This window comes from Mustela putorius, unplaced genomic scaffold (assembly GCF_011764305.1).
Source record: "Mustela putorius furo isolate JIRA1106 unplaced genomic scaffold, ASM1176430v1.1 tig00000460_pilon_pilon_pilon, whole genome shotgun sequence".
Taxonomy (NCBI): Eukaryota; Metazoa; Chordata; class Mammalia; order Carnivora; family Mustelidae; genus Mustela; species Mustela putorius.
In genome coordinates, this window is record NW_025421389.1 from 1,254,107 (window position 1) to 1,542,464 (window position 288,358).

A 288,358-nucleotide genomic window follows, 5' to 3' on the forward strand; every position below is an offset into this window, starting at 1 on the left:
TAGTGGTGTATCAAAATGGGTGAATAAGGAAGATAAAAAGACAGGTCTTGCCAGATGGGAAGCTGATTAGGATTGTGGAGGTTGATAATGAAATGCTATTGGAATGGTGAACACAGCAAAAATAAAGTCTTGATATAGTTCTTGATGAGCAAGCTATTAGTTTTGATAGGCAATCTGTTTCATTGGTTCAATCTTATCACCTTGCAGTAGATACACCCTGGAGGGGCACCTAAGACATTTTTGCTTAGTAACAGAATTAACATGCGGACAAGAAATTTTGTTGGCTTTAGTTCTCATCTTAAAAAGTTTTAAACAAATTTTAGTTATAGAAGAATACAAATTTGTAAATAATGCATAATAATCTCAGCTCTCTATATAGTTTTTGGTGTCAAATATTAGCTAACTGGAAAGACTGTCTAAAAATAGCAATTGAATAGATAGATAAGCATCATTAAAATAAAAGTCTCTATGAATTTAATATTCATAATTTCATAGTCATGCAATACCAGAGTAGAATAATATATTAACTACATATGCTTGTTGGGTAAATCAGATTATTAAGCAAAAAGGTCCGCAATCCCTGTGGCTTTATGAACAGTTCCTTTAGTTTTCTGCAGAAGTCAGAAATCATGTCTGAATTCACAAAAATAAACATTGAAGAAAGGATGTATATTTGTGTACAAATATGTTATACATAAACAATGTAGAGGCTCATAAAACCCTGTTTCCAACAGGTGGTTGTTACTAATTATGCCATAGTTGTTTGACCCACATTTATAATCACTGTTATACAACACACTGCTATGAGAAACTTGTCAAGAATATTAGTGATCATAAATCATCATGTTGTGGTATTTTTGTTTTCCACTTTTCACACTATTTTTAAATGTATGGATCAAAATGCATAACAAGACTCAATGTTATCCTTTTAAGTTTTAAAGTTTCTTGGTATTTTCCTGCCATGTTTCTATAAATATGTAAGTTTCATACTGAGAGCACAATAATCTCAAAATTGAAACAACATTCCATTTTTAAGCATTCTCAATACACTAGCTATATCACAGTTTATATACTTTTATACACTTAAATTGTTTATATGTGAATATTTATATATTGGCACACACATCACTACATATGGAATAAAATATATCTAAAAATGCATACTCAATGTATCAATGCCTTCAAAATTAAGAAGGAAAGCAATAAATTATTTTTAAATCATTTAAAATTTTTGCATCTGTGTTATATACACATACATATATGATCTCTCTCCATATACATAAAATTTATTTATTATGTATATGTTTTATATGACTATATAAAATTTTAATATATATTAAAATATATTTATGCATTATATATGCATACATGCATGCACACAGCCATATGCTTATTTGAAAGGCAAATTTCTCAGACTTATTTTTTAATGTCACCTTCTGCTCTCTAACATGTTCACTTCCTTAGAAGTGTAAGTACCAATTCTCAGCTACTTAAATATTGTCTAACATTATAGGGAAAACAAGCAAAAGTGTTGCATAAAAGAGGCACAATCAAGCTTCTTTTATGGATGGGCATGGATTATAGAGCTTCATTTGTGTTTTTCAAAATTACATTTGCACATTTTCCTGGGGCATGAATTTGTGGTGACATGCTGGTATCACACTTTCTAAACCATGATCACAGAAATAGATCTATGAATAATTTATTTAACCCAAACCATAATATAATTTAATATATTCATAAGTAGCATACCTCCACTTATAAATTTCTGGTGTTGTTCAAAATTTTTTATGTTAAATTTATAAAATAACTGTAACATTAAAGATTGTCTTTAGGTTTTTTCATTATTGATGACTTTTTGGGTAGGGTTTTTTGTTTTGTTTTGTTTTGTTTTTTTTAAATATCATTGACTGATGGTATTTGACTTTTTATACCATACAGTTCTCACTATTTTTAAAAAATAGTTTGAGTAAGTTATATTTTAACTGATCCACTTTTGACTAGACAAGCAAATTTCAGATTATCCACTGTGTGAATTGAGACATCACGATCATTATTATTATTAATTTTTTTTAAAGATTTTACTTATTTATTTGAAAGAGAGAGACACAGAGAGAGGAAATACAAGCAAGGGGAATGGGAGAGGGAGAAGCAGGCTTCCCTCTGAGCAGGGAGGCCAATGTGATGCTTGATCCCGGGACCCTGGAATCATGACCTGAGCCGAAGGCAGATGCTTAACCACTGAGCCACCCAGACACCCCATATTATTATTAATTATTATTATTTGTTTTTAAGAATTTCTTTTCTTTTAAGATTTTATTTATTTATTTTAGAGAGAATGAGGGAACATGAGTGGGGGGGGAGAAAGAGGGAGGAAGAAAGGGGGAGGACAATTGAGTCCCCAGCAGACTGAGTACGGAGCCCAAAATGGGACTTGATCTCCTTGACCCTAAGACTATAACCTGAGCTGAAACCAAGGATCCAAAACTTAACTGACTGAGCCACCCAGACACTACTAGATATATCTAATTTTGTGATGTATTTTTTCTTTCTTTCTTTTGTTTTTTCTTTCTTTCTATTACTTTTCTTTGACTTTAAAATGAGTTTTATGTGAACTGCATAGAGAAAGGTGGCAGAAGAGGTTGAGAGAAAGGTGGCAGATGCAGACAGGGCTGGGATTTATGTCTGCCATGAATTGCCTGTTTGGTTGTAAAAATTATTACTATCCCTATGCCTCAGTTTCCTTGTCTAAAAAAGATGACCTACTTTAGAATGTGTATGAATATTATATGAGCTAATGTTAAACATAGATCTAATAAACAGCAGCAATTAATTAACCAGAGCATATTAAAGACAATAACATCACACTATACTCCTCAGAGTTGAAACAGGTACTCAGTTGGGTGCATATGCCCCTTCTTTACCACACATTTTTTATGAATCTTTATTAACCAGTTTAATCCACAACTCAGGAATTTCCTTATCTATCTTTCAATTTGACCTACATATTTTTAAAAATGTCATATACTCTTGCTATTTTTATATAATCATTATTTTTTTAAATCATTCATTCATTTGTTCATTGACCTATACCTCTATTCTTCCTAACTTGGTGTTTACCTTCTTGATGTGTGTTTCTTAGCTAATCTGTTTTTCTTATTACAAAGTCACCCATAATAATTGTGTCTGCATACTTAGTTGATTGATTGGTAAAGTAATTATAGATCCAATAGGATAATGACCATTTTTGTTAATATTTACATGATCAAGTAAATTATTCCCAAACACAAAGTGATAAAAAAGTGCATATTCAAATTTCCTATTGCCTGAAGAAAAGAATAATGAACGTGAGTCTACAGGGAAAACACTTAAAAGACACTTTCACAGAGTCCTTCTAGCAACACAAATTTTATCTGTGATCCTGAGAAGTCCATAATACCCAAGGGATCAGGTGACATCAGGAGTCTCAAAAGCGTTCTTTAAAATTTGACTTTGCCTGGAGAAGCGCAATGCAAGTTACACTCAGCCATTGTTTTCTGTAAGTGAGGTCAAATTTTGTTATTTAAAAAACAAAATGTTTTCAAGTTTTTAAAAGAAAAAGATTTTTCCTGTGGAGAAGGAACAGTTAAATTAAGTTAAATGAATTGTGTATATTTGTTTACTATATGAGCCTTCTGTTGTACTCATACCAAGAATGCAGAAAGCAATATATAAATCCTATATATTGTATAGGCTTTACATAATCATGTAAATATCATGGTTAAGAACTGAACAGTTGACCTTAAAAATAAAAATAAAATCCATTTACATATGAAATGAAAATGTAATGTGATGTATCAACTATCAGAAATAATAGGTGTACTGAACCTATAGGTACATAGGGTATCAAGAGAACAGATATATACTCGAGAGAATATAATATATATACATGCATACGTAGACTTTGGTACTGAAATGATTAATGTAAAAAGAAAAAAAAATTAAATATTAGATTAAAATCACTCGTAAAAACAAATAAATACGTATGATTATGAAAATTTCTTATATTTAGTCATTAATTTATTAAAATTTAATAAGAACAAACATAAAATGTCTGCACTAATTTCTCCTTTAGAAATGAGAAAGTTGGGGGTGCCTGGATGGCTCAGTGCATTAAGCCTCTACCTTCAGTTCAGGTCACGATCTCAGGGTCCTGGGATTGAGCCCCGCATCAGGCTCTCTGCTCAGCAGGGAGCCTACTTCCTCCTCTCTCCCTCTTTGCCTCCCTCTTTGCCTGCCTCTCTGCCTACTTGCGATCTCACTCTGTCAAATAAATAAATAAAATCTTAAAAAAAAAAAAAAAGAAATGAGAAAGTTGAATTCCAGAAAGGTAATAAATAGAAAAAACAAAAACAAAAATAAATAGTAACAAAATTTCTGTTTCATGACTTCTTATTCAATGTTGTCTCCAAGCATCATTAATGGATGAATACTGTTAAACTCACTCAAAATATCACCAAGAGACCTCTTTTTTAAAAGATTTTATTTATTTGTCAGAAAATATATGCAAGAAAAAAATATTCTCATTGATAAAGGCAATATATAGAAAAGGTAGTAGGTAAATCCTTTATAAAGCTAGTACGAAGATTAAAAGACAAAAGTAAGTAAAACCAACAATATTGACTAATAAGGAATACACAAAATAAAATTACTTAAAATGCATCAAAAGCATAAAACATGGGGGGTAGAGTAAAAATGCAGGGCTTTTTAGAATTTGTTTGAGCTTAAGTAACCCTAGCTAAAATAGACTGTTGTATATGTAAGCTTTTATATATGAAATGTATGGTAACCAAAAGCTTATTTGTTAGAAGGTAAGAGAGGGACATACAGTACCCTCCAAACTGAGAAAAAAAGAAAACTTTCAGAACAAGAAATGAAGTGGGCAACTGCATACAATTTACAGGTTTTTTTAGGGGGCTTGGGGCACTAGTCACAAAGGAGGTAATTTTGCAGCCATTAACAAGATAGAAAGCAATAGATGGAGTTAGTTATGTCAGCACTCATACACTGCCCCAACCAACATCTTTATGGACCTTACAGTGTTTACGCACCATTCTTCCAAATGACTGTACAGCTAGATATCAGGAGATAACTTGCACCACTATGCCACATCAGCAATATAAACAGCAACATGAGATTAATATGCGTATAACAGAACAGAAATATGCTTATAACCAAACAGAAATATAGTTCCCCAGAAACCCAATGAAGAGGTGAACCACCTAGTGAAGGCATTAACAAAGAGATCATTTCCACACACCCAGCAGTGAAAGCAATTGTGATTTTTAACATAAATAGTGGCCCATAAAGGAAACACTTCCTGAAACAACAGGGAGGGACATCAGCAATGTGAGGATAGGGGTGGAAAGACAAATATTTTGCAGGTAATAGACATGGCAAATCTTCATTTACCAATGATACAGTAGCTGTTCCATCCCCACGAGCCTCAATACCATTCCTGGCTTCACGTCATTCCTAATTCTTGGTGGACAAGGACAATTCCAGTTACCTTTGGTTGAAAAGAGGTATAGATCAGAATTTGAAGAATGAAACTGCCTTGCATCTAACTGCAATATTTGCTGGTTATTAGGTTGACCCCCATCCTTTGAGGAGCCTTTATTTTGGTACTCTCACACATAGTCTCAGACAGAATCTTATTCCATATTTCATAACAAGGTAAATTAGGCCAATTCAGTTAAACAACTGTCTCATGTCAGAACATGGTCTTATAGATAGGCTTTCAAAGTCAGGCATACACATAGAAAATTAGACAGACATTCAAAGAAATCAGATCTTAGGATCTAGCCCAAATTTTAAGGATAAAGAACATTCATTCAAGGACAATTAATCAAACCTAAAATAGAAATGACAATTAATCATCCATAAAGATTTGTTACTAAAACATAACTTTTTAAAATTACCTTAATGCTAAGTTGTTTGTAACAAATTTGGCCTAATTATTTACATAAGTGCAGTAAGAATAAACACTGGCCATAAGGGTTTTTCAAAAACTCCTTTGCTGGAATATTTCATAAGGAATTTCAGATTGAACTTTTAACACCCATAAAATAGAGCAGAAGGCAGAGACTTACACAAAATGTTGACAGAGGAATTAATCCCAAATGAAAGAATAAGATAAAGCCAAGGCCAGAGATCTATTTGAAACAGATGCAAGTAAAATGTCTGCTGCAGAATTTAAAGCAATGATCATTAGGATAATCACTGGGCTTGATTAAAGAATAGAAGGCATTGAAGACGTTTACCACAGATATAAAAGAGTTTAGAAAGGATCAGGGGCACCTGGGTGGATCAGTCAGTTAAGTGTCTGATTTTGGCTCAGGTCATGATCTTGGGGTCCCAGGACTGAGCACCACAGTTGGTTCTGCACTCAGCAGGGAGGCTGCTTGTCCATATTCTTTGCCCTCTGACCCTTCTCCTGCCCATGCTTTCTCTTTCTCTCTCAAATAATAATAATTAAAAAAAAGAATCGGAGATGAAGAAGGCAATAAACAAGGTTAGAAAGGGACTTGTTGCAATGAAAAGCAGGCTAAAAGAAGCAGAGGAATGAATTACTGACCTAGAAGAAAAAAATAATGTAAAATAATTAAGCTGAACAAAAGAGAGGAAGAATAATTATGGAAAAAGGAGAATAGATTTAGGGAACTCAGAGACTCCAACAAACATAATAACTTTCATGTTATAGAAGTCCCAGAAGAAGAGAAAGAAAAAGGGACAGAACATTTATTTGAAGAATTAGTAGCAAAAACATCTCTAATAATGGGGAAGGAAAAATATATCCAGATCCATGAGGCACAGAGAACCCCATCAAAATCAACAAAAGCAGGCCAACACAAAGACATATTGTAATTAAAATTTCAAGATATAGTGGTAAATTAAAAATCTTAAAAGCAATAAGATAAAAGAAGTCCTTAAGATTTCTCAAAAGAAATTTTGCAAGCCAGAAGGGAGGGGAATCATATATTCAATGTGCTGAATGAGAAAAATCTGCAGCCAAGAATAATCGATGCAGCAAGCCTATCATTCAGAACAAAAGAAAAGATAAAGTTTCCTAAGCAAACAAACACTAAAGCAGCCCTACAAGAAATATTAAAGAAGATTCTTTGAGTGGCAAGGAGTGACAAAAAGTGATAAAGACAAAGAGGGATCAGAGAAGTTTCCAGAAGCAATGATAAAGCAAGTAATAAAATACATAGCTATCCATATTACTTTGAATGTAAATGGATTAAATACTTCAAACAAAACAAAACAACAACAACAACAAAAACACATGGCTGGATAAATAAGCAAGACCCATCTATATGCTGCCTGCAAGAGACATATTTTAGACCTAAAGCCACCTGCAGATTGAAAGTGAAGTGATGGAGAAATATTTATCATGTAAATGTACGCTAAGAGAAAACTAGAGTAGCAGTATTATATTAGACAAAATAGACTTTAAAAATAAAGATTGTAACAAGAGACAAAGAAGGGCATAATAAAAGGGACTATCCACCAAGAAAATATAACAATTATAAATATTTATGCACCCAACATGGGAACACCCAAATATATAAAAAAATTAATAACAAATATGAAGGAAGTAATTGGTAATGGTATAATAATAGTAGGGAGTGTTAACACCTCTGTTACATCAATGGACAAATCACCTAAATGAAAAATAAATGCAGACACAATGACTTTAAAATACACCCTGGACCAGATGCACTTAACAAATAGTATTCACAACACTTCATCTTAAAAGATCAGAATAAACATTTTTTTCAAGGATGCATTAGATATTCTCTAGAATAGATCACATATCAGGTCACAAATCAGGTCTCAACAAATACAGAGAGATTTAAATCATATCGCACATCTTTTCTGACCACAACGTTATGAAGCTTAAAGTCAACCCCAAGGGGGGGGGTGGGGAATGGAAAGACCACAAATAAATGGAGGCTAAATACCATGATACTAAATAATGAATGGGTCAACCAGGAAATCAAAGAAGAAAAAAAAAATTAGAAACAAATGAAAATGAAAACACAAATGCCCAAAACCTTTGGGGGTGTAGCAAAAGCACTCATAAGAGGGAAATACAGAGCAATACAGGCCTACTTCAAGAAGCAAGAAGTCTCAAATAAACAATCAAATCTTAGACCTAAAGGAAATAGAAAAAGAAAAACAAACAAAGCCGAAAGCCAGCAGAAGGAAGGAGATAATAATAAAGCAGAAACAAATAATATAGAAGCTAAAAGAACAATAGAACAGATCAATGAAACCAAGAGCTGGTTCTTTGAAAAAATTGATTAAATTGATAAATCCTTAACCAGGCTTATCAAAAAGAAAAAAAAAAGGACATAAATAAATAAAATCAATAATGAGAGAGGAGAAATAACAACTAAAACTACAGAAATTAAAAAATAATTATAAGAGAATAGTCTGAAAAACTATATGCTGATGAGCAAGGCAACCTGGAAGAAATGGAAAAATTCCTAGAAATATATAAAATACCCAAACTGAAAAGGATTGAACAGGTCAATAACCAGCAAAGAAATTGATTCTGGAATCAAAAAATTCCAACAAACAAAAATGCAGGGCCAGATGGTTTCATAGGGGAATTCTACCAAACGTTTAAAGAACTAATGCTTATTCTTCTCAAACTATTCAAAAAAAAAAAATTAAGAGGAAAGCAAACTTCCAAATTCATTCTACAATTTTAACATTATGCTGATACTAAAATCAAATAAAGACTCCAAAAAAAAAAAAAAAAAAAGAAAGAAAGAAAAAGACGTCAAACTCCAGACTTCTTACAGATTACATGATACTCTATATAGGAAACCTAAAAGGCTCCACCCAAAACTGTTAGAACTGAAACATGAATTCAGTAAACTTGCATGATGCAAAATCAATGTACAGACATCAATTTCATTTCTATACATCGATAATTAAACAGCAGAAAGAGAAATCAAGGAATCAATCACATTTACAATTGCACCAAAACCAGTAAGATACCTATGAATAAACCTAACCAAAGAGGTGAAAGGCCTGTACTTTGTAAACTATAAGACTGATGAAAGAAATTGAAGATGACACAGAGGAATAGAAAGACATTCCATGTTCATACACTGGAAGAACAAATATTGTTAAAATATCTATACCACCCAAAGCAATCTAAACATTTAGTGCAATCCCTATCAAAATTCTACCATCACTTTTCACAGAGCTAAAATAAGCAATCCTAAAATTTGAATGGAACCACTGAAGATCCCAAATAGCCAAAGCAATCTTGGGCGGCGGGGTGGGGGGGGGGTGGATGGGAGGGGTGGGGAAGCAAAGCTGCAGGCATCACAGTTTCAGACTTCAAGTTGTATTACAAAGCTGTGGTGATTAAGAGAGTGTGGTTCTAGCAAAGAAGCAGACATTATCAGTAGAACAGAATGGAAAAATCCAGACATGAACCCACAACTAAATGGTCAATTAATATTTGACAAAGCAGAAAAAAGGCAGTCTCTTCAATAAATGATGCTGAGAAAACTGGAGAGCAACATGCAAAAGAATGAAATTAGACCATGTTTTTACACAATAAACAAAAATAAATTCAAAATGGATAAAAGGCATAGAAGTGAGCATGAAACAATAAAAGTTTGTAAGAGAACACAGCCAGAAACCTCTTTGACATTGACCATAACAATTTCCTTGTCTCCTGAGACAAGGGAAACAATATACAAAAATAAACTCAAAATGTACTGAGGATCTGAATATAAGTCCTAAAACCACAGGTAGAAGAAAAGAGCCAGTAATCTCTTTCAGATCAGTTTTAGGAATATTTTTCTGAATCTGTCTCCTCACGCAATGACAATAACAACAACAACAAAAAAGAATATTTAAAATAGTGAATAAACATATAATTTTGTTAAACACCATTAGTAATAAGGAAAATATATATTAAGTATTATTATTGCACAAATACTAGAATGGCTGAAATTTAAAATATTGTAGCTACCATTCATTTATTTATTTTTTCAATATGTAAATATGTAAACCAGATCCGTTTTAAACCTGTGTCCAATGAGAAACAAATTTACCAGCTAGAGTCTGGTGTTTATCTATAGAAAATAATTCCTTTTCACCTTTAGCCTTACACCTGTATTTTCCAGTCAAAATGCAGTTTTCCAAAATTAGATCAGTTCATTTTGTCCCATCTTCTGGGACATGTCATACATTTATAATAGAGTTCTCTTCCCACCTCTGTAGTGAGGTTATGCCATAGATTCACAATAGAGTTCCATTCATTTGTCACCATCTGCATTTCATATCAGGATCCCCTGATGTCCTGTTTTGTTGTTCTTATTACTTGTTTTATATCAGTTTGGTAAGCATTAAAATTTACTCCTTTTGATATTAAATTTTATGGGTTTTGAAACATTTATAGACTTATGTAACCACAACCCTCGTAACAAATAGAATAGTTCCTTCACTCTAAAAGTTTTCTTCTAGGTTCATCTCAAATAACTTCCTCACTTTCAATTCTTGACAACCACTAATCTTTTGTTTTCATTTCTGGTCTTATTCCATCTGGGCTGTTATATAAAACAAACAAACAAAAACATTATATTGGGCATTTTAAACAACAAGCATTCATTTCTCATATTTCTGGAGTCTGGTAAGTCCATGATACAGATAATAGTAGATTCAGTGTCTGGTGACTGCCTCCTGGTTTGTAAATGGTTATCTTGTCACCTGTGTCCTCACCTGGTGGAAGGAGCAAAGCTCCCTTGAGGCTCTTTTATAAGGGCATGAATCCCATTAAGAGGTTTCTGCCTTGAGAACTTAATCGACTCCTTAGAGCCCCACCTCCAAGTACAATTGCTTTGAGAGTTAGGTTCAGCATAGGAATTGTAGGAGGACACAAAATTCAGTCTATAGCATAGGTTCAGCAAAACAATGGGGAAAAAAAAGTGCCTCAGTTAATTGATTAGTGGTGGCGGGGGCGTGGGAGGTTGGGGTACCAGATGGTGGGTATTATAGAGGGCACGGATTGCATGGAGTACTGAGTGTGGTGAAAAAATAATGAATGCTGTTTTTCTGAAAATAAATAAATTGAAAAAATAAAAAAAAAAAGCAAAACAAAACAAAAAACTGTGTATCTATGTGAGGAGGGGAGTGAAACTGAATCCAAATTTAAACTATACACAATCATCAGTTGTAGCTGGATTTTAAAGTGAACACAATATTTTACAAATAATGTTAGAAATTATATTCATGACCTAATTGTAAGTAGTATTTCCTTGAATAGCAACCAAAACAGTAATCAGAAATAAAAAAATAACTTAGTGAAGAGGATGACATTCAAATTAAGAGTTTCATTTCATCCAGACACTATTAATACAATGAGAACATCAACAATAAGAAAATATTCCCTATGCATACGACTAATAATGCATATTCTGAAAATATGTTGAATTCCTACCTATAAAACAGCAAGAGAGATAACTCAATAGAAAAATATAATTAAAGCAGTTCCACATTTATCTTTAGAAAGAATGTTATATAATTGGAATAGTACAGCATCTAAGCATTTTATTTTTTTTGCATCTAAGCATTTTAGATTGGCTTCTCTCACTTAGTAATATACATATAAGTTTCTTCTATATCTTTCTATGGCTTGACAGTTTGTTTCCTTTTAGTTCTATCTGGATATACCACAATTTATCCATTTTCTTAATGAAGAACATCTTTGTTCCTTCCAGGTTTTAACAATTATAAGTAAAATATTATAAACATACACCATGGGCTTTTGTGTCAATGTAACTTTTCAGTTCTTTGAGGTAAATACCCAGGATTGTGCTTAATGGATTGTATAGTGAGAATATGCTTAGATAAATGATGAGTTTTATAGGAAACCACCAAACTCTTCCAAAGTGGCTGTGACTTTTTGCATTCCTGCTAACAATTAATGAGATTTTCTCTTGCTCCATGTCCTCAATAGAACTGATAGTGTTAGAGTTCCAGGTGGTATATTACTGATTCAATTTGCATTTTCCTGATGGCATATTATGTGTAGTATCTTTTCATTAACTTATTTGTTTACTTGTTATTTATGAGGTCTCTGTTAAGGTCTTTGGCCTATTTTTTAAATCTTTTTTGTTTTCTTATTATGCTTTAAGAGGACTATGTATACATTAGATAACAGTCCTTTATCAGATGTGTGTTTTGCAAATATTTTCTCCCAGTATGAGTATAATTAGGGAAGAGGGACTTAGAAAGGTTGCTAGGTTCTTGCAATACTTGCTCTAGAATGACTTAATCTATACACATAATTTTATGCAATTATGTGATGCTTAATATATTCTAACATTTTAATATAGTCTTGGTTCCAGATTCTAAAAAACAAAGAAAAATTTATCCAAAATCTATTTTTTCATTATTCTCAACATTGTTCTGTACCTTTCCTAAATCTATTGATTTATGTATATCTGCTTACTCATATACTATCACTAATTTCAGAGTTAAGTATTATCATTTTTATTCTAATAAGAGTCTAGGTCCAGTGGATTGGTAAATATTATATACTCATTGAGCAAGCTTAAAGTGAAACTGAAACTATAACACAGTATATCTTTCTCTAAGACTTGTATGGTTTACCCAATCCTTTTTATTATTATCAGACATATATGCCATATATCATTTTATTTGAACATTGAAAGGAATTTAAGTACCTAAATTAAATCATGTAATTCTTGGATGTAAGGCATAAAAGTAGAACCATGCCCTGAGAGAATAAAGCTGAATGAATGTCATTGGGTCAAAAAACATATAACAGAATGTTATAATAATAGTATAAAAAGGTATGAAAAGTGTCAGTGTATTCAAAATAGACACAAAAAAAATCTAAGACTATATGAACTCATAAGAACAAAGGGTAAAGAAAAATATAAATTATGTCAACAAAGAAAAATTGTTTTGAATATTTTACCCAAACTTTTATTATTTTTTTTGTTGTTGTTGTCAATATTGATAACAATTCAGGCTTCCAATTTTACTTAATTTAATACATCAAATCCATCCAGGAAATATTGCTTAGACTGAAAATCTATAGCCTAAATATTCTGATTCCACATATCAGTGCCAGTGTTAAATAACAAGTACAAATCAGAACCTAAAAGCTATTTAGAGACATATACCATGACAAACCAGGAAATTTTAATCAAGGACTATTCAGGAATTTTGAGGCTAGAACCCATTCCTACCTTTTCTTTTTGGCCTTTATGGTGCCACTCGCAACTAAAGAGTCTTTGTTAGCAATAGCTTTCCTATTTTCACCTCAGAATTGTAATGCTTCCTTATCTATCTCATCATTCCCACATATCATCTCTCATCTTATTTTTTCCAATGTGTCCTATTGATCACACATTACCTCTTTTTTTTTTTTCAATCTGGAATTTAAAAACATGTACAATTGTCATTAAATACACACTAAATAAAATGTAGTATTTTTAAGTATGCAGTTCAGTATTAAATATACCCACATTCTTGTACAATCAATCTCTGGGACACTTTCACTTCACAAAACTGAAACTTTGCACCCATTAAACTTTGCTTCCTATTTTTCCTCTCTCCTCAGTTCCTGGCAGCCACCATTCTATTTTCTGTTTTTTATCAATTTGACTATGCTAGATACTCAAACAAGTACAGTAAATAGTATTTGTACTTTTTTGGCTTGTTTATTTTATTTAGGAAAATGTCCTCAAGAGTCACCCATGTTGTAGTATATGTTAGTATTTCTTTCCTTTTAAAAACTGAATAATATCCCATTGTATGTATAGACCACATTTTGTTTATTTATTCATCTGTTGATAGATTCTTGGGATCTTCCATCTTTTGGCTATTCTGAATAAAGCTACTATAAATATGAATTTCAAGATATCTTTCTGAAACCATGTTTTCAATTTTTTTAGATATACCTATAAGTGGAGGTGCTGTATCATATATAATTATCTTTGTTTTGTTTTTGTTTTTGTTTGTTCGTTTTTTTAGGACTCACCATACTGTTTTCCATAGTGGCTACTCACATTTAGATTTCCATCAAAAGTACTCAGTGATATTGCTTTAGGGGTGCCTGGGTAGCTCAGTTGGTTAAGTGTCTGCCTTTGGCTCAGTTAGGATCTCAGGGTCCTGGGATGGAGCCCCATGTTGAGCTCTCTTCACAGCAGGGAGTTTGCTTCTCTCTCTCTCTTTCTCAAATAAACAACAAATAAATAAATAAATCTTAAAAAAAAAATACTGCTTTGCTAGTTACTGGAGTTGAACATCATTCTTGTTGCTAGTACCTTATTGAAATTAACATTCTCCCAAATCCTTACCACTGGGATTCAGGGGATTTTTTCCCCTCTCCTTATACTTATTTTTAAGGATTTTTTGTACTTGGATCACAATATTCCTCTTCTCTACAACTTTGCCATTATTTAAGGTAACTTTACCTCTGTATAGATAATGCAAGATGAAGTTACTTCATCTTGGTCCCAATGATCTTAACCTTAATCGTGTGTGTGAGTGTGTGTGTGTGTGTATACGTATGTGTGTGGAACTCTGTGGGAAAAAAAAAATCTGAAATTCCGATGATTCAAATAACACATTTGCTTAGTTAGTAATATTAGCATATTCAAATGAAATATCTTTCTTTGATCAGTTTCAAAATTGTGTTTAGAAATTTTCCTGGTAATAAAAGGTAGGTTTATTTAATGCTAAAAGTTAAGAGTATCTCACTTGATTCTTTTGTGGCAAGTACAAAGGAAAAACCCATATAAGCGAGCTTAGATAAAAGTTATTTGCCCTTCCAGTGAATATCCTCTATAAGACACACTTCAGTGATCCTCTTTTGTAATTAAACCTGTAATAGAACAATTTTTCAAAGATTTTATTTATTTATTTGACAGAGAGACAGACATTACAAGTAGGCAGAAGATCAACAAAGAATTAAAAGACTTGTACAACATTGCAAATCAACTAGAACTAATAAAAATCTATAGAATACCTAATGACAGAAAAATATATATTACACAGGAAAAGAAAGGAAGCCCTATGGCTATCTGATAGCTTGCCTAGCAATAGGTTAAGGTATCTTTGCAAAACAAGTATATAGATAGTAGCCAATAGTTCCAGAATAAAATAATACATGGGAGTATGAAATTAAATATTTGAAAAGAACCTATAATCTTCAATTTTGTATTTTAATTAGAACCATTGATATGACCTTTTTCTGTTTTCTCTTAATACTATGTACTTTTTTTACTTCTGCTCACTGCAAAAGTCTAAAATGAAAAAGTCAAGTGAGAGTGTTAGAAAATAAAAGGGACATTATTAGTAAATACAACCTATGGAGTTCTTGCATCCTGATACAGACAACAGTAGAGTATGAGAAAAAAGACAGCTAGAAAGCAACAGCGAAATTTGAATATAAATTTACTGGTATTCCAAAATATTTATTACTTTTGTTAGTTGTTATGAAGAAATGTAAATATAAAAATTATGTCTAAAACAGTTTAAAATATTTAAATAAAATATTAATAATAAATATATAATATATTAATATAAATAAAATATAAATGATAAACTATAAATAAATACCATATAAGTAGAAGTATAAATACTATATAAAACATACCTATCTGCTTATATATATGTATATACATATATATATGCACAATTGTGTACACATATGTTTGGGTTCAGACTAAATAATACATGACTGGTAAATATTTATAATACTTGATGCTGGGCAATGACTCAGAGTTCATTAAGATATCATTCTACTTCTGGCTGTATTTAAAATTTTCCATAAAAAATGTGTTATTAGTTCTAATATTGATTTCAAAATCTTCATTAAACTTTTCCATGTTAAATAGCCTCAGACAAATTCAAATACCTTTTGGGAAATTATGGATCAGGAGTAGGGAATGGTCTTCATAAATCTCACCGTATTATTTATGTTTCTCTGTAACTATTTTGGAGAGCATAAAAAATTATCTATATGAACACCTTTTTTCAATTTTTACATAAAATAGTAGCTCCCTTAAAATTTATAGCAATCTTTCATATGTTAATGTGAAAGAGGAATAAAATTTGGCCAGTTCTAAATAAAAGGTGAAGGTGTTTTGTTATTAATTAACTCATCTTGAATATTTGTAATAAGTGCTTTTTTGTACTTGCAGTTTTGTAACAACCTCTGAATTGTTAAGAATATAACACTGTTCAACACACAATTATGACTCCATTTACTCCTATCCCAACTATTTCTACTTATGTCACTACTCTTTGTGTATGAACCATGGATAAAATTAAATTCAGATAACCCATACTACCTTATTTCCCAAACAGAGGGCTGAAATTCGTTTTTTCCATCCTAGATGTGGGTGGTATTCAAAACTTTCCAAGTGATAAAATATCATAGGAAATTCGTGTTTATATCTTGCACTGCCAACCTTAATAACAATTATAATGATTTGAAATGTATTATGCTTCATTACCCATTGCCCAGTACAGTTTTCAAATGATAAAACAAAACAGTACTCTGGAATCAAAGAACACTGATAAAGATAATCCAGGCCTTTTATGTCTGTGCTTAAGTTAAATGTGAAATAAAGTGCTATTACTTAACCTGCTTAATTTAAATCAATAGATCAATAGATTGTTTTTTTTTTTTCTGTGTCTTTTTATGAAAAAGTCCTTCCCCAGGAGTTGCAAAGAATTGGAGTAAATTAGGCAATACCTCGTGGTAGTTAAGAACATGTGCATTTAAAGTGATTGAATCCTGAGGAGGGTGCAAAATGGTGGATGAGTAGGGGACCCTATTTCAACTGGTCCTCTGAATTGAGCTGGATATCTACCAGAGCACTTTGAACACCCATGAAACCAGCCTGGGATGTAATATTATACAATTCTGGATCTCTAAGTGGGGAAGAGGATCATCATTTGGGAGGTACAAAAGTCAGAGGTGGGATTGTGCAGAAAGATATTGGAGGATAAACAGAAGGGGGAGGAAGCCACCAGAAGCAAGTCATTGGAAAGTAATACCCCAATGTGAAAGTACTCTGCACTTGGGAACCAGTGATAGCTTGGAGATTGGTGGCTGTGAGAGGGAAAGGGACCAATAACAGCACTCAAACAGAACAAAGAGGCTTAAGGGACAATCACTGGCACTGGGCAGCTGCAGGGGCAGACCTAAGGCCAGAGTCCTGGGACTGGACACAGCTGCTGCCCACCCACACCTGAGAGGACCCAGTGTGTACTTGAGTCAGTGGTCCCAGGAATGGCAGCCACCAGGGCCAGCATCACCTGGACCAGTGTCCTCCCATTTTTGGTGGCACAGGGGTGCAGAGACAAGCAGGGACCTCTGTTGATCACTGGGAGGATCACTGGGGGCACACACCACTTGTGGGAGACTGTGGTACTTAACAAAACTGGCAGAGGGAGAGTCCATGTGTTCTGGAGAATTCAGAGAGGAACAGACTATGGGGTGCAGACAGTTTACTTTGCTCTGACCCTCCAAAAAGGTGTGAAAAGCCACCAAAGAACAAAAGCTTCCAGAAACATGAAAAACAAAAGCCTTAAAAACCAGTTTCCATGGATCCCAGACCCTTGACAGAGGGGGGCCAACATTGCCTAAGCAGGAATGACTGAAAAACAATGTGGCAGTCCCTTCCCCCAGAAGACAAGCTGAAAGAATAAGAGGACAACAACCAGAGGGTCTCCATAAAACTGTAAAATGCCAACACCAGGGGAAAACAGTATATTAAGCTCCTGGTATTTCCTCACAGCCTGCATATTTCTTAGATACAACTTCTTTCCCTCTCTCTCTCTCTTTTTAAATTATTTTTCATGATTCTTGGCTTTTTTTTAACCTACTTATCATCTCAACTAGATGTTTAATACAACATATTCCATAGTAACATTTTAAATTGAACTTTTTCATACAAATACATTTTTTCTTTTGTTTTAAATGTATAGATGTAAGTTTCAATGTAGTCCTTTTCCCCAGTTTTAATTTCTCTGTATCTCTGAAAAGTTGAATTCTCTAACAAAGATAACAAGATAAACAGGAAGAACTGAAATTTCCTTCTTTGACCACATTGAGGGATTGTAACTACCTTCCCGTCACCTCCTCTTTTTAATTTTTTTTTTATATTTGTATTCTTTCTTTATTTTGTCAATCTTTTTGTTTGTTTGCTTTTGTACTTCATAAATCTTATTATTGGGGCTTATTTTGGCTGGTTTTTTTTTGTTCTTTTTCTTTCTTTTTGGTTGTGACTTTCAATTGTTCTGAAACTTCCTAGGGTGCACCTTGCCTGGATAGTGGTTGATACTTTCAGCTGTACATCTCTCCAAACACAACTCAACAGAATGACAAGGAGGAATATATCTATATCTATATCATCTATATCTATATCTATATCTATCTCGATAGATAGATATATATACTGGGTCACAAATCAGGTCTTAACCAATACCAAAAAAATGAGATTATTTCCTATATATTCTTAGATCACAATGTTTTGAAACTGGAACTCGACCACAAGAAAAAATTTGGAAGAAATTCAAACACCTGGAAGATAAAAATCACCCTGCTCAAGAATGTTTGAGTCAGTCAGAAAATCAAAGAAGAACCTAAACACTTCATGGAAACCAGTCAGAAAGAAAACACATTGATCAAAACCTATGGATATGGCAAAGTTGGTCCTAAGGGTGAAATGCAACCCATCCAGGCCTCACTCAAAATCAAAATAATTAATAAATTAATTAATTAATAAATAATTCTTGAATACACAAACTATCTTAACACCTTAAAGAACTAGAGAATCCACAACAAATTAAACCTAACTCACAAACGACAAGGGAAATAATTAAGATTAGAGCAGAGATTAATGATTTAGAAACCAGAAATAGAGTAGCACACATTAACAAAAGTAGAAGCTTGTTCTTTGAAAGATTTAATAAGATTGCACAGCAAAGGAAACAGTCAACAAAACAGAGTCAACTCATGGAATAGGAGAAGATATTCACAAATGACACTATAGACAAAAGGCTGATATCCAAGATCTATAAAGAACTCCTCAAACTCAACACTCAAACATGATATAATCACATCAAAAAATATGAAGAAGACATGAACAGATATTTTTTCCAAAGAAGACATACAAATACCTAACAGGTGCATGAAAAAAATGTTCATCATTATTAGCCATCAGGAAAATTCAAATCAAAACCACATTGACATACAATCTTACACCAGGTACAATGGCCAAAATTAACAAGACAGTAAACATGTGTTGCAGAGGATGTGGAGAAAGGGGAACCCTCTTACACTGTTGCTTGCACATGCAAGTTGGTGCAGCCACTTTGGAAAACAGTGTGGAGATTCCTTAAGAAATTAAAAATAGAGCTACCTTATCACCCTGCAATTGCACTACTGGGTATTTACCCCAAAGATACTGATGTAATGAAAAGAAGTGCCATATATGCCCCAATGTTCATAACAACAATGACCACAATTGCCAAACTGTGGAAAGAGCCAAGATGCCCTTCAACAGAAAAATGGATAAAGAAAATATGGTCCATATATACAATGGAATATTATGCCTCTATTAAAAAGGATGAGTACCCAACTTTTCTATCAGCATGGATGGGACTGGAGGAGATTGTGTTGAGTGAAAGAAGTCAAGCAAACAGAGTCAACTATCATATGGTATCACTTACTTGTGGAGCATAAGGAATAACACAGAGGACATTAGAAGAAGGAATGGATAAGTGAATTAGGGGAAATCGGAATGGGAGATGAACCATGAAAGACTGTGGACTCTGAGAAACAAACAGGGTTTTGAAGGATGGGAGGTTAGGTGAGCCTAGTGGTGGGAATTAAGGAGGGCACATATTGCATAGAGCACTGGGAGTGGTGCATAAATGATGAATCTTGGAACATTGAAAAAATAAAATAAAATATTTTTAAAAAATTAATAAGATGGATAAACCAGACTTATTCAAAAGAAAACCAGAATTATTCAAAAGAAAAGAGAGAGGATCCAAATTGATGAAATTATGAATGAAAGGGGAGAGATAGCACTAAGGAAATAAATACAGTTACTAGAAATTATTACCAACAGCTTTATGAAAATAAATTAAGCAATCTGGAAGAAATTGATGCATTCCTGGAAACCTATAAACTACCAAGACTGAAACAGGAAGATATTGTCAACCTAAATAAACAAATAACCAGTAACAAGTTTGAAGCAGTGATCAAAACCTCTCAAAAAACAAGGGTTTAGGACCTGACCAATTCCCTGGGGAATTCTACCAAACATTGAAAGAAGAAATAATACATACTCTGAACCTGTCTCAAAAAATAGAAATAGAAAGAAAATTTCCAGACTCTTTCTATGAGGCCAGCATTACCTTGATCCCAAAACTAGGATCCCCCAAAAAAGGAGAATTTCAAACCAGTATCCCTGATAAATACAGATGCCAAAATTCTCAACCAGATCCTAGCTAATGGAATACAGTAGTACATTAAAAGGATTATCCATCATGACCAGGTGGGATTTATCCTTGTGACACAGGGTGCTTCAAATTCACAAATCAATGAATGTGATAGAATAAATCAATAAGAGAAGAGAGAAGAACCACACAGTCCTCTTAATTGATGCAGAAAAAGCATTTTAGAAAATACAATATCTTTCTTGATTAAAACTCTTCAGTGTATACGTATAGAGGGAACTTTACTCAACTTCATAAAATCCATCTATGAGAAACCCACAGTGAATATCATTCTCAATGGGGAAAAGCTGAGAGCCTTCCAACTGAAATCAGAAACATGACAGGGATGACCACTCCCACCACCACTGTTCAACATAGCACTAGAAGTCCCAGCAACAGTAATCAGACAACAACAACAACAACAAAAAAAAAATAAAAGTATTCAAATTGTCAAGGAAGTCAAACTCCCTCTCTTCACAGAAGACATGATACTTTATGTAGAAAACCCAAGTCTCCCTCCCCAAACTACTAGAACTCATACAGCAATTCATTAATGTGGCAGGATACAAAATCAATGCACAGATATCAGTAGATTTCTTATACACTAACAATGAAACTGCAGGAATTAAAATTAGAAAATCAATTCCATTTACAATAACATCAAAAACAATACAGTGCCTTGGAATAAACTTAACCAAAGAGGTAAAAGATCTATAATCTAGGAATTAGAAAACACTCATTAAAGAAATTGAAGAAGACACAAAAAGATGGAAAAGCATTCCATGCTCATGGGTTGGAAGAATAAACATTGTTAAAATGACTATGCTGCCCAGAGCAACCTATATTTTCAATGCCATCCCAATCAAAATACCAATGGCATTTTTGAAATGCAGGAACAAACAATCCTAAAATTTGTATGGAACCAGAGAAGACCCTGAATCATGAAGGAAATGTTGAAAAAGAAAAACAAAGCTGGGGGCATCATGTCACCTAATTTCAAGCTATACTACAAAGCTGTGATCACCAAGACAGCATGGTACCAACACAAAAACAGACACATAGACCAATGAAAAGACTAGAGAGCCCAGATAGGGGCTCTCAACTCTATGGTCAAATAATCTATGGTCAAATAAATATTCAGTGGAAAAGAGACAGTCTCTTCAACAAATTGTGCTGGGAAAACTGGACAGCTATATGCAGAAGAATGAAACTCAACCTTTCCCTTACACCGTATAGAAAGATAAACTCAGGGACGCCTGGATGGCTCAGTTGGTTGGGTGACTGCCTTCAGCTAGGGTCATGATCCCAGAGTTCCGGGATCGAGTCCCACGTCAGGCTCCCAGCTCCATGGGGAGTCTGCTTCGCTCTCTGACCTTCTCCTCGCTCATGTTCTCTCTCACTGTCTCTCTCTCAAATAAATAAATAAAATAAAAAAATAAAATCTTTAAAAAGAAAGATAAACTCAAAATGGATGAAAGACCTCAGTGTGAGCCAAGAAGCCATCAAAACACTAGAGGAGACCATAGGCAGTAACCTCTTTGACATAGGCCACAGCAAGTTCTTTCAAGACACATTTCCTAAGGAAGGGAAACAAAAGCGAAAATGAAATTTTGGGATTTCATCAAGACAAAAAGCTTCTGCACAGCAAAGGAAACAGACAACAAAACAAAAAGACAGCCCACAGAATGGGAAAAGATATTTGCAAATGACTCTACAGGCAAAAGGCTGATATCTAAGATCTATAAAGAACTTCTGAAACTGAACACCCGAAAACAGATAATAAAGTCAAAAAATGGGCAGAAGACATGAACAGACACTTCTCAAGGAAGACATACAAATAACTAAGAGACACATGAGAAAGTGTTTATTATCATTAGCCATCAGGGAAATTTAATTCAAAACCTCATTGACATACCACTTACACCAGTTAGAATGCCCAAAATCAGCAAGGCAAGAAACAACAAAGGTTGGAGATGTTGTGGAGAAAGGGGAACCCTCTAATACTGTTGGTGGGAAAGAAAATTGGTGCAGCCACTTTGGAGAACAGTGTGTAGATTCCTCAAAAAATTTAAAAAAATTAAAAATTTGCTACCCTATGACCCAGCGTTTGCGCTACTGAGTATTTACCCCAAAGATTCAGATGTAATGAAAAGAAAGGCCACATGCACCCCAGTGTTCATAGCAACAATGTCCAAAATAGTCAAACTGAAATAGCCAAGATGCACTTCAACAGACAAGTAGATAAAGAATATGTGGTTCATATACAAAATAGAATATTACTCAGCCATTAGAAAAGATGAATACCAAATTTTGCATCTACATGGATGGGACTGGAGGAGATTATGCTAAGTGAAATAGGTCAAAAAAGAAAAAGGCAGTTATCTTATGGTTTCACTTATTTATGAAACCTAAGGAATAGCATGGAGGACATTAGGAGAAGGAAGGGAAAAATGAAGGGGGAGAAAGTGGAGTAAGAAATGAACCATGAGAGACTATGGACTCTGGGTAACAAACTGAGGGTTTTAGGAAGGAATGGTGTAGGAGGATGGGTGAGCCTGGTGATGGCTATTAAGGAGGGCATGGATTGCAAAGAGCACCTGGTGTTGTACCCAAACAATGAATCATGGAACTGTACATCAAAAACTAACAATGTACTGTATGGTGGCTAACATAATTAAAATAAATAAAAATAAATAAACTGATTGGATCCTTACTTTCCACTTTACCAGTCAAATGATCTTGGGAAATTATTTAACTAAGTCTTGCTGTTCAGAATAGACCTTATGAAACTTCTAATCATAGGTCTTTAAATAAAATCCCTCCCTAGCTTTCTCTATGAAACTATTTGCATTTACTAATGGTTGGGGCTTTTTTATTTCCTAAAAAAATAGTTTGAACATGTTTTGATTGGAGGGGAGAGAGAATAGCTGCATTACCAAAAAAGAATGCCAAAATATGCAATGATTAAAACATACAGATTTTATTCTTTACACTGCTGAAGTCCAAATGGGTGTTTCATATCAAAGGAAGCTCCTTCTAAGAGATAGTTCAAGGATCCAGGCTGCTTCTCTCACATGTATTTCCACTTTGCAAATATATTAATAAATAGACCATAATATATTCTTCCAGAAGTACCTCGTATGTATATAGATGTACATTCATGTGGTAGGAGCTTATGCCTGTTTTACATCCCAATTTTTTTCTGCTCTTTTTTGAATTTATTTCCCTATCTGGCTTAATAGACTTTGAGACTCTTGTTTTGTGTTTTAATTTTCATTCAGTTAAGAAAAAAAAAAGCAACCTTTATATTTTTATTTTTTTTAATTTCTTCTTTGATCTATGGGCTATTTTGACATTCATTATTTAGTTTCCAAACATTGAGGGATTTTCTGGACAGTTTTTTGTTTTTGTTTCTAACTTAATTTTATTAGTGTTAAGAATATATTTTGTATGACTTTAAAGTAGTTAAACTTATTGAATTATATTTTATGACCCAGAAAGTTTCTGTATGTACCCAAGAAGGTATATTTTTCTATCAATAGGTGCGATGGTCTATAAATGCCAATCAGGTCAAGTTGTCTGATAGTGTTATTCAAGGTATCTATAACTTGCTAAATTTGTCTACCTGTTACATAAATTTTTGAGACAAAGATAGATTAAAATCTCCAAATGTAATTTTTGAAAAATATATTTCTCCTTGCACTCTTTCCATTTTTTGCTTGATGTATTTAGTAACATGTAGTAGTAATATTTAGTATTAACAAAATAGGTACATTATTACTAATATAGTCACTGACACTATTTTTCTTTACTAGTATTAAAATGGTATATCTTTCCTCATCCTATTATTTTAACTTATCTGTGCCATTATACTTAACATATATATCTCATGGTAGCACAGATTTGGGTCTTCCTCTTTGATTAAGTCAAAACTCTCTTTTAATTGCAGTGCTTAAACAATATGCATTTAAAGTGATAATTAATGTTACATTTAAATCTATCATTTGGTGTTTGCTTTTTGTCCCTTCTGTTTTTTTTTTTTAATTTCCTTATTTTTTTCTACCTTCTTTTAGATTTATTGAGTAATTTTTTAATGGTTCCATATTGTCTTGTCTATCAACTCTTTGGTTATAACACTATTTTACTATCTCAGTAGTTGTGTTAGATTTTATAGTATAAAGCTGAGACTTACTTATTTTAAAAACTACCTCAAGCAATTTTAGCTGACTTCAGATATAAAATAAGAATCTTGCAATAGAATACCTCTATTTCTTGTCTCTTAGACTTTATGAATTCATACCTTTTACTTTTACATATGTTAAAACCCACAATACATTGTTTAATAGTTTATTATTACTTAAACCACAAATTACCTTTTTCATAATTTTTTTTGAGGAAAAATACATAAAAGATAGTTTACCCAAAATATTCAATTCAGTATTTTGGGGTAGTCACAAGTTTCTACAACAATGACTACAATCAAATTTTATAATGCTTTAAATACCCTCCAAAAGAAACTCCATACCTATTAGTAGTTATTCCTCAGTTCCTACCCCCTACATACTATTTTTTTGGATTCTAGACATTTCATAAAGGTAGAATAGTATATATTCTAGAAGGTTCTTCATATAAATGAAATTATAGAATATGCAGTATACTGCAAGTGGCCTATTTCATTTATCATAATGAATGCTTTTTCTGCATCTATTGAATTGATCATATTGTTTTCATCTTTTCCCTTATTGATGCAATGTATTGTTGACTGACTTGTGAAACTTGAAGCACCCTTGCATTCCCTGAATAAATCCCACTTAATCACGGTGAATGATTTTTTCAATGTATTTTTGAATTTGGTTTGCTAATATTTTGTTGAGGTTTCTTGCATCTATGTTTACCATAGATATTGGCTTATAGTTCTTTTTTTATTGTTGTTTTGTTTGTTTGTTTGTTTTTGTAGTCTTTATCTGGTTTTGGCATGATGGTGATACTGGGTAACGAATTTGGAAGCTATACTTCCTCTTCTATTTAAAAAAATACATTTTTTAAAAGATTTTATTTATTTATTTGACAGAGAGAGAGGGATCACAAGTAGGCAGAGAGGCAGACAGAGAGAGGGGGAATCAGGCTCCCAGCTGAGCAGAGAGCCCAATGCGGGGCTCAATCCCAGGGCCCTGAGATCATGACCTGAGCCAAAGCCAGAAGCCTGACCCACTGAGCCACCCAAGCACCAATTTTTTTTTTTTTTTAATAGTTAGAGAAGAACAGGTATTAGCTCTCCTGTAAATAGTTAATACAATTCAACCATGAAGCTGTCTTACCTTGAACTTTTGTATGTTGGGAGTTTTTTGATCACTGACCCAGTTTCTCAGCTAGCAATCAGTGTGTTCAAATTTTCTGTCTCTTCGTGGTTCCGTTTTGGTAGTTTATATGTTTCTAGGAATTTATCCATTTCTTCTAGATTGTTTAATTTGCTGGCATGTGATTTTTCATGATATTTTCTTAAAAGATTTTATTCATTTATTTGACACAGAGAAAGAGAAAGAGAGAGAGAGCACACATGCAGTGGGGGCAACATAGGTTAGAGGAAGAAGCAGCCTCTCCACTCTGAGCAGGGAGTCCAACATGGGGCTTAATCTCAGGACCTTGGGATCCTGATCTGAGTTGAAAGTAGATGCTTGGGGCACCTGGGTGGTCAGTGGGTTAAGCTGCTGCCTTCGGTTCAGGTCATGATCTCAGGGTCCTGGGATTGAGTCCCGCATCGGGCTCTCTGCTCAGCAGGGAGCCTGCTTCCCTCTCTCTCTCTCTCTGCCTACTTGTGATCTCTCTCTGTCAAATAAATAAATAAAATTAAAAAAAAAAAAAAGAAAGTAGATGCTTAACTGACTGAGCCACCCAGGTGACCCATTAATATTTTCTTATAATCCTTTGCATTTTGGGGGTGTCAGTTATTATTTCTCTTCATTTTGTTTGATTTGCATTGTCTAGCTCACTTTTTTTTTTTTTTTTTTTTTTTTTAACTGAGTCTGGCTAAAAATTTATCAATTGTATTGATCTTTTCAAAGAACCAGCTCCTGGTTTCTTTTAATCTGTTCTATTGCTTTTTTAAGTTTCAACTTGATTATTTTTCTCCAATCTCTATTTCATTTCTTCTACATTTTGGGCTATGTTCATTCTTCTTTTTCTATCTCCTGTAGTATAAGACTACATTGTTTACTTGAGATTTTTGTTGCTTCTTGAGGTAGGCCTATATATTTTCCACTGTTGTATTTTCATTTTCATTTGTCTCCAGTGTTTAGTTTATTTTTTCTTTGATTTCTTCATTGACCCATTCATTGTTTAATAGAATATTATCTAACCTCCATGTATTTGTGTTCTTTTCAGATTTTTTTTTCTTGTAGTTCATGTCTTGTTTCATAGCATTGTGATTGAAAGAGTTACATGGCATGACTTCAGTCTTTTTTAATTTGTTGAGACTAGTTTTATGGCCCAGTATGTGATGTATTGTGGAGAATATTCCAAGTGTACTTGAAAAAAGTATGTATTCTATTGTTTTGGGATGTTAGGGGTATAAAATTCCCTACTATTATTTTATTACAATTGATTACTTCTTTTATGGTTGTTACTAACTGTTTTATATATTTGGTTGCTCCAATGTTGGATGCATATATAGTTACAATTATTGTGTGTTCTTATAGGATCATTTCCTTTTTGATTACATAGTGTCCTTCTTTGTCTCTTGTTATAACTTTGTTTTAAAGTCTATTTTATCTAATATAAGTATTTTCACCCCAGCTTTTTTCCACTTCCATTGGAGTGACAAATGCTTTTCCATCCCTCACTTTAATTCTGCATGTGCCTTTAGGTCTGAAGTGAATCTCTTGTAGGCAGAATTACAAATGGGTCTTGCTTTTTTATCCATTCCATTACTACATGTATTTTGACTGGAACATTTACTCCATTTACATTCAAAGTAATTGATAGATATGTATGTACTTATTGCCATGTTGTCCCTTGCTTTATGGTTGTTTTTGTGGTTCTTTATTTCTTTTCTTGCTCTCTCACAGTTTTCTTGCTTTATTTAGTGATATACTTGAATTTATTTCTCCTTATTTTTTGCATATTACTGAGGTTTTGATTTGTGGTTACCTTTAGGTTTGTATATAACATCTTATATACATAGCAGTCTATATTAATTTGATGGTCGCTTAGTTAGAACCCAGTCTTTACTCCTCCCCCAACTCCACCCCCATATTTTAGGTGTATGGTGTCATACTTTACGTTCTTCTATTTTGTGAATCCCTTGACCAATTTTTATACATGCAGTTATTATTTTACTGCTTTTGTACTTCCTACATTTTTTTTTTTTTTACTTTTACTTACGGTCTTTCCTTTTCACCCAGAGAGTCCAGTTTAACATTTCTTGTAGAACTGGTTTAGTGGTCATGGATTTTTTTTTCTTTAACTCTTGTTTGAGAAAATTTCTCTTTCCTTCTATTCTGAAAGATAGTTTTGCTGGATAGAATATTGTTGACTGTGGGTCTTTCACTGTTTCAGTACTTTGAATATATCGTTCTGGCCTGCAGAATGATCTGATTTTGCATTCTTCTAGCCTGCAACAGTTCTGCTGGAAAATCCCCTTATAGCCTATGGACATTCCTTTGTATGTAACCATTTTCTTTTCTCTTGCAAACTTTAAAATTCTCTCTTTGTTATTACTTTTTACTTTTGTAATTACTATGTATCTTATTGTGGACCTTCTTGAGTTGATTATATTGGGGGCTCTATATGCCTCCTGGATCTAGATTTTTGTTTTTTTCCCCAGATCCAAAAAGTTTTCAGCTATTATTTCTTCACACAAAATTTATGCTCCTTTTTCTCTTTCTTTTCCTTCTAGGATCCCAATAATGTAACTTGTTGGAGTCATGGAATTCTCTTAACCTATTCTCATTTTTTAATTATTTTTCTCTCTCCTTTTCAGCTTATTTTCCATTATTTTATCCTCCATGTCGTTGATCTGTTTTTCTGCTGCCTATAGTCTACTATTTATTTCCTTTAGTATACTTTTAATTTTAGTTATTGGGTTTTTCATCTCTTATTGCTTCTTTTTGGGGTTTTCTGTCACTTTGTTGAGGGGCTTGCTGAGGTCCTTCACTCTTTCTAAACTTCCGTGAGTATCTTTACTCCCTTGCTTTAAAATTTATATCAAATAGATTATCTACCTCTGTTTCATTTAGGGCTCTTTCTGATTTCTCCCCATTCTTCCATTTGGGACATATTCCTCTGTCCTCTCATTTTGTCTAACTCCCTTTTTCTATTTTTATGTATTAAAAACTTATCTATGTTTCCTGTTCTTGAAAGTAGTGGCTTTATAAAGAAGAGGTCCTGTGGTACCCCACTGAACAATGTGGTGTTTCAGGCATGCTTCCTATGTCATTGTGTGCTCCCTAATATTGTGCCTGAGCTGCTTTTGCCTTTAGTCCAGTCATCTGTAGTGGCTTACTTTGCTTACTGTGGGCAGGATTTGGTCCTTGTGTTGTTAGTTAGCTACTCTGGGACCAGTTTGGGCTTGAGTTGAGTCAGACCAGGCAGTTGCCAGAGATACAGTAGCACTGAACTGCAGGGCACTTTCTCTGTGCTGTGCCTTGGGAAGTTTTCTGTGATGGGGAGACCTGCAGTCAGACCAGATATCTGCCCTCAACTTTTTGCTGGGACTGCAGTTTGACTGGAGTAATGTAGTTATCTTCCTTTCTCCTTGGGGAGAGTCAATTTGGAATGTAGCTGGCCCCTGTTATGGGTGTTTTCACAGTGTCAAGCTTGTGACACCATTTTGGATGGGCTCTGGCCAAGGGCATATTGGAGGGTACAAATCTAGGAAAACATGGGAATGAGTCATGTGGTGTTAGCAAAATTTGTTCACGTCAGCTGTGGGAGGGGACCATGAGCCTTTTTTGACAACTCCTGCTGTAGGTTGGAGGGGGTAGATCCACCAGACCACATGGATATAGGGCCACCAGAGAATACAGGAGTGGGGTGCTCAGTTCCCACATGGTCTACATTAGTCAGCTGTTTGAGGGAACTTGCAGTCACATAAAACTCCTGCTAAGGTCATCTGGGTTGGAGCAGTTGGATATGTCAAAGTGTGTGGAAGTGGAGTGCACTCTTAACAAGCTTATGTAGCTAGTGTCTAGGCTTGGGCCTGGGGAAGAGAGGTGGTGCCCACTAGCTCTTTTGTTCCTGGAGAACTTTCCTAATGGTCCATTCCCCTCCAGCACATGCATTGAGATTAGTAGAGAAACAAAACAAAACAAAACAAAAACTCCCTCCTATAAACCCCAGGTATTTTTCACACTGCTGCTTCTATGCTGTATCTCTGTGAGTTGTTTTTTGTGCATCTCTTTAAGGTTGGGGACTCAGTTTCCTCTCACTCTTCTGGCTTTCCCAGATTTGAACCCACTAATTATTAAAATTCCAAGTGTTAAGCCCCTTTGATTATAAGAACTCTTGAAATTATGTCCCTCTTGTTTTCATGTGGGTTTCCTGTGCCCAGGGTGCTTGGTGTGAGGGTCTGTTCCTTTCCCCTTTCCATGCCCATAGTATCTCTTTCCCACAGAAAGTTCTGTGGGTCTGTTTTGCTCCCATCCTCACCTCCACCAATCCTATCCTCTTCAATGTGTCCTTTTCTCTAAATTTCTCTGTGGAGAGTCTGTGTTTAGAGAGTCTGTGTTAGAGTCATTTTCTGGGTTATTTATACTAATGCAGATGTTACCTAGTTATATCTATGTGGAGAGGTGAACTTAAGGTCCTTCTACTCCACCATTTTCTCTGAAAGTCCCTGTGCAATTGCTTTTTTAAATCAGTTAAGAAAATAAAAAAAATATATATATATATATATATATATATTTTGTTTCTTTTATAATTTTATAATTAACTTTATTGGTCCATTTTGTTCCTTTGTGTGGATTTGAGTTCTTCACAAGTGGTCATTCTTCTTCATATGGAAGAAATTCTTTTAGTATTTTCTGATTGGCAGGTTTGCTAGCAATAATTTCTCCTGGTATTTGTTTATCTAGAAAAGTTTTTATTTCGCTTCAGATTTGATAGATTATTTTACTGGATGTAGGAATTTATTGATAGATTTTTGTTTGTGTTTTCTCTGAGCACTTTAAATCTTATATCTCATGGCCTTCTGGCATTTATTTATTTATTTATTTATTTTCTAAGAAGTCAGCTGTGTCTTATTGGATTTTCCATTTTAAATGACACTTTTTCCCCCCCTCTTCCTGCTTTACAGATTTATTTCTTTTGTCTTTAACATTCAAAAGTTTTATTATAATGTGTGTTTGTGGTTCTCTTCATTTATCCTATTTGGAGGCTTTTTTTTTTTAAAGATTTTATTTATTTATATGAGAGAAAGAGTGAGCAGTATATAGAGAAGCACAAGTGGGGATAGGGGGAGATGCAGAGGGAGAGGGAGAAGCAGACTTTCTGCTGAATAGGAAGGCTGACACCAGGCTGCATCCCAGGATCCTGGGATCATGACCTGAGCCAAAGGCAGATGCTTAACCAACTGGGCTACCCAGGAACCTTATCCTATTTGGAAGTTTTTTGAATTCCCTTAATGTCTAAATTTTTCTTTCAACAAATTTCAATAAATTTCTAATGTTTTCAGTCATTATTATTTGAATGTTTTCCCTTCTCGTCTTTTTGTTCTAGTACTCTTAATGGATAGTCAGAAGAAAGGCAGACAAAGACAAGGAACCTCTAGCCTAAGAGGAAACCACCCTTAATGTATTTTACATCATCCTAGAAAGGACCTTCCACCTTTTCCCATGTAATAGGCAGATGACAAAACCTGATTGGATGACAGGCACATGAAGGGTTAATCAGATTACGAAAGCCCACTAAGCCCATAAAAATGCCTAGACTCAGAAACTCCAGTGGCAATTTTCTCAGGAGGTCTCCTCTATCTTTAGGAGCTTTGTATTAATTGCTGCCTACCACTCTTTGTCTGATCTACCACTTCATTCTTCGAAATGATGTGATCAAGAACCTTGGGCACTAAAGGAAAATAATTCCTGCAACACTCTCATTACATGTATACTACTGTCTTAATAGAACCCTACATTTCTCTGAGTCCCTGGTAATTTTTCATTTTATCCCCTCTGTTCTTTGACTTGCATAATTATCACTATATCCTCAAGTTCCTAATTATTTTCTGCTGCCAGCTCAAATCCACTGTTGAAACTCTCTAATGAATTTTTGTTTACTTTTCAACTCCACAATTTCCTTTTGAATCTTTTTTATAACTTCTATCTTGTATTGATATTCTCTATTTGAAGCACTGTTGCTGTCATACCTTCCTTTATTTTCTATGCATGTTTTCCTTCTGTTCTATGAACATATTCATAATGACTACTTTGAAATCTTTTTTCTGTTAAAGCCAACATTTGCTCTTTCTCACAGGCAGTTTCTTTTGCATCTTTTAAAAATATTTCTATTGTATGGTTCATACTTTCCTTTGTTTTTTTATATCCCTTAATTTTGTTATTGAAAATTAAACATTTTGGGGGGCGCCTGGGTGGCTCAGTGGGTTAAGCCGCTGCCTTCGGCTCAGGTCATGATCTCAGGGTCCTGGGATCGAGTCCCGCATCGGGCTCTCTGCTCAGCAGGGAGCCTGCTTCCTCCTCTCTCTCTCTACCTGCCTCTCTGCCTACTTGTGATCTCTCTCTGTCAAATAAATAAATAAAATCTTTTAAAAAACAAAAAAAAAGAAAATTAAACATTTTATCTAATATAGCAACTCTTGGTTATTCCTGCATCTATGGGGCTTACTATTGTTTTCTTTTTATGTCTGTTTGTTTTTTGTTTTGGTTGCTTATTTGTTTAATGCATGGCTGGATTACACTATTGAAATCTATCTTTCATCTCCAATAGAGTTAAGTCTCATGTTGCTATTCTGGGAGGAGCAGCCTTAGATATGTGATGGTTACCTTGGGATGACTGTGATACTGGGCAGGGGTATTTTCCACTCTTCCTTTTATCATGTCCAGCTGTTAAAATCCACTAATTACCAGCAGACTGCTCTATTATTTTCAACAATATCCTGGGAAATAAGTTTCTCTACAAATTAATTCAATCAAAGTGTGAATCCTCTGAAGGAATAGCTTCTGAGGTCATTGTTTGATGTTTGTTCTGATGCCAGGAAGTTTCCTTCCAGCTATCTTATTTTCAGCTCTCTCCTACAAACTATCTATCCTGTACTCTAAACTGTGTCTTTATTAGAGCTGTGGGTCTTTTCCCAATTACCTTTCACCACAGTCTCCTCTGTTCTTGAGAATACCCTTAGGCTTAGACATATCCAAACTCTACTGCAAACAAAATTGATTCTTTTGGAATGAGATTAGGAGTTTCTTGTTTTATGACCTGATTCTCTGTTGCCTTCTTCCTGCCCCCAATATTTCTGAGTCAGATATTAGGAGCTGAAGGTGGGGATAATGGCATACTTCTTTTCAGTGACTCCTGGAGCTGCATACTTGGTGGAAGGGGCTGAAGCCTGAGGTAATTTTACCTTGTCTCTCCTGGTGTTGAACCACCCTTCAGGAGTCAAACAAATGTTATTGGGATCCCAGTATTCTGTGTGTCATGTTCAAGATAGAGAAACTGTTCTAAGAGTGAGGGTTAGTTAGAAGGAAGGCATCACCTCTCAGTTGTTAAGTGTCAGGAACATACCCTCCTCAGCAGGTCAATGAGGCCATAATGAGAAAGCCTGAAATCTTGTTCCCCTGAGGAAGAGAGCCCCAAGAAAGAACTGAGGGGAAAAGACTAAATGCATTTTTCACTGGAAGTATATGGAGTGGTCTCCACCGCAATGTGCTGAGAATATGGAAAGGGAGCAGTATTGGTTCAGTACCACATACTTGCATCCTTTACTTAATTTTTATAGATTTTCTTGCATATATATTCCTTCATTTACCAATTGCCCTTAGGAACATTTATAGAGGCTTTGAATTTCCTTTTTTTTTAATCATTTTTACTAATTTCCCTCGGAAGCAGGTCACCCGAATTACTGTTACTCCTGAAATCAATCACTAATAATGATCAGTTCCTAACGATATTTAATACAATTAAATGTTTATGTTGTCCTTCAATATACCTCTTATAGTTACAAAATAGAAAAACTAGTGTTAAAAATAACAATAAAATTCCTAGATACAGTATATTATACATTTGCAACTTAATTTTTATTCTTAAATTACCACACCATAGATGTTTTATCAAAATATTATCCTTTAAAAATATTTTAAGTAATTGTGAAGTTAGGCCTTCAAATTGATATGCAGTTAGATTTGCTTCATTTTATAAATTTTTTTTGTGTTTAGAGTTGGTTATTTATTACAATTTTTGTCTTGAATTATGTAAAATATTTACAAAATCAAAAAATGCAAGTTACATAAAAATGCACATTTACATTATTTTTATTCCTGCCTCCCTTTTCTTAAGCCCTTATCTATATTATAAATTCCTTTCTCCTCCTTTCTTTCCTTTCTTCCTACCTTCCTTCCATCCTTCCTTCTTTTTTTTTTCCTTTTCTTCCTTTGTCTTTTTTTTTTTATCTCTTTCTTTTAATTCCTCCTACCCTTCCTCTCTGTGTCTCTCTTCCGTCCCCTCCTATTTTTTGTAATATCAAAAACTGGATGTCATTCCTAGTTACTTAAAATATAATCTAAAACAATGTTAGCTCTCTTGAGGTCCTTACTTTAAGGTATTTATCTTTGATCTTGAGTTTTGATAGATTGCTAAAGGTAAGTAAATATTTTATATACCACTAGAGGATATTATGCTAAATGACATATATCCGAACAAGAAAAAAAAAAGAATAAACAAATGAACAAAAAAAAGAGTCAGGCCTATAAATACAAAGAACAAGTTGATCGTTGCCAGAAGGGAGGGAGTTGTGGGGAATGGGCAAAATAGATGAAGTGCAGCAGAAGATGCAGACTTCTAGTTAGGGAATGAATAAGTTATGGGAATAAAAGGCACAGCATAAATAAATTAGTCAACAATAGTGTAATGTGCTACGTGGTGATAGACACTGCTCTACTTAACATAGCATAATGTATAAACTCATGGAATCACTATGTTGTACACCTGAAACTAATGTAAAATTTTACATCAACTATGCTTAAATAAATAAATAAATATTTGAACTTGAAGTTTGCATTGCCTACACTAGCAAAGGGCAGACTGTATAAGAGGTAATTACCAGGTGACAGGAGAAAAAAGGAATTGCTAAGATATTAAATGAAAATTAAAAAAGAACAGGGTTGGAAAAGCTGTGAACAAGCAACAAGGAAACAGATAAATACAACAACAACAATAACAATAACAATAACAACAAAATATTTGGAAAGAAGAGAACCAAATAGATAAAAACCCAAATTACGTAACCAGTGATATGCAAAATATTTTGAGCAGTGGGTTGAATAACCGAAGGTCTGGCTACCTCATCTCAATCTTTTTTTCATATTGAGATGTTTAAATAAATTTTTTAGAAGATTTTATTTATTTATTTGAGAGACAGAGATCACAAGTAGGCAGAGAAAGAGAAGCAGGCTCCCTGCTGAGCAGAGAGCCCGATGCGGGGCTTGATCCCAGGACTCCGAGATCATGACCTGAGCCGAAGGCAGAAGCTTAGCCCACTGAGCCACCCAGGCACCCCTAAAAATTTTTTTTGTGTTTCAGCTTTCCTGAATTAATTCATGTTGGACCAGATACCCTAACATACTTTAACTTTTTGGAGGAGCCCATATTTTCAATGGCAGATTTCAGAGAATTTTTTGTAATATTCATGACAATAGATAGGAAGTGTATGAAAATTATATGTATACACATATATATATACACACACATATACCCGTGTACACACACACACACACACACACACATACACACACACACACATATATCTTGAAACTTGGAAAGATATTTAAATTGAGATGATGGGTCATCTGTATCCATTTGAAGGAGAGGGTCTATTTAAGAGACCATTAGACACTACTTGTATTTTCCTTCACAACTTAATAGCTCTTAATATTTGGCAGGGTTTCCCGGTTTTTTGTTTTGTTTTGTTTTGCTTTTCTGATTGCATTTATATACCTTTCTGTGTCCTTACAATTTCCTAGCTATACACTGTATTCACTTTCTTTGTAGAATTTCTTTTTTCTCTTATTTTTAAATTTCATATCAAAGCAATTTAGCAATATATAGGTGGAACAGTTAGTTGGAGTGGAGTGTTCTGGGTACTAATTTTCATCCTCGGGTGTGTTATTTCTGTAGAATATTCCCAAAGGTGCATTATGGTTTTCTACAAAACATTTCCCTGCTTGTTACCTTTTTTCAGCAACCTCATCTCAGCTATGCAACTGTGGGAACATATGGGCTTCAATGCTCTTTTCTTATACCAAATAGAGTAAAAAGTGACTGAAAAAATCAGTCTGAACAGACAAGCACACAAAGTGCTGGATTAAATGAGTTTAGTGATTTTTAATGCCATTTCTATTATATTGAAATAGGCTTGGCACTAGGGACTTTCTTTGCTTAGAAAAGCCTGAAAGAACGGGGATTTCTGTGCATTTTCATCTGAGCTGAGGGAGCTCTGTGCTGAATGCAGAACAGAGTCAGAGGGAACTGTTAACTGGAGATTAAGCTCTGACAATCAAGCTGCTTGCCAATAAATTTCAAACCCATCTATGCAAGTCATTCAATAACAGCAGACTTGCAAAACAATTAGTCAGCCCTTCCTGTTTAATTTCTGCAAAATGGGGCTGGACTGCCTGAGCTTTCATTTGCTCTGGAATAGTAAATGAAATGAGCCAGGAACATACTGAAGTCCTGAAGAACACCTGGTGCCCTATCGCAGATTCTTTTATTTCTTTTCTTTTCCTTTTTTTTTTTTTTTTTAATTTAACTAAGGATGGGAGTGGACAAAATCTTACAAGCAGGAGAAACTAATTAAGCAGGGACACTGTTTTAAACCAAATCAAATATTTGTTGTATTGTCTACGGTCACTTTCTTTTAAGAAATTTTTGATTTTCCTGATTCCAAAGCAATTTTATAGGCATATTCATATGTAGTAGAGTGAATAAATAAATTATTTTTCAGACATAACCTAAATTCACCTATATAATCTCCTTGTCCACCCATGACTTTTCTATGGCTGTGTCTAATATTTCTTGAAATTATTAAACTTTCTTGGGAAAGGAGGTTGAAATGGGTGTGAGATATGATAAAGTGTATTTAGGACTATAATTCTAGAATTTCCACTTGTGTATAGAGGTCATTTTAGCAGGTAAATTATTCCACAAATAAAGACATTTTTATGTATTCTCTGAGGTTTACTTTTTACATTCCATACTCAATGTATATACATGTTGTCATGAATAGAAATGTGAAATGAATAGACTTCCTCATTAAGCCAATTTTAATTTCGATATCAACTCTACTACTAACTGGGCAATATTGTGATTTTATGCATGAAAGTTAGTCTTTGGGAGTCATTGTGTCTATCTTCAAATTGTAATAACATTGATATTATAAATAAATAAGATGATGCTTATAAAGCCCTTAATTCAATATCAGTTGCAGAATTACTACTAAATATGTATTATTTGTGTTTAATCTCTGCATACATAAACTTACATATTTTATAAACCAGAAGTCATGCTATATATACTGTTTTATAAACTACTGTTTTTACTTAGTATACTTTATATCTTTTTGAATAATGTGAATATACAGTGTACAGCATAATAAATTTTATAATTTATCATAACTTTGAATGTCTGTCCAGTTTTTCAATGTACATATGCACCCTGTTATTCAGCAATCAAATATCTCCATTTCTTGCTGTAATAAAAATGCTTCAGTGAATGAACTTTAACCTAAATCTTTGCATTTTTCCTTTATTTTCCAAGTATACAATGATAAAAGAATAATATTGAGATAAAAGTTTCTATTCAAAAGTTAAACTTTTGTATACATTTTGAAATTGCCTGACCTAATAGTTATATTAATTTCTGTTTAATAAAGGGTTAATCCTGATATATATTCCAAAGTTAGTTTTTACCTTTTTGTAATTGTATCTGTAATGCTAAGAAATATTAACTATATTTTGAACAAAATGTACTCTACATTTCTGACTCGAAACTACAACTATGTAAACAAATTCTGAAATGTTGATAATATTGCATGGATGAATTAAAATTGTAGGTGTTTTCCAGAAGTATTTATATCTTATATTTTCACAGAACAAGGAATACATCGTCAAGGAATAATCAAGGAATTATTATTATTATTTTTTAAAGATTTTATGTATTCATTTGACAGGCAGAGATCACAAGTATGCAGAGAGGCAGGCAGCGAGAGAGGAGGAAGCAGGCTCTCTCTCAGAGAGAGCCTGCTGAATGCGGGGCTGGATTCCAGGACCCTGGGATCATGACTTGAGCCGAAAGCAGAGGCTTTAACCCACTGAACCACCCAGGTGCCTCTAATCATGGAATTATTAAAAGTAAGTGATATTTTCCAGACTTTTCTCCTTAAATAGTCAACTATTTGTGCTCTATAGGTAGAGGAAATAAGCTTGCATATTAATAAAACATTGACTATATCTTAAAAATAATGAATTATTTGTCAAGTTCATGACAGAGTGAAGGAAACATTGTGGAGAATAAGAAGCTAAGAGAAAGTTGCTCAGAAACATTTAGTCCCTGGTGATGAGGCTGAATCTAAGGCATTACTGGTGAGGTGAGCAAAGCGAGGAAGGGACAGATAATTGATAATTTAAAGTGGCAGAATTACCAGGACTTGGTCATCAGTTTCATGTGGAGGGCAAGAGATGGGCCTTCTATCTCTGTTCCAGAATGAGTGTCACTCTATCTCTGCACTTATATTAATTTTTTACTTATATTAATATTTTCTACTTTCATTAATTCTCTACTTATATTTTTCTGCTTATATTAATTTTATATTTATATTAATATTTCTTACTGCACTATATGTCTTTTAATAGATAATCCATATTTAAGTGTATCTGTATTTTTTACATCTAGCACATTATGTTTTGAACACATTAATTGGATTAAATTAGAGATTCAAGAACTATGGTGCTGGGCTCCTGGGTGGCTCAGTGGGTTAAGCTGCTGCCTTTGGCTCAGGTCATGATCTCAGGGTCCTGGGATCAGAGTCCCGCATCGGGCTCTCTGCTCAGCAGGGAGCCTGCTTCCTCCTCTCTCTCTCTGCCTGCCTCTCTGCCTATTTGTGATCTCTCTCTGTCAAATAAATAAATAAAATCTTTAAAAAAAAAAAAAACCTAAAAAAAAAAAAAAGAACTATGGTGCTACTCATATATTTATATTACTTTAGAATTATATAAATACTGGTATGTCTGGGTGGTTCTGTTGATTCAGTGTCTGACTCCCGATTTTGGCTCAGGTCATGATCTCAGGGTCATGATCTCAGGGTCATGAAATTAGGGTCATGGTATCACACCCCATATCAGGCTCCATTATGGGCAAGGATCCTGCTTAAAATTCTCTTTCTCTCTCTCTCTCTCTCTGCCCCTCCCCCCAACTCATGCTTTCTCTCTTAGAGAGAGAAAGAGTTATGTAAATACTATCTGTGACTAAAGATTTTGAGAAACCATAATAGATTGTGAATGTTGTTCTAAAGGACCAGGATATAAAGAGACTATTAAACTTGTCACCAACAAATATAAGTTTCAACCTCCATCAGTTCCCTAAACACTGGAGATACTTAATGGGGACCTATTCTGGATTTCCACCATCTGTCAGGTCTGCCTTAACCCTAATGGTCCCAAATGGAGCCCCTACCATTATGATTATATTCTAAGAATCAACAATCAAAATATAAGAGAAATTTTAAAAGGTGAGCAGCAGTTGATCTTTAAACCTAAAAAAATGAACAAACAATAAAAAAAACTACAGGACTGTCACATAGATACCCTTGCATAATAAAAAATCTGACACTTAATGAGGATAGTCACATGGCCACAGTCACAGTTTCTGTAAACAGATAAATTTCAGGTTAATTTAACAGATTAATTTTCTTTAGTATGGAAGACATAAGAAACAGAACAACTCCCCCCACCCCCAAGAATCCTAGTTTTAGGCTATGGCAATATTTGTGTGCAGCATTTCTGCAAATCATAGCACATACTCAGTACTTTAAGAGAAAAGTAATGCCAATAAAATCTCACCCAGTTTCTGCCTCTAGCTAATTGTTTAGAGTCTTGGGGTACAGAGATTTCTTTCTATTAATATGAATGTGGCTTCTTATGGTGCAGAGACCTTTAAAAAACAAGAAATCTGCTTTCCATTACACCAATTCCATCCACTATGTGATGCATGATGGTAGCATGAGAATAAGATACCCGCAATTAAAATCTCCATCTGGAAAAGAGGATATTCATTATCTGCAAAAATAATTATATCTTTCTAGGCACAAATAGAAGTATCTATTTTTATAGTAATACATGTTATTCTGTGAGTCTATCCAGAAGCTCTGGTCCTATTCTGTGAGGGGAAATAATCCTGCTCATTTTCTGCTATTATTTCTGGCTCTCATTTCTGGGTAGTCTCTCCACATCTTTGACCTGTACAGGCAAAAGTGAAGCTATCGTTAAAGAGTATTCACTTTTGCAGTTCCAATAGCTGTAACTGGCTCCTTTATGCTGGTGCAAAATTGAGGCTGGCCAGGGTTGCATTAGAGGTTTAAATCCAAGTATACATTGACCAGAACTATGGTATCTTTGGCAACATAATCCCCCCCACACCAATACCCTAGTAGATGTTTGCAAGTAACCACAGTCAAAAATCTTGCTTAGACCTACTTTTAAGCTGTGCATTTCTTATTGTTTTTCTTTTGGCATATCTTTGCTACTGCACTCATGTCTCTCTGAGAGAGATATTAGTGAAAATGTCTTGAAGAAAATCAGGGCAATAGTCATGTCTGGCTAAGGATTTCTCTTCATCATTGTTTTTGGGTGTGCTTCAATTTGCTACTCAGTCGCAATGAATCTTTTAAATTTACTAATATTCTGAAGTAACTGCAGCCTCCAGCAGCTTAGATTTCAGGCAGTAGACAGATTCTTCCTTGGCAAAGCTATACTCCCTTCCACTTCCCTTTGCAGATGAATTGGTTCTAACCTGAGTTTTCCTTTATTTGGGGGACTTTGTTATATGCCAAAATGAAACAAAACAAAACAAAAAAAAAAAAAACATTTCCAGGTACTCAATTCTGATTCATTATTTGAATAATGAATTAGAATATTCATTATTCGAATAATGAATGATGAGAAGAAAAGTGTTTGAAACAAGATATAAATACTTTTCCTCTCTTTCATAAACTTATTATATAGTTAAGTGATCAGAGTAAGGAGGGAGACTGGAATCCATAGAGTCCTCAAAAATCCAGACTTCTTCCACCTTTTTAGGAAAAAGTTAATCCTGGTCCTCATCACTGATGAAGAATATCTTGTTACCACACCCATTAGTCGAGTAGTAAGATGTAAGAAACAGGGTTAAAAAGTGAGGAAAAATCATGTTTCAAATGTCCAAGTAAATTTCCCATGAATTTACACTTCATGTTTCTGAGAATGTTCCATTGGCCAGAAACATAGTCATGTGATCACAAATAAATGTGATGTGAGTTGGTAAATACAGCCTTTGCTCTCACAGAGCACATTCAGGTTAAATGCTCTTATCATTGGGGGGGGGGTGGCGAAGAAATGATGAATACTGTAGAAGGAAGTTCTCTCTGCCGTATTATATAAACCACCAATTCCACCAATCAGTTTTCTTCTGATTGTCAAGTATTTCTTAGTTATTGGATATATTCTGAACTATAAGATCTACTTATTCAATCATTGGAAAACTTCTGTATCATTAGCAATAATTTCATTTTTAAGCCAATAGCTTATTCTTATAAGTATCAATTGCTCTATCTTCTGAAAAACAAGACCAAAACCAAACAAAAGTATGTTTTTCTTCTCAGTAAAATAACACAGTTTCTTTATTTGGTCTATACTGAGACAAGAAGACTACTGGAAATCAGCCTGAAGCATTTTGACGTTCATATGATTGATCAACTCCCATTTCATATTTTTCCTAACTCTGCCCTTAAACCCTGATGCATTTCATCATCCTGTACCCCATATAGTACTACCCATCATCTCACCTTCTGACTGATATTACTCAACAGGAAAGATTCACTGCTGTTATCTTTTTACAGGAACACCTATTACTGTGCTAGAAAGGGCAGGATGCACAAATCTTATTTTCTTTACTTTCACTTCCTAACAGGTTAGAAAATCTCATGAACAATTTCTAATATGAAGAACACTTGACATTTTCTTCAATTTTAAACTTCCCATCATTTATAATATTTCCATCATGAGTTTAGACCTGTCAGAAGGCATAAAAAGTCAGAGACTTTTGCAAAGTTTATTAGAAAAAAAAAATAATAAAGTAAGTTAGAGAACTATTGCTGAGTGCTTCCAAAAACGTCATGTAGTATAATAGGATAAAATTAAACTAAGCAACTTTTCACTATAATGGTTAAGTAGAAATAACTAACACCAAGCATAAACTGAAAAACTAAGGAACCAATATTACATGTCATTCCATCTGATAGACAATCTGTCTGGAATGAGAAAAATTGTTCCCATACTCAGATCAGTGTTTAGAACATATTTAACCACATTTTACTCAAATAACTAAAATTTGTTTTTAACCTAACTGTTTCTAAAGCTATTAAGTGTCACAAAAAATACTACAGTGAGATTTTTAATTTTACTGATATTTTGTATCTTCTTCCATTTTGATAAATCTTACAAACTATGTACTCTCAGAGACAGTAAAAAGAAACACTAATGAATGAATAATTGTTAAAATAATTTATTTTTCTGCTTTAAAATTATATTTCTGTCTTTCTTGGTTAAAAGGGAGAATTTTCTTTTGTGAAATGATATTTATAATATATTTTCCCAATATTTTCCTGTTATTTCAAACTTAGAACTTTTACAATATTAGCATATCTTACATTGTCATTGGATATTGTTTTCTGAAGAGCTGGAAACAATTACTTCATACATAAGTTAAGGGTGTTAAAATAGTCAGAAATCCTTATTTAGTACCTTAATCTGTCATTCTTTGTAATAAAAGTTCCACAGTATTGACATAATTTAGATAAGTTTATTTTTATTTCATATCTCCAATATACAATGTAATATTATTGTAATACCAAGGCCTGATGTTTGAATGTCTTATGGTAATTATGTTAATTTCAGACTTGGTCTTGACATTACTTCCAACATTTCAATTGGAACCATTTACTTTCAACCCCACAATTATTCTTACCCAGATAGCTATTTTTTTCTATATGATTATTTCCCCAGGAAAATTACATTTAAAAAGGTCTTAAGGAAATATAAATGTCAGTATGCAAACTTGTAACTGTTGTTCTTGTTACTACCAGTATATGTTTGCTATTGTGTTTTCCTATCTCTTTGTATCCTACATATCTCCACTAATTCAGAAAACTTGTAAAATTTTTATCTCACATTGTACTGTACAGTCTACTAATATATATGAGGATTAATTTAGTCAATGATACCATAAGCAATACATTTCACAATTTGAATTTTCTTATAATCCCTTCTACAATCATTTTTTCAAGGCTCTTTTCCTACATGGTCATGAATATATCATGCCAGCTCTAAAATCACCTGGCTCATTGATAATTCTTAAAACTAGTCAAGTGGCCATAGGACCAAAGACCTCACTGGTGTCTTTCTTATAGTTTTGTTTGCCACCCTGCCTGTACTGTGCAATAGTGATATAAAACCAAAATAAGCCTTCAAGACCAATACTAACTTCATTCCCCTATCATATCTTTTTCTTTACTAAAAACCTTAGGTCTAATTTATTCTTTTTATTTCTTTTTCAACTACAGGGAAGATTTATTTAATTTATTTTAAGAGAAAGGATATATTTTCAGTTAAGTTCTATTAGAAAAACTGTCCTGATTGCAAACAGTAGACTTTTCAATTTTCCTTGGTCTCCTTTTACATAGTTTGTGAAAGTTGTTTGAATTCATGTTCAAAAGTTAATGGTTAGTATTTTTTTTTAAGATTTTATTTATTTATTTGACAGACAGAGATCACAAGTAGGCAGAGAGGCAGGCAGAGAGAGAGAGAGGAGTTAGCAGGCTCCCCACAGAGCAGAGAGCCCCATGCGGGGATCGATCCCATGACCCCGGGATCATGACCTGAGCCGAAGGCCGAGGCTTTAACCCACTGAGCCACCCAGGCGCCCCAATGGTTACTATTTTAATAGCAAAACAATTTTCCTAACCTTCATCAAAATGTCAGTCAACTCAATGGTAAAATAATGTAGCTGTGTTGATTAAATGACAGGAAATACTATATGTATTATATGTAGTAAGTATGCATAAAATCATGTTCAATAAAATGGCAGCTATTATTTATAAGTAGATCAACAGAAATTTCAAATCAAAAACAAATATTTTCAAGCATCTGTATCTACAGTTCTTTTGCACATCTGTGCAAATGTGTTTTTGTTGATAGTTGTAAATAGTAGGAAGATATTTCCGTTAATACTAATATACTTTGTATTCAGATAAAGCATTCTCACGTTTAAGGGTAGAACATTGATAAGCTGTTAATGGTTGCTGAAGGGAATTTTCCTCCCATGTTCAAAAGTTATGTTCTTGCATTTGTCAAGACTTCCACTGAGGTTAAAAACTAATTTATGTTCTTGACATTTCCACTTCTCTTTAAATACTCCTGTGACTAGTTAGTCACATACAGGATTTTAACTCCTAATCTTGTGCAGTTTAAATGACTTTATAGGTTGACACTTTTCAATATGTGATAATGATACACCAGAAAGATATTATAAACCACTGATATAGAATCTTTAAATGATCTAGGAATTCTTTTCTATTCTGGAAGAGCAAACTCGTTTCACTTATGACACTCTTTTCTCCTTTTGTTCCCTTGATCTTCTATTCATACGCCTTTAAGGCAAAATATATAACATCATTACTTTTATTACCAGTAAAACTGGACTTAAGCCTCCAATTTTTTTTTAAGTTTGCCAGGAAGTTCTATATGTACATGGTCACTGTTCTTCATAAAGATATTGATTAAGTTGACTTTGGGGCTATTTTGAAATTCTCCCTTCTATTTTCCTACATTTTTATTTATCAACAATCTCTATGTCACTTCCTTTTGAAATTGACTTTGATTCTCCTCTTTCATAATTTCTATTTATGAAATATTTGGATTAATGACTTAAATACTTTGTACGACCATAGAAAACAAAAACTTTCAAAATTCTGCTCATTTAACTGATATTTTCCTTGAGAAACTTACATATTTCTCTAACATGAATTTTTCCAAACTTAACTTTTATAATTACCATTACTTTTCCAATAAACGAGAGAGTACCATGTTACTTATTTCATATATCTTGAAGGCTACTGTTGGGATGTCAGAGCACTGAATCATTTCATTTACAAATTGCTTCTTTCCTCCTACTTTACAGTATCCCTACCCATTCTAATAAAGTGGACTTTTTAAGTCATTCACACAGGCTTGTGAAAAACATTAGCTAAATACTCCCAACCCTGTTTACTTTTCCTGAGCCCACATAAAGTTATTTTCCAGGCTACCTATGTGGTCGGTCAGGTCCAGGTCATGAGAAGGCATTTAGTTAACTGATGTAACTAAATGTGACATATACCAATTTGCATTTTGGCTCTTATTATTTCCCAAGAAATCTTTGACTAATCCTCTTTCTCATACTTATGCTGCTGGAAATGAAGAATTCTGAGAGATGCTATGGCATAATAGAGAAATTTGACGCCTTCCATTAACTAAAGAGAGACATCCAAAAAGATTCATCTGGTATATGTAAGATTGTGACTAGAATGAAAAGTAAATATCTATTGGGAAAAATCTCTGTTTTTTTTTTTTTTGTTGTTGTTGTTGTTGTTGCTGTCAGAGGTATCAGAACTGTTATTCTTATTAATGAAATGTCGAATCCATTTCTTGGCTCCTGTTGGTCCCTTGCAGAAGTTGTACTCTTTGATGGATCCTTTAATGCATTTATTTATTTATCTGTCTTTCCTTTAGACTATGAACAATCTGAGAGCAGTGTCTCTGTTTTAACTCAGATAAATATGTTTTATATATATATATATATATATAGTTTATTTTTCATACACACACAAACACTGTTTAATTAACTTTGAATATACAGAAGTTTTTTGTTTGTTTGTTTTGTTTAATATTTTAGTTAAATAAAACAGGTACCCTTGGTTTGTTTTTTTTTTTTTTTTTTTTTTTTGAAGATAATGGCAGAGTAGGAGGATCCTAGTCTTGCCTGGCCCCACAAATCCAATTAGATAACTATCAATTCATCCTAAATATCCCAGAAATTGACCAGAAGTCAGGCAGAAAAATTCCACAGCTAAAAATAGAGAAGAGGTCACATCAAAGAAGGTAGGAGGTGTGGAGACATGTTTGGAAGAGAAATGGATCATGGTTACCACAATGGGGAGGGAGCTCTGGCCCTGGAGATGGGTAACTGACAGAGAAACATTCATGAAGAGATCCCTCTGGGAACAAAGGAACTGGAAGTTGCCATTTCTCTCTCTCACCTCTCAACATAAACACAGTCACCTGTAGGAACCAGCAGAGCAACAACTCTACTTAATTTGCTTACATCAAGCTCTGCTCTTTACCCCCTGGTGAAACCACCCTTCCCAGTTATGCTTGCCTCACTCCCAGCACTGTAGGTCTTTTCTCCCAGAAGACAGGCCCAAACCTGTGCCCACACTATATCTCTTCACCCAAAAGGTTTGCAGGACCTCAGTTCCAATTGTGGTAGAAACTTGTCTCATTTCACAAGCAGCACACAGCACATCTAGTTAAAATGCACCTTTTTGGGGCACCTGGGTGGCTCAGTGGGTTAAAGCCTCTGCCGTCAGCTCAGGTCATGTTCCCAGGGTCCTGGGATCGAGCCCTCATTGGGCTCACTGTTCAGCAGGGGGCCTGCTTCCCTCCCTCTCTCTATCTGCCTCTCTGCCTACTTAGGATCTCCATCTGTCAAATAAATAAATAAAATCTTTAAAAAATAAAATAAAATAAAATAAAATAAAATAAAATAAAATGCACCTTTTCAGGCAAGAGACCAAACACTGTCCACAAGAGCCAGAGTTTCTGGAGATGACTGGCCTGAAGGATAAAATGTCCAGGACACAACAGTAGAGGCCCTGGGAAATAGGGGACCCTATGCTTCAGAGTACTGCAGGACCTCTTCTTCATAAGATCATTACCCCAAAGAACAAGAGACATATATGACTTTCCTAACACAGACAAACAGGCACAGAAACTTAGATAAAATGAGAAGATAGCAAAAATTGTCCCAAAAGAAAGAACAGGACAAGACCGTGTCCAGGGGTCTAAGCAAAACAGATATAAATAACATGTTTGATAGAGAATTTAAAGTAATGATCATAAAGATAAGCACTGGACTTGAGAAAACAGTGGAAGGTATGAATGAGACCCTTAACACACAGCTAATGAATAAAATAGCAGAGATAAAGGACTCAGTAAATAAAATGAGATATATGCTTGATGAAGTGAACAGCAAGCTTGAGGAAGCAGAATAATGAAATAATGACCTAGAGGATAGAATAATGGAAGGTAATCAAGCTGAACAAAAGAGAAAAAAAGAATTATGCAAAATAAGAATAGATAGGACACTGCTGGATTCCATCAAATGTAATAGTATTTCCCTTTTGAGTCTCATAAGAAGGAGGGAGAGAAAAGGGGGGCAAGACATTTATTTAAAGAGATAATAGCTGTTAACTTCCTTTAATCTGGGGAAGGAAACAGATATCCAGATCCAGGAGGCAGAGAGGAACCCCAACAAGATCAACAAAAGCAGATCCACATCAAGAGTTATTATTAAAATGACAAAATATAATGGACCAAAAAATAATAAATAAATAAATAGATAGATAAATAAATAAATAAATAGCAATAACAAGAAAATGGTAACATGCCAAAAAAACCTCATAAGGCTATCAGGGAATTTTTCAGCAGAAATTTTCCAAGACAGAAGAGAGTGGAATGACATATTCAAAATGCTGATTATGAAAAATCTGCAGCCAAGAACTCTATCCAATGAGTTATCATTCAGAATAGAAAGATAAGAGTTCCCAGGGAAACAAAAACTAAAAGAGTTCATGACCACTAAACCAGCCCTTCACGAAATATTAAAGAGGACTTCCTGAGTGGGATAGAAAGGCTGATAGTGACAGTACAAAAGTAAGAAAAACAAAATCAGTGAAAATGAATATTTTGATAAAATACCAAAGAACTAACAAAATTAAAAGGTGTAAAATATGACACCATATACCTAAAATGTGAGGAGAAGCGGAGAAAGGAATGGGTTCAAATTTAAATAACCATCAACTTACTTTTGGCTGTTATATGCAGATGTTAAATACAAACCAAATGTTAGCCAAAAATCAAAGACCACTCATAAATATGTGAAGAATAAAAATAAGGAAATGCAAAATATATCGTTAAATAAACAAGCAACCTAGAAAGAGAGAAAGACAAGAGAAATCAGGGAAAATCTTCAGAAAAAAATGACAAAACAAATAATAAAATAAAAATAAAAAGCAAAAAATAAGAAAATTATCTATCAATAATTACTTTGAATGTAAATGGATGAAATGCTTCAATCAAAAGACAGGGTGACAGAATGGACCAAAAAATCACGATCCATCTATATGGTACCTACAATAGATTTATTTTACACTTAAAGATGCTTGTGGAATGAAAGTGAGGGAATTGGGAAACATCAATCATGCAACGGGCTGTCAAAAGAAAATTGAAGTAAAGACACATATATTGGAAAATATAGGCTTTAAAACAAAGATTGTCACAAGAGACAAAGAGAGACACTATAGAATAGTAAAGAAGACATTCCAACAAGAAGATATAATAAATTTTCAATATTTGTGCACCCAAAATGGAGGTACCCAAATACATAGAACAGTTAACAACAAACAGAAAACAACTAATCAGTAATAATACAATAAAGAATAGGGAACTTCAACATCACACTTAGGTCAATGCACAGATCATCTAAACATAAAATCAACAAGGAAACAAAGCCTTTGAATGACATTCTGGACCAGATGGATTTAGGAGATATAGTCAGAACATTCCATCCTAAAGCAGCAGAATACACATTCTTTTCAATTGCACATGGAACAGTCTCCAAAATAGATCTTATATTAGCTCACAAAATGTATCACAATATATTAAAAATGACTGAGGCTATATCATGCATATTTTCTGACCACAATGCTATGAAACTAGAAGTTGAGGTCACCACAAGAAGAAATCTGGAAAGACTACAAATATATGGAGGTTAAATATCATGCTAATAATAATTAGTGGGTACACCAGGAAATAAAAGAAAAAATTAAAAAAAAATACATGGAGACAAATGAAAATTAAAATGAAAACAATGGTTAAAAGATTTGGGATGCAGTGAAAGTGTTCCTAAGAGGGAATTTTATAGCAATACATGACTACTTCAAGAAGGAAGAAAAATCTCAAATAAAAAACCTAACCTTACACTTAATGGAACTAGAAGAATAAACAAAAAACAAACCTAAAACAGTAAAAGAAAATAATAAAGATTAGTGCAGTAATAAATGATAAAGGGAAAAAGAAACAATACAACAGATCAATGGAACCAGGAGTTTGTTCTTTGAAAAAATGTACATGACTGATAAACCTCTAGCCAGATTTAGAAGAAAAAAGAGAAAGGACAAAAATAAATATAATTGCAAATGAAAGGGAAGAAATGACAACTGAAACCACACAAATACAAGCAATCATAAGAGAATATTATGAAATGGGCGCCTGGGTGGCTCAGTGGGTTAAGCCGCTGCCTTCGGCTCAGGTCATGATCTCAGGGTCCTGGGATCGAGTCCCGCATCGGGCTCTCTGCTCAGCAGGGAGCCTGCTTCCTTCTCTCTCTCTCTGCCTGCCTCTCAGTGTACTTGTGATTTCTCTCTGTCAAATAAACAAATAAAATCTTAAAAAAAAAAAAAGAGAATATTATGAAAAACTATATGGGTAACAAATTGGACAACCTAGTGTAAAAGGATAATTTCCCACAAAATATAACCCATCAAAACTGAAACAGGAAGAAGTAGAAAATTTTAACAGACCAATTACTGGCAGAGTTACTGAACTTGTAATCAAAAAAGTCCCAACCAAAAAAAATCCAGTATCAGATGGCTTCACAAGAAAATTCTACCAAACATTTAAGGAGCTAAAACCTATTCTTCACAAACTATTCCAAAAAGTAGAAAACTCTAAATTCATCTTATGAAGCCAGAATTACTCTGATACCAAAACCAAATAAAGACACTACTAGAAAAAGGAACTACAAGCCACTATCTCTGATGAACACAGATGCAAAAATCCTCAACAAAATACTTGCAATGTGTACAACAATAGATGAAAAAAAAATCATTCAGCATGATCAAGTGGGATTTATTCCCTAAATACAAGGGAGGTTCAAAATTCACAAATCAGTCACCCTAAAATATCACAGCAATAGGAGAAAGGATAAGACCTATATAATCATTTCAGTAGATGCAGAAAAAGCATTTGACAAAATTCAATGTGCATTCATAATTAAAACCCTCAACAAAGTAGATTTAGAGGGAACTTACCTCAACATAAGAAAGACTACATATGGAAAACCCACAGTGAACGTCATCCTTATTGGGAAAAAAACTGAGAGCTTTTCTGGGATGTCTGGCTGGTTCAGCTGATGATATCAGGATTCTGAATTGAGTCCCACATTGGGCTCCTTGGTCAGTGGGGAGTATGCTTCTCCCTCTGCCTGCCACTCCCCCATTCATGCTCTCTCTCTCCCTTTCTCTCTGACAAATAAATAAATAAATCTTAAAAAAAGGAAAAAGCTTTTCCCTTAGGTAAAAAACAAACAAGGATGTTTACTCTCACTGCTTTTATTCACCATACTACTCCAAGTTCTAGCCACAGCAATTAAATCACAAAAAGAAATAAAAGTTATTTAAATTAGTAAGGAAGAAGCAAATAAAACTTTCACTATTTACAGATGGTATGATACTCTATTCAGAAAATTTGAAAGACTCCACCAAAAACTACTAGAACAGATAAATCAATTTAGTAATGTTTCAGGATATATAATCAATGTACAGATATCTCTTGCATTTCTATACATCAAAATTGAGTCATCAGAAGTAGAAATTAAGAAAACAATTCCATTTACAATTGTACCAAAAATAATAAGATGGTTAGGAAAAACCCTAACCATAGAGGTGAAAGACCTGTACTCTGAAAACTATAAAACACAGATGAAAGAAATTAAAGATGACAGAAACGAATGGAAAGGCATTCCATGTTCATGGATTGGAAGGACAAATATTTTTAAACTATCTATACCACTCAAAGCAATATCTACATATTTAATGCAATCCCTATCAAAATAACAACATTTTTCACAGAATTAGAACAAACAATTATAAAATTTGCATAGAACCCCAAAAGACTATGGATAACTAAAGCACCCCTGAAAAATGAAAGCAAAGCTGGAGGCATAAGAATTCTGGACTTCAAGTGATATTACAAAGCTGTAGTAATTGAAACAGTATGGTACTGGCACAAAAATAGACACAGAGATTAATAGAAGAGAATAGAAAATCCAGAAATGAAGCTACAGCTATATATAAGCCACATGCAAAAGAATGAAAGTGGGCCTCTTTATTACACCATACACAAAAATAAATTCAAAATGTATTGAAGACCTAAATCTGAGACTTGGGATCATAAAATTCCTAAAAGAGAGCACAGACAGTACTTTCTTTGACAACAGCCATAGCAACTATTTTCTAGAAATGTCCTCTGAGACAAGGGAAACAAAAGAAAAATTAAACCATTGGAATTACATCAAAATAAAAAAAGCTTCTGCACAGGAAATGGAATAATCATTGAAACTAGAAGGTTACTTAAGGAATGGAAGAAGATATTTGCAAATGAAATATCCAGTAAAGGGTTAGCATTTAATATATATAAAGAACTTATACAAGTTAGCACCAAAAAAAAAAACATGATAAAGGTAGGCAAAAGACATGAACAGACATTTCTCCAAAGTACACCTCTAGATAGCCAACAGAAACATAAAAAGATGTTCATAATCACTTATCATCAGGGAAATTCAAATCAAAACTACAATGAGATATCACCTCACACCTGATGGAATAGCCAAAATAAACCACACAGGAAACAACATGTGTTGGCAAGCATATGGAGAAAGGGGAACCCTCTTAAAAAGGTGGGCATGCAGACTGGTACCTCCACTCTGGAAAACAGTATGGAAGTTCCTCAAAATTTAAAAATGAAACTACCCTCTTATCCAGCAATTACACCACTGGGCATTTTTCCCAAAGAATACAAAAACACTAATTTAACGTGATGCAGATACCACTATGCTTATAGCAGTGTTATTTATTATAGCAAAATTATGGAAGCAGTCCAAGTGTCCATGGAATGATGAATGGATAAAGAAGTGGTATATACATATAATAGAATATCACTGAGCCATAAAAAATGAAATCTTGACATTTGTAATGACATGGATAGAGCTATAGTGTGTAATGGTAAGTGAAATAAGTCAACCAGAGAAAGATAAGTACTACATGATTTCACTCATATGTAGAACTTAAGAAACAAAACAAATGAGCAAAGGGAAAAAGGAGAGACAGAGAGACAAACCAAGAAACAGAGTCTTCACTGTAGGGAACAAACTGTTGTTGCCTGAGGGGAGGTGAGTGAAGGAATGGTTGAAATAGATGGGGATTAAGGAGGACACTTGTGGTGAGCACTGGTGAGCACTGGGTGATGTATGGAAGTGTTGACCTGAACTAATATAGCACTGTATGTTAACTAACTGGAATTAAAATAAAAACTTTAAAAATACATCTGAAGCTCTTTTACAGAAAATATTTCAGTACTTCCAATTCAGGCCAGTCTTGATATAACAGCTTTAAAAAAACTAAGGAAATACATAGAAGAATTGCTTTCACAGTTTGAACAACAGGTAACAAGACAGTGATTTCTGAGAGGGAAACAAATGAGAAATATTCTATGATTGTTCTAATTTAGTACTTGGAGTACTTGGAGAATTTCCAGGTTGCAGTGCAGGGAGTAAATCATCATGCAGTGTCTGATTATATTCCTGATTTGAGGAAACACAGCTGGGATTTAGAGATGACAAAGCAGTTAAAATATGTGTGGCATGGTAGAGGATGAGAAAGAAGAGACCTGTATAAGAGAATGAGGGAGTGGTTGGGTGAGGGAGAAAAACAACTATGGAGTTTTCCAGAGAGTACCTTCAAGTCTTCACCTGAGTGGTGACAAATACACACATGTATGCAGGGAAAATATGCAAGGCTGAATAAAAAAAAATCTGAAAGAAGTAGAAAGAACAATGCTTATGGCTCAAATAGAGCATCAAGAATTCCTGTTTCTTTCTATCAAAGTGGAAAAACTTGTATATATAGGCCCTCAAACTATACAAAAGGCTATTGTCTCAATAATGAATAAAATTGGCCTTAGAGTAAATGTTCTAGCCCTATTTATTTTTTTTTTTTTTTTTTTTTTTTTTTTTTTTTTTTTTTTTTTTTAAAGATTTTATTTATTTATTTGACAGAGAGAAATCACAAGTAGATGGAGAAGCAGGCAGAGAGAGAGGGAAGCAGGCTCCCTGCCGAGCAGAGAGCCCGATGCGGGACTCGATTCCAGGACCCTGGAATCATGACCTGAGCCGAAGGCAGCGGCTTAACCCACTGAGCCACCCAGGCGCCCTCTAGCCCTATTTTAAATACTGTATGGAAATATCTCAAAAGATCAAAATCACTCCAATTAACTTTAAACACACCCAAAGGGGGAAGAAAAAAATAAAAAAACAAAAAACCCTGGAAAACATTTAAAATAATATGAGAATATCCATTATCCCTAAGGATAAAATATTCAATTGTTATCATGTAAAAAAAAAATTATTTACCCAAAGAAGTAGATAACTACAGCTTAAAAAAAAAAAAAAAAAACTATTGAAAATGACACGTGAATATTTGATTATAGAATAAATATTTGATATGATATATAAGACATCAAAATTAGTTATAATTATGTTCTAGATATTCAATAAGATATAGGAAAACTGAAGTGTATAAAATGGAGATATGAAAGATACTTGATAAAAGCTCAATTCAGAATTCTATATATTTTTAGAAAGCATCTGAAACATTTAAAATCACTGATTTGTAGTTAAAAAAATCAAATTAGGCATAACAGAAAAGTGATCTTTAAAATATAGAAGTAGAAATTATTTAAAATATAACACAGAAATAAAAACTCAACAATATTGACTACAGTTTCAGTAGGCTCTGGACCATATATATGTATAACTGTAATATTTGAAGGAAAGAGAAGGGATAGAAAAATTACTTTAATAAATATTATCTAAAAATATTTAAAACAATAAAAAAATAAGCCTGCAAATCCAAAAAGCTTAATAAGCCATAAGCAAAACAGACTGTTGTACATCATAATCAAATTGCTTTAAACCAATAATAAAAGGAAAATTAGAAACAGCTATTTAAAAATGAAATGCTATATATAAAGGAACAAAAAACAGAAAAGCAGCAGATGCCTAGTCAGAACCATAAAGCTAAAGATAGTAAAAGAACATATTTAAAGTATTGAGATGGCAAAAATACTTAGGTACAGAGAATTCTCTTCCTGGAAAAAAAAATAAATGTAAAATATAATAAAATATAATATTTAACATATATTTAAATGAAGACAAATAAATAACTTTTCAGAAACACAAAAGCAGGAATAATTCCATCACAATATACTTGTATCAAAATTTAATTGTCTATATAATAATGAAAAGGTATACTTACAGAATGAAGCAAGAAAAGTAGATATTTTATTTCTTAAAATTTTACTACACAATATGTTATGATTTTTTCCTCATAAACATTAGGATGACAAAGAAATAGCATTCTGACTATATTAAGATATAGCAAATATGTTATTTTAAAATTAAGTATGACTTGAAGATAGATTTGTGTTCTTAAACATACCCTGGCTAGGGTAATTACATTTGTCTTTTAGTAAAATGTGTGTTCCATATATTGAACTGTTAGGAGTCAATCTTTCTGATGAACAAAAGGATTGATGGAACAAGAGCTCTATAATAAGACACACATCTAGATAGTAGACATCTGGCTTTTTTCAGATGATACCTTAGAACTCCATCAGGTCCCTGATGATTTTCTCAAAAGGAAAAAAAAAAAAAAAAAACACACACACAAAAAATGGAGCCCACTGCAAAAAAAAGGAAAAAAAAAAAAAAAACATTTTCAAAGATGGATTATTAATACCACACCTAATTCCGATAGTATCCATAGAAGGAAAAAATAAAATCCCAGAGAGGGGAAAGAATGCAAAAGCAATGGTGCCTGGGTGGCTCAGTTGGTTAAGCTCCTGCCTTCTCCTCAAGTCATAATCCTGGGGTCCTGGGATCAAGACCACATGGGGCTCCCTGCTCAGTGGGGACCCTGCTTCTCCCTTTCCTCCCTGTTTATACTCTAGCTCATCTTTCATATGCTTTCTGTCACAATCTTTGTCTCTCAAATATATAAATAAAATCTTTTAAAAAAATGCAAGGGCGGGCGCCTGGGTGGCTCAGTGGGTTAAGGCCTCTGCCTTCGGCTCGGGTCATGGTCCCAGAGTCCTGGGATCAAGCCCCGCATCGGGCTCTCTGCTCAGCAGGGAGCCTGCTTCCTCTTCTCTCTCTGCCTGCCTCTCTGCCTGCTTGTCATCTCTGTCTGTTAAATAAATAAAATCTTTAAAAAAAAAAAATGCAAGGGCAAGGCTGTAGGATAAGAGATCCATAGAGAAAAATGTATATATTTTTATATGTAATATGTTATTATATATTACCTTAATATATATTATATATCTCATGTATTACATTAACATATACTACATTACATATTATACATTATACTCAAAACATGTTTTAGGTGACTTTAACCATTTAAGAATGCTTAAAACATTCTTAAATTTCAGAATGATGAATAGTAAAGAAGAATGAAGAATTGAAATAGATACTTTAAAAATTATTCAAAAACTACTGTACCTATAGAACACTTTTCAATTCACCACTGACCTCTAATTTTCTTATTTTAAAAAAATAATTTTTTTCATTTTCTTCAAATGTGTTATATATTTGTACATAAACACCTGGTTAGGTATTTAATGATATTTATTGAAATTATAATAAACACAATAAAAGTAAAAAAAATAAGAATGAAAATTTGCATGTATGCCACTTTGAAATACAGAATATCAGTGAAGGATTAGAAAAGTAGTACTTAATTGATATCATGCCTAAAAAAATATAAGAACAACTCATTTAGGGAGATAGAGCATGAAATGAAACAGCCAGTCTAGCTTTTCTGTTACTATTTTAGGAAAAATTCAGTTCAGTGCTTAGAGTTCAAAATCTGAGTGACTGATAAAGACAAATAATTTCATAGTCTTGAATTGGACAACGTAAAATTATTATATTGCTTTCAATTTTACTCAAAGCAATGAGAGACATGGTGTAATAATGATCTTAATAGATGAGGTTGATGAAGGCCAGTAGAGACAGGGACTGCAGGAGAATCAGGCAGATATGGATGTTAAAAGACCTCTAGAAAAAATATTTTAAAAGGAAGAAAATGAAAACCTTGATTTCAAAGCCAAGTAAGAATGTCAAAATGTCTGGTTATGATTCCAGGCTTTCCATTTATAAGACTAGCAAAATTTACTTAACCTCTGTTTCTTGATTTTATTACTTGTAAAAACAGATTTAAAAATAGAACTTATTTAATGGTGTCAGGATGATTAAATGAGTAATTATATGAAAAGTATTTAGAGTCCTGCTCTGCAAGGGATTCCATAAGTGTTAGTCATTGTTAGTATTAACAAGGGTATGTGAGATTGGCAAAGCAGCTGTAACCACTTGTCAAATGACATTTTATTGGAAATGGCTTTCTGGAGTGCTGTGTGGAGAAGGATGATGGATTTAAGTTAGAGGAGGAAGGACTGTAGTTATGTATATGATACATACGAAGATATTGTAGAGAACAGAGATGGCACATGTACCAAATATTTGCCCATTTAATTCTAAGCCAGTGCTGACAAAATCCTAGAATAAAAACGAGTAAGTAGATGAAAATGCAGAATATATAATAAAGAAATGAAATCCAGTTTTGGATAAAATGCTTGCAAAATCTGTAATTGCATAGGTATTTTAGGTTGTTATTTTTTAAGATTTTTGATTTGTGATATAAACAATGGCAACTCTCACATATCAACTTGTATATATAGTACTAGTTCAAGAATATACTTGTTCAAGAAAACTGACTATTCTCATTTCCTCCAGCGTACACCATTCAGCAATATCACATGAATAGTTTGGAATCATCCATAGTTCACCATGGAACTTAGCAAATTTGCAAATTAAGGCTTTTTTATCTTGGGAATGTGGGTTAAATATTTGCCAGCATACTACTAGTTCTGTAGCTTGCTGATGTGAATGGGCATAATTACACTTGTTAATCAATAGAAAGAAAAAAAAAAAGATCTCATAAATTATGTCCCTGCATTTATTATACAATGGCATCTTACTTTTTTAAAGAAAACTTGAAATAGTGATTAATATGTGCCATGCAATGTCCCAAGTATGAGTAGATAATATATAGGTAGACATGTTAATGGTAGTATTGTTGTAATTAATTTTACTCATGGAACTTAAAATACCATAGCAGAAAAACACTATTAAAAAGAGAGAGAGAGATCATATGATAGTTGTCTTTCTCTGCTTGACTTATTTTGCTAAGCATGATACGCTCTAGTTCCATCCATGTTGTCGCAAATGGCAAGATTTCATTTCTTTTGATGGCTGCATAGTATTCCATTGTGTATATATACCACTTCTTCTTCATGGGGGCTTAAGTGGGTATGAGAAGAATAAATGAAACAAGATGGCATTGGGAGGGAGACAAACCATAAGTGACTCTTAATCTCACAAAACAAACTGAGGGTTGCTGGGGGGAGGGGGTTTGGGAGAAGGGGGTGGGATTATGGACATTGGGGAGGGTATGTGCTTTGGTGAGTGCTGTGAAGTGTGTAAACCTGGTTATTCACAGACCTGTACCCCTGGGGATAAAAATGTATGTTTATAAAAAATAAAAAATTTTATTAAAAAAAAAAAAGAAATTTAACACTATTTTAATCCAAAAAAAAAAAAAAGAGAGAGAGAGAGAGAGAGAGAGAAACAACATATTTTTCATCCTCTTAGAAACCTTGAAATTTTGGGGGTCCTGTAGTAGCACCCCGCCTTGTCTTTCAGTCTAGAGGCCTGCCCCTCCCCCTCCCACCACTGTTACCTGGGAAACAAGCCACAATAGACCGCTCACTTCAAGCTGGTTTCATGATAGCCACGGAGAAAAAAGCAGTTTGGGGCCATTGGTGGGAACTGTGGACCAGGGCATCAGCTCAACGCGCTTTTTGATGTTCAATTCAAAAACGGCAAAAACAATTCAAAAACCTCACAGATGATGACTTACTCATCATCAAATGGAAATAAAATAAGAGTTTCCAAGAGAAGGATGGGTGGAACAAGACCAGAAGGACACTGTGCAGTTTGTCTATGTGTATACAGAGAAAGCATGTGGGAAACTTGGACAGCTCAATATTGATATTTCCAACCTAAAGGCTACTGGTGTCAGTTAATCAGAGGTGAACTACTATAGTCTGAGACAAGTTAACTGGAGAGTCTCTCTAGGCTGCTACAGTGTGGCATGATCTAAGAACCTGGTCTACCATTGAGAATCTTAGTAAAAGAATTCCAAGATAGGCCTTCCACTTAGCACTTATTTTCTGTGCAGTGAAACTTTCTTGGCTCCTTGGCAATTGAGAAAAATCCAAAAGGCTATTGAAGAAGATAGTGCTCTTTTGGGACCAATGATTCATGGTTTATTTGGAGTTTGACAGGAGAGGCCAGTGGAGGTGTCCATTGCACAGATATAACAATGCAAGTAAGATAATGTTTTTTGACATTCATTCTCTGGAATGGGATAAAGAGCTCTGCAAATTTTTTTGAAATTCCAATGAAAACTCTTCCAAATTTCTGGAGTTCTTTTGAGATCTGTGACCTAATGACACCTGGGGCCTTGAAGGTGTACCAATATCTGGGTGTTTGGGGAACCAGTCTGCTGCATTGGTGGGGCCAATGTGCTTCCAGGATGGACAAAACAAAAGATGGAGTAGGCTGTTTCTTACTATCTAATACAGGCAGTATGTATTTTTTTGAACATGGCCTTCTGACCACAGTGAGTTATAAGCTTGGCAGAGATAAACCAGTGTATTATGCATTGGCAGGCTCTGTACCTATAGCTGATGCTGTTATTTGCTGGCTAGGAGACAATCTTGGAATTATAAAGACCTCAGAGGAAATTGAAAAACTTGCTAAAGAAGTAGATAGTTCTTATGGCTGCTACTTTGTCCCCAGGTTTTCGGGGTTATATACACCTTAATGGGAACCTAGTGTGAGAGGGATCAACTGTGGGCTCACCCGGTTCACCAATAAATGCCATATTGCTTTTGTTGAATTAGAAGCTGTTTGTTTCCAAACCTGGAAGATTTTGGATACCTGAGACTATCGAATTCCACTCACTCATTTGGAGGTAGACAGAGGAATAACCACCAACAAAATCCTTATGTAGCTGCAATAAGATATTCTGTATATCCCAGTAGTGAAGCCCTTGATACCCAAAACAATTGCCCTGGGTTGCAGGGCCTGCAGAAGGAGTTGGAGTTGGAGTTGGAGTCTTGAATCTGAGGATCTGTCAGCGGTCACAGTGGAGTGGTTTGAACCCCAGACCAATGCTGAGGAAAGTGAAATTTGTTATGTACATGGAAGAAAGCTGTGATGGAGTCAGTGGGTTGGGTTACAACTGAGTCTTTGGAAAGCGGTGACCCTGGTTATCTTCTGTAGTCTACACTTTTTTTTTTTTTTTTGTAGCGAATAGCATGGTGATATTCATCGGAGCAAGGTACATCTCAAGTATAACATAAATGATACGAACTCATGGATTCCAAAGATGAGAATTCTTTGCCTAATGAGAAAATCCAGCAATTGTGTTAATGTGATGACACTATTCAAAGACTCTGATTTTATTTATTAGCCAGTTGCTGCATAACCCTCCAAGTAGGCCTGTGGCTTGAAATGAAAATGCAGCAGAGAGACTGCAATAGAAGCATTTGGTGTGTTTTTTAACATCAAGAGTTAAGATTGGGCCGGCCAGCCCCCTCCTTTACCATCCTGTTCTGCCCCACTCTCTCTGAGATGGAGGAAGAATTCAGGTCCTTCATTGGAATCTTTCATCAAACACACTCAAATGTGGATGTTCTAGGATTTGATTCTCTGCACTACACATACTTGACTAAGGGGTGAACACCAACCCCCTAAAAATGAGTGGCTACTAAATTCTTAAAATGGAAATTTGGTGCTCTCATAATTTAGATATTTTTCAGAAAGGTATTTGCCACAACTGAAATTCTTCAAACATTTTACACAGTCTCACTAATTCACTGAACTGCTGTCTGGGTTTGTAGGGAAGGACACTTTCCCTTTCTTTTTTCATCTCTCCTTTTTATATTTTTCACTTCCTGTGTAACATACATGCCTATATATTTTATATACCGAGGATAGCCCATTATAAAGTCAGAGCACATTATATTCAGTAGGTTGTAATGGGGATGGTCTTAAGTGGACTACTATGTGTATAAATATTTGGGGAAAAATCTTTGGGCAATAGTTATGCATATTTACAAAGATAAACTTTTTCTTAAAGAGCCAGCACTGAAAGTTTATGTTCTATGTCAATAAAATAAAAGATACTTTATTAAGACTTCAACTATATTTCTTATACCTTACCTTTTAATTTCATTGTTTTAGCTGGGTATATGTTTTCAAAAAAAGGAAAAAGCAAACAAAAAAAAAAAAACAAACAAACAACAACAACAACAACAACAAAACCAGCTGTGGAATACTACAGTAAATATTGTTTTCAAACAAGCACTAATCCACATAAAATTATCTTCATTTGGCATAATTTTAGACATATTTGGGATTCTTTTGAGGGGAGAACAAAAAAGGTTAAACACTTAAGTAGGAAGAAAACCTTAGGAATAAAGCCAAGAATATCTTTCTACCTAAATAAGTTATTAATTGCTGGTAAACAAGTATAATTTCTATTTGGAATCACAGAGAATTATCTCCACTTACTGTCAGAGTACAAATGAAGAAAGGTTTGCAATTAGAAATGGCTTCCAGTGAAACCAAGAATTTCTCAAAATATTTAGTGTTACATGTTATAAAAAGCAACCTAATCTAGTATCCTAACATCAATTTTTTTTTTTTTTAAATCTTAAAGTTAATTTCCGCTTAGTACAAATAAGAAAATACTGCTTCCTTGGTTGTCTGGTGGCTCAGTTGGTTAAGCATCTGCCTTAGCCTCAGATCATGATCAAGCCCCGAATCAGGATCCTCTTCAGCACGGAGTCTGCTTCTCCCTCTGCCTCTCCCCACCCTCCTAGCTTGTGCTCTCTCACTTGCTTACTCTCTCTCAAATAATCTTAAGGAAAAAAAAAAAAGAAAGAAAAGAAAAAACTGCCTTCTAATATTTTCTTCAACCAGTGTTGAAAGTAGGAAAATACTCATACTTTATAAAAGGTTTTGGTTTTTTGGAATTAATGGTAGTTTGCATGTGCAGTTCTGATTGTGCTGTTTCTAAATTATTGAATCAACTTCGGTTTTATCGAGGCAGTTGCGATTTGAATGACAAAAATGTTATAGAAACGTACTGTGAAATTATTACTTTGTGTTGGGGGTACTTTTAAACATAATTATGTTTCTACAAATGTAGGTTGAGTTAATTGTAAATAATTGTTGAATTACTTTAAATAATTTTAAGATTACCTCAGTTTTCTATATATTACAATATTTATAAATGTCTGAAACTGTGCACATTGGTATTTAATGATAAAATGACTTAAAATAAACTTCCTTGTTCTTAAAAACAAAAACAAACAAACAGAAAACCTTGAAATTATTGGAATGGGGTGGCTGGATTAAAATGTGAATTTCCTATGCCTGGAGAGAATCAGTGTTGCTTTGCCATGGCATTTTGCCAATCATGGAAAATTGCTGCTGTTATTTACAATTTTCTTTTTTTTTTTTTTTCCAGTAGTAAAATATTGCTTTAGCTGACAGAATTTCCTTCCTCTCGTAATCAGGAAGAACAAGAATTCTTACGTCAAAGGTATGGTTTATAGAAAAAGATGACATGAAGGGTCAAAAAGCTGCCTCGATTTGAGTGCTAAGGTGTTCTGCAGATTAACTTGGTTAATGTTCAAAATGTAGTGTCCCTGCTGAGTTTCACATGCTGAAAACAGTATGAGATACAGACCCAAAAGCTATCTTTCGTATTATGACCTTAGTCATTATACACTGATCAGGGGAAAAAAAAAATGTCTTCGCAATTATTTTCAAATTTGATTTCTTTCCCCAAGGTATGGATCTCTTTTATTTAATATATGTTTGTGAATATGTCTTATCCACTAAATAGTGTGTTGGGAAAACCTCTTAATATAAAAATGTTTTAGCCTGTGTTTTGGTTCCAAAGACAATTCAGAGTTTAGAGTGGAAGAGTGTGGAATACAGAAATAGTTAAGGATTATTAGAGGAAATAATGGGAGCTCAGTTAATATGATGCAGTATACACAAAGATGAGCCTGGCACTGAACTACAGGTTATTAATTAGCCTCTACTGGCACTTGTCATAAAGGGTATAAGGAACTTACTCTAAAGATGAATGATAAGACTGACTTCTAGTTTTGAGAATTCTAAATATTGCCATGTCTATTAAATTGAAGTTAATGTCTCTAAAACATTTCCCCCTTCCTGATAATACATATGCTATTGCACCTGTGTGGGGGTTGTCAACCATGATGTACTCTCTGAAACACATGAAAACAGTTCATAATCACCAGTAAAGTCTTAGTCCCCTTGCCCTAGTACAATGAGAGTATGCGTAGATACTCTAGCCAAAAAAATGTGTATTCTACCCTGAGCCTGAATTTGTGAATCATTTTAGTCCTTCTAATGATGCTCCTTTCTCTATTTTTCTAGTTATCCAGATACCCCGATGAAAACTTAAAAATTATCTTGCATTGCCCTCTTGCCTTCAGTATTCTGGTAACAAAATTTGTTAGTTATGACTTCAAAATGAGTCCTGGATTCATATGAGTCACCATCTCCACTTCTCATCCCCTAGTAGATACCAGTGTGATATGTCTTCACTGGGCTGCTAGAAGAGGCATCTGACTAGCTGTTCTCGTTTTGCTCTTGTCCCTCTCCCTCAAAAATTAATTTTCCACATGATTTCATTCTTTCTTTCTCTCTTTTTTTGTTTTGTTTTGTTTTGTTTTGTTTCGTTTCGTTTTGTTTTGAGAGTGTGGAGAGGGGGAGAGGACGAGGGAGAAGGAAACAGAGAATCTTAAGCCGTCTCCATGCTCAGTGTGGAGACCAACGTGAGACTTGATCTTACGACCCTGAGATCATGACCTGAGCCAAAATCAAGAGTCGGATACTTAACCAACTGAGTGTCCCAGGCACTTTCAGAGCAACATTTTTTTAAACACATATTTAAAATATTTAATATTGAACCCAATATATTTAACATGAACAATAAGACCCTGCATGAGCTGTCCTCTACTCACCTGTCTCTCTTCATCTGTAAACATTTCTCCAGCTCTGAACTGCAGGTTATTAATTAGCATCTACTGGCACTTGTCAGTCCAGTCCAGTCACATTCCTTGGCTGCCATGCCAACCTTGTTCTTCCATTAGTTTCACTTCAGCCATCTCTGGATGGCTCTTTTCTACTCAAACTTCTGCTCACTTGTGGCCTCCTCCACAAAATTTCCCTAATGACACAACTCTTATCCTTCTACCTGCTTGTTTTCCTCATAACACTTATTGCTTTCTGATTTTATTTTAAAATTACCATATTTGCCATTCAAAGCAGATACTTTTTTGGTTTTGTATGCTGCTCTACCACTAGCACCTAAAAAAATGCTCAGTGTATATCAAGCTTCCATAATACGTTGAAGATTGAAAAAAACAAATAAGTAGTGTTTAAGAAAAAAGAAAAATAACCCATTGACTCCCTTGGAGAGCTGTAGTATATTTCAATGAAAGGGAGACAGGTTGATTTTAAACATTAAGGCATGGGGCTTCTGATTGACTCAGTTGGTTAACTGTCTGCCATGATCCCAGGGTCCTGGGATCGAGGCCTAGTCCTGCTCAGTGGGAAGCCTATTTCTCCCTCTGCCTCACCCTATAGCTCATGTTCTCTCTCTTTCTTTCTCTCAAATAAATTAAAAAAACAAAACAAAACAAAAACAAAACAAAACAAAACAAAAAACTTTAAATTTTAGGGCACAAAACTCCAGATATTTCTAATTTTTTCACAATATATTCTATTATATTCTAAATGTGAATGGAAGAAAATGCTGAATCTAATGTTCTTCTTTCACATCATTAATGTTAGCTTTAATTTCCGTATGGGTGGTTACCCCTTAAAAAGAAAACCGATCTTGTAAACTAAAGACACCAGATTTAATAAATACAAATACAGGCACAAAGTAAAATTTGAATTCAGATAAAAAATAGATAGATTTTTAGTATAAGTATGTAACAAATATTGAAAAGGACACACTTGCTTTGAATATCATTGCACTGACTATAGTTGCATGAATAATGAATAAAACATTATTCATTATCATAAACAATTTTTCATAAATAGATTATTCTGTATTTATGAAATTCCATAACTAAGAAATCTGTGGGTTAGCAAACATATGGTAGAAGCATAATCTTTACAATTAAGAGCCTCACATGCTAGTGAGGAATATTCAGAAAAGGGTAAAATAATCTAATATTCTATGCCTTTCAAATGTCTTAAATACCTTGCAAAGAAAATAATCTGGTTTTATTTTTAATGTAATTTTAAAGAATTAATACCATGAACATGTTGAAAAATCAGGGCACACTTCTTGGACTGAACTTGAAAATGAGTTTTGAAATGATGCACCTAATTTGATAAAGATGAGAATGGCATTTTTAGTCACAATATTAATATAGGAGTATTACATGTAGTATATTGTAGAACAGTTTTTTGTTTGATTTTATAAAAGACAGTTGATAAAGAAGTTGTGAAACACTAGGAAAGTAATTTTTTGGAAAAATTAGTTTGAACCAAATTGTGGAGCCTTTTAATCATAGACTTCGGGATGTGAGATTTAGCATCAGGACAATTAGCATCTATGAGAAGTTTTCTGAAAATGGAAAGTAAATGATGATATATGTTTTAAAAATTTCATTCTGGTAACAGTGGTGAGAGATGGGTTGTAGAGTAGGAAAATTTTAAACAAGCTTCTAATAATTGTGGCCTGAGAGAAATGGAGGTTGACAGTGGAAGGTTTATATTGTACGATGCAATAGAGTTGGAGGTTGATTCCACCTGAGAATTGAGAAAAAGGAGGGTAAGGAAGACATATTTCCAAAGCTTTGTGCCTAGTGGATCAAAAGAATTATAGTGTCACTGACAGACTAAATGAAGAATCTAATTTTAGAGAAAAGATAGCCAGTAAGAATTTAGTTAATTTGAATTCGATGAGGATGCCTTTTAAGTAAATGGTGATATTTGAGCTCTAAGCCAAAAATGTTGAGGTCTTCTTTGGTTCACATGCAACCAAAGCTGTGAAATGAAGAAGGTCCTTCAACACAGTATAGGGTCAAAAACCGAGTTTAATGCAATACCCAGGAAGAGAGAATAAAAAAGGAAATGAAGCCAGTAGAAATGTAGTATCTACTTAAATATGGAATAAAATGAATAAATGAATATATAACTAAGAAATAAGAACAATGACCCTTAAACTTTTAGAGTGTCCGCAGCCTCTTAAGGAAACTGATAAAAGCTATGAAACTCTTCCCAAAAGAAATGTGTAAATATTTATTCATGGAAAAATGTACATAAATTTTATGAGTCTATCAATTTTCTCTTCAATGAAGGGTCATTGGATCACAGAGGAAGACTTCCTATTCCAGAAAGGGCTAAATGAAAGTGAGAGAGAAAGATCTCTATTAGCATAACAGTGGGCCAAACAGGGCCAAGAGTAACAATGAGGAGGAAACATCATGCCCTTAAGAAATGAGTTGAAATAAAAAATAAAAAAAAAAAAAAAAAAAAAGAAAAAAAAAAATTAAAAAAAAAAAAGAAATGAGTTGAAGCATGGTGGCTATAATTTAGGATCAGGAGAAACAACAGACTATAGAAATGGAATGACATATACACAAACAAATAAATAAATAAACATGTAAAAAGAAGCCACAAAACAACGTTCAGATCATGAGAACCAAAATGAAATTAGTCAGGAAATCAAGTAAGGCAGTTGGTTGATATAAGGCAAAGATTCACAAGTCTAAAAGCAACCAAATCCTGAGTTTTAGAAGAGGTTGTAACTCCAGGCCAAGTGTGCAACTAGACAAGTAAAAGCAGGTGTTACATGCGTGAAATGGATTTTAGATGAAGTTTACTGGGGAGAAGTCTTTAGATGAAGTATTTTTTTTTTTCAGATGAAGTCTTTCATACTGGTAGAATCCATGTGCTGACTTCAGAGGGGAATAAAAGTGGTGCTCTAGCACAGAGGAAATTAAGCCAAAACTAAATTTTAGTCCTCAAAGACCCTGCATATATGTGATTTTAAAATGTGATTTCATGTAGATGTATTTAGATATTTTTGATTCTGGGACAATAATATAAATGAGATTATTTCATTTCACTTATACAGATAAAGACAAGTTGTAACAGGTTTCTTTGGGGATCATACAAAGTAGATTCTAAGATGATTAGGTTACTTCTTGTAAATTACCGCTTCTACTTACTTCTTTGTGAATTGTACAATTTATCTGTTTTATAGATTATTGTATCTTATAAACTTTTTTTTTTATTTTATTTGACAGAGAGGAAAAAGTGAGAGAGGGGATACAAGTAAGTAAGGGGAGTGGGAGAGGGAGAAGCAGGCTTCCCACTGAGCAGGGATCCCAATGTGGCCCTCAATCCCAGAACCCTAGGACCATGACCTGAGGCAAAGGCAGACACTTAACAACTAAGCCCCCCAGATGCCCCTGTAATATAAACTTTTTAAAGGCAGGGATCCTATAAAGAATCTTTTAAAGTTATCTCTGTATTACCTAGAAAAGTCATGTACATATAATAAAATGTAGTCAATAAATATTGAATAATTAACCTGATTGAATATGAAAAGTAAATTATCACTTTGGTTATTCATTAACTATAATCTAGATGTTATAATTTTACAAATGGAATGACTGGAAATATTTTCAGTAACAAATTCAAGTAAGTAGGATTTAAGAAGAAAAATCCATCATTAAAGCATACTTTTTTTTTTCAAGATTCTATTTATTTATCTGACAGAGAGATTGATCAGAAGTAGGCAGAGAGGCAGGGAGGCAGGCAGAGGGGAAGCAGGTTCCCCCCTGAGCAGAGAGCCCGACATGGGGCTCAATCCCAAAACTCCGAGATCATGACTTGAGCCGAAGGCAGAGGCTTAACCCACTAAGCCACCGAGGAGCCCCAAGCATACTTTCAAGATGAAAATTAAAAGAGTATTTCTGTAAAGCTTCAAAAGATAGGAAATCCTTTTTGAAAACAAATGTTATAGTTAAACATGTTTAACATGCTATGTTTGTGTTTAAAACAAATTTCATAGCAAAACATGATTTCTATTAATTGTTAAAAGCAGAAAAATGTCATGTATTCTATATTGTCAAAATATAACATGCGAAGAATTTTTGGTTATTGATAAAATTACACCAAGTATTTTTAAATTGTGTGTGTGTATTACTGATCTAAGATGAAAATTTTTTTTCTGATAGTCTCCAGAATTCTCCAGAATTCCTGTGAATTTTGGATGTGGATGGGGAAAGTAATTATTTTCTTTACAGGGAATACTTTATGACTGAAAAGTATTCAATCTCTTAATTTAGGTAGTTAAGGCTACCTTTGAAGGGCCTCCGTCTCAGCTGAAAGCAATGTTTCAGCTAACATTCAATGGTTTTTACTTTGCTTATTCTTCACTACCTTCATTATTTGTCTAAGGTGATAAGAAGTAAATGACTAAAATAATGGGTTAACTCTCACTTTCCTGAAACCAGTCATTTGTGGCTTATGCAGGCTACCTAGTATATATATGGAATTGTCTGTCAAATACTTTGTGTCAAAGCCAGCATAAAACTTTTTTGATGTCAGTTGCTATGGTGATTGCCTTAAAAAAAAAGAAAAGCGAAATGCAGATTAAATAACTTCAGAAAACATACATACATGGTTAGCACATAAACTACAGGTGCCCTGCAGCTATATAGTAATTTAAACACCACTTTCTGAAACTTTTAAAAACTCCACTTCTGGAAAGCACATCTAATAATAAACCCATAGTTGTCCTCTCCCAGTCTCTTAAAGTCACTGTATTTCCCTCAGGAGAGAATCATCCCTGGCAGGTTCCAAAGGAAGTTACATTCAGAAAACAAGAAAGGCTGCATGGGAGGAGTTTTCATGTCCTTTTTAGCCTTTGAGAGCTCCCCAATTGCCACTGTCTCCCCGGGGGCAGTATGAGAACATTGTCCCTTCCATTTCCAGATACCGCTTAGAATTATAGAAGCTTTTTTTTTTTTTTTTTTTTTTTTTTCTTTTGAGAGGACTTGAGCTGAAATCAAGAGTTGCACACTTAACAAACTGAAGCACCCAGGTGTCCCATAAAAGTATTTCTATATTTCCCAGAATCAAAGACCTGGACTGATTGATATGTGAAAATTGTATGTTATTCTTGGAAGTACATATATACCACATTATTGCTTGAATTTACACAAACAGTTTTAATTGTTAATTAGTGGCAAACATTCCAGGATTAAGTATGGCAGAGTTCTTAGGAAATGGCAGTTAATAATTTGTTCTGATACTGATAGAGCTAAACTTTCTGGAGCTTCAGGAACATCTTGATTGTACTGATATTTTTACATTAGAAATCTAAAATTAGCAACCACTTTCCTTGTGTCCATTTATTCCTAAGGTAGAATAAAGTAGAAAAAAAACTAATGTAGATATTAGTTGGGAGAATTGTATATTTTAACTTTTTCTGAGACTCTATAATGACTTCTGAATCCTTTTGCCTTTTGTATATTCCTGTCTGTGTTCACCAACTCTCACACAAAAGTATACACATTATTCTCCTAGCCTAACTCACTAAAATGCTTTATTACTCAACTGAACACTGTTGCATTTCTTAATATGTAGACATTCTTCTTCAAGAAAATTACTCAGCTGATTTTTCGAGGGAGTTGTGCTGTCTCTGCCAAGCCTCACTCTATACACATTTTCTAAGGTGGAAATGAATATTTTAAAATCCTGAGACAACAGCTGCTAAGGTTTTGCAGTCTCACTCATAACGTTGTTGCTCCTACATGTGCATCTAAAATCTTGTATCTTCAACTTATCAAAAATGAATTGAACTAAAAAATATCCACTAGTTACTTCATTTTTAAATGTAGACAATAACAGCATTTATTATCTAATAATAGCACCTACTGTCTATATTTCATACCTCCCTGATTGTTCCACACTTTGCCTCAAGTCTACCTTATAAGATCATTGTAAAGATTAAATGTGGTTTTATATATGTGAGGGATATTCTGCAACTTGCAACTTATTTAAAATTACTAGCCACATGCTGGTATGTGATATAGATAAAATGCTAGAGAATTGGGGTGTATGTGGAAACGCCATTCCTAGAACATCCTTAAAAGAATGTGTTACCTATCTAAGCATACTGCTGCCATTACTAATGTCATTTCAGTGGTCAACGACCTATGATACTACCTAGTATAAAAAGATAAGTGACAGGGTGCCTGGGCGGTTCTGTCAGTTAAGCATCTATATCTCAGGCTCGGGTCCTACATCTTGCTCCTGGCTCCCCAGGGAGACTGCTTCTCCTTCTCCCTCTGCCTGCCGATCACCTTCTTGTGCTCTTTCTCTCTCTTTCAAATAAATAAATACAAATATTTTTTAAAAAGTGACTATTTGCACTTTCGTATGCTAAAATATTGTTGCCTTTCTCTTAAGGCAAGAACCCACATGTTCCATGAATGGGTGTTTAAAGTATAAGCTATGAAATCTGGCTTGTTCTGTAGTAAGGATTATTTTGTCACCTCGAGTATACTGCTATAGTTAACATGCTGATGAAGATGCCTAATCTTTAAACAGATCTTCCTTAGCACAATGATTCTTTTATGTGAATTCAGATGTTCAGTCCTTTAAAAATGTTAACACATTGCAAGCACTTTGAGATCACCAGATAAAAGTAGCAAAGCGTACATATGTGTCCCAAATTTATTTTAATTATAAACACAGCTTTATGGAAAATAAGAGAATGATTTCCTTAATGGCCACTGTTAATATAGATTTGATATATATCAATATTTCTGATGTTCAATCAGCTGTGAAAATGGAGCAGTAACCCTTTGGTTTTTTTTTCAAATACCTATGTCAGGATCTTTTTTTTGAGAGAGAAGTCATTTATGAAATGTTAGGGTTGTTCGTGTAACTTTACAAAAGAAAACAAAGGTATACTATTCACAGTTCCCTTTTTTCATTCATTCCTATTCCCAGGATGAGCCATCGAAGCAAAAAGTTGGCAGTTCAATGTTTTTTTGCTTCTTATTTTTGTATGCCTTGTTAAAAATGAATGTCCTTAATTGACTTGTGATAGTAGCAAATCGATTCTAGATGTCAGGAATATCTGGGAACAGATGGCTATGTGGATCCCATTCCTCGTAGGACCCACTCAGAGTTACAGCTGTCCAGGGTTACATGTGGTGTTTGCAGCCCTATTTTTTTGTTAGCTGGCTATTTTGATGATGAATGTGTGCAGATAATCCTTCTCCTTTGAGAATTCAGTCCCTTTTGCATGTCTTCTATTCTGAATGCACAGTGCTCTATCTATTCACAGAATACTAATAGGTTTTATTTAAAAGGTGACCCCATGAAAGAATTCAAAATGTCTCAGTTGATGATTGCTCTCTTTTTGTCTATCTGACTTAGATCTGATGTGTAGAGTTGGATATGGTAAAATAGCATATAGTGAATAAAAACAGTCTCATATACTCCAACTTGATTTTATTCTTTTGGTTTTCAAAATAATGTATGAAACCTCTAGTGGCCCATGAAGAATGGGAGAACAATTTTACACAAACAATAAAAATATAGTGAATAACAGTTCTGGTGGTAATTATTTTGAGAAAGTGAATTGCATTCATTTAGGAATGCAATTATATAAAATACTGAGACTTTTTTCTCTTTGATAAATATGAGATCTATGAAATAAAAAAAGATGAAATTTAAATATATTATTAATGAACATACAATACTAATGATAAAAAACAAAATTGGCCAAATTACATGTAATTATTAAAATTATATAGTTTTCTATATCAGATATGCCTGAATAATCCTGTTGTATGACAATAAATTATATGTATACAAAACTTCTATTGTAAGTATACAACCTAAATATATACGAAGCAGAAACATAGAGAAAATGCCCAAGGTCTTTTTCTCACAACTTTGGAGTCTTTTCACTTAAACTTCATACACAGATATCTCTGATTAAACTTTTGAAAAACTCCTAATTTGTATATTTGAGCTGTACTGAATTTTTACTCAGTTGCATAATCAACATATTTATCCTATTGAAACCTCACAAGATCAACCTCATTCTATTCCCTTATCTTGTTTAAAATCACCTTAATTCTATTCCCTTATCTAGTTTATTCAAGGATTCTAAGAAACTTGTCAGTGAAAGAAAATACATCTTTATTTTTATAAAGAAATTATCATTTCTGTTAGATGGATTCTTCCTTAAAACAATATATTAGCTTTCATTTTTTACTTTTGAAGCTACAATCTTTTGAAGTGACAATTTACATAATTAACATTCATAGGGCTTTTAGAATTTCATCTCCCACAAAGTGGGATTTTTTTTTTTCTTTCTCATTCCTAATTACTAACTTAGGCACTTGTGAAGTGAAAACATCTCAGGCCATGATATTCAGGGACACAGAACAATGAACCTCATTAGTAGGTAAATTAATGATGCCTAATAAGTAAACTTAGAACTCCTACCACAATGGATACCTAATTGACAACCATTACCTTTTAATACTGAAAAAAGTTTTGTTTTGTGGGGTGTTTTTTTGTTGTTGTTTGTTTGTTGGTTTTAATATGAATGCTTTGGGATGTCCGCGTGGCTCAGTGGGTTAAAGCCTCTGCCTTTGGCTCAGGTCATGATCCCAGGGTCCTGCATCGGGCTATCTGCTCAGTAAGGAGCCTGCTTCCCTCTCTCTTTCTCTTTGCCTGCCTCTCTGCCTACTTGTGATCTCAATCTGTCAAATAAATAAATAAAATCTTTAAAAATAAAATAAAGTAAAATATGAATATTTGAATTTGAATATTCATGGTAAAAATTTTGGAGGTGGAATATCAATTATGGTCTCCCTACAAAATATTCAATTGTATATATCTCCAGGCAAACATAATATTTAGTATTTAACATCTCCTGTCTAGAAACATTCTGTACCTATAATTTGAGAAGAAGTGTGGGTTGGATTAAATTCATGAATTGAACATGGACATACTTGCTCCCCTCAGTGGATGGAACTCAAATTGTGGGACTGTAGATTAGGAACACAAGCCTTTGGAGATATTAATTATGCAACCAAATTGTGGTTGCTGATTGAACTGTCAGGGAAACTCATACAGATGCCCACAGAAAGCACCGGTTCACTGATGTGACCAACTGGCACAAAGATCTTGATAGAGATCACACTATCTGAACTATCAGATCACCACATGGATTCACCACGTTGGTCATGGCAATATGCCCACAATCATAGACTAGGCACTAAACAAACAAAAAAACCCCTGTTTCTGATGTAGAGGGTATGATTGCCTGCCAAATCTGTGATCCCACCAGAAGCTGCAAGGTAAGAGAAGCAACGTCACAGGGAATGTGGCATTCTGCCCGTTTCTATCAGATTTACCACATCTGGCTATTGACAAGCATTGGTGCTATCTCAGGCATTTCTGGTGCTGATTTTTTCCTCTTTTCCTTTTTTTTTTTTTTATTGTTGTTGTTGCTATTTTCTTGTTGTTGTTGTTTTTGGATCAGTTAATTTCAGCCATAGAGCCACTGCAATTATTAACATGTATCATGTGTCAGCTTTCTAGATCCATTGCAGTTTGTCAGTCTGACTTTTATGGCAGATGTGACTCAATCAGCTGATAGTCTAACTCTACTTCCCATACCTTCTCTTAGTCCACACACCTTAATAAAGAAGTTTGGTCATTAAAATCCAATTGTTCCCAGAGAGGAATCATCTCCTCTCAGCTACTTCTTAAGTACTGAGATGGACAAATTGGGGTGGCAGGGATTCTTCACAGACTCCTTTTGAATATTCAAGATGCTAACCTGACCTTTCCTGGTTTTCAGGATTCTTTCTAAATCCCAGGTATGCTGGGAAGGTATATTCTCTGGATGCTATCCAGACTAAAAGAAGTTTAAGGATTCAAACTTAATTCTGGTCTGTGCACTTGAGTTCTAATGGCATCAACATAATTTTAGATCATAAGGTTAAAGTCCACTGCCTTGAATACATTTCCTACTCATTGAGCAATAGAGGATTGCTCACCCAATGGGCCATTCAGTAACAACAATAACAATAACAAAAGTAGCGATGCCTGGGTGGCTCAGTTATTAAGCGGCCAGCTCTTCGTTTCCTATCAGGTCTTAGTCTCAGGGTTGTGGGATCCCTCCTTGCATCAGGCTCCACAATGAGCAGGGAGTCTGGTTTAGATTCTCTGTTTGCCCCTCCCTCTGCTTCCACACACTCTTTCTTTCTCTCAGATAAATAAATAAATAAATAAATAAATAGATAATTAAAACAAATAACAGAAGTGGATGAGGTGGTGATATCTTCATGCTTATTAAGACTGGAATATTCACAGAAGAGGGTGATTCTGAAATCAAGAAGGAATTTATCCTTTCTGTTTACCTGTTCAAAATTCAGATGTGCAATTTTAACAGAAAATAACGAAGGATAGCTGCTAATAGGTTTTGTCCTATTTTACACTCCTTTCATATCCATCCAAGTTCAATTGTCAAAGCATATATTTGAATTTACTTAACTAACCAATTCATCGTGATTTTTTCTAAGTTTTATCAACTCTATGTCTCATAAGGATATAAACTAATTCATAGAGATAGAATTATAAGCTCTGATTTCTTAGAGCAATCCTAAATTTTCTAGTAAACCTTTGTTTTTTCTTGTGAGGGTTTGAAAAGTTCTTGGCTAGCTTTTGTAAATTAGAACTTCACCAAGTTTCTAAACTCTAGAACTAATGAGACTAGTTATTTTCTCTACCCAAGACAGACACTAGGAGAGGACATCACTTAATGAGAGGGTAGTGTTTACAAAGGGTGGCCAAGGAAAAGGTGAAACAGCAGAGCAAGAGCAAAGAGGAAATCAAAGTACAAGCAACCAGAAAGAAGGTCACATTACAGTTGGCTGGTGAGAAAGAGAGGAGATTAATTTAGTGTTTTACTAGCCTTTTCTAAGAAAGTCTTAATGGAAATAATTTTAGAGTTTTCATGTATTTTTGAGGCCTCTTCATATGAATCAAAAAAGCTGACCATTGACTACTCCGAATCCTTTCATTCTAAGCTACCACACCAAGGGTTATTGTATACCAAGTTTATTCAGGCACCAAGTTCCCCAGAATGGCTACTGAAATTCTAAATTGTTCTTGGTTAAGTTCTGCAGAGCTTCATGTATTTAGTGTGGTTGGTATCATAAGGTTTCTACATGGAAGAAGATAGGCAACATCTGGAGTCACATTGAATAAAAGATATTGCTCATATTCAAATGACAAGAATGAACAATAGACAAGTAATTGCATATAGAGAGTTTTGTCACATGCTCCTGCCTTATCCATTAGAATCCTGAGTAGTAAAACAAATCAAGCCAAAGATTATGCTGAGGACACTTAAGACAGAAAAACAAAAGCTTCTGTGGTGCTTCACTGCATTAGTTTGTCAGGAGTAGAATTTATTCTGGTTTCCAGTCACTGGGACTCTGAGAAAGGTTTCATCAGTGGTTACTTGGCATGGTCACTCTTGAAATGACCTGGACTGAACAGCAGGGCTTCACTCCTTATTGAAAGGGCAACACCAAAAACTATGGAAGGAAATCAAGTAGAGCTTTGCTAAGCATAAAACTTTATTTGGAAATCTTGGTCAGGAGAAGACTCTGGAAGAATGTTTTGTTTGGGGGAAAAAATGGTTTTATCAAGAAAAATGAGTTGAAAATGCAACTATTCTGGAATAAAGGATTAAAATATGTATTCTGAAGAGGAAGAAACTTCTTAAGATTTAGTAGTAGCCACCAGTTGAGAAATTTGGGTTTATTACTGTGGGTAGGGGGGAATATTCTGGGGAGAAATTTTTAGGGTCTCTTAAATATATACATATTTATAGTAAAGGCATTAAGAAAGTTTTAAGAATTAAAGCCTTAACAAACTGGTTAGTTTAGGGTGCCTGGCTGGCTCAGTGGGTTAAGCCACTGCCTTATGTTCAGGTCATGATCTCAGGGTCCTGGGATCGAGTCCTGCATCGGGATCTCTGCTCGGCAGGGAGCCTGCTTCCTCTTCTCTCTCTCTGCCTGCCTCTCTGCCTATTTGTGATCTCTCTCTGTCAAGTAAATAAATAAAATCATAAAAAAAAAAAAGAAACTGGTTTAGTTTAAATAAAAATATTCCTAATATCCGAGGATGATTCAAAATGAATCATTATTTTAAAGCATTAATTCTAACAATGAAATCTTTATAGGAAATATTTGACTTGCATTTTTTTCTTGATATTAATTTATGTTTTCTTTTTTTAAAAATTTTTCAATTTATTTATTTTCAGAAAAACAGTATTCATTATTTTTTCACCACACCCAGTGCTCCATGCAATCCGTGCCCTCTAAAATACCCACCACCTGGTACCCCAACCTCTCACCCCCCGCCACTTCACACCCCTCAGATTGTTTTTCAGAGTCCATAAGTCTCTCGTGATTCACCTCCCCTTCCAATTTTCCCCAATTCCCTTCTCCTAACACCCCTTGTCCTCCATGATATTTGTTATGCTCCACAAATAAGTGAAACCATATATTAATTGACTTTCTTTGCTTGACTTATTTCACTCAGCATAATCTCTTCCAGTCCCATCCATGTTGCTACAAAAGTTAGGTATTAATCCTTTCTGATGGAGGCATAATACTCCATAGTGTATATGGACCACATCTTCCTTATCCATTCGTCCGTTGAAGGGCATCTTGGTTTTCCATAGTTTGGTGACCGTGGCCATTGCTGCTATAAACATTGGGGTACAGATGGCCCTTCTTTTCACAACATCTGTATCCTTGGGGTAAATACCCAGGAGTGCAATTGCAGGGTCATAGGGAAGGTCTATTTTTAATTTCTTGAGGAATCTCCACACTGTTCTCCAAAGAGGCTGCACCAACTTGCATTCCCACCAACAGTGGAAGAGTGTTCCCCTTTCTCCACATCCTCTCCAACACATATTGTTTCCTGTTTTGTTAATTTTGGCCATTCTAACTGGTGTAAAGTGACATAATGTGGTTTTAATTTGAATCTCCCTGAGGGCTAATGATGATGAACATTTTTTCGTGTGTCTGATAGCCATTTGTATGTCTTGATTGGAGAAGTGTCTGTTCATATCTTCTGCCCATTTTTTGATATGTTTGCCTGTTTTGTGTGTGCTGAGTTTGAGGAGTTCATTATAGATCCTGGATATCAACCTTTTGTCTGTGCTGTCATTTGCAAATATCTTCTCCCATTCCATGGGTTGCCTCTTTGTTTTTTTGACTGTTTCCTTTGCTGTGCAGAAGCTTTTGATTTTGATGAAGTCCCAAAAGTTTATTTTTGCTTTTGTTTCCTTTGCCTTTGGAGATATATCTTGAAAGAAGTTGCTGTGGCCAATATCGAAGAGATTACTGCCTATGTTCTCCTCTAGGATTCTGATGGATTCCTGTCTCACGTTGCAGTCTTTTATCCATTTTGAGTTTATCTTTGTGTACAGTGTAAGAGAATGTTCAAGTTTCATTCTTCTACATATAGCTGCCCAGTTTCCCCAGCACCATTTATTGAAGAGACTGTCTTTTTTCCCTGTATATTTTTTCCTGTTTTGTCGAATATTAATTGACCATAGAGTTGAAGGTCCATATCTGGGCTCTCTACTCTGTTCCACTGGTCTATGTGTCTGTTTTTATGCCAGTACCATGCTGTCTTGGGGATCACAGCTTTGTAGTAAAGCTTGAAATCAGGTAACGTGATGCCCCCAGCTTTATTTTTGTTTTTCAACATTTCCTTAGTGGCTTGGGGTCTCTTCTGATTCCATACAAATTCTTGGATTATTTGCTCCAGCTCTTCGAAGAATACCAGTGGGATTTTGATGGGAATGGCATTAAAAGTATAGATTTCTCTAGGCAGTATAGACATTTTAACAATGTTTATTCTTCCGATCCAAGAGCATGGAATGGTCTTCCATCTATTTGTGTATTCTTCAATTTCTTTAATGAGTGTTCTGTAGTTCCTCAAGTACAGATCATTTACCGCTTTGGCTAGATTTATTCCCAGGTATCTTATGGTTCTTGGTGCTATAGTAAATGGAATCGATTCTCTAATATCGCTTTCTGTATTTTCATTGTTAGTGTTTAAGAAAGCCACTGATTTCTGCACATTCACTTTGTATCCTGCCATGCTGCTGAATTGCTGTATAAGTTCTAGTAGTTTGGGGGTGGAGTCTTTTGGGTTTTCCATATAAAGAATCATGTCATCTGCAAAGAGAGAGAATTTGACTTCTTCTTCACCCATTTGGATACCTTTTATTTCTCTTTGCTGTCTGATTGCTGTTGCTAGGACTTCTAATACTATGTTGAACAAGAGTGGTGAAATTGGGCATCCTTGTCTTGTTCCTGATCTCAACGGGAAGGCTGCAAGCTTTTTCCCATTGAGGATGATATTTGCTGTGGGTCTTTCATAGATAGATTTGATGAGGTTCAGGAATGTTCCCTCTATCCCCTCTATCCCTATACTTTGAAGCGTTTTGATCAGGAACGGATGCTGGATTTTGTCAAATGCTTTTTCTGCATCAATTGAGAGGACCATGTGGTTCTTCTCTCTTCTCATATTAATTTGTTGTATCACATTGATTTGAGAATGTTGAACCATCCTTGTAGCCCAGGGATGAATCCCACCTGATCATGTTCGATAATCTTTTTAATGTACTGTTGGATCCTGTTGGCTAGGATCTTGTTGAGAATCTTAGCATCCATATTCATCAGTGATATTGGTCTAAAATTCTCCTTTTTGGTAGGGTTTTTGCCTGGTTTGGGGATAAGGGTAATGCTGGCTTCATAGAAAGAGTCTGGAAGTTTTCCTTCTGCTTCAATTTTTTGAAACAGCTTCAGGAGAATAGGTGTTATTTCTTCTTTGAAGGTTTGGTAGAATTCCCCAGGGAATCCGTCAGGTCCTGGGCTCTTGTTTTTTGGGAGGTTTTTGATCACTGCTTCAATCTCCTTATTAGATATCGGTCTGTTCAGGTTGTTGATTTCTTCCTGGTTCAATTTTGGTAGTTTATAGTTTTTCAGGAATGCATCCATTTCATCTAGGTTGCTAAGCTTATTGGCATATAACTGTTGATAATAACTTCTGATGATTGTTTCTACTTCCTTGGTGTTAGTCGTGATCTCTCCCTTTTCATTCATAATTTTATGAATTTGGGCTTTCTCTCTTTTCTTTTGGGTTAGAGGGCCAATGGTTTATCAATCCTATTGATTCTTTCAAAAAACCAGCTTCTAGTTTCATTGATACGTTCTACTATATCTCTTGTTTCTACCTCATTGATCTCAGCTCTAATCTTGATGATTTCCCTTCTTATGTGTGGAGTTGGTTTGATTTGTTGTTGATTTTCCAGTTCTTTAAGGTGTAGAGAGAGCTGGTGTGTTCTGGATTTTTCAATTTTTTTGGATGGCTATGTATTTTCCCCTTAGGACTGCCTTTGCTGTATCCCATAGGTTTAGGACCGAAGTGTCTTCATTCTCATTGGTTTCCATGAATTGTTTCAGTTTTTCTTTGATCTCCTGGTTGATTCAAGCATTCTTAATCAAGGTGGTCTTTAGCTTCCAGGTGTTTGAGTTCCTTCTGAACTTTTCCTTGTGATTGAGCTCCATTTTCAAAGCATTGTGATCTGAGAATATGCAGGGAATAATCTGTCTTTTGGTATCAGTTGAGTCCTGATTTGTGACACAGTATGTGGTCTATTCTGGAGAAGGTTCCATGTGCACTTGAGAAGAATGTTGTTTTAGGGTGGAATGTTCTGTATATATCTATGAGGTCCATCTGGTCCAATGTGTCATTCAATGCTCTTGTTTCTTTATTGATTTTCTGCTTTGATGATCTGTCTAATTCTGAGAGAGGCATGTTAAGATCTCTTACAATTAGTGTATTCATATCAATATGACTCTTTATCTTGATTAACAGTTTTCTTAAGTAATTGGCTGCTTCCATATTGGGAGCATAGATGTTTACAATTGTTAGATCATCTTGGTGGATAGTCCCTTTAAGGTTTATGTAGTGTCCTTCTGTATCTCTGACTATAGTCTTTAGTTTGAAGTCTAATTTATCTGATATGAGAATCGCTACCCCAGCCTTCTTTTGAGGCACATTGGCATGAAAGATGCTTCTCCATCCCTTTACTTTCAGTCTGCATATATCTTTAGGTTCAAAATGGGTCTCTTGTAGACAACATATGGATGGGTCCTGTCGTTTTATCCAATCTGCAACCCTGTGCTGTTTTATGGGTGCATTTAGGCCATTCACATTGAGAGTGATTATTGATAGATACGTTTTTTTGACATCGAGTTACCTTTGAAGTCTTTCTTTCTGTAGACTGTCTCTATATTTCTGTTCAATGCTATTCTTGAGATTTCTCCTCTTTTATAGAACCCCTTAATATTTCCTGCAGTGTCGGCTTGGTGGTTGCATAGTCTTTTAAGCCTTGCTGGTCTTGAAAACTCTTTAACTCTCCAACCATTTTGAATGTCAGTCTTGCTGGATAAAGTATTCTTGGCCGCATGTTATTCTCATTTAGTGCCCTGAATATATCTTGCCAGCCTCTTCTGGCTTGCCAGGTCTCTGTGGACAGGTCTGACGTTATTCTGATGGGCTTCCCTCTGTAAATAAGGAGCCTCTTTGCCCTGGCAGCTTTCAAGAGATTATACCTACAATTATAATTCCTCAATTTGACTACCAGGTGTCGTGATGTTTTTTTGGAATGTATAATCTTGGCTGGAGACCGTTCAGCCTCTAGTACATGAATGCTGGTTCCATTCGCGAGATTGGGAAAATTTTCATGAAGGACTTGTTCCACTATATCTTCTAGACTTCTTTCTTTCTCCTCCCCTTCAGGGATTCCAATAATTTTGACTTGGAACGCTTCATGGCATCATTTATTTCCCTGATTCTGTTTCATGGCTTCTAAGCTGTTTGTTCCAGGCTTCCTCCTGATCCTTTCTCTCTATCTGTTTGTCTTCCAGATCACTAATTTTATCTTCTGTCTCAGTTACCCTAGCTTTGAGAGAGTTTAGATTAGATTGGAACTCACTGAGAGCATTGTGAACCTCCTCCCTGGTAGCTTTAAGCTCCGCTCTAACATTGTGAACATCCTGTCTGGTCACTTTCAGTTCGCCCTAATCAATTCCATTTGGTTGTCCATGGCTTTCTCCAACCTAGCTATTTCCTGGATAATTGTTAGCCTGAATTTTCTTTCTGACATATTGTCTATGTTGATAGCCATTAGTTCTGTTGCAGAAGGTCCATCCTCTGTATTTTTCTTCTGTTGGGCATTCCTCCTCCTAGTCATTTTGGTGGGAGATGACTGAACAGATGTAGCTGGATGTATCAACTGTGGTGCAGTCAAGGTGCACCCTGGAACACTTCTGAGCAATCAGGATTCCCCACCCAAATGAGAGACAAAGAAAAGAAAACAAAAAAGAATAGAAGAAAAAAAAAGAGAGAGAGAGAGACAGGAAAGAAAGGGAAGATGAAAAAGAAGGTTCAGTCCAGATGGGCCCCAAGGTTAGATTTATGAAGTAGACAAACACAAAGTGATAAAAAGACTGATACAAGTATATGGCAAGAGAAAAAAATATATATATATATGCAAATAAGGAAAGAACCTCGTCAAAAAGAACCCCAAGTGTAAAATTTATATACTATCAGGACAAACAGAAAAAACACAGAAACACTGGTGGAAAAAGATGGGAGGGTTCTTATAAATTCTCAGTGTGTGCAAGAAAGGTTGTTTTGATTCTTCCTGGATGTATCTTGATATCTTTGTTAAAGGACTCAACTTTCCTAAGATAAAGGTGATTAAAAATTGGTTTACCTATAGGGGTAGTATTGATTGGGGAATGGGGATTACTTTGAAGTTTAACTCTATATGACTATTAGAGGATAAAAATAAAAAGGAATAAACTAGACTAAACTAAACTAAAATTTAAAAAAAGGAATTCAAAAAATAAAAATGCAAAAGAAAAACATAGGTGTATGTATCAAAAAGTTAAGGTTAGAAAGGTATTATGGAATTTGATGTAATGTACAACTCACTGTAATGGTAAATAGATGAAAAAATTACCTATGTGTAAAAAAAAAAAAATGAACCGGAATAGTGGGAACGAGTGAACAATACAAGATTTCCTATGAAGTAGTGGTTGTTCTCTTGTAGTCTTTTTTTTTTTTCTCTATTTTTTTTCTTTCTTGGTTTGTTTTCTGGGGGAGGGGTCTGCCATGTGGGTTGTCAGTCAATAATGTTTCCTGAGTTGAGTCCTCTCGCCCCCCTCAAGGGGGTGGGCTCTGAAGAAAGTGTTTTTTTTCAGGCTTTTGTTCTCTGGCGGTTTTTATGCTTGTTCACTTTTTTTCCCCTCTCAACTTGACCGCCTTTGATGGTTTTTGTAGTTTTAGAGGAAAACAAACCGCATCCTGATCTCCCTCTCAGAGAGAAGCCTCAGTCTGGGTGCAGAGCTTAAAAAGGTCCCCCTTGGCCGCTGGCAGAGCAGGTTCCAAGTTACAGACCCTGGGGGCGCAGGATCTTTTGCTTGTACCCAAAGCCAAGGCAGTGGCAGCTGTCTGGGTGCTCCCGACCTCCAGAGATGTTCCAAGCAGCAATCGCACACTGAGGTTTTGTCTCTGGCCCGGGCTGGGAGTGCCCGGCTTGCACGTGCCTCTTTCAGAGGTGGCTATGGGTCGGGCGCGTGTCTGGGGCACTGAGAACGGGGCGCTGGTCCGTAAGCACCAGGTTGGGCTTTTGCGCACCTCTGTCAGGGGAGAGTTTGGGGCGCACAGCATAGGCTTTGAAACAATGGCGCGGGTCAAAGAGCGCCAGCCGGGCCTTTGTAACTCAGGGGAGCATGAGGGACATGCGCGGGTATCTCAAGCTTTGTGGTAGGGCTTGCGCTTTCTGCTGGCGTGGCTCCCATGCCCTCACAGGAACTAGAACCCATGCATCTCGCGGGTTGGCAGCTTAGGGACCAAGAGCTGGTTTCTCCGCCGCACTCTCTCTGTCTCAGTGCTGGGGAGGCTGTCCTGGGACTGGGGACTTAAGCCCCTGTCCCTAGCTGCCCCGATTCCCACAATCCCCCCCCCCCCGCGATCCTTTGCTCTTTTGGAGTGTTTTCAACCAGTCTCCAAGTTAATGCTGGTCCCCAGACGCAGGGGACTCTCACTTGTATTGGGGTATTACTTTCCAACTGGTCACCTCTGGTGGCTCCCTCCCCCTTTTGTTTATCTTCCGATATCAGTCCGCTGTTCCCATTCCGCTTTACCTGCCCACTGGTGTCTTCTGCCCCTGTAGAGATCCAGACGTGTATAATTCTGATCTCAGGCTGATTTCATAGGTGATCGGAGTTCTTTGGTAGGTAATCAGCTCACTGGGGTACTGGCTGAAAAGGTGCCTCCTCCTACTCCCCTGCCATTTTGTCCTTCTTTTATTTTTCTAAAATTCATTCTATAATAGTAATGTTTTCCTAGGTCCCATATTCTTATTATTTTTTTAAATTTGTTTTCTCTGAGTAATCCCAACTACTCCCAACACTTCTATTACAATTTTTAAAGTCAAATCTAAGTCACTTTGAATTCTTTATGCCTAGAATATATTTGTTCTCTTTTCTATCAGCAAATTCAGACTCACGTCTCAACATCCTGACTATAATTCTTTATAGTGCTAAGCATGCTAAATTATGCTAATCTGTTTACATGTTAACTTCCACTTTACTGTCAACTCTTTGAGAATATCATTCATATTTTATCTAAGGGTTCCCAGCATATAGCATATATCTGAAACATAGAACATATTTAACAAATATTGGTGATGTTCATCTTCTAAAACTTCAATTAAATGTCATTTTCTCTATGAAATTTTCAACTTCTATTTCTTTCATGAAGGATTTGTTTGGTAACAGAGAACAGAAAGATAATTTGATATAACTCAGATCAAAAGAGAAACTGAACAATAGTCAGTACAAGAAGATGAATGAACTTCAAGTAGGAGTAGAATCAAAGGTTTGAATTCACCTCTGGTTCTACATTTCATAGCTCTTTCTTCCTGGCAACTTTAGTTTCATGGGTATCCCTCATGGCTTGATATACAAAGTCATAAAACCCACAATTTATACCTCCCAACTTCATATAAATAAGGGATTTAAATTCATTCTCAATAATTCCAAATGAGGGGAAAAAAATCTAAAGAAGGAGGTTAATTAACATATCTGCATCGGGTATCTACTTGAGCTGTATTTAGCTGGCTGGGCTCTGCATGGAAACGCCCATTCAAACTACAAAGAAAAGGTCATTTCAAAAAACAATGTTCCTGTCTGGGAAGATTTAAACAAACAAACAAACAAACAAACAAACACCTGTTTTCATCAGCTTAATTTCTCCAATTTAATTTCTTTCTTTTGGGGTTCATATGGCAATTCTATTTTCCTTTATTAAATCACTAATTATCTTGCATTGAAAGTTTTTCTTACATGAGTATCTTGCCTATAATTTTATACTCTGCATGGTCAAGTATATATGCCATGACATTTAATTTGTATTCATTATATTATATCCCTGAGAAATTCAAGGACTATATTGAATTTGATTATTATTGTGCAATGAAAAGTTAATTCAGCAGTCATGAGTTACTTCAGTCATAACGGCCCTTCATTAGCTCCAAGCTGGGGAAAATGAGTGTCCTGGGTTGCCTGAGGCCCTGGGCCATATGGTTTCAGTTTGGTCCCTCGGGTCCTGAGGAGGGACTAGTTAAATTCAGTCAAGCTGGTGAAATGCATGCTTGTGCAACTAATCTCAAGCAAAAACTCTCCCAAAACTAGGTGTTCTTTCCTGTTTGGCAATATTTCACATGAACAGTCAGGAGATTCAAGTACATCTCCATGCAATACTACTGGAAGGGAACACCTGGAAGCTTGGCTTGATTTCTCTTAAACTTTGTCGGGTATCCTTACACTTTGCAAATTTTAACTATATCCTTTTTCATGTAATAAACTATAACTGTGAATATAATTTTCTGAGCTCTGTCAGTACTTCTAGAAAATCACTGATCTTAAGAGCAGGCTTTGGGGGGGCGCCTGGGTGGCTCAGTGGGTTAAGTCGCTGCCTTCGGCTCCGGTCATGATCTCAGGGTACTGGGATCGAGTCCCACATCCGGGCTCTCTGCTCAGCGGAGAGCCTGCTTCCCTCTCTTTCTCTCTGCCTGCCTCTCCATCTACTTGTGATTTCCCTCTTTCAAATAAATAAATAAAATCTTTAAAAAAAAAAAAAAGAGTAGTCTTTGGGAGCCCCAATACAATTATAATCCTTTTTCAGGTAAAGATTTTTCATTAATTAATCTATTAGTGGCTTAATTTTGTTTCTTTGTTTCTTTTTATTTGGGTCTTCCATTATTAACTTTTATAGTTTTTATACTAACAAAATTTTATACTCATACTAATTTTATATTTGCAGAAATATTACAAAGATGATGAATAGAATTTCTATATACCCTTTAATCACCTTTCTGATGCTTCTTTTGTATTATGACAAACATACATGGTGATATACGGCACTAACAAAGTGGTGATAAAATAATAAATAAAATATTTATCCATAGGGCACTAACAAAGTGCCCTATATCACCATGTATGTTTGCCATAATACAAAACAAACATAGGTGCATTGTTATTAATTAAACTGAATACTATATTTTAATTCATATGTTTTCCCCAGTGTTCCTTTTCTGTTACTGGATCTCATCCATGGTACTACATTATATTTAGCCATTATTCTATCTAACTTCCTCTGATCTGTGACAGTTTCCCAGACTTCACTTATCTTGATGACCTTCTTTTGAGGCTCACAATTTAATATTCCAATAACATTCTTTGAAGTTATGACTTGAATTGTGTTCTTTCCCACCCAGAGTCACACTTTGAAGCTTTAACCTCCAATGGGACTGCATATGGAGATAGGGCCTTGGCTTCTGTGATTAAAGTTAAATTAGGTTAGAAAGGTAGGCCCTTAATCCAATCAGACTGGTGTCCTTATAAGAAAAGGATGTGTGCATCCTCTTCCAGCCTCCAGAAGTGTGAGAAAATAAATGTCTACTGTTTTAAGTCTCTGAGCCTGTGACATTTTGGCATAGTGGCCTGAACATATTAATAGATTCAGTCTAGGTTTGTCTATTATTTTTCCCATGGTTTAATCTGAGCTCATTGTTTTTTGTTTTTTAGATTTTATTTATTTATTTGACAGCGAGAGATCACAAGTAGGCAGAGAGGCAGTCAGAGAGAGAGAGGAGGAGAAAGCAGGCTCCCTAACAAGCAGAGAGCCCAGGACTCTCTGCAGGACTCGATCCCAGGACCCAAAGATCATGACCTGAGCCAAAGGCAGAGGCTTAACCCACTGAGCCACCCAGGCACCCCGAGCTCATTGGTTTTTGAGAGGAAAACCACAGAGGTAAAGAGCCATTTTCATCACATCATATCTAAAGTAAATACTGTTATGGTGGCTTATTACTGGTTATGTTAACCCTGATCACCTGATAGAGGTAGTATTTGCCAGGTTTCTTCACTGTAAGGTGATTTTTTTCCTCCTCCCTCTTCTACACTTTGCTCTTTGGCAACAAGTAACTAAGCACATCCTAGATACCTTCACAAGAATGAAGACTGCATCACCCTGTTAGACATTATTACAGCTTTGTTTCCTGCTTCAGTGTGAAGAGGCTTATTTATTGGATAATTAGAACCCTTGATATGTTGCAGAAAATCTGAGGTGACTGAGGAAACCCAAAGAGCACACGGAGAGATGGGAGAACACAGCTTTATTAACACTGGCAGGCTCAACGAGGTTCTTTCCCAAAGGCTGAGCCCCAGACAAGGTTAGGAGTGAGATTTTATGGTTATGGGCAATGGGGATGGTAGTGGGGTGTTTCTGCGGTCTCTCAAGGCTGGAAGGCTTTCCCAGTTCCCCAAGGCCAAATGGCCCTTTAATGTGGAAGTATAATCTATGTGGTGGTATCTCAGGAGAGTGATAAATCACCTGGGGCAAGGAGGAGTGGGTGGCAGGTGGGCTGTATCTCTTTGTTTTCTTATTCAAACTGGACTGGGCATCTGGTCTTTTTCTTCTGTCTCAGCAGGAGCAATGACTTGTTACCTCATCTTAAGTCAAAAGGGATGGCTATTTGGTCTTTTCTTGGCCTTAGCAGGAGCAAAGGGGAGCCAGGGACAGAAAGGGACTGGAGCTTGGAGTTTCTATCCGCCTCAGATATAATAAAACTATATGAATTAAGATAAATACCATCATATAACTATTGATTTCCATGAGAATTTTGAGTAGTTAAGATTAGCTGCAGTACAATATAAAAAGATTGGCATGACAAATTTGAATGGAATCAAATAGGTAGGGAAACATATGGAGTCAGGTTGACAATAAGAAGAAGGTATATCGGGTAGGTAGAATACAGTAACTCAAAGTTGCATCTTTAGATAATATATACTATTTCCTTCTTTTAAAATGAGAAGGAAAGATGATTTTAGGGTATTACACTACAATTTATATTTTACAGACTATTAAATTGGTAGAGATCAGTATATAAATTCAGAATAATAAAATATTTATTTTTAAAAATACATATATGCATTAGACTGTTCAATACATCATTTATGTAGTATTAAATGGACTCATTCTAGAAGACAAGAACAAGAGACAGGTCAACCTGCTCATCAAACAACTCATCAGTATCTGTGTGTGGGTGGTGGGGTGTGTGTGTGTGTGTGTGTGTGAGTTGTGTGTGTATTTGATAGACAATGAGGATATTGACATTTGACAAACAAATAGTGTAATTCAGACACCAAAAATAGTGTCTTTTAATAGCATCCCTTTTTATCCTAATATTTCTACTAGGTACTAGTGTGACCATTTAAAAATAAGGAAACTGAAGTACAAGTAGATGACTCTAAATTAGTAGAGAGTAGAATAAAGATGTAAATTCAGGTTAATCATATTTCAAAGACCATACACTTCCCAACAGCCTCTCTTTTTTAGTAATTTTCTTATTTTTTTAAATAAAATAATCTCCCCTGGATTAAAAATATTATAAATATATGGGCTTTTATAAGTATAATGAACAGTTATTTCTACTGTAACAGATTGTAATTAGGATGACCTCCCCCCTGAATTTTACAAGTCATATTTTGCCTTTATTATCTTGCTTTAACAAGCTACTTCCCTGACAGAAATTATTATTATTTTTTACAACAATTGAGCTTCAGCTTGAAGCTCAATTTAAAGCTGCTTTAAATTTAAGCTGCCTTAAACTCATGAGGTTAAAACAGCACAAAACTCCAATGCTTTATCTGCCTAGTCTGTTTCCAAATTTGGATTGTAAGGGGAGTCCAAATGATTGTTTCACAATGACTATTCATAAGGAAATTTTCAGTTATCAAATTGTTACTATTTACCAGTTATCAAAGTGTTACAACATACCAGGTACTCTGCTCAGTGTTGCATATGCATCACTCATTAAATTCTCAAAGAAAAACCACGAGGCAGATGAGACTGACACTTGGCAAATAGCCTACAAAGTACCACAGAATCTTTAAGTGTTAAAAAGATTTGAACCCTTGGGGTGCCTGGGTAGCTTAGTGAGTTAAGCCTCTGCCTTCAGCTCAGGTCATGGTCCCAGGTTCCTGGGATCAAGCCCCGAGTAGGGCTTTCTGCTCAGCAGGGAGCCTGCTTCCCCCTCTCTCTCTGCCTGCCTCTCTGCCTACTTGTGATCTCTTTCTGTCAAATAAATAAAATCTTAAAAAAAAAAAAAAAGATTTGAACCCCAATCTTCCTTGGTGGATACTGAAAAGTCATACTTCAGATGGGATAAAATGGTGGCATTAGGAAAAATCTGTATATGATCTGATAACAAGGAAAAACAAAATCCAGATTCTGAATGAGGATAAAAAAATGGGGAGGGGGAGACAGGAGCTTGATGCATTACAGCTACTTCCAAGCTTCATGTTAGAACATACTACTGCCTACCATGTGTGTGTGCTCTGTTTGATGAGAGAACACCTAACAGTCGACCCTTTTCACTTTTAAGAAACAAAACCCTCTTAAAATGTTTACATGGCAGCATTTTTGAATAGAAAGAACTTTCTATATTATCATTTCAATGTATTTAAAATAAGTATTTTCTACATGCAAAGAATTATTCCAGATATTTAGAAAGAAACAGAAGTGTATATTTCAGAACTTATATTGACAGAATATTCAGGACAGAAAGGTGACAGATGCTCTGTACAAATCGTATAAATTATAATGTGAGATAAATTTGATTCAGTATTCAAAGTCTAGTGAGGATAACTGAGTACAGAAAGCTTTATTACTATTCTGTAAGTAAGGGAGCCTTGGATTTGGGCTACTTTAATCATGGGAACAACTTTGACAAGCAGAGATGGAGTAGAGGACATTCTAAAAAGAGAGAACAAGACAAGCAGAACTGGAAAAAACAAGAATGTGTTTGTGGAAGAAAAAAATGTCACACACCCCTCCCCCGGCTATTCTACTGGTGTGTGTGCATGTGTGTGTGTGTGAATACAAATAAACCACATGGAAGGGATAGTAGGGCAAGATGATGGAGGCACAGAAATTTTGTGTTAAGCAATTTACACTTTATTCTGTACATCCTGGAAGAGCAAATAATTAACTCTTTTTTCTATCTTTATTAAGGAATAGATGTCCCTTATTCCACATTATATGATTTCCTTTAGAGACTACAACACATTTATTAAACCTGTTTCTTCCTGAGCTAAATAATGGCAGGGTTTTTTTTTTTTTTCATATTTTCATTTTATGTTTATTTTTACAATCCTTTATTTGTACTTGCTATTCTTTACTAACTAGGCTCTTCATACATCACTAATAACTTGTTTTAGCCCCCCAAATAAGCTTTGTCCATTGTTGAGGAGAGTAGATGATGTATAATCTTATTGACTTGGTCTTCAATAAAATATAGCAACTTCTATGCTATGATTTTATAAGTAACTAGAAAGCCTACAACATTGTAGCTTCTTTCTCAAAGGTGGTAGAGAGTTGTAATGAAGTGTCGGGGACTGCCTCTGGCTGGGAAGTCCCCGCCATTTCAAGATGGCTCTTGGCTCACTGCCAGCAAAATACACTGCAAGTAAACAATGAACTTTCTGGTGAAGCCCGCCTAAAGGAGGATATAGTCATTGGCTGTTTCAAATTTAATCAGCATAGTAACAAGGCTCTCATTGGCTCTCCCCATTGCTTGGCCCCTTATTGGTCACCCTGCCGCATATAAGCTAAGGAAGTTGACGAAATAAACGGATGAAGTATTAACACCATACCAGGCTGATTGTCGTTCTTGTGGGTCGAGGGCGATAATGAAGTATTAATGGTCATTGAATTAGTTTTAAAATTTTAGATTTTATTTTCAAGACTTGGGTCCTCTCTGCTAAAAATCAATGAATTATTTAAAAAATGGATGTATGTATAGCCTGTTACACTTAACTATGCTAAAGATTGTAGTACTTTTGGCATGAGGTAAATCTATTTGTTATACTATGAAAGATGTTGTTACTGATACTGCCTAATAGATACTAAGTCATCTAGGGAAAAAAAAACATTCTGGATGAAAGTTTGTCAATTAATATGGCAATCTAATTAAAATAAAACGAGATTTAAATAAGCCAAGTAAGCAAGTTACAACAGATTTTATTTTTTATTTAATCTGGATAAGAATTTGAGACTGAAATTCTATGGCTATCCTGATAAGTCTGGCTTCTGACACTTGCAGCTGATTCTCCATCACCAAATATAAATTTTCTCTATCTTCAAAGGTGAACTTGACCCTAAATTATAAATAGCATATTAATTTGTTTTTGTGTTTGCATCTGTATTAAATTTATATCTCATTCCATCAGCTGCACACATACTCTAAAATCTACTAGAAATAAAAGCAACATATGTTATCAATGTATTGTGTATAGATTTTTCATGGGGTGATGGGGGTTGGGGATTGGATTGATTCAAAGGTCAGAAACAATTTTACTCTTCCAGTCAGGTATTGCAGAAATGGTCAGAGGTGAAATGTAGATGTTTTCTTTGTCTGGCAGTGGGTCTAAAGGACATTGTAACATATTTCAATGACTGAACAGAAACTTCTCAGCAATCTATAAAAAGATTGAAGGTTCCAAGTAAAATAATTTTCCTCTACTGCTAAAAACAACTTGAAATTTCCAGATTTCCAAATAATATCTCTTAGTACTCTTGCTGGTTATACTTCTTAGTACAAGATGTCTACCTTCCATTTATCAGGATAGAATTTCTTCCTTCAGGCCACTTTGAATTTATAATAAAATAGCATATTTAAAACTCAAATAGTCTAATGATTTCCCAGAGGCATTTTTGATTTTTTTTTAATTACTCAGTTTCTTTTGGTTGAATATATAATTATAACAATCCAAGAATTCCAAGTATCACCTTTATGTTGTATTGTCAAAAGGAGAACAAGTCCCTTTATTGCTTTTGTTAATCCTATTTGGCAATGTTCCACATAAACAGATTAATAAATAATATATTGGTCGGGGCGCCTGGGTGGCTCAGTGGATTAAATAATATATTGGTCTTCTACCTAAATAGAAATCTTGGGGTGAAATACGTTTTAGCAATAGTCATTGAAAACATTTCTCTTAATGAAGATATTGCTATCATTTTTCTTAAGAAATTTCCCAGACATTTACTACCTAGGTTACCATTTCTTATTGGTTATCAATTCACAAAGTTGCTATTGCTACTTGAACACTGGAGATCATGACTATTGATAGTGTTGAAGCTGAACTAGTTAAGTTGCCCAGCCTGGTCATCAGAAGGTAATGATGATAGTTACTTGATAACTTGTTAAAAGCAGTATGAGCCATATGTGATCACATTTTTTTAATGCTACACTTGTTATGGCTTAGCATCTATTCATAAGTGCATCATTAGCATTCAGAAGAAATTATAAAAAGATAATGACTGGAAAATAACCTTTTTAATGACTGCTGTTATATTTTTAAAGAATGATTCATTGGTGATAAAGTTTAAAAAGTCTACTGAATCATATATCATAGTGAACATGTACTTCCATATTAGCCTGTTTCAAGAAAATGCTCCCAAGGAATGTGGACTTCACCTGACAAGGAACCCAAGCTCATTACCGCTAGAGTAATCAATAACCTCTGCTAATGTGTTCAGCTGGCGACACAGACCAGATCAATAAAACCTGCCACATGCTTTGTTTTAGGAAATGAAGCCTTTTAGTTCTTAATTAAGGGAGAGACCTCACATCCGTAATGATGTTTGCAATGAATATTACCACAGAGGACATGGGAATGAATCTGAGTTTTTCATTAAAGCACTGCATGAGGAGGGAGGGAGAAAAAAAGTTAAAAATAAGCGGCTTTGTGTGTTGCTTCCTTAGTATTTATAATGTAAACCCCTAGAAAATCATGTTCCCCTTGAAGTGAGAAAATGGCAAAGATTCAGCTTCTGCACAGTAGCAGAAAGCAAAAATTATTTGCTCAATAAATCTCTAAAGGGCAACGAAGCAAGGCAATTCCTTTTAAGCAGAGACCAGAGAATCAGCTGCCTGGAGAGTTTACAAATAAGGATGACACAGAAAAGTGGATGAAATTACAGTAATATGTACATATTGGCTGGTGCCTACCCCTAGATTTCAATATAATTCAACCTAATGCAATATTCTATTTGTTTACTCTTAAAAAGATCAGGAAATTTTCATAATATAATACTAACATTTAGAGTCTTCAGAGTATAGAGACCCCAAGCAGTGTTATAATGAGGAAACAATTTACAAAATGTTTGACTTGTATTCAATAAAAGTAGTGAAATAATATTGGACTCAAAGCCCATCCCTGAGAAACAACAACTTTTCTGAAAGCTAGAAGACAAATTATCAGGTGAATAAATTTATTGTTTCTTTTATTTTTATCAGGTGGATAAATTATCAGGTGAGCAAAATTATTGTTTCTTTTCTTTCATAAATGTTTTTACTACTAATATCTTTGTGCATAAAATCACAATGTTCTTTTATTTCCTATAAAAATAAGCGTGACTGGATGAGGGGTAAGATGGCCAAGAAGTAGGAGACCCTGTTTCAACTGGTCTCTAAAGTGAGCAATTATCTACCAAAACACTCTGAACACCCATAAAACCAGCCTGAGATATAGGATTATACACTTCTGGATCTCTATGGAGGCAGGGGACACCAGTGAAGAGGTAAAGCATACTGGGAATGATCAGACTAATATTGGAGGATAATAAGAAGAGGGAGGGAGCCACCAGAAGTGACCCATTGGGAAATAATACCCCAATATGAAAGCACCCTGTGATTGGGGACCAGCATTATCTTGGAGTCTGGTTAAAGCACTCAAAAAGAGCAAAAGTTCTTAAGAAGCACCTGGTGGAATCATGCACGGGCAAGGGTCTAAGCCCACAGACCCAGGGCAGCCACTGACAGCAACCACCTGTGCCAGAGAGAGTGCAGCTGAGCCCCCATGATTGCGAGCAACTTGCCTCCCAGCCACTTCCACCCTCACGTGAGGGAGACTGACGATAGCACCAGCCTATGCTCCCTAGAACTTTTGCACATTGTGTTACCTGGGAATGACCCACTGCCTGCCGGCCCTGAGAAAACTCCATCCTTGAACTAGCCAGTGGTCTCTAGGACTGGCCAAGGGCCTGGACTCTCCCAGCCTCAGTGCAACCACCCAAGCTGGCAACCTGAGGTCTATAGTTCTGGCCAAGGCACCCACCAGAAACAGGCTCTCTGGACCACTATTGTTTGTGGTTTTAGTACTCGGAGTTTCAGTACGGGGGTGCAGAAACAAGCAGCACTTAAGGCAGCCACTGAGATGGTGGCTGGGGATGTGCTCTGCCTATGGGAGGTTGCACAGCTCAGCGGAGCTTGAAGAGGTGGAGTCTGTGTGTTCTGGACCATCCAGAGGGGAGCAGACTGAGGCTTCTCTCTGCAACTGAGGTCTGGGTGCAGTTTGCTTTCCTCTAAACCTCCAAAAAGTCACAAAACCTGCCAAAAGAAAAACAAAACCTTCCAAAGGAAAAACAAAACAAAAGAAAACAAACAAAAAAACACCTCCAGAGAACAAAAGCTGAAAAACCAGGTTCCACAGAGCCAAGCCCCTTGATAGGGGTAGGAACACTCAACCCAATTAAGACTGACTAAAAAACAATGTGGCAGGCTTCTCGCCCAGAAAGCCAGCCAAAAGGACAAGAGGACAAACACTACAGGGTCCCCATAAAACTGTAAAACCCCAATATCAGGGGAAAACAATATATTAAGTTCCCAGTACTGCCCTAAAATCTGTATATTTCATAGATGCAACTTTTATTTTTAATTTGTTCTCACTATTCTTGTTCTGTTTAATTTTTTAACCTACTTACCATTATACCTAGAGGTTTAATACAGAATATTCCCTAACCTTTTATCTTGAACTTTTTTCATACATATATCTGTTTTTCTTTTGATTTTCTATTTAAAAAAAATATTTATATAGATAGATAGATAGATAGATAGATAGATATAGATATAAGCTTCAAGGTAATCATCTGTCCTTAATCAATACTACCCCTATATATAAACTAGTTTTAATATTCCTTTATCTCTGGAAAGATGAGCCCTTTAATAAAGATATCAAGTTACAAAATAACCTTCCTAGCCTACACTAAGGATTTATAACAACCCTCCCATTTTTTTCTTCTGTCAGTGTTTCTGTGTATTTGGTTTTGTTCTGATATTACATAAATATTATACTCAGGGTTCATTTTGTCTGGGTTCGTTCTTTTTCTTCTTAATTTTTGTTGGTCTTTTTGTTTGTCTGGTTTTGTTTGTACACCTTATAAATCTTACCTTTGAGGCCCATTCTGTCTGGGTATTCTCTCTCTCTTTTTTCCCTGTTTCTCTTTTTATCTCTCTCTCTCTCTCTCTCTCTTTTTCTTTTTGGTGGTGATTTCCAATTGCTCAGAAGCATTACAGAGTGCCCCTTGCCTGGATCATGGTTGATATATTCAGCTACACATCCCCTCAACCACCTCTTACCAAAATGACTAGGAGGAGGAATGCCCAACAGAGGAAAAATCCAGAGCCTGGGAAGAGGTTAAAAATGCTATTAATGAGATCCAATTTAATCTAAGTTCTCAAACAGCTAGGGTAACCAAGATAGAAAATAGAATTAGTGATCTAGAGGACAAACTGATAGAGAAAAAAACATCAGGAGGAAGCCTGGAAAAAACACCTTAGAAGCCATGAAAACAGAATTGGGGAAATAAATGACAGCATGAAATGTTCCAATGTCAAAATTATTGGGATGCCTGAGTGGGAGGAGAAAGAAGACTAGAAGATATCGTTGAACAAATTCTGGATGAAAATTTTCCAAAACTGGGGAATGGAACTAGAATTCATGTCCTAGAGATAGAAAGATCGTTCCCCCATGCAAGATTACAGAATCTATAAAGACATCAAGACACCTGATTGTAAAACTGATGAATCATAATTTTAGACAGGAGCTCTTGAGAGCAGCTGGGGGAAGAGATTCCTTATGTACAGAGGAAGGTACATCAGAATAACATCAGACCTGTCCACAGAAACCTGGCAAGCCAGAAAGGATAGGCAAGACATATTCAGGGCACTAAATGAGAATAACATGTAGCCAAGAATACTTTATCCAGCAAGACTGACATTCAAAATGGTTGGAAAGATAAAGAGATTCCAAGACTGTCGAGGATTAAAAGAGTATGGGACCACCAAATTGGCACTACAAGACATATTAGGGAGGGTTCTATAAAAGAAGAAAGAACCCAAGAGTGTCAAAGAACAGAAATTTACAGAGACAATCTATAGAAACAAGGACTTCACAGGCAACATGATGTCAATAAAAAGTATCTTTCAATAATCACTCTCAATGTGAATGGCCTAAACGCTCCCATAAAATGGCACAGGTTTGTGGATTGGATAAAACGACAGGACACATCTATATGTTGTCTCTAAGAGACTCATTTTGAACCTAAGGGTACATCCAGACTGAAAATGAAGGGATGGATAAACATCTTTCATGCCAAAGGGCCTCAAAAGAAAACTGGGGTAGTGCTTCTATTATCAGATAAATTAGATTTAAAACTAAAGGATAAGGAAGGACCCTACCTCATTCTAAAAGGGTCTATCCACCAAGAAGATCTAACAATTGTAAATATTTATGTCCCCAATATGGGGACAGACAACTACATAAGACAACTGTTAAACAAGATCTAGAGTAATATTGATATGAATACATTAATAGTAAGGGATCTTGACATGACGCTGTCAGTAATAGATCATCCAAGCAGAAAATCAATAAAGAAAAAGAGTACTGAATGACACATTGGACCAGATGGGCCTCATATATATGTACACAAAACATTCCACCCTAAGACAACATAATACTCATTTTTCTTGAGTACACATGAAACGTTCTCCAGAATAGACTACATACTGTGTCACAAATCAGGGTTCGACTGACAGCAAAGATTGATATTATTCCCTGCATACTCTCAGATCACAATGCTTTGAAACTGGAACTCAACCAAAGAAAAAAGTTTGAAAGGAATTCAAACACTTGGAATCTAAAGACTACCTTGCTTAAGAATGTTTGGATCAACCAGAAAATCAAAGAAGAACTTAACATGGAAACCAATGAGAATGAAGACACATTGGTCCAAAACCTATGGGACACACCAATGGCTGTCCTAAGGAGGAAATACATAGTCATCCAAGCCTCCCTCGAAAAAATTGAAAAATTCAGAATACACCAGCTCTCTTTACATCTAAAGGAACTGGAGAATCAACAACAAATTAAGCCAATCTCACACACAAGGAGGGAAATAATCAAGATTAAAGCAGAGATCAATGAGATAGAAACTAGAGATACAGTAGAACACATCAGCAAAGCTAGAAGCTGGTTTTTTGAAAGACTCAATAAGATCAATAAACCATTGGCAAAAATAATCCAAAATAAAAGAGAGAGGACCCCAATTAATAAAATTATGAGTGAAAAGGTAGATATCATGACTAACACCAAGCAAGTAGAAACAATTCAGAAATTATTATCAACAGTTATATGCCAATAAGTTAAGCAACCTAGATGAAATGGATGCATTCCTGGAAACCTATAAACTTCCAAACTGAATCAGGAAGAAAGTGATAACCTGAATAGACCAGTATATAGTAATGAGATTGAAGCAGTAATCAAAAACCTCCCAAAAAACAAGAGCCCAGGACCTGATGGAATCCTTGGAGAATTCTAGAAAACATTCAAAGAAGAAATAATACATAATTTCCTGAAGCTGTTTCAAAAAATAGAAACAGAAGGAATACTTCCAGAATCTTTCTATGAAGCCAGCATTATCCTGATCCCCAAACCAGGCAAAGACCCCACCAAAAATGAGAATTTCAGACCAATATCCTTGATGAATATGGATGCTAAGATTCTCAACAAGATCCTAGCTAATAAGATCTAACAGTATATTAAAAAGTTTATCCACCATGACCAAGTGGGATTTATCCCTGGGATGCAAGTTTGGTTCAACATTCACAAATCAATCAATATGATAGAACAAATCAATAAGAGAAGAAAGAAGAACCACATGGTCCTCTCAATTGATGCAGAAAAGTCATTTGACAAAATCCAGCATCCATTCCTGATTAAAACACTTCAAAGTATAGCAATAGAGGGACTATTCCTCAATGCCATAAAATCTATCTATGAAAAACTCACAGCAAATATCATCCTCAATGGGAAAAAGCTGAAAGTCTTCCCTTTGAGATCAAGAACATGATAAGGATGCCCACACTCACCACTCTTGTTCAGCATAGTATTAGAAGTCCTAGAAATAGCAATCAGAGAAAAAAAAATAAATAAACGGTATTCAAATTGGCAAAGAAGAAGTCAAACTCTCTCTCTTCACAGAGATGACATGATACTTTCTATGGAAAACTCTAAAGACTCCACCCCCAAACTAGTAGAACTCATACAGCAATTCAGTAATGCGGCAGGATACAAAATCAATGTACAGAAATCAGTTGCTTTCTTATACACTAACAATGAAAATATAGAAAGGGAAACGAGAGAATGGATTCCACTTACTATAACACAAAGAACCATAAGATACCTGGAATAAACCGAACCAAAGAGATAAGGGATCTGTACTTGAGGTACTACAAAACACTCATAAAAGCAATTGAAGAAGCCACAAAAAGATGGAAGAGCATTCCATGCTCATGGATTGGATGAATAAATATTGTTAAAATGTCTATACTGCCTAGAGCAATCTATACTTTCAATGCCATCTCAATCAAAATTCCACTGGTGTTTTTAAAAGAGCTGTAGCAAACAATCCTAAAATTAGTATGGAACCAGAAGAGACCCCAAGTTGCTAAAGAAATGTTGACAAAGAGAAACAAAACTGGTGGCATCACGTTGCCTGATTTCAAGTTTTACTACAAGGCTGTGATCACCAAGACAGCATGGTACTGGTACAAAAACAGACACAGACCAGTGGAACACAGTAGAAAGCCCAGATATGAACCTTCAACTTTATGGTCAAATAATCTTTGACAAAGCAGGAAAAAATATACAGTGAAAAAGACAGTCTCTTCAATCAGTGGTGCTGTAAAAAATGGACAGCTATGTGTAGAAGAATGAAAATCAGCCGTTTTCTTACATCATTTACAAAGACAAACTCAATATGGATAAAAGAACTCAACAAGAGGCAGAAATCCATCAGAATCCTAGAGGAGAACATAGGCAGTAACCTCTTCAACATCGGCTCAGCAACTTCTTTCAAGATGTGTCTCCAAAGGCAAAGGAAACAAAAGCAAAAATGAACTTTTGGGACTTTATTAAGGTCAAAAGCTTCTGCACAGGAAAGGAAAAAATCAATAAAAAAAGAGGCACCCCACAGAATGGGAGAAGATATTTGTAAACAGACAAAGGGCTTATATCCAGGATCTATAAAGAACTCCTCAAAATCAACATAAACAAAACAGATAATGACATCAAAAAATGGGAAATAAACTACAAACAGACACTTCTCCAAAGAAGACCTACAAATGACTAACAGACACATGAAAAAATGTTCATCATCATTAGCCATCAGGGAGATTAAAATCAAAACCACTTTGAGCTAACACCTTACACCAGTTAAAATGGCCAAAGTTAACAAGAGAGTAAACATGTGTTGGAAAGGGTGTGGAGAAAGGGGAACCCTCTTACACTGTTGGTGGGAAAGCAAGTTGGTACAGCTACTTTCGAAAACAGTGTGGAGATTCCTTAAGAAATTAAAATAGAGTTACCCTATGACCCTGCAATTGCATTACTGGGTATTTACCCCAAAGATACAGATGTAGTGAAAAGAAGGGCCATCTGTGCCCCAATGTTCATAACAACAATGGCCACAGTCACCAACCTGTGGAAAGCACTAAGATGCCCTTCGACAGATGAATGGATAAAGAAAATATGGTCCATATATACAATGGAGTATTATGCCTCCATCAGAAAGGATGAATACCCAACTTTTGTATAAACATGGAAAGGACTAGAAGAGATTATGCTGAGTGAAAAAAGTCAAGCAGAGAGAGTCAATTATCATATGGTTTCACTTATATGTGAAGCTTACGGAATAACATGGAAGACATGGGGAGATGGAAAGGAGAAGTGAGTTAGGGGAAACTGGAGGGGCAGATGAACCATGAGAGCCTAACCACTCTGAGAAACAAAGTAAGGATTTTGGAAGGGAGGGAGGTGGGAGATTGGGTGAGCCTGGTGGTGGGTATTATGGAGGGCACATATTGCATGGAGCACTGAATGTGGTGCATAAACAATGAATTTTGGAATACTGAAAAAAATTAAATTATATTAAATTAAAAAAAATAAATAAGTCTGACTGATTTTTAAAATAAGGTCAAGGATAAGAGAGCCCAGCTCTGCTCAGTCATTCTTCCTTGATATTTCCAAGTCCTTTATTGATCATGGCTTGATATTATAGACCTCGTTGGATCAGGATAATTTTATCTATTCATTTTTTCACAAGATGGAAAGTTCTGACAAGTTTTTATTAACAATTATTATTACAGCATGGATGTGTTAAAATATTATTTCTAAATTCTTTCTCACCAATTTTGGGCATTTGCAATTTAAATAATGTTTTCTGCTCTAAGTTTAACTCTTGAACAAATTGAAATAATCTCTTATGTTTCCCAATTTTTATTTCTTCTCCTTTGTTACATATTGTCAAATCTGCCTTTGGAAACTTCACCTTTTTATCTACATAATAGATGAGAACAGACATTTCAAAGCCTTGTATAGATTTAAAAATGTTTCAAAACCTTGCCATCTTCTGTACATGTGAGAATCCTGCTGTGTCTGACTACACTTTGGAAAACTTAGATTTTTTCCATTTTGCCATGCTTTTTGTTTGTGTTCTTTTATTTCAGTTAATAAATGCTTGAAAATGACCATTTCACATATATCAACTCATTTAATTTTTAAAATAAGTGTGTGAAGTGTATATTATTATTATCCTAATTTTCACAATAAAAACCCTTGAATTTAGAAATCAAAAATAATTGAGCAGGACAGCTAGAAGGAAGAAGGGCTGGGATTTCTTTTCTTCTCTATTTTTCTTTTTTTAAGATTTTATGTATTTATTTGACAGAGGGATAGAGAGACAGCAAGAGAGGGAACACAAGCAGGGGGAGCAGGAGAGAGTGAAGCAGGCTCCCCACAGAGCAGAGAGACCTGGAAACCTAGGCAGGGGTTGATCTCAGGACCCTGGGATCATGACCTGATCTTATTGTCTCTCCATTTGTTTTTGGCCAAACCTTTTTAGCTCCTGAAGAATTGAAGGAACCTGAAAAAGTTTGGTTTTCTCTTTGACCGAATTCTAATTTAAGTCTTAAGATAGACATAATTTTGCCATTATTGGGGAAAATTAAATAATTATTCATAAGATAATTTGAACAGACACATTGATCCCATCCTATATTTTGTCAAAACATTACTTTTTTTCTTTTTAACAGGTTTGCTTGATGTGTATTACTTTCTTATTTTCCCTCAAATACACATATGTGGTACTTTTCAATATCTTACGTTACTTTACCATAAAGTAGCACATCTTCACAAATCACATAAGATTTCTATGTTTTGGAAACATCAAAATAATGGTAGTAATTTAAATAATTTTCCAAAATATGTAGGATGTGAAATGATGATTAGTTTATAGGCACTTAAAAAATATTCATTCCCTTAAGAAATTAAAAGGTTTTCATAATCAATAATATATTGTTGAAAACATTGTAGGTTAAGCCTTTAAGTGTTTATTTTGAAAAATAATGTATCTATGGAAGGAAGATAGGCTAGTCTCTTGGTTTCCTTAACTCTGTCCCTTGAACAAGGATCAGTGTTTTCACATCCTCTAAGTGGGAAAATTCTCAAACATTCGAGACATAGGTCTTATTGGTCACAGAACATGGAGGTATATGGGGATGGGGATTAAGTTTTTCACTGTCAGAAAGAAAAATGAAATACATTCTAAGTTTTTTTTTTCCCTTTAAATTGGATTTGGGAGTAAACATAAACAAAAAAAACAAACAAATGAACAAAAAATCCCTAGGCTTTGCACTGAACAAAAAATTTTCTTTTTTCAGTGGATAACATGCAACCCTATAATTGGTAACCCTTAAAGTTTCTCAGAATAGGAAAAAAATATATTGTATAGCACTCTGAAAAAGTACAGTAAATTCTGAGTATTTGTTTAAGGAAAGAAATAAACCTTTTTTAAAAAAGATTTTATTTATTTATGAATGTATTTTAGAGAGAGAGCACATTCAGGGAAATCGAGAGGAAGAAGAGGGAAGTGGAGAGAGACAATTCCAAGAAGACTCCATGTTGAGTATGGAGTCTGATGGGGGTCTCCATCTCATCACCATGAGATCATGACCTGAGCCCAAGCCAGAGCCAGCCACTCAACAACTGAGCCACCTAGGTGCCCCTGAAAAAATATTTTTGATAGAAAGTATTATGCTACTTGTACTCTTTTTCTTTTTTTTTTAAACCAAGTAGTTAATTTTAGAAACCCTTAACCACAGAGTTCTTTAATGTGAAGGTTACTTTTATGCATAATTTGCAAATTATTTGACTGGAATATCTTAAATAAGCAAGTAGGATGATTGTGCTCATGAAAATATTGCTGAGATACATGATCAAATTAATACTAGATGTATTTAATATGCTTTGTATTTATTAGAATCATAGTACAGAATCATAGGATGAACTAGAAGAAGCTTTAAAAGGGAAGAGAGATCATATAAGAAAGTAAAATGTTATTCATTATTGTCTGGAATGTGCAAAGCATTTTTATTTATTAATATGATAAATTACTTACATCTCCTTATTAGAGATACAATAAACTGATCCCTAGAAACAGTAACTTTCCCAAGATTAAGTGGAAATAAATAAGAGATGGTATGTGACAGAGGAGGAATCCCTTGTAAATGTATTTAAATACAAACATCAATTTCTTTTCACTAATGACTAGAACATGCAATCTCCCCAGAAGTCTGTAAAGGCAAACTTTTTATTTTACAATGAGAAAGCTGAGGCATGAGAGATTAAGTTCCTGAATGAGCCTTCATATAAGACCTGTAGAGATACAGGAATGGGTCTAGGGTCTCTATACACAGTCCAAAATTCACTTTGTTTTCATCTCAGTATAATGTTTTTGTTTTTGTGGGTCTGTTTTTACAGCACCATTTTCTTCTTTATAGAATTTATGAAGTAAAATGAAACTCATGAATATCTGAAAATGGTGGGAAGAAGTTTTCATTTTATAGCTTTTTCTCCTACTGGAATCTATAATTAGCAGCAGAGAACAAAAGATCATTAAGAAATCAAGTGGTGATATTTCAAATTAATATTTTCTATCTTTCTGGTAGCAACAAAATTCTAAGTAGTTGGTACTTGAAGCCTATATGTTTCACACAAATTGCAAACATTCTAATATAAATATCTTTTTAAATTGAAGAGCAAAGTAATATAAGCCCTAGAAACAAAACCTAGTTACATTGTAGATCACTGATGGAATATATTTGATTGTTATAATTTTGAAATGACCCAGAGGCAACTAGCCTGCTTTTAATATCTTGATGCTGGTATAGCAATAGATAATTGAATTTCTTTATGGTCCCATTATTTGTTAGTATTTCAGCAATCAATACCATCAGCCAATGTGCTGAGCTGGTGGCAAACTGGAATCAATAATCTTGCCACATACTTTTGTTTTAGGAAATGCATCCTTTGATCTCTTAATTAAAGGCTACTCTTTTATGTTCATTCCAGTTCATTAGATGTGTGGGAATATTCACAAGAAATAGAAAAACAAATTTTAAGTTGATATGCAGTAACTAAATTATATAGAAATAGAATATATAGATTACTGGTATATTCCAGTTCAAGAAAACTTCATGCAAAAAATGTTTACAGAAAACTAGCAAATTATTATTTATATTAGACAGATTTTCTTTGATTTAACATTTTTAAAATTTTTTTTATTTTTTTATTTTTTATAAACATATATTTTTATCCCCAGGGGTACAGGTCTGTGAATCACCAGGTTTACACACTTCACAGCACTCACCATAGCACATACCCTTCCCAATGTCCATAACCCCACCACTCTCTCCCTACCTCCCCCACAAAGCAACCCTCAGTTTGTTTTGTGACATTAAGAGTCTCTTATGGTTTGTCTCCCTCCTCATCCCATCTTGTTTCATTTATTCTTTTCCTAATCCCCAAACCCCCCACATTGCATCTCCACTTCCTCATATCAGAGAGATCATGATAGTTATCCTTCTCCAATTGACTTATTTCACTAAACATAATACCTTCTAGTTCCATCCACATTGTTGCAAAGGGCAAGATTTCCTTTTTTTTGATGGCTGCATAGCATTCCATTGTATATATATACCACTTTTTCTTTATCCATTCATCTGTTGATGGACATCTAGGTTCTCTCCATCGTTTGGCTATTGTGGACATTGCTGCTATAAACATTCGGGTGCATGTGCTCTTCGGATCACTACACTTGTATCTTTAGGGTAAATACCCAGTAACACAATTGCTGGGTCATAGGGTAGCTCTATTTTCAACTTTTTGAGGAACCTCCATGCTGTATTCCAGAGTGGTTGCACCAGCTTGCATTCCTACCAATAGTGTAGGAGAGATCCCCTTTCTCCACACCTTTGCCAGCATCTGTCATTTCCTGACTTGTTAATTTTAGCCATTCTGACTGGTGTGAGATGGTATCTCATCGTGGTTTTGATTTGTATTTTCCTGATGCTGAGTGATGTGGAGCACTTTTTCATGTGTCTGTTGGCCATCTGGACATCTTCTTTGCAGAAATATCTGTTCATGTCCTCTAGTCATTTCTTGATTGGATTATTTGTTCTTTCGGTGTTGAGTTTGCTAAGTTCTTTATAGATTTTGGATACTAGCCCTTTATCTGATATGTCATTTGCAAATATCCTCTCCCATTCTGTCAGTTGACTTTTGCTTTTATTAACTGTTTCCTTTGCTGTGCAAAAGGTTTTGATCTTAATAAAGTCCTAAAAGTTCATTTTTGCCCTTGCTTCCCTTGTTTTTGGCAATGTTCCTAGGAAGAAGTTGCTGAGGCTGAGGTCAAAGAGGTTGCCGCCTGTGTTCTCCTCAAGGATTTTGATGGATTCCTTTCTCATGTTGAGGTCCTTCATCCATGTTGAGTCTGTTTTTGTGTGTGATGTAAGGAAATGGTCCAGTTTCATTTTTCTGCATGTGGCTGTCCAATTTTCACAACGCCGTTTGTTGAAGAGGCTATCTTTTTTCCATTGGACATTCTTTCCTACTTTGTCAAAGATTAGTTGACCATAGAGTTGAGGGTCTATTTCTGGGCTTTCTATTCTTATCCATTGACCTATGTGTCTGCTTTTGTGCCAGTACCATAGTATCTTGATGATGACAGCTTTGTAATAGAGCTTGAAGTCCGGAATTGTGGAATTGTGATGCCACCAACTTTGGCTTCATTTTTCAATATTCCTCTGTCTATTCGAGGTCTTTCCTGGTTCCATATAAATTTTAGGATTATTTGTTCCATTTCTTGGAAAAAAAACTGGATGGGACTTTGATAGGGATTGCATTAAATGTGTAGATTTCTTTAGGTAATATAGACATTTTCACAATATTTGTTCTTCCAATCTATGAGCATGGAACATTTTTCCACTTCTTTGTGTCTTCCTCAGTTTCTTTCATGAGTACTTTATAGTTTTCTAAGTATAGATTCTGAGCCTCTTTGGTTAGGTTTATTCCTAGGTATCTTATGGTTTAGGGTACAATTGTAAATGGGATTGACTCCTTAATTTCTCTTTCTTCTGTCTTGTTGATGTAGAGAAATGTAACTGACTTCTGTGCATTGATTTTATATCCTGACACTTTACTAAATTCCTGTACAAGTTCTAGAAGTTTTGGAGTGGAGTCTTTTGGGTTTTCCACTTAAAGGATCATATCATCTGCAAAGAGTGATAGTTTAACTTCTTCTTTGCCAATTTGAACGCCTTTAATTTCTTTTTGTTCTGATTGCTGAGGCTAGAACTTCTAGTACTATGTTGAATAGCAGTGGTGATAATGGACATCCCTGCTGTGTTCCTGGCCTTAATGGAAAAGCTCTCAGTTTTTCTTCATTGAGAATGATATTTGCTGTATGTTTTTCATAGGTGGCTTTGATGATATTGAGGTATGTACCCTCTATCTCTACACTTTGCAGAGTTTTGATCAGGAAAGGATCTTTGTCAAGGGATACTTTGTCAAATGCTTTTTCAGCATCTATTGAGAGTATCATATGGTTCTTGTTCTTTCTTTTGTTAATGTATTGTATCACATTAATTGATTTGTGGATGTTGAACCAACCTTGCAGCCCTGGAATAAATCCCACTTGGTTGTGGTGAATAATCCTTTTAATGAACTGTTGGATGCTATTGACTAGTATTTTGCTGAGAATTTTGCATCTGTGTTCATCAAGGATATTGGTTTGTAATTCTCTTTTTTGAAGGGATCCTTGTCTGGTTGGGGATCAAGGTAATGCTGGACTCATAAAATGAGTTTTGAAGTTTTCCTTCCATTTCTATTTTTTGGAACTGTTTTAGAAGAATAGGAATCAATTCTTCTTTATGTGTTTGGTAGAATTCCCCTGGTAAGCCATCTGGCCCTGGGTTCTCGTTTGTTGGGAGATTTGGATGACTTCTTCAATCTCCTTAGTGGTTAAGTATCTGTTTAGGTTTTCTATTTCTTCTGGATTCAGTTGTGTATAATGTCTTTGTTCATTTCTGGTCTACTACTTTCAGACTCTCTCTGCTTAGAGGACCCCTTTCAATATTTCCTGTAGGGCTGGCTTGGTATTTAGAAATTCTTATAGCTTTTGTTTGTCCTGGAATATTTTTACCTCTCCTTCTATTTTTAATGATAGCTTAGCTGGATATAGCATTCTTGGCTGCATGTTTTTATCCTTTAGTGCTCTGAATAGATCATGTCAGTTCATTCTCGCCTGCTAGGTCTCTGTGGATAAGTCTCCTGCCAATCTAATATTTCTACCATTGTATATTACAGACTTCTTGTCCTGGGCTGCTTTGAGGATTTTCTCTTTATCACTAAGATTTGTAAATTTTACTATTAGATGATGGGGTGTGGACCTATTCTTATTGATTTTAAGGGGGATTCTCTGAGCATCCTGGATTTTGATGCTTGTTCCTTTTGCCATATTAGGGAAATTCTCTACAATAATTCTCTCCAATATACCTTCTGCTCCCCTCTCTCTTTCTTCTTCTTTTGGAATCCCAATTATTCTAATGTTGTTTTGTCCTGTCATATCACTTATTTCTCAAATTCACCCCTCGTGGTCCAGTAGTTGTTTGTCTCTCTTTTGCTCAGTTTTTTTATTCTCTGTCATTTGGTGTTCTATATCATTAATTCTCTCTTCTGCCTCATTTATCCTAGCAGTAAGAGTCTCCATTTTGTTTTTATTGTACCTCATTAATAGCTTTTTTAAATTTCAACTTGGTTAGATTTTAGTTCTTTTATTTCTCCAGGAAGGGTTTTTATTTCTCCGAGACAGCATTTCTCTAATATCTTGCATGCCTTTTTCGGGCCCAGCTAGCACCTTGAGAATTGTCATTCTGAACTCTAGATCTGACATATTACCAATGTCCGTATTGATGACCTTCAGTACTGCCTCTTGTTCTTTGTGTGTGTGTGTGTGTGTGTGTGTGTGTGTGTGTAGTGAGTTTTTCCACCTTGTCATTTTATCTAGATAATAATAGATGAAGGAGTAAATAAAATTCTAAAAGGACAGAAAAGACCCCACTAAAATGTGCTTTAACCAAATCAGAAGAGACACCAAATTGTGAGGGGAAGTAAGGGGGTACAATGAAGTTCAGAAAAAAAAAAATAAAAAAAAAGAAAAAATATAAAAAAGAAAATACATATATATTAGACTGGTGAATAGGACAGGGTTACCCACTTAATTTGGAAAGTATTTTGGTCTCTTAGAAGAAACTACCTCCCAAAATTTTAAATAATGAAAACATATATAAGAGTAAACATGATGAAGTAATGGAATGTGACTATAAAGATGACTTTTTTTTAATTTCTAAAAAAGGCATTGATAAGATAAGTTGGTTGGGAGAATAAAGAAAAAGAAAGTGGAGAGAATTTGCTCAGGCTGGAGACTAGAACAAAGTCCTGTGCTAGATATAGGGTACATTTTGATCTATTGGAAGTTGTACCCTAAATTTTTTAGAATAAAAATACCCTATGTGTATACAAAAAATAAAGTTAGATACAATGAAGGATAAAGTATGACTATAATAATAGGGGTTCAAAAATATTTTTTTGAAATTTTTTTTATCTTATTGTTAAGATAAACTAGTTAAAAAACATTAAAAGAGGAAAGGGTAAAAGTTAAAAAAATAGCTGAAGAAAAAAAATTAAATAACATTAATTAACTTTGCAAGACTAAAGAATCTTGGGGAGAAAGCCATGAAGTCCATGCTTTGCTTTCTCCCTCTCTGGAATTCTGCTGTTCTCCTTGGTAAGTGAACTTGGTTGTGGCTGGATTTTTTTCTGATCTTCTTGGGGAGGGGCCTGTTGTAGTGATTCTCAAGTGTCTTTGCCCAAGGCAGAATTGTATCACCCTTACCAGGGGCTGGGCTAAGTAATCTGCTCGGGTTCACTTTTAGGAGGTTTTGTTCCCTGAACATTTTCTGTGGAGTTCCAGAGTATGGGAATGATAATGGTGGCCTCCCAATCTCCAGCCCAGAGGAGCCAAGAGCTCAGGACCCCACTTCTCAGTGTGCCCTCGAGGAAAAGCACTCAATCCCTCCTGTCTCCCTAGTCTCTGGCTGTGCTCTGAGCTCACCCAGCCTATGACCAAGCATATCTGTCTCTGGCACAGAACCCCGCCTGGAGTGCCCAAACCCCACAGATCCCTACACTCTTTCAGGGGGGTATCCCCGGATCTTGTGGGGTCTCTGCTTACAGAGCAGTGGCCTGCACCACGGATCACAATTTAAGGTAACCCCAAGTTAAAAGCTCACTCCTCGGTGCTGTCTCTGTAGCCAACTTCCCTGGCTCTAATACTTGCAAGCTCTGTGACACTCAGAAACCCCTGAACCTTTAGTGACCCCACAAAACCTGAGACCATGCTGTCCCTGCATGGGTTTAACCCTGGTATAGCCTCTGGAGCAATACCTCTCAGTGGAACAGACTTTTAAAAGTTCTGATTTTAAAAGTTCTCTGTTCCGCTGCTTGCTGGGAGCCGGCCCTTCCCCCCACTCTCTATCTTCCCATCACTTTGGATTCACTTCTCCGCTGGTCCTATCTTCAGACAGTGGTCGGTTTTCTGTTTCTAGAGTTGCTGTTCTTTTTCTCTTCAATATCCTGTTGGATTTGTAGGTGTTTGGAATGGTTTGGTAAGCTATCTAGCTGATCTCCTGCTACCTGATATGGTCTCAGCCTGCTACTTCTCTGCCATTTTGACTCCTCCCCCTGATTTTACATTTTTTTGATTTAACATTTTTTAACTATTATTCACCCTAACTCATGTAAAGTCTAAATTACCTAATGAAAAATTATTTTTTCTCAAAAATTATAGGAAACAAATTAATTTCAATATACTTATTTTCATAAATTCTACTTTTTAATTATTTAAAATTTGATCATTTTAAGGTGCCACCACTTAATGCAATCATGTAAAGTTTTATTTTTTGTGGACTTCTAACATTTCTGGAATCAAAAGTCATCTTATCTTGAGAGTTCAGGTAGTTTATTTCTGTTTAATCATGACATTTGTTTGGTCATTATTTAAACATCTGTTTCTAATGGAATCCAGTATATTTCTCCCTGTGACTTTTAAGCTGACATAATTAAGAGAGCTGCAACTAATGCCAACAGTTAAAGATAACCCAATTAGTATGGTTGTCAATAAGAGGGACCGATTAAGGTTTCTGGAAGCCACGCTTTTCACAGCTAACAGTGTTCTCTGAAGTCTCTATAGATTGCCATTACTTTCTTAAAGAGAGATATTTATTAGTTTATACAATTTTGTCTGCTTTAACTGGCTCCAAAATGAGGGTTATACCAGATCAACACTAAAGGCTTACTAATAAAAAATCAAAGTCAAGAAATATCAAAGTTAATATTCTAAATGTTAGAGTTACTATATATATTTAATCAACAGTGTTTCTAATGAAAGTTCCTAGTACATAACTAGAAACATTTACTATTATTTGAATGATTCCTTAAATTGGGATTAGAAGCCTATTTTCCTCAGGTACTTATACTATTTCACTGATACTCAAGAGGTGGAAAGCAAGTTCTATACTGACTGGAATGATTAATTTTGATTATCAGGGAGAAATTGGGTTGTTGTTACTATAAGGCAATTGGGAGTCTATATTTGGGACACAGAAGATTCACTAGAGCCCTCCTGGTTACTGTCATGTTCAATACTAAATGTTCAGTAATAAGTACATCAACTCAGTAAAACCAAGACAACTAAACATGTAGTCCTTTCAAGAATGTTTAACTCTCATAAAGTTAAAAAAAAAATGGTGATCAAGTGAAGCAATCGTTTAGGGCAAGAGACAAGTAATATGTGATAGGAATTTATCAGTTTTACTCTGTGTGGGTGTGTGTGTATGAGAGTGAGAGAATTTATTTATCTACATACATAAACCTCCATATATTAAACAATTATGTCTCCTCTCTTTTTTATCCTGTTATATTGTATAAATAGTTTGAGTGGTGTTAAAATTTACAGTTCAGTCCATATGTCCCAAGACCACAAAAACCCACATGTGGATTTGATGGGGAAACCTTCATACTACTTGGAGATCCTGGACTATTGAAATGATTGCGATAACTGAGGAGACTTTGGGGAGAAAGGAAGAGTAGTTGTACTTTAGGTAACATACTTTGCCATGTGAAGCAGAGGCATCATGTTTTGTTTGGGAGTTAAGGAGTACTGTGGTGAAAGGGCTGCAGTTTTTTTTTGTTTGTTTGTTTGTTTTGTTTTGTTTTTCAATGTAAACTGAAGGGGTCATTGGTCTCTTTCTTTCAGATCTCTTCTTCACTCAAAGCTGGATGCTATAGTCTCTGTTCCTGAGCTATCTTGCCCTCAATTGCCAGGCTGACTCTCTTCTAGATTTAGCCAGTTAAATTCCTTGACAGAGTAGTTATTTTAGGAATTCTCTCTGTGTGGTTGCGGCTTCTCTGAGATTCGAGATGCTGCTGGAGAACCCATTCTATGTAGAGCTCTAGCTCCCACTAGACAGCAGTTTCCTTGCTCTTGTGATGCAAGATCTTCTGTTGTTTCTTCGGCCTTGAAAATGTAGCAGTGTCATTGTTAAACTCTGGGTTGCTTCACTACTTGACTTATCTATAGTTTTCTTATCTGAGTAACCAATATACTGTATTAAATTCCTAATTTGATAGAATAGATCTTCTAATAATGAATTATCTCAGTTTTTATTTATATAAAAAAGGTTTTGGTTATCTCTTCACTTGTGAAAGTGAATATAGGTGTCAGTCATTAATTTTGGAAAATTGTCAGATATAGTTTATTTAATCTTTATTTTTCTATTTTTATCCTCTGGCAATCAAGTTGTACATGTTTTAGGCCATCTAATATTGTCCTACTCCTGTTAGATGTTTCATTTTGTTTTATTTCACTGTTTATTCCCTTTTTAATTTACTGGGGCTAATTTATATCAACCTATTATCATGTTAATAGCTCTTTCATCATTTTTATCAAATCTTTTGATGAAACCATTGAAACCTTTTTTACCAAGTTGTTTTTTTGTTTTTTGTGCTTTTGGGGTTTTTTTGCACTTATAACATTCCAGTTTGATTTTTTTCTCATTGGGTGCATAACTTTCCTGAGATTACCCATCTGATTTTATATGCTGTCATCTTTTCCATGGCAACTTGATCATATTAATCATCATTATTTAAAATTCCCTGTCAGAAAATTCCAACTTCTATGTCACCTCTTAGGTTCATTCTGTTGATTGCCCTGTCTCTCTCACGGTGTGTTATTTCTTGATTTTTCGTAGTTTCATGATATTTTACTGAAAGATGGACAACTCATGTAGGTCAGTAGAAACTGAGGTAAATCGTTTTTATGTCTGAAAATAGGTAAATCTTCCCATTCGACCAGGCCATAAGTGAAAAGTTACTATTATTCTCATTAGGATTTGAGTTAAGTGTGAGTGTTTTTATTCAGATAGTGCTTAGTGCATTGGAGTCTGCATTTACCTATTGTAATTACCTTGTTTCACGTATCCCTGTAGCCTGTACTTGGCCTTCATCAAACTAGTCAACTATTCTAGCTAAAGCCTTCTATGTCTAGATGTGTTTACTGAGAATAAGTGAGCTCTCCTGAATTCCTGTCCCACTGAAGTCACCTGTTCCTCCTTAGACTTTGGGCCACATAAAGGCCATGTGACCTCAATTCTCTGGTCTGTTTAAATAAACCACAAAGTGGATGTTAGTCTTGATATTTTTGGCTTCAGTTTGTTTGAGTTTTGGAGTAACCCTATTTCCTGCTATCCATATTCTAAAGAAGAAATCAGAAATAAAGTGATGTATTTTTGATCCATTACACACATTTATTGGGGATCCTATTGACTAACCATCACAAACTATGCTAGTTCTTGAGAACACAGAGTTTTTTTGAAGGTGCAGACTTGGCATTGTCCTGAAAAAGATTTAGTCTCCTGGAGATATCATACTTAAGTATGTACAAACATACAATTTCCATGGTGAGTAATTTTAGGAATTGATTGGGCTAGAACACAGATGTGGAGAATACTATCATGACTACTTATGCCACAGTTGAGGGAATAGATAAAAATGGGTGATTTTAGCTATATGATAAGATTATGTAGTGATCTAGAAAGGAAATACCTGTAAGAAGTGTTCTAGGGAAAATCTGAATGTTGACAATGATATTTCCTCTACGCTTCTAAATTTTAAGAACTCAAATTTTGTGCAATGGATCAGGTCTCACCCAATCCATTAGACTTGGTAGAGTATACCAGCTCTCATATGTCCCTCATTAATTTGTTTATAGTATTTAAGGTTGTATGACCTTAACTATATTTAAATATATTCTATCTTACACTGTTTACTTTTTATACATCTTTTGTATACCTAAATAAATTATAATGTTCAAAAAAGACAGAGACACATTATGTTTCTTTTTCATGTCATGAGTGTGGTTTCAGGGTCCAGGATCAAGCCCTGCATTGGGCTCTCTGCTCAGTGGGCAGCCTGCTTCCCCCCGTCTCTCTGCCTGCCTCTCTGCCTGCTTGTGATCTCTTTATCTGTCAAATAAATAAGTGAAATGTTTAAAAATAAAACCCAAAACCTGCAATCTTGCCAACTCTAGAGCTATATAGTTTCAGCTGTTTTTTAAAGTATAACAAAGAAAAAAGTTTTTTTCTCACAAATGAAGAAATGATTTTTATTCACACTCTTATGACCCAACACCATATGAATGGATCCTGCACAAATATATTTAAGGAAATAAAGGGGCTTTGAACACAAAGCAAGATCTGCCCACAAACAAACAAACAAACAAACAAAAAATAGGATAACATTTATGGAATACTTCTAAGGAATTAAATTTCCAATGTAATCCTTCATCTAACTACTGGAATTGTGATTTAAATGTGGTATTTTTATTTTTTAAAAGATTTTATTTATTTATTTGACAGAGAGAGGGAGAGATCACAAGGAGGCAGAGAAGCAGGCAGAGAGAGTGGGGGAAGCAGGCTCCCTGCTGAGCAGAAAGCCCAATGCAGGGCTCAATCCCAGGACCCTGAGATCATGACCTGTGTTATTTTTAACCTTGCATTCAATATTAATATTAAAAGAAAAAGATGTTATCCTCCCTGTGCCTCCTGTGCTTAAAAAACAAAAATGAAAACAATGTTTTAGCACTATTTTGGTGAAGATAGCTCTGAACATAGCTCTTCTTGGTCTATCCAAACTCATCTTCCATCAGATGGCTGAATATGCAGGTGACACCTTAACCATCATCACATTTTGTTTAGTGGGTCTTCCTACATTTTTATTATTCATTTATTTCTTTACTCCACTAATAAATGTATTGAATTCAAGGAATTGAAGATATTAGAATTGATTGAGTTCTCAGGTCCTGATCATCGTGCACAGGATTCCCTTTCACAAGACACTCAATGGAAATAACATAGTTTCTATGTCACTTGGAGCCTTCAGTGATGAGATCTTCATAATCTTTTTTTTTTTTTTTTTTAGAGAAAGGGAGTGTGTGAGTTGGTTGGAGGGGCTGAATGAGAAGGAAGGAGAGAATCTTAAGCAGGCTCCACACTGAGCATGGAGCCCAACGTGGAGGTACATCTCACAACCCTGAGATGATGACCTGAGCCAAAATCAAGAGTTGGATGTTTAACTGACTGAGCCCCCTGCACTCCCTGAGATTGTCATAATCTCATAAGGAAATCTATTATGTTAATTAGAAACTTTTCTTAGAGTCATCTTTTTATCTTAGATTTCGTATACTACTTGAAAATTCTTCCATTTATCAGTTATATACATATTTATAAATACTTTATCCTGTGAAAAGCAACACAGAAATAAAACCCACCCTGATGTATAATAATGTGATGGGGATTCTCCCCACCTCACACTTAACATATTAAAATGCTATGACATTGAAATGTACTGTGTAGTAAGAAATGTACTAAGAAAGTACATAGATGGGGCATCTCACACAGCGTGGAGGCATAGAGAGATTCTAATAGAGGAGGAGATAAATTGAGAAACAAGTAAAAAAAAAAAAAACACTTAAAAAAAAAAACAGTATGTTCTCATTCTGGCTTGAAATAGCATGACTCTGATAACTCAAAAACATTATCTTCAGACTGACTCCTGCCCTAAATGTCATCTATCAATTGCAAAAACAACTCCATTTGGCTGTCTAATAGACTTCTTAAACTTAGCTTGCACAAAACTTACGTGCACATGTGGCTCTTCTACAGTCTTCCCTATTTCAGAAATGGCAACTCCATTACTTTAGGAGCTCAGACTAAAGACCTGAAATCATAGTTTATACTTTTTATTCTCTTGGCAAACCCCTCCATAGGTAATCTGTCAATAAATCTTGTCAGTTCTACATTCAAAATACATTTTGAACTTGACACTTGCACACCAACTGCATTAACCAAGGCCTTCATGTGGCACGATTCCAGGTGCCACCATTCACACTGTATTCTATGTGATGGGTTTACTATCATAACCTCAATATCAGCTCTTATTATCCTTTGCCACTTTTACTGAAAAAAAAAAAAAAGCAAAAAACAAACAGCAAAAACAAAAACAAAGCCACTTATAACTGGTGTCTTGCTTACTCCTTTACCCTGCTACAGAGGATACTTATAATGAAAACAAGATAAATTACTTTAAAATATAATTTATAGGGTATCCCTTTTATAATGAATACTACTAGTATTTTCTTATTTCCACTAGAAAAAAAATCTAAAACTTTCATAACGCAAAAATCTCTGTATGATGTTTTTTTGCAAAATTTTCTTCTTAAATTCATTAACTATTTTTTCCCTTGATCACTATGCTACAGTTTCAACGTACTTAAAAAAAAAAAAAAAGATTTTATGTATTTATTTATTTGTCATAGAGAGAAAGAGAGAGAACAAGCAGGCAGAGTGGCAGGCAGAGGCAGAGAGAAAAGCAGGCTCCCTATGAGAAAGGTGCCCAATGTTGGACTTGATCCCAGGACCCTGGGATCATGACCTGGGCTGAAGGCAGTGGCTTAACTGACTGAGCCACCTAGGCATCCCTTCAATGTGCTTTTAATGGTTTCTAGAAGATACAGTTTTCACCCTGGCTGTTTCCTGTTTTTCTCTTTCCTCTGATCAAGGATTCTCTTCCTCATTTCCTTCCTGTCTTCAATAAAATGATGTCTTCTCAATGAGAACTTCACTGACTATACCATCTAAAATTTTGTGCCTGATTAATTCCTCCTTCCCTAATTTTTTTTTTCTACTTAGATAATTTATCTAGCATAATATTTATACTACTTACCTAGTTTATGGCCTATGTGTCTCACTAAAATGTAATTTTATGGCTATAATTTTACTTCAGTTGTTCACTCCTATAGGCTAAATAGCTATATTAATGCCTGACCAGAGTATGCATTTAAAACTCAGAAATTATGCAATACATTTTATTGAGGGGTACCTAGGTGGTTAAGTGTTAAGTGTCTCCCGATTTTGGCTCAGGTCATAATCTCAGGGTCATGAGATCAAGCCTTGCATCAGGTTCCACACTGAGTGTGGAATCTGTTTAAGAATTTTTTCTCTCCCTTTCTCTATGCCCCTCCCACTCATTCTCTTTCTCTCTCTCTCAATGCATACATGTAACTCAATAACAAAACAAAACAAAACAAAATGCCCATCTGATTAAAAAATGGGCAGAAGATATGAATAGGTATTTTTCTGAAGAAGACATACAGATGCCTTAAAAAATTAAAAATAGAGCTACCCTATGACCCCTATGACCTATGACCCTCCAATTTCTCTACTGGGTACCCCAAATATACAGAGGTAGTGAAAAGAAGGGCCCTCTGTACCTCAATGTTCATAGCAGCAATGGCCACAATTGCCAAACTCTGGAAAGAGCCAAGATGCCCTTCAACAGATGAATGGGTAAAAAGATGTGATCCTGGGGCACCTGGGTGGCTCAGTGGGTTAAAAGCTCTGCCTTCGGCTCAGGCCATGATCCCGGGGTCCTGGGATTGAGCCCCGCATCAGGGTCCCCGCTCAACAGGGAGCCTGCTTCCTCCTCTTTCTCTGCCTGCCTCTCTGCCTACTTGTGATCTCTATCAAATAAATAAATAAATTCTTAAAAAAAAAAAGATGGGGTTCATATATACAATGGGATATTACACCTCCATCAGAAATGATGAATACTCAATTTTGTAGCAACATGATGGGACTGGAGGAAATTATGCTGAGTAAAATAAGTCAAGCAGAGAGAGTCAGTTATCATCTGGTTTCACTTACTTGTGGAGCATAAGGGATAACACAGAGGACATTAGGAAAAGGAAAGGAAAAGTGAATTGGGGAAAATCAGAGTGGGAAAGGAAATGTGAGAGACTGTGAACTCTGAGAAACAAACTTAGGGTTTTGGAGGGGAGGGGAGTGGGGAGTTAGATGAGCCTGGTGGGCAGGTATTAAGAAGGGCACTGGGTGTGGTACATAAACAATGAATTTTGGAACACTGAAAAAAATAAATTAAATTAAAAAAAATAGGGAACCTTAAAGTGAGAAAAAAAAGAACAAAAGACATACAGATGACCAACAAGCACATTAAAAAAAATCCTCTACACCACTAATCATTACAGATATGCACATCAAATCCAAAATAAGCTATCATCCCATACTTGTTAGAGTGACAACTATCAAAAGGACAATTGTGTGTTCTTGTGTGTACGACTCTTTTATAATCATTTTTATTTCTTTAAAGTCAGTACGGGGATTGTCAGTAGGGATATCCCTTTCTTTGTTTTATTCCCTTTTCCAGTAATTTGAGTCTTTTCTCCTTTTTTTTTTTTTTTTTTGGTTAGGCAGATAAAAATTTTCTAATTGTTAATCTATTCAAATAACTTTTGGTTTTATCTTTTTTCTCTATTTTATTGTTTTTCTTTTTATATTTATTTCAATAATTTCTACTCCAGTCTTTTTTTAAAAATTATTTTTTTCTCCCTCTTTTAGGTTTTGTTTCCTTTTCTTTTTCCAATGCTTTAGAAATTGATTTTTGATTTGAGATTTTTACAATATAGATATTTCCAGATATAAATGTTCTTCTATGCCCTGTTTTAGCTGCATCCATATGTTTGGAAATATGTACTAATTTCTTCTTTGACTTCTTTTACCCACGGGTTATTCAGAGTATCTCATTTAAATTCCACATATTTATGAGTTTCACAGATGTCTTTCTGTTATTGATTTCTAATTTTATTTCATTATGGTCAGAGAACATACTTTGTATTACTGCAATTCTTTAGAAATTTATTGATTTTTTTTTATGACCTCTTACACGGTCTACTATGATGAATGTAGTGTGTACCCTTACTAAGAATGTCTATTCTGGGGGCACCTTAGTGGCTCAGTTTGTTAAGTGTCTGCCTTTGGCTCATGTCAGGATCCTGGGGTCCTGGGACTGAGCCTTGCATTGGGCTCCCTACTCCATAAGGAGTCTGCTTCTCCCCCTCTTCTTCACTCTGCTCATGCTCTTTTTCTCTCAGATAAGTAAATAAAATCTTTAAAAAAGTATTTATTTGGTCAGTGTATGGTATAATGTTCTATAGATATCTATAACTCTAATTGCTTTATACAGTAATATTGTTTTTTTTTGTTGTTGTTGTTATAGATGTTTTATTGGTATGAGTAGCAGTTTCTGAGACTAAAAAATAGGCAAAGGTAGAAAATAATAGAGAATACTTATTCTCTTTAGGTTCTAAAGTGATCATGCTACCTTTGAGCCCACTCATTGTTATTTAACCTTTACCTTAGCATAAAAAGCATCTATATCATTACAATTCTACCTATTTGTCATATCTGCTGTTCAAAACTAGGAAAACTTCCTGGTTCAGTTGTGGTAGTTTATATGTTTCTAGGAATGCATCCATTTCTTCCAGATTGTCAAATTTATTGCCGTAGAGTTGCTCATAGTATGTTCTTATAATAGTTTGTATTTCTTTGGTGTTAGTTGTGATCTCTCCTCTTTCATTCATGATTTTATTTATTTGGGTCCTTTCTCTTTTCTTTTTGATAAGTCGGGCAAGGGGTTTATCAATTTTATTAATTCTTTCAAAGAACCAGCTCCTACTTTCGTTGATTTGTTCTATTGTTTTTTGGGTTTCTATTTCATTGATTTCTGCTCTGATCTTTATGATTTCTCTTCTCCTGCTAGGCTTAGGGTTTCTTTCTTGTTCTTTCTCCAGCTCCTTTAGGTGTAGGGTTAGATTGTGTACCTGAGACCTTTCTTGTTCTTGAGAAAGGCTTGTACCGCTATATATTTTCCTCTCAGGACTGCCTTTGTTGTGTCCCACAGATTTTGAACCGTTGTATTTTCATTATCATTTGTTTCCATGATTTTTTTCAATTCTTCTTTAATTTCCCGGTTGACCCATTCATTCTTTAGAAGGATACTGTTTAGTCTCCATGTATTTGGGTTCTTTCCAAACTTCCTTTTGTGGTTGAGTTCTAGCTTTAGAGCATTGTGGTCTGAAAATATGCAGGGAATGATCCCAATCTTTTGATACCGGTTGAGTCCTGATTTAGGACCGAGGATGTGATCTATTCTGGAGAATGTTCCATGTGCACTAGAGAAGAATGTGTATTCTGTTGCTTTGGGATGAAATATTCTGAATATGTCTGTGTTGTCCATCTGGTCCAGTGTGTCGTTTAAGGCCTTTGTTTCCTTGCTGATCTTTTGCTTGGATGATCTGTCCATTTCAGTGAGGGGAGTGTTAAAGTCCCCTACTATTATTGTATTATTTTTGATGTGTTTCTTTGATTTTGTTATTAATTGGTTTATATAGTTGGCTGCTCCCATGTTGGGGGCATAGATATTTAAAATTGTTAAATCTTCTTGTTGGACAGACCCTTTGAGTATGATATAGTGTCCTTCCTCATCTCTTATTATAGTCTTTGGCTTAAAATCTAATTGATCTGATATAAGGATTGCCACTCCTGCTTACTTCTGATGTCCATTAGCATGGTAAATTCTTTTCCACCCCCTCACTTTAAATCTGGAGGTGTCTTCGGGCTTAAAATGAGTTTCTTGGAGGCAACATATAGATGGGTTTTGTTTTTTTATCCATTCTGATACCCTGTGTCTTTTGACAGGGGCATTTAGTCCATTAACATTCAGGGTAACTATTGAGAGATATGAATTTAGTGCCATTGTTTTGCCTGTAAGGTGACTGTTACAGTATATGGTCTCTGTTCCTTTCTGACCTACCACTTGTTAGCTCTCTCTTTGCTTAGAGGACCCCTTTCAAGATTTCCTGTAGAGCTGGTTTGGTGTTTGCAAATTCTTTCAGTTGCTGTTTGTCCTGAAAGCTTTTAATCTCTCCTTCTATTTTCAATGATAGCCTAGCTGGATATAGTATTCTGGGCTGCATGTTTTTCTCATTTAGTGCTCTGAAAATATCATGCCAGCTCTTTCTGGCCTGCCAGGTCTCTGTGGATAAGTCAGCTGCCAATCTAATATTTTTACCATTGTATGTTACAGACTTCTTTTCCCGGGCTGCTTTCAGGATTTTCTCTTTGTCACTGAGACTTGTAAATTTTACTATTAGGTGACGGGGTGTGGGCCTATTCTTATTGATTTTGAGGGGCGTTCTCTGAGCCTCCTGAATTTTGATGCTCGTTCCCTTTGCCATATTGGGGAAATTCTCCCCAATAATTCTCTCTAGTATACCTTCTGCTCCCCTCTCTCTTTCTTCTTCTTCTGGAATCCCAATTATTCTAATGTTGTTTCGTCTTATGGTGTCACTTATCTCTCGAATTCTCCCCTCGTGGTCCAGTAGCTGTTTGTCCCTCTTTTGCTCAGCTTCTTTATTCTCTCTCATTTTGTCTTCTATATCACTAATTCTTTCTTCTGCCTCATTTATCCTAGCAGTGAGAGCCTCCATTTTTGATTGCACCTCATTAGTAGCTTTTTTGATTTCAACTTGTTTAGATTTTAGTTCTTTTATTTCTCCAGAAAGGGCTTTTATATCTCTCGAGAGGGTTTCTCTAATATCTTCCATGCCTTTTTCGAGCCCGGCTAGAACCTTGAGAATTGTCATTCTGAACTCTAGATCTGACATATTACCAATGTCTGTATTGATTAGGTCCCTAGCCTTCGGTACTGCCTCTTGTTCTTTTTTTTGTGTTGAATTTTTCCGTCTTGTCATTTTGTCCAGAGAAGAGTATATGAAGGGGCAAGTAAAATACTAAAAGGGTGGCAACAACCCCAGGAAAATATGCTTTAACCAAATTAGAAGAGATCCCAAATCGTGAGGGGGGAGAAAGGGGATAAAAAGAGGTTCAAAAAGGAAGAAAGAAAGAAAAAAATAAAAAGAAAAAAAAAGAAAAAAGAAAGAAAAAAAAAGAAAAGAATTTAAAAAAAAAGAAAACACCTAAGAAAAATATAAAAAAGAAAAAATATATGTATTAGATAAACTAGTAAAAAATCGTTAAAAAAGAAAAAGGTAACAGTTAAAAAAAAATTTTTACCCGAAGGCGAGAAAAAAAACAAAAAGTGAAAAAGAAAAAAATTAAATTAACCGAAATACTAAAAAAAAGCCGGGAAAAAGCCATGAGTTCCGTGCTTTGCTTTCTCCTCCTCTAGAATTCTGCTGCTCTCCTTGGTATTGAAACCGCACTCCTTGGTAGGTGAACTTGGTCTCGGCTGGATTTCTTGTTTATCTTCTGGGGGAGGGGCCTGTTGTAGTGATTCTCAAGTGTCTTTGCCCCAGGCGGAATTGCACCGCCCTTACCTGGGGCCGGGGTGAGTAATCCGCTTGGGTTTGCTTTCAGGAGCTTTTGTTCCCTGAGCGCTTTCCGTAGAGTTCCAGAGGACGGAAATACAAATGGCGGCCTCCTGGTCTCCGGCCCGGAGGAGCCGAGAGCCCAGGGCCACACTCCTCAGTGCACGCTCAGAGAACCGCGCCCAGTTACTCCCGTCTGCCTGACCTCCGGCCGCGCTCCGAACTCACCGAGCCTGCGACCGGTTCAAGGTAACACCGAAATAGAAAGCCTGAACAGACCCATAAACAGTAAGGAGATTGAAACAGTCATTAAAAATCTCCAAACAAACAAAAGCCCAGGGCCAGACGGCTTCCCGGGGGAATTCTACCAAACATTTAAAGAAGAACTAATTCCTATTCTCCTGAAACTGTTCCAAAAAATAGACATGTAAGGAAAACTTCCAAACTCATTTTATGAGGCCAGCATCACCTTGATCCCAAAACCAGACAAGGATCCCACCAAAAAAGAGAGCTATAGACCAATATCCTTGATGAACACAGATGCGAAAATACTCAACAAAATACTAGCCAATAGGATTCAGCAGTACATTAAAAAGATTATTCACCACGACCAAGTGGGATTTATTCCAGGGCTGCAAGGTTGGTCCAACATCCGCAAATCAGTCAATGTGATACAACACATCAATAAAAGTAAGAACAAGAACCATATGATACTCTCAATAGATGCTGAAAAAGCATTTGACAAAGTACAGCATCCCTTCCTGATCAAAGCTCTTCAAAGTGTAGGGATAGATGGCACATACCTCAATATCATCAAAGCCATCTATGAAAAACCCACCGCAAATATCATTCTCAATGGAGAAAAACTGAAAGCTTTTCCGCTAAGGTCAGGAACACGGCAGGGATGTCCATTATCACCACTGCTATTCAACATAGTACTAGAGGTCCTAGCCTCAGCAATCAGACAACAAAAGGAAATTAAAGGCATCCAAATCGGCAAAGAAGAAGTCAAATTATCACTCTTCGCAGATGATATGATACTATATGTGGAAAACCTAAAAGACTCCACTCAAAAACTGCTAGAACTTATACAGGAATTCAGTAAAGTGTCAGGATATAAAATCAATGCACAGAAATCAGTTGCATTTCTCTACACCAACAGCAACACAGAAGAAAGGGAAATTAAGAAGTCAATCCCATTTACAATTGCACCCAAAACCATAAGATACCTAGGAATAAACCTAACCAAAGAGACACAGAATCTATACTCAGAAAACTATAAAGTACTCATGAAAGAAATGGAGGAAGACACAAAGAAATGGAAAAATGTTCCATGCTCCTGGATTGGAAGAATAAATATTGTGAAAATGTCTATGCTACCTAAAGCAATCTACACATTTAATGCAATTCCTATCAAAGTACCATTCATCTTTTTCAAAGAAATGGAACAAATAATTCTAAAATTTATATGGAACCAGAAAAGACCTCGAATAGCTAAAGGGATATTGAAAAAGAAAGCCAAAGTTGGTGGCATCACAATTCCAGACTTCAAGCTCTATTACAAAGCTGTCATCATCAAGACAGCATGGTACTGGCACAAAAACAGACACATAGATCAATGGAACAGAATAGAGAGCCCAGAAATAGACTCTCAACTCTATGGTCAACTAATCTTCGACAAAGCAGGAAAGAATGTCCAATGGAAAAAAGACAGCCTCTTCAATAAATGGTGCTGGGAAAATTGGACAGCCACATGCAGAAAAATGAAATTGGACCATTTCCTTACACCACACACAAAAATAGACTCAAAATGGATGAAGGACCTCAATGTGCGAAAGGAATCCATCAAAATCCTTGAGGAGAACACAGGCAGCAACCTCTTCGACCTCAGCCGCAGCAACATCTTCCTAGGAACAACGCCAAAGGCAAGCGAAGCAAGGGCAAAAATGAACTATTGGGATTTCATCAAGATCAAAAGCTTTTGCACAGCAAAGGAAACAGTTAACAAAATCAAAAGAGAAGATATTTGCAAACGACATATCAGATAAAGGACTAGTGTCCAAAATCTATGAAGAACTTAGCAAACTCAACACCCAAAGAACAAATAATCCAATCAAGAAATGGGCAGAGGACATGAACAGACATTTCTGCAAAGAAGACATGCAGATGGCCAACAGACACATGAAAAAGTGCTCCGTATCACTCGGCATCAGGGAAATACAAATCAAAACCACAATGCGATATCACCTCACACCAGTCAGAATGGCTAAAATCAACAAGTCAGGAAATGACAGATGCTGGCGAGGATGCGGAGAAAGGGAAACCCTCCTACACTGTTGGTGGGAATGCAAGCTGGTGCAACCTCTCTGGAAAACAGCATGGAAGTTCCTAAAAATGTTGAAAATAGAACTGCCCTATGACTCAGCAATTGCACTATTGGGTATTTACCCTAAAGATACAAATGTAGTGATCCAAAGGGGCACGTGTACTCGAATGTTTATAGCAGCAATGTCCACAATAGCCAAACTATGGAAAGAATCGAGATGTCCATCAACAGATGAATGGATCAAGAAGATGTGGTATATATACAGAATGGAATACTATGCAGCCATCAAAAGAAATGAAATCTTGCCATTTGCGACAACATGGATGGAACTAGAGCATATCATGCTTAGCGAAATAAGTCAAGCGGAGAAAGACAACTATCATATGATCTCCCTGATATGAGGAAGTGTTGATGCAACATGGGGGCTTAAGTGGGTAGGAGAAGAATAAATGAAAGAAGATGGGATTGGGAGGGAGACAAACCATAAGTGACTCTTAATCTCACAAAACAAACTGAGGGTTGCTGGGGGGAGGGTGTTTGGGAGAAGGGGGTGGTATTATGGACATTGGGGAGGGTATGTGTTTTGGTGAGTGCTGTGAAGTGTGTAAACCTGGTGATTCACAGACCTGTACCGCTGGGGATAAAAATATATGTTTATAAAAAATTAAAAAAATTATAAAAAAAAAAAGTAAAAATAGACCTACCCTGGGATAAAAAAAAAAAACTAGTTTTCTTTGTCCTCTCATCCGTCATGCAAATATTGGAATAAAATTCACTTCTGCCTTAAATTTTTTTTCTCCATACTAAAGTTTCCTACTTAACCTCACTGTTGTTCAAATAACAATTTTCCTGTCCAGATGTTAAGTAGGAATAGTCAAAGGTAAAGAAGTCATGCCCTCAAAGTTTTCCTTAAAATAATATCTTTTATTTATTTACATTTTCATATACTTTATTTATTTTTTTTAAAGATTTTATTTATTTATTTGACAGAGAGAAATCACAAGCACATGGAGAGGCAGGCAGAGAGAGAGAGAGAGAGAGGGAAGCAGGCTCCCTGCTGAGCAGAGAGCCCGATGCGGGACTCGATCCCAGGACCCTGAGATCATGACCTGAGCCGAAGGCAGCGGCTTAACCCACTGAGCCACCCAGGCGCCCAATTTTCATATACTTTATTGAGTGTGAGAGAAGTCAGTGGGGTTTTCAATAGAATGCTGAGAATTGTGTAGCTTGTATAAGTGGTTCTATGTGTTTGCAAAATGGATGACATTTAATTTATGATATCAGTGGGGAAAAGGTTTATAACTTCTAATATAAAACATGAAAAATACAGTCATAAAATAAGTTAAATACAACTTTTAAAGAGTGCTTATTTTTCAGCATGCATGAATTTCGAAAGGTCTTTGGAGACCAAATTAAGTTATAAATAGTATTTCTACAACACTCCACAAGTCAAGTTTTAAATGAAGTATTTTGCCTTATTCCTTTAAATATTAAAGCTTATCTGCATACTTAATAATGCCCAGTATTTTGTCTCATGACAATTATATAATTAGTTCTGATTTTATGACCACTCTGGCATTTAATAAGAGTAATTTTGCTATAGTAGGGTGTGTACATATTTATATCTAATATGGTAATAGACCACATATGCAGTTTTTAAAAATTTCACAGAATACTATAAAACATAGAACTTGTTTTATAAAATATTATATTAAGAAAACCATATAACTGAAAATGAACATAATAAGTAGACACCCTAATCTAATAAGCGCAGGCTTAATTTTCTTTTTCCAGAAGTACTCAAATTAGATTCTCCTCTCAACCTATTGTTATGTACTTTCTCTCATAACTTTATCTATTCACAAACATCTAACCAAAATTAGCTATAGTCTTCACATTTATACTGTTTCTTATATTTTCTTAGGAAAAGTTACTATTTTTTCTTAACATTCACTATGTTCCATGACTTGTATTAAGTGCTTTCCAACCATTCATTCTCTCATTTAATTATCATAAATCCTGCGGGATAAATGCTATTAAAATTCAGTCCACAGATGAAGAGAGTGAAGATAAATTAAATATTGGAATAAATATCTACTATATTGTTTAAATAATCCTGCTTTCACTCATCATGGAATTTATTTTTTATGATTTATGTTTATTTGTAAGAGAGAGTGCATGAGAGTCGGGAGAAGAGGGAAAATTACTTAAGCAGATTTTGTATGTGCCCGAAAGGAGTGAGGCTTAATGTTACAACCCTGAGATCACCAACTGAGTGAAAACCAAGAGTCTGTTGCTAAATTGACTATGGTACCCAGGTGCCCCATCATGAAACTTTATTTAAAACTTCTTTCCTTGCCACCTAGAAAATTCCTTACCTAAGCATTCACCTATAAATATTGTATCTTTTCTTCAAAATTTATTAAATAAATTTCCTCCTCCTCTTCTACCCCTAAGTCACAATATATTTCATATTCTTTGAACCTATTTTTCACTCTCTCCAATACAATTTTATTGGGTTTCTATATATTTTCTATATCTTTGAAGTTAACACTATGCTACTTGAGAGCAAGGTTGTGCTCAGTGACTGACTCTGTCTTTACTGATCTGGGCACAGAGAGTGTCCACTAAGACATCGAGTCTCAGGGCACCTGGGTGTCTCAGTGGGTTAAAGCCTCTGCCTTCGACTGGGGTCATGATCCCAGGATCCTGGGATAGAGCCCCACATAGGGCTGTCTGCTCAGCAGGGAGCCTGCTTCCTCTTCTCTCTCTGTCTGCCTCTCTGCCTACTTGTGATCTCTGTCTGTCAAATAAATAAATAAAATCTTAAAAAAAAAAAAAAAACAAGACATCGAATCTCTTTACCATTAAAGAAAGAGAGAGTTTCCTTGTTCTTGTGTATACTTAGTGGGGAGTAGGAACTTTTACACTTAAGTCTATCATATGGTTCTATCTTTCATATGATTCTTCCTTGTCAGTCCTCAGGGGACTTTTGGAAACAATAAATAAACACTTTAAATAACAAACTTAAGGGGAACCTAGGTGACTTAGTCAGTTAAGCCTCTGACTTTTGATCTCAGTTCAGGTCTTGATGCTTCCATGTTGGGGGCTTGAATATTATAAAAAAAAAAAAGTTAATTAGAAAAAAAATTGACATTATGCTGGTAAAAGTTTCTTCAGTTTCCAAGAGGTTGATTGTGCCTCTCTCAATCTCTCTCTCTCTATATATATATATTTTTTTTCTAAGCAATTCTGGAAAACATATAAGATGGAAGAAAAGAAAAACAGTATTGGAATGAAGAAAAAAAAAGGAAGAAAAGTAAGAAAGAAAAATAGAAAAGGAAGAAAGAGAAAACAATTTCTCTGTTATAAATGTTAGTGCCAGAAGAATTTATGACCTCTCAGAAATTCAACCTTACTCAATTAATTTTCTTCATGATCACAGTCCTCCAAACAGTTTAAAATGATGATTTAGAAATACTGACATCTGGAGGTCACAATAACAGCTCTAATTTATGTAAAACAAGTCAGATCAAGGCTTTGGGTACATTTTCAGAGGATAAGCTTATTCTTATTTTCAAAAAACTTATGATTTTTTTTTCTTACAGTGTCAAGAGAATTGTTAATTAATAGGTTAAACAGATAAGAGAGATGTCATAATCTGAGTGTTTCACACCTTTAGCTCTTCAAGGAAAATAATTTAAACTTTTTTGCTTTTGCAAATAGCTGTCTTGTAATTGAACTAAAGAAAAAAAAAATCACACATGAAGTAGAAAAACAAAAAGCTAATATTACTTACCACCCAATCATTTGTCAGTAAGTTAACAGGACATTACAAACTCTGTGGTTCTTACGAAAGAAGGGAGGAAAATTTAACATTATAGATAAAATTTTATGTGGTAAATTTTGTTACAGTCTTTCTTTCTTTCTTTCTTTCTTTCTTTCTTTCTTTCTTTTTTTTTTCTTTTGAATGTGTGGTTAAGTACCTAAAAAGATAAGTGAGACTCTGCTTACCTTCATTTAGCTTATAATTTATGGGCAGTTATGGGACAATGAATAAGTAACTAATTATATTAAATATCCTAAGTGTGCTACGGATAAAGTACTTTAGAAAATTTAAAGAGGGAGAAATATTATCTTGTTAAGAGAACATAAATGAGGATGTTTGCTTCCATGGAAAACAAGGAAAAGTTTGTGGGAAAATTTTTAGCTATATAATAGTTAAGTTCTTAATACAGAGTTAAGTAGAATAATAGGTCGTGAAAACTAATCCTTTTCAGAGGTTTTAGCTAACTCCATTTCTAACTAAACCCTGCCTCTTTCATTTCAATGAAAAAAAAGAAAAAAGCCATTAGCTGGGGTCCTCATTTCTGGCACTATTTTACAATGGGGGATGATTAAACAGACAGTCTACAACGTCCAGGGTGTTCCCAAGTATTTCTAAAGCTTCCTTTTGTAGTTAGCAAATGCAATTTAAGATACTGCTGGACTTAACAAAAAAATAAAAAAATCAGAAACTGAAAACTGATCAGGTGGACATAGCAGTAAGAAAACTCAAAAGTCACCATTGCCCTGGTTGCTGATAAGAACATGTGATACAGACTAAACCTTGAGACCCAAGCAAGTTAGGAAACTTGAACCTGAAATTCTCACATTAAAGCAAGGACTTTTTTTATGCAGAGAGCATAATCCCAGATTAGTAGCACTCCCTGGCTTTGTGTGAAAAAAGGTAATTCATTTTCTAAAGAAAAAAGCTACCTCAGTAAGTCCCCATGATGTGTCAGATTATCTTCAAGAGGTACAATAAAATATTCCAAACACAAAGGATCCATTCACTATGAATGAGAGCCCACAGAAACGATAAACAAATTAAAACCTCTAATGACTTCAGATATTCAATTATAAGGAAGAAGTTATAAAATAATGAATGGGAAATAGTGATGCTTCTGTTCCCTCTTATCTCAGTTTGTCTTGTTTTTATTCATATATCTAAAAAATAAAAAGTAAATAAATTATTTAGAAATATTGTGGAAATATATTTTAGAGAATACATAGGAAAATCTAAAATGTCTAACTTCAGAGAAAAAGTATTTATCTGGACTGTATACCTTAATGCTTATTTTTACAGGCACAGATTACTTCATATATTAACTAGTTTAAGTGGAAATTATTCTAAAATGAAGATATTCACATATTTCTTCATTATAATGTTTTGGGATTAGAAAATCTTTTAAAAATGTTTATTTTTAATTCACTCAATATATATGAAATACTGAAAATTTAGCAACTAAAATACAGAATGCTAGGTAAAATTTAAATTTCAGGTAAACCACTACTAATATTTTAGTGTAAGTATGCCCCAAAGCAACACTTACCTAGGCATCCTGTATTTTATCTAGTAATCAAACATACAAGTCCTCTTCTAGGTATTAAGGATACACAGAAGAATAAGATATACATGCTTTCTGTCTTCATGACCTTTATAATCACTGGTGGCTTAAAAAAGAAGTAAAAGGAAAATAATGAATGTTTATAAATATTTTAAATGATATTCTCTAAGGCACTTCTCAAGGACTCTATCATGATTGATTGAAATATACAGGGTTACACAATCATCGGCAATAAAGGCTCTAGTTTTTATTTTTCTTGTGCTGTAATTTTTGGCTATTAAGTTAAAATGTAGAGCTGTTTGTCTACACCCTTTCTTTACATGTATCCCAATCTAGTTTCAAAAAGATGGCTGGGGGTTCCTGGGTTGCTCAGTGGTTTAAGCCTCTGTCTTTGGCTCAGGTCATGACCTCAGGGTCCTGGGATCAGCTCAGCAGGGAGTGTTCTTCTGCTACTCTCCCTGCCGGCCTCTCTGCCCACTTGTGACCTCTCTTCCTCTGTCAAATAAATAAATAAAATCTTCGGGTGGGGGGATGGCTGGTCCCCATATAGCTGATTTTGAAATAAGTGAGGTGTTGTTACTATATATATTAACTACTTTAAAATAATATTTATTTCAAGGTTAATATGTGGGTTTTATTCAGGGATATCACTGAAGTTTGAAATAGGGAATAAATATTAATTTTTTTTGAAATTTAATTAGGTTCCTTATTTGAAAAAAGTGTTTACATATTCTGTAGTAGTATCCATACAGTATATGCTAAATGAAATTAATTTCAAATGAAAAAGAAGCTAAATATATGTCTTGTTTAGATATAATTTTCTCAAGCTGTTATGGAAATTACCTTTTAACTGTCTATGAAACAAATTATTAAACATTAATGCATAATCTCAATCAGAATTGGAGTTCTATATCTGAAATGTACTCTCAAAATCCCAAATACATAGATAATTCAAACCTTTGCTGCTAGTGTTTGTAATTATGTCTCCTTCTTAATTTTAACAGAAGCCATTCTTATGTATTTGCAGGAAAAAAAATGATTTTAAGAGCAATTTTTAGAATTATGCCTGTTGTCATCTTGTTTAGAGTTCTAAACCATAGTCACAAACAAACAGCATTAAAAAAATTCTCAATATATTTTATGTCATAGCTGTTTGTCTGCAGACCAGTATGCTGGTACCAGGCTTCTCTCAAAAATTTCAGGGCTAAACAACATGAATTAGCATCTAGGAATTTTGCCATTGACTTTATGGCATGAGGAAGTAGACTGTAGAAATTAGAGATACATCATAGATACAATAGAGTTGATGTTTGTTAATTACCCTGTATCTTTCCTGAGTAATGGATTGTCTCTCAACTATGCTGAGTGCTATGACTTTTATGAAGTATGTGGTAGATAGATAAGAGTGAAATCCAAAGCACCCTCTTTATTGGAGACCCTGATTGTTGAACTTACATTGCAGATAAAGCAATTTGCTTATTCCCTTTCTCTTCCTTATAAGGAAAGTATAGATCTTGGTCAGAAGTATATAATTAATAAACTGGAAAAGTTTCAGGATTAGAAATAACATAGGGTAGGAACTCCTCCCTTCTTGTTTTGCCTTCGGCTCAGGTCATGATCTCAGTGTCCTGGGATCAAGCCCTGCATCGGGCTCTTTGCTCGGCGGGAGCCTGCTTCTCTCTCTCTCTCTCTCTGCCTGACTCTCCGCCTACTTGTGATTTCTCTCTCTGTCAAATAAATAAATAAAAAATCTTTTAAAAAAAAAAAAAAAGGCACAGCTGTGCACACATATATATGCCCCTAGTAAGCATTAGAAAATACATAAAGCTGAGAAGAGAAGAAGGAAATAAAGCAACTAGAGAGAAAAGAAATGCACAGGAAGGTGGTAAGGCAGAAAACAGAGTTTGGTTGGGGAGTACTTTCCATTTTATTTGGAATAGTACCAACTAGTTAAAACAAATAATAGTAGGAACATGCTTTCTAAGAGAATGTATTTTATTTTCACAAAATAAAAGTGATTTCACTTTTATTTCCCATGAAGTTGCATGGGAAAAAGAGACACTTTAAATAAAAGTAATTTCTAAGAAAAGAATGCTACTTGAACTTCAGAAGAAAACATAGAATATATTTTGACGTATATGCATAAGACTTCAGTTTAGTAGTATTTCATGCACACATTTCCATTTTCCTAGAAACCAATTAGAATATACTTATATTTTCCATTATTCCTCTCACTTCCTGTATTTCTCTGCAAACATTTTTTATGGTTGCATCAGGTTATGTTACATAGGCATGCATTTATAGCAAGCTGTGAGCATTATCTTGAATATATTTTCTCTGCTGGGTGTCACTATCAGGTTCTCTCTTAAGACTGGCTGTGTTGGATTTATGGAAATATAATAGGAAGTAAAATTGTAAAGAGATGATGCAATGGTCAAAATATCTGTGGTTCAAATTATGTATATATTTATATATATACACATATATATACACACACACTATATATATGTATACACACATATATACATGTGAATATTACATATTTAAATATATATACAAATATACTTAAATAGATAGACTGATTTTTTTATACAGAATAATATTTAAGGAAGGTTACAATAGCAATGATGGCTAATAGTTGTTACACACCAGATCATATGCTATCTGCCATATTCACATTGTTTATAATTAATCCTCTCCAAAATCTAATGAGCTAGACACTACTAATAACTCGTGTAAGCATGAAGATACCAATGTTTACATAGGTTAAGTAGCTTCTCCCTAGTCCTACAGCTTGGATGTAGAGATAATTACTTGCTTTAAAAAGATCTGATGCCAAAACAAGTATTATTTTTCCTTTCAACAGTCAAGAAGAATGAATTAAAAGTAGGGAAAAGTGAAGGTAGAAATACAAGAAATTGATATAAAATTAAACCATGAATTAACCTAAATTGTATAACACAAATCTTTACCTTTTCAAAATTAATGGCCATAAGTTGTACTAGACCTTAAAAATAAACAAAAAAACGATAAAGTCAAGACAGTTATGTATGTTATGGATTCCATGGTACTTCATATATATATATCAACAATATATATATATATTTGTTGGCAGAGATCACAAGTAGGCAGAAAGGCAGGCAGAGAGAGAGGGGGAAGCAGGCTCCCCACAGAGCAGAGAGCCCGATGCGGGGCCCGATCCCAGGACCAGAGCGGAAGGCAGAGGCCTTAACCCACTGAGCACCCAGACACCCCCATTCCATGGTACTTTAAAAAGTTTCATTGTGGTGAGCACTGGGTATTGTTTGTAAGTGATGAATCACTAGATTCTACACCTAAAACTAATGTTACACTGTATATTAACTAACTAGAACTTAAATACAAACTTGAAAAAGGAAAAAAAAAAGAATAAATAAAGTAAATAAAAAGTCTTGGAATTAGTCACTCAGTAATAACACAATTAGAAATTTCACTTGGATATCTGCTTTAAAAGGGTGCTGTCAACTAACACACAATGTTCTAAAACAATACAAACTATACATAAGAAACAGCACAATACATATGTTTATTAGAGCATAAAAGTGGAGGTAATTTAATAAGGCAATTTTTCATGGCATCCCTCAAAGCGAGATCATCATCTGCTATTTTGGTCTGAGAAACACTTGGAAGAATGAATATACTGTGCATGAGTCAAGCTCACTGAGTATAAAAGTGTGGATGTTGGCAATTCATTGTGGAGTGCTTCCTATAGAGGAAATTACTTTATCCAGATGTGCATTTGAAATTCATTAAAAAGAAAGAAAAAAAAAAGAGTTGGTTAGTATTCTTTAATGAAAAGTAAGGGGCCCCTGGTGGATTTCAGACATTATAGAAAGATGTGCTAACAACTCTCATGGATGGAACAAAGGGCTCTTCCTAATAGTTGTTAAGAAGAAAACAAAGATACAAGAAGGCTAATGCTATATCTTTCACAAAGCAAATGAAAATTGTTGCACCATTGTTGAAAACTGTCCTAATATCTTCTTTAAAACCATTAAGTGTTGATTTATAACTCCTTCTTAAATATTTGGTTTAATTTCTCCAGAACAAAATACAGTCCCGACAGCAAATTACGAAGAGAATGAAGGATGGAGAGTGATAGCATAAGTGATTAATTCCCACCAAAAAGCTAGAGAAGAGGGGGAACGATTAAAACAAAATAAATGAAGGATGTGCTTATATTTGTAAAAATTCTAGAAAGCAGAAAATACATTATATATTGAAGTCAAAATTTTAAATCAAAGTAGTATGATTGTAAGGTATAAAATGAAAGTAAACCTTTTATTCATTTATCAGCAATATCCCTCCCCTCTTCTAGAACTAGCTACCATTTTGTTTTCTATTGTTGGTCACCACATATCTCCATTAAAAATGTAAATATGGGATTACTGGGTGACTCAGTGGGTTAAAGCCTGTGCCTTCAACTCAGGTCATGATCCCAGGGTCCTGGGATCGAGCCCCGCATCAGGCTATCTGCTCGGTGGGGAGTCTGCTCCTCCCTCCACCCTTTCTTGTCTGCCCCTCTGCTTACTTGTGATCTCTGACTGTCAAATAAATAAATAAATAAATAATAAATATTATATAACTTTATTGTATATCTTTAAATAATATGTCTTTCTTAATTCATCTCCTTCAGATGATAAATCTGATCACTCCTTACTATGAACATTAAGACATGACTTATCCCTCTTTTCACATATTCTGGCTTTTTAGTTGCCCAAGTTTTATTAATTATTTCAATATTTTATGTAATCAGAATTTCTATTTGCATTTTATTCAGCAATGCTAATTAAGAACCCTATTTGTTATGTTAGAATTTCTAAACTGAAGTGTTTACTGAGTCACCTAAATCCTGGTCTGCTCAGTAAAATGCAGGTTCTTAGGCCTACCTTAGGAATGCAGTTAAGCAGATCTGCAATGAGGTAGTAGGGTTATCCATTTGTAACTATTTCCTCAGGTAGTTTTTTTTTTTTTTTTAAGATTTTATTTATTTATTTGACACAGAGAGAGAGATTGCAAGTAGGCAGAGTGGCAGGCAGAGAGGGGGGGGAAGCAGGCTCCCTGCTGAGCAGAGAGCCCAATGTGGGACTCGATCCCAGGACTCTGAGATCATGACCCGGGCTGAAGGCAGAGGCTTAACCTACTGAGCCACCCAGGCGCCCCATAGTTGTTTTAAAGTTAAGCCAAAAAATAATTATTTAAATATGCTTCTATAGATATTTTCACTGTAGTACCAACAGAAAGATGAAATACCATCTTATAAAATTGGTAACCCCAAAGAAAATCTTGTCATATCAAGATCTAATGCACCCACTTAAAAAAAAAAATAAAAAGATACATAAACACACACACACACACACACAAGATTTGTGTATCTATTTGAGAGAGAACACACAAGACGGGGGATGGAAAGGGGAAGGGAGAAGGCCAAGCAGACTCAGACTTCAGCACCGAGGCTGAGGTGGGGCTGGATCTTGGAATTCTGAGCTCTTATCCTGAACTGAAAGCAAAAGCTGGTTGCTTAATCGACTGCACTACCCAGGGGCCTTTAATGTATCCACATTTAATTTCTTTCTGGATTTCTTTAATTTTTATCTTACTCAATTACTTGAGATTTGTGTCAAATGTATCCAATTTTGCCCTCTTTCTGAGAATACTTTTGTGGTTAGCATACATTCTTCAGTAATTTTTTAGTAGATCCATAAGTATTAAACTTGAGATAAATAAACTTTATTTTGCTCTTATACTTCATGGATAACTTGAACACTGGATAACAGCTTCACATTTTTTTTTATCATAATTGTAAAGACATTAATTCATTTTGTTCTAGATCCATGATTGTAATGAGATAAGCACTACCAGTCTGATGGTTATTCATTTTTAGGTATCCTAATATTCTGTTTGTTCGTTTGGAAACTATTAGGGTATTTATGATTTAAGTTGTGAAATTTTCTAGGTAATGCATCTTTGCAAGGAATAGGATAAGCTCTTCTAGTAAAATAATTTCCTATAGATATTACCATATGCAAGTCCATCAAAGGCATGCAGGTTATTGGGGTCCATGTGTGATGCTTATGAGTGAAAAATGATATTTTTTTAAAGAAAATGATCAATAATGTCATATACTTTATCATTAGCTTTTCTCATTTGACATTTGAAATGTCATCTTTTAGAAATATTATTTTAGCTATATTAGGATTTTCAAAATACTGAATTCTAATACCTTCTTTTAAGATGTAATTATCCTAGTTGCTTTACATTTCTATGACTTATTTTCCTCAGCACAATGATCAAAATTTATCTCAGGCTTTTCTTTGTGATTACATCAGGGTAAAGATTCAGTGTTACAAATTTTTCACAGATATCCATACATAGATATATAAATAGATAAATGATATGCCATTCATTTCATCTAACATTAGCTTTAGAACCCAAGTTTTAAAGTTTTACAACTACTTTAGTTCCCTAACTGAAGAACTTATTCATTGTAAATAAAAATATATATTTAAAAAAATTTCTTTAAGCATGTTCACTCTGTTTCAATGCAACTATTATACTATTTTGGAGATATATTTTTCTAATAAATAATGATAGTATATATACCATGGTTTTCAGGTCTGGCTTATAAAATATACTTGTCTAACAGTACTTTGATAGTTGCTGTTAGGGAAGATGATAGCTCTGAGTATTCTGTGGATGATAAGACTTTGATCAGATTCCTTCTTGTTAGTCTAAGTGGTTGCATTTGGGTCTCACAGAAATGTTCATGCTTATCAGATAGCCAGACAATTGTTTCACCCATTAAGATATTGTGTTTTCCTTTCCTTAAGTTAATTTCTTGTAACAAGACTATTTTTCAGGGTACTGAATGTTTTTATAACAAGGAGCAATACATGCTCTATTACTTCTTTACAGAGTCATTTACATATAAATGAGCTCCTCCTCTTATCCCTGTCTATTGTCTTCATTCTGCAAACATTTGCATATTTGAACAACTCTTTCAGACCACATATTAAGTTCAAGAATAAAAAGAATTGGCAATACTGCATCTTAGGAAATGGTGATACAATGTTATAACTTATTTACTCAGTTCCTATCAATTTCTTCAGAATGAGAGACAATACCTGCCAGGAGGGAAAAAAAGAAAAAAAACAAAACCCTGAAATTAAAGGAATACACTTTATTTGGCAAATAAGTATAAGAAGGTCTCAAGAACTTTTACCATGCAGATAAATGTATTGATTATTAACTCATACACCAGGAGTTGAAAAGCTCTGTTTGATTATCTGCTTTTTTAATCAAATTAATTGATAATAGTTTAGCCCTTTACTTTCCTCACTGGTTCAGACTTTACTTTTCTTAACTGATAATTACTCTTTTGTTAAAAATAGTGCAATTACAACTTGCCAAAGGTCATCAATTTTATTTTTGGATATTCATGGTGTGATTTTATTTTGATCACCACAGTGTTTCTAAAACCCTGTGCTAGATAGTTATCACAAAAAATGTAAACCCAGTTAAAAATTATTAAAAATTTTCATTTATTCAATTATTCTACTTGTGTCCTACTTTTTAATGCATTAATATAATTATTTTAATTACTATTCAGTTTCTGGCTTAAGATTTTCTGGTTTACTTTTTTTTAGTTATGAGATTAACAAATATAAATTATAAATTTATAAATATAAATTACTTTGTTTAGTTATAAGATTAACAAATATAAATATAAATCTCAAAAAAAATAAAACTACAAAGGACATCGAAGGAATTAAGTTCTATACTTTATACTCAGTTCCCATCCTCAGTTCTGCATTAAACATTTAGGGACATCATCACAAAATTCAATAGTCATACCAGAGAAAGCATAACCAGAGGGATAATTCACAGAGGGGACATATTTTCCTCAGTACAGGACCCAACCCTAAATCAGCACAGATAACAACATACACACACACAGAGAAACAACCTCATCTCTGGTGAGTTCTCTCATTGTTTTCTCTATCCCCAATCAGCCATGATCACAAATAAGTCTCTTTAATATTTTGTTGGCTATAAAATCGTAAGTTTTTCTAAGGAGTATAGTTTACAATATCATTCATAAAACATGTATGGATATCTTTTCCAAATCTTACAACTTAAGGTAAGTACCCACTTTTTGGTTCAGTCTATTCTCCTTAGTGTGCTGTTTCGTGTGTGTGTGTGTGTGTGTGTGTGTGCTCTGTTTATTACTTCTTTCAGGGATGACTGATAACTTGGCTTCTATACATTTAATACTCTGATATTTTCTTCTAGTTATTGCTCTTTCCAGATAGGTAAAAATATCCTAGATGCATGTTTGGGTTTTTCTTAACTGAAAAAATAAAAATTTATTCCTTGATCATACTAGTGATTAAAATGATGTCCCTCTAATCCCCTCCTTTCCCATATATTACTGCTTATCCAAGTGTATGCGTGCAGTAGGTATGGAGAGCAGAAATAGGAGAAAGAAATGGTTGAAGATAGATTGTCCTGAAATGTGGGGAGGTTTGTCTTTTTTCCCCTTTTCCATCACATGCAAAACAAAACATGAGAAAGCTACGAAACTTTCCAACTTTCAGAGAAGTAGAGGGATTATAAACTAGCACATATTTTCTGGAAAACAACTTGCTACTGTGTAAAAAACTGCAATCATGTTTTGAAGAAGTAATATGACTTCTGACATTGTATCACAGTGAAGTAGTTGGGAATTCAAAGACATGGACAAAGATGTTCTTTGCTACATTGTTTCTCATTCATATGTCTATCAGTTGATTCTGATTAGGTAGACAGTGGTATATCTTTACAAAAGGTTGAGAAAATAGGGTTTGTAAAGAAATGTAATAATAGAGATATTTATATCCCAAACTGGCATTACCCAATTTAGTTTTAGACAAATATAACTTATGCTAGCATTTTTAGTAGCCTCGGGTGAGGGGTAGTTGCTCTTTCAGAATTATCCCACTAAAAAGATATGATGAAAACAAGTCTTTGACCCTTTCTGCTATATATGCTGACTTATTTTAAACAAGTTTTAATTAAAAAAAAAAGTAAAACAAAACATTCTAGAATTTTTATGCCTTTTTTGGAGTTCTCAAAACATCCTCTATTAAAGGTTCACCTGAGGGAAATAGTGCCATATTCTAGCTACAGTATTCATCTAACCATCTATCAGGGTCATGTAACTAGGCACTTTCAGAACAAGAAACAGCATATTAACCATTTAGGAAATGAGCCTAGGTAACCTATCTAAAATTACCTGTGAAGGTGCTTCCTAAATTTTTATACCATAGTTGGACAGATGAGGAAGTGTCTCTACAATATTCCAGATAATCCTTTCTATCTTCAATACCATTTCTAACATTCATTTTGCTAATTAAGTAATTTCACCAATAAACACTCTGTTCTAACATACATTTTATAAAGCAGCTGGTGCAGATGGGGCATACAGATAGCTAGATTACTCATTGTAGCAGCTTCTGTAGTGTGGGATTGCTGATAAAATGCCAACTCTTTCTAAAGTGAGAATTACTGAATTTAAAAAAGGGAATTAGCAGCCCCTAGAGTATAAAGTAGAGATATTAGAGCTTCTAGAGTATAGCTTAGATAATATGATCATTGTCCATATGGAAAAAAATTGAAGTTAACTGCACACATTTAAATATATATAACATTGCATTTAAAAGACTAACAAAGGGGCGCCTGGGTGGCTCAGTGGGTTAAGCCGCTGCCTTTGGCTCACGTCATGATATCAGGGTCCTGGGATCGAGTCCCGCATCGGGCTCTCTGCTCAGCAGGGAGCCTGCATCCCTATCTTTCTCTCTCTGCCTGCCTCTCCATCTACTTGTAATTTCTCTCTGTCAAATTAATAAATAAAATCTTTTAAAAAAAAAAGACTAACAAAAATATATAAACTAGATTTAGGGTTTATTAAAATGTATAAATGCAAAATATTACTGGAAAATACAATAGAAATGTTAACAATTTTGATTATAAATTATTTTTAATTTTCTTCCTTATAGGTATGATTTATTTTCTAGAAATTGCCTCAACAAATATTATAGAATAAATAGAGGAAAAAGGAAATTATATTACTTAAACCAAAAACGTATGAGTTAGTGTAGTCATGTCTCATGAACTGTGTTCTAGGCAACTGAAAATCTCCAACTTGATCATCTTAGTCATTTGGGTTGTGATAACAAAAACCCCATTGATTAAAAACAAACAAACAAACAAACAAACAAACACCATGGACTATGTAGTTTAAGCAATAGAAATTTATTTTTCACTCTTCTAGAGGTTGGGAAGTTCATGATCAAGGTGCCAAGCATAGCCAGTTGGGTACAGGCTCTCTTTCTGGTTTGCAGATTGCCACTTTCTCATTGCATCTTTATGTGAAAGCAAGAGAGAAGAGTGAGAAAGAGAGAAGAAAATGAGCTTTATAGTATATGAAGACGATTTATGAGGGCTCCATCCTTATGATCTAATTACTTCCCAAAGGACCTCCTTCTTAATACCATTCCTTTGGGAGTTAGGGCTTCAACATCTGATTTTGAGGGGGACATAAGCATTCAGCCATATGGATACTTACAGGTCAACTAGGTCAGGATAATTCCATTCAAATTGTATGCCTTCAATTTCTACGTAGATGACACTCAAGATTTCTGGTAGAGGTTTTTGTTTTGATTTGTTTTGTTTTGTGTTTTTGCTTTTTTGTTTGTTTATTTTAAGGAGAATAGTGATACTGTAAGGGCAAATACAAGTTAAACATAAGAAACTTATTTTTCCCTGGCAAAAATAAGGAAAGAAACTTTCCCCTGTTCTCCCTTTACTTGGAGAATTTTCTTTTAGGAAACCTGTAAGTTATTTTTCTGTCACTTTGAAGTATATGTAAATCCTCTTAAAAACTAAATAAGCTTTTTGCCAGCCTTATGAGCAGGGATGTATTTCTGAAGGACCTGGGAACCACTGCTTTGGAAACTTAACATCTAAGAAAGATAATGACTCTATTTCTCAGTTTCTGTGCAAGGATAGGAGCCTAGCTTCAAAAGGCTCTTGGCTCCATGTTGCAAAACTACTTCCTGTCATGAGTATAAGAAGTTTATTTTTCCTTTGCAAAAAACCAATTAACTCCTGTAAATGGCCAACTGAGTTACCAAGTGAATTCAGGATGAACTACCTGTGACAAATAATGGTATCATGTCCTCTTGAGAGAAAGAGTTATTGTTTATCTTGAGAGCATTTAAAATATATGCAATGAATTGAATCTGCTATATAAAAAGGTGAAGTTTCTTTTTGTCTTTGCAGTCTTTTAGTTTAATATTCATCCAACAATATTTTTGGCCCCTTCACCTTTGTAGAGATGTCTGGGTTGAATATTTCCTAACAATTCATACCTTCAAAATGTTTTCTTTTTTTTTTTTTTAAAGATTTTATTTTATTTTATTTTATTTGACAGAGAGAGATCACAGGTAGGTAGAGAGGCTGGCAGAGAGAGAGAGAGGGAAGCAGGCTCCCTGCTAAGCAGAGAACCCGATGTGGGACTCGATCCCAGGACCCTGAGATCATGACCTGAGCCGAAGGCAGCGGCTTAACCCACTGAGCCACCCAGGCGCCCCTTCAAAATGTTTTCTAAATTAACTTTAAAATCTGTCATTTATGAATAACCATCATTTTGTCTAACAAATTACTACCAACAGAGATATTTTTTTTTTAAGATTTTATTTATTTATTTGACAGACAGAGATCACAAGCAGGCAGAGAGGCAGGCAGAGAGAGAGAGAGAGAGAGAGAGGGAAGCAGGCTTCCTGCGGAGCAGGGAGCCTGATGCGGGGCTCGATCCCAGGACCCTGAGATCATGACCCAAGCCAAAGGCAGCAGCCTAAACCACTGAGCCACCCAGGTGCCCCCCAACAGAGATATTTTTGAGCAGATCTTTTTCTTATTTTTGAGAGGTTTGTTTTTACATGTGCATGTGTGTGTATTTACTTACAAGAGTAACAAATGCAAATTTTAGAATATAAAAAAATACAAAAGATAGCATAAAGGAGTTAAGCTTTATCCTCTTTTCCTTTCAGCACCTGCATATCCTTGAAGTAACCATGGCAACAGCTGACATTTCTGTACATACCATACTCCATGATCCTATAATCCTATACAAAGGAAACTTTTTTTTGAAAGCTGTATAATACTAGATTAAGTACAATGATTCTAGAATATCGTCAGTGCAAGGCTTAATTAGACAAAGTAAATTTCCAAGGTCTCCGTCTCTTTTTCCAGATGTGGGGCTTTTGATAGTGTCAAAGAAAAAATTTCCCAGGTAGAATTAAGCAGAATAGAGTTAAACAGGTAGGAAGATTTTATACAAAATCATTATAGTAGGAATTAAGACTGCAACAGTTGAGGATAAAGAGTGAACTCCATTGAAACAGAAGGGAGAAGAATTTAAAAGTGTATGAATTGCTGGAGAGGTACTGGAGGACATTATGGGACAGGTTAGTCAATATAATTAGGCCATCTGTACTTGTTAATTGGTGTTTATCAAAGTTAGGCCTTTATAATCTCATTGAAAATGGCATAAAAAGACCCTATTTTTTTTGATGACTATCTCAAAGTCTCCTAATTCATTAAGAAAAATATTTTTAGATGGTAAAACCGGCAGGAGGTTGAAAGAATATTTACATCTCAAAGGGGGAGAGAAAGAATTTATAATTTCAAGTTTTCTAAAGTAAGTGTTCTAAGTGAAGGAGGGGAAGTGGCCTCTAGAAGAGAAGATACCTGTATAAAATTTGGTCAAGTCAAGGGAAATATTGAATCCATCTGGAGAAATAGTTAATAACCCAGATACCATTAGGAAATGACCTGGCAGAAAAACAAAGTTCCTGCAGGTATCAAGCAATAAATGTCACAACCCGTCTAGCTCCTTCTGAAAGTACATGGTACAATACAGGCCTAAAAACTCATATCCTAAAGCTGAAGTATCAATAGATGATTATACAGCATAAAAAATTAAGGGAATTCTGTATGGAAGTAGCTTTTGTCAAAATAATATCAATTTATATCCTAAACTGGGCCACGAAATATTCTATATCAAATCCATGTTTATTTAAACAGTACACATCCATAAGAATAAATTATAATGATTATGTTTACTATTTTAAATAATCAAGCACTTTTAATTTCTCCATGTGATCAGTTTATTGTTTTACTGTTTCATTAATTGAAATGGAATATTTTTGTAGCCATCATTTTAGGAACTAAAAAGCTGAAATGTTAGTAAAATTGATAGAACTCAGCTCAGTCAGCATAGTGCAATGATCTAATAAATTCCATTTCTTTTGGATGGTTTTTAATAGAACTAGTTTAACCATGTTTTATGTTTTCCAGCTTCCTTCAACATTTAACCACATCTTCTAATTAATTTGAACATGAAGAATTTCATCCACTGACAGTTTTATAAACTTACAAAATGTTTAGAACATTTCTAATTGTATGCATGTATAAATATTTCAAATATTTATTATTTGAAAATAAAATCACAGAATTATATATATTATCATTTCTTTTTATACTTGTTCCTTGTCAAATTCATAAATAACATAGATTATGAGAATACATTATATTACCAAGTACTATACATTATTATAATAAGGGTAATACTTTTTCTTTTAACTTCTATTTTGCTTTGTTCAGTTTGTACAATACAGAGAAAATTGCTCAGCTTGTGGTCTACAGCCAGCAATTAACACCACTTAGCAGCTGTTAAAATGGGTAATCGCCTGTTGTTATCTTCATGTGGTTTAATTCAAATGCCAATTGCTCTCTGAGCACTGATCATAAACCTACCACATCCTGTACAATTTGTAGACATTTGAAGTAAAATGGTATTTGCTTTGGTGGTGGTAGTGATGGTGGGAGGGGGAAATGTTCAAGAGATTTTAATATTTGGATGAAGCTGAACTCTGAGGAGACAACTTCCAAAGGGATTTGTATCACTGTCATGTTAGATCAAGTAGAGTCACAATATCACACATGGTAGCTACTTTGAACCCTTGAAGTGAGGCTAGTGCAAATGTAGGTGTGCTGTAGTTATAAAGTACACACCAGATTTCAAATGTATTTCACTAAAAAATGTAAAATATTTCACTAATGACATTTAATTTTGAGTGCATGTTAAATTGGTATCATTTTAGATACACTAAGTTAAAGACTAAATATACAGCACTAAATTAATTTCACCTCTTTTTATACTTTTTAAAAAATTTTTAATTTTTTATAAACATATATTTTTATCCCCAGGGGTACAGGTCTGTGAATCGCCAGGTTTACACACTTCACAGCACTCACCAATCTTTTTATACTTTTTAATGTGGCTACTGGAACATTTAAAATTATATATGTGACTCATTATATTTGCATTGTTTAACACCAGAGTATGTCCTAAGGGGTCAAGAAGAAATAGAAGCAACCGTTGTGCCTTTCCAATTGTAAGACTTCTGTTTTGCATTAGAAAGCATAAAACATGAGCAATAATACATTGATATCTCCCAACTAAAGGTTTTAAAAAATTGAGGAAATGAATTTCCTCTAATCTTTTAAAATACAATTGTCAAAGCCAACAAAACTTCAAAAATGTAATGGGCAAATAAATCTGAAAAATGTCTCTAAAAGAAGTAAAGCAGGCTGTAATTAATCAATTATTAAGTAAATGAGAGGAAACAGCATCCATTTTTAAAGTTAGTTTTAATAAAATACACTTAATTGTGTGCACTTTCAGAGCCTTCACCAGGCAGTGGGAAGCAACAATTCCATCTGTGTGCATTTTCAAACAAATACAAATTCTTTCCCCTCCCTGCTTTGGCTCCATGGTTAATGAGAAAATGGAATGTGTTTTGGTCTAAATAGCCTTGTTTGAATATAACACTATTGATTTCTTTATGACTCACTCTTCATTTTAGTTTCTTGAGAGACAAGAGACTTTATTGAATGAGACATAAAGCTGAAGTCCTGACCATTTGTGCTCATTAAGCCTCCCAGGACACATTTTGCTAGAGAACATGATGGTTAGCCTATGCCATGGCCCAATTCCAATCTAACTAAGGATAGTCTAGCAACCCAAATTCTCTGTGTATGTACAACAAGAAACAGTTTCTTCTCAACATTTATGCCACAAACTACAAAGTTTGGCTATTTTCTATTTAACTCTTGCCACCTTTCACTCCATAAGTACCTAGATTTGAGTAAACTGAATGTGTTCTATAGTAAATTAAGAAAGTTTCTGTTATTGCGGTATAATAGCATATTATATAGAAATATTTTTTTAAGAAATGTGATAGCATGTTTGCATATTATAGACTATACAATTGTTTTTATATTTTAAAATTAACATATATTATTAGCTCCAGGGGTACAGGTCTGGGAATCATCAGTCTTACACACTTCACAGTACTCACATTGCACATACCCTCCCCAATGTCCACAACCCAACCATCCTCTCCATAACTCCCTCCCCCCAGCAACCCTCAGTTTGTCTTGTGAGATTAAGAGTCTCTTATGGTTTGTCTACTTCCCGATCTCATCTTGTTTCATTTTTTTTTTCCTTCTCTACCCCTCAAACCCCTCACTTTGCCTCTCAAAATCCTCATATCAGGGAGATCATATGATAATTGTCTTTCTCTGATTGACTTATTTTGCTCAGCATAATATCTTCTAGTTCCATCCATATCATTGCAAATGGCAAGATTTCATTTCCTTTGATGGCTGCACAGTATTCCTATATCTATATCTATATCATATCATATATATATATATATCTATTACATCTTCTTTATCCATTCATCTGTCGATGGACATCTGGGCTCTTTCCATAGTTTGGCTATTGTGGACATTGCTGCTATAAACATTCAGGTGCATGTGCCCATTCAGATTACTACATTTGGATCTTTAGGGTAAATACCCAGTAGGGCAATTGCTTGGTCATAGGGAAGCTCTATTTTCAACTTTCTGAGGAACCTCCATGCTGTATTCCAGAGTGGCTGCCACTAGCTTGCATTCCCACCAACAGTGTAGGAGGGTTCCCCTTTCTCCGCATCCTTGCCAGCATCTGTCATTCCCTGACTTGTTAATTTTAGCCATTCTGACTGGAGTGAGATGGTATCTCATTGTGGTTTTGATTTGTATTTCCCTGATGCTGAGTGATGTGGAGCACTTTTTCATGTGTCTGGATGTCTTCTTTGCAGAAATATCTGTTCATGTCCTCTAGTCATTTCTTGATTGGATTATTTGTTCCTTGGATGTTGAGATTGCTAAGTTCTTTATAGATTTTGGATACTAGCCATTTATCTGATATGTCATTTGCAAATATCTTCTCCCATTCTGTCAGTTGACTTTTGCTTTTGTTAACTGTTTCCTTTGCTGTGCAAAAGCTTTTGATCTTGATGAAGTCCCAATAGTTCATTTTTGCCCTTGCTTCCCTTGCTTTTGGCAATGTTCCTAGGAAGAAGTTGCTGTGGCTGAGGTCAAAGAGGTTGCTGCCTGTGTTCTCCTCAAGGATTTTGATGGATTCCTTTCTCATGTTGAGGTCCTTCATCCATGTTGAGTCTGTTTTTGTGTGTGGTGTAAGGAAATGGTCCAGTTTCATTTTTCGGCATGTGGCTGTCCAATTTTCACAATGCCATTTGTTGAAGAGGCTGTCTTTTTTCCATTGGACATTCTTTTTTACTTTGTCAAAGATTAGTTGACTATAGAGTTGAGGGTCGATTTCTGGTCTCTCTATTCTGATCCATTGATCTATGTGTCTGTTTTTCTGCCAGTACCATAGTATCTTGATGACAGCAGCTTTGTAATAGAGCTTGAAGTCTGGAATTGTGATGCCACCAACTTTGGCTCTCTTTTTCAACATTCTTCTCACTATTTGAGGTCTTTTCTGGTTCCATACAAATTTCAGGATTATTTGTTCCATTTCTTTGAAAAAAAAATTGATGGTATTTTGATAGGGATTGCATTAAACATGTAGATTGCTTTAGGTAGCATAGACATTTTCACAATATTTGTTCTTTCAATCATGAGTATGGAACATTTTTCCACTTCTTTGTGTCTTCCTCAGTTTCTTTCATGAGTACTTTATAGTTTTAAGTTTATTTCAGCAAACGTGTATTGGGTGGCTACTATGCAAAGGCGTTATACTATTTAACAGAGAAACAAGCAGTCAAATATGGTCACTATCTTCAATAAGTTAAGGGTGAGACAGAAAAGGAGAGAGCTATTTGCAATATCAGATGATATAAGATACCAAAGTTATAAATGGAGAAAACAAATAAAGCAGTTCTCTAACCCACAGGCAATGGCTATGAGAAGAGAGGCCATTATAAAATGGAAAGATATTTGATTTTTTAAATTTTTTTTATAACAAAGAAGAAAATAAATGACAATTAAATATAGGATAAGGAGTAGAAAAAGATGAACACAAAGGAAATCATATTAGCAATCAGAGAGGTTTGAGTTGGAATGGGGTATGCAGGAAGTTCAGCAGAGTTTGAGATGGAAGATTATAAGCAATACAAATTATTGAAGAGGTCTAAGGGGGGACAAGTCTTGTTAACATTTTAGATTTATCATATAAATAGATTACTCTGACAATTATGGGAGGACAGTTTTGAAAAAAAATAAAGACTTCTTAAAGTTATAGGACTAAGCTAGAAGTAATGGAATCAAAGAGAGAAGTACAATATACTAGTAAGATAGTTACCTCTCTTGGAACATAATCCCAAATTTTGCAAGGAACAAACAAAAACTAAAAACAAAAGACTAAAAACTGTTCTTATTTTGTACACTAATAGATAATTTGCACTCAGGACTAGGTCAGGAATTTCAGAAAAAACTAAGCATCGAAGAAATTCCACTATCCCTTTTTTTCTCCTTTAATTCAAAAGAAAAATAATATTAAAAATAAAACAAAATTGCATGTATATAAAATTAAAATACTTCCTAAATAATGTGATTGTATATTTTTGTATAAGTTCAGAAGTTTTACATTAAAAAACAGTGTTCCTTCATTGACATGTTTTGTCTACTTATGGATTAATTCAGAACTGCTTGTACAACATTGTTGACATTAAAAAAAAAATCTTTCCAGAACATCCTATTAATATCAACTATACTGAATAATTAAAATTTGGCCATTTGGAACTAGGTCTTCAATTAATGGTTAAGAACACTTTATCATTTAAGGGGGCAAAATAATGAAGTGAAAAACCTTCATCTAAATAGAAATTAGAGTGAAATTGGGATCAGCAACAATCAATGTTCTTGTATTATATATTTGCTTTTTCATGGAACCAAGTACACAGCTCACTGATCAAGGCAGATAATGATAATCTTTGTTCTACAAAGGTAAACTTTTCCCCCGGGGGGTGGGGGGGATAGACAATGCATTTTGTAGAAACTTATTAAAAATGTTGCATTACTCATACAAAAATTTCAAAAATGCCTCTGTCCTTTGCTTGTAGATCATCATAGTCTCCCTGTATTGTCACATTGTCCTTCTTCTGTGTTTGTCTGTGTTCTAACCTTCTCTTTTTGCAAGAACATCATTATGGAGGAAGGCCCACCCATTCATATTGTCTCATCTTATCATAATCATATTTTTAAAGGCCCTATCTCCAAATATAGTCATATTATTGGGTACTAGGGGTTAAGGACTTCAATATGTAAATAATAGAGGAGAACACAATTCAGCTCATAATAACATCTAAACACAGAATAAATTTAAAATTTGAATTTAAACTTTATAAGACTAAATATTAAGAAGGATGACATAAAACATGACTGAGGAAATAATAGTTTCTAAATCCATCCATGCAATGTGTCTAAAGAGTCATTTCTGAGAGAAATCTATTCAAACTCTTCTTGAAATAGGAAGGAAAGACTTCCCAAATGATTGATAAATTGAAGGATATTCAAAAAATACAACAGCATGAAAATTAGTTTAAAAAGAGAAAACATGGGAAAAGGAAATCCAGAGACACAAATCTGTAAGAAAGTATTCTAACTTTTGACATGAGATCAAACCAGGAAATTGTAGCAATAATTTTAATGGCAGGTAGGAACAGAGACAGGTGCTTAAAAGCTGAGAACTTATAGTTTATTTGTGATGCACTGAAATGCCAATGCAGACACATTGCTCATTGTGGGATTTTAAAAAACCTGAATTAAATATAGGACTCAATTCAGCTGAGTTTTCTCCACTACATAACAAGGATCTCCCTTCCTCTAGTTTCTAATAACACATTCCTCATTTCCTACTGAGACCTCATCAGAACAACCTTCAACATTCATATTTCTACCAACATTCTATTTGTGATGGTATATGTATTCTCTAATACAATAGAGGATTTCTCTATGATGCTCCTTACTTCCTCCTGAGGCCTCACCAGCAGTCCTTAACATCTCTATTTCTACCAACAATATCTTCACAGCAATCTAGGCATTCTATATCACGATTCCTAAAATTCTTCCAGCCCCTACCTACCTATTATCCAGTTATAAGGCACTTCCATATTTTTCCATAAGATATTTCTTATAGCAGCATAACACTTCCTAGTACCAAAATATTTACTGAAAGAAATTGGTTTGTGTGATTGTGAGGACTAACTTTGCAGGTCAAAATCCACAGAGCAGACCATCAGGAAAGGCAGACTAGAGCAGTCAAGCACAAGCTGAAGCTGCATCTACAGGCAGGATTTTTTTTGTTTGCTTGTTTTCAAGGAAGCTTCAATTTTGATCTTAATTCTTTTCAGCTGAGTAAATCAAGCCCACCCAAATTATCTAATATAATTTTAAGCAAAAAGATTACAGACTTTAGTAATATACAGAAGATACCTTCACCATAGCACCTAGATTAATATTACACTAAATAATTGGAGACTATAGCCTAGTCATGTTGACACATAAGGCTGAGCTGAGCACTACATCTAAGTTTTCTGTTTGTCTCATGTATCGCAGACTTGATACTATAGAAGCTGACAATTTTAAAAAGCCATTGGGAACAAAAGCAACAAAATAGTCCCAAGAGAACCCTGCCAGAGGCAATTTCACAGGGCAGAAATTTTAGAAATAATCTTTTACCCCCAGTGAACAAGAAGAAAAGTACTCATGGTACCACCCCATCCCCACCAGCTAAGCCAAATAAGGACCCTAGACTCCATTCTTTCTGCGCTATAAGATGTCAACCCTTATAACCTGTTCCCAGTCTGGTGTTAGAAAAGACAGAGAGAAAGGTGGAGCTTTCATCCCAGTCTAGGGGTAACAAGGTCCCCCACCTTGCAGTATCAGTGGAGAACAGTGGGGATCCTATAATCTAACTGCCATAAGTCTCCACTTTTACTCAATGGCCTATATTAGAGGAGGCTGAATGGGAAGCTGAAACTTTTCACTATTGTGTCATTATAATGAGTATTCCCTCTTCCCATTGTGTCAGTGATGGCTGTCTAGGAAGCAGTAACCAGGAGTTTCTCTCTCTCCTGGGGAAGGTACTGTCAGTGAAGCATCGATGAAGACCTGGTGGAAACCCGGAAAGCAAGCTCCATCCATTCAGTGGAGTAACCATCCTCCACCAATAGTATCAAAGGGGCCTAGTAAGGAGACTGAACTTTCACTCTCATCTAGAAGTAAGAAGGCAGTACTCTCCATACCTACTTTCCCTGGCCCAATATCAGAGAAGACTTATTAAAATAGAAGATTTAAATAAAAACCAGTGTCAGAGCGCCTGTGTGGCTCATCCAGCTAAGCCTCTGCCTTCAGCTCAGGTCAGATCCCAGGGTCCTAGGATCAAGCCCCATGTCTGGGTTGCCTGCTTGGTGGGGAGCTTCCTTCTCCCTCTCCTGCTCCCCTTGCTTGTGCTCTCTCTGTCTCTCTGTTAAACAAACAACAAATAAATAAATATCCATTGTTTTTTAATCCCATACTTGTAGGGGCACATATGTGACTCAGTCAGTTGAGCCTCGAACTGTTGATTTGGCTCAGGTTGTGATGTCAGTGTTGAGATAGAGCCCTTTGTTCATTTCTGTGCTTAATGGGCAGTCTCTTCCTTTCTCTTTGTGCCTCCTTTCTTAAGTAAATAATAATAATAATTAATAAATAATAATAAAATACTACAGGATTTTGTTTAGGAAACAATGAAAAGTCATTTATTCTACCAAAACACAGAAAGTCTCACCCTGAATGTAAAAAGATAATCAACAGATGTCAACACTGAGATGAGATAGATATTTGGATTGTGACAGGATTTTAAAGGAGCTAGCATAAACAGATTCCAGGATCAATTATAAGCATGATTGACATAAAAAAAAAAGTCTTAGCAAAGAGAGGATGTTAAGAAACAAATGAAATTTTAAAGCTGAAAAATAAAATTAATTTTTTAAACTAAAAAAATAACTGAAATAAAAATTTACTGAACAAGCTTCAGCAATACAATAAAAATACAAAAATTCAGTGAACTGTGCAAAATGGCAGGATGGGAATTTCTAGCACTCCTATTCCCATTAGAAGCATCAGTTAAGATATCTGTGCACAATAATACTTTTACAAGAGCTAAGGACTCCAGGTTAGAAATACAGCTCCTGGGTGAAGCACATAAATAGAAAAAACATATTGAAGAGGGTAGGAAAGATAAATGCACAAATGATAAAGACAAGGCATCAAAGCATACCACTGCAGAAAAACATCAATTCACAAAAGGATAGCAGGAAAGAAGGAACAAAGGAAAAACAAAACATCCAGAAAATGGTAATAAAGATGGTCCCTAATAATTACGTTATACGTAATTATAATATGTCCCAATACATCCAATAATTATGTTAAATTTAAATAAATTAAATTCTTCAATCAAAAAGTATAAAAGTGGCTAAATGGTTTAAAAATCAAGATACCAGTATATGTTACTTACAAGAGACCAAAAGTTTTGAAGAGATACATGGGTTCAAAGTAAAGGGATGGGGAAAAATATTCTATGAGAGTGAAAACAAAAGAGAGCTGAAATACCTATTTTTATACCAGACAAAATGGATTTTCATTCAAAAACTATAACAAAAGAGGGGTGCCTGGGTTGCTCAGTGGGTTAAAGCCTCTGCTTTCTGCTCAGGTCATGATCTTAGGGTCCTGGGATTGAGCCCCGCGTCGGGCTCTCTACTCAGCGGGGAGCCTGCTTCTCTTCCTCTCACTCTGCCTGCCTCTCTGCCTACTTGTGATCTCTGTCAAATAAATAAAATCTTTAAACACACACACACAAAAAAACCCACAAAAAACTATAACAAGAGAATAAGAAAGTTATTGCACAATGCTAAAGAGTTCAGTTCACTAAGAGGATAAAACAATTGAAATTATATATATATATATATATATATAGAGAGAGAGAGAGAGAGAGAGAGAGAGAGAGAAGTGAAGCACCTAAGTATATTAACCAAATACTCACAGAACTAATAGTAGGAGACTTCAATAGCACACTTTCAAAAACAGATAGATCATTCAGACAGAAAATCAATTTGAAACACTAAACTTGAATCTCATTTTAGACAAAATGAAACTTACAGAATGGTCCACCCAACAGCACCAGAATACCCATTATTCTCAAGTACACATGGAACATTCTCCAGAATGTCTTCTGGAGATGTGATAAGTCACAGAACAAGCCTTAGCAAATTAAAGAAGATTGAAATCATTCCAAGTATCTATTGCAACTTAAGTGATATGAAACTAGGAAATAATAAGAAAAGAAAACTGAAAAAATCTCAAATATGCAGAAGTTAAATACACTCCAATAAATGCCTACATTAAAATCTTCACACCTTAAGGAACTTCATAAAAAGGAACAAACTAGCCCAAAATTTGTAGAAGGAAAGAAATAACAAAGATCAAAGCAGAACTAAATGAAATTGAGACCCCCCAAAACAAGAAAAATAATCAGTGAATATAAAAGATAAACAAAATTGTCAAATCTTTACCTAAAAGAGAAAAAAAAAAGGAAGAAAACAAATAAAATAAGGAATGAAGGGGCGCCTGGATGTCTTGGTGGGTTAAAGCCTATGCCTTCAGCTCAGGTCATGGTCTCAGGGTCCTGGGATTGAGCCCCGCATTGAGCTCTCTGTTCAGCAGGGAGCCTGCTTCCCTCTCTCTCTCTGCCTGCCTTTCTGCCTACTTGTCATCTCTGTCTGTCAAATAAATAAAATCTTTAAAAAATAAAATAAAATAAGGAATGAAGGTGGACATACTCCATCTGATACCATAGAAATATAAAGAATCATAAGAGATTACTATGAATCATTTTGCACCAGTATTGGATAATCTAGAAAAAATGGATAAATTCCTAGAAACACACAGCCTACCAAAACTGGCACATGAAGAAAGAAACAAACAAAAAATTTGAAAAGACCAATAATGAGATTACTGATGAGACCAATAATAAGATTAAACCTCCCACCAAAGAAAAGCTCAGAAATAAATGGTTTCATTAGTGAATTTTACTAAATATTTAAAAAACAAATTAACACCATTCCTTCTCAAACTGTTCCAAAGCATTAATGAGGAGGAAACAATTCCATATTTATTTTATAAGGCTAGCATTACTCTGTTGTCAAAGCCAGATAAGGCTACTACAAGAAAAGAAAATAATACCCCTGATAATTATAGGTGTAAAACTTCTTGTCAAAATTCTAGCAAACCAAATAAAAAAGTACAAAAAAAAAATCATATGCCATAGTCAAACAGAATTTATTCCTAGATGCACTGGTAGTTCTGAACGCACATATCAGTAAATATTTTATACCACATTAGTAGAATAAAAAATAAAAATCACATGATTGCCTAATTAGATGCAGAAAATCATTTAACAAAATTCAATATCCTGCAATAAGAAAACCTATCAAGACATTGGGTATAGAAGGAATGCACCCTAGGGTAATAAAGGCCAGAGATGACAAGCACACAATTGGCATTTTATTCAATAATGAAAGTTTGAAAGCTTCCACACTAAGATCAAAGACAAGACAAGGATGCCCACTCTCACCACTCCTTTTTAACATAATACTCATAATACTAGAAGTCATAGCCAGAGAAATTAAACAAGAAAAAGAAGTAAAATCATCCAAAGCAGAAAGAAAAAGTAAAATTATCTATTTCCAGATAATATTCTTTTATATAGAAAATCCTAAAGACACTGAAAATCTGTTAGAACTAACCAACAAATTCAGTAATGTTGCAGTATATAAAAACAACACATAGAAATCAATCGGACTCTAAACACTAATAATGAACTATCTGAAAAAGAAATAAAGAAAACAACCACATTTTACAATAGCATCAAAAAGAGTAAAATACTTAGGAATAAATTTAACAAATGAGGTAAAAGATTGGTACACTGAAAATTATAAAACATTGATAAAAATTTAAAAGACACATATAAATGGAAGGCCATCACATGTTCATGGATCAGAAGAATTGATATTATTAAATTTCCACACTATCCAAAACCACCTACAGATTTAATACAATACTTATCAAAATTCCAGTGACATTTTTCCACATAAATATAAAAATCTTAAAATTCATACAGAACCATAAAAGACCCCAAATAGTCAATGTAATCCTAAGAAAGAATAAAGTTGGAGGCATCACAATTTCCGATTTTAAACTTTATTACAAAGCTATATAATCAAAATAGCACAATATTGGCATAAAGAGAGATGCAAAGACTTCTGGAACACCATCAAGAGATGAAACGCCCACATGTAAGGTAACTAATATTTGACAAGGAATCCAGGAATAAACATTTAGGACATTAAATAAAGAAAATTTATGGGAAAGATAATATTCTTTTATATAGAAATGCCAAAAAATGAAATTTGACCAACCCAGTAATGTTATCTTAAACAACACTCAATCGGACAGCCAAAATTTACTCAAAATAGATTAAAGAGTTAAATTTAAAATCCAAAGTTGTAAAACTACTAGAAGAAAGCCTGGAAAGATGCTCCTTGACATTGCTCTTATTAAGGATTTTTTTGGATGTGACACCAAAAGAAAGCAACATAAATAAAAATAAACAAGGGGGCAGCATCAAACTTAAAAATCTGCATAACAAAAGAAAAAAAGGAAAAAGGCAGCCTATAGTTCAGAGAAAATATTTGCAAATGACTTATCAAGTTAGGAGTTAATATTCAAAATATATATAGTGGATTCCTACAACTCAGTAGCAAAAAAAAAAAAAACTGACTGAAAGTAGACAAAGGAATTGAATATTTTTTCAAAGAAGATATACAAAAGACCACTAGGTACATGAAAAGATGCTAAACTATAAATCATCAGCGAAATGCAAATAAAACCACAATAAAATATGACTTCCCACCTGTGAGATGGCTATTTTCAAAGACAAGAGGTAACAAGTGTTAGGGAGGCTGTAGAGAAAAAAGAAACTTTTATACACTGTTTGTGGGAATGTAAATCAGTATAGCCACAACTGAAAACACTATCAAGATTCCTCAAAGAGTTAAAAATAGAACTACTGGGGTGCCTGGGTGGCTCAGTGGGTTAAAGCCTCTGCCTTCAGCTAGGGTCATGATCTCAGGGTCCTGGGATCGAGCCCCACATAAGGCTCTCTGCTCAGCAGGGAGCCTGCTTCCTCCCTTCTCTCTCTCTGCCTGCCTCTCTGCCTACTTGTGATCTCTGTTAAGTAAATAAATAAAATCTTAAAAAAAAATAGAATTACTGTATCATCCAGTAAATGCACTTCTGGGTATATAAGTGAAAGAAATAAAAGAAGTAAACTCCGTATCTCTAAGTGATATCTCTCATGTTTATTGCAACATTATTTACAGTAGCTTAGACAAGGAAATGAACTACATGTCCATTGACAGATAAATGGATAAATAAAATGTGCACATATATCATATTTATATATTATATAAATACTATATATTATATTGTATATTCTATATATATTAAATATATAATGGAATATTACTCACCCATGAAAAATAAGGAAATCTTGTCATTTGAGACAGTATGGGTGGGATTTTTGACCAAAATGCTAAAAAAAATGTCAAGGAAAGTCATATATTGTATGTGGAATCTAAAAAACTAAGTTTATAGAAATGGAAAATAGAATAGTAGTTGCCAGAGGCTGGGGAGTAGGGAAAATGGGAGCATGTTATACAAAGACTATACACATCCAGCTATAAAATAATAAGTTCTTTGGATCTACCATACCGTATAATAATTGTAGCAAACAAGACTATATTACCTATCTGAAAATTAAGAGAGTGAATCTTAAAATTTATTACCACAAAAAGCTACTTGTGTATACTTGCATAATTTGTATAATATGTATATATGTATAATAATTTGTATAAATATGTAATTATGTATAATTATGTGTGGGGGATGGAGGTATTAACTAATATTATTGTGGTAATCATTTTGCATTATATAAATGTATTGAATCATCTTATTGTACACCTTAAGCTTACATATGTTTTATGCCAATAATATCTTAATAAAGCTGGAGAAAAGAGAAATTCTTCTCTAAGAAGAAATAAAATCAGCAAACTTGAAGATAGGAAAATAGTAATTATTTAATCAAAACAACAAAGAGAAAATAGGCCAGAAAAAAAAAGAAATGAGCAGGATATCAGGGAGTTTTGGAACCATAACAAAAATCCTAACATTTATATTCTTGGAGTCTTAGAAGGAGATAAAATAAGTGGAGACTGAAAGAAATTCAAAGAAAAAACTGTCAATAATTTCCCAAATTTGATTTCAGATTCAAAACACAGAGTGAATGTTAAGCAAGATAAATTCAAAAATAAACTCCTAAAGACACATTGTAATCAAACTTCTGAACACTAAAGACAAACAAAAATCTTGTAAGCAGTAAGGGATAAATGATATAAAGGAAAAACAATTAAAATGAGGGATTTTCTCATTTGAGGTCATGGAGCCCAGAAGAAAGTGGTAAAACATTTTTCAAGTCTTTAAACAGCTGTCAACAATGAATTCTATAGCCAGCAAAAAATGAAAAGGAAATAAAGACATTTGCATACAAAGGAAACTAAAAGTATTTATCACAAGTCAATATTCTCTAAAAGAAAATTCAGAAGGAATTCTCTAAGTAGAAAGACACAGTAAAATACGGAATCTAAGAAAATCAGAATGGAAAAAAGAACAATGAAAGGAATAAAAGGTTGTTTTTCTCCTTTCAAGTTTTCTAAATTACGTCTAATGGTTGAAACAAAATGTGTATTTTCTGATGTGGTTCTTTATACATATATAGAGGAAATATTTAAGACAATTATACATTATAGAGGATTATGAGACTTAATGTAATGAAAGATTTCTACATTAGACACAAATTATTAAAATGCTATTTTCCGAAGTCTATCAGTAGACTCTGATAAGTTATGTCTGTGAAATGCTAAGCTCGGAGAAACCACTAAAATATTATATAAGAGTTAGAAAAAAAATACTATATACCCAAACAGTATTCTAATAAAATGTTTATGTGACACACAGAAAAGAAGGGGAAAAAGCAGAGTAACAAAAACCTGAAAATAAAAAATAAAATACCAGACTTAAATCTTACTAAATCATTACTTACCTCAAATATAAATTGACTAAATATACTAATTCAAAGACATACATTGGTAAATGAATTTTAAAAAAATGCCCCAACTATATTCAAGGGTCCTATGTTGAATGAAAAAGTTAGTCCCCAAATGTCTATTTATATAACATTCTTACAAATGACAAAGTTAGGGAGCTAGAGAGCAGATTACTGGGTAGCGGGTGTGGTTTGCACATAGAGTAGTAACACAAGGGGAGCTCTTTGTGGTAATGTATCTTGATTCCAGTGATAGTCACATAAATTTATATATGTGATAAATTAGCATAAGAAGATAGACGCTCTAATATTCCTGTTTTGGATATGGTACTATAGTTATATAAAATACAGCCATTGCAGGAAACTGGGTGACGAGTACATGGAATTTTCATTGGAATAAAGGTGATTCAGAGCTTAAAGAAAATAATATTTTTTTCAAAAAATGAAAACATAACAGTATCCATCTTTATGTCATTTTAGATATAATTTGTTTTTGGAGAAAACATCTTGACCTCTAATTTGCAATTACTTTTAATTTCCTGTCCCTCCTTAAACACCAACTCAATAATATACTAACCATATCATAATGTTATACTATTGTGAAATGTCCAATAAAATGGAAATCAACTTTGTAAAATTATAGTGCTTAAAGTAATGTCCTCTCTGACTTTACATATGTAAACTATACAAATCAACTCTGTCACATCAGGATCAATCAGGATCAATTCTTTATACAAAAAAGTAATAACTGGAAATCTTTTAAAGAATTGTACTAGGAAATTACACAAAAAAGTAATAACTGGAAATCTTTTAATTTCCCAGTACTTAAGGTCTTTTACTCTATAAAAGTCTTCTATGGCTTTATTTGTATGTGTCACAGAAAATGAAACTATTTGTGTCTTATTTCTACCATGGTACCAATACAATAGGTAAAAGATACTAGAATAAGTATAAAGCAGATATTCCTTGTATGTTGATTTTTGTCAAAATAAGTCTTGGAGAATCTTTTTGCTTTTGTTTTTGTTTTTAAGATCTATTTATTTATTTTAGAGGTGTGGGAGAACCAGTGGTGGAGGAGGAGTAGAGAAAGAGGGTGAGAGAGAATCCAAGCAGCCTCCCCACTGAGCATGGACTCCGATGTTGGGATCAATCTCACAACCCCAAGATTATGACCTGAGCCAAAATCACGAGTCAGATGCTTAACTGACTGAGCCATCCAGGCACACCTTAGAGAATCTGTTTTATGAATCTTGCTATTCTCAGCACTTTAGGCAAATAAAGGAGAAATAAAGAAAAATATAAAGATATTTCTTCAGAAAAAAAGTTGATGCTGCATACCACAGCTACATTCTTTTAGGTTCAGAAGTTTGGGGAGCTACCTCCTTCATCTTAATTCTAAAGATAGTGCGTATCAGTGGTGAGCATCACCACACATTGATATGTCTCTGTAGATGGGATACTCTGCATTCTAGTCTCCTGCTAAACTGCAAAATCTACAGGGAGAATAATAATTTCACTAGTTGATTTCCTGGCTGAGTCAGGAGACAGCTTTTTCTCTTTAATTCTTGATATGATAAATTTGTTCTCCCAAAATTTCTCCCAAAAGTCAAGGACATGTGAATATATTCTGTGAACACAAAGAGAAGGAGAGCTGGAGTTGAGTAATCATTGCTCTGCATAATAGGCCTTTTTAGAGAGCTAGAAGATCCAGCCATAGGAATTTGGTGGTAATGAATTTCAAGAAGTTAACATTGACTACCCAGATAAGACATTCATTTGCTTGTATCAAGGGAACTCAAAAAAAGGTATTCAGCTATGGAAATGCTTGGGGGGCCCATGGCCCATGCATATGGCCAAAAATTGAAATGTCAGTTTCATCTTGTATGCCTGCAGAGTACAAAGCCAGCTTACATAGTAAACTTAGTGCATTTTAAAGGAATGATGTGAAACCAAAGTCAAGTGTATCTCATTACATCACCAGTAGTAATTGTTTAACATATTGAAGATTAGATAGATAAACATATTAAGAGATTTTTCAAATAAATATTGTTTGTAGGCTAAATAATCTTACTTTGAAAATTATTTTTCAAAACTTCTGATTGCTCTTCTAAAACTTCTCAAATACTTCTTTTTTTTTTTTCCTCTTCTACACTTTTTTTTTTCTTTTCTTTTCTTTTTTAATTTTTTTTTTATAAACATATATTTTTATCCCCAGGGGTACAGGTCTGTGAATCACCAGGTTTACACACTTCACATCACTCACCAAATCACATACCCTCCCCAAAGTCCATAATCCCACTCCCTTCTCCCAAACCCCCTCCCCCCGGCAACCCTCAGTTTGTTTTGTGAGATTAAGAGTCACTTATGGTTTGTCTCCCTCCCAATCCCATCTTGTTTCATTTATTCTTCTTCTACCCACTTAAGCCTCCATGTTGCATCACCACTTCCTCATATCAGGGAGATCATATGATAGTTGTCTTTCTCTGCTTGACTTATTTCGCTAAGCATGATACGCTCTAGTTCCATCCATGTTGTCGCAAATGGCAAGATTTCATTTCTTTTGATGGCTGCATAAATTCCATTGTGTATATATACCACATCTTCTTGATCCATTCATCTGTTGATGGACATCTAGGTTCTTTCCATAGTTTGGCTATTGTGGACATTGCTGCTTGCATGTGTCCCTTTGGATCACTACATTTGTATCTTTAGGGGTAAATACCCAATAGTGCATTGCTGGGTCATAGGGCAGTTCTATTTTTCAAATTTTGAGGAAACTCCATGCTGTTTTCCAGAGTGGCTGCACCAGCTTGCATTCCACCACCAACAGTGTAGGAGGGTTCCCTTTTTCCGCATCCTCGCCAGCATCTGTCATTTCCTGACTTGTTGATTTTAGCCATTCTGATTGGTGTGAGGTGATATCTCATTGTGGTTTTGATTTGTATTTCCCTGATGCCGAGTGATATGGAGCACTTTTTCATGTGTCTGTTGGCCATCTGGATGTCTTCTTTGCAGAAATGTCTGTTCATGTCTTCTGCCCATTTCTTGATTGGATTATTTGTTCTTTGGGTTCAAATACTTCTATCATAGCCATTGGATCAACCAATCCAGTGACTTAGAAGAGGATAACCTCTCAGCTAATCCATACTGTCATTTTATTTCCTATCATCTATCTATCATCTGTTTCTCATCTATCTATTATCTATCTATCTATCTATCTATCTATCATCTATCTATCAATCATGTATCTATCATCTCTCTCCTGTTTGAAGGAAAATCATGCTGTACTGTATCACAATGATAACATTGAGGTCAAGAAGAATAAAAAGAGAGAAGATATTTAGCCTTGGGATTATAGTAAAAAGAAAAAAAAGATAAATGGAGTTGCTGTTTCAATTGGACTCAACAAAAATCATACTGAATGTGTCAAGGGAAGAGTATTAAAGGATCAAGCATGAAAGCAGGTATATAAGACACACTTGAAGAAGTAGGAATATATCTAAATATTTTTCCACTTCCCATTTCCTTACTAAAATTCCAAATGCAATATCCCAACTAAGAAAAATTTTTAAAGTAACATTAAAGATGTTCAAATAAATGCCAATATATTTTTGGTCCACATAAAGTAGATCTTTAAAAAAACATCCACACCGTTTTGTCTAGATCAAATGAATAGGTATACTGGCTTCAGAAGACAAACAAAATAAAGGGTCACACTTTGAAGTTTTTGAAGTGTATTTTTTTCCTTATAGGAATATATGCTCACTATTAAAATAAGAGAGAAAACAAACATCCACATTTCTACTATTGAAAAAATGTTACATTTTAATTTATTTCCAATATATTTATAGTTGTTTTCCTTTCTGCTAAACTTGTGTGAATTTTGATTAAAATATTTTAAACGTGGCAAGAAAATGAAGATGATTTTTCCTAATTCATTTGCTTCTCTTTGAAATTTGTGCTGATTTAAGTAGCTACACACATATCCCTCTCTTTTCTTTTCTATTGATTGGATGTTTAAGCATATCTTTATTATCTTATGTCTTTGCTTTTAAAAGAGAATTAGGATTGTCTTACCCATAAATATTCCCTGAGCAAACTCCAGGTTTATTTTCTTAAAATCTCAATTACTCACATTGAGAAATATCTACCAGGTGGGGGAAGCAAAGATTCACTAGTTAGCTGCACCTCTGGCCCATGCACTTTAATTTTTTAAAGAAGCACAACACATCACATGCTATCTAAATATTGATCATGACTATTTATTTATCATGACAAACTACTGATACATCAAACTGTTAATAAAAAGAATTAGCGTAGGACCTAAACACAGACCAGAGATAATTCTCTTATTTTCCTCTGTAGGTGAAGATAGATATATAGAACAGAGTGTCAAATTATTTCTAAATCTTTTAAGTAAAAACAAAATTGTACAAGTCTAAATAGTCTATGTCATATCTTGCTATCAATAAGTGATCTGTAATCTTGTTTCATTATATTTATTAGTCTTCTTAAAATTAAATATCTATTTATTTTTAAAAAGAGAGAGACAGTGCGTGTGAGTAGGGATTGGGCAGAGGGAGAGGGGCAGAGGGTTCCAAGCAAACTCCATGCTGAGTATGAGATCTGCTATGGAGCTCAATCCCAGGATCCTGAGATTATAGCCTGAGTTGTAATCAAGACTCAGACGCTTAATCGACTGAGTCACCCAGGTGCCCATGAGTCTTCTATAATTTCTATCTCTTACCTCTGTCAAAAAATAACATATTTTTTTTGTCTAGTTGTATACATCTTATTTTACTAGCAATATATACAGACATAAATATATTTTTTAAAAGAAAAAAAAGTTTGACCATGTCTATTAAATTTATATTAAAATTTCTTTGGGTTTTAAGCAAAAAAGTTATTTTTAATTTTAAAATATTTTATTTAATAGATAACATATCGATAATATTAGAGAAGATTCTTAAGAAAATGTAATCATCTCTAATTATTTTATTACCACTTTACAGGCTTTACCTACTTGTCTAGATGACTTTTCTTCCATGCAGATGCAATCCTTGTTCTCCTATAGTTACACATTTTTTCTTTGTAATTGATATTATATTTAAAATATTAATACAATTTTTTAAACATATAATGTATTATTTGTTTCCAGGGTATATGTTTGTGATTTATCAGTCTTCTATAATACCCAGTAGGCATTACAACACATACCCTCCCAATGTCCATTACCCAACTACCCCATCCCTAGCCAACCCTGCAGCAACCCTAAGTTTGTTTCCTATGATTAAGAATCTCTTGTGGTTTGTCTTCCTCTCTGGTTTCATCTTCTTTCATTTTTCCCTCCCTTCCCCTATGATCCTCTGCCTTGTTTCTTAAGTTCACATTTAACCTCACTCTTTTTTATTAAACAGATACTAGATGAATAGTATTTCACATAGTTGATATATCATGATATTTTTAACTATTCTGATTCCTCCTTCTAGAAACAAATAACTTAGAAATTAAATGTTAAAATATAGCAAACTTATAACTTGAAAACTGTGTTATACTAGTGGCATTATAGAACCAAACAATTGATAGCTCATGATGAATATCATATTTCTTCTTTGTACACCTTGTGTATAGCAGGACAGGAGGAGCTGTATATCCCAGTAGTTACCTAGTAGTTTTGACTAAAGACAATTTCTACACCAAGGATTGGCAAACTATTGTTCTTAGAGAGATGTCTGCTTAAATACATTAATTTTCATTGGAATACAGCCATGTCTATTCATTTACATAAAGTCCATGGCCGTTTTTGCACTATAATGACAGAGTTGAATAACTGGGAGAGAGACTCTATGGCCCACAGAGTCTAACATATATACTATCTGGTCAAAATGTCAATACAAAATGTTAGAATTAATCTCTAGCACATTGTTTTGTGTTCATAGACTAATATGAAAAGGATATCTTTTAGCAAATTAGCTCTTGAGTAAGAGGAAAAAGAGTGTTTAGACCAGAACAGATCTGCTCCTCCCCTCCATATCATTCACCCTGATGATACAGTGACTTTTTTAGCACACAAATATGTCACTCCAGTGCTGGAAAAATAAGTAGTCACACATAGCTTTCAGGTAATATTAATTCCTTAGTATGTTTACAAGTGAAATGTGAAAAAAATATTCTGATGTCATCATAAAAGTTTCATTCACAGCAAACATATAAACATTTCTATGACTGTCAATCAATAGTTGCATGTTATTATTTGATATTTTATTCATAACTTCTGATGTGTCTAGTTTTTCCTACATGAAATGTCTTTGTTCAGAATTTATTATTTTATCTGTTAATCCCCTAGCTGAACATTTGAATATTGTCAGTGCTTTATATTTGCATAGTCACAGAAGCCTTTTTAAACAAAACCTCAATATAATTCTTCAAACACTGAATTAAACTAAAATATGAAAAAAAAACCCTGAAATATGACTACTTTGGGTAAAATCTAGAAGCATAAAATTACTAGTTAGTAACAGTACTTCAGCTTCCATTCAGCTCTGAATCAAGTTTTTATTGAAATACAGACGCTTGGGCGCCTGGGTGGCTCAGTGGGTTAAGCCGCTGCCTTCGGCTCAGGTCATGATCTCAGGGTCCTGGGATCGAGTCCCGCATCGGGCTCTCTGCTCAGCAGGGAGCCTGCTTCCTCCTCTCTCTCTGCCTGCCTCTCTGCCTACTTGTGTTCTGTCAAATAAATAAAAATTAAAAAAATCTTTAAAAAAAAAAAAAAAAAAAAAAAGAAATACAGACGCTTTAATAAAAACAAAAATTAAGTGGTATTTTGTGATTGATCTGTCGCAAAATGTGAATAATCTCCTTCAAAATGCAAAATCCAGAACACAGATTGGTGTGTTCCAAAATTCAGACTGCTTAGAATTTTTGTATTTAACACCGGATACATATATTGTCTAATTTTCAATTCCCACTCTCAATATCAAGTACATATCTGGAGCATATGGTAAATACACAGTAAATGAATTAATACCAGACATTATATCTATGTATATAAAGTAAAAGTCAGTTTTTGAGACTTAGTCGTGGCTACAAAGTTCAGTTGTGAACCTTGATATAAGCCCAGAATGAATTAAAATTAGTATACCTGGATCCTTTCATATAATGAAAATTAAAAATGAGTAGACAATTTATAGTTAGCTTATCTTGGACTCTATCTAAGGTGGTTTGTAGTAGAATCAAAGACATCCTTGTTATGACATGACTCTAACCTGTAGCTCATTACTACAGAAAAAAAAAAAAAAAAAACAACCATGAAAATGGCACAGTGAAGCTTCAGTGTGGGCTTTAATTGTTATTGCAATAATTAAATAAAGGCTTTGCCTAGAAAGATGTGGAACATGCAGAATTGTTTGAGAATGATTCTGTGATGCCCAAACACATTCAGAAGAAGACTTCCCCTTCTAGTAGCAGGAAATGCTGTATTCAGGGTTAGCTTCCCTTCAAACTGGGAGAATCTTCATTTCCCACTCACATGCCCATCTCAGCAGAAGGCATTGCCAAGCTTTATGAGCCCCAAAGTCTCTATGTCCTTGCCAGCTGGAGTTTCTAGATAACTTCTATGGTCACCTGGTCTATAAAATACAGACTCTATGTATTACACTATTGATATTGATAAATTTGCATTGTTATGTTATACTACAAAAAAGAACAACAAGAAGCAAAGTTCCTCCATTGAAATGCAGACCCACACTGCAAGCCCAGCAATATCCTGGTCCAGACTCCTTTGCTATGGAATAATAGGAGGGTCTGGACCTGTGCTTTTGGATTTCTTCATTCTCACTCTGCCATTGATGATTTTCTATTTCCCCAAAAAACCTATTTTGATACTGTGAGACATGGTGAAATTCAATCCAAACCCAGAAGAGACGAACTTTGAGAATAAAAGCTAAGCAATAGTTTGCAAATTAATATTTTTGAATATTTATAAAAGAATTAAGAAGTCATATAATAGTATATGTGTTGGGGGAAAAGTTCTTTGGGTGTCTATGTGAGTGTGAATGATGAGTCTGAAAAAAAAATGAGCTTAACAGCTTGCTTTAAAAAGGAATGACTAAAATTTCCTCAAATCAAGAAAGATTAGTTACTCCAAAGATCTTGATCTGAATTATCATGCCAGCTGGTCTAAAAGTCTTAGCCATAGTAAAGTTAAATTGCAGGTACATGGGGGTCAAGGAGATTTCAAATGTTCTCAAGCCAAATGGCTTTGACAATACTGACCTATATTATTCCTCATAGAAACTGACCATTCAATTTATTCTCATTTGAATTTTTATTATTTAAGGACACTTCAGGGGTATTAATCTAGTATCACTGCTATTGCTTTTTTTGACAGAATAAGACAGCTAATCAGAACATATAAGTTTTGAAATAAGGATGATATAAGTGCAGTGGCAAGAAGAGAGCTAACCAAATAAAGTTCAGATATTAGATTATTTTCTTAATGGGGCAGTTTCCCACCATAATGGACTGTAAGGCTACCTTTACAAAAGAACAGAGATTTCCTGACTAGAAAAGTGTACATGTCATACTGAGCCCATGGGCAGTTTAAATTACAAACACAACATGAGGGAGCATAACCAGGAGCATTAAATCAAGTATATATTCATAAAAGCTGCTTTAGGCAGAGATCCCAGAGGGTAGGAGAGGAAGCGGGAAATGAGATGGGAAAACATGTTGCAGAGATTGCAGAAGCCTGTGAGTCAAGGTCAGCCAGTAAGTAAGGACGTTATACAGTCAGCATCAACCTCAAAACAAACAAACAAAAAAGCACATGAACCTTGAAGCTGACCTTTTTGCTAATGAAGAAGTCAATTTCAAGGTGTGGTCTTTGGTATGGGGCAGGTAAGTCATGTTAGAATGGTAATAAGTAAGGTAATTCCTGCAAAGAGCAGTCAAAGGTTAGGCCAACTCCTACTTTAAGCTACTCAAATGAAGCTTATTACTCCCACTGTGATACTGCCCTTCTAATTGCTTTCTGAAGAATGATGGAGGCTGAATCCACAGGTTCAAAGAAAATTGTCTTTCCCCTTTTCTTGGTTCAAATTTCTCTCTTGGCTTTATGTATATATGTATGTACGTATATACACACACACACACACACACACACACGATGTAGATGCAAGAATACACTGTCATCAAAGCCAGAAATCATATAGAAAGTAAAATATTTTCCCCCCATATTTTGATCATTCCAACAAATTTCCCTAGAGGATGAAGATTAGCCCAGCTTTAGTTATATGTCCGCTCCTGTAGAAGGGAGGCCCAATCTGCATGATAGGCATTTCCACGATGTGGAGAAGGGAGAGCTAAAAAAAAAATTAAAAAAAAAAATTGCACTAGCAAATAATATGACCATGACATTTTACCAAGTGGCATATTCCATTAAAATTTTTAATATGATCTTATCTTTTCCAAATTCAAAATAATTGCTTGACTCAGCAATATCTAAAGAGCTTGGGGGTGTATTAAAAAATACTATAGGGTCACATCTTTGTCTTAAGTTGTCTATAATCTCATGAATAGAAATCTCTATTATGTAGCTGTAGCCTAACCACAAGTACTTTAGAAAGAATGAATGATTAAAACAATCAATCACAGAACTTACAGATGCAAAGAAGTTCAAGAGATCATCTGGATAAGCCCTTTGTATTTCAAATAATAAAATAGCCATAGATCATGATCTATTTTCTTGACCAGTCAGCTTTTGCTTGCTGGATATGGATATGGAAATAGGTGGTTTACAGAGAACACATCAAACTTGTTTAGAAATTTTCAAAAGAATTCTGGGAGTTAGGCAGTCAAAAGAATTGTAGATTTTTCTATAATGCAGATACTATGGATATCATAGAAAGAAAATTCTAAACATAGCTGCTCCAACTCCTTCTTCTTGTATCAATAGCAGACATCTTTGATACTGAACATGGCTTTATAACTAGTACCATTTACACAGCTACTACTGAGGAAATAGAACTACCTATAGAGGTAAATACTCATCACCCTTCTGTGTATAGCCGACTGAAATGAAATAACCTTATTATCATAGATTCATAGACTTATACTGGGAGAACTCCATAATAAAGCTGAACCATACTCCATAATTTATGAAAAGAACTCATGTATTCAGGATAAACACAGAAGCAATTATATACAAAGAAATGACCACCCTAACTTGAAAATATATTATATTTGAAATTAAATGCTGAGAAAGATACATGGTTGTTATAACTGCCTGTTTAAGACACCAAACTCAAATCTTGGCACTTCCAAGAAGTATCCTATTAACAATCAAAAGAAAGATACTTCTGCCACTCTGATGGCATTTCTTACATGATGCATCTTTAACCTGATTCATTATACACTGTATCTTTACTACTGAAAAAGGGTTAACAGATCCATATACCTAGAAGGGCTAAGTACAAACCACTTAGATCAGTTCTTGCCACATGATCTGTTTTGATAAACAGATTTGTCTGCTTGCTTTTTAATCTATTGCAGCCTGATAAATTTGTAAAGTACAAATATTTTTTTAGAAAACAAAACATAAAGATAGATAAAGAAAGATAGATAAAGAAATATAAAGATAGATAAAACAAAAGCTCTCAAAATTTCAAGGCATTATTGTTATAATAAACACATCATATCATTTCAGTACGGATGAGTAACAGTTTGCCAACAGACTGCTGGCAGTTTTCACAGAACAAATCTGAATAGCAATTATATAGACCAATGAAGTTTCTTGGTATCTTTTAAGTATCTTATTTTAGTATCTCAAATAAACTATTTTAAAAGTATCCTGTGTGTGTGTATGTATGTGTGTGTGTGTGTGTGTGTGCATGCGTGCGCACACGCACATACATTTACTAAGGGATTTAATGTTACTCAATTGTAAGAGCTCATTAACCAGTCTTTGTAAGGATGCTATCTTCAGACCTGATGCTAAAGATTGAAGTCCATAGAGCAAGAATAAAAAAGGGAAAACTAATGTAAAGTTGGGAAGAGTAAGAGCAAATTATATACAAGCAATTATATACAAAGAAATGACCACCCTAACTTGAAAATATATTATATTTGAAATTAAATGCTGAGAAAGATACATGGTTGTTATAACTGGAACAGTTCTTAGGAACAGTTCTTAGGAACCCATAAGTATAATCTGGAGTTCACGAAGATGGACTGAAACTTGTGTAAAATTGTATTGCCTCTGACCTTGGAAATGAAGGTATCCTGCAGAAGCTGGGACCCTTTGTCTCAAACCTAAACACACCGGGTCCAGGAGTTGGAGGACCTAAAGAGGATTCAAGGGAAGGTAGAGCAGTTGTAAAAAGCCATTGATTCAGGGGCGCCTGGGTGGCTCAGTGGGTTAAGCCGCTGCCTTCGGCTCAGGTCATGATCTCAGGGTCCTGGGATCGAGTCCCACATCGGGCTCTCTGCTCAGCAGGGAGCCTGCTTCCTCCTCTCTCTCTCTGCCTGACTCTCTGCCTACTTGTGATCTCTCTCTGTCAAATAAATAAATAAAAAATCTTTAAAAAAAAAAAAAAAAAAAAAAAAAAAAAAAAAAAAAAGCCATTGATGCCATTGATTCATACCAAGTTAAGTCAACAGGGGAGCTACAAAGTGACCACTGCTTGCCTTCTGAGTTCCACATCTTCCACGGGAATCTCTCTTGTAGACTGCCTGAGCCGGAAGAAATAGGGGAGAGAATCTGGGGAGATAAGGTTCAAACTAACCAAGTTGAACATTACAAACTCACATCATTAATGCATTTGTTCTCCAATTATTCTTAAAGGTAACAGTAATTATGCTCAAAGGTAATACTTGAGTGAAACATCAGTGCACATTTGATGAATCAAAAGGAATTCACATCTAGCCTAAGTGTCAAGGATATTTTATCAACAGAAGGTGTAATTCTAAATTACTATGTGAAAACTTTCAGTTGCTTAATTTTGAAAAACAATCACCATGCAAGTTTAAAACACCAACAAAAACACTGTTCAGGTAAAACAAAGAGATCTGTGATATTTAACTCACAAATATTTTCCAATTTCTATAGTAGAATATAAGCATCTTGAGTGCCATATGTTAATCATATTTAAAGCTCCGACAAGACCTTACAAAGAGACTTTTCTTAAAGAGTAGAATGAATGCATATACTACTGGATAAATAAATTGGGATGGGGAGTTAGTTAGGCATTGGAACAATGGTCTAAATATACCCAGATAACATGATGAACTCCATGCTATTTCAATGATTCTCCAATAAACCATATTTTGTTTCTATAACCAGTTCAGAGAAATATTAGTACAGTAATTGCTCTGATTCAATATCACAAAGTTACATGAGGATTAAGTCAGGAATAAACTACACTTTTTAAATAGTTGCTCATCCCCTAAAGGGATGAAAAAAATCATGAGGGAAAAGGCAAATGGTAAATCTAAAGCTGTAGGAATTCAGTTCTTAGGTCTTAGTAAGCAGGCACATTCTTTTATGAATTATTTATAAACTAATTAAAATAGCATAAATCACACATTTCTGATGGATGCAGATGGGACTCTGTAATGCCAGTCCACCAGGAAGGACAGTTTTGATATGACCTTAAAGTGTTTAGTAATTGCTATTTAGTAGAGCAGTTGAGTATTGTAATATTGCCTATTTTGTAGCCCAAACTGAAGGAGCACCATGTCGATTAGCATATGTTTAAGCCATCTCTTTTTTATTCTCTCGCTGGTGTAGCAGCTGTGCTAAGGAACTGATTTCTCATTGGAGCTTTGAAAAGCAGAAAACCATAACAATAAAGTTAAAGTAGACGTACTGACAAAAACTATTCTTCAGAATGTAGGAAATACATGTGCATGTCCATGTGTAGGTGGAGTGTAAGTAGTTTTGTTGGTGAGTTGTTCTTAAGAAACTACTCAGCCTCCTGAAATCTGCATGCAGATTTGTTTTCATGCTTAGGCAGAGACAGAAACCACAAGTGTTATTCAAAACTAATGCAAACTATGTGAGATAAAAAATCCTGTCTGTGCTTAGCATGACAGAAGAAAAAAGAAAGAAAATGCAAGCATAACCTTGTTGTGGAAAGAGTAGTGGCAGAGTGAGTAGTGTAAGAACTAAATGGTCAACGTGGAAAATGAGTCAACCAGAGAGTTATTATTAAAGAGAAAAGAAGAGGTCTTTCAGGGATCAGATCATGACCAGCTAAAGCATTGCGTATTTTCTTTCTTTCTCTCTCTCTTTTTTTTTTAAAGATTAATTCATGTATCTATGTATGTATTTACGTATTTTTAGAATGTTTTATTGTGTTACATTATGTCTCTTTTCAGTGGGATTCAACAATATTGTTGAGAGTCTCTACATGTAATAAAATACTTGATAACAAAATAAAATGGAAGCTAAATCCTTTAAACATCTTGCATGTCTACTTTTATACCTACAGTGATGTATTAGTTTTTTAAGGCTGTTGGAACTAATTACTACAAAGCTTGTGCCTTAAAACAATAGAAATTTATTTTCTCACACTTCAATAGACCAGAAATCCAAAATCAAGATTTTGGCAGGTTTGGGAAGGCTGTATGATAAACTCTTCCTTGCCTTTCTCCTAGATTCAATGAATGCCCATAGTCTTGACATCTTTTGGCCTGTAGACACTTTCTGTATCCATCATCTTCTTCTGTCTGTGTACTTTTATGTCTCTTATAAGGACATTTTCTTATAAGGGTTTAAGACCCACTATAATCTAGTATGATCATATTTCAATTCTGGTTACATCTGCTAAGACTCTATTCCAAAAATGGTCATGGTCTCAGATTCAGGGTAAGTATGAATTCTGGGGAAACACTATAAAACCTACTTCCATGATTTCTTTCAAAGTCTAGAAGCATATTATTCAGTTATTTTCTGAGAATGTTTAGAGGGAAAACTATTTGTTTCCATATTTAATAATTAATAGTTATATGATGAAAATTTAATTCATTACTTTTAATCAAGTGGCATCAGAATGGTTATGTAACTACCTGTATTAATACTGTAAAAAATTGTTTATAGGTGACCCAATTTAGAAAACAAACTAAATACATTTACAAAATCTATGATTTTTTTATTCTTCTTGTAAAAGATATTTTATTTATTTATTAGAGAGAGAGAGAGAGAGAGATCACAGAGGGAGAAGCAGACTTCTCATTGAGCAGAGAGCCCAATGCAGGGCTGGATCCCAGGACTCCAGGATCATGACCTGAGCCAAAGACATGCACTTAATCAACTGAACTACCAAGAACTCCTGATTTTTTTATTCTTAATGGAAAAAAAAAAAAAAGATTATTGAATACTGCGTGAGAGGCACTTAATTTTGCTATTAGATACAAAGATGTCAGTTGAAGTCATTGGAAGTCTTTAAGTTAGTACGATGCCTTAAAGCAGTGCTCCAACAATTTCTCCAGGCGATCCCGGTACTTAGTCAAGCTTGAGAAGCACTACTTTAGAGTTAACAAGTGATTTCACTTGCATTACCCATTTAGTTCTTGAGGCAAGCCAATAATTTAGGCATTATTATGTTTTTCCTTCTTTTCTGGTCAGACGGCTGAAGGTGAACTGACGAAATAGACTAAATCACTGAGTTGATGGCAGAGTTGAACCAAAAATTTACTTATATCACTTAATGCAATATTTACTCAGTTTCATGAACAAAAACAAATAACATGTAGTCCACCAACTTTATCTATCTAGAATGTATCTCACTTGCTTTTTCTGTTTCTTGTCTTCTCAAGCTTGACATAGTAGTAAAAACCAACATCTAATCCCAGATGTCAACATCATCAGCTGCAGGGCATTCTGGTTCCCTCTGTGCTCTGCCTTGCACCTGTGTGCTCTAGTCAGTCTGGACGTTTGGAGGACACACTTTGCTAAAGCTGTGTGGCCTGACCTCCACAGGTGTATCACTATCCCTTGTATAGGAAAAATTCTTAGTTTACAAAAAAAAAAAAAAAAAGAGGTAGGGGAATTTAAATTTGGATATTTAAATTTATGGCCCTTGCCAGAATATTTCTCTGTCTTATAAAAATGCTGCTTTGCATTCAGTGGTAAGCCACACATGGGAAAAGTTATTCTTAAGTGTAGCAAACAAACGTCAAAATAACAGTCAACCTTTCAAATATTGGTCTTTGCTAATCAGCAGGAACTGTGAACTAAAACTTATGGAATAAACAGAATCTTAATTGCTCCTTTTCATCTTGCCTGCCAAGTTTCATCTCTCATCCAGAAAATGTAAAAGGAAATTGTGAGTTGAAAATAAGATGACTAATGTGTGGCTCAGATTGTATAGACCAGAAAATAGAATATATCTCTCTGTATAAGGGAATGCTCAGATCTTCTCCAGCCCATTCTTAACTCAATATATGACCTTTTTTTTTCAATTGAGTGTCTTCATTTTTCATTAAAGTGATATAATAAATGTTGTCTTTCTTATGTACATATTACTCACAGAGTATATATGAAATTTTAGACAATTTTAGGAGAATTTTATTCTGTCAAAAATATTGGGCCAAATGTTTTTATTTCAAGAAAAATTCCAAGTTAAATTTGTGTCATAGAAAGGATCTGTAAATCACCATATTGTTAAAGGTCTGTAGAGGGACTATTTCACTACCTTGTTCAGGGGAAGTAATCTAAAGAGAACTAACAATGCTTAAAATTGCACTGCTTCTAAGACCAACTGCATAGGTCTAATAAGTTATGCAAAACCTGTAGACTCTGAACAATGTAATCACTTATAAAGTCTTGCAGGGGTGACATTAAATTAACAACATTTAGAAATCAGCAATAGTGCACAGAGGATTAGAGGACAACCTTGATTTTTTTTTTTTTTCTTCATGGTTAGTCAACCTCTTGGAGTATGTGAGGTTTTAAAATGTCACATTATAAAAAAGAATGCCTGTAAAGCAGATCCCAATAAAAGTATTTCTTCTAGTTATACTGAATGTTGTATATAATTCTCAATTCTTGCATTATCCCAGGTTCAAATAGTAACTTCAGTTTTACAATGCATAATGTACCATCTTTTTATTATTATTATTATTATTTTTTAAAACATTTTTTTTATTTATTTGAGAGAGAGACAGTGAGAGAAAGCATGAGTGAGGAGAAGGTCAGAGGAAGAAGCAGACTCCCCGTGGAGCTGGGAGCCCGATGCGGGACTCGTCCTGGGACTCCAGGATCATGACCTGAGCTGGAGGCAGTCGCTTAACCAACTGAGCCACCCAGGCACCCCCATAATGTACCATCTTAAATAGAAATTATTTCTGTTTTATTTCAGTTTTCTTTACTTTAAAAGAGTGTGATAACACAGCACCTTGATGGTACAGGATTTCAAAAAGATAACTTCAAGGACTTTGGAGTTTATCTCAGAATGCCTATGCCATTTAAAATGTTACTCAGTTGTTACTGCTTCATAACCCTTTCAGGAGATTCCTGGGTGTCTCAAACCTGGGCAGGGAGAGACCAAAGAGGCAGGCCACTCCAGGTTGGTAGGTGTCAGTTTTAATAAGCAAAGAGAAGTTACATATGAGACATGTCTTGGGTGCCAGAAAGACAATGGATCTCTGAACCCACTTGCCAAATCTTAAAAGTTTGTAAGGAGGCCATAACTGGATCTAGCCTGTATGCTGTGAAGATGTTCTCAATGCCACAACACTGTCTCAAAGCCATATCCTAGGAGCAGCTTCTGGGAGTGGGGAAAGACAAGCAGGATCCACACCAAGGACACGGGAGAGGTAGAGGCGTGAGGGACATCCAAATGCCAGGATCAGCTCACAGGTCAACTGCTGACCACATCTTTTTAATGATATTCAGTTCTTCAGTTGCAATAGTCACATTTTAAATTCTCAGTATCCACACGTAGCTAGCAGCTACTGTAATGGACCGTAATTTCTATGTGACAGTGCTGATATAATTTCTTTAGATTTGGAAACAACTGCTTGGTGTTAGGCATTTGGATGGCATCCATATTTGTTTAAGAAGCAATGTAGACAAGAGAGACTAAATGCAGGGCAACTGAGTGGTTCCTAAACATAGATTCCTGTCTCCCACCGCTGGATGACTTTCTTGACTTCTCCAGTCCTGAGTCGTTCTGCCTTCTCTATGCAGCACCTGTAGTTTTTTGCATTCTCAAATTTAATATTCCAGTCCACATATTCTTACAATGTGGAATTACAATTCTTACTATTAACACTCTTCCATTGTGAGGTGAAGTCTGTAATTTCTACCCAGACAGCTGAATTACACTAAAAGTGGCACTGCATGACAGGGCTATAAAAGCAATACAGCTTTCACAAGACTCACTGGTGACATGTATCACCATGCACTCATAGTCTTGCAACTCTAAGAAGTTTGTCCCTGCTTAAAGTGGCCATGCTAGAGGGGCCTCTGGTCTTGAGATGGTGATGACTGAGCAGCTCCAACTGTTCCAGTCCCCAGCTGTTCGTTCCTGGACCACACACCTTCAGAAGATTCTAGCCCCTAGTAATGTTGAGTAAAGGCAAGAGACCTTCATCAACAATTCCTGCTCAGATTGCATACTTATCAACTAAATAACTATTTTAGTCCACTGAGTTACAGAGAGGTTTGTTTTGTAGTCCTCGTAACTATAACAACACTCACACTGCATTGTAATATTTAATTACTAATTAGGCTTTATTTGATCACTGTAATCAGTCTCTAATATGATTATTTCTTCATATAGCTAACTCTCATATGTTTGTATCTTAAAATCAGGACTTTATTTTGTACCCCTAACGTCCTCATGACTGCCTGGTATACAGTAAAGGATAATGAAGAGAATCCTTATAGAAACAGAGTCAATATGAGGTAGCTCAGCCTTGGATATCGTCATGTGGTATTAGTAACAAAGATAGAGAAGAGCAAGTTATAAGATAATTTATCTACTGAGGTGAATGTATCCTTAGGGATGATAGGAGAACTTTGCAGCAGCAAAAGCTGAAATGATCATTATCTTTATTAGTCTTTCATAAATTTCATCTTATACATAGGCTTTTATATTTTTAATACATAAGATAATCAATCACAAGACAAACATATAGATATCACTGATTTTGTAATTAAGAAGCATATAGTAAGAGAAAAAAAGAATATATACCATGATTACTAAATAAGTTGGTCTAAAGTTGGGTACAAAGCAAAAGATAATGGACTTTTTATAATTCTGAGATTCATTCTTTGACTCAACTGGCTGCTTATTCAGTGATTAAAACACAAATCCATTCCACCAGTAACATTTCCTTTTCTTGTCTGATTTAAAGCCTCTGCTCTCTTTTCACCTGTGTCACAATCATATCAGAAATTATTTGCAGAACAACACTATCTCTGGTTCTTACACACCTTGAAGGAATGGCATTCAGAATAAAGAACAATTCTTAATTGACTGTAAACTTATGATTTAGTGTTGGTGCTCTTTGATGTCTAAATTATTGCTCCCTTACCTCTTTCATGTTTTAGGCTTTTCTGAGAAATCTCTCTGACTGGAAGAATGTGAGGCACATTGTGGTTGGCTTCTCTTCATGTCCTAATTTTTTTACCAGTCAGTGTCCACATCCAGGAGTAAGCCTTTATTTCTGCTTACTATGTGATTATTAATTTTGTCAACTTTATTAGGCTATGCAGTGAAGAGATACTTGGTCAAACATTACACTGGGTGGTTCACTGAGGGTGATTTTGAATGAGATTAACATTTAAATCTGTAGGCTGAGTAAAGCATATTGCCCTTCTTAATGTGTTTGGGCTCATCCAATCAGTTGAAGACCTGAATATAACAAAAGTCTTCCTCCCAAGAAATAATTATTCCTGCCTGTTGGACCTTGAACTACAACTTTTACTTTTTTCTGCCTTCAAACTGGAACTGAAACAGTTTTCCTGAGTCTTGTGCCTGTCAGCCTTTAGGCTAGATTTACACAATCAGTGTTCCTGTATCTCAGACCTTGGATTCAGATTGGAGTGGTGCCATAGGGTTTCTGGGTCTCTAGCTTTGATGCACATCACCCTGAAGATCTTGGGTGTCACCCAGCCTTCATAATTATGTGAGTCACTTCCTTATGATGATTATATATCTATATATATCTATATCAACACTGATCAATCTACCTATTTAATCTATCTAACTACAATCTATCTGTTATGTATTATCTGTGTCTTTATTTTATTATCAAGGTAGATACGTATCTGTATCCTCTCTTAGATATTTCTTTTGGAATACACTGGGGATGCCTCACTCCCTGAAGGAGGACTTCTTGAATGATGTCCTTTTGAAGCTCATTCGACCAGGCTATCTTCTGAACTACCAGTTGATTCATGAGAAAACATTAACTACTATGAACAGTGTGTGTGTGTGTTAATGAAAATCCAATCCAATTAAGGTTTGGAAGGATGAACAATATCATAATTAGAACTAATTCAGGGAGAATAATGTGACAGGAAATGGAGAAATGGGGTATCTGAAAGACTAACTTGGATTAATGTTCACTTAAATGTCCATATTGAATATATCATCTAGTCTATTAAAAAGGGTTATATGGTAATTAAAAAGGCTATTTCAATTTTACCAAAATACCATGTTCTAAAAGTAATTTGTAAGTTTTTTTATTTTTAAGTGAATTTGTAAATTAGCTATTTTCATATAGAAACAATGTATTGATGAATGACAGTAGCCCAGAAATGCTTCTCTCTCCCCCAGCCTCCTCTACAAAATAAAAAAAAAAAAAAAAACTTTTTAACAAAGTATACTCAAGGTCGAACACATGAACACATGTCAGGTGTGGAAGTGACTCGTGTCTCCTCCTCATCATTGCACCACACACATCAATTAGGCAGCTGTGTGCTTGATGCAAGATAATAAACTTCCAAATACCTTTATGTGTAGAAATGTATTACTGGGAAAGGAAAATTTAAATCCCATAGCTATTTTAAGTAAGAAGTGATTTAATATGGGTAAATAAGAACTTAAGTAATTGATAAGAAGGCTGAAAGAGCAAAGGAGAGCAAAACAAATTTCAGGAAGTAAACCTGGTAATTTAGAAAGCTCCAAGAGACTGCCAGAAGGATCCACCTGCTTAAAGACCAAACGAGATGATTTTCAAATTGTTTTGGAGCTGCTGAAAGACAGTCATTCAGCTACCTACCCACAGTAACTGCCAGTAAAAAAACAAATCCCTTGTTATCTCTGCTTGGACTGCTATAACAAAATGCTATAGATTGGGTAATTTAAGTAATAGGAATTTATTTCTCACTGTTCTGGAAGCTGGGAAGTCTAAGATAAAGGTGCTAGCTGATACAGTTCCCAGTGAGAACCTCTTCTGGCTTGCAGATAGTCACCTTCTCTCTGCTGCTCTCATGGCAGAGAAAGAGAGAGAGACACACACACACAGACAGACAGATAATCTCTATCTCTTCTTATGTCAGTAATTCTATAATGAGGGTCCTACTCTCATGGCCTCCTCTAATCCTAATTACTCCCCAAAGGTTTCATCTCCAAGTACTATCACATTTCATTTTATGGCTTCATTATAAGAATTTGGGGGCCAGGTGTACAGAAACATAGAGTCCATAACATCACCTTTTGAATTTTGCTTGTGTCCCTCACCAGCAAGTTCTAGCCGGACTTTCTGCCAGCTTTTCTGCTGATAAGAAAGTGAAAAGTTCCTTTATCATGCTTTCTACTTCTGAGGTATAGAGAAATGCTTAGAAGGTCTGGGATGGTATTATGGTTCAACTTATGATATGCAATACAATCTACTGCTTTGGGTAATTTAGATCCATGTATTTTGTTTTATCCATATATTTAAAAAAACAGTATAAACAATATAAGGATGCCTGATTTTACCACATGCATTGCACATTATTTTGGAGGTTTTAGCCATGTCAATAAAGCAAGATAAAAATAAAGGTTATGGGAAGAGTCAAGATGGCGGAGAAGTAGCAGGCTGAGAGGACATCAGGTAGCAGGAGATCAGCTAGATAGCTTATCAAACTATTGCAAACACCTATTAATCCAATGGGAGATCAAAGAGAAGAATAACAGCAATTCCAGAAACAGAAAATCAACCACTTTCTGAAAGGTAGGACCGACGGAGAAGTGAATCCAAAGCGACAGGAATATAGACTGCGGGGCGGGGGGCAGCTCCCAGCAAGTGGTGGAGCAATGGAGCACAAAATAGGGACCTTTAAAAGTCTGCTCCACTGAGGGACATAGCTCCAGAGGCTAAACTGGGGTGAAGCCCACATGGGGCCAGTGTGGCCTTAGGTCCCACAGGGTCACAGAAGGATCAGGGGTGTCTGAGTGTCACAGAACCTGCAGGTATTAGAACAGGGAAGCTGGCTACAGAGACAGAGCTGAGGAGTGAGCTCTCAGCTCGGGGTTACCTTGAACAGGTCGCAGGCTGGGTGAGCTTGGAGTGCGGCCAGAGGTCAGGGAGATGGGAGTGATTGGGCTCTTTTCTCTGAGGGTGTACTGAGGAATGGGGCCTCAAGCTCTCAGCTCCTCTGGTCCGGAGACTGGGAGGCCGCCATTTTCATTTTTGTCCTCCATAATTCTATGGAAAGTGTTCAGGGGACAAAAGCTCCCGAAAGCAAAAAGCAAATTACTTAGCCAAACTCTAGTAAGAGCAGTGCAATTTCACCTCGGGCAAAGACACTTGAGAATCACTACAACAGACCCTTCCCCCAGAATATCAATAAGAAATCCAGACAGGAACAAGTTCACCTACAAAGGAGAGCAGGAGAATTCCAGTGGAGGAGGAAGCAATGCACGGAACTTGTGGCTTTCTCTGCATGATTCTTTAGTCTTGCTGTTAATTTATTTTTCTTCTGCTAAATAACTTTTCAACATTTACCCTTTTCTTTTTTAACGTTTTGTTAACTAGTTTATCTTATATATATATATATATATATTTCTTTTTTCTATTTTTAATTTATTTGTTTTCATTTAAAAATTTTTTTTTAATTTCTTTTTATCCCCTTTCTCCCTCCCACGATTTGGGGTCTCTTCTGATTTGGTTAAAGCACATCTTCCTGGGGTCTTTGTCACTCTTTTAGTATTTTACTTCCTCCTTCATATACTCTTATCTGGACAAAATGACAAGGCGGAAAAAGTCACCACAAAAAAAAAAAAAAAGAACAAGAGGTAGTACCGAAGGCTAGGGACCTAATCAATACAGGCATTGGTAATATGTCAGATCTAGAGTTCAGAATAACGATTCTCAAGGTTCTAGCCGGGCTCGAAAAAAGCATGGAAGATATTAGAGAAACCCTCTCGGGAGATAGAAAAGCCCTTTCTGGAGAAATAAAAGAACTAAAATCTAACCAAGTGGATATCAAAAAAGCTATTAATGAGGTGCAATAACAAATGGAGGCTCTCACTGCTAGGATAAATGAGGCAGAAGAAAGAAATAGCGATATAGAAGACAAAATGAGAGAGAATAAAGAAGCTGAGCAAAAGAGGGACAAACAGCTACTGGACCACAAGGGGAGAATTCAAGAGATAAGTGACACCATAAGACAAAACAACATTAGAATAATTGGGATTCCAGAAGAAGAAGAAAGAGAGAGAGGGGAGCAGAAGGTATACTGGAGAGAATTATTGGGGACAATTTCCCTAATATGGCAAAGGGAACAAGCATCAAAATCCAGGAGGTGCAGAGAACACCTCTCAAAATCAATAAGAATAGGTCCACACCCCGTCACCTAATAGTAAAATTTACAAGTCTTGGTGACAAAGAGAAAATCCTGAAAGCAGCCCGGGAAAAGAAGTCTGTAACATACAATGGTAAAAATATTAGATTGGCAGCAGACTTATCCACAGAGACCTGGCAGGCCAGAAAGAGCTGGCATGACCTATTCAGAGCACTAAAGGAGAAAAACATGCAGCCAAGAATGCTATATCCAGCTAGGTTATCACTGAAAATAGAAGGAGAGATTAAAAGCTTCCAGGACAAACAAAAACTTAAAGAATTAGCAAACACCAAACCAGCTCTACAGGAAATATTGAAAGGGGTCCTCTAAGTGAAGAGAGACCCTAAAAGTAGTAGATCAGAGAGGAACAGAGACAATATACAGTAACAGTCACCTTACAGGCAAAACAATGGCACTAAATTCATATCTCTCAATAGTTACCCTGAAAGTTAATGGGCTAGATGCCCCAATCAAAAGACACACAGTATCAGAATAGATAAAAAGTAAATAAATAAGTAATAAATAAATAAATAAATCTATATGTTACCTACAAGAAACTCATTTTAAACCCGAAGACACCTCCAGACTTAAAGTGAGGGGGCGGAAAACAATTTACCATGCTACTGGACATCAGAAGAAAGCAGGAGTGGCAATCCTTATATCAGATCAATTAGATTTTAAGCCAAAGACTATAATAAGAGATGAGGAAGGACACGATATCATGCTCAAAAGATCTGTCCAACAAGAAGATCTAATAATTTTAAATATCTATGCCCCTATCATGGGAGCAGCCAAATATATAAACCAATTAATAACAAAATCAAAGAAACACATCGACAATAATACAATAATAGTAGGGGACTTTAACACTCCCCTCACTGAAATGGACAGATCATCCAAGCAAAAGATCAACAAGGAAATAAAGGCCTTAAATGACACACTGGACCTGATGGACATCACAGATATATTCAGAGGATTTCATCCCAAAGCAACAGAACACACATTCTTCTCTAGTGCACATGGAACATTCTCCAGAATAGATCACATCCTGGGTCCTAAATCAGGTTTCAACCAGTATCTAAAGATTGGGATCATTCCCTGCATATTTTCAAACCACAATGCTCTGAAGCTAGAACTCAATCACAAGAGGAAATTTGGAAAGAACCCAAATACATGGAGACTAAACAACATCCTTCTAAAGAATGAATGGGTCAATCAGGAAATTAGAGAAGAAACGAAAAAAAAAATTATGGAAACAAATGATAATGAAAACACAATGGTTCAAAGTCTCTGGGACACAGCAAAGGCAGTTCTGAGAGGCAAATATATAGGGGTACAAGCCTTTCTTAAGAAACAAGAAAGGTCTCAAATACACAACCTTACACTACACCTAAAGGAGCTGGAGAAAGAACAAGAAAGAAAGCCTAAACCCAGCAGGAGAAGAGAAATCATAAAGATCAGAGAAGAAACCAATGAAATAGAAACAAAACCAAAACAAAACAAAACAATAGAACAAATCAATGAAACTATGAGTCGATTCTTTGAAAGAATTAATAAGATTGATAAACACCTGGCCAGACCTATCAAAAAGAAAAGAGAAAGGACTCAAATAAATAAAATCATGAATGAAAGAGGAGAGGTCACAACTAACACCAAAGAAATACAGAAAATTATAAGAACATACTATGAGCAACTCTACACCAACAAATTTGACAATCTGGAAGAAATGGATGCATTCCTAGAGACATATAAACTACCACAACTGAACCAGGAAGAAATAGAAAGCCTGAACAGACCCATAACCAGTAAGGAGATTGAGACAGTCATCAAAAATCTCCAAACAAACCAAAGCCCAGGGCCAGATGGCTTCCCGGGGGAATTCTACCAAACATTTAAAGAAGAACTAATTCCTATTCTCCTGAAACTGTTCCAAAAAATAGAAATGGAAAGAAAACTTCCAACGACAATTGGTATTATTATACTGGGAAAAAAAAACCTAGGCACACAAGTTACATATAAAATTATTACATTATATAAAATTCTAGAAAATGCAAGCTAAAGCATACCAATAAAAAATAAATCAATGGTTGTCTCAGGCTGTGGGCAGAGGAAGAAATGGACTTCAAATGAGATGAGAGTATTTTGATTGTCATTAAGGTTTTAAAAATATTGGTTCGAAGGTATATGATTATAGTTTCATGGTGCATATAACTGTCAAAATGGATCAAATTGTACATTTCTTAATAATGGATATGTTTGCTTTACATATTATTCAAATTTAATTTTAAAAAAGCAACATTGTATCTTTCCCCAACATAATTCTACCATTCTTTGAACAAGTAAGCATGACTGGATTTTTAAAAGGGGGACTGCAATGGTCCATAAGTCATATATATCTAAATGATATTAATTCCTTCATTAGATTAGCCACAATTCCACTTGTGAAAGATCTTTTAACTTAAAAAGCAAACTATGGGCATAGCCAATACTAGAACATCTTATATAAAATATTAAGGAAATAAGATGAAGGGGAAACTGGTCAATATATTCAAATCTAATAATAAATCAAGGAAAAATATGTATAGTTGTTACAGCAGTCATGTCTGCATCTGAATATAGGGTTGTAGTTGGAACTTTTCTTTTATTACCCAACCCAGTATTCCCTGTTCTCTTAGCCAGTTCTTTTTTCTTTTTCTTTTTTCTTCTTTTCTTTTTTCTTTTCTTTTCATTTCTTTCCTTTCCTTTTCTCCTCTTTTCTTCCTTTCCCTTCCTTTCCTTTCTATTCCTTTTTTGTTCCTTTTTAAAATTTATTTATTTATTTGAGAGACAGAGAGAGAGAGAGAGAACACCTGTGTATGAGCAGGGGGTAGGGGTAGAGGGAGAGAGAGAATCTCTAGCAGACTCAACACTAAGGGCAGAGCCCTCTGCAGGACTCGATTCCAAGACCCAGAGATCATGAGCTGGGTGGAAATCAAGAGTCCCAAAGTTAACTAACTGAACCACTCAGGAGCCCTGGGCTACTTGTGTTCATGGAGTGATCCTACCTTTTATTCTGAAAAGATCTGAAGGTCTGAGATGTTACAAATCCTGCCTAATTAAGTTGTTATAGTATTTTTTTTTTAAGTTTATCCTGGAACAGCAGAGTTTTAAGGAGGTACCCTGAGAATTCTCCAAACCTAGGCTGAATGCTCTGCATTTCAGAGGTCAAACATCAATTTTATTTTCCCTCCATAATCAAGCTCAATCACTCCAGTCAATACAGTATCATCATTTTTAATATATTGTTTAAAGGGTAAGATAAAGCTGAAGAGGTCAGATGGCAGCATTATCTTACAGCCCGTGGAATCATTATTCAACTTGAAAGCAACACCTATTAACTAGGACATCTTCATAGACTTGTCAGTCAGAAAACCGAGGAAAAAGTGAAGAAGTACAAGAGTAATTAAAATAATTAAAAGATTTGATCAAAAAAGGAAGAGATAACAAATTTGAGAATGCATGAAGTAAAAAAATCAAATTAAAAACAAAACAAACAAACAAACAAACAAACTCAGGAGTATTTGACATTACAAAAGCCAATAAGGAAATGTATTTCAAGAAGAAACAAGGGTTAAATGTGTTGAATTGTGCTCAGAGATATGTTCAGATGAAAAGAAAGAATTGAAAATTTTGTCAACAAAATGATGACTTTGCTATGTGGACAGTGAGTGAATGGTGTAAAGAATTTAGAGTAAAGTAAGTTGAAAGCAAAAGGGATATACGGTATGGAGGGAGAGAGTGGAGATTCTTTAAGGAAATAATTTGTGGAAGGAATAGGGAAATAGCTGAAAAGCTTGGGGGACAGGAAGGGACTTTAAAATGGTATATAAATGTTTGTATGCAGCTGGTTATGATCCACTAGAGAGAAAGAAACAGATGATTAGGAAATAACAGAAATAAAGTTCTACATATTTAAATATTACTCCCTAAGACTCTTAAATATACAGACATACAGAGCATTTAATGTCAGTATTTGAGTTGCCTCTTTGCTCTTTTACTTTCTTGTATCATTGACAATCAGATTAAACTACTAAGAAATTGTTCTTTTGGTCAACATGGCCCCATCAAGTCCTGTGTGGGGTATCAATTTTTTTTGGTGTTGCTGGGGATCTTAAATCCTAGAGTTACCTGTACCTCATACTCATAAAATATCCTTTCTTTGTTCCATGGTAATATTCTTAATCAGGCATACATTATTCTTTCTTTATATTTATAGTCATTTTTTTCTCTGTTTCTCAAAATCTATTTTCCTAGATTTTTGGACTCAGATCAAATTATAATCTCTTTAATGGCTTTAAACCTTTATAAAGAAAAGCCAGAAAGACAAGTGCCTACAGGCACCTCTGCATTCTGCCAAGATATAAATCTTCCCTAAGGCACAAACAAGACACTAGTTTAAGAAAGTACAAACAAGGCACTTGCCTAAATATGGAAGAGATAATCAGAAAAATATTTGCAGGGAAACAAAACAAAAGCAATTCTCTCATATCTCACAGTGTGTTCTAATGAAGAGATATAGACATACAAAGATACATATGTAGAGATGTGTATATTTTCATATATATAGATATATATGTATATATAGAGATGAATATATTTATTTCAGGAAATGAACAGATAAACCTCAAGGGATACAAGGCAGGTCAGCTTCTTCAAAATCTTCCCTTGTGGCCATTCCACCTAATTACTTTCTTTTTCTCATGAATCTGTGGCTTCTCTATGACTCCAAAATAACTTCATAATCACATCTTTTCTGACATGTGTGGAAGCATTTATAACTAGGGAAAGTGCAGCTTAAACAGCTCATTCAAATGGTTATTTTTTTTGAGGTATATGTTGTAAAAATCTGAAAATTAAATGATATTTTCTAATAAATTGTAAGATAAACTAAAGAAAAAAGTTGGCAAATTAAAAGCAAAACAAAAATGTTTCATCAGTCATCCATCTGATTTCTAAGTGCTTACACTGTATGAAGACAGTTAGCTAGAAATGTAGTCATTTCTGACCCACATTGTTGTTAAATAGCCTACTTACTGTCTGATCTCACTTCATTCCCAGAGCTCCAGAGGTGCATCCAGTTTGTGGAGATCTGATTTTCAGGCTTACATTCAAACATTTAAAGTTGGCTTTATTAAACATAGGTTATTGAAATAAATTGAAATAAAACATTTAATTAAACACTATTAATTCATACTTGACCTCTGAGTTGATTTTATCACAAAAAGGATATTTTTCAAACATATGAAAATCACTGACTATATAAGTACCATAAACAAAACACCAACTTTGCCCCTTGGATCTGTCACTGTTTGGCTGGAATCTATGCCAGTTTTTATTTCAATTCTAGACATTTACCTTCCCCTAAAAAAAAGAAACAAAATTCTGGAACTTCTAGTTTGTCTACATAATTTAATCTCCCAGTAGTACAGAATAAGATGGAGGAATCCAGTAACAAAAATATGCCCAAATCACCTGTTAGCCTTTCTTTCTTTCCCAGGTCATGCTGTAATTTGTCCCCTAGGTTTTCTATTCATTGTTCTATGTGAGAATAATAACATTTTTTCATATCCACATTTCTGTAACAAAGTACCTAGCACAGAAGTACAGCACATCTTTTATATCTAAAAATTTCTGATGTCTTATTCTGAATGTACCTCTATGACAGAAGATTTACACACACACACACACACACACACACACACACAGAGAGAGAGAGAGATAGCCACACAGATTATATTGGGGTTTTTTTCATTAGAAGGCAAATAGATAAAGAAATAAAAAATATGTTTGTGTGAAAATATCACTATGCTGTATTTTGTTATCATGAAGAGTTTTGACTAGCAAGTAGTCCAGATAGAAAGGTTAGTGGTCACTTGTCCCACCAAATAGCCTACAGAATATAATGTACATTCACTATCTAAGCAGAAAGGGTAATAGCTAGACTGTCTCATAATTGTCACATAAATACTCTGTCACATACTCTGACCCTCATAAATAATTTGATGTGGGGTCAAAGACAAGTAGATCTTATGCTATAGGTTGACCAATGCTTGAACAACTGTATTCCCAGTTACATTTTTTCACTTTTTTTTTTTTACCATAAGCTATAAAGATAAACTATGAAGATGTTCTCTGATCCTCCAGACACCACACCATGTTTTCTGACATGCAGTACATTTTATAATACAATTTTTAAGGAAAGAGATAGAAGCAAGAATATTAAGGATATTAAGCATTCTTAATTCTATAGATTTCATAGATTCAGCAATTCTATACATTACTCAGAGCCCATTAAGATAAGTGTACTCTCCATCTCCTTCACCTATTTCACCCATTCCCCCACCTCCTCTCTAGTATCCGTCAGTTTGTTCCCTAGAGTTTGGCTCTTAAATTCCACATGTAAGTGAAGTCATATAGTATTTGTCTTTCTCTGACTGTCTCATTTTTGCTTAGCATTATACTCTCCAGATCCATCTATGTCATTGCAAATGGCAAGATTTCATTCTTTTATATGGATAAGTAATATTCTATTATGTAGAGAGTATGTGTTATAATAATAATTAACATATAACAACATACTATACATACACAATATAATATGTACACACAGCACTTCTTTATCCATTCATCTATCAGTGGACACTGGGCTGCTTCCATATTTTGGCTATTGTAAATAACACTGCTATAAACATAGGGGTGCATATATCTTTTTGAATTCGTCTTCATATTTTTTTGGCAAATATCCTGCAGTGGAATTACTGGGCTATTCAGCAGTTCTATTTCAATGTTTTGAGGAACTCCTATACTGTTTTCCACGGTGGCTGCACCAGTTTACATTCCCTCCAATAGTGCAAGACATTTCCTTTTTCTCTACAACCTCTCCAACACTTGTTTCCTTCTTTGATTTCAGCCTTTCTGATCAGTTTAAGACACTATGGCATTGTAGTTTTGATTTTCATTTTCCTACTGATGAGTGATGTTGAGCATCTTTTCATGTGTCTGTTGACAATTTGTATATCTTCTTTGGAGAAATGTCTATTTATGTTATGCACATTTTTAAATTGGGTTGTTTGTTTTTGAGGTGTTGAGTTGTATAAGTTCTTTACATATTTTGGATACTAACCCTTTTGGATATGTCATCTGCAGATATCTTCTCCCATTTCATAGGTTGTCTTTTAGTTTTGTTGATTATTTTCTTCAGTATTTGGAAGTTTTTTGTTTGTTTGTTTTAATTCTGATGTTGTCTCAATTGTTTAATTTTTTTTTTCTTTCCCTTGCATTAGGAGACATATCTAGAAAAATGCTTCCATGACTTGTGTTAAAGAAATTATAGCCTACATTTTTTTCTAGGAGTTTTATAGCTTCAATTTTCACATTCATGTCTTTAACCCATTTTAGGTGTGTGTGTGTGTGTGTGTGTGTGTGTGTGTGTGTGTGTGATATAAGAAAGTGGTCCCATTTTATTAATTTGCATGTAGCTGTGAAGTTTTCCCAGCACCATTTGTTGAAGAGACTATCTTTTCCCCATTTATATGTTCTTGCATCCTGTGTCATAGATTAGTGAAATATGTAAGCAAGGATTTACTTCTGGGTTTTCTATTCTGTTCTAGTGATCTATGTATCTATTTTTGTGGGAGTACCAGTTGTTTTTATTTTTACAGTTTTGTGGTATAACTTGAAATCTAGGGTCTTTATAAACCTCCATCTTTCTTCTTTTTTTTTAAAATATTGCTTGGGGTCTTGTGGTTTCATGAAAATTTAGGATTATTCTAGTTTTGTGAAAAATTTTGATATTTTGATAGGGAGCACACTAAATCTATAGATTGCTTTAGGTGATATGGAAATTTTGACAATATTTGTTTTTCTGATCCATGGGCATGAAATGTCTTTCCATTTCTCTGTGTCATCTTTAATTTCTTGTCAACTTTTGTTGTTGTTGTTGTTGTAATTTTGTTGTGTGTGTTTTTTAATATTTTATTTATTTATTTATTTGAGATAGTGGGAGAGAAAACATGAGAGTGAAGTGAGGGGCAAAGGGAGAAGCAGACTCTCTGCTGAACAGGAAGCCCGAGGCAGGGCTTGATCTGGGACTCAAGGATTATGACCTGAGCTGAAGGAAGATGCTTAACTGACAGGGCTACCCAAGTGCCCCTTTCATCAGTGTTTTATGGTTTTCAGAGCACAGGTCTTTCACCTTCTTGGTTAAATTTATTCTGAGGTCTTTTATTCTTTTTGGTGCAAATGAGATTGTTATCTTAATTTGTCTTTCTGCTATTTCATTATTAAGTGTATACAAATGTAGCATATTTCTGTATCTTAATTCTGTGTCCTGTGACTTTATTGAATTTGTTTATCAGTTCTAGTAATTTTTGATGAAGTCTTAATTGTTTTATACACAGTGTCATGTTATCTGCAAATAGTAAAAAATTTACCTCTTCCTTCCTTACTGATTTAAATGCATTTTCTTTCTTTTTCTTAATGTACTCATAGGTGCCATAGTTGAATCTCTTATGCACCTTCTTGATATCTTAATGTTTTAATTTAAATCTGAAATGCAGGGGAATGGGAGCTTTACAAAGAAAAAAATAAAACTTTCTGATTACTATGGGACTTTAAATGGGTTATCAGCTATGCAAGTGCACAGAAATTGTCTTCATTTATGGTAGGCACCCAGAAACCTAAGGATTCGAGGAGTCCCAGATAAATTAGCAAAAATTTCTTAAGGGCAGTGTCATAGAAGGAAAAAAAAAAAGATGAAAGAAACTAAATTAATTGATCACCTTCTAAATTCTACATTCTTAACATATATTATACCTTTTAATTAAAAAGAAACTTATCCTTTAAATGATTTTTGCATATGAAATTTTAACATAAGTACTCTCAGATGTTTTTGGTACCCTGTCCCATATCATCCAGTCCTTACCACTTCAATATTTAGCAACCTATTAATAACCTAATTTCTAACTTGTAGCTCTAGCGTTTGTCTAAAGACTTTATCTTGACTGCTAGACCCTGCTTTGCCACATGCTCAGAGCATCAATTATAATCTTTCCCACAGTTTTAAGCTTCGTTTAACAAAATTAGTAAAGACAATTGCCTGCAAGCATCCCTATCTTCGGCAGAACAAATTTTCCCTAAGGAAAAAAAAGCACACACACGGCTTTATTAACACCACTGTGTCCCACCTCAACAAACTTTAACCAATAACTGGAGAAAGTTGTTGTATAAATTCCTCCTTTCTGTCATGTTACAGGTGAGACAAATCTCAGCCAAGTGCTTTATGCTTCAGTGCATGAGGTTTCCAGCACAATTAAGCTCCAGGTGTCCACAGGGTATCTGGCTTGATAACACACATTTTATGGCTGTCTTTTCTTTCTTGTCTCATTTTCCACTCCTTTATCTGATTTTTCTTTCATGTATCAAATAAAGCCATTTTACTTGAATCTTTATGTCTGAAGACATCCAAACAAAATCACTAATTTTGTCACCTAATATTTTTTGCTTATAGTTTTTAAACCAATGCTACATAAGAACAAATTTAAGTATAATTATTCCATGCACTCCCACAACAGCAAAAGTAACCAGAGAAGAAATAAAGACTAAAGATAAGAATAGTTACTTTATCAGCCCAAAGAAATTGCCACAGATGTCAAATATAAGCAGGTGACAGGTCAGAGCAAAATATTCCATTATGCTGCTTCATTTGGTGTTACTAGGAGTATTTTAATTCCTCAGTGATTACCCCCCCCCCACACACACACACACTGGGACATATGGACTGATAACTAGGAAAGTAGAATTTCATATAAGATGTCAGATAATTCATCTAGGATAGGAGCCTGTTCTTTTTTCCATCTCACTATGAAAACTCTATACCTATTATTTTTTTGCACTCTAGGCTCCAGGTCTTGACATAGTCTCAGTGTCAGATATCATATATATATATACATATATATATATATGTATATATATATATATGGTGCACACATGCATGTGTGTGTGCACACGTATCTATGTGTGTGTGTGTTATACACATATATAACTTTCTCAAGGAAACTATATCTCCAGGGACAAAATTATCTTATTTTTTAAATAAAAAATTCACTGCCTTTTTTTCATCATCAGTCTTGTTTATTTACATAGGTTAGCTTATATTTGTTAAATATGGCTAAACTACTGCCTTCTATGTGTGTACACACACACACACACACATTTTAAGATATATACAAAACTATGTTAACTTTTATAATAGCGGAAGTTAATGACTTTTCATGTACAAAAGACCATGGTATTGCATTTCTACCTTTGGAGGCATCCACAAGGTCATGCTGGGCTAGATTTTATATCACATTCAGAGATAGTTAACAACAGGGAGTAAGAGCTCAAGCTTGATGTTGAGACAAAATTAGTTCAATTCTCTGTTCTGAATGGTATCAGCTGTGTTTCTTGGGCAAATTATCTAACATATTTGTTTTTTAGTTCCTTCATTAGTAAAACAAAAGTAATAATTTTGGTGCAAGAAGAATTAAATTAAATACACAATCAAATACTTAACACAGTGGTCAGTATTAGCATTGTCCAATAAGGGTGAGTTTCCTGCAATACTACTACTACCCCTAATAATAATAAAAGGATAACAGTAATTTTTTGGCTAAAAGTTAAAGCCTGTATGATGACTAAGTGTACTTGCTTTGCCACTATAATCTGATGATAGCAAGCACATACTTTTCCAAAATCTTCATTGAATGTTAGGGTATACAGCACAATGCAGGGAGAAGAAATCTCATGTTTAATCAGCATAGCTTCCCAGGTCTCATCTATATGAAAATGTCAGATAGTAATTAATCCAGGCAAGCTTTCAATTAACTCCTGTAAAGATCCCAAATAATGAATTTTTCCTCAAGTTTGAATGGTCTTGCATATGTTTGCTAATTTAAGTAGGGGTGCAAATGTTCACCCATTCACTCCATTGTTTAATGGAGTCTTTGCCATTATTTTGATAACAGATACAATGAGCCTTCTTATAAAAATAAAAATCCTCTCTCCCTGCTTCTTCAGCAAGCACCAAGTTTGAAAAACATTAAAAAAAAAAAACTAAACAAACATTAATTTGATGCTTTCTAGACACAGCGAGCACTGAAAATGAAAACCCTTTTAATTATTTCTACTCTCAATGCCCAAACACAATAAAATGTAGTGGCAGAGGGAATCAAGCACCAGAAAAATGATTACTTGAAGACAGCATGGACTTTTATTTGCTTATTCCCAAATCGTCTGTATTGAGAAAAAAAAAAATCAATAGCGTAAAGCAATCAGTGGAACCTTTCATAAAAGACACACATGTATGGGGGATTGTTGGTTAATAGTGACAACCAGACATATTTTTGTTGTTGTTGTAGCTACCTTTCTGAGACTTACCTTGCTCTCAAAATATGTGTGTTGAATTATTTGTATACTCAAGATTTAGTCAGACATCAAGGAACTCAACATAAGGCTCATTAGATTATAGTAAGATGGTGGTGATGATTTCTTAAATATATGTCAGAATTCTTTAAAATTTAGCTCTTTTTAAAATTTGATTTTCAATGATATGTGAACTCCAGCATCTCTTACTGCCTCTCATCTCCACTAAAAATGAGAAGAAATTGCTTCATTTATGTATAGTGTTATGAATCAGTAACCACAGTGTGGAATTACAAGTAACAAAAATAAAAAATTAGTTAGATAGCATGTTATATTGACAAGTTAAATGTATATTATTCAGCACATTCGAAAAATAAGCTCTTTGTCCTTAAAAACTATCACTAAACTTTGACCTCTCTTCTATATACTACCTTTTTTAAATTTTTCACTCACAGTAAAATTTCTGGAAAAAAAAAATTCACATTTATTGTTTCAACTTTTCCATATCTTATGCCTTAGTCCTCACCATTTATTTTGCTCTGTTCTACTAATGCTGCTGTGATGATACCACTAATCACTGCTGTATTATAAATTCTGAAGAAAAATTGAGCTTTTTGTTATTTGACCTCTGGGCAGCATTAATACTAGAGAATCTCTTATATTACTGGGCACATAAATCCTGGTTAATTTTTGCAATAAATATTTAACAATCATAAAAATGTAATGGTAAATCTTTTCCATGTCTAAACACCTGAATTGCAGTGGGGTAGAAAAATTCAGTTTGGAAATAACCACATATTTAATAGATATGATATTAAATTATATTTAATATTTTTAATAATTTTCCTTTTGATATCATAGAATTGCCTCCTCTTACTTTTTCTAAAGTATTAATGATGTTCTGATGTTGAGTTAAACAAGGGCTTGCATTATTATTTATACCAAATTGTATTTTTTTAAATTAAGTTTATTTTTTCTGTGATCCAAGAGTCATTGTTTATGCACCACACCCAGTGCTCCATGCAATACATGCCCTTCTTAATACCCTCCACCAGGCTCAACTATCACCCACCCCCTTCCCCTCAGAAACTCTCAGTTTCTTTCTCAGAGTCCACAATCTCATGGTTTGTCTCCCGCTCTGAATTCCTCCAGTTCACTTTTCTTTTCCTTCTCCTAATATCCTCCATGTTATTCCTTATACTCCAAAAGTAACTGAAACCATATGATACTTGACTTTCTCTGCTTGGCTTATTTCACTCAGTATAACCTCTTTCAGTCCTGTCCATGTTGATACAAAAGTTGGGTATTCATCCTTTCTGATGGAGGTATAATATTCCATTATATATATGGACCATATCTTCTTTATCCATTCTTCTGTTGAAGTGCATCTTGGCTCTTTCCACAGTTTGGTGACTGTGGCCATTGCTGCTATGAACATTGGGGTACATATGGCCCTTCTTTTCATAAATACCCAGTAGTGCAATTGCAAGGTCATAAGGTCTCAATTGATTCAGAAAAAGCATTTGACAAAATACAACATCCATTCCTGATTAAAACTCTTTAAAGTATAGAGATGGAGACTGACAGCCTTCCCTTTGAGATCAGGAACACAACAAGGATGCCCATTCATGATGTTGTTCAACATAGTACTCGAAGTACTAAGCAACAGCAATAAGAAAACGAAAAGAAATAAAACGTTATTCAAATTGACAAAGAAGAAGTCAAACTCTCTCTCTTCACAGATGACATGATACTTTATATGGAAAACTCAAGGGACTCCACCCCCAAACTACTAGAACTCATATAGAAATTCAGTAATGTGGCAGGATATAAAATCAATGTACAGAAATCAGTTGCTTTCTTATACATTAACAATGAAAATATAGAAAGGGAAATGAGAGAATCAATTCCATTTACTATAGCACAAAGAACTATAAGATACCTGGGAATAAACCTAACCAAAGAGTTCTGGTTAAAAGTTTGTACTCAAGGAACTACAGAACACTCATGAAAGAAATTGAAGAATACACAAAAAGATGAAAAAACAGTCCATGCTCATGGATCAGAAGTATTTTTTTTTAATTTCTTTATAAAGAACTTTTTTTTCTTTATTTGGAAGTACAGAATCATGGTCAAGAGCAACTGAAGTTTCCTTTAATTAACTGTGTCTTTTATATCTTGATCAAGTGTATAATTTATGAAAACATTTTCCTGTATTTGTCAAAATTACCTTCTATATTATTCCACTGCCAGAAAAATAAAATGATAATGGAATCATTTTAGTGTAAATGGAGTAGCCACTATGCCACCTGTTGCACATATCTGAAATGAACATAAGACTGGCCTGGTGCCAGTCTCTTAAGTCCCAACACAGTCCCTCAACCTGCCAAAAATAATCAATTTATATTTTGATTTTTTTTTTAAATTTTTGACAAAATCAATAAATTTTATTAACATTTACTATTTAATTACCTGAAATATTTCAATTTGATTTGGGCATGAGATGAATATAAATGTATTTCTTCTCTCAGTGCTAATTTAAGAAACTAAAAAGCTGGAGTTGCATGTTTACCTTGATTAAAAAATATTTAGGACCAGACTTGACTATCTATAAATGTAAACTTAGCTCATTTCAACCAGCATTTTCTTCTGTTTTCTTCCTTTCTTCTCATCACATATGCTTTTCTTATTACAAACTTCGCCTTCATTTTATGGCATTGATGCTCATGACATAACATTAGCCTAAATCAGTATCTTTGCCTAATGGATGAATCTTCAGTTCACTCCATCTGATATTGTTTGTTTTTTGTTTCTCAGACTGAGACCTGTAAATACATTCTTTAGATCCAATGAAGAATTAGGGCAATGAAGAGTTAGGGTGTACATATGTATGTGTGTAAGCATGTATGTATAATGAAAATTTAAGAAAATATTAATGAGTTCATTTTTTCCACATCACCAGTGCACCGTATGTTCTTTGACAAAGTGTAATTATCAGATTTCAGTGCCTACAAATGCACCCCACTTTTGTGTTTATAATTGCAACATCAGCAATGGAACCAAAAGATGTTTGGTACAATGTATCAGAAGATGATTCATAGTAACATGAATATAGAAAAGGAAGAATTGAAGCATAACATATAATATAGTAATATAGGTAAGTTGATTAAAAAGAAAATATAGAGGGGTGCCTGGGTGGCTTAGTCAGTTAAGCATCAGACTCTTGTTTTTGGTTCAAGTTATGATCTCAGGTCCTGAGATAGGACCCCACATCAGGCTCCATGCTCAGCATGGGGTCTGTTTGATATTCTCTCCCTCAGCACCTCCCCCTGGCTCTCACACACACACTCTCTCTAAAATAAAATAAAATCTTAAAAAAAGAGTGTAGAGTAGCAACATCTCAATTATGATCTATTGTTCCAAATTAAAAATAGTAAAAAATAAGGAATATGCAAATTTATCTTTCTACTACATCCAGCATTGGTGATATAATTTCAGTAAGAAAGTGTTTGTCAAAACTTATTAGCTTTGTTAATTTGATTTTTTTTTAACTTTTTAATGCTTTATTCATTGATTAAAATCACATACATTTAACATAAACCTACAACATCAGTAATCAGGTCAAATATTCTTTTGCTTTCTATCAGGAGTAATTTTACCTGCTTAGACTTATGAAGTAAAATCTTACAGCTTCTGACATCTATACACATTGTACTAATGGATTCATACTACCAATGTACGTATTAAAATCACATGGTATGTGCTCATTAGATAAAAAGATAGTGCACATAAATCAAAAGACCTTTCTTAATATAAAACAGTAATTTTATGAGACATATATAAAATTTTTGTTTTCTATCAGTAGAATTATATCTAGACACCTGTATCACAAATTATGTTTCCAAAACTTACAACAGAGCTGTCACATCTGAGAACTGCTGGGCACACACCATGTCTACTTGTTTTATTATTACAGACTGTCTTTAAAAAATAAATGTACAATATTTGTACGACTTAAAACTGAAGCAGTGTAGAAGTCACAGAAGCTACATCTGTACCTTGATTACCCTGAAACAATGAAGTCTGTTTTTAAAGCTTCTCCAATATTAACAAGGTTTTAAAGCATACTTCATAGACTATACTTTATAAATCATAGCAATTCTTACATGTGATAAAACAAGCTTTCAGTTCTTCCTTTTTCCCTTATACTCTTCACAGTAAAACCAGGTGTACTTTTAAAAATCTTTTTTCTTTTTCTTTTTTTTTTTTTTGATCCCCGCCCCCAGAGTTCTGAGGATGTTGAACAAACCACAACATCACTAGGTATTATAGGTAAAAAATCTGCCTTAAGTATTACAACCTAGCAGTGTCTGACAGACCAGAGTGGGCTAACCTCATTTCAATCCATTGGACAACTACAAGTGTACTGACAGAGAAAAATCCAGGGACTTGTTGCTAGATATTAGTGCTTATTTGCAAGTGTGTGTGTTTTTAACTTTGTATTTTGATTTTCTTTTAAGAGGTTTTATCTCAGAATATAGTTTCTTTCTTCTTCCACAATTTGAAATCTTAGCTAAAAAGCTAATTTGAAGTATAATGTAATTGACTAATAAAATTACATAAGATACAGTCATTAAAAACCTAATAATCTGAGTATTCATGTTAATTTTATTTTTTAAAGATTATTTACTTATTTATTTGGCTGAGAGAGAGAGAGAGAGAGAACACGGGTAGGGGGAGCCAGAGAGGGAGAAGAAGTCCCCCCACTGAGCAGGGAGCCTGATGTAGGGCTTGACCCCAGGAACCTGGGGTTGTGACCCTAGCTGAAGACAGATGCTTAACAACTGAGGCACGCAAGCACCCCTAATTTTATTTTATTTTATTTTGGAACTAGGTGTTTTTTTGTTTTTTTTTTTTAATTTTTTACATATTATACATATTATTACATTTTACATATTAACACTATATTATTAATATAATAAATCATATTATATTTATTATATTAATTATATATTAATATAATCCATTGATAATATTATATTAATAATAAAATATTAATATTTATTTATAAACATGTGTGCAATGAATATATATGTGTGTATATATGTACATATGTATATATATATTGAAGTTGTTGCTTTTTATTGTTTTTTAAAGATTATTTTAAAGTTGACTTTCTTGATCTCTTGGTTTTATGTTTGATTAGGAGCTATAACCATAACACTTTTATAACAAACTTAACTGAGGAAAATGTTTAAATTTTTCAACATGCTTTTAGATATCTGATTTGTGAAACACTAAAGTTCTACTGATAGAAAAAGTAAATTTTCAAGGTGTCCCTCAATTATGAGAAATGATTTGTTTTTTTTGAGACATATTTATTTATTTTAGAGAAAGAGAGAAGGAGTGTGTGCATTCAAGGGGGCAAAATATGAAGGAGAGAATCTCAAGCAAACTCCTCACTGAGTACAGGGCCCAAGGAGGGCCTTGATCTGACCACCCATGAGATCATGACCTGAGCTGAAACTGCAAGTTGGATGTTAAATTGACTGAGCCACTAAGGTGCCCTGGCATGGGATTTAAATAAGAATATACAACTAGGCAAAATGACTAGAGTTTGATAAATGACTCATCTGTGCTAAGGTTGCAAACCTTGCCTTGTAGTAGAGGATTTCTTTCCAGTTTTAGATCTGGGTCAGTAAAACTGATGTTACCCAAAGTTACAAAGTTGGAGTCAGAGGAAGATCAATTTAAAAAGAGAGTACATAGAGATCTCAGATAGATAAATCATAAGTTCCCACTATATTAAATAAAATATATATTTTAAATAATAGTAATTGAAGAAATAAGGACTGGGTGATAGCAAATTGGCTACTTTCCAAAAACCTAAAATCTGGCTGACCTTGATAAAAAGAGAATACATATTAAATTGTGTTTTTGTTTGTTTGCTTGCTTGTTTTTGCCATCCCAGATCAACAATGTTAATATGGGCAAATGAGAAAAATATAAAAGATGAAGTAGCAAATTCTCTCTATTGCTTATACTATGTAAAAATAAAAATATATATTGAAGTGATATATATTGAAACAAAGTTCCATCCAAACTTAGCAAGTGTGTTCTCTTTCTTTACCATACCTCCTTTATACATTGTTCTTATGCATATATTCAGAAAAAGTTACAAGATATGTCCCCAAAATAAAATTTACATGGGTCACTCATTATTCTTGAGCTAAAAATTCAAGAAAGCCATGTAGTTTTTTTTTTGTTGTTGTTTTGTTTTGTTTTTTTTTTTTTTTTTTTTTAAAAATATTTTACTTATTTATTTGAGAGAAAGAGACAGGGTACATAGGAGCAGAGGGAGGGGCTGAGGGAGAAGCAGACTTCCCACTGAGAAGGGAACCTGATGTGGGGCTTGATTCCAGGACCTGGAGATCATGACTTGAGACAAACAAAGGCAGATGATCAACCAATTGAGCCACCCAAGAAGGCCATGTTTCCATCTAGAAGGAGAAAGCAAACTTAATGCCTAGAATCTTCAAACATTATTCCCTTCTTCCCTTTCTGGCATTCTCTTATTTGATATCATGTTTTCCTCTTAATTAGCTTCCCCTCCCAACTTGTTTTATTGCTTCATTTTCCTTTTCCCTTTTCTATTGTAATTTTGCTAAATATTCATGGAAGGAGGATTTGTGATTAACTTTCAGTCCCCTGTCTTTACCTGGAATTATAGATAATACACATTTATTGATTCTTCACTATGCTCTGTCATACAAATTTTAGATAAGATGAAAACCAGTTACAGATTTTTTTTTTAATAGAAAGAAATGGTAATTGAATTATAATCTATATGCTGTAGAGATTAGGATTTGGTAGGTCCCTTTTCAAAGTTTACTAGCCAACTTTGTAACATTATTGGGAATACTGGCTATTTCTTCTTTAGATAATTTTTGATATTTTTGGATTTTAAAAATAACATAATCAACTGCAATATAATTTAGAAAGATGAAGTGATTTTGATTTATGCATCTCCTACTATAGAGTATCTTGATTGCTCATGAATGAAATAAACATTAATTTATGCTGGCATTTTAGCTACAAAATAAATGACATTCAACATTCTGATCTAAGCTTCAGTGAGAGAACTGTGCAGTATGCATTTCTCATGTAACAGGCAAAACTTTTTTTCTTCTTAGAGTTCTACTCATTTCATAATTTTTCTTGAAATAAAACCAATAAAACAAATTTATAAAATGTAATATGTAGCATTCAATTCAAGAAACATATTAAACTTTATTTGAGTAATATTAAATTAAACCCTATGGGATTCCAAAGAAAACCTATTTCAAAACCTATAGAAAATTTAAATGTCCCTCAATAAACTTTCAGCAAATAGCATGTTTTCAACCTAGTTTAAAATAAATTTTCAATAAATATATATAGATTTATTCAAATTAATTTCATGTTCATTGACTACCTGCTAAATATTGTACCAGACTATGGATAAGGTTTGGGAAACTTTTTTTCCTAAAAAGATCAGATAGTAAATAATTCAGTCTTTTTCAGTCTTACTCTCTCTGTCTCAACAACTCAACTCTACCATTGCAGTGGGAAACAATGAACTAACAATACATAAATAAATGGATTCCTTTTGTTTTTTTTCTTTCTTTCTAATAAAACTAGCAGGTGTCTGGCTGGATTTGGTCTGCAAGGCCTGCTCTAGGAGATAAAATATATAGATTAGACATGGTGATAAGGTCAATATATGTAGACATGGTCACTACATTTTCATATATTTGATATGCTTTCTAAAATATTAATCATTTTATATTAAAGATACATGTACATAATATATAAGCAAAACAACTGCATTTCAGCTAAAATCCCAAAACCCAGTAATAACTTTATATTTGTTGAACATGATTCAAGATATATTCTAAATATATATGCTCATCTGGGTAAATAGATAGATATTGAGAAAAAACTATATTCTATTTGAAAGTAAACAGTACACAGGGATGCTGGGAAGATGGTAAAGTAGGATGACCCTAAGCTTGCCTCATCTCATGGATACAACCAGAGAACACTCACATCAGTGTAAAAAATCCAGAAAAGGACCAAAAGACTAGCAGAACAAATTCCACAGCTAAAGGTATAGAAGAGGCCACATCAAAGAGGTAGGAAGAGCAGAGACATGGTAGGAAGCTAAAAGGGCTCTGGACTTCCTTGGTCAGGAAGGAGCTAGAATGCAGAGTGTGAAAGAGTATCACCCTAGAAGTTATCACAGGGAAGACAAATTTCCCAAACATTTGGCATTGAAAGCAAGGGAGAGGGGCCCAAATTTTGTGACTGACATCTTAGATCAAGCAGTACTTAAAGCCTGGAGTTTTAAAAAATAAGGGAGCTCTGCTCTGGGAGAACATGGCAAGAGCTGAGGAAGATGAGTCTCTGCCTTTAAAGAGACAACAAGACAAACAACAGCTCGTGGAGGTACAGTATAAAAGCAGCATTTTGAAAGATGCCTGAGACAAACAGGAGGGAGAGTTATTTATTCATCTCAGAGCATGTTCTTGATCACAGGGATCACAGAGAGAGCCCTCCAGGAGCAAAGGAGTTGGCAGGTACTTCCTTCTCTTGCCCCCTATTATAAACCCAGGGCCTGGGGCTGAGATTTACTAGGTAATTTGCTTTTATCAAGGCCCACTCACCCATGCTTTGTCAGATTCCACTGTTTCCAGTCACGCTTGCCTTGATTCTAGTACTGTGGGTCCCCTCTCTGAAAAGGCCAATAGCAGGGCTTCCTCCCTCTGCTCTGGCAACCATCCATTTCTTCTCTATAGTAGAGTCTTTTTCTGTTTGTCTCTCTCTCCCCTTTACTCATTTCTTTTGTTTCTTAAATTCCACTTCTGAATGAATTCATATAGTATTTGTGTTTCTCTGACTGACTTATTTCATTTAATATAATACAGTCTAGCTGCTTCCATGCCATTACAAATGACAAGATTTCATTCTTTCTTATGGATGAGTAATATTCCATTGTGATATATATATATATATATATATATATATATATCACTCTACTTTCACATCTTGGCCATTGTAAATAATCCATTGTAAATAATCCATTGTAAATAATCCATTGTAAATAATGCTACTATAATATGAGGATGCATGCATCTCTTTGAATTAGTGTTCTTACTGGATCATAGGGTAGTTCTATTTTTAACTTTTTGAGGAGCATACATACTATTCTCCATAGGGCTGTACCAGTTGGCATCCCCAACAGTGTAAGAAGATTCCTTTTTCTCCTCACCAGCAACTTTTGTTCTTTCCTCTCTTTTTGATTTTAACCATTCTGACAGGTGTGAGGTGATATCTCATGGTAGTTTTGATTTGCATTTCCCTGAGAAATGTTGTTGTTGAGCAGTTTTCACATGATTCTTGGCCACCTCTATATCCTTTTTTGGAGAAATGCTTGTTGATGTCTTCTGCCTATGTTTTAATTGAATTATTTGTTTTTGGATATTGAGCTTTATAAGCTTATTTTAGGTTTCGGGTACTAACCCTCTATGAGATATGTCGTTTGTGAATATCTTTTCTCTGTCTGTAGGTTGCCTTTTTGTTTTGTTGATTTTCTTCTGCTGTGCAGAAGCTTTTTTGTTGTTGTTGTCCCAATAGTTTAGTTTTGCCTTTGTTTCCCTTGCCTCAGGAGACATATCTAGAAAAATGTTACTACAACTAATGTCAAAGAGGTCACTGCCTGTGTTCTCGTCAAGGATTTTTATGGTTTCGGGTTTCAAATTTAGTTCTTTTATCCATTTTGTGTTTATTTTGGTGTTTGGTGTAGTTTCATTCTTTTGCAGTTGCTGTCTAATTTTCTCAATACTGTTATAGATGATATTTTTCCCATTGGATATTCTTTCCTGCTTTATTGAAGATTAATTGTCCATATAAGTATGAGTTTTTTTTCAGATTTTCTATTCTGTTCTGTTGATCTATATGTCTATTTTTGTACCAGTACCATACTGTTTTGATCACTGCAGATTTTGCAATGTAACTTAAAGTCTGGAATTGTGATGCCTCCAGCTTTGCTCTTCTTATTCAAGATTACTTTGGCCATTTGGGAGCTTTTGTGGTTCCATCCAAATTTTAGGATTCTTTGTTCTAATGCTATTGGCATTTTGATAGGAATTGCATTAAATGTGTAGGCTGCTTTGGGTAATATAGACATTTAAAAAAGTCATTTTAACTTGATTTTTTTAACAAGGTATTTAACAAGTTCCTATCCATAGATGAATGGACAAAGAAGATGTGGTATGCAATGTATTATTCCGTTACAAAAAAAGAACAGAAATCTTGCCAAGTACAATGTCAGGGAGGTAGCTAGAGAGTAGTATGTTAAGTGAAATAAGTCATTCAGAGAAAGAAAAATACCATATGATTTCACTCATATGTGGAATTTAAGAAACAAAGCAAACGGACAAAGAAAAAGAAATAGAGAGGCAAACCAAGAAAGAGACTCATAACTATGGAGAACAAGCTGATGGTTACCAGAGAGGAGAGTGGGGGAATAGGTAAAATAGACGATGGGGATTAAAGAGTACGCTTATCATGATGAGCACTGAATAAGGAATAGAACCACCTAATCACTTTAATGTACACCTAAAACCAATAGAACACTGTTACCTATAGTGGAACTAAAATTAAAAATAAATAAATAAATGAATAAATAAACAAACAATATATTACGTCCTTGAATTTTATTTATTTTTTTTTATTTTTTTTTTAAATATTTACGTCCTTGATTTTTTTGAAAGAGAGATCACAGGAATGGCAGAAAAGAGAGGGAAAGTTCTTTGAGCAGAGATTTCGATGCGGGACTCGAAACTCTGAGAAAATGAGCCGAACAAGGCTTTGAGCCACCCAACGTCCTTTTTTTAAAAAGAAAGAATTAAAACCAAAGTTCTTTGTAAATTTCAAAAATTTGAAAATAACAAGGTTTCAATTTTTTCTAAAGAGGAATTAAAAAGTATTAAAATGTAAAGATGTGTATTTTTTTTACTATTTTCAATTTTAAACAGTATCAATTAAATTTCTACTTTAAAAGAATATGCAAAACAAAGGAACCTACTCTTCTAGGCAATAATATGTACAAAATTGATTTGCACTCAAAGATAAAATAAAAAGCAACATTATAGAAAATATATATTGTAAAAACTTAGAAGTATGATATTATTTTTGAATTAATATATTGGTAAAGACTTTATCAGAAAATTTAAGGATGTGAGATAGACCTTAAAGAATGGATCATAATATTGGTAAAAATTATATTGTATTTTATAGTCAAAAAGTAATTGTGAACTTTTTGTTGTTGTGCACTTAAATGTCTAACTTAGTTAGATATGTTTGCAAGCACTATACTCGAAGCTGAGATCGATTTGAACAAAGGTATGAAACCAAGGATCTACAATTCATATTTGGGGAGTAAGTGAATTCTCTGACTTAGGGAAACTAAGGCTAATTATTTTGGGTGAGAAAAACATTAGGATCAACACATGGAAATGTATGGAGTTTACATATTAGGTTTTAAGCTATTTGGAAATCAAATCAGATCTGCATACAAGAATATTCATATAATAACTTCTATTGGGTAGGATTTAAGGGGATCATGAAGGTTGGATAAAAATGAAAATATCATTGCAGAACATTATAAGAAGGATTAAATTCTTGAATTAGTAAAACGGAAGAGAAAATTGAAATATAAAGTGTTTGTGGCAACATTCATTTGGAACATGATAAACTGACATAGCTCTTATTTTTGATTTGCTCCCTTTTCAGGAAAAATTAACTTCTTTCCTTTGATGTGGGTTTTCTTCTTGATCCATGTGATTCTTCCTTTATATCAATTATTTCTCTCTCTTCTTGGTGTCCAACCTCAATCCAACCTGAGCAATGGAAGTCTTTCCAAAAAGGCCAAACTGGAGTTAATGGCTGAAGCTTCCTGTTAGTCTCCATGGATGCAATAAAAATAACAATAACAATAAAGGACAATGTTTTTAATTGAACACTTACTGTGTGTCAGACATTCCAAGTGATTTATAAACACAAATACATTCAGGCTTAACTTGCTAGTGGGGATGGGAAGAAATGAGACATAGTTGGAGAAGCAAGATGCCTGGTGATAGTAAGACCACAATTTTAGTTTCTATGGCCCTACTTCCTGCATCTTGTTCTTTTGATTCTGTCAGTTCCCCAAACATCTTTCTAGGTACAGGAGCCAACACCCCCCCCCCCCCTTTTAAACTACTCTGAGGTAGTGTACTAATATTAGAAATAAAGATGTACCAACAAATACAGTTCTTGACTGGTTAGACATGAAAGCAAAGAAGAAACAAGAATAAAGAGAAAGTGATTTTGCAGTTTGGAGTCATACTAACTGCAAAACGGGGATTCATAGATGACAGAGGAATAATCAGGCATCATTGTAGGGGAGAGGGACTTCAGTTTTGAGAAGCTAGGAAGATATTTGTAGTATAAAGGGAATTACCTAATGAATGCAAAAAACAAAACAAAAACCAAAAACCAGAAAGCCTACTATTGTTGGTTTTAAGACTGCCACCTGTGCAGTCTCTCAGGGTCCCTTTCTTAGGACTATGCTTGGTTTAATAATGTGGTTTCACAATCTTGAATTTCTTAGTAATTTTATCTTTGAACTTGTGGTTTTCAAATGGTACAATGGAGCTGATGTGTGAGCAGAAAAGATAAGCATCAGATGTTCATCTGTCATTCCTTGATGTCCCATTTGCATGGAACATTCACCATGTCACATGAGCACAGGATTCTAGTAGTTACGTAATGTATGGGAGTTCAGTGGATCTGGAAGTAACTATAGGGTAAATGTGTTACATCAATAACTGATTAAACCCGAACACTGACAAACCCAAGGGACCATACTTTCTTTTTGAACCAGAAGTTACTTTGAATGCAGAAAGAAGACAAAGCCATTGTAAGAAATGCAAATGGCCTAGGAATGCTCTCTTATTCTTTTTCACTCATACTCCTCCCCTTGATTAGCCAACCAGCCAACCACTTACTCTGGCAATGATGACATGGAAGGAAATGGAAAGATAAAGCAACCCATGGCTCACTTTCCTTCAGTTTCTTCTTCTTTAGTCATTAATAAACCAAAGGTAGAAAGTGTTGGCAGAATGCGTATATATTAAGAAGTGAAATAAAAACAATTGAATTAGTTTGTGCAGCATTTCCATTATTCTAGTAAGAACAACATACATATGCATGAATGAGCTACAAAATATGAATTGTGTCATTAGGTGATTCTGCACATTAGTTGAACACTCTTATATTTGCATTTAAAACTGGAAATGTAAAATATAAAGATGAATGGTAAAATTCATATTAATAATTTAACATTTTAACTTTTCTTTACTCAGAACAATATTAAATTCAAATTAAAAACAGTACATCAGGTCAAGGTGAAGACTGTAAAAGAAAGAAAAAGCTTTATGTTTTAGTACCTTTAATGGCACTATTTTTCTGTTTTTTGAACAAAGGGCCCTGCATTTACATTTTGCCTTGGGTCATGCAAATTGTGTAGCTGACCTTGAAGTCCATACTAAAAAGAGTAAAACAAATATATACATGCCCTCTCCATTTGATGGAGTCACATAGCTGCCCCAGCCAAATGAGTGTGATGGAATTAAGGTTAAGGAATGAAGTGGCAATAATACCATGATGGTGGGCAGTGAAATGGAGAGAATGTGCAAATGTAAATGGTAACCTGGATTCCAAGACCAGTGAACCATTTAAGGAAAACCAATGGTATATCACCTAGAAGCATGCATATCAAAGTTTTAAAGTAAGTATATCCCCCATTCCTTATATTTCAATGAAAGCATTTCCATGTCTGTAAGGAAACAACCTTGGAGTAATATTTCTGCCCTCTATTTGATCTATTTGACTTTATCCCCCAACGAGAGGAGTGATTTATCAGATGTTAAGAACTCATCATCCATGCGCCCACTTTTCACTTTTGAGTAGAACACAGGTATTACACATTGCTATTTTTTTAAGATTTTATTTTACTTATTTGTCACAGAGAGAGGCAGACCACAAGTATAGGAAGTGGCAACAGAGGGAGAAGGGGAAGCAGGATCCCTGCTGAGCAAGGATCCTGATGTGGGACTCCATCCCAGAACCTGGGATCATGACCTGAACTGAAGGCAGATGCTGACTGGAAATCTTTAATAGGGTACCTAAATTCACAATTTGTAGCATGGATGTGTAGGTTCAAGTTTGCTCTGCAGCCCTGCATTTAAAGATTAAAAAGACTGATATTTCAATTCATTCTGGAGAGTTTTATTTATTTTTGAGTGGCTTAAAATGATAAAAGATAGCTGGGATTAATTATTGCTTGTGAGGAGATGATAGCCTTAAATATTTTAAACATAGATATCAGAAGGTAAAGTATGAGTCAGATGTTTTACAAGTAAGAAGGGTTTTGGGGAATATATACAGGTATTACCATCTGAAATGATTTCTCTTTGTTCACATTGGCTTTTTAAATAGTAAGAGAGATAATAGATTTCAGAGAACTTTAGAACTCCTGAGAAATTACTGCTATTGTTGAAGACTTTTTAAAGATTTAAAATATGTTAAAAGTTAATATTTTCTTCAACTTTTCAATAACGTCAGACAATCTATCATGAATTATGGGGAATAGGAGAAGTAGAAATGTGAGAAGGTAGTGGAAACACCTTCCTCCCTATTTTCAAACTGCCTGAGTATGTGATTACTACATTAGTTACCAGCAGTTTGAAAGGAAAGAAAGAAGGATAAGCAAGATGCCTGATACTACCGTCCATCAATCATCATCTCTCTTCACCACAAGTGGCAGTTTTAGGAAAGTACTAGGAAGAGCTCACAAGAAACCACTCAAGTGCTGGGATAGCAGAATGTTTGGATCAATTATCTATTAGGATCCATATTATTATACACAACTTTTATTAGAAATTGTTTTTACCAGATTTTCTATAACAGTCTGATGCAAATAATAAATGCAATATAATAAATAAATAAATGCAAATAATAAAAATTACATGATCACATGGCTTTGGCGTTTCAAAGATAAAAAACACTGTACAACACAAGGGTAATAAATAATTAATTATTAACACAGACATTCAAAGCTAGAGAAAAGAGCTCTTTTAAAGATATTCTGAAAGAGGGACATCTAGTTGGCTCAGGTCATGATCCAAGCATCCTGGAATTGAGCCCCATATTGTGTTCTCTGCTCAGTGAGGAGCCTGCTTCTCCCTCACCAGCTCCCCCCTTGGCTTGTGTTCCCTCTCTCTCTGTCATAAATAAATAAAATATTAAAAAAAAAAGATATTCTGAAAGAGGTAAACTATTCCCCAATGAGCTGTTTTGTTTGTTGCTTGTTGTTTGTTTGTTTGTTTCCAAAACTATTTTCCATCTGGATTTTAGGGAACATGTCAAATGCAGTCACATAAAATAGGGACCTCACAGCATGAAATACTGTTTTTCTGAGGCCAAGATTGCAATTTCTAAGCAGACACATCCTGTGCCTATGAAAAAAAATCAGTAATAAGGTTACTTAAGGGAGACTAAATTGTTGGTTATTAGTTGTGATTATAGAAAAGGTCTTATAGGTTCATTATTTTCCCCCAGATACTAACATTGAAAATAATAGAGTCTAATTTTGGTATGAGTGATTGTTTTAAAAATAAATATTTTCTTAACCTGACTCACTCCAACCTCCTGACAGATAATTTGTGAGGCAAATCCAAATCTGTCAAAAAACTGTTTATCTACATTTATGTCAGCTTTGGCACGTATAAACTGTTTAAACATTGAGGCATAGTATTTATGAATTTGAAGCTTTTCTTATCCACAAACCATTAATGCGATGACTAGAGAATAAGGTGAATTGTTAATTCTTTGTTCATTTATCATGCCTTTGTGAACATCTTAAAAGTATTTTAAGATGCATCATTTCTTATGTTTAGTTGGAAAGCCTGCCAAAGACTGACTGACGTTCTTTCTTTTCTTTTTTCTTTTTTTTTTTAAATTTAAGACGGGAAGCTTTGTGTGGGGATGAGTAAAATGTTAAAGTAATACATGAAAAAGAAACAAACAAACAAGCAAAACCCCTTGGTTCACCAAGGGGTTATTGCTAGCTTTACATGCAACCAGCCTCATATATCGTAATAGTTAAACCTATCTAGATTGAGATACTGATTTTTTCTTTACACTATACATCTAGTAATAGTTGTTTACTGTTAAAATAGTTTTCATCTGACTGGTTTAGGAATTCTTGGGCTGAAAGTTGAAGCAAATCACACAAGGTAAACCTTTCAAGTAAAATGCGTCTAATTATCAGGTTTGAGAAAGCAGCCTAAGAGAAAGACACTAATGTATGACCCCCTCTGTGTGCACAAGGTTGAACTTGCATGCCAAACCTGAATTAACATATCTGTGAGAGGCCCAATACACATGGCTAAACAAGTTTATACTTAATTTTACATCCTTTAGGGAGAAGAACCTGCTGTCTTTGATCATGTCATGAAGATCAGGCTTTTATCCTTGTACATATGATTACATCTCATTTGTACCATATGTGAGTTTTGTCATGCAGTTTAATTTAAACTTTGAGAGATGCGACACACAGAAGAAGCACCCTATAGTTTTGAATTTGTTTTCCATTTTCTTGCATTGAAAAAATAAACTTCCCATTGCTATTTCTTTGGAGGGGATGCCTTCCTAAGTTTGCTATTTAGTATCCACATATTTTGGAGTTGATTTCATCATTGATTTCTAAGTTAGTCCTTTCCTTTTAAAGCACATATCTCTTTACGACTTAAGGACTTTTTTTGAAAGTTAAAAATGAACATGGTCATGTTATAAAATCATGAAAGGAGTCATGTAATTATATGAAATTGAATGAAACCTACCACTATGCCAGGAGCAATAGGAACCAGAGGGACATTAACTATATCTATTTAACATCTTAATTTATCAGTTATTAATGATAAAAACAACTAATATTCACCAAATTTTTACTGTGTTAACCTTTGCCGAGATAGTACCAGTTTATAGCTATGTACTGGCATGATTCTGAAGAGCACCTTTTATTACTCTAAAATGGATCTTCCTGGTTTGACAATAAGTTATATGCTTACTCTATTTTCAAACACAGCTCTATGTGCCTGATTATTACTATTTCAGCTAATCATTACTATAATATCTTATAGTAGACACTATTATTACCTCGATTTTATTTTATTTTTTTAAGATTTTATTTATTTATTTCACAGACGGAGATCAAAAGTAGGCAGAGAGGCAGGCAGAGAGAGGAAGGGGAAGCAGGCTCCCTGCTGAGTAGAGAGCCTGATGCTGGGCTCAATCCCAGGACCCTAGGATCATGACCTGAGCCCAAGGCAGAGGCTTTAACCCACTGAGCCACCCAGGCACCCCTATTACCTCCATTTTAAAGATTTAAAACACTGAAACCTAAAGTTGAGAAGTAGGAGGGTCAAAGATAGATTTGTATCAGACAGTATAATACTATAATCCCAATTCCCAACTATTTGTCTTTTTGGAAGTTTAGAAATGAAAACTTGAATAGTTGGAACTTGATCTTTTCTGTAAGTTTAAGAAAATTACAATCTGGAAAATGATCCACATTGTTGAGAGAAACAAAGTGGGCTTGATGTAGTTATATTGGCAGAAAGTGAAAGCCAAAGGAAATGAAGCAGCAGCCAAGCAGCGTAATCAGATCTGTAGAGCTGAGAATGTTTTTCTTAGGCTCATGTATTAGTTTGCTAATGCTGCATAACAAAGTTCCACAGACTGGTGGCTTAAACAATAGAAATTAATCTTTTAACAATTCTGAAGGGTAGAACTCTGAGATCAAGTTGTGGGTGAGACCTCTTTTCTTGTCTTATGGATGGCCATCTTCTGATTGTCTTCCCATGATGAGTCTGTATGTTTCCTGTCTCCTAATCTTCTCTTTTTATAAGGACATTGGTCATGTTGGATTAGTGCTCACCCTAAATATATGAAGGCTGGGACTTCCTATTCCATCATCTTGCTAATCATTCAAATTTGTTTCAGGTGCATCCCATAAATTTTGAATTTGTTTTCCATTTTTCCTATATTGAAAATGTATACTTTCATTGTTCTTTTTTTTTATTTCTTTCTAAATTTGCTATTTAATATCCACATATTTTGGAATAGATTTCATCATTAATTTCTAAGTGAATTAGTCCTTTTCTGCTTAAAGACCATACATCGTTAAGATTTCTAGAATTTGATATATTTGAATATATTAAATTATGGCCAATAAATTAGCTGGCTTTTGTGAGTATTCCATGTGTATTTGAATACAGTATGAAATCTACTGCTATTAGGTGGAATATATATGAATATATAGCATATATATATATAAGGAATATATGCTATTAGGTGGAATATATATAAATATGAACTTAAATTTGGTTGATACTATTAATGAAGTCCTGTTTCCATATAGACTTTTGTCTACATTTTCTATGAATTGCATTTTTTTTACTTTTTTTTTTTTTAGATTTTATTTATGATAGGCAGAGATCACAAGTAGGCAGAGAGGCAGATAGAGAGAGAGAGGTGGAAGCAGGCTCCCCACCAAGCAGAGGCCCCGATGCAGGGCTCAATCCAAGGATCATAGGATCATGACCCAAAGGCAAAGGCTTTAATTCACTGAGCCACCGAGGCGCCCCTGCATTTTTATCCATCTAACAATCCTTGCCCTAATAATCAGAGTGCCCAGAATATTTAACATTAACATAATTACCAATACAATTAGGCACAAATTTTCAGTTTTGCTGTTTAATTTTTAATTGTTTAATCTGTTTCTGTTTTTTTCTTATTTTTCTATATACTTTTACTTTTGTATTATGATTGCATTTTATAATACACAATTATTTGTGTATTATGATTGCATTTTATAACCACTATTTTTTATGTAACATTTTATTTTTTAGTTCTACTTTTTTGTGTATTATGATTGCATTTTATAACTATTATTTTTATAGCCATTTTATATTTTTAGTTCTACTTTTTAAAATTATTTTCTATAATTTATACCATAGATGCTTACTTTATTAGAGTTAATCTTTTAAATAATATTCTACTTCAGTTATAGTGTAAAAATTCTGAAGTGTATACTTTAATTTTCTCATTCTCACTCTTTGTATAATTCTTGTCATGCAATTTTCACATATATACTTAAACTCAAGATACATTACTACATTTGCATTAAAAATGAGAAAAAATATTTCATATACTCATGTTTTTACCATTTTCATCCCTCTTTTTTTCCTTTGTATAGACCTAAATTTCCATCTTTTCATATATTATAGTTTTTAATATGTTTGAAAAATCTTCTTTGAAAATTGGATGCTTTTATTTTGTTCTGCTATTTAATGTAAGTCTCTCTGCTCGCAGCAGATTTTCTCAGCTTTTGCTTTTTTTTTTTTTTTAAAGCAAAACAAATTCTTCTACAGTGAAAATTCATTAGAAAATTTGGGTGTGTAAAAAAATTCTAAGTTGACTTTCTTCCTTCTGTCTCTCCGTATTTAAAGAATATTAATCTGGGGTCGCTGGGTACCTCAGTTAGTTAAATGTCTAACACATGATTTTGGCTTTCTGAAATTCTCTCTCTCCCGTCTTCTTGTGGCCCCCAGTCCTCACACACACACATTCTCTCAAAAAAAAAAAAAAAAGTCAATCTATTATCTTTTGGTTTACACAGATTTTAACAAATCTAGAGTTCTTATATTTTTTCTTCCTTTTGTAAACTGTTCTTATTCTCTGGCTGCTAGTAGGTAAAAGGCTAATTAGACATTAATTCAGAGTCATTCTATAATAGTCCTTATTAATTAGTATTTTCATTTATATGAAGCCATTTGACAACTCACTTCATATAATCATTAACAATGCCATTTTATACATCTGATTTAGTATAATTAATTTAGTATTTCTTCATTAATATAACATTTCAGGATTTTTCTTCTTATTTAAAATATACTCAAAATGAGAAATTGCTTGCAATGTGTCTATTCAGGAATCCCATATTTTCTAGTTAATACATATTTGAAAAAATAATAAATCAATATTTGTAGGGGTGCCTGGGTGGCTCTGTTAGTTAAGCACTGACTCTTGATTTCAGCTCAGGTCCTGATCTCTGGGCAGTTAGATCAAACCCCATGTAAGGCTTTGTACTGGGTCTGGAATCTGTTTAAGATTCTCCCTCTCTCTCTGTCTCTTCTCCTCCAACTCTTTCTCTTTGTCTAAATAAATAAATAAATAAATATAAGTTAAAATAAATAAATCAGCATTTGTAAAGCCAAATATAATAAGGCTTGCAGAAGAGCACTTTCTAGGTGGGAAATAGTTGATGTCATTTCTAATACACTGTATTTCTGCTTTCTTGATTTTCTACTGCTCCATCCTAAATCTGGAATGTCCTTCCCATATTTGATTAACTAAGAAATTCTTACAAATTTCCTAGATGATTCTGCAAAAATGGTTCTTGATATTCTTTACAGATATACCATCCACATCCATGAAGTTTTTCCTAGTTTTTCACCACTTGCCTGCCCCACCCAAAGGCAGAATTTATTATGCCTCCTTTTTGTTCCAGTAGGATCATTGACACCTTTATTTTATATTTATATAATATAAGTAGCTTTTACTAGTAACTCAGACTTACAGTCAGTATACTCTCAGACTTATATTACATTCAATATACTCTCCAGAGTTGAAATGTTACATAGAATTTCATTTCTCTATAGAGTGTGTAGAGAGTGGTAGTTGATGAAGAAAATGTTTTTTTTTTAAATCATGGGTTGTTATTACTTAAGCAACTCCTTCTTGATGCAAAAAAAGATACATTTACTTCAAAAAAGTTTCTTCCTCCAATAGTGTTTCATTTTCACAAACCTAGAAGGTTGTTATATTCTGTATTGTTATATTCTGTTTTTAAATAGTGAATTATTATTTCCTTATAAACTAAAATGTATTCATAATAATAGTTATATTTTAACATACATTTCATTAATATATTTTATATATAATTACCTCAAATCTTAGGACCTGAGGCAGAAACTATTTCCATGTTATTGATAAGAAAATTAAATATTTCACATTAAATTGACTTGAGACATTTACAAATGTTTGTGTGAATCCTACTTGACAATTTTGTATATTATTATTGTTATTGTTATTATTATGTTCTCTATCACAGTTTAAAGCAAAATCACTAATAAAGTTTGTATGCAAATAACAACCTAAAGGCAAACCTGTCATTTTTACTCCCCATTCAAGTTTTCCATTGATATTACAATTTTTATTGAATATTAACAAATATAAATAATTTTATTCTTCAATTTTGATGGTGAAAAATATTTGGTAATATTAGGAAATAATGTCATTCAAACAGACATTTTATGACAAAATTAAAACTATTAGTAAATCTTGAATATCTGGCATTTAATATGAAATAGAATTCCACCTTGAATTTTAAAGTTAAAGACTATGTGATCAGATTAACTATTTGAAGGACAAATGATTAACTTCTTTATTCATTCTCATGTCATCTCTTTTGTCTTTCATTCAAGAAGTCAGATCCTCAGTAATTATTATATATCTAACATTCGTAGAGATGTAAGGAATTTCAAATGAGAGAGAAAGGAACCTCTGTCAAGTTACAATTTAGTAGAGATACTTGCAAAATTAACTATTATGCAAGATATATTTCAATAAGGGTCTTACCTGAAAACTGAGTTCTGAAGTGAAAGAATTTCTTCATCTGGAGGCATCAAAGAATTTTCACTGAGAAGGTGTGTTTGAGCTGCACCTTGATGAGATAGAAGAGAACCACACATTTGAATATGTAAACACAAGACAGAAGAATAAGTGAAAGCAGTTTATGTCTCAAAGCAACAGGACCTAAAATCAAAGGGATTGACATAATGGAAAAATAATGGGTGTAGCAACATCTTTGCAACCAGTTTTCATAATCTTGAGTAAATTACTTAGTTTTTAATTTTAGTTCTTGTAATCTGGAATAAATTCTTCTATATGAAAAATGCATTGTTATGAGGATTAAACATGACAATTTCATTGTGGATGATAGGTGCTTAGTAAAAGATAGTTCCCTAAAGAGTGCATTCATAAAGGCAACAACACTCTTCTTTTTTTTTTTTTAGAAGATTTTTGTTTTTTAAGATTTTATTTATTTATCTAACAGACACAAATAGGCAGAGAGGCAGGCAGAGAAAGAGGAGAAAGCAGGCTCCCTGCTGAGCAGAGAGCCAATGGGGGCTTGATCCCAGGACTTTGGGATCATGGCCTGAGCCAAAGGCAGAGGCTAACCCACTGAGCCACCCAGGTGCCCCGGCAACAGCACTCTTCTTAAAAAAAGAACCTGCTATGATATGTATTTAGTTTCTCCTTACATGACTTCTACCTCCTTGCCCTCCACTGTGCATCCTCATCCTTCTTTTCTCCATCATTTTTGCTTTCATCATTTATGATTTTCAAATTAAAGACTCAAACCTAATCCTTCCTGATTTTCTCAAATGAGTTATTTTTATCAACTCAGTGAATAAGAGGGAGCTTCTGATCCTTCATCATGTTTTTGAAAAGCAATGTACATGCTGGTAAGAACTTGTTGATTGAATATGGCATTGCTTTGAAAAGAAAAGAAACATCACATATTCAAGATTTTCCATCTAAAAAAAAATTAAACCAGAACAGTGTGTCACACTTATTTCTTATCCAATCAACTAATCAGTGCTTTTCTTGTCTTCTGGATACTTAAATTCTCTTTTCAGGAGACTTAGCTTGAAAACAACCTTTAGTGTTTTATTAAGAAAGGAAGGTTTTCAAACTGACTTTTCAGCATACTGAGGAATTGAATTACATAGAAAAGCTGCATGAAACATTTCACATGCTTCTAAATATAGATACCCTTTTAAATTGGAGACGCATCTTTGTCCTTGAATATATTGGAGCACTTCAAGTGGAACAAAAGTTTCCAAGAAAACCAATTTTTGCTTTTCCAAAATAGGTTTATGGCTCAGGCTCAAAGTTAACATTTTACAGAAGTCCAATTATAACATTTGCATCTTTTATTTTAAAGAATGGTAATCTTCAAGATATTAATTCATTGCATTCTATCTTAGATGTTTATATAAAGATTGCCTGAGAAATTCATACCTGCTAACTGGAGTATATATTTTTTTAATTTGGTAATCAAGTCTTCTTTTGTCCTATAGGTTCTTATGTTGCTTTAACTCACAAAATAGGACTAATAAATTTGACTATTACACTTATTGTTAGAAGTTCAATAATGCTCACGCCACTGATCATTGCTTGAAAATATTTTAAAGAATATTGATACATTTTAAAATCATCATTCTAATTCATTAATTATTGAGTTCTTTGTATTTTTACATAATATATACCATTTAAAGAAAAATTGGAGCAAAATGATTTTGGTAAACAGAGATTAGATAGGGATACCTGGGTGGCTCAGTGGGTTAAAGCCTCTGTCTTTGGCTCAGGTCATGATCCCAGGGTTTGGGGATCAGGCCCCGCATCAGGCTCTCTGCTCTGCAGGGAGGCTGCTTCTCCCTCTCTCTCTGCCTGCCTCTCTGCCTACTTGTGATCTCTGTCTGTCAAATAAATAAATAAAATTTAAAAAAAAGAGACTAGATCAATAATTCATGAACATCTGCATAGAGTGATGGCTAAACTATTTACATGTCATGAAAATATTGAGGTGAAACTGTAATAAGAAATTATGTTAATTGGACCACATTACAAGATTTTATCAAGCAAAAAATGCTTTAACCTGCCTTTATGTGAAATTTACAGTTAATTGCTAATCTAAAAGTTATTTCTTCCCAACATCTGGTATTTTATTAAAAATAAATATAAGGTGTATCATGTAACATTTGTCAAGACAATTGTGTCATCATAATCAGGTAAAAATAAATTATTCAAGGATAATAATTTATGTGTAAGGATCTTACACTACATATACACATAAGTAGAATAATTATAGTTATTTTAACCAGAGACTTTAATTTAGATCACTATAACTCAGCATGATGGTTTTGTCTACTATTACCCTTTGACCCTTAGTATATTGCTCTCTGTGTTTCATTTTCTTCAACTGTAACATGTAAATAATAATCTACCATGTGAGATTGTTTTCTGGATTAAGAGATGAAATGTATCTATATTGTGTGGCACAAGGAATAAAACACTTGTTAGTTTCTGATTAACAAGGAAGACAAATTAAAAACAAACCTTAGATGTTCAATATATTAGATTAAATGCTTAGCAATTTTTTCCTATATTAGCAAGTAAGTTATGAATGGAAATAACACTAATCACTAATATTAGGGACAATTCTTTGTTGTAAGTGGTTTTAATAGGGTGAATTTTGATTTATCACAGTGGCATGATATGGCTGCCAAAATAGTTATCAAGCTATAGGATTTGTATTCTAAAAACCAAAAGTTTACATTCTGTAAATGGCATAGTTGTTTTAATTTTCTCACAATGTCAAAATCTGAGAAATCTTTTCTTTCAAACTCAATTATATTAGATATTTGTAAACATCTTATTTGGGATTAACTTTGAAAACAGCTGTACAAAGCAGAGGGTTACTGAGGAAGGTCCAAGGAGATGTCCTATAGCTTTATTTCTGCAACTACACATACTCAGCCTGCCTTAAGTGCTAAAGAAGAAAAAAGCTGGTGTGTTACCTTCCAAGCAGAATTTAGAGTAGAGGTTATTCTGAATGTTTTCAGTTATTTTATTAAAGTCAGCTCCACATTTTCAGGAAAACTCTCAATCTAGTTGGATCTCTTTTTGGAAAATCAAGTGTCCAATTAAACAATCTAACTAAAGAGAACAAACCTAAGTATCATTGCTTTCTTTTTCATCCATCTCTAAATAACAAATGACTGAGTTAGTCTTCAGAGAGTAATACATAAATGTAATACTATTTTAAAATGGTTCTTGATTATTAGCTTCCCTCTTATCCTCTACTTATTAGTAGAATTTGACCAATGGGGAGGTATTTTAACAATGTTTTCATGAAAGAATTAGTCCTATTTTAGTTTAGTCTGTTATTTCCAGCCATCCTCTCCTTTACATATTGTAACTTATGATAGATGATCAATAACAAATATTCATGAATATATTAATATTATATAGAGAGAATTTTTATTTGTTGTGGGTCCTTTCAGTTTATAAATTGGAAACTTTGTGGATAATTGTTGCCCACTTGCATCACCTCAAGTGTAATTCTTAAAAATCTCATATGAAGGTAATCCTGTTTCCTTCTTAGAGGAACTTGTCCCAAGTCCTTGCAGATTCTCATTATTTCTAGGGACTACTTGATTAAATGTGCTCTAACTTTTATTGACTTGTCACAACTTGCAATATGTATGACCCAATTGCAGTTTATCTTTGTAAAAAGGGAGTTAAGCTGAATAACAGTATAAAAGTTCATATATATACTTTTTAAAAAATCTAATAAAATTTATTAAATGTGTCCTTACAACTATTACAAGATCTTCTATGAATTCAAAATAAAAATTGTATAGTGTTGGCCAGAGATGAGTCCTACAACTCATATGATAGAAACTTCTTCTAGTCCTAAGCCAGTTTTCTGGCAAAAATGGATATTATTTGTTAAAATAACATGTACTTATGAAGGTTTGGGCTATCCAGATAGATATTTGTCTGCACTGGTATGCCAAATGATTATGTTCATAGATTTTACTAGAAAATGCTATTAACTTAATGTACTAATGTACATTTTAATGTACTAACTTAACTGGGAAATTATAGATATGTAAAACTATTTGGTGTTTACTGATATATTTTACCAATATCATTATACTGAGTCAACATAGAGTATTGCTTTGAGACGATAACTTAGGTCTTTGGGATTTTCATCAGAACTTTTAATTTGAACAAGTTACTTAATTCTTTGTCCCTATTTTTATCATCTATAAAATCAATATAGTAATTACATTCACCTCAAAACTTTATTTTGAAAATTAAAAGGACTAAGCGCATATAATTTAATTAAGATGATACTTTGCACATAGTGTTATATATTTTTTAGGGGATATTTTTATTACTACTGTCCGGTCCAAGTTTTTGGGTTGTATCATAATAAGGTCCTTCCAGTTTACACTCATTCTTAAGAATCAATTTCTAATTCTACTTGATTTTTGGCATAACTGTCTTAGAACCTATCATCTTTCCTTATTAACTTGGTGAACAATAAAGGTCTAGGAGTAATAAGATACACTCAGAGACTTTAAAGTTCTTTTTTTATGTCATTTTGTTCCAAATTTCCCTCATTATATTTAAAAACCATCTCAAATAATCACAGTTTTGCTCTTATTATATTTAGATGGATTGTTTATAATTATAAATCAATTTAATCTGCCATGATTATATTGTTAAAATGCAGGTAGATTAAGCTTCTTGAAATCAATTAGACTAGACACAGTCAGTATCATTTACCAAATTTAGTCTATAGGAAACTTCATTCCAAAATCTGTCCTCATTCATAAATCTCATGAGGAAATATTCTCCAAACATTATACACATTTATTTGTTCGTTTATTTATCATATTGTGATTAGAGTGGTCTGTTCTGATTTTTGGTTTATATTTTGCCTCACTCATGTGAACATGGATTCTGTGTTGTTTATATTTTTCAACCTCTTTTTACTTGGTCTAATTTGTTACTTCCAGAATAAGCAAACTATTTTCTGAAGTAAGGTTAGTATTCAAATTGTCGAGGTAGATGCCTTTACTATAACAAATTTTGTGTGGAAACAATTAAAAAGGGATTCTCCTAGACAGCTCATAGTGTAAATTAGTGAGACATTGAAATAATTTTGTTAAATTAAATAAGAAAATCATATGTATTCTTTACTTTTAATCCAGTAAGTTTACATATAGATAGTTATGCCAACAAAATACTTGGAAATTTACACAAGAATTTTGTACACAATTTGTATACTAGTATTACAGTGGTAATAGGAAATAAAAATTAATGGTGTTCCTTTGTCAATTATGTTATATTAGGGTAAAATGATTTATATAAATTTATGTCAATATATAATTTTATACATATATATATATTTCATGTTTTAAAGAAGGAAGGCAGAAAGTTGCAACAAAATAAGTTTAACTTGGTTTTAACCTAAATAACACAATATGAAAATTGCATACTAAATGAAAGGTCTTCTGAATTTTCTTTTCTTTTTCCTCCTAGGTAGATAAAAAGGGCTAGGGCTAGGAAGGAAGCTAAGATGGTGACATAACAGGAGGACCTAAAATTGTCTCATCCCTGGAACTCAGTTAGATAACTATCAAATCTTTTTGAATACCCAAGAAATTGTCCTGAGGACTAACAGAAAAAAGCTCCACAATTAGAGGAAGAGAAGAGACCATATCAAGGAAGGTGCAGAGATGTGCTTTGGGGGAGAAATGGATCATGGGTGCTGCAGAGGAGAGGGAGCCCTGGTTATGGAGAAAAATGAGAGAGAGGGGATCACACAGAATTCATGAAGGATAACACTTCTAAACTTTGGTGTGGAAAATGGGAGGGGCTGATTTTCATGTGTTTTTGAAATCAGAAGGGCTTTAAGACTGGAGTTTTACAAGTCAGACTTGGCTGGGATAGAGCCCTGAGGGCACTGTCCTATTCCTGGGTAGAAGGCAGGCAAGGAACCTGGGGGCAGGTGCTGTGATCTGAAGAATGCCTAAGGCTAACAGGTAGAGATTGTTCACTCTTCTTAGAACACATCCATAAGAGGTGGTATTCACAGAGATGCCTCTCTGGGGACAAAAGAGCTGGTGAATGCAATTCCCCTCCCTGGCCCTTCAGCCTAGAGGCAGAACCACTTGCTGAGGGTTTAGCCTGAACAATGGCTGCCTAACCTGCTTGTTCCAAGTCCCATGTCCCTGGACTGGCTTGACTGCCTTTCTTAGGCAAACCTGCATCCGTCCCAATGCAGGGACTAGAAAACCACTATAGGCCCCCATGACACCAGGTCCCTAAAATTTGGAGTTTTAAAAGTTAGCAGCCTTGGCTGGGATATAGCCTAAAGTCCAATGCATAAACCAGCTTCAGTAAACAACACAGCTTCAACATTGGCTGCCTAACCTGCTTATACCAAGTCCCAGCGCCCTGCACTCTGCCAGTACTGCCCTTCCCTGGTAGTTATGCTTCAGACCCAGTGCAGTAGGCCCCTTTCTCAGATCACCAGCAGAAATGCATCCCCCCCTGCCCCCCACATACACCACATCTCCTGACAAGAGAGTTCTGCAAAGTTTCAGTTTTAGTGGAAGAAGCATCAGGTCTCATTTAACAGAGAAGGGCACGCACACACCACATACTGGCCAAGGTCCAAACACTGCCTACTGCAGGCAAGGACAGCTTCTGCTGAAGGATAGAGTAGCAGAGTGAATATAGCACACACTAGAGCCACTCCCTGAGGTGCCAGATGCTGGACACTATATGAACTCTTCATAAAACCATTACTTTCAGAAACAGGAAACATAAACAGGGCTTTTCTAACACAGAGAAGACAGAGACTTAGACTAAATGCCAACGTGGAGGAATTCATCCCAAATGAAACAATGAGCAAAAGGGACAGCCACGGATCTACTCAAAACAGATGTAAGTAACATGCCTGAGGGAGAATTTAAAGCAACAAACATAAGGATACTCACTGGGCTTAAGAAAAAAAATGAAAACTTCTTAGAAGTTAGGAACAATTAGAAATGAAAAATGCAATAACAGAGGTTCAAAATTGATGGAATGTAATGACCACAAGGATGGAAAAAGCAGAACAAATAAGTGATACAGAAGATAAAATTACGGAAAATAATGAGGCCAAACAAAAGAGAAAAGGAGAATTATGGAACACAAGAATAGTCTTAGGGAACTCAGTGACTCTATCAAATTATCAATTTGATCATATTTGTATCATATTATCCTATGATACAAATGTAATGAGATTTGTATCATAGGAATCCCAGAAGAAGAGAGAGAAAGGGGGCAGAAAATTTATTTCAGGAAATGATAGCTTAAAACTTTCCCATTCTGGGAAAGCAAACAGACATCTAGATCCAGGAGGCAGAGAACTCCCCCAAAATAAATAAAAACAGGCCAACACCAAGACATGCTGTAAGTAAATTTGCAAAATATAGCAATAGAGAAAAAAGTCCCCAAAGCAACAAATAAAAAAATGTCCCTGACTTACAAAGGAAGATTCATAAGGCTAGTGGCAGATCTATCAATAGAATTTTGGCAAACCAGAAGGGAGTGGCATGATATTCAATGTGCTCAATGGGAAAAATCTGAAGCCAAGAATACTCTTTCCAGCAATATTATCATTCAGAATAGAAGGAGACATAAATAGTTTCCCAAACAGACAAAAATTAAAGCAGTCCTTGATGACTAAACTAGTCTTGCAAGAAATATAAAGGGAAATTTTGAGTGGAAAGGAAAGAGCAGAAGTGAAAAGACAAGAAAGGATCAGAGAAAATTTCCAGAAACAATGAAAAAACAATTAATAAATGGCTCTAAATACATACCTATCAATACTTACTATGTATGTAAATGGACTAAATGCTCCAATCAAAATATATAGGGTGTCGCAATGGATAAAAACAAAAACAAAAACCAAGAACTATCTATATGCTGTCTACAAGAGACTCATTTTAGACCTGAAGACACCTGTAGATTGAAAATGAAGTGTTGAAGAAATACTTACCATGCAAATAAATGTCAAAAGAAATCTAGGGTAGGAAAATTTGTATCAGACAAAATAGAATTCAACCCAAAGACTGTAATAAGAGATGAAGAAGGACACTGCATCATAATAAAGGGGTATATCAAATAAAAAGATCTAATAATTGTAAATATTTATTCCCCTAACTTGGGAGCACCCAAATTTATAAAGCAATAACAACATAAAGGAATCAATTCTACCGTAGGAGGGGATTTTAACAACCCACTTACAAAAATGGGTAGATCATCTAAGCAGAAAATCAACACAGAAACAATGGCTTTGAATACCGCACTGGACCAAATGGACTTCACAGATGTATTCAGAACATTCCATCCATATGCAACAGAATACATATTCTTCTCAAGTTTACATGGAACATTCACCAGAATAGATCACATACTAGCTCACAAATCAGGTCTCAAATAGTACCAAAAGATTGGGACCATTCCTGCATATTTTTGGACAATAGTGCTTTGAAACTGGAACCAAATCACAAGAAGAAAGTCAGAAAGAACTCAAATACATGGAGGCTAAATAGCATCCTACTAAAGAATGAATAGGTCAACCAGGAAATTAAAGAAGAATTTTTAAAAAATCATAGAAACAAATGAAAATGAAAACACAATTGTTCAAAATCTTTGGGATAAAGCAAAGGCAGTCTTAAGAGGAAAGTGCATAGCAATGCAAGCCTTTCTCAAGAAACAAAAATGTCTCAAATACACAAGCCAACCGTATACCTAAAGGGACTGACTCCTTAATTTCTCTCTTTTCTGTCTCCTTGGTAGTCTATAGCACTGCAACTGACTTCTGTAGGCATTGATTTTATATCCTGCTAGATTTTATATCTGGCTGGATTTTATATCCTGTTTTATATCCAGTAGGATATAAAATCAGTGCATGGAAGTCAGTTGCAGTGCTATACACTGAGTCAGAAGAAAGAGAAATTAAGGAGTCAGTCTCATTTACCATCACACCTAAAACCATAAAATATCGAGGAATAAACTTAACCAAAGAGGTAAAGGATCTCTACTCAGAAAACTATAGAACATTCATGAAATAAATGGAGGAAAACACAGAGAACTGGAAAAATGTTCCATGCCCATGGATCGAGAGAACAAATATTATTAAAATGTCCACACTACCTAGAGTAATCTACATATTCAGTGCAATCGCTATCAAAATGCCATCAACTCCTTTTCACAGAACTGGAACAAATAATCCTAAAATTTGTGTGGAACCAGAAGAGACCCCAAATAAAAAAAAGGAATCCTGAAAATCAAAACTGATGGCATCACAATTCCTGGGCTTCAAATTCTATTATGATGCTGTAATCTTTAAGACAATATGGTACTTTTTTTTTTTTTTTTTTGAGGGTTGCTAGGGGGAGAGAGGTTAAGAGAAGGGGGGTGGGGTTATGGACATTGGGGAGGGTATGTGCTATAGTGAGTGCTGTGAAGTGTGTAAACCTGGTGATTCACAGACCTGTATCCCTGGGGATAAAAATATATTATATGTTTATAAAAAATAAAAAAATATATTAAATTAAAAAAGAAAAAAAAGAAAAGAAAAAGACAGTATGGTACTGGCAAGAAAATAGACACACAGATCAATGGGACAGAATAGAAAACTTAGAAATGGACTGTCAACTCTATGGTCAACTAATCTTTGACAAAACTGAAAAGAATAGCCAGTTTAAAAAAAAAAGTCTCTTCAACAAATGATATTGGAAAATTGGACAGTCACATTGCAGAAGAATGAAACTAGACCATTCCTTACATCGTACACAAAAATAAACTCAAAATGTATGAAAGAGCTCAGTGTGAGACAGGAATCTATCCAAATCCTACAGAAGAACACAGTCAGCAACTTCTGTGTCCTTGGCCACAACAACTTCTTGCTGGATACATCTTCAAAGGCAAGGGAAACAAGGACAAAAAATGAACTATTGGGACTTCATCAAGATAAAAAGCTTTTGCTCAGCTAAGGAAACAGCTGACCAAACCAAAAGACTACTGACAGAATGGGAGAAGATATATGCAAGTTACATAACAGATAAAGGGCTAGTATCCAAAATCTATGAAGAAAAGCTTATAAAACTCAACACCAAAAGAATAAGTAATCCAATCAAGAAACGGGCAGAAGACATGAACAGATATTTCCTCAAAGAAGACATCCAAATGGCCAATGTACACATGAAAAAATGCTCAAGATCACTGTGCATCAGGGAAATACAAATCAAACCACAATGAGATACCACAGCACATCAGTCAGAGTGGCTAAAATTAACAAGTCATGAAAGACAAATGTTGCTGAGGATGCAGATAAAGGGGAAACTTCCTACACTTTTGGTGGGAATGCATCTTGGTGCAGTCACTCTGGAAAACAGTATGGATGTTGCTTCAAAAGTTGAAAATAGAGCTACCCTATGACCCAACAATTGCACTACTAGGTGTTTACCCCAAAGATACAAAGATGGTGATCTGAAGGGCCATCTGCATCCCAAAGTTTATAGCAACAATGTCCTTATTAGCCAAACTAGGGAAAGAGTCTGGATGCCCATCGACAGATAAATGGATAAAGAAGATGTGGTATATCTATAGTGGAATATTACACAGCCACACAAAACTCCCAAACTTGTCATTTGCAAGGACATGGACAGAACTAGAGGGTATTATGCTAAGTGAAATAAGTCAATCAGAGAAAGACAATTATCATATTATCTCATTGCTATATGGAATTTAAGAAACAAAACAGGAACATAGAGGATGGGAGGGAAAAATAAAACGGAATGAGACCAGAGAGGGAGACAAACTATAATTGACTCTAAGTATAGGAAACAAACTGAGGTTTGCTGGGAGGGGCAGTGCTGGTGGTGGTGGTGGAGGAATGGGGTTATTGGGTGATGGATATTAGGAAGGCATATAATGTAATGAACACTGGGTATTACATAAGACTGATGAATCTCTGAAACCAATAATACATAAGCTAATAAATTGAATTTTTAAAATTTCTTTAAAAATTAGTTTTATTTTTTATCTAAATTTAAATATAATCTTGAATACCCATTCTACTGATATTTAAAAATCTAATCTTCATGATTCCTTCATGATTGTTAATTTAATGTTTAATGTTAATTTTAATGCTTTTCTAGTCAGCTGAAAGCTTACTACAATTCTTACTTCCTTTCTCATATTTGGTACATGAAGATCTGTAAATTATTATAATTTAAAAGACGCTAAACCTGGAAACTATTAGTGACACATATCTGGCACTATCATCTGCACAGGAGGGTTATACTACTCTGTATCAACTGCTGAAACTACATGTGTAAAACCTTATGTAGGGCTTAGAACTTACTGAGTTCACCTCATGCTCATATAGGATGAGAATATTAGTAGAATCCCTGTAAAGTTAATGAATTTCTCAGTTGTTATCTGTAAGCTAGGCACAGAATTTATCTAATAATATAATATATAACCATATATTATAATATGTTATATATTTCACATATATACCACAACTTCTTTATCCATTCATTATTGGTCATTGGATAGTTGGGCTCTTTCCATAATTTAGCGATTTCTGACAATGCTGCTATAAACATTGGTTTGTTTGTGTCCCTTTAAATCAGTATTTTTGAACCCTTTGGATAAATACCTAGCAGTGCAATTTCAGAATTGTAAGGTAGTCCTATTTTTAACTTTTTGAAGAACCTCCATACTGTTTTCCACAGTGGCTGTACTAGTTTTCATCCCCACCAACAGGGCAAGAGAGTTCCCCTTTCTCTGCATCCCTGAAAACACCCTTTGTTTCCTGTGTTGTTAATTTTAGCCATTCTGACTGGTGTGAGGTGTTATCTCATTGCAGTTTTGATTTGTATTTCCCTGATAATGAGTGATGTTGAGCTTCTCTTCATGTGTCTGTTAGTCATCTGTATTTCTCTTCAGAAAAATGTCTTTTCATGTCTTCTTTTTTTTTTTTTTAAGATTTTATTTATTTATTTGACAGACAGAGATCACAAGCAGGCAGAGAAGCAGGCAGAGAGAGAGGAGGAAGCAGGCTCCCTGCTGAGCAGAGAGCCCAATGTGGGGCTAGATCCCAGGACCCCAGGACCATGAGCCGAGCCGAAGGCAGAGGCTTTAACCCACTGAGCCACCCAGGCGCCCCTCTTCTACCTATTTTTAACTTGTTTTTTATCAGACAAGTCATTTGAAAATAACTTGCTTCATTCCATAGATTGCCTTTTAATTTTGTTGAATATTTCCTTCACTGTGCAAAAGCTATTTATTTTTATGAAATCTGGTTTTGTTTCCCTTGACTCAGGAGACATATCTAGTAAGAAGTTGCTATAGCTGATGTTAAAGGGGTTTATGTTTGTGTTGTCCTCCAGAAATCTGATGGTTTCCTGTATCACGTTTACATCTTTCATACATTTTGAATATTTTTTGTATGGTATAAGAAAATGGTCCAGTTTCATTCTTCTGCAGATAGCTATCCAGTTCTCTTGACACCAATTGTTGAAGAAACTGTCTTTTTTCCTTTAGATATTCTTTCCTGCTTTGTTGGAGATTAATTGACCATACAGTTTTTTTTTTTGTTTGTTTTTGTTTTGGGTTTTTTTTTTGTTTCTTTTTCTTTTCTTTTTTTTTTTTTTTTAATATTGTATTACTTGATTTTATTTTACACTAGGTGGCGGGCACAAAGCAAACCTCCTTAATAAAGTTGACAATTAGCTTCACTCAGAACACTTTTAATAATGCACATTAAAAAAAAGAAGTATTCATCTTACAAATTGTTCTGCAATCCAAATATACAATAGCTTGGAAAACAACGTTTAGAAAATAAAAGCCCATGTAAAAAGACAGATTAAAATAACTAGTACAGTACAGGTTTCATATGGCTCTGATTTTACAGTTTTCTTACCGCATCATCAATGTCCATCAATGTCATTTCTGGGTTTTCTATTTTCTATTGATATTTGTACCAGTATCAAACTGTCTTGATCACTACAGCTCTATAATATAACTTGAAGTCCAGAACTGTGATGCCTTCAATTTTGCTTTTCATTTTTAAGATTGTGTTGGCTGTTTGGGGTTTTATGTGGTTCCATACACATTTTAGGATTGTTTGTTCTAGTTCTGTGAAAAATGTTATTGGTGTTTCGATAGGCATTGTATTAAATGTGTAGATTGCTTTGGATAATATAGACATTTTAATATTTGTTCTTCCACTCCAAGATAATGATTGTCTTTCCATTTTTTTGGTGTCATTTTGTTTCTTTCATCAGTATTTTATAGTTTACAGAGTAATGTGTTTTACCTCTTTTGTTAGAATTATTCCTGGGTGCCTTGTGATTTTTGGTGCAGTTGTATATGGGATTGATTCTCTAACTTCTTTCTATTGCTTCATTATTAGTGCACAGAAATAAAGATTTCTGTACATTGATTTTGTATCCTGTGACTACTGAATTCATATATTAGTCCTAGCAGTTTTTCAGTGGAGTCCTTTGGGTTTTCTGTAAAGAGCATTAAGTTATCTGCAAATAGTGAAAGTTTGTCTTCTATTTTTATTTATTTATTTATTTTTTCTGATAGCTGTGGCTAGGACTTCCAGTGCTATATTAAATAATAGTGACGAGAGTGGACATCTCTATTTTATTCTTGACCATAGAGTAAAAGCTATTTTTATTTATTTATTTATTTTTTCTGATAGCTGTGGCTAGGACTTCCAGTGCTATATTAAATAATAGTGACAAGAGTGGACATCTCTATTTTATTCTTGACCATAGAGTAAAAGCTCTGTTTTTTGCCACAGAGGATAATATTAGCTGTGGGTTTTCCATAGATGTCCTTTATTGTGTAGAAGTATGTTCCCCCTAAACCTACTTTGTTGAGAGTTTTTATTATGAATGAAATTGTACTTTGTCAAATGCTTTTTCTGCATCTGTTGAAAGGATCATATTATTCTTATCCTTTCTTTATTAATGTGGTGTATCATGGTGTTTGATTTGTAATATTGAACCATCCCTGATACCCAGGTATAAATCCCACTTAGTTTTGGTGAATGATTCTTTTCATATACTGTTGACTTCAATTTTTTTGTATTTTATTGAAGATTTTTACATCCATGTTCATCAGGGATGTTGGCCTACAATTCTCAATTCTCTTTTTTTAGTGTGGTCTTTGGTTTTGGAATCAGGGTAATGGTAACCTTAGAGAATGAATTTAAAAGTTTTATCCCCTTTCTGTCTTGTGGACTAGTTTAAGAAGAATAGGTATAAACTCTTCTTATATGCCTGATGGAATTCCCATGGGAAGCCATCTGGCCCTGGACTTCTTTTGTTGAAAATTTTTTGATTAATGTTTCAATTTATTTTCTGGTTATTGGTCTGTTAAGGTTTTCTATTTCTTCCTGTTTCAGTTTTGGTAGTTTATATTTTTTAGGAATTTATCCATTTCTTCCACATCATTCAATATGTTAGAATATAGTTTTTTACAATATTCTCTTATAATTGTATTTCTGTGGTGTTGGTTACTATTTATCTTCTCTCTTTTGTGACTTTATTTGTTTGGATCCTTTCTCTTTTATTTTTGATAAGTCTGGCTAGGGAGTTATCAGTTTAATTAATTTTTTTCAAAGAACTGGCTCTTAGTTTCACTGATCTGTTCTATTGTACTTTTATTTCTATATCATTTGTTTCTATTCTAATCTTATATTATTTCCTTCCTTCTGGGTGGTAGGTTTTATTTATTATTTTTTTTTTTCTAGCTCCTTTAGGTATAACTAAAATTCTATTTCTGGCCAAAATATATGTGAGTGTAATGTGATTTTAAATACGTCATATTGAAAAAGAAAAAGAATAAAAGATATTTACTGGAGGATGTACTTTACCAACAAGTGCGAAAATAAAGAGAAACAGAAGACACAGACACAGGACACTCAAAGGTAAAGAGGGGTAAAGGAACCCTTTAGATTATAGTGAAGAAGGATCCGTATAGCACAGAAGAAGAAGGCCAACACATTTGTTTGGAGTGGGATTACAGTCTCCAGAAAGGACTTTCATAGGAGAATTAATTAGTGAGACACATGATATGTCTAAACTTCAAGGGGATATTTAGATAACTGAGGACGATTTTCTTGTTGATATCTTTTTATTTATTTATTTTTTTAGATTTTATTTATGTATTTGACAGACAGAGATCACAAGTAGGCAGAGAGACAGGCAGAGAGAGAGGAGGGGAAGCAGGCTCCCCGCTGAGCAGAGAGCCCGATGCGGGGCTCCATCGCAGGACCCGGGGATCATGACCTGAGCTTAAGGCAGAGACTTTAACCCACTGACCACCCAGACACCCCTCTTGTTGCTATCTTTTCTTTCATTTTCTTTTCTCTTTTCTCCTCCTCCTCCTCCTCCTCCTTCTTCTTTTTTAAAATAAAAATCATACAAATGACTACCTTCCAGGAAACAAAGGTGGTGTAGGAAGAAAGGTTAGTTATAGTTAACTATATGGCTCAGATGTAAATAGGATTTAGTTATAGTGAATTAAACAACAAATGTCAGTCTAGCCAAAATTACAGCATGACCCTGTTTCGAGGATAAGTGAATGAGGAAGGTGTGCTTGTGTGGTGAATGAGGTTGAGGGAAGGGTGTGTCTATGGAAATGTTTGTTCCATTCTAGGAGCAAGTAATTCATACCTTAAACCAAAAAGCCTAAGGAATAAACCTTAGTTTGTGTTTTCAGATACACACACACACACACACACACACACCCAAAATAATTGCCTAAAAGTTATTAAAAGTAGTCACTTCTGCTGAAAATGAAATGGGGGAAAAAGTGAAACAGAGGAACTTTGTTTATTAAAATACTTGCAGAAATAACTCACCATAAGTATATTCATATTACTTTGTTAAAATTAGACACTAAAAAGATTTAGAAGGCAATAAAGACAAGAGGCGTACAATTTGGACTCTATCTTCTTTTAGAATTCCACGGTATTCTACTTCCTCAAAAGTATAGGGGATCTCTAAGCCACTTTCTCCTTTCTTTGATTAGCCATTAGCATCATGTTTCAGATGAAAAGATACTGGAATCTATATAGTCAAGATTTTGACATGATAATTGAATCCTTGCCATATCATCTCCACTAAGTTTTTGTACATACACAGGACATTGAGGATAAGCGAGAAATAGTGCCAAATATATACCTACAGTGTTAGATGACCCACAGATTATTTGATCGATGTAAATTAAGATTATATGGGAATATTTACAAATTGACTGAATTGAAAGGCATATCTAAATAAAAGAATAGCATGGGAACTCAAAATTAAGAATGCTGTTGAGAATATTATGCAAAAGGAACAACAGCTAGAATTAGAGTTTCAGATTAGTGCTTGAATTAAGTCAGTGGATAATGGTGTTGATGATGATGGCAGGAATCACACTGAGGGTCAAACTATATACATTTTTGAATTTTTCCATTGAATAATTAGGTATGATTAGGTATGATCTACTTCTCATCACCTATAGCCGCTTTGTGTTAAATACTAAGTGAAGCTAGGTTATATAAATAAATAAAAATGAAAAACATATGCAGAATGTGAGACACTTTCAAATCATATGTAAGATAGGCTAAAATTGAAAATTATAAAAATAAGAGAGACATAAGGAGAAACTGGAAAGTTTTGATATTTATTAATGAAAATAGAGAAAGGTGACTGAAAGTAATGATGGCAACTCTGAACATATGACACCAGTGTCACCAGAATTGAATCAAATGGAATTTCATATTTTCTAATTTTCATTGTCTTATTAATTTTTGCAATTTTGGTGTGCTTATTTCTATATTACATATAAAAGAAATTAGTTTGGAAAGAAGTTACATAGATGGCCCAAGGGTACACAGACAGTAATATGAACAATACATTAAACCCAATTCAGTCTGGTTACAAATACACAGTTTGATATACTACATCACACTCTCTTTTTGTCCTATACAATTTGGAAGGATTCTCATGTTGTCCTGTTACTGTTGCAAGCTAATAATCTACTATTGACATATTTATTATTCTTGATCTGAAATGATGCACTGCATATATAGGCAATTGATAGAAAAGTTTTTACATTTGTTTTTGCAAAGAGGGACCCATTATACACACATCATATCAATTAACTCAGCATTCTGCACATCTTGGGTATTAAATGTATATACTATGATAATAAATAACATGAAATTAATAATGTATGTTTTGGTTATAGATCATTGATAATTTGAAGTGATTTTCCCTACAGAAAAACAATCATGTTTTGGCAAAACTATGTTGCTGGTAAGGAGACCATTCAGCCCTCATTGTACTGTTTTTCAGAATCATGATATTCTCTTTTGTTGTTGTTGCTATTGTTTTGTTTTTGCTGTTTAATTTTTATATTCCTATATGCATTTGGCAAAAGGCTGCTTTACTGTGACTTGGACCTTAGTCATCTAACAACATGCAGAATCCCAAACTGTAGATCAGATCATCCTTTTTAAGCATAGGTTTTTCAGTGAAATGGTTTTTAATCTAATGGTCCTGTGCTTATGGGACTTTTTTTTGTGTTTGTGTGCTGTGAATGGCAACATAAGGAAAAAAAAATGAAAATTGAAGCAAGAAGCCTTGGGCTTGATTCACTAAACTTAATTTAAGAAAATACATTTTCATTATATAGTAAATTTCTTCTTAAGTAAAATTTTTATATTTTGTGTGAGGTATGTATATATAAAAATTTAGGCTAATAATTCATGTCCTCTTTTATGTTATAATGCCAAATAAAAATCCCATTATAGTTTCTTTCTTTTTTTTTTTTTTAAGATTTATTTATTTATTTGACAGACAGAGATCACAAGTAGGCAGAGAGGCAGACAGAGAGAGAGGAGGAAGCAGGCTCCTCGCTGAGCAGAGGGCCCGATGCGGGGCTCGATCCCAGGACCCTGGGATCATGACCTGAGCCGAAAGCAGAGGCTTTAACCCAGTGAGCCACCCAGGCGCCCCCCATTATAGTTTCGAGTCTATAAATTCATTGAGATAGATAGAATATGATTCCCAACTGAAATCCACTTAAGGAACACACACTCTAAGCTTCTTTCATTCAATGTTGAAAATATGATCTAGCATGGTGTTCAAAACACATATAAAAATTAATATAAGATTCTTGAGACATCTTACACAGTGCCTGTGAATAGTATATATTTGAGGAATAAATACATGGAAGACAGAAAACTAAGGAAAGAAGGAAGGACGGAAAGTAGGGAGGAAGGGAGGAGGGCGTCATGTATTTTGGTATCTCGCCCTGATCAAAATCCCACACATACAAATGACATTGTTTATTGTTTTCCACATCATTTAACTTCAGAGCAGTGGTTATCATGTGCATAGTTCCCCATAGTACAATACCTGAAACAACAGCAATTAAGACCAGGCAGAACTAAACAAAAGCTTGTTCAGAGGGGGAAAAAAAAGTGAGACAGAGAGATATTTAAGTTACCTTTCTATTCACCTTTAATAGTTCATAAAGATAAATGTATATATAAATAACAGAACTCTAAATTACAACTGATTTTTTTCTTATTAAAAATATATATAATTTTCCATTTACTTAGGAAAAAGAGAGACATGCAGAAAACTAAAGGAAGAGAAAAATCAACCTAACTGCTAAGGGTCCCTAGTCACAGAGATAATACAGTATGTGCAAACAGGTACAGCACAGCAGATTGTTTGCCACTGAGTAAGCACTATAAACCAATAGAAGTATCTGAGTCTCTGCGATTAACAACAACAACAAAAAGAAAAACATAATTTAGGTGAAACAAATAATCTGTAGACATGTCAATGTTTGATCATATATGGAAAACTATAAATTACTCAGAATGAAAAATGTTGATGGAGACTGAAATAGAATAAGAAATCTCAAACAAGCCTTATATACCAGGACAAGATGTAGTGGAGAGTCAGAGCATCATGGATATGTGCAAACTTCCTTGGAACAATTTTTGATTCAGGTGGCATGTGAGTTGTGAACAGTTTTGTCCTATAGTAAGATATTCATCTTGGGGTTGCCTGGGTGGCTCGGTCGGTTAAATCATCTGCCTTTGGTTTGGGTCATGATCCCAGAGGTTCTGGGATTGAGCCCTGCATCAGGCTTCTGCTTGGCTTCTGCTTCCCCCTCTTTCTCTGCCTGCCTCTCTGCCTACTTGTGATCTCTGTCTGTCAAATAACTAAAATCTTAAAAAAAATAAAATAAAATAAAAGGAAATAATCTAATAAAAAAAAAAGATATACATCTTTACTTATCCACTTCCCTGGAATTAAGTTTGCCTACTTTGTGAAGTAGTTACATACATAACATACTCAAACACACCAAACACACAATAGATTGGTTAAATAAACATAAGCTATGTGCACTCAAACACTGAAATGTTATACACCTATAAAAATAAATTTAAAAATCTCTAAAAGCTAATATGGAGTGATTTACACAATATATTACTAAGAAAGAAAGCAAAATGAAGAGGAATAGGAATACTCATTGTTGATGGGAATACAAAATGGTACAACCACTTTGGGAGACTTACAAAATAAGCATAACCTTACTATACGATCATTCCCTTAAGTAATTACCTAAAATAATAGACAATGCATATCTGCATAAAAACATTCATTTGGGTTTATAGCAGTTTTTTTTTTTTTTAACCAAACTTGGAAGTAATCAAGATGTCTTTCACTAAATGAATGGATAAATAAATTGCAGTGCATCTAGACAATGGAATATCATTCAGTTATTAAAACAAACAACAACAACAAGTAAACTAACAAGACATAAAAATGCATAGAAGAAAAGACATGGAAGAAACTTAAATGCTTATTAGTAAGTGAATGAACCCAACTGAAATGCTACCTACTATGTTACTATCCATGACAATCTGGATAAGGAAAAAACCATGGGGATGGTAAAAAGATCAATTGCTGTCAGTTTTGGGTGATGGAGGGATAAAATGGCAGAGTACAGAGAATTTTTAGGGTAAACTATTCTATGTGATACTATGATAGTGGATATATATCATTTTACAAAGTTGTCAAAACCCATAAAATGTGTAACATCAAGAATGAACCCTAATGTAATCTGTGCATTGAGTGTGATACTAATGTGTCAGTTTAATTCCATCAGCCATAACAAATGTACCACTCTGGTCTGAGATGTTAATCATGGGGGATATTTGTGGGGCCAGAAGACATATAGGAACTCTGTACTTTCCACTCAATTTTGCTTTCAATGTAAGGCTGCTCTAAAAAATAAAACTTATTTAAAAAAATAGGGATACATGTCATATTTTAAAGAAGAAGGGGGAAATTCTGCTTATTTTTATAAAAAATAATAAAAAAGAAAATAAAAATAAAACACACACCATTAATTTTTTTGGTTTCCTAGAGAGGATGAGTAGTATCAGTTACATGAGTGAGTGCCATTTTTTAAAGTATAACTTTTCTTATGCTTTTGACTTCTAAAAACAAATATATTAATATAACAATATATCACATTAACAACATATCCACTAAGGAAGAAGTAAAGTTAAGCCAAATAATTTTTACTATACACTGCCTATAAAAATTGAAAAGAACTACAAAAATATTAAGTGTTAATTTCAGTTTTCATTATTTTAGTGGTATGGATGTATGGATTTTGTAACTATTTTTTATACATTGTGGTATTGAATAAATGAGTAAATACATTGGTATCATTGGCAGCCAGAATTCCTCGTGTAGGACAAAGGAATACAAAAGTGCAATAGGAGGATTACAAGGGAAGAATCATGTGGTACTGGAAAAGGATATAAGATTCCAGTATAAACTCATAATTTATATATAATAATATATTAATATAATTAATATGCCTTATATACATAATAAATGATCATGCTTAACTTTGCTGAAAAGAGTAAGAAATAATGATAGCCCAGTAACAAATGAGCATGTCTAGTACTATAGATAATTAGTATACCTCAAAATTTGTATGTTGAAACCTAATCTCCTGTATAATAGCAATGGAACTGGGCCTTTGGGACATGATTAGGTCACGGGGTTGGAGTCCTCATGGACAGGGTCAATGCTCTTTTAAAATAGGCCCCAGAGAGCCACCCTTTCCTTCTGCCATGTAAGACTACAAGGAAAAGATGGTCATCTACAAACAATGAAGTGGAGCCTCACCAGGCACAGAATCTCCTGGCCCTTTGATCTTGTACTTCCTGGCCTCCAGAACTATAAGAAATAAATTTCTTTTGTTTTTATGCCAGTGTATTGTATTTTCAGTGTAACAATCTGAACAGCCCAAGATACCTTATATCTTTGCATCTTAATCTTGGATTCTAAGTAGTGTTCAGATCCAAGTAAGTAGGATTTCTTGAAAAAAAAAAAAAAAAACTAATTCCAAGACTGATGCAGTTTTTATAAAGGTGAACCAAGAACCTATTCTTATGCTTGAAATCAAAGAAGGACTCAAATCAATAGGGACAATATTAAAAGAATATCTAGTCTTCAGAGGGCAAAAATCTTTTGCTCTCCACAGTTGCTTGATGTGGGTGATCTAGTTTCTTCTTGACTTTCTCTTACTACTGTTAGAAGCTCTCTTAGAGCCACATTTCATAAATTTTGCTGCTGGGATAGGCTTAGGTTATTCAAACCCAATTACTTTCCTGCATATTCGCTTAACAACAAGAAAAGCTTAGTTCATCCCTGTTCAGCCAACAAACTGGAGAACAAGCTGATCTAGGGTGATATAATGCCCTTATTCTTTTTCCTCTACTTCACAAGATGCTCAACCAAATAAAGTGAAGCCAATTGTCTGTTTTTGCTGTTACTACCTATATTTATCATGGATTCTTTTTACCTTTTCTCTCTAGTGTCTATTTTCCACAAAAGGATGAGTTGATATTGGGGGTACTAAATCAAAGTGACCTCTCTTGATAAGCCCCAAGAAAGTAACTCTGCACCCAATTTTGACAGCTTTCTCTGTCTCATGTCACACGTGTGCGTGTGCACAGACACACACACACACACACACACATCTATGCATGTATATGCACCTTTTCATTACTTTTACACTTTAAATTATGTCATGAAAATTTTACATGTCATCGAATTATCTTTGAAAACATGAACTTAAAGACTGCATGGTAGGGTCACCTGGGTGGCTCAGTCGGTTAAGCATTTAACTTCAGCTCAGGTCATGATCTCAGAGTCCTGGAATCAAGCCCTACACTGGGATCCCTGAACAGTGGAGAGTCTGCTTCTCCCACTCCCTCTCCCTCTGTGCATTCTCTCTCTTACATAAATAAATAAATATCTTAAAAAAAAAAAAAAGACTACATGACATTCTAGTGCATGGTTAGCTTAGATTTTCTAGATAATAGACAAAGCATTACATTCGGTATATAATTGACAGATAATTTCTAATATTTATTAAATGAGATTCATTGCCATAATTATCACTAAGCATAAATATTTGATCATATCTCTGATTATATCATTAAAATATTCTCTAAGACTTAGAATTAAAGTTCTTAGTTTTTTTAAAGAGATCTAATTCTATCTATATAATTTCTCCAAATAGCATTCTGAATTATATGAAAGAACTAAAAATTATTATTAACTAAGGTTTCATTAATTACTAAGGTTTTTCACATGTCATTTTTAGAAGTGAAACATATGTAACAGTGACAGGTGATTAACTTTGTAATATTCTGATTATCAATACAGTTGCTGGAGAAGAGGTTGACCCAACTATATGAAACTTTCTAAGCATAAATTTTGCAAAGGAAAAGTTATTTTTAAGGGAAAAAATGCTCTTTGCTTTGGACAATAATGAAACTACATCACTGCCTTAGTTATTAAATAAAGATACAAGATCATTTGTAAGGATCTCATATAACACATTTTTAAGCCATTTGATAAAACATTTGAATTCAATGCATATCAAATATTTGTTTCATGCAAATTATTTGAACAAATGTATTACTTTTAAGCTAAGAACATAGCAACAACTAATTTTTGGATTTCTGTATGCTCATTAAATCAAACTATGCCTTCAATTGTTGGCCATGCAGATGATTTATTTCAGCTGTTTCCATGAGCTTTGTCATTCCTAAAACTCAAAGATGAATAGCATGGCAAACACTAATAGTCAAAATTAATATAATATAATAAAATTAATATTTAAACTTGTGATTTTTGGGAATTTAATAATACTGTAAAGTGGAAATTTACTATGCTGACTTAAATGTTTCATATTTTTATCAGAGATAGAATTGATAGTTTCATATTATTTGAGATTAGAATTAAGTAATACTAAGGTTGCAGACCTCAGGTGGAGATGGCAAGATATCTCAGATTCTTTGCACACATATACCATTTGTAGATTGACTAGGGCAAAATACATTTTAAGCTTTCATAACATTGCAAAATGATTTTGATACTGAAGATATAGGAAATCACATATGACAAATCGATAATGGAATAATAAGTTTCACATAAAAAAATCAGGGTGAACAGTTTTGAAATTCTAATTTTAAAAATATCATCAAATACAGATTCCTGTGAGGACACATTTGAATAGTCTCTGCAAAGCTGCATTTCAAGCATCTGTATCATGGTAAATACACTGATTTCTACACTGTAGGAATCTGTATCACCGTACTCCTCTTTATTGACTGGAGTTTGAGTTAGTGTGGTAAAGATAGCCCCCATTAACTTTTGTAAATTCAGTGATAGACATACATTTATGGTAAGTTTTATATTTTCTTCTTAGAAAATTATTTTCTAAAAGTCATTTAGACCAAGAAATGAGAGCTAAGAATTCCTTTCACATAATTATCCTGAATAGAAGGGGAAAGGAAATTCAATGCAAATTATTTTTTATTGAAAATTTAAAATATATATATATGTGTGTATATATATATATATATATATATATTTATGAAAGAAGGAAAATGAAAGAGAGATGGAGGAGAAAAAGGAACAGTATTTATTTAGCATAAGCCATGTCACATAATGAACTGTGTTCAGCACTATACATCTATTGACTCATTGGTGACTCATGATGATATCATAAGGTAGATAGTATTGTCTTCAGTCTAAAATAAGAATAATTAGAAATATTCAAGTCTCATATCCAAAGTTTTGCAATTAAGAGTTCACAGATGTTTTACATCTTTTTTTTTTTTTTTATTAAGACTTTTACTTATTTATTTTAGAGAGAGAGTCAGTGAGGAGAGGGAGAGAGAAAATTTCAAGCAGACTCCTCGGTGAATGTAGAGTCTGATGCAGAGCTCAATCCCACAACCCTGAGATGATGGCCTGAGCCAAAATCAAGAGTTGGATATTTAACTGAGCCACCCAGGTGCCCTGAGATGGTCTACATCATACTAGATTGACTCCAAAACACTTGTTCTTAGCACAGGTAAAATATTAGACTATGTATTCTTAACAAAATTTACATTGATTTTCTATAGCCTAATAGAAATACAAATAAACATTATGTTTGACCAAATGAAGGCCAAACAATGCTATTCTTTTTGAACTCCTAGTTCCTAGAGTTATATTCTGCTAGCTTTGCTTGAGGATTTTTGCTCATAAATCAAGCACTATTTGGTTCAAGAACAGATTTTCCTTTGCAAATTTATTCCTGTTAAAAATACCCAAAAGTCAAAAACTTATAGTTTAGATTTTATTTTAGAATCTGTCATTTGTTTATATCTTTATCTTGTCTTCCTCAAATATGCAGGCTAGGACCAGATAATCAAATGATTTTAAACCTAAAATTGCTTTAAAAATTCACTGGTAGACTCTGTACATAAGAAAAATAATCATAATTTCACTTCGGGATTATTTTTTTAATTAACTATTTCTTGGGGAAAAAAAAAGAAGTAAAGTAAAATAATAGGAGATTAATTAAGCCTGGCCAATTAAGAGAAATGATCATGAAACTTTATACATTGGTAATTGATGTACAGGGAAAAACTCACTGTACTGTGTACAGAACTCTGGCTTTGGGAACAGTGTACCTGAGAATTTGTGGAGTTCTGCAGTCTCAGTAATTCTGAGATCTTGAGAAGAGCCTTTACATCTTGAAGTTCTGTCTTTTCACCTGCAAAATGAGGAAAAAAATGCATATCTAACTAATTAACAGGATTATTGCAAAAATAAAATAAGATAAAATACAGAAATAAAAATTTGGGGGTGGTAAAGCACGACATACATACTATTTTAATTCCTGTCAGCTCCCTAGTGTCCAATAAAGTTAGTTAAATGTAGCTTTAAGTTTATCATTTATGTACTTCATAAGAAGAAACTTACAAGATGCTTTTGTGAATTAAAAAAAAGAACAAATAGCTACTTCCAGAGGCCAGTGATCTGCACAAGTAGATCAGGAGCAGTGGTTAGACTTTGTCTTGTTATGAGAAACACGTTGAAAGGAATTACATGCTTCAGTGATTCCACCTGATTCAGTTATACAGGTCAGCTCCTGATACAGTAGAGAAAATAGGCCTACAGGAATTCCGTGTTTACAATTGCTAACAAAAGTAAAAAAATAACAACTATTAGAGTCCTCAAAAGGACAGTTGAGGTGCAGGAAGAGTAGTGCTATCAGGCAAAGAGTTCTCTGTTTAGAGAGAAAAAAGGAAATTAGTGTACTCCCACCATTTCATTATCTGATGGAGCCTCTGGCCCTTTGAGGTTTGGGTAAAATTACTTTAATTTAGAGCGTCCCTTCTATTCTTCTGACTCTTGTCTCTAATTTAGAAAAAAAAAAAAAAAGAAGTACTGATTCTTTTCTGCATACACTCCATACACTCACATTTTCCCTACTTTACTCACAAAATTACTTTTTACACCAGGGTTTTATGGAGTTTGTAACTTTCTTCAAGAGTTTAAGGGTGAAAAGAATGGTAACATTTTACTAAGCCCAAGCTTTTGAAGTACAATGCTGCCTCAATTTCCTCCCTCCTTCTTTTGACTCTTTTTAAAAACTGGTAATACTTCTCCCCCACGCCCAGGCTCCTATGTCATCTAAATCAGGTAAAATCACTTACAGACAAGCTGCTAACTCAAGTATGCTTTCTTGGGAATTTTTCCATTGAAGTGGATAGCATCTTTTTTTTTTCAATAAGAATTCCTTACTTACTGCTAAGAGAATAGCATTTTGCCCTACTTATTATTTAAAATTATCTTTAATCTTTTCCTTGGCTGAGACATTTAATAGTTTAATAGGTAGAAACTGAAAAAGTATAATGTGATTTGTACATGAATATCTATCATCTATCCATCTATCTATCCATATATCATCATCTATCTATCATCTATTTATATATTTATTCCTAATTAAGTGGAGAATGCATTCAATAGTATAAGCCTGGTTCTCACATTAAATAAGTTTAAATGGTTCTCTTTATACTACCCTAATTAGATACCACTGTTTAACTTCCAGGAATTTCAAATGGACTAACATTTTGAGCACCAATTGGGATCAGGGACTCTACATGACTCATTTAATCCTAATAATTATATGGTCTCATATTATTAATGAAAAACCAGATTTAGTAATTTTAAAAAGATTGTATCATTAAATGGAAAAACATAGAGTACAATCTCAGTCTGACTTTAGGATAAATGTCCTTTGAGAATCAATATGTTGTCTTGGGGAAATTAAAAGTCTCTTAAGGCATTACCAAATGATCTCAAACTTTAAATTTTAGAAGGGAAAAATGTCATTTGCAACAATCTGGAGGAACCTGAAAGACACTATGCTAAGTGAAATAAGCCAGCCATATTGCATGGTCCTATTTACATGAGTTTCAGTTATGCACAATACATAAGGTTTCGAGATATTCTGTACAACTTTGTGTCCATAGTTAACAATACTATATTGTACCTATAGCAGTTTAAGACGGTAGATTTTATGTTACATATTATTACCATAATAAAAATAAATCAATAATAAAATAAAATTACTTTAAATTTTATAGCAAAAATAAGTGAGTAAAATGAAAAATTAAAAAAACAATTCTATAAATTCAAGTGTTTAAACATAAAACAGAAGACTGACATTTTGTAATTTTATTCTATTTCTTACAAATATTAAATTATTTTAAGGAACATGAAAAGTATTCCAATTCTACCAACTTTATTTGTAAGTATACTGCATCTTTTCATATTTCAAACTTTTATATAATACTAATATTAAAAAAGAATATGTGAGAGAAGCTCTAATTTGAACTGATGATTTATCTTTCTTGTGGAAAATTCAAGAAAAATCTCATTATGGAATATCTGTATACTTCCTGTTACTAGTAAGTCTTAACCTCCAATAAATCTCTCATCACTGAATCTCATCCCCATAGGGCTCTGTAAATTCCCGAGTGACCTAATTTTGCTCATTCCCCTACTTCCAGACCTTACTGTTGTTCGCCTTGCAATATCTTTTGTCAGCTGCAGTCCCTACCTTCCACCCAGCTTCAAATCCTTCTCTGAATTCCCCTGTTATCATCTCATTTTGCTGAAGATGTGACAGCCAATGCAATCTTCAAAATGTAAGCTGTCATACTCCATGTATGACAAGGCCTGAAGATGGTATGTCTCCTTATAGCTCATCTGAATATACAGACCATTTGTTAAATCTCAAAAATCAAGAATTCTTCCAAATTATGCTATTAGTGTTTATTATCTCCTAGCTGTCTTTGATGTTGGCATGTACTACCATTTCTCACTCCCCTTCATTCTCCCCCACCCAAAGATTTTATTTATTTATTTATTTATTTGAGAACTCGAGAGGAGGAAGAGGGGAAGAGGTAGAGCAACAAGCAGACTCCACACTGAGTGTGGAGCCTAAGCCCAACACAGGGCTAAGTCTCAGGACCCTGAGATCATGAGCTGAGCTGAAATTAAGAGCTGAATGCTCAACCGACTGAGACATGCAGAAACCCTATCACTCCTCTTCATTCTTGAATTTTCCTCATTCTGTCACCTAGTTTACCATTTTCTCTTATATCACCATTTTTGTCATTATTCTTGACATGGTCTAAATATATATTAAGGATTGAGTCAATTCCCTGGCCTCCTAGGTCTTTGGCATCTATACTACCTGTACTCTACTTAATTCCACTTTACTTATCTCATATGTTAGACATTTCTGTTACCAGTTACTATATCATCTCTGAAATCCTAGCTTCACATATTTAATTCTTTCACCAAATTTACTATTTTTTCTGCTTCTTTACATTAGTGCAACCACTGCACACTTTTTTTCTGTCCAATAAACAATCCAGTTATTCCATTTGCCAATTCCTCTTGTTTTCCAGCTTACATTTCATGCCTCCCCACCAGAACCATGTAGCTTATAAACTCTTCACTCTCTTATACCTCTCAGCACTTGCCTGAAAAATTCTAAACCCCTGTGAAGTACAAATTTTACCTTCTCTACATCTTCACATCAGTAACTGAACATGGCTAGTGAAAACCATAGGTCCCTACTCACTGGGTTCTATTTAATTGTACCGTAAAACTCAAATCGGAATTAGGCACCAGTGGTTGAAGTGCTAATTTCTCTAAGGATTTCACTCTTCTGCTTTTCAAGATGATTTCATACCTATTCTTCTAAGACACAAATCTCTAGCATTATCTTCCCTTTCTCATTTTGAGTGGAACTCTCCCCTCTTGACATGTTAATAAAATAAAGGAACTAATTATCTGTAGCTATGCATTTACTCTCCACTCCCTTCTCTTGAAAGGGATGAATTTGGCTACCATACCTGAAATAGTCTGCAAATAATTTTTATTCCACATTAGGTTTTTGAAATTTATTTATAGCAATATATGTAGTATTTGTTTACTGATTTCAGCTTAAATATGTTTCATTAAATAAATAAATATGTATCTATTTTTTTCATACTTCTACTGGAAGATGGTTGCATTATCTGTATATTTATAATGTTAAGAGGCCTGCAGTGAACATTCATAAATGTCCCCTTGTTTGCTATGTGGGAAAGTTTTTCTCAGTGTAGATTTCTGAATGCAGAATTATTGGATTTCCAAGTATGCACATTGTTATATCTTTAATTAGGTAGAATCAAATTTCTCTCCAAAGTGATTTTAACAGCTTACACTCCCAGTAGCGGTTAAAATTAATTATATATTTTCACATATTATATCCAACACTGGTAAAAGAAATGTCATCATACTTAAAATCTTGCAGAGCTGGCAGGTGTGAAAACTATATCTAGTTCTAACTTGAATTTTTCTGATCATTGCTGATGTTGAGTATTCTTTAATATGTTTAACAGTCATTCAGATTTCCCTTTCTGTGAATTGCCTGTAATAGCTATTAGTTTTTCTACTGAAGATTTTAATTTCTAAACATTTTAAATCATAAAATAAATCCCAACAGAATGTGTAAAAATGCAGATATACAGCATAACAGATTCACAAAAGCAACAATGTAGCTACTCTATACTATGATTTCACCTATTTTCAAACTTTATAGAAATCAAATCATGCAGTATTTATTCATTTTGTTTCTGCCTTCTTCCACTCAGTATAATATTTAAAAATTCATATAAGTTACTTTGTAGTTTATAATGTTGGTTGCTCTGGTATATTCATTGCATAAATGTATTATTTGTTCATTTTTTCTTGATCTCATTTGGGTTGTTTTCATTTTATTTGTCATGAATAATGATACTATGAACATAGTTGTCCTTATATGTTTGTGCAAATGAGCATTTTTCTATAGAATAAATGTTTATGGTAGTGGTAAAACTCCTTAAATGAAGAGATTATGAGTTCTCAGCTATAAAAAATAACACCTGTTGTTAGATTTTGCTGGTTTTTTTTAGTGTCTTCAGATTTAAAAATAAAACTATAATTTTTCCTAGCTATTATATTTTTACTGCCAGTGTAAAACTCTAATTGCTCCAAATTTTTCCCAACATGGTATTGTTAGAGCTTGTATTTTTTTTTAATTTTAGTCTTTTAGGTTTATAGTGTGTATATATTCACAGCTTTATTGTGCATTTCATTAATTACTAGTTGGATTCACCACTTAAAATATTTGGTCATTTATGTATCCTCTTTTCTAAAGACTTTTTAGAGTTTTCTTTTAAGAAATCTGCCTCTCTTTCTCCTTTCCTTTCCTTTCTTTTTTTCTTTGCTGCAAAAATTTATATTAGGTTATCTAACTTTTCTTAATAATATATTTCATTCTAAATATATTATGAATATAATCCCTTTGCCAGTTACATGTGTGGCAAATATCTTCTACCACATGGCTTTCTTTTCTTAATGATGTTTCTGAAGTTTATGACTTTAATCAAATTTACATGCCTTTTCATTTACATAAAGAACTGTGCATGTGTGTGCATCTGTGTATTTATGGCATGAAGTTGTGGTCATTTTCTCCCTATTTTCAACTGCTCTTCAATTATATCTGTCATGTATAAATATGCACATGTGCCTAATTCCGGATTTTCTAGTTTGCTTCACTATTCTTGCTCAGGAATTGGCAAACTGTTTCTTAAGAGACCAGAGGGAAAGCATTTTAGGCACTGGACCATACACTGTGGAGACAACCTGGTACATAAAATATGTATGTTCTAATGAAAGTTTATTTACAAAAAATGATTATTGGCCTGTAGGTCACATGCTTGAAACTCTGTTTTGTCTAATCCTGATGTAGTATAGCCCTATTTAACAGCTATACTGTATGATAAATCTTACCATTTATTAGCACATTCTTACCATTTTGTTATTCTTCTTCAGAGCATTTGGGCCAGACCCCAAACTTCGTAGCCCTTCATCAATTTTAAAATCAGCATGTTAGATTTCTTCATCCACCTTCCAAACCCTCTAAGGAGATTTTCACTGGATATGCAATATATCTGTATTTCCATTTATTATAAATTGACATCTTGAGTTTTCCAAATCATAAATAGTATATTATCTCTGTGTATTTGAGTTTTCTGGAATATCTGTCAAAAGGGTTGCATTATTTTCTGCATAGACATCTTACAAATATTTTCTTAGATTTATTCAGAGGCACTAGATATTTTGAGGCTACTCTAGGTAATTTTGTTTTTAATTTTCAACTCTAACTGTTCTAAATAAATATTATGGATTTCGAATAGAGATATGGAATGATATTATTTTATCATATTTTAGTTTTTGTTATCTTACTGTTCTTTTTTAAAAATAAATTAATTTATTTAGTTTTAAGTATTCTACACCCAACGTGGGGGTCGAACACACAACCCTGAGTATGAGTATGGCTCTTGCAACTGAGCCAGTCTGGTTTCGCTATCTTACGAGTCTTAAGACATCATTTGCTCTTAGCAAATGCAAGAATAACTACCCTTCTCTTGCTCATTACAAAATGTTCAGTGCTTATCATTGTTACCGGAAAATAGTAGATTCTCAAAATATGTTTATTGAATGAATGAATGAATGGAAAATGAATAATTAATAAATCTAAAGTGAAATGGTGACCATTATATCATGAGTGTGTAATGGAAATATTGTGAGAGAAAATGAATGCTGATGCACTTATAAAGTTAAAATAAAAACGGTGTTAGTTCAAAAACTTTAAATCTATAAAATGATAATTCTTTAAAACTTTAAAGTATTTATTTATTTGAGAGAAAGGGAGAGAATGCAGGAGCAAGGAGGGGGAGAGGGAGAAAGGAAGAATCTGAGATAGATTTTACACTGAGAAAAAAGCCAGACTTGCGGTTTTGTCTCACAACAGAGAGGTCATGACTGCGAGATCATGACCTGAGCTGAAGACAAGAGTTGGTTACTTAACCAACTGAGCCATGTGGGTGTCCCAAAATGATTCTTTAAATGTGGTCTAGGGACAACTTCTTCATAATTACTCAGAGACTTATTAAAATGCTGATTACTCCAACTTTGAACTGCTAATTTGGAATCTTTTGTGTAAGATTCACCATCTAACCAGCAAAATTGAAATACACATATATTTATTTTACCCAATCCACATGCAACAAAGTATGTTTCTTAAGTTTATAAACCTGAAATATTCAGTTAAATTTATTAAGTGCATGCTAACAAAATGCAATAGTCACATATTTAAATGTTTAATTTACCTCTCTTAGGAAGTTGCGTAATACTGTCAGATGATGTTATAACTTCTTGCCAGAATGAAGTATTCTTCTAGTTATCCTGTTTCAGATGTCTTAACTATGAATCAGAGACTTGGTTTTCTAAATAATTTTGGAAATAAGAATAAAAAACTGCTATTTAGGAACTATAGCTCACATCAGACCACCTGGGCTGTTATGTTCTTGTATTTGACTTGTAAGAAAATAACTTATGTTTCAGCTAATCTTTCTGTTTCCTTTTTTTTTTTTTAAGGTTTTATTTATTTATTTGACAGAGATCACAAGTAGGCTGAGAGGCAGGCAGTGAGAGAGAGAAGGAAGCAGGCTCCCCGCTGAGCAGACAGCCCGATGCGGGGCTCGATCCCAGGACCCTGGGATCAGGACCGGAGCCAAAGGCAGAGGCTTTAACCCACTGAGCCACCCCGGCGCCCCTCTGTTTCCATTTTTTAAGGTGATGATAAGTTCAGATGCCCAGCTAGAACTCAACAATGAAATTACGCCCTGCAACATTTTTCCTTGCAATTTCTTTTGTTTAGAAATATATAAAAAGAAACGACATTTTCTTTTATATTTTTGTTCAGATTTTCTACTGATGTTTTTGTTATTTCCTCATTTTAATAGTGAATTCTTCAGTAAAATACATTTTAACTGTAAAATTTGTATACTTAGCTGTTTGCAACTGTGACATTCAACCGTGATTCCATTTTCCTCAGGAGAGTGTTTTATTTCTGTCAATAGAATGATTTGAGTGATTGGCTCTGTATAAACCTGGCTCTTTTGTTCCTCTGTGCCTGTATCTCTGCAGGTAGAGTGGACAGGGGAAGACTGAGAGTCATACTTACTTTGTTTAAAAAAATGATCTATTTGCCTTGGAATTTTTTTTTAAGATTTTATTTATTTATTTGACAGACAGAGATCACAAGTAAGCAGAGCAGCAGGCATAGAGAGAGGGGGGATGCAGGCTCCCTGCTGAGCAGAGAGCTGGATGCTGGCTTGATCCCAGGACCCTGGGATCATGACCTGTGCCGAAGGCAGAGGCTTTAACCCACTGAGCCACCCAGGTGCCCCTGCCTTGGGATTTTTTGATTAAAGTTCATGTTAGCTTATTTCTCAGTGTTTAGGTTGATTATATAATTAATAAATGCCCCAATTCTCTGATGAGTTCTACTATTTCATCAGTAGCCTAGTTCCAATTTAAAATAAGAAACTTCTATTGATTTGTTTATATTATTTAATAGATTATTATTTAGACTCTATTTTCCTAGTTCACTGATGCCAATACTCTATAGAAGGAAATCAACAGCATTTTCAAAGAAGAGCCTGCCTTCTGGTTCCCAAAAGTTTGAGTTAGGCAACTTCAATAACCAATGAAACTTCTAGTGCTAGTAGGTGCTTAATAAAAATGTGAGCTATTAATCACTATTGTCCGGAACAAGGAACATAGTACCTTTTCCTAAGGAATTGAGATCTTACAACCTTCAGGATATACATTTTAGACTCTTTGAAGAAGCAATAACTGGTGCACCCATTCCACATGGAGTATGTTGCTTTTCACCTTGTCAGAAAAGATGAAATCTGCACAAGAAGGAAATAAGTAAAGCCCAAACTGCAACAAAGATACTAAATTTTGTTTTATTTCCTAGCCAGGGCATGGGTTATTCAAAACAATTTTATATACTACATTTTCTTGCTTTGTTCTTATTTCCAAATTATCTCATGTTGCTCACAGTACCTCACTAATACCCAGCTCTCTTCCTGTGTGTATGTGACTCTCCGTCAGTCCTCTCTCCTTACCTCCCTCTCTCTTTCTGTCTTTCAGCACAAAAGGACAAACTGAACATACCATATTATATAGTGATATAATTTATAAGAAAAGTCATCTTCTCCAAATCCTAATTGATGTATGAACACCCTTTAAAGCATAATTATAAAAATTTTTCAAAAATTCATTGCTTTTACTTAAACATGTCTGCATTACTTTTTATTTTTAACATGTGACTTTTTATCCTGCATTTGTACCTATTATTACCAAGACGCAATCACTTGATAAAAGTGATTAAAAGTTAATTTTGGCATGTGGTTACACTGATTAAACATTTTTGTGGTTTTCACTACTTAATTATTTTTAAAATCTTATATCCTGAAGATAATCTAATGGTCTCTGGAGAATAATTTGCATCAATTAGATTTCAAATTTTCCTTAATAATAATCATATTTCTTCTATTACTTATTTGAAGGTTTATAAAACCACACATGATCAGTGATTTTTTTCAGTTCTCTGATATTCTATTCAAACAGTCTAGGATGGGCAGAAAAATAATTTGAAACAAGCCTGATCAAAGCAAAACATAGAATTCATGATTTTTAATTATTTTATAGATATAAAATTAGAGTATTCATAAATAAGCTTATTAATATTTATTTTAGGAATTCTCATCTTAATCATTTTTTTCTTCTATCTGAAAAGCCCAGAATATGAAGTCATTGTCATCATTTCAAAATACCAAACCAAAGATTTAATTTTTCTTTTTTTCAGGGAAAATGTAAGACTTATTTCAAATATAACCACCTACAAGATTTCATTACCACAATCACAAATGAGTCTATTCATCATTTAATTTTAATACTATTCTTTTAATTTAAAAAAAATTTAAATTTTAATACTATTCTTTATCCAGATGTCAATTTGGATGATGATTTTGCAATTAATGTCAATTTTTTAAAAATTCCCTATGAGAAATATGAATACAAGGATAGAATTGTGAAGATCATGATCACTAATCTTGATACACTTTCACACTACTGCAGTTGCACCTTAGATATTTAATTCCCACTGATTTCAATAAGAGGTCAGTTTATGGAAATGCTCTACAGGCCTGCAGTTGCTGAATAAGTGCAAATTACCTGTGAAACACACAATTTAAGGAAGCAAATTTTAGAAGATGATGTCTAGGGAAACCATAGAAATGAAGCATTTTGAGCACTTCATAAACAAAAAATAAAACAAAAGCAAGAAATCAAGTAACCAAGCAAAAGATAACCCAAAACAACTATGCTAAAAGATAACTATATTCAAGATTTCAGGATGTAAAGCTCTTCTACATGTGATTTTTTCTGATACAATAGAGTAAGTCCTGCTCTAGCCAATTAAGTTGAAATAACAACACTTTTAATAGCTAACATTTTGAAAAAATCCCATGTGTTATATAAGATAGAAATTATATATTAAATGTCATGTGTCAGAAATAACTTTTATAATCACTGCTTTTTCAGAAGATTTTTCTTTATAATTTTCCCATCTTAAAACACATCCCTGTAACATGGCTATTCCTTCAACAAATGTTGCTCTATTTTTCCTATTCTTCATCTCAAAATCTGTTCCAGAATTCTCTTTACTGTCTTCACTTTTCCAGTACCTACATTATCCTTAACCTCTAGTAATACAGCTTGTATTTTTACTATTCTACTGTGTCTTGCAATTACTAGGAGGAGGACAGGATCAGCTTCTAACCCAAGATTGATAGAGAAGTCCTTACTTCTTGGTAGAGAGTTCAAAAAGATATCTTTTGAGATGTTCTGGGAGAATGGACAGGTATCATCTGGCTCGAGCAAAAGGAAGTCCAAAATGGTTTCAGTTTGTATTGCCATTAGAGTGCAGCGGTTGCTGGGTTTAGGGTTCCCACATGGGGCTGGATTTTGTGGGGCTGAATTTTTCCACAGCATCAAGAGAGTGTACAATAGATTTTCCTATCAAATTGCTCAAATGTGGTTTACTAAAATATGGGGCAAGTGAAGAAGAAGGAATAAGATATTAGCAGTCAAACATCAAAATTGGAGTCAGACACTACACTACCTATTGAAACAACATTCTCTGTAGAGCTGGTTCATTTCCAATTGATAAGCGCAAGTGCTTACATTCAGTCCTCATTGTTCAAAACATACTGCTTTATGGTAAATAGATATCTGTTATTTGTTAGCCTCTTACAAGTAGAGTAGAAGGTCTTTGGAAAGGACAAATACTCAAGCTCAGACTCAATTACTGGGCATCTACGATCACCTATAGCCTGGTGGTAAGGAGTCATACAAGAATGTGACAGCTTTCCTGATCCACATGTGCCTGCAATGGAAGATGAGAAAGAAGGGATTAAAATTCCCAATGATGGTAGAAGTGTTAGGTAGACAAAACAATTGTCTGCTAAACTTCTAAACTCTCTCTTATATTGGTTTCCATAACACAAAGTATCTACTAATCCCACTTCATTATATTTTTTCACTCTTTCATGTTTGTTTGCCTTTTTAAATATAAAGCTCTTAAATTTAGATATTCCCTATGTTCAGTTATTTGATTTATTTTGATACATTATATTTTATTTACTGCTTAGGGTTTTGCATACTGATGTGAGATAATTCTCCAAGGGGTTTCTCATCTTGTGACATAGGCATTGATTTCCCTTTGTTGAAAACTAATTTTTCAAGGATATCTGTATAGAGAGCAGTTTGGGGGAAAAAAAAATACTGTCTCTCTCTGGAGCAAAGTAAAGGCATGATGATTGTACTGAATAATAAAGAAAATGTCATCCCCCAGGGTAATGGGCATACTGCATATGCAAGTATCTCCTTATCCTCTTTACCCAAGGGAATTGATTTTGAGGAATTGGTGGAGAAAGCTGATGTTCTCTGACCATGGCTAAGCAAGTGTGTGTGTGTGTGTGTATGTGTATGTGTGTGCTCTGGGTGTGTGCATGACTCACACCTACCTGTATTTATGGCCCCAGTTGAATGCAGGCTCTCTTTACTCAAACTCCTTTAGCGAAAACAAAACAAAACAGAATAATAGATTGTATCATCTTCAAAATTGACTTCTACACTAATAGTCTATGTTTATGTGAACATATTTAGACCTATATTTGTACTTGTTCCTATTTCTTCCCTGACCCTTAGAGAAATATATCTGTCTATATCTACTTATCATTTGAATTTGTATTTAGAAACTGATAAATGCTAAAAAAAAAAAAACAGGAAGAAAGTGCACATAAAAGCAAATGCCTGGGTGGTAAGTTGAAATGTTACATTAAATGGTCAAATATCAAAAATGATATAAAATATATCGAAAAGCAGCAAAATGATTGTTTCACTGTTATTAAAAAGATGAACAAAAACAAATCATGTGTATAATTGAGGATGTGTGTTTAAGCAGTGCTGGGAAAGCCCAGACAATAAGTGAATGGGCTCCAGGAACTGGAAGAAGGGCAGAATGGAGGGGAAAAAGTGATTAAGAGGCAGAGTGATATGAGTAGTTAATAGAAATTGTGGCTTCTAGTTGTCCTCAAATATTCTTATTCTCATCTAGTGACAGAATCCAGATTTTTTCTTGACATATCATTCCACTCTGCTGTCTTAAAAATAAGAAAATCTAGCACTGATTTGGGGTCATCAGGAGATGGCAGAGAGGTGAGCTAGAAGGAACAGGTGTTGCTAATACATTCACACATCTGTCATACCAACCCTGTGCTACTTACCTTGGGATTTTTAAGTGAGAGATAAATACTTTGTCATTCATTAAGGTCATTACTTTGGGATCTTTCTGCTTTAATTGTCAAAGCTATTCATAACTAATACAGATAGACAGAGATCTAAAATAAAGTTTTAAAGATGATATTAAGGGTTTTAGATATTATTCTTAGTAAAATGGAATGTTATTGAAAGATTTTAATGTGGGTATTTCAGATGTTGATCTTTAGCATTATATATATTTTTGAAAGATCAAATGTCCCCAGGTACAAGTAAATAATTTCTAATGTTATGAATGCCTAAACTTACATTCCTAATCTTCCTCAAGAGTGGTTTTTGGTCATCATTTGGAAAAATCATCATTCCTACATGTTATATTATCAATAACAACTTAAACATTAGAAAGAAAGAAGGCAGACACTTATCATACTTTTAATTAATCATAAATTTACTTTGTGGACCCACAAGACTAGATATCCAATATTAGCTTCACCATTCATTAACAAAGAAGGCTTGGCGAGTTCCTTAATTTTACTAGTCAGTGCACTCATCTTTTTAAGAAAAGGTAAAAATATTCAATGATTCATATAGATACTGTGAAACTAACAAATTTGTTTGAAAATTCTCTCTATGGCACAAGGCTTTATACAAATGATCTATTTGAAATGAAAGTATGATCATAAAACAAATTAAGTATTATCCTTTAAATTTTGTCCTTTCAAATGATCTGTTCTAAAACTGAGTGAATTAAAAAAGCATGCTAAACATGTAGAAATTAAATGAATTAAATTTTCCATCAGTTTAACAAGTTATAGTGTGTTTGATAACTCACAAAACTTAATAATTGTTAATTATGAAATATGAAATAATACAATGGCTTGATTTGCCAGCTGTTTTCAGCTCCATCTTTCCTTCCTGAGAACCTTTTAGAATATGACTACATTTGAAGTCAAGCTACTTCACATAGTGCTTTATGATACAGTTCAGGCTTAAGAAGCTTAAGCTACAATGTAAATCAAATTTGGGAAATTTAAACTAGAGGTATTGGGAGAAAATGCAACACAAACCAAGGAAGAGTAGTTAAACAACCAAAAAAACACCTTCTTTGGTTGCTGCTTTGGGAGACATTTCACGGACTATGATATGAGTGGTTCCAAATGTTGTCTCTCACCTCCAAGAATATAGGAGGAACTCAAAGATTTTTAAGAGAAAGTTAGTTGGAGAACCAGACTCATTAAGTCTCATCAGTTAGGTCAATGCTAGTTGTCAAGTTTACTGTCTTTGAACTTAAAATTGGTAGAGATGCCCCCCCCCAAGAAGTTAATGTTGTCCTTGTTTTTCCCAAATGGGAAGAAGGTACACCTAAAAGTAATACTTCTTGTTTCAGAGAATGAATATTACTTAGAGATTTTCTGTTCTAGCAAAAAATTAGGCAATGGCTAGCATGTCACCATATTGTATTTGAAATACTTTTTCACATTTATAATAAGTAAAATTTCCTAATTTTAATTCCTTTTTGAACCCTTTTTTTTGGTACTATAATGGTATTTTGAGTGTGTAGTCTTATCTAGTGTCATGCATTTTCTTTCTTAATTGAACATTAAAAAAATTTAATACCGTAATATCTGTCTCTTTGGAATTCGCTTTTGCTATGGGATTATTTATACCAGTGAAAGCTGCCTCTAGGATAAGCCTCCCCTGCACCTGAGGCACCATCTTTTTTTTTTTTTTTTAAAGATTTTATTTATTTATTTGACAGACAGAGATCACAAGTAGGCAGAGAGGCAGGCAGAGATAGAGAGAGAGAGGGAAGCAGGCTTCCTGCGGAGCAGAGAGCCCGATGCGGGGCTCGATCCCAGGGCCCTGAGATCATGACCCGAGCCGAAGGCAGCAGCCCAAACCACTGAGCCACCCAGGCACCCCTGAGGCACCATCTTTGAAGGAAAATGAAGTTAGCTGTCACTGTCTCCGAAGCCTATATATCCTCAATTTTATTTAGGACTAATTGCTCTACTGAAGGGTCCTGAGGGCATTACCTCTCCTCAGACTTTAAATTTCTAGACCTAACGTAAAGTTTCTGTCATCTCTTTACATCAGTACTGAGATAAGATAAGACTCTAATGTTTCCATTTTTTGTTTGTTTGTTTTCAAAGAGAGGTCTATTAAATTTGAAAAACTTAATCACTTTCTTCAAGCTAAATTTACATTCTATCTAAAACATGTCAGCAAATGTGTTCGTTAGCATTGAGTGCCTTCTGTTTTCCTTTCAATTTTTATTTGCTTACTGACTCAAATATTTGCCTTTGTAACATGTTCAGTTTAATTTTTGTTGAGTTTCTCATGATGAAAGTTAACAAATGAATAAATTCTGTGTAAAGTTTTATAAAAAAAAATTACTTATTTGATATCCCATCTGGATTATGTTTTCCCATTAAATGAACATCTAATCCAGTCTTGTTCCTTATTTGTTTGTCCGCATGTTTTCTCTTTATCAACCTTTCTTTTGTTATTATTGTTTTATCTTCAATTAGAGCCCCAGCTACAACAATTTTGAGACATATTCTCTCAGAACATAACCCCTATCTATATTAACTATGATGTCACCTTCAAACTCACTCAGAAACTTTTTAGAGTATTTTATACTAGTCTTCCTACTATTTTTATCCCAAACCTACCCAGTGTCATTAACGTCTTAGAATAGCTGTTTTAAACTTTATAGATTGTCATTTCAATTGCTCTTAGAGTGGACTCTGTCCACAGTTTTAAAAGGTCACATCTCAAAAGTTTCAAGAGCATTGGCTTCCTCTGAGGGTCCTTCTAGTCCACTTTCTATGATCTTTGCCAGCTCTGTCAGATTTCTCTTAGTCATGACTATGATCTAATAATAACTAAAGCTTATCCCCATTTGCTAAGGCTTAGTTTAAAAACAGTTACACTCAGTGATTTCTCTATACTTTACAGCTGCATTTTCTTGGCTTTTAAAATAATTTCACCTCCATATGTATTTACATATGTTATAAGATCTCAGCTTTCCCCATGAAGAAATCTACTCTTTATCCAACTTAACTATTCTTTCACTTTCTTTCTTTCTTTCTTTCTTTCTTTCTTTTTCACTCACCAGTTCTTTTCAACTGATAAGAAGACGAAATAATGTTTTCAAATCATTATCATTCCAGTTCTTCTTTCTTCAGGGAAAAGAAAAAAACAAAACAAAACCAAAACCAAACAAAAAAAATCTTGTTTTCCTTAGATATAATGATCCAGTCTCAAGCATTTGTTGGATCCCTCCCCTTTGGACTTATGATCATAATTCAGAGATTTTTGTTCTTGTTATTTTTTTAAAGATTTATTTCATTTTATTTATTTGAGAGAGAGAGAAAGAGATCCGAGGGAGAAGGAGATTCACTGATGAACAGGGAGCCTCACATAGGACTCAATCCCAGGACCCTGGGATCATGACCTGAACTAAAGGCAGTCATTTTATTAACTGAGACACCCAGGCACCCCTGTTCTTGTTATTTTTTAAATCTGGTTTTCTTTAATGGGTAATGCGTGTGTGTATGTTTAATATCAGAAGTCCAAACTTACTCATCCAAGTACTAATAAATATCTATAGTGGGCTTATCAGTGGCACAATTTTAAGCTCTGAAATCTTGTCTTTCAAACAATATGTGCCAATAAACTACTTCAAATCCTCCTTGCAACACTAATTCAATAAATTATTGGCAATATATTTTAGTCAAGATAAATATTGTGTTTCTAAATGGTGATGTATATTTCTCATCAATATTGTTTACTGATAACCTGTTTTTTATGAATGACATTTAAATGGTCAGGTGTAGCTTCACTGAAGATTAGAAGATATGATTGAGGCAGTTACATGATTAAGAAATTATAAAAGCCCAAGAAGACCCTCAAGCATCTTGCTCTCTGTAACATATGCATTCCAAGTATGAATTGACTTGGGGATATTCAGAAACTGCACTTTTGACCTTCATTATGTTATCACCATGCATATTGTGTATTGTCTGTCTTGTTTCCTATATTGATGATAAGTAAACTTGACACTGGTGAAGGTTATTGTGCTTTGTAAGTTTGATTATCAATCTGGAAACAAAATCACTGCTGCTGGTTGAGCAGAGTGGCCATTGCCATTCAGAACATTGAAAGGGAAAACATAATCTAAAAACCTACTCTTGTATTGCATGTCCCGTACTTATCTTTAACACTTTAAAACTGGTCACTTGCTATGCTCCTGGATAGCACAGAGAAAACAGCTGTCTTTAAAACTTTAAAAAGTCTTGGTCTGGTTTGTTGTAGAATAAAAGAAAAAAAATATTGTTACTGAAGTTCTGCTTGGTTCAAGATAAGCTTTATTAGAGATATATGTAAACTTATCACCTTTTTGTTTATTCACAGTCAAACTGCAAAAAGTCTTTTAATTAAAGTCTTATTAGTAAGTCCACCAGCTTTCAAAAACCTAATAATTAATGTTACCCAAATCAGCCTTTCTATGTATTTTTTCCACAAGTTCATTAGAACATTTCTTAAAGTTCACAGTTAATACAACAGAAGTTGTGCACTTAAATTATTCAGATAATTTATTCAAGTTTCTCCAGTTTACAACCAGCTGAAAGATAATCACAAAAGACAAAGAGATGGATATAAAAATATTAACATTACTTCTGGTAAAAGCTATATGGAGAATGTGACATAGGTCTGTAGACAAAAAGATATGTTAACTTTATTCTTCTAAAGTAGATAGGTTTTCCTGAAGAGGCATAGGCCAGAGAAGACTATGGGCCTTTCCATGAGGGCTAACTCTTACAGAATTGAGTACATATAGAAGTAAATATTCTGAGCTTATTGTAGATAATAAATTCCCGCAAAGAACAGAGAAAAGTACTGAATCAACATGTTCAGCTCCAATCTCATTAGGCTTGGAAAATGGATTTCATCCCTTTTAGGGAAAGATAGGGAATAAGTTTTCCTTCTAAATAATGTCTCCTTGCTCCTTCCACTCTTAGGCTGTTAAATGCTGTGAGGGAAAGGAGAATGTTTATTTTTCTTATGATGTCTACCTGAACCTTTCCCAGTACCCAATATCAGCCACTTAAACACTCTTCAATGAAGAAATGAGTCAAGAAAAGAATGTGAAGAGGAATATTAGCGATATGTTTTTGAGAAATCAAATAGTAGAAAGAAAAGCAAAATTTAGGTAGTTAAGGAAAATTAGATGGTTTGAATACAAAATTAACATATCAGCACATGAAATCATTAAGAGGTAGTTCAATATGTGAGAGTATTAGCATTGATATTTTTAATACAAGTAGCTCTTTTTTTAATATTAGAAACTTCTTGTTAAAAGTTAGTGAATATTTTTATTTACCTAGAATTTGAAATTTTATTTTATTTTAAGATTTTATTTATTTATTTATTTGTGACAGAGATTGAGAGAGAGCAGAGGGAGCAGCATGCAGAGGGAGAAGCAGGCTCTCCACTGGGCAGGGAGCCAGATGCGGGACTCTATCACTGGACCCTGGGATCATGACCTGAGCTGAAGACAGATGGTTAACCTACTGAGCCATCCAGGCATCCCAGGAATTTCAAATTTTAAATATATGTTCTTGCAAAGGGGAAAAAAAAAAAGAAGAAACTACTGAATTTTGAAGTACATTTTACTTGGTAATAGAAGATAATGTAATGTGAGACTTAACCAGAGTGCTAAGTGTTGGGGGGGGGGGAGTCATTCTCCTCCTCCATCCACGACTTTGATACAATTTGACATCATAAATGTGGGAATAAGAAAAGCTTTAGATGAAGAAATCATCTAATCATCAGTTTAAAATTATTTTTTTTGTTTAATTTTATGATAAAATAATATGCTTTCACTCAAGAAATATTATTGGTTTTTAAGATGCCAGGCTTATAGCAGTGGCTAAAGATGCATGGAAGTATAGTGCCCAGGCCTGACAACATGAAGCTCTGATATATAGCTCTTATTAGCATCAGTATAAAATCTGTACCTAAAATAGAAGTGTCATAGATATGCTCTAGCAGTATTTTGAAATGACTACAAGAAGTAAGTCTAAACCAGATGAAGGCTTCAGCTAAGATTTCTTGATAAATAGCAAAACAGATTTCAAAATTAAAAGGTAGGCTGTAGTGAAGACATTCTTTTAGCCAAGATTATTATCAGATGGATCATATACATTGGATTAGATATATCAAAAGTGGCCTATATTATAAAGCAATGCTTGAGTTAAGAGAGATGATATTCACCTGTGATCTGAGGTAGAATACTAATTGATTATACTTCCAGATATATACTATGAGAACTAAGTCTTGCTCTGAAAAAAAATGCATAATACTAGCTAAGCATGAAGGCAAGTAGTGGTGGTAGCTTTTAAAATAAGGCTTCATTGTAATGAAATATTCAGCTATTATTTAGAAACTGAAAAAAATAAAATAAAACAACTCCACTCATATAAAATGTATGCACATAAAAACAAAGTCTATAATTGAATGAGCATACTAACACCATAGGCTTGTTACATAAATGCACAAAATCTAAGTTTATTGCTATCCAATAAATATAGGTTAAATAAAGAGTTAAAATTGGTAATGGGGAGAGTGACAAGTGGCTTTTAGTGGTAAAGTAAAATTAAGGATTAAGACAAATTTTATTTTTTTCTAAAAAATATAAGACAGAAATCAAGCTTGTAAAAAATATTTGAGCTGAAAAAAGAAACAAAGCTCGTGCATATATCTAGGACACTGAACACTAGTGAAGACTAAATCGGAAGCATGGAACCAAAAATACATGTTAACAATGATTTAAAGAAACTTCCAACTACTGCCTAAGTTGTAGAAGGCTAAAAATCCAAAACTCCCAACCTAATGATAATATAAAAGCAGATAATCTATAACATTAATATTTTCTGAACCCATCAGAGAGCTGAAATTTCATGACAAGACCATAGCTAGAATTTAAGATAAGTCAGTCTCCTTCCAAGGAGAATCAAGGTGTGAATATTTGCTTCCATGTGGTGAGCATGGGAGGGAGACAGTCATTATATGAGTATGTCTTGTACAAGTAGGCCTCGGTGAAAATTTACAATGCATTGCTAAAGGCTGGATGTTGCCTGATAGAAGAGCGTAGAACCCCAGTGGTCCACTGACATAAGAATTCTTATCCATTTAGATATTCTTCCATTGGTTCTCCTGCGATATGCACAAGAAAGATTGAGGGAAGGAAGGAAGACAGGACAAGACATTCCTGGGTAGTACAGAACTGGAGAAGTGTGTAGTCACCACTCTGTGAAAGGCACAAAATCCCACTCACAACCTTCTGACCTAAGGAACAAAAATCTAAAGTAAACATAGAGGAAGGAAGAAAACGATTTTAAAAAGAGTTGGGAGGATTAATCAGGATTTTATTGATTTTATTGATTCACTTCATATTTGGTTCTGCAATTTTACCCAGTTCTTAAATAACAAAATACATTTAAAAAGTCACTGGTTTTTTAAATTATTTTTCTCTAAATGTAGCACATCATAACCCTATACATACTATAAATAATGGGTGTTAAAATCACAAATGAAATAGTTTGTTTCCTTAGAAGTATTTAATAATGTTAAAGGAAGAAATTAAAAAAAAAAAAAAAAAACCTAAAAATAAAATAAAATAAAATAAGTATCATTGCCCTTCCTTCTTAGATTTACTCCAAGGAAAGTTGATTTTCTTTCTTTTTTTCTTTCTTCCTTCCTTCCTTCCTTTCTTTCTCCTTTCTTTTTTCTTTTTTTCTTTTTTTAAGATTTATTTGAGAGAGTTTGAGAAAGAGAACATGGTGGGGAGGGGCAAAGAGAGAGGGAGAGAGTATCTCAAGCAGACTCCCCACTGAATGATGAGCCCCATGCAGTATATGTGGTCATAAGAGGGAAATACATAGCAATCAGTCATACCCCTGGAAGGAAGGAAGGTCTCAAATACAAAACCTAACCTTACACCTAAAGGAACTAAAAAGAAATAGCAAATAAAACCTAAAGCCAATAGAAGAAGAGAAATAACTAAGATTAGAGTAGAAATAAATGATATGGGAAAAAATGACAAGAACAACAACCAAACAGAACAGATCAACCAAACTAAGAGTTGATTGTTCAAAAGAATTAATAAGTTAATAAAATTGATAAACCACATTCAGATTTATAAAAAGGAAAAAAAAAGATCCAAGTAAATTAAATCCTGACAGAAAGAAGAGAGATCACAACCAACACCACAGAAATACAATTATAAGAGAATAACATAGACAAAGAAAATTTAAATAACATCATGAATTTCATAATAGTAGCTAGTGAAACTAGGATAAACGTAAGTAGGCTATCTTCTGAACCTTTGGTTTTAACCTATGGCATAGTGCGTCCTTAATCATGGCAGTATAAAGTTTCTCTTCATATTAACATGATGCTGTCAAGCTTTTTTTAATCCTTTGTTCTGCAAATGCATTTGGAATGAAGTAATAGATTATTAAAGATTAACACTGACCATTTTAATTTTTTATCCAGGCTTAATAAGGTTTAGAAGACAAGAAGTTTACTAGAAATACCTAATAAACCTTCACCAGTAGAGAAATCAATAAAAATAATATTCACAATAATGGAAGACCACAATCATCTCTTTCATTTAAATCAAATATTTATGTATTTCTTTTTTTTCTTTTTATAAAGATTTTATTTATTTATTTGGCAGAGAGAGATCACAAATAGACAGAGAGGCAGGCAGAGAGAGAGGAGGAAGCAGGCTCCCTGCTGAGCAGAGAGCCCGATGTGGGACTCTATCCCAGGACCCTGAGATCATGACCTGAGCCGAATGCAGCAGCTTAACCCACTGAGCCACCCAGGCGCCCAAATATTTATGTATTTCTGAGTCTAAAGTATTATTTACATTTTGCTTAAATTTTTCAAATAATAATCTTTATATAGTAATACACTAATGCTATCTACCCCCAATTTTTTTTTACTTTGTTCAGCTTAAGAAATATGATTTGATTTATAAGTTTGTATTGAAAGGTTTAAGATTGGTTATAAAAATCTTAACAATAAATTATTTTTATGATAATGTTATAACTGACCAATGACCACTGTAAAATTTACTATCATATTTTTGTTTTTATTTACAATTGTTTTGTCCCAAATATGGCTAGGCTGCACTGAATCATTCCCCCATAATCAGAGATTCAAGTCTAATGTGCAATGACATATTAGTAAGGCATGGTAGTATTTCTATACTAAAGAGACAGAGATCAGATTCAAGGAAACTGTGGGAGCTGGAGTGTATAGGGTAGAGTGAGGAGAGAAAGGGAAAACATAGATAAAAAGATCTAGAAATCTGAAAGAAAACTTTTGAGTCTATTGGTAAATGTCAAACCATGCATACATAGGATGAAACTCCATGAAGCTGGAAAAAAAATAATCAAAAACCTGTATGTTGAACAATTTCTATGCAGAACTTGGACATTCAAGTTCTACCAACCAATGTTGAAAATCCTCACAAGAAAGAATCTTCAATAGAGAAACTGAAAGGGTTATTCCTTAGTAAATGACTAAACTAACACTAAGATGAATGTTCTATTCCCCAAAAAAGTAAAACAAATAAACAAAAAACCCAGGCAGTAAAAAATCAAGGTGCTCTCCAAATAAAATAACTTCTTACCAGAGCAAAGCCCAACATTGATAAAGCAAAATAAGAAATTATACTATTCAAGAATGTAAAATTCATGTGAAGACTCTGATACGAAGATTGCTAGACCTGTAAAAATCAGGAAAATGTGGCCCTCAACCAGGAGAAAAATCAGTAACCAGAAAGAGATCCAGAACTGATAAAGGTACGAGATTAGCAGGCATTCTTTAAAGTATTATAAATACACTCACACACTTGAAGAAATGCATGATAGAATAAAGAAATGGAAGACTTAAAACCAAACTAAGTGAATATTCCAGAGATGAGCATATATTGTCTGCACTAGGAGGTTCACTGGCAGAGATGAATTGCAGATTAGATACTGCAGAAGGAAATATCAGTAACCTGAAAACATAATAATAGAAACTATGGACTTAAATGGAAGGAAAAAATTGGAAGACATGTGGTGATTTTGAGTGTCTGTGAGACAATATCAAGTTGTCTAACCTTCAAGAATTTGAGTCCCAAAATGAGAAGTGAGAACCAATGTAAAAACCATTTTTTTTTAAATTTGAGAAACTACAGAGAGAAATAGCTGAAGATTTCATACTGAAACATTTTAACACATCTCCCTCAGTAACTGATAGCTCATCAAGACAAAATTCAAGGCTATGCAGCTTCTGCCTTTTTATTATGGGGCACTTGCTCTGGGTGAAGCCAGTCACCATGTGAGTTCAGCTATTCTGAGACTGCTGTCTGGAGAGGCCATGCATAAACACTTGAAAGCTTCAGATGAGCTCCCTACAGAAAACCAGTATCAGGTCAAAGCAATGTAAGTGAAACATGTTTGATGTTAGCCTTACTGAATCTTCAAGGGACTGCATCCTCAGCCAGTATTTGGCTGGGATAAAGTTATCCCATAAATGAACCCAGTTATCCCCCAAATTCCTCACCCACAATATAAAATGATCATTTAGAGCTGCTAAACTTGGACATAAGTTCTTATTCAGAAATTGATCATTGGAACAGTGAACAAACACAATTAAAAATTGTCACAAACACATTTCCATAACCTTCACACTGAGATGGCTTCAATAGTAAACTCAACTAACATTGCTAAATAAATAAATAAATAAATAAATAGAAATTTAAAAATGCCAACACTTCCAGAAATCAGAATAAGGTGACCAATTATTGTATTATTTCATGACATTAGCCTACATTTATTATAAAAACCTGTTATAGACATGACAGGAAATTTTAAGAAAAAAAAAGACATTAATCTCATTGTCGATCATCATTGTAAAAATCTTAATCAATATACTAAGTATAGGGGCACCTGGGTGGCTCAGTCAGTTAAATATCTGCCTTTGGCTCAGGTCATGGTCCCAGGATCCTGGAATCCAGCCCCACATCAGGCTCTGTGCTCAGTGGAGAGCCTGCTTCTTCCTCTTCTTCTGCCTACTTCTCCCTTTACCTCTCCTGCCATTCACCCTGCTTGTACTCTTTCTCTCTGTCAAATTAATAAATAAAGTCTTTAAAAAATGTATATACTAAAAAAAATGTATATACTAACTATGTATGCAGCAATAGACAGATGATAGATGGTAGATAGATAATATGCCATAAGCCAAACCAACATTTTTCCCTCCCCTCTAGGAACACAGCGTTTTTTGACACTTGAAAATCTATTAGTGCAATTCAACACATTAACAGAATAAAGAAGAATAAGAATTGATTATTACATTAGATTAAGAAAAAAAAACATGTAATGAAATTCAACATCCATTCATGATAAACAGTCTTAGCAAACTAATTTCCCTGAGCATCTATTGGGAGTGTAATTAGGTAAAACCAAGAGAAAACTATTTTGACATTGTCTGTCAGCATTGCACATGTACCTACGCAATGGCCCTGAATTTTTAACTCCTAGGTTTATACTCAATATACATGCACATAAGCAACAAAATATATGTGTAAATTTTTCTTAGCTGCACCATTTGGAAGAATACCAAGTTGGAAGAAACCCAAATACCCATCAACATTTGAATAAATAAATCCAATTTTTTATTCATACAATGAAATACTACATAGCAGTAAAAATAAACATATATTAATAAGAACATGGATTAATATCACATGGAAAATGTTGAATAAATAAAAGCTACACACAAAAAATAGACACCATATGGTACCACTTTTTAGAGTTCCCAAAGTGACAAACATCTATAAATTTAAAAATTCAAGATAGTGTTTACATTTGAGAAGGAGAAAGAAGGAATGATCTAGAAGTGGCATGTGGAATACTTTGGATATGCTGGTAATAAACCATTTCTTGACCTATATTTATGATTTCTCAGGTGTAGTCACTTAGTAACAACCACTAGTAAGCAATGAGCTTTTGAAACACAAATGCTTGATATGACAATTCTATGGCTTGGGTATGAATTTGGTAAATATGAAAGTGTCTGCCTTTAAATAATTTTAATAGCCTTTAGAACTCTTTTGAAAAATTTAGTAGTGAACTACATTAATTACATTGTTGATACAATTACTATAAATATCAGGGTAGGCATGCCCCTTGGAATCAATATTTTTATATCCTTTGGGTAAATACCTAGTAATGCAATTGTTGGGTCATAAGGCAATTCTATTTTCATATATTTGTGAGACCTTGAATGAAATGTTCTCAGAAAAAAACTGTTGATGAAGGTACTTTTCTTTTATTCAAGGTATGAGAAAGGTTTCACTCTGAGATTGAATAGAATGATAAATTTGGGGAATGCGTGGTTGGCTCAGTCAGTTAAGCACCTGCCTTCAGCTCAGATCATGACTTTGGGTCCTGTATCGCTCTGTCAAATAAATAAATAAAATCTTAAAAAAAAGAATAACAACTTTGGGGAAATTTTAAAAGTTTAATATAAGAATTTGAAGTAAAGATTTAAATTAAGTAAATACTTTTAACTTGGGAGAGTTAAGTATTTCTTTGACCTTAACTTACTTATTTATTTTTTGTGTGTGTGTATGTGTGTGTGCTTGAATATATTTGGACTTTTACTTTCAAAAGAACTAATCTTTTAGTCTTAAGATTTTTTCTGACATTTTAATGATATAAAAGAGTTTGACTTTTATATAAAATGTCGTCATTAAGCTATTAAAGCTCTTAAGCATTTGTCATTGGAATCATGTTGAAGTACTATAGTACATACACTGATGTACTATGCTATGCAACACAGCAGCAGAAAAAAGGAGATGAAAAACAGTATAAGTGATTACTTTTCAGATTTATATACAATTTGTCCTTGGATTTTACTCAAGTGATATATTGATTTAGCCCATTTCAAAGTTTTTTTTTGTTTGTTTGTTTCTAAAATCCATTATGATCCCCAGAGGAAACTCAGATGAACATTAAATAGAGTTCAGGAAAGACATAGAAACAGAAACATATCTGCCATAATAGGCCGCTCACCTATTTCCAAAAGGATAATTTATACCCAAATCGAGAATGAGCTATATGGTAAAGCTCAACATAATCAAAGGAAATGAGCTCAGATGTGTTGGTGTGTGTGTATGTGTGTGTATTGTTTTAACTTTACTTATTTATTTATTTATTTTTGCAAATTTTTATTTGAATTCAGTTAGTTAAACATATAGTGTAATATTGGTTTCAGGAGTAGAAATTAGTGATTCATTACTTACATATAAGACCCAATGCTCAACAAAACAAGTGCCCTAAATACCCATTATCCATTTAGCCCATCTCTTGCACATCTACCCTTCATCATAGTTAAGAGTCTTTTTTGGTTTACTTACCTCTCTTTCTTATTTTCCCTTTCCCCATGTTCATTTGTTTTGTTTCTTAAATTCCACATGTGAGTGAAATCATATGGTATTTGTCTTTCTCTGACGTGTTTTGCTTAGCATAATACACTCTACCTCTATACACATCATTGCAAATGGCAAGGTATCATTCTTTCTGATGGATGAGTAATAATCCTATATATATATATATATATATATAGAGAGAGAGAGAGAGAGAGAAGAGAGTTAGTTCATCAGTCAATAGATGTTTGGGCTCTTCCCATATTTGGTTATTGTTGATACAACTACTATAAATATCATGGTACATATGCCCCTTGGAATCAATATTTTTATATCCTTTGGGTAAATACCTAGTAATACAATTGTTGGGTCATAGGGAAATTCTATTCTTAATTTTGAGGAACCTCCATACTGCTTTCCAGAGTTGCTATATCAGTTTGCATTCCCACCAATAGTGTGAGTTTCTCAATGTCCTTGCCGACACCTGTTGTTTCCTGCCTTGTTAATTTTTGCCATTTTGAGATGTGTGAGGTGGTATCTCATAGGTGTTTTTTTTTCTGTTTGTTTTATATATATATATATATATATATGCATATATATACACATATATGTGTATATATGTACAAATACACACATGTATACATACATTTTATATTTAGTTTAAATTTAATTAATTAACATATAATGTATTATTTGTTTCAGAGGTACAGGTCTGTGATTCATCGGTCTTATATAGTACTCAGTGCTCACTGACTACATGTACCCTCCCCATTGTCTATCACCCAGTTACCCCATTCCTACACCCCATTCCCAACCAGCAACCCTTTCTTTGTTTCCTGTGCTTAAGAATCTCTTATTATTTGTCTCCCTCTCTGGTTTCATCTTGTTTTATTTTTTCCTCTCTTCCCCTATGATCCTCTGCCTTATTTCTTAAATTCAACACTTAATTGAGATCATATGATAATTGTCTTTCCCTTATTGACTTATCCCACTTAGCATAATACCCTCTAGTTTCATCCACATCATTGTAAATGGGAAGATTTCATTTTTAATGGCTGCATATTTCATTATATATCTATATCTATATCGTCTATAGCTATATATCCATCTCTATCTATATCATCTATTCTATCTCTATCTCTATATATCTCACATCTTCTTCATCTATCTGTTGATGGATATCTGGGTTCTCTCATAGTGGTTTTGATTAATATTTCCTTGATGATGAGTGATGTTGAGCATCTTTTCATGTGTCTGTTGGCCATCCGGATGTGTTCTTTGGAAAAATGTCTCTTCATGTCTTCTGCCCATTTCTTAATTGGATTATTTGTTTTTAGGTATTGAGTTTTCTAAGTTTTTTATAGAATTTGGATACTAACCGTTTATCAGATATGTCATTTGAAAATATCTTCTCCCATTCTATAGGCTGACTTTTAGTTTTGTTGGTTGTTTCCTCTGTGGTACGAAGTTTTTATCATGATTGAGTGCCAATAGTTCATTTTTGTTTCTGTTTCTTTTGTCTTAGGCAGTATGTCTTGTAAGAAGTTTCGACAACTTAGTTTAAAGAGGTTGCTGCCTGTGCTTCCTGTCTCACATTTAGGTTTTGCATCTGTTTTGAGTTTATTTTTGTATACTGTATAAAGAAATGGTCCAGTTTCATTCTTCTGCATTTTGATGTTCAGTTTTCCCAACACTGTTTTTGAAGAGAATGTCTTTTTTCCTGCTTTGTAAAAGATTAGTTGGCTATACCATTGTGGGTCCATTTCTGGATAGTACCATGCTGTCTTGATGGCTACAGCTTCATAATATATCTTGAGATCCAGGATTGTGATATCTCCATTTTTCAAGATTGCTTTGTCTTTTAGGGTCTTTTGCAGAGCCATACAAACAAAAATTACAGGATTATTTCTTCTAGGTCTGTGAAAAATGCTAGTGGTATTTTGATAGGTACTGGATTAAGTGTGTAGATTGCTTTGGATAGTATAGCCATTTTAACAATGTTTATTCTTCCAATACATGAGCATGGAATGTCTTTCCTCTTCTTTGTGTCCACTTCAATTTATTTCATATGTGTTCTATAGTTTTCAGAGCACAAATATTTTCTTTCTTTGGTTAGGTTTATTCCTAGGTATCTTATTGGTTTTGGTACAATTGTAAATGGGATTGATTCCTTGATTTTCCTTCCTTCTGTTTTTGTTATTGGTGTATGGAAATACAACAGCTTTCTGCATTTTGATTTTCTATCATCCAACTTTGCTGAAATCATGTATTAGTTCTAACAATCTTTTGGTGGCATGTTTTTAGTTTTCTATAGACTATTATGCTGTCTGCAAATAGTGAAAGTTTGACTCCTTCCTTGCTGACTTAAATGCCTTTTATTTCTTTATGTTGTCTGATGTGGCTAAGACTTCCTGAACAATGGTGAGAGTGGATATCCCTGTCTTGTTCCTGACCTTAGAGGAAAATCGCTCAGATTTCCCCCAGTGAGGATGATATTGGCTGTGGGTCATCCATATCTGGCCTTTATAATGTTAAGATGTTTCATTTTCCTCCACTTTGTTGAGGGTTTTTTCAAGAATTGATACTGTATTTTGTCAAAGGCTTTTTCTGCATCTATTGAGAGGATCATATAGTTCTGATCCTGTCTTTTATTAATGTGATATTTGCAAATATTGAAACAATCATGAATAAATAGGAATAAATCCCACTTGAGCATGGTGAATAATTCCTTTAATGTATTGTTGGATTCAATTTGCTAGAATCTTGTTGAAAATTTTTGCATTCATTTTTTTCAGGGATATTGCCCTATAATCCTCCTTTTTAGTGTGGTCTTTGCCTGGTTTTAGAGTCAAGGTAATGTTGGCTTCATAGAATGAGTTTGGAAGTTTTGCTTCTGTTTCTATTTTTTGGAGGCAGTTTGGGAAAAATAGGTATTGATTCTTTATTAAATGCCTGATAGAATTCCCCTGGGAAGCCACCTGGCCCCAGGCTTTTGTTAGGATATTTTTGTTTTCTGATTCAATTTCTTTGCTTGTTATGGGTCTTTTCAAATTTCTATTTTTCTGTTTCAGTTTTGGTAGTTTGTAAGCTTCTAGGAATTTGTTCTTTTTTTCCAGATTGCCCTGTTTGTTGGCATAAAATTTTTCACATACTTTCTTAAAATTGTTTGTATTTCTGTGTTGTTGGTTGTGATCTCTCTCCTTTCATTCATGATTTTATTTATGTAGGTCCTTTATCTTTCCATTTCAATAAGTCTGGTTAGGACTTTATCAGTTTTATTAATTTCTCAAACATCCAGCTCTTAGCTTTGTTGACATACAATATTGATTTTTGTTTGTTTGCTTCTATATCATTTATTTCTGCTCTAATCTTAACTATCCCCCTTCTATTAGGTTTAGGTTTTACTTTGCTGTTCCTTTTAGTTCCTTTAGATGTTGGGTTGTGTAATTGAGACTTTTCTTCCCTCTTGATGTAGGCTTGTATTGCTATAAACTACCTTCTTAAGAACACCTTTGCTGTATCCCAAAGGTTTTGGACTGTTGTGTTTTCATTTTAATTTGCTTCCATTTACTTTCATATTTCTTCTTTAACTACCTTGTTAACCCATTTATTCTTTAGTAGGATATTCTTTAACTTCCATGCATTCATAGTTTTTCTAAAACTTTTCTTATGGTTCAAGTTTCATAACATTATGATCTGAAAATATTCACAGTATGGTCTCAATCTTCTTGTACTTGCTAAAATCTGATACATGACTCAGTATGTGACCTATTCTATAGAATGTTTCATGTGCACTTGAAAAGAATGTGTATTCTTCTGCTTTCAGATGAAATGTTCTGAATATATCTGTTAAGTCCATCTGTTCCAGTGTCATTCAAAGCCAGTATTTTCCTTATTGATTTACTGCTTAGATGACCTGTCCATTTCTGTAAATGGATGTTAAAGTCCCCTACTATTATTATATTATTATCAATGAATTTATTTATGTTTATTATTAATCAATTTACATATTCGGGTGCTCTCAAATGAGGGGCATAAATATTAACTATTGTCAGATTTTCTTGATGGACAGACTCCTTAATTATGCTATAAGTGCGCTTCTTCATCTCTTGTTACAGTCTTTGGTTTAAAAGCTAGCTTGCCTGATAGAAGTAGGGCTACTCTGGCTTTCTTTTGATGTTCATTAACATGATACATGATAGATGGTTCTCCATCTCTTCACTCACAATCTGCAGGTGTATTTAGGTCTAAAATGAGTCCCTTGTAGGCATATATACATATGTGGGTCTTCTTTTTTTTTTTTTTAAATACCCATTCTGATACCCTATGTCTTTTATTTGGAGTATTTAGCCCAGTTAAATTCACAGTGATTATAGATATGCTACTGCCCCTCAGAACAATTCGTTACTTAAACTATAACCCCTGGAGGATTTTACTAGTTGCCAAGCACATTTAGATATAACCTTAAGAAAAACATATACTGGCAATGGGTCTTTGGGGAGAGGGATGTTATACGACCATGAAGCTGGGCAGCTGGGGACGTTTGGTTCACTTAGGGCAGAAGGCCGCGCCTTCACAGAAGCTGGGCAGCTGGGAATGTCTGGCCCGCCCAAGGCAGGACGCCACCTGCTTCAGGGAAGCCGAGCACCCGGGAATGCCCAGTTAGCTCAGGGTGGAACGAAATACCCCCTGCTTCCCTTTTCCGTTATCACTCCTTTCTCGTCCCAGAAGTGCCTGTTGTTTTTTAGATGGTCCTTTGAATGTGCTTGGTTAACTATAAACTTTATCCTTCTCCTTGCTCGTCTGCAAGACATGTGACTAACATTTGACCTTCATCGGTCCTTTTTTAGCTATTGTTTTTATCTAATAAAAGTGAGACTATGGAGTTGCTCGTGGCAGCTGTCTTTTTGACTGTTGTCCCCTGCTCCCAATATCTTGCAGCTGACTTGTTTGTGCCTAATTCTTCTCCCGTCGCCGACTGGCAGCAGCATTGATACATATGAATTTATTGACACTATGTTACCTATAGACTTATTGCTTCTGTTGATGTTCTTTTTTTACTCTTTCTTGCTTTTGGTCTTTTTTCCCTCACTCAAAGATTCCCCCTTAATATTTATTGCAGGGTTGATTTAGTGGTCTTGAACTCCTTCAGTTTTTGTTTGTCTGGGAAACTCTATCTCTCCTTCTATTCTGAAAGAGAGCCTTGCTATCAATAAAGTATTCTTGGCTATATATATATATATATATATATTTTTTTTTTCCCATTTAGTACCTTGAATATATCTTGCCATTCTCTTCTGGCCTGTTGATTTGCAGACCTACTTGCATCTTGGAGATGTACCCATAAGGGTAAGGGGCAGGGTTTATTGTAAGCACATCTCATCTCCACTAGGTGGTGTTGTTTTGCTTCCAGAAGATTTCAGCCCTGATGGGCAGGAAGCTAAGAGTTTGTGCCCTCCAATCCCCAGGCAGCCCTCACAGAGGAGCAATCAAATCACCTGTCTTGTGTACCTGGCTTCTCTCAGATGCCTGCCTTCACCCTTTTTGTGTCTGAGCTAGTTTTATCTCAGGTGCATGGCTGGGTTTCTAAACTCTAAATTTGAGAGACTCCTGTGGTGTCAACCCAGGCTGATCCTCTGGGGGAGGGTCTTGCCATGTTTTTGCCATTTGTTTGTGCAGTGGTTCAGTATTTATGACAAGGTAGAGCAGAGAGCCAGCACACAGACTAGCTGCCCTCAGCCGGAGGCCCTGCTCCTATGCCTGGGAACAGTACAACATGTTGGCACCACCCATTCTTCTTGTGACCAAGGAGATCCTCAAACCATGCTGTCCATCCCTGGGTCTCTGCCTTGCTTCTCCACCTGAGCACCTTTAAGTCGAGCATGACCTCATTGGCGGCAGACTTCTAAAATTTCATATTTTGCTCACTACTTTTTATAATACTTTGTGGTAGCCTTCATAAACCTGGCTCCCTCCACTCTGCAGCATCCTTTGTTAAGAATCAAACCATCCTTTGTTAAGGATCAAAATCAACCCATACCTCCCAGAAAATGGCCAGTTTTCTACTTGAAGACTTGCAGTTTTGTTATCTCAGAACTAAGATTGATTTTTTTGGTGTTCAGAATGATTTGATAATTAGCTGTATTCTAGGGATGAGGAAGCTTAGGATTCCCCTATTCTTCCACCATCTTAATTCCTCCTTAAAATAATAATAAAATAAGTAATATAAGTGACGATGTGAGAAGTTTATGTTTGAAGAAAAAAATGAGAAAAATGGTGCAAGAACTCACATACTGATAATATAAGATAATGTATCAACCATTCTTTCTCTCTGCATCTTCAAACCTTTTTACCATTGGCTGACAATCTCCCACACAGGATCGTTCCTTGGAGTATCTGTGCAGAGGATGTTTGTTTTACAAGGACATCAATGATATTATAAAGAATAATGAAGTGGAAACACAGAAAGAATCTAAGTTTTAATGATGTTGGCCAATACAAGCTTTTAAGTGGAGAAAATAACAGATATTGGTAAATTTGTGTCTTCTGATGTTTTAAATTAGATAAAGTTAATTTAACATTTTTATATTGAGAGTGATTTTAAATCCATTCAAATGATTATTCTTGTACTACTTGTCAGCATACATAGACACACATAATCACCTGTGCTTTTGCAGACAGACTATATCTAACTCTCCAACATGCTAGTATAATATGATATGCACAGATAAGACAGGGTAAGATAACAACTTGCAAGTTACCTCAGAACCATTTTCAAAGTTTTTTAATTCAAAAGAGCTGTTTACATATTTACTGGGGACTCCAAATATCCTAAAATCCTGCATCAAATGTAATATTAATTTCTGTTACACTCCTGATTTCCCAAAAGTCAGCAATTTGGCTTGTGAAGAAGATCATTTAGCAAAAAGTACTGGGCTATGTGTCAAATGTTCCAGGTTCAAGTACAATATTTTTTGGTTTCCAACTGTATGACCTGAGGCACATTATCAATTTTCCATATGTATTTCCATAGATAAAGCAACAATGACAACACACACACACACACACACACACACACACACTTTAAAACATTTAATTACAAAAAAAGAGTCTAGGTGGACTCTGATGAAAAACAATCTGAGGGGTTTGAAGTGGTGGGCAGGTGGGAGGTTGGGGTACCAGGTGGTGGTATTATAGAGGGCACAGATTCCATGGAGCACTGGGTGTGGTGAAAAAATAATGAATACTGTTATGCTGAAAATAAATAAAAATTAAATTTAAAAAAAGAAAAAAAAGAGTCTAGCTGGAGAAATTGTAAATAAAAATGTAGAAAATTAACAACAGATCCAAGTAGTCTATCTTGTTTGATTTGAAATGTGTTATTGCTCTAGTTCCAAATCATTTACATTCACAACTGATTCAGATTATATAATTCTTCTAATTTACTCTATGTGTGCATCTGCACTTGGGTATATGCTAACTATTCAGTGTATAATTCATTATTCTCACTCCATAGTGAGTTTAGTAATTTTTTAAAGTTCCTTATTTCCTTTATTAATATTAAGCAAAATTATTTTTTACTCAGAAAAGTGTGCCTCTCTATTCACTGTTTTTCATAAATACAATGAAGTAAATAAATATATAACACAGAATTAATGTAAATCAGAGTTGCTTGTTGGAATACCAAGTTAGCTTTGCTTTTATCAGTAACCAAAAACAATAAAACAGAAGGTTGTGAACAGAAGTTCTAGAGAAACTTTCACTTGGAGAAAATATTGATAATTCAGCATAAACTCAGAGCAAAAATATAATCCTATGCCAATAATGAAAAACATAAATCATCTGTGTTTATAAAAAGACAGCCTGACTTTTTTTAAGGTTTATATTTAAATCCCAGTTAGTTAACAAATAGTGTAACACTAGTTTCAAGTGTATAATATGATAATTCAACACTCCTATACAATCGATGTCTGGTGCTCCTCACAGCAAGTGTACTCCTTAATCACCATTACCTGTTTACCCATCCATCCATCTTCCTCTCCTCTGGTAACCCTCAGTTTGTTATCTATAGTTAAGAGACTATTTTTTGGTTTGCCTCTCTCTCTCTCTCTCTCTTTTTTTCCTTCTGCCATTTGTTTTGTTTCTTAAATTCTTTATATGGATGAAATCATATGACATAGTATTTGTCTTTCTCAGACTCTTATTTCACTCAGCATTTTACTCTCCATGTCATTGAAAATGGCAAAATTGCATTCTTTTTATGGCTGGATAATATTCTATTATATATACATATCCTTTCTTCTTTATAAATTCATCAGTCCATGGACACTTGAGCTATTTTTGTATAATTTAACTATTATAGATAGCACCGTTATAAACAAAGTACATGCATCCTTTCAAATTAGTATTTTTGTATCTCTGGTTAAATATCTAATAGTACAATTGCTGGGTTGTAGGATATTTTTGTTTGTTTTTACTTTTTGAGGAGCAAAATTAATTAAATGAGATTATAAATTAGATTATGAAGTCCATGAAGTAAAAATAGCTCATACTTCTAATGCTTACAAATAACAAATTAAAAAAGCAACAAGTTGCATTTAACAATCATAGAAAACTTGGGGTCAATCCTGGCTTTGAAACTGGTTAGTTATATAGAATGTTATTCAAAAATTTAAGTTTTAGTTTCCTCAACAATAAAAGACAGTATAATAGAAGTTAACTTTGTATTTGTGTGCTTAATGTGTCAGGCATGGTCTGACTATTTTAAACATATTTTAAAATTTGATCCTCACTGAAACCCATAAATCAGGATGTATTATTTCTTCCTTTATTGCATGACTGGGAACTACTTCTAACAAATGTTTGGAAGGACCAACTTAAAACAAAACAAAATGCAACTATTAGGCAACAGAGGTTAGATTTTGAAATTCTTTCAGTTAGAATCCAGAGTTACTCTATTCTGCTTCTCTGGGAACTTCCAGCTGAAATGAAATCAAAGCATTCACCTTCAGAGGAAGGCATCTGGTACTGATAACCTACCATCTATTAAACTATCAAATTGAAAGAAAGAAAGAAAGAAAGAAAGAAAGAAAGAAAGAAAAAGAGAAAGAAAGAAAGAGAAAAGCAATATTGTTGCCCTCGGCCCACAAGAATGACAATCAGCCTGGTATGGTGTTAATGCTTCATCAGCTTATTTTGTCAACTTCCTTAGCTTATATGCGGCAGGGTGACCAATAAGGGGCCAAGCAATGGGGAGAGCCAATGAGAGTCCTGTTACTATGCTGATTAAATTTGAAACAGCCAATGACTATGTCCTCCTTTAGGCGGGCTTCACAGAAGGTTCGTTGTTTACTTGCAGCGTATTTTGCTGACAGTGAACCAAGCGCCATCTTGTAATTGTGGGGAATTTCCCGGCTGGAGGCGGTCCCCGACACAATATAGGGTGGAAGAAAGGAAAAAAAAAAAAGAAGAAAAGGAGGAAGAAATAAATACAGGAAGGAAGGAAAGAAGGGAGGACTCTTGTCCCTTCCACTGCTGGCTGCTGCTGCTCCTGCTGCTGCTGTTACCACTATTACAATGACTGCTAGTCATGATCCTTCTTTTCTTCCAGGGCATTTACAGATTATAGCAGCTTCTTCTATTTACCTACCTTTTCTTTCCTTTTTGAATAAAAATACACCGAGGAGAAGCTGTAAAACTATACATAACAAAGGCTAAAAAGGATACCTTGTAAAGTTTTATGAAAAATTCTGTGGCTGAGAGACAGTTCTAAACTGCACTTCCCTAAAAATTACCATTTGATCTCAAATCTGTTTTCTTTGTCTGTAGAACACTGCATTATTGCAAAGAGATCGAGTACTTACCTTCTCATTTGGTTCATCATTAAAAGAAAGTAAATATTGCCAAGTTGCATACTGATTCTTGATTAGAATTCACTTTATTCATAAAAATTAAATTACAAGACATACTTTATTTCTCACTACTACAGATTGATGGATCTATTTTCAAAACACCTCACATTACCTTTGCAAGGATACACAATTCACCCACATAGAGAATTCAAAGTCCTAATACCCTCTCTCAGGTAGAAAAATTGCTGCCATCATATAAGGCCATAATAAAAATTCTGTAGAAAGATCTCAACTGGTCTATATTTTGGAAATTTTTTAGACTGTCATCAATAAATATCTTCAGATTGTACTAGAGTGTGGTATTCTTCTTGAAAGACATGGTGCATTATAATCTTAAGGTTGGAACTCTTTAATATTTCTTGAACTATAATTGATCTGACTCTGTTCATTAAGATCTAAACATATTCAAATTCACATTTATATAATCAGGGTTAAAATGGAGATTTTAAACCATAGGTCTTATGCATATCTTAAATTGCATTTCTAATGATTTTATCTTCACATAGTGCTATCCTTTATTTAATTTGTGCTAAGTTTTTTTTTAGTAGATACTATACTATTTCATGTTTAAATTTTAATTTCTTCTCTAATTCTTTAAAATACAAATTCCTAATGACCATTGGAGGTCAATCAGTGGTGATGTCAAGTTTGCATGGATGAACAGGAAATTCAGTAAGTCTAAAAGCTCTAATTTTTCATAAACATCATTGTAAAAAAATCACATACCCTTTTAGAGTTAGGAAGCGGCATGTTGCCTATGTGAATATGTCAATCACAATGCATGTAAATTGCTGTTTGTTTTACTTAGCTTTCATGAAAACTAATGAAGAAAACAAGATATTTTTAGTCATTCCAGAATTGAGAGGAAAAAAAGTGCAAGATTTAGTTGAAATTTCATGGTACTATAACAACAAAAATTTATCATTGACAAGGATATTACCTTGCAAATAAACAATAGCACTCTCAGTAAAACCATATTAAAATGAATGACAATACCTATTGTTTTATTTTACAGTGCTCTATAGTCTATGCTTTATTTTTTTTTTAATTTTTAAAAGATTTTATTTATTTATTCGACAGAGAGAGACACAGTGAGAGATGGAATACAAGCAGGGGGAGTGGGAAAAGAAGCAGGCTTCCTGTGGAGCAAGAAACCTGATGTGAGGCTCAATCCTAGCACTCTGGGATCATGACCTGAGCCAAAGGTAGATGTTTAACAAGTGAGCCACCCAAGTGCCTCCACAGTCTATATTTTTAAAGATATTTGGTGATTGATTTAATTATGAGCATCTCATTGTAGCTTCAATTTAGTATACAGATATACAAATAATCTGAAAATTAATGATGGAGTTTGGAACACAAGAAACCCTTGATTATATGAATAGATTAAAGACATCATTTCTCAGAAGAATATAATCAAATTGCATTTTTCTTTCTTTAGGGAAAAAAAAGAATAAATTTAGGAAAAATAGCATTTGAAATATATATTTCTAAGAAGTATTAATGTGTTTATTACATAAAGAACTTTTAAAAAATGAGATCAATTTTAAAATAAGAAAAAGGATCTTCCCCATAGTATTTATCATTTTACATTGAATATTGTCACTTGACATTGTATCTATTAATTTATTTGTTTAATATATCTATTTCTTGTTTCTCTATAATGTAAAGAACATGAAGAAAATTCTCTACTATGTGTGTATTAAGGACAATGCTTGACAAATTAATAGATGTTTAATATATTGGATTAAAGCCTTAAAAAAATCTCTCCATTATTTGTCCTAATATGACCTTAAACCTTGCTTTCTTCCCTATGACCTAGCAGGGAAGGATAAAAATGATTATTTTATTGTGAAGACCAATGTCCTGTCTGTATTTCAGTCTTCTGTCATCCATACCAGGTTCTGAGTAAAAAAATCTCTAATAGCAATATCTGTTCACCAATGTTCTGGGGTGTGTGTGTGTGTTATGCTTAATGAAAAAATGGGTTATTTACCCAGGAGACAATTTGTGTCTTTCCCATTAACCCTTCTCCCCAGATGGATCCATAGACAGTTCAGGTTTTATCAAAAGCATTGCTAACCGTTAATTGTTCTCATTGCTCTCATTCACTCAGCGTGTCCAAGTAGATGAAGATGGAGTACATAAAGCTAAGATGCCAAGCTTATTCCCATCCTCTACCACCTAAATCTTTCCAATTACTAAGCTGTTCTCTATAGGGGGAAAAAAAATCTCAATAAAGGAAATGTTATTAAATATTCTTTAGTTCAGAGTTTAACTTCAAGTTTTTTGTTGTTTGATAAACAATTTCATCTATAAGTATTTCCTGAGTGACCACTAAATGTGTATATGTATATATATACTATGTATATATCGCAAAAAGTACAATATTCCTTAAGAGTTTATGACTTAGAGATAGAGGCGATTTTCTAATGACCTAAATGTGAAACAACCTGTACTACAGGTTTTTGCACAATTCTCAGATTATGAGCCATCATGATGAAAGTTCATTAAACAATATGTACTTCTTTGTCATTGCACTGCCTCCTATTATTAGGACTTGTGTGCTATCGAGCAACAGTAGTGTCTCCACATACTCCCCCTCTTTATCTTTTTCTATTCACTGTAAACAATTTTCCAGACTCACTAAATCTCAATAAGGACTTTCAAAGCTTTAGAAAAATACATTTATAAATGGTTACCTGTATAGTTTGTGGTGTTAATTATTCTGAAGAATCTTTTTTAGTATGCATTATGTTTACAGAGAAGCTATCTTGCTTCAACTATGCATTTTTAAAGTAAATTCCCCCCCCCCAGGTTTATTTAGATATAATTGACATGCAACATTGTATTAATTTGAGGTGTACAACATAATGGTTTAATATATATACATATTGTGAAATGGTCACCACAAAAAAATTTAGTTAACATTTATCACCTCACATAGTGACAAGATCTTCAAGCTCTTTTATATCTACTCTTAGGAATTTTCAAATATACAATAGAATGGTAACTGTAGTAATTGTGCTTACCTTACATTCCCAGAACTCATTATCTTATAGCTGGTTATAACTGGAAGTTTGTACTTTTTTACCATCTTAACCCATTTCCAAATCCCTACACCTCTTGCCCTCTGGCAAGCACCAATCTGTTCTCTGTTTCCATGAGGTTTTGTTTTTTGGATTTCACATATAATTGAGATCCCACATATTTATTTTTCTTTGATTTATTTTAATTAGCATACTGTCCCCAAGGTCCATTCATGTTGTGGTAAACAGCAGGACTTCCTTATTTTTTAATAGCTGAATAATATTCTAGTGTGTGTGTGTGTGTGTGTGTGTGTGTCTGTGTGTGTGTAGCACATTTCATTTATCCATTCATTTATTGATGGACACCTAGGTTGTCTCTGTGTCTTGGTTATTATAAATAACCAGATTATAAATAAATCTGTCAGATTTCAGGATTCATCTGTGTGTGTGTAGCACATTTCATTTATCCATTCATTTATTGATGGACACCTAGGTTGTCTCTGTGTCTTGGTTATTATAAATAATTCTGCAAAGAACATGGAAATGTAGCTATTTCTTCAAGACAGTGATTTTATTCTCTTCAGATATATACCTAAAAGTGAAATTGCTGGATCATATGGCTGTTCCATTTTTTAATTTCTTACAAACCTACATGTTACTTTCCACAGTGGTCACACCAACTTACATTTCCAGCATTTATTACATGATATCTCATGTGATTTTGATTTTCATTTCTCTGCTGATTAGTGATACTTAGTTTCTTTTATTGTACTTGGCCATTTATATGCTTTCTTTGGAAAAGTGTCTATATATTTCCTCCATTAAAATTAGATTACATTTTTCCTATTAAGTTATGTGAGTTCTTTATATTTTTTGGATATTAACCCCTTATCATGTATATATGATTTGTAAATATTTTCCCCCACTCAGTAGGTTGTCTTTTCATTTTGTTGATGTATTTTTTTTTATGAGCAGAAACTTTTTTTAATTTTGATGTATTTCCACTTGTTCACTTTTGTTTTTGTTGTCTTCACTTTTGATGCTAAATCCAAAAAATCATTGCCAAGATTCATGTCAAGGAGCTTATCCCTTATTTTCTTTTAGGGATTTTATGGTTTGAGGTCTTACATTCAAGTCTTTAATCCATTTCAAGATAATTCTTATGAATGTCTAGTTTCATTCCTTCACATGTGGATGTTTAGTTTTGCCAACCCATTTACTGAATTGACTATCCTTTCTCCATTGTATATTCTTGGCTCCTTTGTTGTAAATTAATTGACCATATATATTTGGGTTTAGTCTGGACTCTATTCCATTCCACTGGTCTATATGTCTGTTTTTATGTCGATGGTGTACTCTTTTGATTACTAAAGTTTTGCAATGTAGTTTAAAGTCAGGAAGTTTGTTGTCTCTGGCTCTGTTATTATTTCTAAGGATTGCCTTGGCTATCTTTTGTGGTTCTTCACAGATTTCAGGATGTTTTTTTTCTATTTCTATGAAAAGATGCCATTGAAGTTTTGATAGGAATTGCACTGAATCTGTGGATTTCTTTGTATAATATGGACATTTTAACAATATTATTTCTTTCAATTTTTAAGCATGGACTGTCTTTCCACTTATCTGTTTTCAATTTTTAATCAATGTGTATACATACATGCCAATGTGGATATATGTTCTTATTAAAGAAAGTTCCGTATTTCCTCTATTTTTCCCATCAGAAATGCCCACTATTTGAGGTAAACACTGAGACAAATTGATGAAAGAAATAGTGAAGAATAATCACTAGTAATAATAATGTTTTAAATTTTTGTCTCCAGAAAATCTTAAAGAACGAAAAGTCCAAACCATTAATTTTAAGAAATGGAAGGCATAGCTATAAAGCTGAATGTTCTAACAGACTGGAGTCATTAGTTGCCAGTAAATTGGCTTATATGTCATGAACATTTTCATTTTTATTAGTAGGTCACATGGAGCCAAATTGGGCATTTGGGATATTATCATCAAATTTTAAATGATCCAGGTGCTGTGCCCATCCATAAAATTTCACTCAACTACTGGGTCAACTTTGATCATTTTCTAGGGAAAAAAAAGGGTCTTAATTCAGATTAGTGGTTCCATAATTCTTGTAATTACATTTTATTAGAGAGAGGTTATCAGAGAGAGTTTCTCTGGAATAATGTGCAACTTTTCAAGGTATAGAAAAATAACCATAAATATCCTTTGCTTGGGGTGCCTGGATGGCTCAGTGGGTTAAAGCCTCTGCCTTCAGCTCAGGTCATGATCCCAGGGTTCTGGGATCAAGCCCCACATTGGGCTCTCTGCTCCACGGGGAGACTGCTTCCTCCTCTCTCTCTGCCTGCCTTTCTGCCTGCTTGTGATATCTGTCAAATAAATAATTAAAATATTGAAAAAAAAGTATATCCTTTGCTTTATAAATAGAATATTTTGATCAATAGAAAATTTTGTTAAAATTTTCCACATCCCCCACCCCATCACCAATCATTTATTTTTATTCCTTTTGTTTACTTAATTTTTAATTTTTTTAAATTAAAATTAAATTAAAATTTTTATTTTCTTACTTAATTTTTGTTTACTAAGTTTTGTTTAATATTTCTCAATATTTTTATTCTGGAAGAGGAATGTATTACATTCACTGTTTCCTTTTCTTCATATCTAGAACATTATTCTAAGGTAAACACCTGACAAAACAGTGTGGTGGAAAGAGTCAAATGAGCTATAAATGTTGTTGTACTAAACTAATCATAAATTTGAAAGCATTGCAATAGACTTGGAGAACTGCCTTCCTTAATATTAATAGTGATATGTAATATTATTGCTTTTATGAAAAAAGTAAACTTGGTAAGAATGTCAAAGTATGGAAAGATATCTTTATCCCCGGAAACAAAAACTTTACTGTTCACTTTAAAATGTGCAGTTCGGCTTTAAATCCCTTAGAGCACCTGCAAACAGTTTCACTTATGAACTATAGTTTCTCTTTGGAAATGGAGAAACTGAAACTTAAAAATGATTTCAGAGAAACCTCCACTTAGTATAAACTTCCAATTTAGAATACAGAGGTAATTTCTACATAATATATATAATACTATAGCTAGGGTTTGTTGAAAAACAATTGTATAATAACTTCTCTGACAACATTCACTTTGGCAGACTCTGAAAGAATGTAGAAATGAAGGCTTGCACAAGAACATACATAAGTTTTAAATTAGTGAATATTTTTACAGAAAAAAACATAACTAAAGAATGGAATTGAAATGATTGTTTCAGTTTTTGTATACAAATATAACTTTATTTATCTAACCTACTTGGTCAACTTTTTCTTATATATTTAGAAAAGCTTTGTGTGTATGCGTGTGTGTATGTGTGTGTGTGTGTGTGTGTGTGCGTGCATGTGTTTATGACTGAGTGAATCCACTTGCCAAGTGCATTCTCTTATAATGTGTAAACCATTGCTTAGAACTACTGGAAAAAGTGCCCTAAATGGTACGATAAGCTCTCCACATGGGTGTCAGTAAGGAGTTGAATACTAGACTAACTTCACTTCTCTTTATTGCATGTTCTAATTATTTTTCACATCCTTCACACAAGACCTCACAAAATTATCAAACATTACTGACTGACTGAGGAAGTTCAAAGCAATGCAAATGACTTGGGATTGGATGTTAAATTCCTCTAGCTGATGAGTGCTTGCTCATCTCACACTTGAAAGTTCTTGTTGGCTATCTTCCTCTGCAGTAGCTCCCTTCCTCCCATGTTATGGGATCGCTTTTCCCTCTTCCCACTTCTCTTCTTATTTATTTTCTTATCTTCCTTTCTTCCTTTCATTGCCTTTAATGTCTAATCTGGAGTTGTCACTGAACCATTATCCCTCCTTGTTGTCATTTCTCTTGATAATTTTCTTTTACTCTCTTATTTTGGCATTCTCATCATTCTTATTTCCACTCAAATCATCATATTTTTTATGCTTTGTCTTCCTCAATAAAAGCACCCTATGAATGTGAGCAGCATGTAAATGCAATTCTGGTTCCAGCTAGTAAGATAATAATTCCTTCAACCCAACTCACAGGTAATCATTTTATGTACAACAAAAGGAAACTCTATAGAGGCATGTGGAAAGGCTCTTTATCATAAAAATGTTTATTATCATTCCTTCTAATCACATAAATAAATTTTGGGGATAAAATATATAATTTGAATGTTTTTTGACAGAAATGTTAGTAGCTTGGAAAAGTATGTATCATTAGTATATTATGTACATGTATCAGTATCAGACATTTTGGAAAATTAAAATGACAAAGTTCACAATAATGTCAGGTTTGTGCATTTGTTTTGTGTGTGTGCATTCAATTTTTTAAAAAAATTATTATAAAATACTGAAGACATACAAAGAATATAAACAATATAGTACACAAGTACAACATACCAAGTAAACAGCTTTAAAAATAAAATGTAATTAGAGCACTTGAAAGACTATTTCATACATTCCAGTTTGCATGCATAACCTGGCTTCTCTCTCAAGTTGATCACCATCTTCTTTTGATAAATAGATAGATGGATAGATAGGTAGCTGATAGATGATGATGATAGATAGATAATAGGTAGATTATAGATGATGGAACTGAAACAAATCAATATGCACTTATATATATTGATGTGACTAGTAACTATAAAGTCATAGTTGAAATATAAAATCTATATACCTACAAATATGCTTCCAATGTTTTCTTTTATATAAATCATGTCATATTTTATGTATTTTATTGCAGATAGTTTTTATCTTCATTATATTTAATGTGATATATTTATTGGTTTTCTTATGTTAAGCCATTGTTGCATTCCTGAGGTGAATCCACCTTAATCACAATGTTATATAAACAATTACATACATACATATGTATATACATAATTCGATGCATGCAAAAAGAGAGAAAGGTGCATTTGAATTACATTTGTAATACTTGCTAATATTATTTCACCTATTATAAATAATATTGATCCATAATGATTATATTTTTTACAGATTTCTCTGTATCAGAGCTCAAAGTCATACATGACTCATAAGATTAGTGGAGAGTACAACTGTGTTTAACATTTTATATGAGCAAATTTTATATACATAATTTGAGGTAATCATTTCTTGACTAACTTGTAAAGCTTGTATGTAAAATCTTATGTGTCTGCTGTTATTTAGTGTGGACTTTTTTTATATAACATTTTAAACCCTATATTTCAGTCATTTTTAGCATATACACTGTGCTGTGAAAATATTACATCTGTCTGATTCCAGGACGTCTCCATAACTCACCGTTCCCCCAGAACACCTCTTGTATCTATTATCAGTTAGCTTTAAGACCTCTTTTTCCTAATTTCCTAACAACTCATCAACTTTCTTTCTCCATGGGCCTATCTATTGTGAATATTTCATATAAGGCAATCATACAGAATATATGGCCTTTGAAGGTTTTTCATTTAACATGTTTTTAAGTTTCATCAATGTTATTACATGTAATTGTACTTTATTGCTTTTCATGCCTGAAAAATATTCCATTTTGTATTTACCACATTTAGTTTACTCATCAACTGATAAACATGTGCATGATTCCAGTTTTTAGTTAATATGAATAACGTTGCTATGAACATTTCTGAACAAGTTTTCTGTGAACATAGGTTTCTCATTATTTTGGTTCTTAAATAGGCCTTTACCTGATATATGTATTGCACTTATTTTCTCTCATTATGTGGGCTTTTTTTCACTTTATTGATAGTGCTTTTTGATGCACAAAGTATTTTTGTTTATTTTTTTATTTGAGTAGATTTGACAATGTTACATTGGTTTCACATGTAAAACATAGTGCTTCAGGTTCTCTTTATATTATGCTATACTCACCACAACTATAGCTACCATCTATCACCATACATCATTATTACAATATCATTGACTATATTCCCTATGCTATGACTTTTATTCCTGTGACTTATTTATTCTATAACTGAAAGCCTGTATCTTCCACTCCACTTCACCCATTTGGCTCAATTCCTCTACCCCCCCCCCACTTCCTTCTGGCAACCATCAGTTTGTTCTATGTATTTATAGTTCTGATTTTGCTTTTTGTTCACTTATTCATTTGTTTTGGTTTTTAGATTCCACATGTGAGTGAAATAATACAGTATTTGTCTTTCTCAGTCTGACTTATTTCACTTAGTTTATTATCCTATAGGTCCACCAAAGTTGTTACAAATTGTAACTTCCCATCCTTTTTATATTGTGTAATATTCCATTATGTTTATGTATGTGTGTGTGTGTGTGTGTGTATATATATATATAAAACATGTATATTTATATACATATATAAATATATATGAATATATTTTCCTTATATATTCATCTATTGTTAGGCAAAAGTTGCTTCCATATCTTAGCTATAGTAAATATTGTTGTAATAAACATAAGAAAGCATATACCTTTTTGAATCAGTGTTTTCATTTTCTTTGGTTAAATACCCAGTACTAGAATTATTGGATCATATGGTATTTCTATTTTTATTTTTTTGAGAAATCTCCATGCTCTTTTCCATAGTAGCTGATCCAATTTCCTTTCCTACCAACAGTGTTCCTTTTTCTTGACAACATTTGTTATTTCTTGTCTTTTATTTTCTTGACAACATTTGTTATTTCTTGTCTTTTTTATTTTAGCCATTATGACAGGTGTGAGGTAATATCTCCTTGTGGTTTTGGTTTACATTTTCCTAATGATTAGAGATATCAAGAATATTTTCATGTGTTTGTTGTACATTTCTATGTTTTCTTTGGAAAAATGTCTATTCAGGTCTTCTGCTAAGTTTTTAAATCAATTGGAAAGATTAATATTATTAAAATATCCAGACCACCCAAAGCAAGCTGCAGAAATCCTCATCAAAATACCAACAGAATATTCTACATAACTAGAACTAATAATCCTAAAATTTTCATGGAAGCACCAAGTGCCCCATCTAGCCAAAGCAATCTGAGAAACAAGAACAAAGCTTGAGATAACATGCTCCCGGATTTCAAGATATAGTACAAAGCTGTAATAACCAAAACAGCATGATAATGGCATAAAAATAGACACAGAGATCAATAGAAGAGAATGGAGAGTCCAGAAATAAACCCACACTTACATAGTCAATCACTATAACAAAGAATATTCAATGATAGAAAGACAGGTATTTTGATAAATAGTACTAGGAAAACTGGATAGCTACATGCACAAAAAAAAAAACTGAAATTGGAACACTTTCTTACATTTTCACCAAAATAAACTTAAAATGGATTGAAGACTTCAATATGAGACCTGAGATTATAAAACTCCTAGGGAGGGGGGGAAGCATAGGCAGTAACTTCTCTGACATCAGCCATAGCAACATTTTTCTAGATTTATCTCCTTGAGCAAAGGAAATAAACCAAAAATAAACTATTGGAATTACATCAAAAGAAAAAGCTTCTACACAGTGAGGAAAATCAGTAGAAAGAAAAGGTGACATGCTGAATGGAAGAATATATTTGTAACTGATATATCTAATAGAGGATTAATATCCAAAATACATAAAGAACTTATAAAACTCAACACCAAAAAACCCCAAAGTTGTTAATTTATTTTTGAACTAAGTCAAGTTTACCTAATTTTAAAAAATATTTTATTGTTGGTATAATATTTTTTAAAAATTGCCAAATCATAATTGCATATTTGCCTTTATTTCTAAGAGTTTCATAGTGTTAGCTTACATGTACATTTTCATCCATTTTTTAGTTCATTTTTGTACATTCTGTGAAGAAGGTGTCTAAATTTATTCTTTGGCTTGTGAAAATACAGTTGTCTCAACACCATCTGTTGAAAATACTGTTACCACATTGGATGGTCTTGACACCTTGTCAGAAATCAGTTGACCAAAAATACACTGGTTTATTTCTGGGCTCTTGATTATATTCTATTGGTATATATGTTTATAGTTATGTCTGTAACATATTATCTAGGTCACTGAATTTTTGCAGATATTTTGGAATTGGGAAATGAAAGTCCTCCAGCTTTGTTCTTCTTCTTTTTTTTTAATTTATTTTTTATTGTGTTATGTTAGTCACCATATAGTACATCATTAGTTTTTGATGTAGTGTTCCAATATTCATTGTTTATGTATAACACCCAGTTCTTTTTAATACTGTTTTTGTCTATGCTTTGTACCCTCAGTTCTATCAATTTTAAAGTAGTATTTTAATTTCTTCAAAAAGAAGGACTGTTGGAATTTTGATAGAGATTTCATTAAATCTGTAACTCAATTCGGGGAATATTATCAACTTAAAAGTAATAAATCTTCTGATCCATGATCATGAATGTTTTCCATTTATTTTTTTCTAACCTTATTAAGGAACAATTGACAAATGTAATTATATATATTTTAAGTATACAATATCATGACTTTATATACATTGTGGAGTGGTTAACAAGATCAAGATTGTTAACACATCCGTCATTTCACATGGTTAACTCTGTGTGTGTGTGTGTGTGTGGTAGGAAAGTGTAAAATTTACTCAGAAAATTTTAAGTACATAAACATTGTATTATTAATGATATCCATGCCAAACATTAGATTTTCAGAACTTATTCTTCTTATAACTGAAAATTTGTACCTTCTGATCTACATCTTCTCAGTTCCTTTTTTCCTCCACTCCTAGCAGTTGTCATTCCATTCTCTGTTTCTGTTATTTGGCTTATTTCACTTAGCATAATGTCTTCCAGATTCATCCATGTTATTGCAGCTGGCAGGATTTCCTTTACTTCCTTTCTTCCCTTCTTTATCCCCCTCTCTCTCGCTTTTTCTTTCTTTATTTCTTACTTTTTTTTTCTTTTTCTTTCTTCTCCTCCTTCTTCCTCTTCTCCTTCTTCTTCTGGCTGAATAATATGCCATTCAACATACATATTATTTTTTTTTGCATTCTCAATTCTTAAAATTAACATACAATGTATTATTTGTCCCAGGTATACAGGTCTGTAAATCATCAGGCTTACACATTTCACAGCACTCACCATAGCACATACCCTCCCCAATGTCCATAACCCAGCCACCTTATCCCTACCTCACCAACCCCAGCATCTGTCAGTTTGCTTTATGAGATTAAGAGTCTCTTATGGTTTATGTCCCTCCCGATCCCATCTTGTTTCATTTTTTTTCCTTCCCTACCCCCCACAACCCCCCAGCCTGCCTCTCAAATTCCTCATATCAGAGAGATCATATGATAATTTTCTTTCTCTGATTGACTTATTTTGTTTAGTATAATACCCTCTAATTCTATCCATGTCATTGCAAATTACAAGATTTCATTTCTTTTGATGGCTGCATGCTATTCCATTGTGTATATATATACCACCTCTTCTTTATCCATTCATCTGTGGGAGGACATCTAGGTTCTTTCCATAGTTTGGCTATTGTGGACATTTATGCTATAATCATGTCCCTTCAGATCACTTTGTATCTTTAGGGTAAATACTCAGTGGTTCAATTGCTGGGTCATAGGATAGTTCCATTTTCAACTTTTTGAGGAACCTCCATACTGTTTTCCAAGTTGGCTGCACCAGCTTGCATTCCCACCAACAGTGTAAGAGGGTTGCTCTTAACCCACATGCTTGCCAACATCTGTTGTTTCCTGACTTGTTAAGTTTAGCCATTCTGATTAGTGTAAGGTGGTATATCATTATGGTTTTGATTTGCATTTCCCTGATGCCAAGTGATGTTGAACACTTTTTCATGTGTCTGTTGGCCATTTGGAAGTCTTCTTTGCAAAAGTGTCTGTTCATGTTTTCTGCCCATTTCTTGGTTGGATTACTTGTTCTTTGAGTGTTGAGTTTGCTAAGCTATTTATAGATTTTAGATATTAGCCCTTTATTGGATATGTCATTTGCAAATATCTTCTCCAGTTCTGCCAGTTGTCTTTTGCAAAAGCTTTTTGTTTTTATGAAATCCCAATAGTTAATTTTTGCCCTTGCTTCCCTTGCCTTTGGTGGTGTTTCCAGGAAGAAGCTGCTGTGGCTGAGGTCGAAGAGGTTGCTGCCTGTGTTCTTCTCAAGGATTTTGATGGATTCCTGTCTCACATATAGGTATTTCATTCATTTTTGAGGAGTGCCTGTGTGGCTCAGTGGGTTAAGCCTCTGCCTTCACTCAGGTCATGATCCCAGGGTCCTGGGATCAAGTCCTGCATTGGGCTCTCTGCTCCACGGAGAGCCTGCTTCCTCCTCTCTCCCTGCCTGCCTCTCTGCCTACTTGAGATCTGTCAAATAAATAAATAAAATCTTTAAAAAAATAATAAATACTAATTAAATAATTCAAAGCATCTTGTATTCAAGAAAACTGAATGTGGTTATCAGGTATTTAAAGATGATAGGAATTGAAAGCCACTACTTGAATTATTTGTATTGTCATTGGCATTAAACGCTAGTTACACATAATGAAAAACATGGAAATGGGAAAAATGAATGGGATATCAATCACAGAGAAGCCATATGATATTTTACTGGTCTATGTTTTCTTTTCTCATGAATCATGTTTTTAAACCCTCTAAGTCAACTGTTCTCTCTCTCTCTGTCTCTCTTCTAAGTTTAAACACTGTCATAGTGAATTATATATTCTATTAATTCCTAAATAATTTCATTATAAAATGTGACTATTCAAAAAAATCCTGTTAATATTTTTTAATAATATGTTTAGCTTTTTAATAATTTTTAAATCATCTGTTTAGCTTTTTCCTTATGTTGAACAATAGCAACAATATAACAACAACAACAATAAAAAATATTGTTTAATTTGGGAGATTTTCCAGATGTTTTTATAAAGGCATGTATTCAGTAAGGACTCTATTGCGTAGCATTTATTTTTCTCAATAGAAGTCGCATCATCAACACTTTCTACAAAATGTGTTTCTGTAGTGAAAAGGATTTAAATAAGATAAATTTCTAGTGGAAGTCTAAGTATCCTGTGGGTGTACAGTAAATGATATTTAAGGGAATGACTGGCAGCAAATTTCATTTAATCCAATCAACTTTTATTGAGAGTTGAAGCTATTGTAAGTGTTAAGACTGTGAAAAAGGATGGAAAGATTGTCTCCAATTTAAAGCAGTTTAAGTTCTTTTGCTGGAGAGGGACATTTTCATAACTATGTGCTTTGGTGAGTGCTGTGAAGTGTGTAAACCTGGTGATTCACAGACCTGTACCCCTGGGGATAAAAATATATGTTTATAAAAAATAAAAAATTAAAAAAAAAATAAAAAAAAAAAAAGAAAGAAAAAAGGTTATTTGTTTTTGTTTTTTTTTTCTAAATCATCAAATATTGGTCAAAGTTTATTGTATACTAAGTAATGTATGAAGCTCTGGGTAATAATAATAAAACAATTCTGATCCCCTTATTCTAAAAACTCAAAATGAATTTTCAAATACACAGAAAATACTCAGTCTTTCAACAAATACCTATTCTATGCAAAGTACAATAAGATGTTTCCTTGAAATAAAAAAAATATATATTTAAGTGATGAATGTAGGCACACAAATGTGTTTGTTTGTGTGTGTGTGTGTGTGTGTGTGTGTTTGGGAAGAGTTCATGGAGACAGTGTTAGGGACTCTGT

At 34.2% G+C, this 288,358-nt stretch overlaps 1 pseudogene; it reads left to right on the forward strand.

Annotated features, from left to right (window-relative positions):
* Positions 1-46,189: 46,189 nt before the first annotated feature.
* Positions 46,190-59,840, forward strand: LOC101671829 (annotated as a pseudogene).
* The last annotated feature ends 228,518 nt before the right edge of the window (positions 59,841-288,358 follow it).